Here is a 288,358-nt window from a genome sequence, read left to right as displayed (position 1 = left end):
GTTTCACCAATATGTACTTTGCCACACGAGCAAGGAATTGAGTATACCCCTTTGTGATTTTTTGGGTCAATAAGGTCCTTGGCAGAATCTAGCATGTTTTTGATGGTGTTAGGGGGTGTGAAGGCAACCATAATGTTATGCTTGGTGAGAATTCTAGCAATTTTGTTAGTGGTTCCTTTAATATAGGGTAAGGAGATTCTAGGGTTTTCCAGAGTCTTACTTTTTTGGTTATTGGTTGTGGATTCTTTGAATATCTTTTGGATAATGTTTTTATGATAGCCATTGTTGATGAAGACTTTGCAGAGATGGTTGAGTTGTTCTTCTAAATGATCAAGGTCAGAGATTCTTGACGCTCTAGTAGCTAGGGTTTTGATGACTCCTACTTTTTGCTTCGGATGGTGGTGGGAATTAGAGTGTAGATATTTTTCGGTGTGAGTTTGTTTTCTGAAGACCTGGTGGCTTAGTTTGCCATTTTTCTTGGTAAGGAGGACATCTAGGAAGGGGAGTTGGTTGTCTTTTTCAATCTCAATAGTGAATTTTATGTGTTCTGAGAGACTGTTTAAGTGGGATAAGAATTCATTAAGTTTATCTAAACCATGTCTCCATTTAGCAAAAATATCATCTACATATCTTTTCCACTCATCAAGTGTAAAGGGGAAAGATTTGAGGGCCATTTGTTCAAAATGTTCCATATATAAATTGGCAATCAGAGGAGATAAAGGAGAACCCATGGCAACTCCATGAGTTTGCTCATAGATTTTACCTTTGAACCTGAAGTATGAAGATTTTAGGCAAATGTCTACTAGAGCTACAGTTTCATGGTCTGTAATATTATTTAAAACTTCTATGGCTTTATCTACAGGAATCATAGTGCAGAGAGACACTACGTCAAAGCTAACAAGGAGATCATTGTCACTGATTTCTAGGTTTTTAATCCATTCTATGAAAGAGGAAAAATCCTTGATATAAGAGGGAGTGTTACCTGATAAAGGTCTAAGCTTGTTTGCAAGGTATTTTGCTAACTAGTAAGTAGGTGACCCTATGGTGTTCACAATGGGTCTGAGAGGAATTCCAGATTTATGGTTTTTGGGAACTCTATAAATTCTAGGGATGATGGCACTATTAGGTATTAATCTGTTCTTAATAGTAGAGTCAAGAGAGGAGTTTTTGATTTTGTTACTACCTAGGTGGAGAATTTTGTTGATGGGGTCCTTGTTAAGAATTCTATAGCAACCACTCTTGTTAAGGTGTTCTTCCATCTTATTGTCATAATCTGACCTATTCATAATAACAGTGGCATTTCCTTTGTCTGCTTTTAAAATTATGATGTCCTTATTCTTCCTGATGTTTTTTAAAGCTATGGATTCTTCTTTGGAGATGCTGCTGGGAGGAGGTTTGGCATTTCTGAGAATTCTAGCCATGTCTTGTCTTATTTCTTCAGCAACATTTAGATTAGTGTTTCTGATGATGACTTCAACGTTGCTAATGATATCATATACATGTATTTTTGTTGGAGATAAAGCAAAATTCAGGCCTTTTTCTAGCATCATTTTCAAATTGTCATCTAATGCGAGATTTGAGAGGTTGATCACAGTTTCTTTTTGTGTATTATTTATATTTTGCGCTGTCTGGCTATTTATTTGCTTGAGAGTATTTTTAACCTGCGATTTTTCATCTAACTGTTTATAGATAACTTGAGTGTGTTTGATGGGAGCATCGTGCTGGGTATTATTGATGTCATTCTGCGTAAAATCATCTGCAACAATAGTCCTTTCTTGCATTGTTTGATTGTTTAATTTATTGAGACGTTTATTGGTTTTGATCCAAGACTTCTTGCTCTCCACTAGATTGTTTAATTTATTGAGACGTTCACTGGTTTTGATCCACGACTTCTTGTTGCCCACCAGATTGTTTAATTTATTGATACGTCCATTGGTTTTGATCCACGACTTCTCGTTGTCCACTAGTTTGATGCATTCTTCGTGCGCGCTGTTGGACAGAATGCTTTCAGTGATGGGGCTGTCTACGATGTTAACTGCGTTGACAGCTTGACTTCCTTGATGTACATTACGCTCGAGAAAGTTATGCGAATTGCTACCTGTTTCTATCATCTGTCTGCACTTTCAGAGGGATTTCCCGTATGTCAAACTACCTGATGTTGGCATAGTATTGCTGGTTAACATTGTGCTAGCCAGTATAGCTGCATTCCTTAACAATTTTCTGTGTTTGAGAAGATTTGAAGTAGAAGTCAGCGTTACCCAAGATTTTAAGTTTTCTGGCTTTCTTTAATAAGATATGATTGAAGATCCTTTCAACTTTGGCGAAGGTGAAGGCATCCAAGATTTGCCAGAGATCAGAACAAAGAGCTGATGCTAGCACGAGATGTAATCTCAGAAGTTTTTCAGAACTTTTAATTAAAAGGACTCTGGTAAATTTGATTTTGATGTTTGATGAGGGTTTTACTGAGATTATTGAAGACATAGATGTTCCTACCTCGTTTAAGGGGATGGTTACAATTGGCGAAGTTTGGAATGAGGTTTCTATCCCTACATTCTTTTAGAAATATGAGATTTGACATTCTTCTAGCTCTCGAGATTCTCATCTTCTCAAAATTTAAAGCATTGTTCATTATGTCCCTTCCATGGTGGGACTTAATGGTGTTAAAGAGGGAGTCCATACAGGCTCATAGAATTTTTTTTTAGGAAAAACCTGTGAACATATTTGAAACCAACTTTTCGGACTAGCTTAGTGAGTCCACCATCAGGGCAATGAGATTTGTTTTTGAGAAGAGAGAGTGTGAAAATTACGGAGCTTATTAATAGTTAATTGAAAAACTATTGTTGTTGTCTTCATTAGTAGTCGGCTTATGAATGGTATTTTCATTAATACTTGTTTAATTTAATTAATTAGATAGCTATTTATTAATATTTATTTATTTAGTTATAATTTTATTGTATTATTCTTTATTTATATACATATAATTTATTATTTAAATTTCAAATAACATAACTCTATTGTCTATTTTTAATTATTATTATTATTATTATTATTTATTGATTTATTTTTATTTATTTATTATAAAAAATAATTTAATAAATACTTATTTATTTAGATAGGTATTTATTTTATTTGTTATATATTATTATTGTTAATTTACTTGGTTATAATTTTTATAATTTTATTATATTATTGTTTATTTATATATATAATTTATTATTTATATTTTGATAAAATAAATCTATTACTTGTACATTATTATTTTTAATAAGTACATATTTTTTTTTTTTTTTTTGTAAGCTGGGGTGGGACTCTCCGATTTACATGTCCATTATGTACCCCTCTATGGGGGAAGGGTAGCCCAAGATTTGAACCCAAGACTTCCGATTCGGTGAGACTTCATTTCCACGGCCCTTGCCGCTTGAGCTACCCCATGTGGACTTTAATAAGTACATATTTATTTAGATAGGTATTTATTTTATTTTTTTTTGTATATTATTATTATTTATATATTTAGTTATAATTTTATTATATATATATATATATATATATATATATATATATATATATATATATATTATTTAAATTTCAAATAAAATAATTCTATTATTATTATTATTATTATAATTATAATTTTTATTTATTAATTTATTAATTATTATTATTTATTTATTATAAATGAATAAAAATAAATTAATAAATACCTATTTAATTAGATAGGTTTTTATTATATTTATTATTTGGTCTCAGCGGACCTTAACCACCACCATCATCATCATCATCATCATCATTATTATTTGTTTGTTTATTTGGTTATAATTTTATTATATTATTGTTTATTTATATGTATATAATTTGTTATTTAAATTTCAAATAAATAAATCTATTATTATTATTATTATTATTGTTAATTTATTTATTTATTTATTTATTATTATTATTATTATAATTAATATTTTTTATTTTATTATTATTATTATTATTATTATTATTATTATTATTATGATTATATATTTATTAATTATTATGATTATTGCTTTTTTATTTTATTTAATAGGGGTTTCCAGGTATCACTTAACTTTAGACCGTCATCTCTATTCATATTATTGGAGGTTTTTTCGATTTCAATTGCTTCTTTTACTCTTCTTTTTAAATAATGGTCTTCTTTATGAATTAATTTTGCTTGTTCCATGCAAATATAATGTGAGGAGGAACAAGCATGCTCAGCTAGCCCAGATTTTTCTGACCTATTTCTTGAGATGTCATTAATATGCTCTTTTAGCCTAATGCTAAAGGATCTCATTGTTTCACCTATATATACTTTGCCACACGAGCAAGGAATTGAGTATACCCCTTTGTGATTTTTTGGGTCAATAAGGTCCTTGGCAGAATCTAGCATGTTTTTGATGGTGTTAGGGGGTGTGAATGCAACCATAATGTTATGCTTGGTGAGAATTCTAGTGATTTTGTCAGTGGTTCCTTTAATATAGGGTAAGGAGATTCTAGGGTTTTCCAGAGTCTTCCTTTTTTGGTTATTGGTTGTGGACTCTTTGAATATCTTTTGGATAATGTTTTTATGATAGCCATTGTTGATGAAGACTTTGCAGATATGGTTGAGTTCTTCTTCTAAATGATCAAGGTCAGAGATTCTTGACGCTCTAGTAGCTAGGGTTTTGATGACTCCTACTTTTTTCTTCGGATGGTGGTGGGAATTAGAGTGAAGATATTTTTCGGTGTGAGTTTGTTTTCTGAAGACGTGGTGGCTTAGTTTGCCATTTTTCTTGGTAAGGAGGAAATCTAGGAAGGGGAGCTGGTTGTCTTTTTCAATCTCAATAGTGAATTTTATGTGTTCTGAGAGACTGTTTAAGTGGGATAAGAATTCATTAAGTTTATCTAAACCATGTCTCCATTTAGCGAAAATATCATCTACATATATTTTCCACTCATCAGGTGTAAAGGGGAAAGATTTGAGGGCCATTTGTTCAAAATGTTCCATATATAAATTGGCAATTAGAGGAGATAAAGGAGAACCCATGGCAACTCCATGAGTTTGCTCATAGATTTTACCTTTGAAGCTAAAGTATGAAGATTTTAGGCAAATGTCTACTAGATCTACAGTTTCATGGTCTGTAATATTCTTTAAAACTTCTATGGCTTTATCTACAGGAATCATAGTGTAGAGAGACACTACGTCAAAGCTAACAAGGAGATCATTGTCACTGATTTCTAGGTTTTTAATCCATTCTATGAAAGAGGCAGAATCCTTGATATAAGAGGGAGTGTTACCTGATAAAGGTCTAAGCTTGTTTGCAAGGTATTTTGCTAACCAGTAAGTAGGTGACCCTATCGTGTTCACAATGGGTCTGAGAGGAATTCCAGATTTATGGATTTTGGGAACTCCATAAATTCTAGGGATGATGGCACTGTTAGGTATTAATCTATTCTTAATAGTAGAGTCAAGAGAGGAGTTTTTGATTTTGTTACTACCTAGGCGGAGAATTTTGTTGTTGGGGTCCTTGTTAAGAATTCTATAGCAACCACTCTTGTTAAGGTGTTCTTCCATCTTATTGTCATAATCTGACCTATTCGTAATAACAGTGGCATTTCCTTTGTCTGATTTTAAAATTATGATGTCCTTATTCTTCCTGATGTTTTTTGAAGCTATGGATTCTTCTTTGAACATGCTGCTGGGAGGAGGTGTGGCATTTCTGAGAATTCTAGCCACGTCTTGTCTTATTTCTTCAGCAACATTTAGATTAGTGTTTCTGATGATGACTTCAACGTTGCTAACGATATCATATACAGGTATTTTTGCTGAAGATAAAGCAAAATTTAGGCCTTTTTCTAACAGCATTTTCAAATTGTCATCTAATGCCACATTTGAGAGGTTGATCACAGTTTCTTTTTGTGTATTATTTATATTTTGTGCTGTCTGGCTATTTATTTACCTGAGAGTATTTTTAACCTGCGATTTGTTATCTAACTGTTTATAGATAACCTGAGTGTGTTTGATGGGAGCGCCGTGCTGGGTATTATTGATGTCATTCTGCGTAAAATCATCTGCAAAAATAGTCCTTTCTTTCATTTTTTGATTGTTTAATTTATTGAGACATTTATTGGTTTTGATCCAAGACTTCTCGTTGTCCACTAGATTGTTTAATTTATTGAGACGTTCATTGGTTTTGATCCACAACTTCTCGTTGTCCACCAGATTGTTTAATTTATTGAGACGTCCATTAGTTTTGATCCACGACTTCTCGTTGTCCACTAGTTTGATGCATTCTTCCTGCGCGTTGTTGGACAGAATGCTTTGAGTGATGGGGCTGTAGAAAGTTATGCGAATTGCTGCCTTTTTCTATGATGTTAGCATCTATCTGCACTTTCAGAGGGATTTCCGGTATGTCAAACTGCCTAATGGTGGCATCGTACTGCTGGTTAACATTGTGCTGGCTAGTATGGCTGCATTCCTTAACAATTTTCTGTGTTTGAGAAGATTTGAAGCAGAAGTCAGCGTTACCCAAGATTTTAAGTTTTCTGGCTTTCTTTGATAAGATATGATTGAAGATCCTTTCAGCTTTGGCGAAGGTGAAGGCATCCAAGATTTGCCATAGATCATAACGAAGAGTTGACGCTAGCACGAGATGTAATCTCAGAAGTTTTTCAGAAATTTTAATTAAAAGGACTCTAGTAAATTTGATTTCATGTTTGATGAGGGTTTTATTGAGATTATTGAAGACAGAGATGTTCCTACATCGTTTAAGGGGACGGTTACATTTGGAGAATTTTGGAATGAGGTTTCTATCCCTACATTCTTTTAGAAATATGAGATTTGACATTCTTCTAGCTCTCGATATTCTCATCTTCTCAAAATTTAAATCATTGTTCATTGTGTCCCTTCCATGGTGGGACTTAGTGGTGTTAAAGAGGGAGTCCATACACGATGATAGAATTTTTTTTGAGGAAAAACCTGTGAATAGATTTGAAACCAACGTTTCGGACTAGCTTAGTGAGTCCATCATCAGGGCAATGAGATTTGTTTTTGAAAATTACGGAGCTTATTAATAGTTAATTGAAAAAATATTGTTGTTGTCTTCATTAGTAGTCGGCTTATGAATGGTATTTTTATTGATACTTGTTTAATTTAATTAATTAGATAGCTATTTATTATATTTATTAATATTTATTTATTTAGTTATAATTTTATTGTATTATTCTTTATTTATATAAATATATAGATATAATTTATTATTTAAATTTCAAATAATATAACTCTATTATCTATTTCTTTTTTTTATTATTATTATTATCATTATTATTTATTTATTTATTGATTTATTTTTATTTATTTATTATAAAAAAATAATTTAATAAATACTTATTTATTTAGATAGTTATTTATTTTATTTGTTATATATTATTATTGTTAATTCACTTGGTTATAATTTTATTATATATATATATATATATAGATATAATTTATTATTTATATTTTCATAAAATAAATCTATTACTTGTACATTATTATTATTATTTTTAATAAGTACATATTTATTTACATAGTTATTTATTATATTTTTTTTGTATATTATTATTATTTATATATTTAGTTATAATTTTATTATATTATTGTTTATATATATATATATATATATATATATATAAATTTCAAATAAAATAAATCTATTATTTATTTATTTATTTTATTATTATTATTATTATTATTTATTATTAATTTATTAATTATTATTATTTATTTATTATAAATGAATAAAAAAATTAATAAATACCTATTTAATTAGATAGGTTTTTATTATATTTATTATATATTATTATTGTTTATTTGTTTGGTTATAATTTTATTATATTATTTTTTTATTTATTTATATAATTTATTATTTATATTTTTAATAAAATAAATCTATTATTTATATATTATTATTTATAATGAGTACCTATTTGTTTAGATAGGTATTTATTCTATTTATTATATATTATTATTATTATTATTATTATTGTTATTATTTATTAATTTATTAATTATTTTTATTTATTTATTATAAGTGAATAAAAATAAATTAATAAATACCAATTTATTCAGATAGGTTTTAATTATATTTATTATATATTATTATTGTTTGTTTATTTGGTTATAATTTTATTATATTATTGTTTGTTTATATGTATATAATTTGTTATTTAAATTTCAAATAAATAAATCTATTATTATTATTATTGTTGTTAATTTATTTATTAATTTTTTTTATTTATTATTATTATTATAATTTATATATATATTTATTTATATATATATATATATATATATATATATATATATATATATATATATATATATATAATTATTATAATGATTATATATTTATTAATTATTATGATTATTGTTTTTTTATTTTATTTAATAGGGGTTTCCAGGTATCACTTAATTTTAGACCGTTGTCTCTATTCATATTATTGGAGGTTTTTTCGATTTCAATTGCTTCTTTTACTCTTCTTTTTAAATAATGGTCTTCTTTATGAATTAATTTTGCTTGTTCCATGCAAATATAATGTGAGGAGGAACAAGCATGCTTAGCTAGCCCAGATTTTTCTAACCTATTTCTTGAGATGTCATTAATATGCTCTTTTAGCCTAATGCCAAAGGATCTCCCTGTTTCACCTATATATACTTTGCCACACGAGCAAGGAATTGAGTATACCCCTTTGTGATTTTTTGGGTCAATAAGGTCCTTGGCAGAATCTAGCATGTTTTTGATGGTGTTAGGGGGTGTGAAGGCAACCATAATGTTATGCTTGGTGAGAATTCTAGCGATTTTGTCAGTGGTTCCTTTAATATAGGGTAAGGAGATTCTAGGGTTTTCCACAATCTTCCTTTTTTGGTTATTGGTTGTGGATTCTTTGAATATCTTTTGGATAATGTTTTCATGATAGCCATTGTTGATGAAGACTTTGCAGAGATGGTTGAGTTCTTCTTCTAAATGATCAAGGTCAGAGATTCTTGATGCTCTAGTAGCTAGGGTTTTGATGATTCCTACTTTTTTCTTCGGATGGTGGTGGGAGTGAGAGTGAAGATATTTGTCGGTGTGAGTTTGTTTTCTGAAGACCTGGTGGCTTATTTTGCCATTTTTCTTGGTAAGGAGGACATCTAGGAAGGGGAGCTGGTTGTCTTTTTCAATATCAATAGTGAATTTTATGTGTTCTGAGAGACTGTTTAAGTGGGATAAGAATTCATTAAGTTTATCTAAACCATGTCTCTATTTAGCGAAAATATCATCTACATATATTTTCCACTCTAAAATCGACCTATTTTGAGAAATTCTAATCTGAAGAAAGGAGGCAAATGGGAAAGAGCTGAAAAGAAAAGAAAGTTCATTGCTTTTTCCCTAATGAACTCTATGAGGAGCTTGGCAACCCTAACTTGATTGCTACATAAGCCATGGGAGGGTCATTATGAAAGGGGTCAGAGCATTTGAAAGGATAGCCTACTAAGCTATTGAGAACTATCTCATATCTGAAGAAGTGAGCTAGAAGGGGGAGAGAGAGAGAAGCAGAAGGGGCAAAGGAAGACTGATACAACAGATGGTTGTAATCACTCTTCCATTATTAATATAGAATTGTGATTGTGTTCCCTACTCCATGGTTTCGGTGACATAGTTCATTAAGTTGTTCAGTCGATACTTGTTTATATGAGTAGTTTAGTTGTATGCAAATATATGTTCATTGTGTATTCATATATTGGTTTTCAAGGTTGTATGCAGTGATTGTGTTTGTCTTTCCTTTGTGCAGGAATTTATTTGGAGCTTGTTTTGAGGGAGTTCCTCTTGGTTGCATTGTGATCTCTAAACAAATCTAGAAGGAGACTTAAGTTAATACTCTTTCCATACTTTGTTAATTAATATTTGTCTATGAACATGTGTATAACTTGGTAGCATCTGCAGATAATCTTACAGTCTGTCGAAGGTCTCGGGAAGGCCTTTGAGGGTATTTTTCATTCTCCATACACTGTGAATTTTACCCCATAGCAAAATTGGCAACTCCACTAGGGACTATACATCTAGTTCCTGGTTTACCCAGACTCTTCTCGGTTCTCTCCTCCTTCTAAGAGATCCCTATACTTCTTCAAGTCCTTTTCTGATCCACCAAGAATCTTGGTGCATCTTGCTTGTATACATTCATCTCATAAACTAATCTTGGAAGCCATTTTTTTGACTTATTTCCCACACTAACGCAGGTTAGCAGGCTACACAGAGCTTTATAAAGCACTGTGTCTGTTCACAGGGAGCGTTAGTGGGCCTACTAACTCTCTATAGCCACTATTACAAAGCATTAGTCTCCCAATACCTTGATTTTCAGCAGTGTTTGTGGACCAAAAGGGATGTAAAATCTTCTCATGGGCTGAAATAAGATCTGTAACTGTATTTTGTCAGCAAAATTGGTGTCCTAGAAATTTACTTTTAGGAAAAAAAAATGGTTTTTCTCTCTTAAAAACATTTTTTCTGAAAGAAAGACTCACCATTTTCATTCATCCTTCTATTTAAATAGTTATAAGTTGCTTCATTTTTGTTTCAAGTAGTTGTTGCAAAACATTGGAAAAGAATCCCTTGGTTATGCATGTGTTGAAAGACTGAAGATGCATGGAAGAAACTATGAATATGTAGAATACAGCTTGCTTGCATCAAATTTAATTTTTTTTTCAAATCATTGTTTTTGCATGATTTATTGAGTCAAGAGTCTCACCATATTTCATACATCAACTCCCCTACCGAAGACAATAATCAAGTACACATAAAGTTTACCTAAAAACAATCAGTAACTCTTTTGAGCAAATCAACATTAGTTAGGCTAGGATCTTGGGATAAGCATGTGAGTGAACTGCCTAAGTGTTATAGAAATTTTTGGGCACTGCAACCCCAATCATATATGTCCATAAACCAAGGAATTTTGAGTCCCTAAAAGTGTTGTTTCATGCCCTAAAGGAACAAGGTCGGCTGATTACATCATCTTCGAGAAGTTCTCCACATAAACCTACTCAGAACTGGTCAAAACTGGACCATACAGGTTGCTCAGTGCTAAGGGTGTGATACATCTCACTTGCTCAGTGGAAAAAGTGTGATGCATATTAGAAAGACCTTCTATAGGGTGCGATGGGCGAGAATGGACAAATGGCAGAGACAGTTTGCGAGGTGGATGATCATGGCATCTTCCATAAACTTCTCCTGTGACACTTGACTCTCTAAATTCGCCCAGGGATGAGTAAGAGATCATCAGTCTCCAAGTGGAACCAAGAACTATGAGAGAGAAGACACTAATCAAAATCCCAGAAGCTGACTCACCCCCTGCAATCATCTATATATGGATCTCTCATCGTAGAGATCCAGAGGCGGGAATTTTGTGTCTTGTAAGGAAGTGTTATTGGTTTCCTAGTAGAACATCATAGTGTTGGGTGATCTAAGCTTTTCATGAGGTGAAGAAGGGCTTTCATGTTGGGAGGATGACGTTGGGTCATATCAATGGGTTGTAATCCTCTCTTCTAATCTTTATATCAATAAAGCTATTCAAGTTTTTCTCCACATTCTTGTATGTCTGATTATATATACATTTGTGTGGTCAATATATATCTGGTCCTATATTGTTTATGATTGTAAATCTCTGCACTTTGAAGGTATTATGTTGCTTTGAATTTACAGGTACTCTTTGAAGTGGAGTGGTCAAGGAAAGAGCAGCAAAGATCTATCAGTGAGGAGAAGGAACAAGCAACGAATCTAGCGAAAGATCGAGGTTGGTATTCTTTGCTCCCCTACTATCTACTTCTCATAAAGGAAAATGAAAGTAATTTTAATCTGTTTGTTTCTAAGATAGCTACCCGTCTTAGTGGGACTAGCAGCTTTGCATAGACACTATATTTCCCAATAAAAAAATGGCGACTCCACTGGGGAGAGAATAGATTGTTTGTTTGTCTATATTTGTTTGCTTTATAAACTTACGGACGGAGCCTGAAGTCAAGCCAGCTAGCCTTCAAACTGCATTTTCTATGCAAGTGCAAAGTAGATCAATGTTGCTTCAGTCTATCTCCAGGTTTTGTTTATAAACTGAAAAAATCGATTTGAAGACATCCTAATTGCCCTGGTGGTGGCTCTAGTAACCTCATTAGATCAGCCCCTGTGATTTCTATTTACTGACTATCATTAGCTCTGCCTAAATCCCTGAACTAAGCTGTAAATTATGACCAAGAACCAAGTTGAAGTCTCGTCCTTGGACCATGGCACCTTCTCTTCTTCGGAATCTGGATGCATCGCACCTCCTGTGTGCAGTAGGTGGGATGCATCACACTTTCCCTATGTTACATGTGCACTGATCAGATAAGACCTCTTCTGCTTCCAAATTTTGGTTTTTTGTTCACTCTCTTCAGCTTTATTCGGGAGTTTTGTTGTTTGTGATCAGTAAACCTTTGTGGAAACTCCCTTCCTTTCCATTATTCCACCTCCGTCGTGCAAAGAATTGTGAATGTTTTTATGTATTGTGCACCATTTACAGTTCTCTTTTACAAAGAAGTAGCGTAATCAAACTGTCATCTTTTGATTTGGAAGTGTCGCAAGTGTCATTTTCAGTCAAAGAAAAGAATTCTATTGTTCTTGATGGTCGATTATACTGTTACTCTTGTATTTGATTTGAATTAGTGGTTTTTCAAGTGTCGAAAGCAGTTTTCAATTCAAAATCACAAAGTGTCGTCATTATCTTCCTTTCGTATTTTGAAGAAAAATTGTTAGTACTGTCGCTTTGAAAAGATAATTCATATTTGTACTTAGCATTCTTCTTGTCATTCACACATTAAGAAGGCTGAAAAAAAATACATGCATGTGCATTTGCATTTAGACTGCTTGTTGATTTTGATTTAGGACAGTGCATCTAGTGTATGCTCTCTGTTCTATGTTGAAAGAATCTCATTTCTCTTTCCTTAGTAGCTAGGATTTTCATTGCAGAAAGAAGATCAAACAATTATTTATCATCTTAGATTGCATTTTAGGAATTGTATATCTACATCACGTGGTGAACCTGAAAGGAAAACTTCTTAAGAAAGATCAACTGTAAAATAAATTCAATGAACATAAAAACGCTTTGGAACCTAACACACAACATTTAGAAGTCTAGGCTAGAGACGTATTCCGGCATCGTAAAGCCTGGTAACTATCGCTTTCATCGTAGGTTGGGTGATTCCTACTATTTGAGACAACAAGTGCCAGTATGGACTTGTGCTCCCACGTACCGTCGAGTATATATTGGGAGACCACAATAGGCTATATCCTTTATCCTTAGGAAGTCGTGTTTGTCACCCTATGAATCACAATGCACTGAACACATCATTCGGAAGATTGACTGCCATACCGTAAAAAGTATTCTGCGGTTTTGTGATTGGTTTGGTATTCCCTCTGTCTAGACTTCTAGAGTAGTCTCTTTCGTTCCTTTTCAGACTCCTTAAAGGAAAAGGTCCATCTAAGCACTTGTCACTTCAGGCTCATTAAAAGTCGAAGGCGACTAGAGTCATCTTTAGCTTTTTCTCGACTCTTAAAAATTGAAAAACCAAGTTGTGTCAAAGCGTCTAAAATTTATTTTAATTGGAATAATGTCATTATTCCCTCGTTGGTCTTAGGTTGAGAAAATGGAGTCCACCAACCAAGGATTGCCCCTTAGAGGAAATCCTGGTCCTTTCTCCTCTTGGGGAGATGTTGGTGCACCTCATATGGCCATATTGTCCCTCCCAAGATTGACAATCAGCTTGCCAATATGGCTCTTCTCGACCTCGGTCGTTCAAACCACCACGAATCCTAAGAAATCAAGTTAGCAACTAGATGATACTAGAGTTACCCCCCAACCTTCTACTTCTCTTGTTTCTCCCTCCCCTCCTTCCTCTTCACTTGGTGAAGTTGGTAAACTAAAAACCAAGTAACTGAGAAGAAGAAGAAAGGGAAGGAGAAGGAGAAGAAGAAGAAGGAGCCAAAGGAAAAAAGGGGCAACCATGCATCATCTAGCGAAAATCCACACACAGCACCGTCCAAGCCTGAATCTCCCTGTGTCATTTTCAAAGGAGACCACTAGCATCAAGGTTGTCATTACATCACTCGGATCTTAATGGACTGGTCTCCTCGTTTGCACAACCCGGTGTCATCAACCTCTGATGATCATGTTGAGATTACACCGTCAACTAGTGAAAACGAAGCCTCTAGACAGAAAGGAAAATGTAAATTTCCTTGCGAACTGTGTGAAGGCAATCATGTTGTCCATCGTTGTCCCTTCCTAGACAAAGCTAAAAGAGTTTTGGATAACCGTCCTACTTCACCGCTATGGTTTCCTCCTGGGTACAAGAAACTCTTGCCGAGTCCATCGCTAGTTGAAAATCCGACTAACACACCTTTGTGGTCGGTCGAAGCATCTACCATTGAGGATAAACCCTCGAAGCCAACACCAGACGAATGTCAAAAGGTCGAGGCAGCAGTCAACCTGGTCTTGTCTCCGAAAGGTCCATCTTTAGATGATACAGTCACCGAAGGGAATGAGGACGACACTGTTCAAATTATTTTCGTAAACATAGACTCCAATGAACATAGGTGCAATCTACCCATTCCTTTACCGCAAGAAGGAAGTTCATCAGAGTCATATCTGACCGTCTATTCGGTCCCACCTCCGAGCAACCTAGTTGTTTCCTTCGATTGGAATCTACTAGGCATACCTCGTCCACCGTCTAATGTACCATTCCAAATCATTGTACAAGATTATAGAATGGTCATGGTCAGTACCATCATAGATGAAGGGGCTTCTTTGAGTATCCTTTCCTCAACTGCTTGGAAAGTGCTTGGTTTGCCATCGCTTATGCTTGAGATGAGAAATCTGATAGGCTTCCACAAAGGACCCAGTCGACCGTTAGGGATCCTTCCAAATGTGCCTATAATTTTGAGAAGGAAAACCATGTATATGAACGTAATGGTAGTCCAAGGGCCGTTAGACTATAATCTACTCCTTGGATGTGACTATATTTATTGCATGGGAGCCATTGTCTCCTCACTCTTTCGAGTAATGTGTTTTCCGCATGAAGGCAGGGTGGTCCAGCTCGTAGACTAGCTTTCGTTCCCTGGCTCACGCATAGCTAATAGTCAAATACCATCCCTAAAAGGTCTTTTCATCCAAGGAATCTCTCATCAATCTCCAGTCCATCCACCTGAAGAACACGAGTAATTCGGGGGGTCATGACTGAAACCCAGGGGGCATGCACCCTGGTCTGCTTCGGCAGAAAAACATTGGGTATAGAGTAGGTTTCCGCGAAGGATATATGACTGGTACGACACCCATCCTTATGGGAAGATGGGATTAGACTAGAATAAGATACCTCCGTTAGAAGGTAGGCCTTTCCTCATAGAACAAATGTTTTGTCTGCAAATTGAAGGGTAACCTCGAAACTCTACTTCACTATACCTGGGGGCATGCAAACCTTTTTGCATGCAAGTGAAGAGTGGCCATTGATTTTCTTAATTTGTAGATTCTTAACCCTTTAAACTCGTAGGATTGATCATTCATAGCTTGCATAATGAAAGGATAACAAAGCTGAGCTTCGAAAGGTGCAAGCTCCATAAAAATGGAATCTATTGATGAGATATCCTTATTATACGACTGGCACGAGCAGTTTTTATGTGAAGTTCAAGCTCGTTAAAAATTAAACCTAAGCAATGAACAAAGGAAAAGCTCATTAAAAAATGAACCAACATCCGGTAAATAACCATTGCGAATGCATTATCATCAGCTTTTTGAGCCCTCGTCGTGTTCTTATGATCACCTCCACTCTGTTTTAGCCGATCATGCACCTCCATTTGATTGTTTACCCTTTTTAGGAATAGTTATGAAGAGTGCTTCTGTTAGCCATCCTTGTGACACTGCCGTGATTAGAAAATTCCAAGCCTTACCTGGAATCAACTGCTACCCAAAATGATCACTCGTTCCTCAAAAACGAGTCTCCTTTAAGCTCTTTTCGTCTGACTCGTAAAATATGAAAAGATTTCCCAGCAATTGGCCTCTCCAGCTCGTTAAAAGCTATTGGAAGTGCTATCCCTCCTCTAGATTTTAATCTTTTTGGACCTGAGGGATTATTACACAAAAATATCAAGCGCTTGTCTTGTTCGGCTCATTAAAAATATCGAAATTTCATCCCTTTCGTATTAGTTTATACTTTTTCGAACTTAAGGGATTATATGAAGAAAAAGGATCACTGGAATTTCCTTTCCATCCCTTTTCAGACTCTCTAAAATTGAAAAAGGACCGAGTTGTCTTTGTCGTTAAACTCGTTAAAACCAATAGTAACAAACTTTTCCATATAGACAAGAACGAGTTTCACTGTCGCTAGGCTCGTTAAAACATAACGACGCATTTTCCCGAAGGGAAAATTATAGAACAAGCATATGTTATCCTCCTCAAGCTTGATAAAAATAAAGAGGTACTGGTCAGCAATGACTGGGGAAAAATTGGGAAGAAAACTTGAAGAAAATTTATTGGTAGAAAGTCACTCTTGAACATTACACCTTCACTCCATGTCCGAGTCGGGTTGGGTTATTCCGTTCACCAATCATATTACCATTGGTCCATCGTACCATCCATCTTTGGGGTTAACGCTACCAATCCATTTCAGTGTCGCCGATATGTTCAAGTGAAGTCGCTCAGAGAATTCACTAACCCATTTTGTGTCTCATCCACTACAATACATTCACGCTCCATTCTTTCATGACCGCCACCCTGAACCTTATATCATCAGACCGTTTTCACCTCCACAAAATCATTTGCTCCATTCCGTGTCGTAGATGTGGGATTCATTAAGGCCCTCCTACGATGGGTCACTTCTTGTTGACATCAACTCATTATCCAAGAAGTCAACCTAGGAACAACCCTTTCAGTACTTTGAAGCTTGCATGCCTCAATGGCAAGTTTCTCACTTCTGGGGACAGGTTTACATCAATGGCCTTTGACTGAAAGATTTTATGTGGTGTTCGACATCAAGTCCCCCTTTCACACCACGTGAATTGTACTGTCATACCTTGAGGGTCATCATCATTATTGGTGATTCCTCTCGTGCCTGTTAACAGCTTACATCATTGGCTGGTAATCAGGCGAGGTCTTTCCATGTTCGACTCTAGAACATTTTTCACATGGATCAACTTGTACTTTGGGCAAATATTGGACAAGTTTGAAGACCCTGGATCTAGCTTCATCCATCCAGGCTGCTATATATTCAGGAAAATAAAGACAGCAAATGTGCACCATTGCTGCACATATGATCATCCTAATCAAAGGATGATGGCTCTATCAGGATCATCAGTTTGCTACAAAGATGGTTGTTTATCCTATGTACATGAAATGAATTTATAAAGCTGAGCATGGGAATGCCCGCCTCAGCTAGATCATAAAAATGTTATGAAGATAATGTATTGTATTGTATCTTATTACAGGTCGCCTTCCAATTTGAAAAAGCTCGGATCCTCATGATAAAGAATTTCACCCGACATCAAAAGATTAACAACCTCATGCTTTTAGGGGGCAACTGTTATAGACATTTTTGGGCACTGTGACCCCAATCATATATGTCCATAAACCAAGCAATTCTGAGTCCATAAAAGTGTTTTTTCATGCCCTAATGGAACAACGACAGCTGATTACATCATCTCCCAAAAGTTCTCCACAAAAACTACTCAGAACTGGTCAAAACTGGACCATACAGGTTGCTCAGTGCTAAGGGTGTGATGCATCTCACCTGCTCAGTGCAAAAAGTGTGATGCATACTAGAAAGCCCTTCTGTAGGGTGTGATGGGCGAGAATGGACAAATGGCAGAGACAATTTGCGAGGTGGATGATCATGGAATCTTCCAGAAACTTCTCCTGTGACACTTGCCTCTCTAAAGTCACCCAGGGATGAGTAAGAGATCATCAGTCTCCAGGTGGAACCAAGAACTATCAGAGAGAGGACACTAATCAAAATCCCAGAAGCTGACTCACCCCCCTGCAATCATCTATATATGGATCTCTCATCCCAGAGATCCAGAGGTGGGAATTTTGTATCTTGTAAGGAAGTGTTGTTGGTTTCCTAGTAGAACATCATAGTGTTGGGTTACCTAAGCTTTTCATGAGGTGAAGAAGGGCTTTCATGCTGGGAGGATGATGTTGGGTCAGATCAATGGGTTGTAATCCTCTCTTCTAATCTTTATATCAATAAATCTATTCAAGTTTTTCTCCACATTCTTGTATGTCTGATTATATATACATTTGTGTGGTCAATATATATATGGTCCTATATTTTTTATGATTGTAGATATCTGCACTTTGAAGGTATTATGCTGATTTGACTTTACAAGTACTCTTTTAAGCATAGTGGTCAAGGAAAGAGCGGCAAAGATATATCAGTGAGGAGAAGGAACAAGCAAGGAATCTAGCGAAAGATCGAGGTTGGTGTTCTTTGCTCCCCTACTATCTACTTATCATAAAGGAAAACAAAAGTAACTTTAATCTATTTTTTTCTAAGATAGCTACCTGTCTTAGTGGGACTAGCAGCTCTGCATAGACACTAGATTTCCTGATAACACTAAGGTCGAAAACCAAACTAGTGTCATTAAATGAAAGAAAAATTCCTTCTGCACTCATACTACCAGGACCACTCCAATAAAAGTAGAGCGAAATACGAGACAACATCAGACTGTAAGTGAAGGTAGCCCACCTTCTCTTACAAATCCTTTGGGCATTCTGTGTATTGGGGTTCCCTTCGAGGATTTCGGAGCTGAGTCAAGGACTCAGGTATCCTGCCCACACAGCGTGCTATCTACAACCATGTCCTCCCTGGTGGTGTCTGTGATATGAGTTATCTTTAGTGGCCAAACTTATAGGGACTTACACAAGGTGACTGGGATTGGTTATCCTGGTACCTAACATGAACGGATATACTCTGTCTTCAGTTTTTGGGAGGGTGCTCATCTTCACGAGAGTACTTGGCCCCTCCATCTGAGGTTCGGGCGAAGCTCTAGAGTAACCATAACCATACATCTGGCCATCCTTCTCTGTTATTGATTGACATACTGGGTTTCATCTCCGATGATCAGTGCTTATCAGACAAGGAAATTTCCCTCTGTTTGTTGATTGATCCATTTAGTGTATTTTTTATATTTTTTTAGGTACCTGAGTGCTATCATTTTGAGAATTTAAGTGAATATCACGATAAAATGTATTGTTAAAAATTAATGGTCACCGTGGCTACATCCGACCCTCGTCATCACTCCAGACAATTTTTAGGACTTCCTCCACTCATTGTGGAATATCTACTGAGTTCCACTGAACCGGATTCCCCATCTTCGGGGGATCAGTCTCCTAGATCTCACACGGCATCTGTTTGGACAACCGACGATTCAAGTTTGCTAGAGGATTTCTTTACCAAAGGATTTATTCCTCCCTTTAACCCTCCACTCACAAATCTGTTGGAACCTGTCTTCACTCCCATGGTACTTGTACTTCCTGCTTCAGTAGGTGGAACATTTCCGTCGATCCCGTTGACGACTTACAGGTTGTGGGACTTTAGGGACACTTTTGGTCCTTCACCACTTCCCTAGTTGACAATCACCACAACACTGGTAATGGTGAATCCCACTATCTTATTTGTCCCAGGTACAACCACTCACATGATACCCTCTACGAGTGGAATCCAGCAGATGCCGAGTTCCACCCCTATGGTGTCGAACTGCATACCTTCGACAATTGCCACATATAGTGCTCCCTATAACACTCAATGCGGCACTATGGGCGTGATTCCCATTTACCAACAATATGGTCGGCCGCCAATGTACAGTTCAAACCCCCATGTTCATATACTTGGGGGGTTCCCAATATGCACATGCTGGTAGGGAACGTAACAGTTCCCCCTTCGTTCTCGGGCATGCATGGTTAGTCACTAATTGACATGATCATTCCCTCTGTCAATCAAGGAAAAATGGTTACTTCTGTGTTAGGCGGGAATCCTCAAGGGATTCCCAACCAATCCATGGGGCACCCTACTCACATATTCAAATGAGTCAAGGGGGCATTGCTTATACTGGGGGCGATTCTATACCCTAGTATCAAAATACTCATGGAAATCCACTCTACAACGCCATGCCTCAAAGCACCTGCCTACACCACGCAACCCATGTATAATATGGGGAACCAAAAAATGGGAGGAGCGCAAAGCTCCTCAAGTCATCCGTCATCACCATGGTCTGAGTCAGGGGCACCTAACTCTCTGCCTTTATTGGCAACGTTGGATATACCCAACTTATACAAGCTGACGAAAGACCCCATCTATCACAACTTACAATGACTGTCAATCCCGCATAAGATACCAATGGACATCCCAAAGTTCGATGGAAAACAAAGGGAGGATTCGGGCACCCATATCACCACCTACCATCTCTAGTGTGTTTCAAACTCTATGGTGGATGATAGTGTTCGATTTCGTCTTTTTCCCTACACCCTCACTAGCAACAAAACGAAATAGTATATTGAGTTACCACGCATGTCAGTAAACACCTTTGGCGCTTTATCGATGGAATTCCTAAAGCACTTCCAGCTACCTATCCGCTATGAGACTAGGACAAAGCTCCTCACTTCATTTCATCAGGATACCACCACCCACATCTCTGATCATATTCATGAATGGAGACATAGGCGGAGGTTAGTCAAAGCTCCCCTCCCAGACTTTCTCTTAATGGACTGGTTCTACAAGTCCTTACTCCTACAAATTGCTAGAGATGTCGCTCTAGGTGGTGCGGTCACAGAAGACCAATCCATATGTCTTTTCCAACACTTAGATTTGATATATTCACAGTCTGGAACTCTTTACGACATAATCCCCCATGCCCCTGGTAACCCCAATGCTTCCGCCACTCAGCACCCCGTAGTGCACGCCGACGGGATTGTCGGTGCAACCTCCAAGGCTATTGTAAAACAACTCAGTGGTCACATTACCAAGATGGTAGTGGACCCCTCTACCAATATGACTACTCTTCCTACCACTGCGATAAACTCTGTGCAGTCTATGCAAAAATCTGGTGGGAAGAACAAGAAGAATAAGAAAAAGACCGCTCCTTCTGAAGAGCAGTCAACCAAGCAGCCAAACCAAAAATAGAAGTTCACTACGCCTACTGACAAGGAAAAGAATAAACCCACCAGATATCCATGCAAATTCTGTGTTGAATACCACATGACCTGGCATTGTCTGCAGCTTTAAGAATGCACAGAATACCTTACAAAAAGGGATTCTGGTAAGGACCACGCTATCCTTAGAAATCCTTTTCCCACTCAACAGGAGCAAGATCTTATTGCAAACCAACCACAGCCCTCGCAAGGGGACAATGATGGTTTGCAACATCCTTCGGCTGGTGAAGGATCTTCTACCGTTTACACATTTGAAACAATAGAACTCGCCACAAGAGCCAAATCTTATGGAGCTCCTGTCATTCCTGCAGCAGCACCATCCTCAGGTCAAAACTCACCATTGCTCAACGATTTGCATATCAAAAGGCTGGTTGAGGAACTTGTAATTTGACCCCCAAAAGGGGCACTTCGATGCACAATGCACAATACATCTACACGTGCCGCCCAAAACTACAACATTGTGGAATATTTGGCACAAGCGCTATCAGCTATGTCGGTGCTCGAAGTATTACAAACATGCCCAACACAACAGGAAGATTTCCTTTCGGCTATTGGTGGTATCGACCTAGAGGATTACATGCTTGCTATTTTCGATATGGACAAGTGTAAACCTCCCCTTTCTCACCAGCTCGCATTCTAGGTGCATAAAACTTCGAAAGGTAAAGGTATACACAGAACTGTCATCGACGAAGGTGCTTCTACCTACGTCATGTCGGCTTCATGTTGGCACACCCTGGGTTCTCCAACCCTATCCCTATCGTTGAACTCCCTTAAAGATTTTGATGGCCACACTATCCCAAAGGGATACCTAGCTAGCTATCCCATCACATTGAGTGGGAAAATGGTAACGGTACATATTGAAGTCATGGATCATAAACTCGACTATAATCTGCTTTTGGTCCACACTTGGACTTATGCCATGAAGGTTGTTGTGTCTTCGGTCTTCTGCATCATCCTCTTTCCCTTGGATGGAAAGGTAGTGACAGTCGACTAGCTATCCTTTTGCACCCCAAATTACTCTCCATTACCTAGCAGCTATGTACCCCTAGTAGGTGGTGTGTTTGACTCTTACGTCAGTATCAGTACAGTCTACCAAATGCTTCATCCCTCATGGGTTGTTTCCCTCTTCAGCCGTCGAATGTTTCACAGATGGTCAATATGCTTTCATCTATTCCTCATGAACACACTGATCCATGGATCCTATGTGCTCCTTCAGACATTAACACATACAGAGAGAAAATGCCGATGTCACCAGCTGAATCGGCCTACCAATCCATTCAATTTGCATTCGAATCTCCAGTCATTTTGGTTTCGGCCAATGGTACCACTGCCCCTTCCATAATCGCTCCTTCTTTTGATCCACTCAATCAAGTCCTACCTAGGGACAAAGCTATTACAGAGATCACGAGTTTAGAAGTGTGACCTTGGGAGGATTCACACCATCATGTCTCAATATCTAATTCAGACATGATGCCTCTTCAAATCCTGTCACCTCACATACCAGAAATTGTTTCCTCACCATATAAGACTATCCACACTTTGGACTCAGAAGGAAATAGGGGAAATATTTCAAAAACATTGCTCATCAATAATTCTGTCATGACAGGGATCGTGGAAAACATACAAATTGGAGCCAATCACAATCCTGAGGAAATTGTGAGCTTCACCTACCTGTTTAGGGACATCTGCAATGGTTTTCCTTGTTCTTATGAGGAAATGCATAGCATAGACCCTTCTATTTTCAAGCATGAGATCAAAGAAGATCAAGCATTCTTTTTCTGGTGTTTTTCTTGCTCGTTAATTCGAAAAATCCTTGAGTCTCCTTCTTCAAGCTCATTAAACTACCATGAAGAAGATCGAGCATTCGTTTTATGGTATTTTTCTTGCTCGTTAATTCGAAAAACCTCAAGTCTCCTTCTTTGGGCTCGTTAAACTACTAAAACGAAGAATAGAGCACTTTTTGAGATATTTTATTGCTCTTTAAAAAATAGAAACATCTCTGAGTTTTCATCATTGCACTCATTAAATCCATATGCCAATGCTCTGAGAAACTCTTTTTGGATCTTTTTCCAACTCATTAAACTGAAAAAGACCAAGGGAGCATTCTTTTTAGGCGCTTTTTTCTCGCTCTTTAAATTGAAAAAATCCCGAGCTTTGTCTTTAGGCTCATTAAACTTTATAAAGATGACCCGAGAATTCTTTCAAGCACTTTTCTCACTCATTAAACTGAAAAATCCTAAGTTTTTGTCACCGGGATCGTTAAAAATATACAGTAGCAACAAGAGCACTTTCTTTCTGGGACTGTTTCTTGCTCTTAAATCGAAAAATCCCCGAGTTCTTCCGCTCCTTCGAACTCATTAAATCTATGAAGAATGGATGAGCCATTCTTTTCCCTCTTTTTCTCGCTCACTAAACTGAAAAAGATACCCTAAGTTTTCTTCATTTGACTTATTAAAAATTTTGATGAAGGTATTGAGTTTGTCGTTGCGTGACTCATTAAAAATTCATGATGAAAAACAAGTTTAGTCTGTTGCCTCGTACTCGTAACAAAATGAGGTCGACATCTATTGAAAACAGATTTCTCTTTATCTGGATTCAATAGATTAACTAACAGAAAAGTAACTGATCTGGATATACTATTAACCTTTTGTTGCACCCGATTAACAACTCTGACAAAGGGACCACCATGGAGTTGCTCTTTACGATCTTTTCGTACTCTCTAAATATGAAAAGACCACTGAGTTGTCTAGTTTGGAATCTTTAAATTATAGACAAGATATAGAGTCATTCTTTTTACGATACTTTTCAGACTCTTAAAACATGAAAAAATCGACGATTTTTCTTGTCTGGACTCATTAAACTAATCAGATAGGTCAAAGAGTTGTTCTTTTTGCAATCCTTTTCAGACTCTTTAAATATGAAAAGCTCGATGAGTTTACCCGACTGGACTCATTAAACTAATCAGATGGGGAAAATGGACAATACAACTGTATTCCCTATTAGAAAGCGTGGTTTGGCAGCAATTGTTCCCTTGAACATGGAACTCCCTCAGATAAACCTCCTTTTGATGGCCTCTCAATATGAACCCTACCATCCTATGAGTTTAGCCTATATACCCTAATGTAATTGCATCTTTGTATCCTAACACTCTATAGTGTTCATGAGTCTAGTGTTGTCTGGTTAAAACCATTGTCGTGCCTTCTATTGTTCAAGGGTTACCCATTTGTTTCCTCCATCAACCCATCAAACATGTCCTTTCATCATGTTCTTCGTTGTTTAGACCCAAATGCCCAAAATATTCCTCAAAAAACAAAATCATTCTGGTCCCGTTTTGTGTCGATTGATGTAGGACACATCATTGCCTATCTTTCAACAGGTCTCTTCCTATCGACTTCAACACTCTGTCTAGGAAGATAACCCAGAAACACATTCAGTGCCTTATTACTTGCAGACATTAGTGGTAAGTTACCTTGTGTTTGATCAGGATTTCTCATTATTGGCTCCTGGTTAAGTGATTCTATGGGTGTTCGACGACAAAGACATCTTTCACACACGTTAGATTGCACTGTGCATTTTGGAGACCATCACCATTATCGGTGGCCTTCCTCGCGTCTGTTAACGGTCTCCATTATTGACTAGTAATTAGATGATTCTGTGCATGTTCAACGTCAATGCATATTTTTCTCATGTATCGATCTATGTTGTTCAGTGAAGCAGAAATCAAGGTCTTGGGTAGAGGCTTGCATCATTCAACCTTGTTTCCTCTCCCAAGCTGCGAATATTGTTTTTTGGAGATAGTTGTTTCAGGATGATCCTATTATGAAACTGGACCTACATTGTGCTTATCGGTGACCAATATCATCATATCTATTTGGAGAAAATCATTCTGACATAGCTACTGAGCATGGGAATACCTGACTCAGGACATGATTTTAGCAGTTTTATATATATGTGTTGCATCAGGTTTCCTTTGCCGCCTGAAGCTTCTCTCTCACACACTTTGACAGGAAAATTACAGTTTAAGTAAAGTATTTCGGCCATCGTTGCAGCCTCTGATCTCATACTTTAGGGGGAATCCGTTATACAACAAAATGACCTCCTCATCAACTCAGAGGGGAAAGATAGCATGACTGAAGCAAAGACCACAATTACAAGCCTTGATTCAACACTAACATTGGTTGCACATTGAAAACCTGCTTTATAAATCTTGTTAACAAGCCTAAGGGTGCATTAGTGACCCTACTAACTCAAGTTGTTAGGCCAGGGACAACATTAGTGAAACTAGAAGCAGTTTCAAGGGTCAACGAAATGAATTGACTCATAAATATCTAGATATTTGTTCCTAAAAACACTCAATAAAAGCAATAAAATATCTAAAATCGACCTATTTTGAGAAATTATAATCTGAAGAAAGGAGGCAAATGGGAAAGAGCTGAAAAGCAGAGCAAGTTCATTTCTTTTTCCCTAGTGAACTCTATGAGGAGCTTGGAAACCCTAACTCGATTGATACATAAGCAATGTGAGGGTCATTGTGAAAGGGGTCAGAGAATTTGAAAGGAGAGCCTACAAAGCTGTTGAAAACTATCTTATATCTGAAGAAGTGAGCTAGAAGGGAGAGAGACAAAGAAGCAGAACTGGCAAAGGAAGACTGATACAACAAATAGTTGTCATCACTCTTCTGTTATTAATACAGAATTGCAGTTGTATTCCCTACTCCATGTGTCGGTGACATAGTTCATTAAGTTGTTCAGTCGATACTTGTTTATATGAGTAGTTTAGTTGTATGAAAATATATGTTCATTGTGTATTCATATATTGGTTTTCAAGGTTGTATGCAGTGACTGTGTTTTCCTTTCCTTTGTGGAGGAATTGATTTGGAGCCTGCTTTGAGGGAGTTCCTCTTGGTTGCATTTTGATCTCCAAACAAATCTAGAAGGAGACTTAATGTAATACTCTTTCCATACTTTGTTAATTAATATTTGTCTATGAACATGTGTATAACTTCGTAGCATCTGCAGATAATCTTATAGCCTGTCGAAGGTCCCGGGTGTTAGGACCTCATATTGTCCCTTTTTTACTATACATTTTGCTATGATGTCATCCTTTTCAACCTATATTTAAAGTCCTTGTTATTGTTTTAACCCAATTATTCCAAAGGTACACAATGTTTCTTCTCATCACTATACGTTTAATTATTTTACATATAATTACGCTATCTTCATTGTTAATCATTGAATTGTTAGTTGTTGAACAATTAAAGAATGATGTGCAGTCCACGTTGCTAAAACTGCCTGGAGTTTGCAAGAATATTTTTACAGTTGCTGAAACAGTAAAAACGGCACGCAAATCTCGTGGTTGAAACAGTTGTGATTTGCATTATAGATTTGATAGCAACGAGGAAGACCACCGGAGCTACTACACTAGATGTAATGATCATGATCCAAAGACATCATTACTGTAACAACATTTTGTTGATGGGAAACTGATTTCCCTATTTTTGTATATTGGGTTAAAATAGAATCTACAATGTAATCTGTTGTAATAGATGTCTCCTCTTTAAAAAGAGGAGACATCTACATTAGAAGGGGATGAACAAACTACGGGAAATGCTTAGTTGAAGGAACAGAACTGGAATCCTTTTTGTAACTTGACATATTGATGGATGAATAAAATCTTATTCTGAACATTTCTTTCTAGTTCTTGTCTCCTGGGGAATCTTGTGAGAAGGACAGGGCCCACCTTCATCACAGGATTCACCCATTGTATTTCTGCAGTGTGTTAAGTGTGTCCTTTCTCCATACCTTGTTAACAGTACTATTTACTAAATATTGTTTACTCATTTTTGCTGAAACTCTATTCTCTTTCCAATTGATTGCTATATTGTTTAAGTTTATCTACAATCAATTCATGAGTGTCTCATTAGTGATTGAGTTTACAGAGTGAGTTGGCAAGCTCGATAATCAGAGACAGGTGCTGAAGATTCCTGCTCTAGGAATAGGGTCCTGTCCTCTGTTATAGCATAGCCCATGCTTTCCTTTGCAGATTGATTCTTTTCATTAGATTACTCCTTGAATGAAGTTAAGCATTCTTTGGTAGCTGTCTGCAATAGAGTGTTTTTGCTGTAACACAGAGTGGAGTCTTAGTTTGTTGAAGCAAGGTGTGATTAATTATTACTACAACTTTTATTGCTTTTAAGATTGAGTATATACAATATGTAGTTTCCTTTGAAATAACCAGACTTCCCCGGGTTGACAATTTATGTAGCACTTGGTTGTTTAAATTAATAAGCAATTAAAGTGACCAACATTTTGGCACCGTTTCCGAGAAAGGCAACCATATATTTTAAAAATCATTAATGATTTTCTTTTAGATGTATAGGATGCATGAGAGGATGCAAGAAAACTAATCCTATAGGTGGCAAGGGCAAAGGAAGAGGAGGAAGGAAAACTTTTATTAATGAGATTATTTCAAAAGCTGAAACTTCTTAGAGGTTAAGCTCTCGGAGGCCATAGAATCAGCACTCTCTCCAAACTAACTACGAAACGTAGGAAGTAGTGGGTCCTGAAAGGGTTGAAGAGATTGTAGAACATACTAAGGAACCAGTGGAGGACATTGAAGAACCAATAGAAGATATTGATGGGCCAATAGAAGTTGAGGAACCAGTTCAGGACATTGAGGGTCCAACGGAAAGCACTGAAGACCAGGCAAGTGCAACAGGGGAACAACCAATGGACAGAAACAATGAAGGAATCTTTGGTGGGGGACATGGAGGAGGAGAAGGAAGAGGCGCTAATTCTCTCTCCACCTTGGAATTCCCTATTGGGGATCTTCCCAGAGGGGCAACTCCTATGAAAAACACCACACTCTCTGCATTACCTAACTTCCATGGTTTATCATCTAAAGACCCTGATGAATTTCTTTTTGAACTTGATATATTATGTAGAAGTTATGATTATGTTACTAATGCTCAAAAGTTGAAGTTGTTTCCAGCAACATTAAAATGAAATGCACTAAGATGGTTTATGAGCCTAGGAGGTCATGTGATCACAACATGGGAGTAGATGAAGGAGAAGTTTTTGGCCAAATATCAAGATTATTGGCGGACAAGAGAAAAGAAGGAGGAGCTATTCAAGATGGTTCAGAAGGAGGATGAAAATTTGGAGGATTTTGTGGAAAGATTGCAATATAATCTGCAGAGATCCGACCACCCTAATGTAAGTAAGGATATCCTTAAGACAATATTATTGAAAGTGGTACAGGATGACTGTTTAGACATGTTAAATATGCTTGGTAAAGGGGACATATCCAAGGAAGCATATGATGAAATTGTTAACCTCTGTAAGAGATGTTCAAGAGGAGCTACTAATAGATCGAAAAGCAGGGATAATACATATTCAAGAGTCCAGAAATCAGCCAGTGGTGGAGCAACAAGAGCCGAAATAGGTAATCTACTTGAAGAATTTAAAACTGAAATGTTAAGCTCTTTTGCTTCACAAATTGATACCTTGCAGGCAAAAAGAAGCAGGCAGAGGCAGAAGCTTCTTTGGCCATTTTCTGCCCTAAATGCAAAGAAAAATATCCACTAAGGGAATGCCCATTGGACAAGGTACCAATTTGCACCATTTGTGAGAAGGACCATGAAACTCAACAATGTCCCTCTTTACCAGGAATAAAAGCAACATTACAACCAACTGAGGAGGAAGCTAAAGCAGTTTATTTGCTGACACAGTGGAGGCAATGGAAACCATGAGGACAAGGTATGAACTCTAGCATGCCATTTAATCATTGGAATAATTATCCTTCTTTTAATCAAGAAAATTACCTGCCCTTCAATCAAATGCAATACCCCCCTTTTAACCAGATGAACTTCCCACCCATGCAAAAAAAAAATCCTCCCTTTGTAGACCCTACAATGTGGACTCCTTGGCCTTCACAGCAACCCTATTTTAATCAATGGAACCAAAACTGGAGAGCTCAGCAAATACCCTTTCCAAACCAATTTCCTCAGTATCAGCAACCTCTCTCTCTACCATCAAGTGCTCCACTGAATAATCAGATAATGAGGCCCCAACTACCTGTACAACCGAACCCTAATCATAATAATAATAAATTTGTGCAAGTTATCGATATTCAGAACCAACCTATATCTCCTGCTCTCCCGCTGCAGTGTAATGATATCCATTTGCAGTCTGGGAGAATAGTTGAGCCTATTATTGATGATATTACTTCTTCTGACTTTGACAAAGAAGAGACAGAAAAGGATAAATCATCCAATAAGGGTGCTGAAATAGTCGAGCCATCCACTAATAAAACTGTTGAAACAGCAGAGCCACCATTCCCTAAGCATCTAGCTCTCACTAAGACACCTGAGCCGCCTACTTTTAATCTTTTAGGGGAATTGCAGAATCTTTATGTTAAAATTCCACTTCTGCAAGCACTCAGAGATGTACCAACTTATGCCAGAACCATCAGAGACATTTACATCAAGAAACCTGGTAGGAAAACTAAAGACCCCCTTACAGTTCATGTAATGGGTGATCTAGCTCCCTTAATGTCGGGAAAAACCCCTCCTATAAAATATGGCGATCCTAGTCATCCTACGGTCACAGTACAGGATGGAAAAAATATTGTTTCACGAGTTTTGGTAGATTTAGGTGCTGCTATAAATATCATGACCCTTGAAACTGCACAACTATTACAGCTAAAAAATTTAATTAGAGAGATACCAACTATCCTAGAGCTAGTTGACCGTTCCACAATCAAATCAGAAGGGGTTATTGAAGACCTGATCATTTCAGTTGAACCCTGGAACTAGCCAGCTGACTTTGTTGTATTACAGACTAAAACAAAGTTGGGTGGGCATCCACTGATTCTAGGGAGACCCTGTCTGGCTACAGCAGATGCCTTTATTAGCTATAGATCAGGCTCAATGACAATTTCTAATGGATGTGAAACTAAGCAGCTCACTCTCTACCCTCATGCTACACCTATGATTAACAATGATAATTCTGCATGGTTAGACTATGAGGATAATGATACTCAACCTATTTTGACTATTGGACAAGCCTTAACCTTTAAAGACACTGTCACATGGAATAAGTCGATCTTGCGGACAAGATAAGCCTTCCTAGAATCTAAAGAAGACCTAATGACAAGCAAACCAACCAGACACTATCTTTCTCTAAATATGCTTTTATAAACAATGGCAAACAAGTGTTTTTAGGGCCTACCTTAGGTCCAACACAAGTTTGTGGATGCCCTCACTCCTTTGATCCAAATGAGATCTTTCGTCGCGAATCTGCAAACACAAACAAGGCAAACAAATTAAATAGCACCTGAAAAACCAATATCATAAAACATATTTAACATGAAAGTCAAGGAGTCCATGAAACAAATAACATGAGATACTTGTTGATAAAAATGAGTTTGATTGTATTAATTCAAAAGAAGAAGAACTTTACAACCTTTTCCTTGACGTTGTACAAGCTCCTCCTAGGGTCCAGCAAGAAGTCTCCTCTACTTTGACAAGTTTCACTCACTCCCCAATGAAGCCAAAAAGGTATGTGATCTCTCCCCTTAAGCTCAACTAGGAAGTCTTGATTTCACTAGCATTTACCCTCAAAAATGTTCAGCTTCTAACCTCTCCAGCAACCAGCCCAATGCCTGAATTTATAGTGCAATGGAGGGAGGTTACTAGGTCCTCCTTCAAAGGGATAGCTCCTCTCATCAAGGGATTAGCTCCTTCTCTTTTGGGATGCATGAACCACCTCAGAGCAAACAATACACATCAAGATTCCTTCTAGAATCCTCTAGAATTAACCCAAAGTGAGTTTTTAAGATAAAACTTTCGCCTTTTGACTTTCACAGGGGTCCGCACCCACACCGTTAGGGACAGAGCGGGCAGGTACGCAGTTTTTGTAAATAGAAGGTGCGGAACCGCAGGTGATAGTGAGAGAAAGTACGGAACCAGAGTTACATTGATTTTTAATGTCTTTCTCTCATTTCCAAAGCTTGACTTGAAGAGCTAAGGTCTGAGACTTGCTTAGGAGGACAATACAAGTGATGATAGACCCATACTAATTGCAAATAATCATGGTGACGATATTTTTGTGTAATAGATTGCCCCCTAAAGTGCGAAGTCTATAGTAGATGAGGATTTCATTTATCATTTAGGAAGAGTGAAGTACTTTATCACTTCGGGGATCGTCTTGTGGAGAGCTCGGTTGGAACCTATAAAAACATTCAATGCAAGATATATATATATATATATATATATATATATATATATATATAGATATATATATATATATGAGATCATATCATCGCTGAGGTAGGCATTCCCATACTCAGATCAAAACTGACTAGAAAACTAACTACTGCTCTGATACAGGAATGATCTTGTAAAACATCAGAAGTACATACTCATGTGGACACAGTATGGACGCAGCCATCTGTTTATGAATAGTCCATTATATAATGAATACAAAATTCCTCGCAACCTGGATTTTGGAAACTAGATCCAGGGTCTTCATTTCTACTTCCCGAAACAGTACGATTCTATCCATGCGAATGAATGTGTTGATGTCGAACATGGTAGAAACCACTTGATTACCAGTCAACGATGTAAACTGTTAACAAGTGTGAGAGAAACCACCAGTGATGTCAATGGCTCTCAAAGTACCCAATACAATCCATGAGATGCGAATAAATGTGTTGATGTTGAACATGTCACAGAATCCTTTGATCAAAGGTCAATGATGTAACCTGTCGTCAAAGGTGAGAAACCTGCCATTGAGGCATGTAGATCTCAAGGTACTGACGATTTCTAGATCATCTTTCTAGATAATGAGCTAAAGTCGATGAAAGAGATCTGTCGTAGGCAAGCCCATAACACGAAATCATAGATCAAGTCGAAGAAATTTAGTTGCAAGGACTGACTCAGGGATGGTCAAGATGGATGACAGATATTTTATAGATGAATGGCTTATTGGCAGTGACCTCTTGAACACATAACGACACGATAGATGGCTTGGTGACAATTGACCCAAAGTTAATACCCAGAAACCGGCTGAAGACTTTCAATGTGGTTTGACCAACTGTTAGGCAAAGGATTTCCCAACCCAGGTGAATAAAAGTGTCGTGTTCAAGAGTGGTTACAAAGTATGACAAACATACTCATTTTTCTCTCTTTTCCCCCACCATTTCTGGCAAGTACCTCTTTATTTTTGACAAGCTTGAGGAGGATAAAATTTGCTTGATTATAAGCTCATCCTTTGGATGAGTGCAACTTAGTTTAAATCTGAACCCTAAGAAGGAGTGGTTCGTTCCTGTTTGTAATTGAATAGGTCCTTTACTGTGAAATTTTAACGAGTCCAGTATAGTAGAAACTCGGTGTTTTTCAATTTTAGAGAGTTTGAAAAAACTTAAGAAGACTCTAGGGTTGAAATTTTTTGTAAAGTTGTGTCTCCCAAGCCCGAAAAAGTATAAAATAATACTTGAGAGAACCGCTTGATCTTTTACGACCAAGGAGTACTTTTCGTTACTAGTGCCCTTGACCTGAAAAGTAAAAAAGTGATCAATGACACGTCGTTTTATAACCAATATCGAATTTGAAACGACAAAAATCCGGCAATCTTTTCATGTTTTTACGGTCGGAAAAGAGCTGTAAGTGGACAATCTTTTAATTCCATTTTAACGAGTTTAAAAGAAGAACTCGGCAATCTTTTCATGTTTCAGGAGTCAGAAAAGGGCTTAAAGATGACTCCAAATGTTTTTTCATCGAAAACGATAGATTTCGCCTGAATAATCTGTTATCCTGCACAAGAACACAAACATTACTCATACCTGTTTGAAATGGATAAAAATGTCGCAAAAATACCTTTTCAAAGTGAAACATAAACAAATTTTCAAATTATTTACTCAAAAAACTTATAAAAAGGGCCTTCGTCAATTCATTTTTACCATTTGAGTTTTGGGTGAGAAAATAGTGCTTTTGCTAAGAAAACTTCCCGTGAAGATTGCAGAAAATCCAACCGTCGGAATCGAACGCCGTCTTCTCCAGGTAATCCACATAATCCTACTCTTCATTTTTAACCGTTTCAATTTTTATTTTAGTCATTTATTGCATTTTTGGGAGGGTTTTTAGGCTTAAAACCCGCGCGTGGGGGCCCGCAGGTTTACCACTTTTGGCTTGCAGACCCTGACTTTTTCTCCATTGGGAAAAAGCTTGGGGTCCGCTCCTTCCATGTAGACAAGGTGCGGGCCCACGCACTGTGTCTAACCCGGAGGGTGCAGTCCCCATCGCAAGGGTTTTTAACCAAAAAATTCTCAAAAATGGACCAATCAAAATAATTTCTAGCAATTTAATTTATCCTTATACTTGATGTAGAGAGTACATCATGCTAGATCGGCATGAACGAGAGCATGGGGACGTGGATGTTGCGGCATGGAATCATCAGCCTTCAGTTGATGCTTTGAGGGCGTGCGGCTTGTACAAATTCTGGGCCATTCCTAGCATGAGGGCTCAGGTGGATTTCTTACAGTGGTTGGTTGACAGATGGAGCATACAGGACTAGTGCTTCTTCATTGGTGGCCACCAGCTCAAAATCGAGCCGGCAAACATATATTTATTGACTTGTTTGCCTAAGAGAGGGCGAAGACTTGACTCTGTTTGGGGCTAGGCCAAGTGGCCAGTCTGTCGATAGCCTTCGACTAGAGTTCTGCAATAGCCAGGCTAGAGACAAAGGGATAGACATAAAGACCATATCTCGTCCTCAACTCATGGTGATTTCATTTACTGTCACTAGACTTTGCGGGGTTGCCGCATTACATATTGCCACTGGATCCCAGATGCGTATCGCAGTTGATTGCTTTCGAGGCACCATCTTCAACTGGTGCGATGTCGTGCTGGCCAATCTAAAAGGCTAACTAACCAGGGCCAAAAATGGACAACTAAAGACCTTTGGTTATGGGGCTTTGGTTGTGAGTTTTGGCCTAGAGAGGGTTACTATGTTGATCCCACAGCACCTTACTATTGGAGTTGGGCTTCCTCGAGAGCCCAAACTGATGCGATGGGTTGCAGTTATGGCCCGTCACCCGGACGAGAGGACAGAGGTTGCTCAATTCAAACCTGAGTATTTCCAATGGCTGGAAAACCAGGTCTTTTCTATTCAGGACTTCCCTTATGCTGGGATAGATTTTCGTGGTGACCCAGACATGGTTCTTCCACCAGGAGAGCAGTGGGATGATTCAGGTAAAATCATTTTCAAAATTTTTCCTATTTTAATTTTTTTTTATTTTTCCATCGTCTCAAAACTAATAGCAAAAGTTTCAAATGCAGATGTGGGTCAACAGCGACCAGCCACTCTTCGACCTTACGAGAGGAAACAACCAGTTGCACCCGCGCCAGCCCCACAGGATGAATCAGCAGAGGTTTTGGCCGAGTTGGAGGGTCATCTCGAGCGCTTGACAGGAGATATTCCGGAGACCACTATAAATGACATTCCTCATCGGCTTCAGCGCTATGTGATTGGGGTCTCGGGACCTTTTAGGAGGTTCCTTTGCAAGGTGGCCCGTGCAGTGGTTTCTTATAGAGATCATCACCAGTGATAGGATGATCGCCTATTATGGGCACATATGACATTTTTTCTTTTTTGTACTTATTATTTTTGCTGATCATAAGGTGCTTTTCAACCTATGATCGAGGATAACGTATTTTTTTGACACACTCCTATATATATATCACTATTACCAGCTTATCTTGTAAATCATGTCATGGAATGGTTTTAAATTTACATGTATGATTATTGCAAATGTCTATTTAACATTCGAGAAGCAATTGCATCTGCTAATGTATTTAAAGATCTTGGAATATGCTAATATTCAATATAATCAAATTCACGTTCCAAGAGATGCACTCTTAAAAATAATCTTAATAACACTGGATTTCTAATGGCATACACTCTATTAAGTTGTAATACAACGAGTTCAGAATCTAACCTCACTATCAAACTCTAAATCCCAAATGAAATAGATTCAGATAATAAATCAATCATTGCACTATACTCGGCAATGTTGTTCGTTGTTTGACCGAGGCTTACCCCATGCATAGATACTAAGTCGTCAGAGGGCGAATAGATAACCCAAGCTGCGGAAGAAATGTTCCGTGTATTACGACAAGCACCATCGGTGAAACCAATGTATGTTTGGAGAGGCATCGACATCTGCAATATCAAGAGTAAAACCAAGATAAGCAGGAATAATGATGAAAAAACACTCTCTAAGCTAAGCACACTATTTAAACTAAAACACACCTGCTAGAAAGAAAAACTATCCTAACTAAAAATCTCCATACCCATTCTTTAAGCATAATACCTCTTCAAGTAAAGACCATTTCTGGGTTTACCCAAAGAGTCCCCATCAAAGTCTACCAATTCATAGGCCCCTTTTGCTAGCTTTTTCTTGACAACATAGGGACCATGCCACATAGGAACGAATTTTCCAGTGCCTAATTTATCATTAGCTTGATCGTAAACTAAGACTAGATCTCCTTCCGAAAAATTTCGAGGGGTCACATTTCGATCATACTGAGCTTTCATGCATTTTGTGTGAGTCTCGATCGCCAATGGAGCATCACGTCAATTCTCATCTAATTGAGCCAAGTATAACAAATGCTTTTCCTCTTCGGAAGTGGCTGGAAGTAACTCGATGGCCATTTGCAGTGACGGGATTTCACATTCAATGGGTAACACAGCTTCCAAACCATAGACTAGTTGGAAAGGAGTGAACCCTGTTGATGTTTTTACTGAAGTTCGGTATGCCCAAAGCGCTGAAAATAGCATGTTGTGCCAATTCAACCAAAGAATCCTAATGATTCGTCGGATCATGATAACTAAAACTTTGTTGATGGATTCAACCAGACCATTAGCTTGTGGATAATAAGGGGTTGAACTATCTTGACGTAAACCAAGTTGGCCTGTAAGCTCGGTCATCTTAACGTTTTGAAAATGACGCCCATGATCAGTGATTATCACTTGCGGGACACCAAACCTAGCAATTATATGATTGAACACGAAAATTGTAGTTGTCTTGTCGTCTGCCTTAAATGTAGGCATCGCCTCGGCCCACTTGGTAAAATAATCTACCGGAAGGATGATATACGCATGCCCCCCAGCCGAGTGAGGGTTACATGTAATAAAATCGATACCCCATTTGGCAAAAGGACCAATGACAATTATAGGGTGGAGAGGAGCAGGTGGAGCGCGCATCTTTCGATCAAAAATTTGGCAGTTGTGGCATTTTCGGACCGTCGTAATACAATCTTTAAATAAAGACGACCAGAAGTAGCCAACACGCAATATCTTTTGGGTTGTGGCATACCCAGACATATGACCGCCACACGCTCCTGAGTGACATTCTTTTAGAACCCTTTCAACTTCGTTGTAAGTTAAGCAACGTCGAAACACATAGTCTGCCCCACGGCAATAAAGAGTATCTCCAATAATCCTGAATTGTTGGGACTAGAATCGAATTTTTCAATGTTCTGACCTTGAAATTTCTGGCTGAAAGGATTGGGTCTGGAGATAAATGATGATATCCCCATACCATAGATCTGAAGTGCTGATGAGAAACATGGATTCATCCGCAATGGGCTCTTCCGCCATAGTTTCCATGTCAGCACGCGGGAAGTCACACATTAACTCCGCAAAAACTAAAGATTTCTTAGACTTAGATTTCTCAAATTCCAAGTCGAACTCCTACAGGATAACAATCCATTTAGAGTACTTGCCCCCTAGCAATTGCTTGGTCAAAATGTAGATCATAGGGTTTCAATCCAAAATCACTGTAGTTTTACGTAGTAAAATGTAGTAACGAAAACGTTGGACAACTTGAACAGCTGCCAATGCCAATTTCTGCATATGTGAGTATTTTAGCTCAGTGGGATTTAAAGTTTGACTAAGGTAATATATCACATGTTCAGTTCCGAATTCATCTTCCTGAACTAAGACCATTCCAATGGTGGAATGAGAGGCGGCGAGATACAAGAAGTAATCCTGGTTGTAGTTGGGAGGATGCAATAACGATGCATGGGTCAACGCATGTTTAAGTGCATCAAAATATTTCTGAGCTATCTCATCCCAATAGAATGGAGTATTCTATTTCAACAACTGGGTAAAACCCTTTGTAACCTCGGCGTAGTTAGGAATGAATCATCAAAAAAGTTTTCTTTCCCTTGCAAACTTTGGAGTTGGCGAAGACTCGAAGGAGGAGGCAATTTGATGATAGCTTCGACCTTCAAGGGATCGACGCGAATGCCGGCTTTCGAAACTACAAACCCTAGCAATCGACCTGTTTCTATACAGAAGACACATTTATGTGGGTTCAACCGAATCCGATAATGCCTACACCTCATAAAGATTGCTCATAAATGGACGAGGTGATCAGCTCGATGTAATGAATGAGCCGGCAAGTCATCAAGATAGGGTTGCACAATGTGCTTGATGTCATGAAACGCATAAGACATCGCCCTTTGAAAAGTTGCTCCGGCATTATTGAGTCCAAAAGGTACCTTGCACTAAGCAAATGTCCCCCATGGAAAAATGAAAGCCGTTTTTGGTTGATCGGCACGTAGAATATTGATTTGATTGTATCTGGAAAAACCATCCATGAAGGAGAATATTTCGCTGCTGGCACAATCATCACTGATTTGATCGATATAGGGTGTTGGGTAATTGTCCTTTGGGCAGGCTCGATTAATGTCCCTATAGTTGATGAATATTCTTATTGTTCCCTGTTTTTTGTTAACTGGAACAATATTTGATACCCAATCCATCAATGGGATCGGATAAATGAAACCCGCTTTCAGTAATTTTTCAACTTCTGCTTTAATTGCAGCAGCTTTTCTTGGGTGAATCTGATGCAAACTTTGCCAGACAGGTTTAGCGTCCGGGTAAGTCTTGATCTCATGAACAACAATCGCGGGATCAATTCCTCGCATTTCCTCATAGGACCAAGCAGACACGTCACGAAATTATTTAAATAGGGCCTTATATATCTGAATTTTGTCATATGTACACGTGGCACCTATATGAATGTTCTCAACAATTCCAGGCTTAACCGAAATGTCAACAGGAATAGTTCGAGAGATGTTTCCCAAATTTAACTCTGAATCAAGATGTTTCATTGGATTCTGAGGTTCCTTGACATATTCAGTTGTAAAAATTGATGATAAATCATTTTCAAAACGATCATTCTCGGGTAAAAATGAAGATCTGTGATGGAGATCTTCCCATGGTAAATCATCTACACATAGGATTTCGTGAATTTGCTCGTCAGAGTGAACAAGTTCAGAAAATGTGATTAAATCTGAGTTTGATGTGAAAAGTGATTCCTCATGGACCACATTCATGAAGTCAATTTCGGTTGAAGATGGGTCGGTAAACAATTGCACGGCCTTATACGCAATTTCATATGGACTCAAAGGCATGACATCACCAAAAGAGTCTATCTCAGATTCAGAAGGAATGATCCAAGGATCATCATAAACAATGGTGTCTAACGTAATCATATGAATGGTTGCAAATGAAGACGATGCGTTGATCGAAGGAAAAGGAAAATTTCCCAGTAAACCGGCATCTTTAACTAATCCTACTCCAACATCCTTATATGGGATAGTCATTTTACCGACATGCTGAATACTGTCAGAAGAGGCTGGGTTGGATGAAAAGTAAGCTGGCTAGTCTATTGTAACGATCTTTCCATTATGTGGAAACTTTATTACTTGAAAGACCAATGAAACGACCGCTTTCATAGCGTAAGACCAACTTCGACCCAAGAGAGGGTTGTAATCTAGAGGGGAATCAACCACCTCCACATCTAGACTAACGGTTTTTCCTTCAACTCCTAGGGGAAAATCCTGTAGAATTCCAAAAGGATGAAACCCACAGCCATCAAAGGCCTCTAGAATCGTCGAGGATTGATTTAGCGAAGGAGAACCAAGCGATCTCCAAAACTGTATTGACATAATACATGTTGAGGCTCCCTCATCAATTACAGTCTGATGAATAGGTCTGTTTTTGACTATCACTAGGATATGGAAAGCCATTTGATGAGGCAAACACAGTGTACTATTTTCAAGATTGAAAATTATTAGGTTCGAGTCCTGAACATCAATAGCTCCTATAACCGACAAAAGTAATTTATGTTGTGCTGGACATGATTGCAGCACTTCCAAAGCCGACATTACTGAGGGTGAAACGGCTAAATCCTCAACAATATTATAATTCTAAGCCGCTCTTGCATGTGGATTGAAAGCTGACTTTCGAAGTATACTTTGGCGGGCGGTTTGATTACCAAGTCTGGATTAGGTTTCTCGATCTGTAGTGGATCGGAACCGGGAGCTGAGGTTGATGGATTAGAATTAGAAGATTCTGCTTCTTTACCATCAACAAGACTTTTACTATCATAATCTTGCGAACGAGTCGCAATCCTAACATGGGACATCATCAGTATGGGTTCTTCATTGGCACTCAAGGATGAACCTATCATCTTACTGTCTTGAGCTGGAAAAGGATCCTTCAAAATAGCAGGAGTTTGGGAACCTTTCACAATCTTTGCAACCTCTACACGATGAGGGCAGTCTCTTGTAAAATGTTCATCATCACAAATGAGACAAGGATAGCAAGGTTTGCACTTTTCATCGTTGGATTCCGCCTTTTCAGGTTTCTCCTTTGAAATTTTGTCCGTTTTATTATTCTTCTTTCCTTTCTTCTTCCCACCGGATTTTGATTTGGCTATAGATGACTCTACAAAGTGAATATCGGCAAAAATCTCTGCAGAAGAATCTCCTGCTGGGGAATCAGGCAAGGTTATGATAGGAGAATAATTCTTGGAAGATTTCTTCTTACTTTTAGTGTTAACCATACCAATCATACCATCGGCGACATGAGATCCCGAAGGAGCTACAGCGATTTTATTTTGCTTGGGAATATCACGGATTTTCTTGTGTAACATACCTGACTAAGTATAGACCAAGTCAAGGTACTGTGCTTGAGCAATTACTTACTCCTCAGTAACAACTCTGGCTTTAGCCACATCTTTAGTGATCTTTGGCAACAAAGATTTTACAAACCACTCGGCCAAGATCTGATCAGGAATAAATACCTTCACCAAATGCTGTCGACGTCTCCACTCATGAATATGATATGAAATGTAAGTGGATGTCGATTGCTTTAACGAAGTTAACAATTTCGTGCCATTGTCATATCGGACTGGCAACTGAAAATGAGTTAAAATAGAGGTAGCTAACTGACTAAACTTAGAAAAAGTGCCTCGCGGTAACTCAATGTACCACTTGGCCGCGAGACCAATTAGAGTGCACTGGAAAAGTCTAAGACAGATTGAATCATATGAAATGGAGTTAGACGCACACTAGAGGTGGTAAGTCATCACATGGTTCGACGGGTCCTCTCTTGATTTACCTTCGAACTTAGGAATGTCACTGGGCAACTTATTCAGCATTGTCGGCCAAAATGGAAGATAATTAATGGGATTGTTCATTAGGCGTGACAAGTCAGGCAAGTCCAAATTTGTGATAAATGGTAACTGCCGATTAGGATCCCTAAAACTCTGGGTCATGAGACCAGCCCCAGGAGAAGGATATCCAGGATAACTAGGAATAGGAATTGCATTTGGGATATTGTATCCTCCTGGAAAACCAAGATTAACCGGACTGTACTATGGTTGTTGAGGTTGTTGATAAGTGTACCCAGGGTAAGGTTGATACTGATAGACTAGCTGGTGCACAGCAAGACCAAATCGGTACTGTCCCTAGTACGGTTGATAAGTAAATTGTGGTTGACTTGTGACAACCGTACTTGAACCAGGTTGTCCTATAGGCATCTGAACCGAAGTTTGAATCGTGGATCTAGACGGTGGTAAGGATGTCTATGGAATAGACACAGGAACAGTAGAAACCGGAGCTGTCGATACTCCAGAAGTAGGTGGGGTAGATTGAACAGATGTTGTGGCAGTTGTAGCAATCGTTTGAGGCAGAGTACGAGGCGCACAAGACCCAGGCTGAGAAACTACCAAAGGTACAGAAGTTTTAATGTTAGATTGGACTGGTTGCTGGGGGGTACTAGAAACTAAGGGTTGTCCAATTTGAGATGACAACTGTACACTTGGCTGCAACACCTGTTGAGTTTGCGATGGATCCCACACTATATTCATTCCAAGGTACTGACCCATAACAGGTTGAGAATACTGAGGACCATAACTGGGTTGAGGGTAGGATTGATAATTGAAAGGTACATTTCCCGTTCCTTGAACATATGTTTGACCGGAGGGTGGTTCGAAACCTTGGTTCGAGTACTGACCTTGGGGTTGACACCCTTGAGGCACATACTAATACTGGGGTTGACCTTGAGGTATAAATTGATACTGGGGTTGACCTTGGGGTACAAATTGAGTTTGGGGTTGACCTTGGGGAATGTACTGTCCCGTAGGTATGTACTGGCCTTGAGGTTTCCCCCCAGATGCAAATTGTGTACCTTGAGGTTGCCCCCCAGGCGATAATTGAGGCTACCCCCCAGGCGGTAACTGGCCACATTGAGGTTGAGGATTGGGAATAGAACCTGACATCATAAGAATGTCTTCCACGCTCAACGGTTTAGGACCATTTCTTCCAATTAATAACCCTTGCTCAATGGGTTGAGGAGATGCTCCTGAAAAAGTACCAGAAAGTGACTGATACCCAGAGGGAACAGAAGGACCGCCGTAGAAAAAGGATTCGAGCGAGTGAGTAAACATGGACGAATGATTCGACATATTTAACTGAGGATAATAACCTCTAGGTGTTGGGTGATAAGGAGCACGAGGTGGTGAAAAACTTAACCCTGAGTTTTCTAAGAAATTAGTCAAAGAAAGATACCAAGTACTGCTCCAAGGTGGACTGTAAAAAATTGATTCACGCTCCCTTAGCTCAATAACAGGATGATTTTCAGGGATAGGGATGCCTACTTCTTCTTCTGGAGTAGCAAGTTCTTCAATACCAATAAGTCCAGAAGGAAGATCTTGGGTGATTACTCTTTCGACCCTAGGTGAACCAGGACCACTAGAAACTGGAGAAGCAAACCCCGATGTCAGAGTAGCAGCGAATTCACTTTCAGGCTCGGATATTTTAGGTTCCTCACCTATATCACTAGTAGATGAAAAGCCACCAATAACTTCAGAAACAGACACTGACCGTGGATTATAATCTGCCACTGACGTTTGAAAATCAGGATGTACTATCAAAGAAGATTCTCCTTCTTCAGGTGACCCAACTCTACTGTCTCTAGGAGTTACGAGGACTTTCAAGCCTTCAAGCTAGCTCGATACTTCCTCAGGAGGTTGGCCCCGAAGTCTACATGACTTCCTTAGTAACTCAGCCATGTTTACAAACTCAGGAGGTTGGCCCCGAAGTCTACGGGACTGCCTTGGTAATTCAGCCACAGTTAAAAACTTTTAACTACTTCACACGCAAACAAAGTAAAATCTCAATGAAAACCACCTAAAGTCTCTAAAGAACCAAACAAATTTTGAATCACACACCTAAAGAATCTAGGAGATCAAACACACACAAACAGTAACTTTCCATACTGAAAGCACTAGTTGGTGATGAAATCCAACATAGCAGAGTTCAATACAGAAATGGATGTTGGAACAGTTACCCCGACAACCTGCTTAATGAATAGACTGGCACAAGTTACTCCACTTAACCGTCTTGAGTGAAAAGAACCCCCCAGAAAATCCAAGTGAGTCTACCTGACGTCTGCTCCAGGTACAGTGGGATCTTCCCACCACTGTCACCTTAGGAAGAATCCTAAAGAATATGGCCACTAAGGTTACCAACTGAAACAAATATACCTGGGGGAGCAGTCTATGATCCGATACGCACGCAAGGGCAGAGTAGCAAGCTCAAACCCCTTGAAGGCTCCTTGACAAAATCCAAGGTTTACCAACAAGTGACCCCAGGTTCCTCGACAATGGTTAATCCGAGGTTTACCGTTTTTAATACGTGAATATCTGGCGTCGTTCCCAATGAGGAAGGATTGATTCCCACACTGGTTCGGACACGATCTCGTGCTTCTCCTTTAAGAGGAGCTTTCCCAGAGCATAAATGAAACAATTAGATTTCTTCCCTACCACAAGATACAGCTACTTGTTTTCTTTTACTGTCTTGGAGAGTTAATTACTCTCCTACTCCAAGACACTAGCCTAAGCTAAGTTGGTGTATCAGAGCCCTAAAAATAAAAATGTTACTAGATGAATTTTACTTTAAGCGTTATTTTTTATTGGTTTTTGTTTAAGTCAAAAGGTGTGGAGATGAAACTCATGGTATGAAGACTCGACTCAAAATCACTTAAAATGCACCTAAGATGATTTAAACAATCTTTTTCTCTTCAATGAAATTCTAAACTAAGAAAGAGTTTGAGAATGCAAATAATTTGTAAACACAAATCTTTCTCAATAAAACAAATTAAAAGAAGAACTTTTGTCCTTTCCAATGCGCTCAAAACGAGACAACTAGTTATTTCACAAAAATTTCCCTTTTTCGTTTCAAAGCACTCAATCACTACAAAAACAAACTTTTTTCCAAAAGAGATTTTTTATATTTTTTATAAAACACTCAAAACTATGGAAATGACTACCTTTGAGATCTATAAATTATAACAACCTATTTGAAGTCAAAGCCTACTAGATGTCTTTTTTAAGGATGTTTTACTTAGCTAGCTGTAAGGTAAGGACTAATTTATGCAGAATCACAAATTATTCAAGAACAACCAATTTTGTTTTCTTTTTTAAAATGAAAATCCAAACTTTTTAAACACAAGCTTTTCGAAGTTTTGTAAAGAGAAAACTCAAAGCGGATTCCTCAACAAGGGGAGATTTCATAAATGGTCAGACTCATAAGAAGGCTGGTAGACACTAAGGTGATCTGAAGTCCCTACAGCTTCTAAGCTCAGAGCCACTACACAACCAAAATGAAAAACAAGCCCAATAAGAAAAACTCCTAGGAATTTCACCTAAAACCCTAACACTAATGAAATAAACCTAAGGAAAGCTTCTGACAAGCTATATGCAGGTCTGGGCAGTAGATAACAATTTCTAAACAAAAACTAAGCTGACTAACAGAGGAAATCTTAGGTTTTTCAAAATTTTGACAGGGTCCGCAGGCCCATAGTTGACACAGGTGCGGTCCCGCTCTGTGCTAAAAGCCAAGATGCGGATATGTACACATTGTGTCAAACGGCTAGGGTGCGGTCCTCTTGCAAAGCTATGAAAAATAAAAAATAACCCTGGATCTACAAACTCTACTCAATTTTACACACAACAAGCCAAAAATAGAAACAAAAACACAGTTTCTTAGGTCAAAGTAAAAACAAGGAAAACAATCAAGTCCCCAATGGAGTCGCCATTTTGTCAAATGGAATAAGTCGATCTTGCGGACAAGATAGACCTTCCTAGAATCTAAAGAAGACCTAATGACAAGCAAACCAACCAGACACTATCTTTCTCTAAATATGCTTTTATAAACAATGGCAAACAAGTGTTTTTAGGGCCTACCTTAGGTCCAATGCAAGTTTGTTGATGCCCTCACTCCTTTGATCCAAATGAGCTCTTTCGTCGTGAATCTGCAAACACAAACAAGGCAAACAAATTAAATAGCGCCTGAAAAACCAATATCATAAAACATATTTAACATGAAAGTCAAGGAGTCCATGAAACAAATAACATGAGATACTTGTTGAGAAAAATGAGTTTGATTGTATTAATTCAAAAGAAGAAGAACTTTACAACCTTTGCCTTGACGCTGTACAAGCTCCTCCCAGGGTCCAACAAGAAGTCTCCTCTACTTTGACAAGTTTCACTCACTCCCCAATGAAGCCAAAAAGGTATGTGATCTCTCCCCTTAAGCTCAACTAGGAAGTCTTGATTTCACCAGTATTTACCCTCAAAAATGTTCAGCTTCTAACCTCTCCAGCAACCGGCCCAATGCCTAAATTTATAGTGCAATGGAGCGAGGTTACTAGGTCCTCCTTCAAAGGGATAAAGCCCTCCTTCAAAGGGATAGCTCCTCTCATCAAGGGATTAGCTCCTTCTCTTTTGGGATGCATGAACCACCTCAGAGCGAACAATCCACGTCAAAGTTCCTTCTAGAATCCTCTAGAATTAACCCAAAGTGAGTTGTTAAGATAAAACTTGCGCCTTTTGACTTTCACAGTGGTCCGCACCCACACCGTTAGGGATAGAGCGGGCAGGTACGCAGTTTTTGTAAACAGAAGGTGCGGGACGGTAGGTGACAGTGAGAGAAAGTGCGGAACCAGAGTTACATTGATTTTTAATGTCTTTCTCTCATTTCCAAAGCTTGACTTGAAGAGCTGAGGTCTGAGACTGGCTTAGGAGGATAGTACAAGTGATGATAGACCCATACTGACTGCAAATAATCATGGTGACGATATTTTTGTGTAACAGACACCACAGAGGATGAGGTAATTAGTAATTTTATTTCTGAACCCTCCTCGGTCGCCTTTGAAACATATAATTAGTTAACTGCAATTTTGGAACCTGAAACACAGGAAAATCTTAAATCTGAAAATTTATCTCAAACATCAATTGCTATCTCCTCTAAGAGTATAATAGTAGAAATCGAACCTTGAACAAAAACCCTAACTTGAGAGATGTTGAAACACAACAGTTAATGAAGTTACTTCGTGAAAATAAGGAAGCATTCGCATGGGACTACACAAATATGAGGGGTATCTCTCTTGAATTATGTACTCATCGTATCTATATTAAGGAAGGATGTTGACCAGTCTATCAACCCCAGCGGTGAATGAATCCCAATCTGAAGGAAATTGTTAAAGAAGAACTTCAAAAATTGCTTAATGCATGGTTTATATACCCTATATCTGACAGTGAATGGGTTTCTCCATTGGTGATAGTACCTAAGAAAAATAGGAAATGGAGAGTGTGTGTAGATTATAGAGCCTTAAAAAAAGCCACTCAAAAAGATCATTTCCCCTTGCCATTTATTGATCAGGTGCTAGATAGCTTGTCAGGGAAGAGATTCTTTTCCTTCTTAGATGGTTTTAGTGGATATAACCAGATCAAAATTGCACCTCAAGACCAAGACAAGACCACTTTTACTAGTCCTTGGAGAACTTTTTCCTATATATTTCTCCCATTTGGACTATGTAATGCTCCGGAAACGTTTCAAAGAGCAGTGATAGGAATTTTTTCTGATATGCTTAATGACTCTATGGAGATATTTATGGATGACTTTACTCCTTATGGTGTGACTTTTGAAGATGCATTACAAAACCTTGAGAAATTACTTAAACGTTGTATACAAGCTCACCTTTCTTTAAGTACTGAAAAATGTCATATGATGATGAACAAAGGAATTGTATTGGGACACTTCATTTCGTTCCTAAGGATTCAAGTTGATCCATCCAAAGTGCAAGTAATTCAGATTCTTCCTATCCCTAAAACACAAACTGTTGTAAGAATTTTTTTAGGACATGCTGGATATTACAGAAGATTCATCAAAAAAATTTCTAAAATAGCTTCTCCTTTGTTTGTGTTACTTATGAAAAATGTTGAATTTAAGTGGACTGATGACTGTCAGAAAGCATTTGATGAACTTAAGCATCAGTTGTCTACAACTCCTATTCTAAGCGGACCTAATTGGGCACTTTCCTTTCATATATCCTCTGATGCTTCAGATACTGCAATTGGAGCTGTCTTGGGGCATGAAGAAAATAATCTTCCTTATGCTATCTATTTCATTAGTTAGAATATGACCCCTGCTGAACTTAATTACACAGTTACCGAAAAGGAATTTTTAGCAGTCATTTATGCTATTAATGAATTTCGACACTATATTACTGGTTACCCTACTTTTGTTCATACTGATCACTCGGCCATTAAGTATTTAATGAACAAATCTGTTACAAATTCCTGAGTTACCAGGTGGTTATCATTATTACAAGAATTTGATATTACAATTGTGGATCGACCAGGTAAAGAAAATGTCGTTGCTGGCTTCCTTTCTCATATAAAAACTGATGACAATACTCTAGTAGGTGATTCCTTTCCTGATGAATACTTATTTGCAGTATCTGCTCACTCACCTTGGTATGCAGACATTGCCAACTACTTGGTTGCAGGGAAGTTACCATCACACCTATCACATAGAGAGAAAATAAAGATCATTCAACAAAGTGCTCGGTACAGCTGGATAAGTGGGCATCTTTTTCATACATGACTTGATCAGGAAATTCAGAGATGCATTAGAGAATATGAGGTTCATGATATATTGAAGGCTTGTCATGATGGCCCTTGTGGAGGGCATTTTACTGATAAGAGAACAACACATAAAATTCTCATAATGGGGTATTATTGGCCCTCACTTTTCAAGGATGCAAAGAAATATGTCAGGGCGTATGATAGTTGTCAGAGAATGGGTCAGCCTAATCATAGAGATGAAATGCCACTGAACCCCCAGGTAATACTTGAACCCTTTGAAAGATGGGCTCTAGACTTTATAGGACCCATCAATCCTCCATCTAATCAAAGAGTTTACATATTGGTTTGTACAGATTATATGACTAAATGGGTGGAAGCTAAGGCACTTATTAGAGCTAATGAAGAATATGTTTTAACCTTTCTATTTGAAGAAATCTTTGTTAGGTTTGGAGTGCCTAGAGAGCTAGTCACAGATGGAGGGCCTCCTTTAAATTCTCATGGTTTTAAAGCTACACTTCAGAAATATCATATTAATCATAAAATGACTACACCTTACCACCCCCAAGCTAATGGTTAGGTGGAAAGTACATATAAATTCATAGAAGCCATTTTAACAAAAACAGTGAAGGAGAATAGAAATGATTGGTTTCAAAGGCTGCCTGAAGCATTATGGGCTTACAGAACTACCTGGAGAAACACTACAGGTTTTTCACCTTATGAATTTTTCTATGGTAAAAGTGTTGTTTTTCCTATGGAATTTGAAATTAAAACCTTAAGAACTGCTTTAGCTATTAATCTTGATTTGACTTATGCACAGATAGCTAGGTTGCAGTAGCTTCAGGAATTGGATGAAAAAAGGTTGGATGCCATCCATCAAACAACTATGATTCAACAACAAAGAACCAGGTGGCATGATAAAGCTATTAAGCATAAGCCGTTCCAAAAAGGTAATTGGGCTTTATTGTATGATTCCCTGTTTGAAAATTTTCAAGGAAAATTATGAACAAGGTAGCTGGGACATTATGAGATAGATATTGTTTTTCCCAATGGAACAGTAAGGCTCCTAACAATTGATGATTCTAGAACACCATTGTTAGTGAACGGGTATCGGCTCCATTTGTACTAGCAACCTATTTCTAAAGAAGATTTTAAGGCCACTTTCATGGAAGATTCACATTATATCTTTTTGGGGGAGCCTGCTGCCCCTCATTGCATTTAATCTTTGCATTATATATTTTCTATTAGATTAGACTTTTTAACTAATAATCCCTGTCAATGGTTTCCATGTTACAGTTTATTATTTTGTAGGTCTCATATTGGGAGGCTGGCTGAAGAGAACAATTGTATTGTAAGCAGGATCAAGTTTCATCTTGGGAAACATTGTCATCCCACTTCAATTCACAACTCATTCCCCCACGTTACCTTTCAACAACGTTTTCCTATTTTTCTTTACAGCAACATCTCTTTTCCCGTTGCTGAAAAACCAACTTTTTCCATTTTTCCCGTTGCTGAAACACCAACTTTTCCCCATTTTTCCCGTTGCTGAAACACCAATTTCTCCATTACTGAAACACCAACCTTTTCCATCTTTCCCTAAAAACATGAATTCTTCCCATTTTTCCTATAATTGAAGCATCAATTCCTCTCAAAAGGATGAATACATATCACTTTCCATTGTGAGAATCATTTATTGATCCTTATAATTTTGTTCCTTCACTACCACCTCCTACGTTTATAAAAAAGCCTTTCATGTAAATACCCTCACAACCCTTTTTCATAACTATGGGTGATCTATTAGCGACAACATTATATTTTCAGCACATCAATCGAAGGTAAACATGAGGTATGCGTTTGTTATGTGTAAATATTAAACTATAGTTAATGAGAAGATTGTGACATGATTACCGCAATCATCGTACACTCAAACTTATCATTTTAGCCGCAGTTGGGGGGGAATACCAAAATTTTGTAATCATTTCACGATACGCCAATCACCGTCATTTTTTACCACGATCGTGTCTCATCACCCCATCTCTGTCTTATTATGTCTCTACCTCATTTGCAATATTTCCTCTGTTTTGGTTGCGGTAACTCAGCTCTGTACAGTGCATTTTACTGAAGCTAGTAACTATGGGAGGTAACACTATTCGAAATGAACCCGACTCAACAGCTCTATTGGAATTGCACCCAGAAGTATATCAGATTTTTTAGTAGGCAGGCTGGGTAGATTATTTTCAAAGGCTCCAAGGATTTGATTCTCAGCAAGTCCTTGAGTTCGCACGTAATCTAAAGGAAGGTTACTCTATTGTTCGGGGAATCCGAATTCCAGTGACAGAGGAGGATATAGCATAGGTTTTAGGTTTACCGGCCAACGGCATTCGATGGTTCAGTTGTAAACATATCATTTTGAATGCACAACAGGGCTTTCTTCTACCTGGAGAGCGGGTCAAGCCTAAAGGCAGGGGTGTTGCGCTTCATTCATTACCACCTCCATGGCCGATGGTTGCACAGTTTTTCAAGCACTACCTCACCTGCGAAGGACGTTACCAGGTAGTTTACCAGCATGACTTTGTGTTGTTAAATCATTTAAGACATGGTCGTCTACTAAATATGCCATACTATCTGCTTGGGTGTCTACAGAATATGTCACATTATTCCATGAATGCGAAGTACCCACTCCTTTCCCTCACTCACCATAGCCTTGTTTAGCTTCTAATCCAGAGGGGCTTTGCCCAGTAGAATCCTCCTCCCCTTAACAACCCACCCCAAGAAGCTCCTGAAATTCCTCAACCGGCAGCCAAAAATCCTCAAGAAATTGTTGAAAATCCTCAAACAGCAGCCGAAACTCCCCAATTAGATGCTGAAAATTCTCAACAAACCCCTGGAATCCCCAGAAATTCCACCACCTGCAGTAGTTGATCCAATTGACCCCTCCACTGCATCGACCCCACCCCATACTTTAGCTGAATCATCCACTCCCACTGTCCATATCCCTAGTGATGATTCAGATGATAACATCCCCATTGCGAAGCTAAAAAGAAAAAGGCAAGAAAAGGCTGCACCCCAACCAAAAAGACAAACAAGGGCCTCAACTAAAGAAGCTACTACTACTGATGACCCTCCTTCCTTAAAGAAAATTGCTCATAAAAGAAAAACCATTGTTCTTCCTGCCTTTTTACCTTGAAGACGAATGAGGACGTCTTCAGAAGCAGCAACTGAGACCACCACCCCAAATTCCCCACCTATTATCCTAAAACCCCATACCCCATCACAGTGCCAAGGCCCTGAATCTTTACCTTCCTCACCCTCGGGTACTGAAATGAAAAATGCCCAGGATTTTGTGACATCATTCCTTTCAAAAGACGCAGCTGTCACACAAGAACCAGCTGCTGATCTATCAAAAGTAGATACCCAAAACGACGTATAGCATGTAGCTGTCGCATAAGAACCAGCTACTGACTCAGTAGGTGCTACACAAGAACCACCTGCTGAGGAATAGGAAACAAATGACCAACATGTAGCTACCCCACAAGAACCACCTACTGATGAACAGAAAATAGACGACCTAGATGTAGCTATCCCACAAGAACTAGCTACTAACTCAACAAGTGCTACACAAGAACCACCTGTTGATGAACAAAAAATAGACGACCTAGATGTAGCTGTCCCACAGGAACCAGCTATTGGCTCAGCAGTTGCTACACAAGAATCACTTGGTGATGACCATGACCAGGATGTAGTTGCTACTGAGTCAGCAGGTGCTACACAAGAACCACCTGCTAATGATCATAAGATAGATAACCAAGAAGCTGCTATGGAACAACAACCCATCCATCCACTAGAATTAGCTATAGAGACCGCGACTGCTACACAAGGACCAGTCACCTTGGCTTCCCTTCTACAAGAAAATGAGTTTCTGAAATCAGAGATTGAAGTTTATAAGAAGGAATTAATAATGGCAAGGGAAGCCTATGAAAGAGAGCTTAATCTGTATACTTTAGCTCATGTAGCATCTGCAGCTGAGAAAAGTGCAGAAAAAGATCGATGTAATGAATACATGTGCAACTAATGTGGTAATATTTATTATCAAGTTGGTTATAAGATAGTTGAAGTCCCATTTCCTGGATCCACTCCTGCATCTACTCCTGTTATAATTAAAAAGGAACGCCCTGCTGTTACACAAGAACCAACAGGTCCTTCAAAGATGTTTGAAAAAGAAGTGAAACCACAAGTATCTCAGCCTACTCTGGTTGTTAAAGCTGAAAGTACTGTACCAAGGCCTACAAAGACTGCCTCTACTCAGACTAAACCTCCGCCTACAAAGACTGCCTCTACTCAGACTAAACCTCCGCCTACAAAGACTATCTTCACTCAGACCTCAAGCACTCAAGTACAGATGGATATATGGAAGAAGGAGTATGTTATGTCACAAGAAAGGATATTGCAGCAACACAAATTATCATGGCAGAATCATATATATGCAAATTGGGAAGTCCTAGAACAATCTCATGCACAACACAAGGAAAATAAAAATTTAAAAACTAGACTGTCTCTCATCTTTGATCTGGTTCAAAGACTACTGGCCACCAGGAAACCATCCTTTAATTATTCTGTGTTTTTAGCAGAATCCCTAGCATTCTTCCAAGTAAAGGCAATTACAGATGGACGACCTCATGAGGTGTCTACACCTCAACAGTTTATTGAAACCTTCATAGAGGCATCAATCAGCAAACAAAATTTACTATGTGAACTCTACCTCCATAATGAAGCCATGCCTGAGGATAGAAAGCTTAATCTGATCCCTCTAGTCGGTGACATTTAGATTAGAGCCTTTGTCTCTTTCTTGGCCAATCAGCTGATGTGGCAGAATGCCTTCCTTTCAGTAAAACACAATGAAGATAATCACCTTCTGTGGGTTCGTTCTGAGCCACAGAATGCTGTTGTTTTCATTTCTGAACATCGTTAGGTTTTAAGGGAACCAAGAATGACTGAGCATATCAGAGAATTAGAAGCAACATTCTTAAAGGATTGCCAAAATTATGTCAAAGCTAAGGGAGCTCTTGCCTTACAGGCAAACAACCTATTTTGGGAACATTTCCCTAAGGAGAGAAAGGAATATCATCCCTTTAACCCTCTTAATCTTCAAACAGTAATTTCACAGCTACCTAACTATGTTAAATGCATTTAGCAGTGTGCCGAAAAATGGTTGGGTTATCATTTTCACTTCCCTCTTCTATGGCTACTAGTACAACAATATAAGGCTTACTTCGGGTTGTCCAAGAAGGACGAGCTTGCAGCATGGAAAAGATTACAGAATGTCCATGGTTTCAGAGATTTGGTTGATAGCACCTTCTATAATTACTGTATAAGTAATTTGCACTCTACATCCCAGTACTCCGACTCAGACTCAGAGTAAAAAGTTAAATGAGGACATGCAACCCTTTCAATTGGGTGGGATGTTAGTGTTATAGACATTTTTGGGCCCTACAACCCCAAGCATGAAATGTCCATAAACCAAGGGCTCCTAAGTCCCTAAAAGTGTTGTTCTAACCCCTAAAAGATCAAGGTCAACAAATTACAGCTTCTCCCAGAAGTTATCCATGAAAAACTGCTCAGAATTGGTCGAAACACGATCATTTCAGATGCTCCACTAGCTAAGTGCATTGCATCTCACCTAAATATACTGTGTGGGTGCGTTGCATTTCAAAAATCCCTTTTGTGGGGTACGATGGGCGAGAAATGACAAATGGCAGTGTCATTCCACGAGGTGGAGAGGCAATGGAAGCTTCCAAAATCTTCTCCTGTGACACTTGCCTCACTGAATTTGACCAAGGATCAGTAAGAGACCATCAATCTCCAAGCGGAAGCAAGAACTATCAGAGGGAAGACACTAATCAAATCATGAGCTAACTCATCTCCATTACAAACATCTATATATGGATCCCTCATCCAAGAGATCCAGAGGCTGGAATTTTGCATATTGTACGGAATTGTTGTTGGTTTCTTTAGACAAACATCAGATTGTTGGGTGATCTAAGCTTTTTTTGAGGTGAAGAGGGGCTTCTTTGCTGGGAGGTTGATGCTGGGTCAGAACAACTGATTGTAACTCCTCTTGGCTCTTTTCTTGTTTATCAATAAAAGCTATTCAAGTTTTCCTCCATGCTTTTGTGTCATTGATGCTTGCTACATTTGTATGGTCAATTTACATATGATCCTAGATTGTTTATGATTATAGATCCATGTCTTTGTATAGTGCTATGCTTCTGTGATCTTACAGGTACTTTGTGAAGCTGGGCGTGCAAGGGAGCAGATAGCTAAAGACTATCAAAGAAGAGAGGAATCAAATCAGGAGATTAGCGCAAGACAAAGGTTGGTCTTTCTGTTCCTCTCTATTTATAATTCATAAAGGAAAAACGAAAGTAGCTTTTCTCTGTTTGTTTCTAAGGCAGCTTTCACACCTTAGTGGGATAGAGCAGTTCTATATAGACACTTTTCCCTATAACAAAATGGCGACTCCACTGGGGAGCTAATTAGTTTGTTTGTTTATCATTATTTGTTGCCTATTTCATAAACTTACAAGTAGCATTCGAACTGCATTTTCCATACCAAATGCAAAGTAGATAACTGCTACTTAAATCCATGTACTGGATATGTTTATGATTTAAACAACTGATTCACAAACTATCTGATTGCCCTTGTGATAGCTCTTAGATCCTCCTTAGATCTACCCCTGATTGTTGCATTACTGATTATTTTTTTCTCGGCCAAAACCCAAGAACTGAACTGCAAATTGTGACCCAGAACCCGAACAGAGTCTCCTTTCTGGCCCAGTGTAGGTACTGTTCAGAGAACTGAATTTTAGCGCACTTCCCGAGTGGACAAGCTGCGCTGCATTTCAAATTCTCTGTGTTACAGGTGCGCTGATCAGACTAGCTCTGTGCAGTTTTGGCTTCTGTGATTCATTCTTTCCAGTTCTATTGCTGAATTTTACTGCCTGTGATCAGTATATGTCTATTTGAAACCCCTTTTCCTTGCTATTATTTCGCCTCCTTTGTACAAAAGAACTATAGCTGTTTGTGTGTGTTTGTTGAGTCATTTACAGTTCTCCTTTGCAAAAGTATCATAATCGTACTGTCGTCCTTTGATTTGAAATTGTCGCAAGTGTCGATTTCAATCGTAGGAAAGAGTTTGATTGCTATTGATGGTCGATTATCTTGTTACTATTGCTTTTGGTCTGAATTTGTAATTTTCTAGAGTCGAGAACAAGTATTCAGTTCAAAATCGTAAAGTGTTGTGATCATCTCCGTTTTTTGATTTTGAAAAGAAACTTGTTGATATTTGTGGCTTGAAAAGAAATTCAGATTTGTGCATCAACTTTCTTTTTAGCATTCATATACTAAGAAAGTCGAAAAAAAATACATGCATGTGCATTTGCATATAGACAATCTGATTGGCTTGATTTAGGAAAGTGCATTTAGAGTGTGCTCTTTGCTCTTTGTGAAAAGATTCTGTCTTTCTTTTCCTTAGTAGCTAGGATTTTCATTGCACAAAGAAGATAAAAAGTTTGTTTATCATCTTAGATTGCATTTTAGGAATTAAATCTACATCTCGCGGTGAACCTGAAAGGAAAACTTCATAAACAAGATCAACTTAAAATAAATTCAATGAATCTAACAATGCTTTGGAACTTAACGCACAACATTTAGAAGTCTAGGCTAGAGACGTATTCCGGCGTCGTAAAGCCTGGTAACTGTTGTTCTCACTGATGGTTGGGTCATTCCTCCACTTTGAGACGATAAGTGCCAGTACGGACTTATGCTCCCACTTACCGTTGAGTATATTTTGGGAGACCCCAATAGGCTTAATCCTTTATCCATAGGAAGTCGTGTCTGCCACCCTATCGATCGCAATGCACTGAACACAGCATTCGGGAAGATTCACTGCCGTACCGTAAAAAGTATTCTGCAGTTTTGCGATTGGTTTGGTAATCCCTCTACCTAGATTTCCAGAGCAGTCCCTTTCATTCCTTTTCGGACTCCTTAACAGAAAAGGTCCATCTGAGCACTTGTCACTTCAAGCTCATTAAAAATCGAAGGCGACTAGAGTCATCTTTTATTTTTTCTCAACTCTTAAAAATTGAAAAAACAAGTTGTGTCAAAGCGTCTAAAATTTATTTTAAACGGAATATTCATTGCCCTTTCCTACGTTGATCTTGGGTTGAGGAAAATGGAATCCACCAACCAAGGAATTCCCCTTGGAGGAAATCCTAGTCCCTTCTCCTCTTGGGGAGATGTTGGTGCACCCCATATGGCCACATTGTCACTTCCAGGACCGACAATTGGTTTGCCCGTATGGCTCTTCTCAACCTCTTTCGTTCAGAACACCACAATTCCTGAACAATCGAATCAGCGACTAGACGAGTCCAGAGTTACCCACCAACCTTCTACTTCTTCTAATTCTTCCTCTCCTACTTCCTCTTCGCTTGATGGGGCTGGTAAAGCCAAAAGTCAAGTACCTGAGAAGAAGAAGCAAAAGAAGAAGAAAGAGAAGAAGAAGAAAGAGCCAAAAGCGAATGGGGGCAAATGAGCGTTGTCTAGCAAAAATCCATGCACTGCACCGACCAGGCCTAAATCGCCATGTGTCATTTGCAAAGGAGACCACTATCACAGAGATTGTCCTTGCATCCCTCGAATCTTAAGGGACTGGTCTCCTCGTTTGCACAACCCGGTGTCGTAAACCTCTGATGGTCATGTTGAAAACACATCATCAACTAGTGAAAGTGAAGCCCCAGGACAAAAAGGAAAGTGTAGATTTCCTTGTAAACTGTGCGAAGGTGATCATGCCATCCACCATTGTCCCTTCTTAGACGAAGCTAAAAGAGTTCTGGATGATCGTCCGGTTTCACCGTTATGACTTCCTCCTGGATATAAAAAACTCTTGCCGAGTCCGTCACTAGTTGAAAATCTGGCTGGCCTGCTCAGGTGGTCAGCCGAAGCATCTATCATTAAAGGTAAACCATCTGAACCCATACCAAACGAAAGTCAAAAGGTCAAGGCGGCATTTGACCTGGTCTTGCCTTCAGAGGTTCCATCTTCAGATGATATAGTCACTGAAGAGAACAAGGATGACACCGTCCAAATTTTTTTCATAAGCACAGACTCCAACGAACATGGGGGCAATTTACTCGTTCCTTTACCACAGGAAGGAAGTTCGTTAGAGTCGTACCTGGCCGTCTATTCGGTCCCACCTCCAAGCAACCTAGTTGTCTCCTTCGACTAGAATCAACTAGGCAGACCCCGTTTACCAGCTAGTATACCATTCTGAATAATTGTCCAAATATATAGAATGGTTATGGCTAGTACCATCATAGATTAGGGGGCTTCTGTGAGTATCCTTTCCTCAACTGCTTGGAAAGCGCTTGGTTCGCCATCGCTTTTTCCTGAGATGAGAAATCTAACAAGTTTTGATAAAGGAACCAGTTGACCGTTAGGGATCCTTCCCGATGTGCCCATAACATTGAGAGGGAAAACTGTTCACTTGAATGTAATGGTAGTCCAAGGACCCCTGGATTATAATCTACTCCTTGGACGAGACTATATTTATTGCATGGGAGAAATTGTCTCCTCACTCTTTAGAGTAATGTGTTTTCCGCACGAAGGAAGAGTGGTCAAGCTCATAGACCAGCTTTCATTTCCCAGATCATATAGAGAAAATAGTCATATACCATCCCTGAATGGTCTTTTCATGCAAGAAATGTCTCAATCTCCAGTCTGTCCAGCCGATGAGTGCGAGTGATTCGGGAGGACATGACTGAAACCCAGGGTGCATGCACCCTGGTCTGCTTCGGCAGGAAAGCTTCGGGTATAGGGTAGGTTTCCGCAAGAGAATATGACGAGTCTGTACCCCCGTCCGTGATTGGAAGAGGGGGTTATTCTAGAACAAGATTCTCTTGTCAAAGTTATGTGAGTGGAGTAGCCTCCTTCACTCACCTTTGTCTATTTCGGTAGACATCGCCGAAGAAGTGTTTTGTTTGCACTGTGAATAGAACGATCTTTGGGTAACCTGTAAGAGGTAGGCCTCTCTCGGTAAAACAAATGTTTTAACTAACTAAAGAAGGGGTAACCTTGAAACTCTGTTTTATGCCTGGGGGCATGCAAACCTTTTGGCTTGCAAGCGAAGAGTGACTATTTATTTTTCAAATTTGTAGGTCCTCTAATCCTTTAAACATGTAGGATTGGTCATTTCCTAACTTGCATAAAGAAAGGATGTGGGGCAAAACTCTAAAAGTTGTCGTTTTTATATGAGACATTCTTATCACACGACTAGATTAATCGAGCAGTTTTAGCACATAGTTCAAGCTTGTTAAAAAATAAACATAAGCCATGAACAAATGTTTCCCCCCACGTTTAAGCTCGTTAAAAAATGAACTATTCCCCTGGTAAATAACCATCGTGAATGTAGTACTTCAGCCATTAAAGCCTTGGTCGTGTTTGCACCGTCACCTCCACTTTTACATTGGCTGATCATTCACCCCCATTTGATTGTTTACCCATTTCGAGGAACAGCTGCGAAGAGTGATCTCACTAGCCATCCTTGTGACACTGCCGTGATTGGAAAATTCGAAACCTTACTTGGAATCAGCTGCTACCCATTTTATCACTCGTTCCTCAAAAGACGAGTCTCCTTTAAGCTATTTTCAACTGACTCGTAAAATATGAAAATATTGCCGAGCCATTGGCCTCTCCAGCTCGTTAAAGTGATAGGAAGTGCTATCCCTCCTCTAGATTTTAATCTTTTTGGACTTGAGGGATTATTACACAAAAAGATTTTTACGTTCCTTTTCAGACTCTCTAAAATTGAAAAGGACCGAGTTATCTTTGTTGTTAAACTCGTTAAAAGTGTAATAGCGACAAACTTGTCTATAGACGAGAACGAGTTTCACTATCGCTAGGCTCGTTAAAACATAGCGATGGGTTTGCCCAAAGGGAAAATTATAGAACAAGCATATGTTATCCTCCTCAAGCTTGACAAAAATAAAGAGGTACTGGTCAGCAATGACTGGGCAAAATTGGGAAGAAAACTTGAAGAAACTTTGTTGGTAGCAAGTCGCTCTTGAACATGACACTTCCACTCCATGTCCGAGTCAGGTTGGGTTGTTTCATTCACCGGTCACATCACCATGGTCCCATCATACCATCCACATTTGGGGTTAATGCTACCAATCCATCACATCAGTGTCGCCGATATGTTCAAGAGAAGTCATTCAGAGAATTCACCTGTGTCTCACCCACTACCATACATTTATACTACATCCTTTCATGACCACCACCCTGAACCATATATCACCAGATCGTTTTCACCTCCATTAAAATCATTTGCTCCGTTCCGTGCCATTGATGTGGGATTCATTAAGGCCCTCCTGTGACGGATCATTTCTTGTCGACATCAGCTCATTATCCAAGAAGTTGATCTAGGAACACCCCATTCAGTACTTTGAAGCTTGCATGCCTCAATGGCAAGTTTCTCACATCTGGCGACAGGTTTACATCAATGGCCTTCGACCAAAAGATTTTACATAGTCTTCGACGCCAAGTCCTTTATTCGCACCACGTAAATTGTACTGCAGTACCTTGAGGGTCATTATCATTATTGGTGATTCCTCTCGCGCTTGTTAACAATTTACATCATTGACTGGTAATCAAGCAATGTCTTTCCATGTTCGACTTCAGAACATTTCTCACATGGATCGACTTGTACTTCGAGTGAAGATCGAACGAGATTGAAGACCCCGGATCTAGTTTCATCCATCCGGGCTGCGATATATATTCAGGGAAATAAAGACATCAAATGTACATCATTGCTGCACAGATAATCATCCAATCAAAAGGATGATGGCTCTATCAGAATCATCAGTCTACACTCAGACGATTGTCTGTCCTATGTACATGAAAATGAATTTATAAAGCTAAGCATGGGAATGCCTACCTCAGCTAGATCATGAAAATATTATGAAGATAATGTATTGTATTGTATATTATTACAGGTTTACTCCCAGCACTGAAAGAACTTCGGATCCTCATAATAAAGCATTTCACCCGACATCAAAAGATTAATGACCTCATGCTTTAGGGGGCAACTGTTATAGACATTTTTGGGCCCTGCAACCCCAAGCATGAAATGTCCATAAACCAAAGGCTCCTAAGTCCCTAAAAGTGTTGTTCTAACCCCTAAAAGAACAAGGTCAACAGATTACAGCTTCTCCCAAAAGTTCTCCATGAAAAACTGCTCAGAATTGGTCAAAACAGGATCATTTCAGCTGCTCCACTGGCTAAGTGTGTTGCACCTCACCTAAATACACTGTGTGGGTGCTTTTCATTTCAAAAATCCCTTCTGTGGGGTGCGATGGGTGAGAAATGACAAATGGCAGTGTCATTCCGCGAGGTGGAGAGGCAATAGAATCTTCCAGAATCTTCTCCTGTGACACTTGCCTCACTGAATTCGACCAAGGATGAGTAAGAGACCATAAATCTCCAAGTGGAAGCAAGAACTATCAGAGGGAAGACACTAATCAAATCATGAGCTGACTCATCTCCATTACAAACATCTATATATGGATCCCTCATCCCAGAGATCCAGAGGCTGGAATTTTTCATATTGTAAGGAATTGTTGTTGGTTTCTTGAGACAAACATCAGATTGTTGGGTGATCTAAGCTTTGTTTGAGGTGAAGAGGGGCTTCTTTGCTGGGAGGTTGATGCTGGGTCAGAACAACTGGTTGTAACTCCTCTTGGCTCTTTTCTTGTTTATCAATAAAAGCTATTCAAGTTTTCCTCCATGCTTTTGTGTCATTGATGCTTGCTACATTTGTATGGTCAATTTACATCTGATCCTAGATTGTTTATGATTATAGATCCATGTCTTTGTATAGTGATATGCTTCTGTGATCTTACAGGTACTTTGTGAAGTTGGGCGTGCAAGAGAGCAGGTAGCTGAAGACTATCAAAGAAGAGAGGAATCAAATCTGGAGATTAGCACAAGACAGAGGTTGGTCTTTCTATTCCTCTCTATTTATAATTCATAAAGGAAAAACGAAAGTAGCTTTTCTCTGTTTGTTTCTAAGGCAGCTGCCACACCTTAGTGGGATAGAGCAGTTCTATATAGACACTTTTCCCTGTAACAGTTAGGACCTCATATTGTCCCATTTTGACTATACATTTTGCTATGATGTCATCCTTTTCAACCTATATTTAAAGTCCTTGTTATTGTTTTAACCCAATTATTCCAAAGGTACACAATGTTTCTTCTCATCACTATATGTTTAATTATTTTACATATAATTATGCTATCTTCATTGTTAATCATTGAAATGTTAGTTGGTGAAAAGTTAAAGAATGATGTGCAGTTCACGTTGCTGAAATTGACTGGAGTTTGCAAGACTATTTTTGCAGTTGCTGAAACAGTAAAAACGGCATGCAAATCTCGTGGCTGAAACAGTTGTGATTTGCATTCTAGATTTGAGAACAATGAGGAAGACCACCGGAGCTGCTACACTGGATGTAACGATCATGATCCAAAGACAACATTACTGTAACAGCATTTTGTTGATGGGAAACTGATTTCCCTATTTTTGTATATTGGGTTAAAATAGAATTTACAATGTAATCTGTTGTAATAGATGTCTCCTCTTTAAAAAGAGGAGACATCTACATTAGAAGGGGAGGAACAGACTGCGGGAAAGGCTTAGTTGAAGGAACAGAACTGGAATCCTTTTTGTAACTTGACATATTGATGGATGAATAAAATATTATTCTGAACATTTCTTTCTAGTTCTTGTCTATTGGGGAATCTTTTGAGAAGGACAGGGCCCTCCTTCATCACAAGATTCACCCATTATATTTCTGCAGTGTGTTAAGTGTGTCTTTTCTCCATACCTTGTTAACAATACTGTTTACTGAATATTGTTTACTCATTTTTGCTGAAACTCTGTTTTCTTTCCAATTGATTGTTGTATTGTTTAAGTTTATCTACAGTCAATTCATGAGTGTCTCATTAGTGATTGAGTTTACAGAGTGAGTTGGAAAGCTCGATAATCAGAGACAGGTGCTGAAGATTCCTGCTCTGGGAATAGGGTCCTGTCCTCTGTTACAACATAGCCCATGCTTTCCTTTGCAGATTGATTCTTTTCATTAGATTACTCCTTGAATGAAGTTAAGAATTCTTTGGTAGCTGTCTGCAATAGAGTGTTTTTGCTATAATACAGAGTGGAGTCTCAGTTTGTTGAAGCAAGGTGTGATTAATTATTACTACAACGTTTATTGCTATTAATATTGAGTACATATAGTACATAGTTGCCTTTGAAATAACCAAACTTCCCCGGGTTGACAATTTATGTAGCACTTGGTTGTTTAAATTAATAAGCAATTAAAATGACCAACACCGAGAAGGCCTTTGAGGGTAGTTTTCATTCTCCATACATCGTGCATTTTACCCCATAGCACGCACTTAGCTGTAGGTGTCCGCGCACATAGCTGCAGACTCTACGAAGCCTCTGTGCACACAGCTACAGAGCCTCTATCTACCAACACCCTCAACTCGGACTTACAAACGCTCAAAGACTACTTTTCTCATAAACCTCTTACATTCAAGATCAATAATGCATACCCAAAACTGACTTCTAACCATAGAGCCTTGCTCTATTTATACATTTCCATGGTCCATGGACCATGAGCAAGCCAACTCATTTTCTATTTTCTTACATTATTTTTGGGTGGACAACCCTTTGACTTGACTCATTACAATTTGCACTCCGTGAATTTCACGGAGCCTTTACCATATTTTTAGCCAAAATTGCAGGATTTGAGCTCCAAAATAGTTATGCGGGGCCTTCGCTACCCAACAATTCCCCAACACAATCATCGTGACTTGTCCTGAGTCACTCGGCTGATGCGGAAATCTTCAGGCAAAGGTGATTCTGCAACTTCTGCGCTTCGCTTGTACTTGCAACAAACTCTTCCACCATCCTCTGTACTTGTTCTATGTGTGCCACCGATGCATCAGTATCAGTTGCAGTTTCCTATCCGGGATCATATGCTGCTTGCATGTGTGCTAAATTTCCCTCAATGGTGGTGGAGATCGTGAATGCTTCCTCATGCCAGGGCTAGATGTGTTCCTTAAGCACTGCCTCCTTGTGCCGAGTGGCATCAACTTGTGCCTTGAGAGCTTGGGCCTCCTTCATTTTAGCCAACCGCTACGTGATAGCGACCGTCTGCGTAGTCCCCTGGATTGTGTCATAAGCCTACTGCAACTCCCGCGCTTTTGTTTCTACTTGCTGTATGGTTGGGTCATCCTAGAGGGAGGTGAGCATAAGGAGGGACTGATCTAACAGTCTCGAGCAATCTTGGAAAGCGCACTTTATCAGTTCTAGTCCTACTTGAATTACACCATGACACCGCTCTCGAACTTCTGGGGGTGTGGGCGGCTACTGTTGGAAGTTCTATTGGGATAGCTAGTTCCAGTACCTTGCTGCAAGCTTGTGTCATGACTTATTCCACTTCCTAGTTGTGTGTGACCAAGTCATCGTGCTGGAGACGTACTTGCTCAATATTTTCCTTGTACTCCATCAAGGTTTGGATGGCACGGCCTTCCCTGGCACGAAGCTCAGCGATTACCCCATCCTGTAGTTGGTATAGGTTTTCTCTAGGAAGAGCGGACAGTTTCAACCCCTAACTACGCATGTCACCTTTAGCTTCGGTTATGACAGTGCTTACTAGAAACACTAAGGTGTTCATTGTTTGGGTACATGCCATCTACTCAGCTACGACTGTGTCCTCTACTAGGTTTAGGATCACCCCACCCTGGGGTCGCACTTGTAATGCTTGCAACTGCACTTTGATCTCCCCCAACACAATTGTCTACTCTGTCATCAGTTCTATCAATGCACCTGTAGTGACATTGCTCGTCGGTTTACCACTGTCAAGAAACTCTTTCTCCAAAGTCTTTGTTGTTTTTTATTTTTTGTGTGTATGCAGCGATTCCTTGCTGCACGACCTCTTGACTTGGGTTGATTCTGTAAGATGTTCCATGTGTTCCTGTGTCTCCGTTTCCTTGTGCATTTCCTATTTCGAGGACATCTCCTGACCTACTGTGATCTCTTCGGCTGTAACTTCCTTGGTTACCTCCTGCTGCAAAGCTGCCTTTTTCCCCTGAGATGTCTTTTCTACCAATTTGGTGAGTCACAGCTGGATTTCCTTCTTTCACTGTTGTGTTTCCATTCTTTCGAGTACGGCCTTGTCTAGGGTGCGCCACTCTAGAGGCCATGCTACCAATACCTTGTAAATGGCATCGTCCGTTGCAATGAACAGAAGCTTAACCCATGTTCATTTTGGATCCTTCCCCACCCAGATATATAAATTATGCATGTCTACCTTGAACTCGGCCATGCTTTGCAAATTGTTGTATATCATTGGAGACATCTATGGTCTGCGAACAATCCATGTTCAGATACTCCCCTCCATGAAGGTCCAAAAAGCCTTGATTTCACAAACCCTCGCGGTGTCCTTTGTAGCCCAAAGCGAGGTATACCACACTGCTTCAGGTAGGTTATCCTCAATGCTAGGAAACTGGCTACCCTACTGGAGTTCTCCTGCAACCAGAAGGATTGATAGTAGCAACCAGGCATACTGAAATGTCTTACCTCTTTCCTGCGCTTCTTGGCAATTTGTCAAAAATTCATCGCATAAGAACTGCGCCCAGTTGAACTGAACCCCTTCTGCACACTACTCTGCATGTGCAATGACAGGAGCTGGCATCTCATCTACACGAAATTTCCTCATCAGTTTATTGGATAGTAGCTGGGTGCCGATTCACACTCCTCAGTCTTTGATGCTTGCGATTGTATACCCCCGCTTCCGCTTCTCCAACTTATATTTAGCCTTCATTGTTTCTGCGAGACCCACATCGCTACTTGTTCTAGCTATGTTTGTGGGGTCATTCCCTTTTACAGGCAAGTGGGTAATCCAGTGTACTAAATCGACTCTGATAGGAATCGGCTCCTCCAACCAAAGATACCCATCATGTACCAGACATAGTAATTGCCGAATAACAAAAATGGTGATGGTCGCGCAGTGATAGTGGGGTATCCACCTCAAATTAAGTAATCCCACCTCTTCCACACCCAGTTACCACTTCCGCGATAGTAATTTGTCTTCAGCCAACTTAGGAAACTTGTCGCTATCTGCAAGGTCCCAATATTCGAATTTGATGCTCGGAACTCGACCCAACGGCAAACCATCAAACCTGATCTCATCTAGAAGAAGCGGGGTCTAGAGCGTATTCTTTGCAGCGTCCAGGTGCTTCGATATCTTGGCCGCCCCGTTCCATGGGGAGATATATAGGGTTTCGTGAAGGAATTTGGAACACCTCCTCTTCATCCTCATCTAGTGCTTCAATCTGAGCGATCAAAGCTTGCAAATCTTCATCATCCTCCTTGAGTTCGGTGGTGATTGCTTTGCCCTTTTCGGCTACTGATAACTTACCGAATCTCAGCCATACCCTGACTGGCCCCATCCTCTGCTTGTTTTTCCAAGGCCGCAGTGTGCATGGGGACTTAGGAACTTCAGGGGCCGCAGCTGCTTCATCTGGCTCCTCTTGGGTTGGACATAGCTCTTCCGTGAAACGTGCTCGAGTTCTCGCCATGGTACTCATGGGATACTTAGTAGCCAAGTGTTTGCTAGTCTTTACTGGTTCTAAGCTCAAATAATCTAGTGTTGGTGACAGGTTTCGATAGGAACTCATAATTTCGAATGGATCTTGTCCTTCCACTTCCAGTTCATTAGTAGTGGTTAGGCTACATATCTTTTCGTATCTAGCTCGGAGCTCCTATCTTAATGGCCCGCCGCCCCTCCTCCCTGCCATAACTTGAATTTCTTGTCAGGAATAGTGGCGTTAATGGTCACCTCTAGACCTCTCCACGTGGTAGCACAACCCTTGTGGCATAGCCACGATTTTGTGGACCGAATGACTATGTAGAGATCCTTCTTTCCGCGTCGGCCTCCCGCAGACTTGCTTATAGTCCCACGCCTTCTTTCAACTGCTTGGGGTGCTGAGACTTTGCTTTCTACAGCCTGTCAGGTGGTTTCACCCCAGGTACGATGTCTCATCTTTCCTGCTAGCCCAGGCTGTGGGCACCTTTTGAGTTCCTTTGTATCCATTATTTCCTTGTGCACTGTTGTGTGGGGTGTATTCTTCCATAGGTGCAGGTGCAGCCATGACAGTAGGATCCACAGCCTGTTTTAGTTGTGTGGTAGATTCAGCTGAACCTGGTTCCCTTATGCGTAGACTTGCATGGCCTTGCAAATTCCCTCCCCTACTAGTGCACTTTTCTTTCTCAGCCATGCCCAAAGTTCCTTGATTTCGCGAGGCTTGTTGCTACCCTGCTTAGTCTAGGCTCCCTCCTATCTTACTATTGACAAGCTCACCTCCCTTCTGGTGTAGGCCCATCAAACCCATGGTATCTGCAGCTTCCCAGTGGGTCATCGGTCAGATGTTGTTCGTGCTCCCCCCTATTCTCCTCCTGATTGTGTCACGGGAAGCAGGCGAACTAGATTGCTACATTGAATTTGGACTTGTGAGTCTGATTTGGTTGGGTTGCTGCACCACATATGCTGGCACCCTACACTACCGATAGATGCGCACCCTGTTTTTTCCTCCAAACCGTGTGTGCGCTTGCCTCCTGTATCTGGGAACCTTTTCGCATATACTCCATTCTTGAGCAATTTTCACACACAATGCCTCTTCGTGTGCATCTTGCGGCTTTTGTCTCCAATTCACCGTTTCGGTTTGGTCGACTCGTTCCTTCATTTTCATGGCATCCTTTGTGATTGGCTGCTCCCTTGCTTCTATCATTACACAGCGTAGTGATCTAAACATCATATTGCAATTTAGCGTTGTTACCTCATGCAATCATTTCTTCCATCGTTCAATTTCTTCATCTTAGTCTGATGTACAATTTCTTCGTCTGAGTCTGATGTATAGGAACTGTCACGGTCCCATGAGATTCGCCCGTCCGCTGTCAGATTCACCTGGTCCTGATCTTGTAGTGTCAGCTGGTAGATACAGTCCAGTTCATCATCATTTTTCTCATCCTGCACAGGCTCAGTGTAACGTGCCCCTTCGACTGGATCCAGCGGAACTACTACAAGGAGAGATTTTTTTTCGAATATCATTTTTCATTTCTTTAGGTTGATGACTCCATTCATATATGTTGCCCAGTCTCTCCCTAATAATGCACGATATGGGTTACTGTCATCAACAATTTATATGACCTCAAAATCGGTTTGTGTGCTTGCACCTTCAATGTCTACTGTCACTCCTTGCAGTCTCCCCATAGGCAAGATATTCTGTTGGTTCGCCATTTGTAATTAGATAGGGGACCATTGTAGTGCGGGCCTACCCATGCGCTCCCAGGTTTTTTTAGGTAGGACATTCACGTCTGACCCTAAGTCCAGAACAACCTGATCCATATCATAGTCCCCAATCTGGGCAGTCAACCGCATCTCCCACCCGGTGCGCAACACATGCTTGCCTAGTTTTTAGACCATCTGTGGTTCATCCGACCCTGCGCACCTCATTATCAACTCTTGCAATCCCTTCACCACTTTAGTGTCCCCTAGTAGCTTCATGCATGTCTCCAACAAGGTAGTTAGCATAGAAGTATCCTTCTCCGGCTCCATTTGGTCCCTGCTACCAGAAGTAGAGGCTTCTGTGAAGCTCTTCTAAGCTTCCATAAATGTTTCCCTCGTGCTCTCCAAATCAAATTTAGGATGTTTTGTGGGGGCCTTGCAAACCTAGGCATACTCCTCCAGTTGCTTCCCCTTATCTTCTCCTGTATTTGCTCCACTTCTGAGCATCATATTCATGTTGGGGTCTCCCTCGCATGGTTCAGCCTTCATCATTTGGACGTTCTGAATGGGAGTAGTCTAAAGCACCCCTTTTTCCTGCATCTGAACAATCAGCATGGGGCAATCGACTGCTTCATGGTCAAATTGGTAACAATACGGGCAACAGGCTCTGGTTGGGTTTGTGCAATCCCACACGTAGTGCCCTGGTCCTCCACAATTATAGCAGATTAGTTGTCCTCGTCCTCGTCCGGGTCCCATTCCCCCTCGTCCATGTCCGCATCCTTGGAATCCACCCCGTGCAATTGCTACAGCTGGATCCTAACCGCACGCCTCCATCTACATCCTATAAGTAGGTGTTCGATCCATCAACAACTCATAACTTTGGCAATTTCATTCGTCGTGGCCCATAGTCCTACAAAATTTGAAAAATAGCTACTAGGGGGGTTGTCTCAGGTTCTGCAAGAGATGACAGTTGTTCATGGCATGCTTTCCTCCAACCTGACAAATCGTGCACCAGAGTGCAGGTGTCGTGCTTGGCCCTGCTTGTGCCTCTGGTCGCAATGGTATTGGTCCCCCGCTTACTACGTAAGTTGTGAAGAGCAGACAATGATCCTTTTCATGGCCCTGGCCCTTACATTTGATACACCATACTTCTTCGCATGCCTCTGACCGAGGCGCCTGCCCTTGTTTCAAAATCTGCATCTCTAAACATAGGTTTTTTTTCTGTGCGTGGATTTGCTGAACTCCCAACCCCAGATCCTATATTGGAGTTTCGTACAATCTCATTGCTGTCTCTAATGCTTCAGCTTGGGTTGAGATCTTTTGCTGTGATAACATTGTCCTTAAATATGGTGTTAATGATGCCACAAACCACACGCGGTGCTACACATATGTCAGTGTCATGTTAGCCTCGTAGATTTTACTTTTCAATCTTTGATCTAGATCCCACGGGGTTTCGCTAGGTAGAATCGCGATCTCCTTGAACCCAATGATTGACTGCGTCTCTGATTTTGGTTGACTAAATTCTTTGTTCAATGCATCCTGGATCGCCACTATTCTCGCATTCGGGTGGTCACTCGAGTACTTTATATACCATGTTAGTGCATGGTCTTGCAATGCGCTAACGAGAGTAGCCTTTTTCATGTTATCATCCATTATGCCTTGTGCCGCCCATACAACCTTCACCACAAACCAGAATTGATCTAGTTCCTCATTTCCTACACCTTTAAATACCAACAACTTAACTGCACTCTCCATCCCAACCTTCGGTAGTGGCGGAGGTGGGGTAGGTGAAGATGGGTTTGATATAGGTGAAGTAGGTGATGGCATGGACGGTGGTGGTATCAGTGGAATGCACTGCTTAATCAAACGGATTGCGCTTCTCAGAGAGAACCTTGCAAGTTCTTCCTCACTTTCTCATGAAATAGAAATCAAAGGACTGTTTTCTAATCCTTCAGGTCCTCAGTAGCCTCTTCCACTCTGCATTATGCCAGCCATCAATGAATGTGCATAATCCATTTTTCACATAACAACATTTTAATCCAAGTATTCAACGATTTGATGTACTTACCCCGCGGTCCTTGGAGAAAGCACCTTTCTACTTCACTATAACTCACAGTTGTGTCTATCACGAATTTAGTGATAAACCCTCCTATTACTCGATCCAACCAGTGATCTACTACGCATGTGATTTTATCTTCAGATGCTTCTATCCTGCACACCAATTCTGGAGTCCACACAATGGGTTGATCTAGTCTACACCTTCCCAAACTGTCAACTAGCCTCACGTTCCACTCATACAACTTTGTTGGGAATGATGTGAAGAAGATCTCGTGGATCTCTGTGTATATGTAACGATCCAGCCACCTCTCCTCTGATATTTGCGGATTTCTGTTTTCCTGAACCATGAACTCATGAAGCTTCTGATCCAACCAATCTTCAGGTTCTTTCTACATAGGATTCTAGTGTCCCAACATCATACATCCCTTAGGCAGATCCTAGTCCCGGAAATGGAACCATTTGTTGGTTTATTAGGCCCTGACCTAGGTTCGAAAGAGTTATTAGCTAAACAAATCTCGCAGCTACCGGCCCTTTCAGCAACAACCCGAGGAGCGCGGACTGAGGTCTCACCTAAAGTAACAGGGGAGGGTGCTGGAACTAGGTTTCCACACCCTTGGGATGTCTTGATGTGGTCTGGAGGGGTCGCAAACTATTCTGTAGCCTCGCGCCACTCTTATACTAGTCTCGGGCTTCCGTGCGGGTGTACTTTCTTATTAATAAAAGTATTATAGATCTGATCTTTGTGTTATGGTCTTTAAGCAAAAGTTTAACCTTAAAACCCCATGCGCGCAATTATAATAGATAATGCATAAAATAAAAACATAAGAAATAGGAAGATGCGCAAGAAAACACATAATGTTTCAGAAATTCTTATCTTTATTGATCTTCTCTTCAGTACAACCAGATCTGCCATGCGCACTCAGCTGCAAGGGTCCATGCACACAGCTACAAACTATACCAGGCATCTATGCACACAGTTGTAAAGCCTCTATCTACCAACACCCTCGACTCGGACTTATAGATGCTCAAAGACTTCTTTTCTCATAAACCCCTTACATTCAAGATCAATAATGCATACCCAAAACTGACTTCTAACCATAGAGCCTTGCTCTATTTATACATTTCCATGGTCCGTAGACCATTGGCAGGCTGACTCATTTTCTATTTTATTACATTATTTTTGGGTGGAAAACCCTTTGTCTTGACTCATTACAATTCGCGCTTCGCGCATTTCGTGGAGCCTTTACCATATTTTTACCCAAAATTGCGGCCGTTGAGCCCCAAAACCATTACGCAGGGCCTTTGCTACCCAACAAATAACACGAGATGGTCATGCTTTAATGGTTGTCACATCCACTCCATCAACCTGGATCCTTGATTCAAGTGCATCAAACCATATGGCTGCATCAAAATATGAATTTTCCTCCATCGAAGAAAGCACTAGATCCCCAATTTACTTGGCAGATGCCACACCCGCAAAGGTGTGCGGAGAAGGAATTGTAGACCTTGAAGGGGGCTGCTTCACAAATGTGCTTCATGTTCCCTTGCTATCCACAAATATTCTCTCTATATATCATATCACTCATTCCAGCTCTGGAAGGAAGGTGGAGTTCACTCCAGACTGCGCATTGATTACCGACATTTCCACGGGCTCACAGCTTGCACATGGAATCACAGATCAAGATTCTCGTTTGTATTTCTTCTCCCACTTTGTTCCTAAATCTACTAGCACTATATTTCTATCACAATCTAATGATATCAGTAGGTTATGGCATGAGATATTTTTCCATCTAAACTATAAGTACTTCCATCAACTCAATAAGGAAAACATGGTAGAAGGATTGCCCGCTATTAAATTCACAAGTGGTATATGTCAAGGATGCATTCTTGGAAAGAATCCAGAGAAAAAGTTTGAAAAAGGGAAGGCACATAGAGCTTCTTCACCTCTTGGGCTGATTCACAGTGACATCATGGGCCCATTCCGATAGCCTTCAATCAGTAAAGCTCGATATGTACTCACCTTCATAGATGATTTCTCTCGCTTTACTTGGGTATTTTTTCTCAAATTAAAATCAGAAGTATATGAATGCCTTATAGAATTTAAAGCACCTGTTGAGAATGAGTCTAGGTGTAAGATTAAGATACTCTGTATTAATAATAAGGGGGATTGTGTCAACAACTATGTGCAGAAACTTTGTATTGATGCAGGTATATAGCTAAAACATATAGTGCCATATACACCATAGCAGAATGGTGTCGCGGAGAGGAGAAAACGGTCGTTAAAAGAGATGGCCAATTGTATGCTACAATACAAATCATTAAGCTATGGGTTGAAGCTATTAATTGTGTAGCATACATTCAGAACTGCATTCCTCACAAAGCACTCAAAGGCACCACTCCATTTGAATGTTGGACCGGTAAGAATGCGAAAGTGTCACACTTTCGCATTTTTGGTTCACAAGCATGGGCTCACATTCTAACAGATAAGAGGAAGGATTTGGAGCCTCAAAGTGTTGAATGTATCTTTTTTGGACATCCTAATAGTGTCAAAAGATATATATTTCTGGACTCTCACACTGAAAATTTCCTTGTAGCTCCAAGTGTGAAGTTTGAAGAAGAATCACTACATGATTTTTCAGCAGATCGTGCCGAGGAACCGCTTGTTGCCACTAATGAGGAGGACTCTGAAACTTCTTCGAGCACTTTAGAGCAGCCATCAGAGAAGCCTCTTGGGTCTGATTCAGAGGATGAGGAGAAATCCATGGCTTCTCCAACTCAACTACCAATTTGGGCATAGAAAACCCTGCAAGATGTGGGTGAACTAATCGGTGATCCTCCAGATGCAAGAAGGACTAGATCACAGTTTTTTGGGGCTCCTCAAGCCTTGGATTCCACTGAACCATCGCTTCCCATAAATTTCTATATGACACTTGGTTCAGATCCACAATCACACTCTAAGGTTGCTGGAAACCCACTTTGGGAAGCTGCCATGGATGAAGAGTACTCTGCTCTCATGGAAAACAACACATGGGACTTGGTTCCACTTCCGAAAGGAAGAAAGCTTGTTCGATGTCGATGGATCTATTGAAAAAATATTGTTGTAGATGGTGATATCAGAAAGTAAAAAGCTAAACTTATTGCAAAAGGATACTCACAGGTACATGGCATAGACTACACAGAGACATTTGCACCTGTTGTAAAAATGGACTCCATTCGACTAGTTTTAGCCATTGTTGCTTCACACAGATGGGAAGTTCATCACATGGATGTGAAGAGTGAATTTCTTCATGGAGATCTCAAGGAGGAGATATATATGGAGCATCCATAGGGATACATTCACATCTCTTCCCTCGTTTGCAGATTAAAGGAATCTTTGTATGGCCTAAAACAGGCTCCTAGAGCCTGGTATGCAAAGATGGATTCTTTTCTGCTTTCCATTGGATTCATTCAATGCAAATCTGATCCGAATGTTTATTTGCTGCAACATGATGATTCCATTTTTATGATAGTACTTTATGTAGATGATTTACTGATGATAGGGAACCTTACCTCAGCTATTGATTCAACAAAATCAACATTGCACGATCGATTTTCCATGACATATTTGGGACTGTTGCACTACTTTCTTGGTCTTGAAGTTTCTCAGTCTACTTCAAGGATCAAGATGAATTAGATCTACTTGTCTACTTTTACATGATAGAATGAAAGCCAACATCATCTTCCTTTCTTTCGAGGATTATATTTGAGAATGCGGGTACTACACCTTTGGTGGATAGTACATTGTATCGATAGTTGGTTGGGAGTTTGTTGTATCTTACTCACACCCGACCTGATATATCTTTTGCAGTAGGAGTTTGTTCTAGATATATGCAGGAGCCCCATGAGATTCACTTGAAAGATTCAAAGAAAATCCTTAGATATGTGAAAGGTACTTCCAGTTTTGGTATCTTTTATGTTGCATATTGCCCACTTTCACTGATTGGGTACACAGATTCTAATTGGGCTGGCGATGGTACAAACTGCAAGTCCACCTCTGGTTATGTTTTCAGCTTTGGTTCAGGGCCTTTTTTCTGGTCTATAAAGAATAAATCCACAATTACTTTATCTACAATCGAGGTAGAGTATAAAGGTGCAGCGAATGCAGCTACACAGGTTGTTTAGTTGCAGGGGCTTCTCTCTGCGTTTGGTATTCAGTATCCACTTCTCACTGTCATATTTTGTGACAATTAGGGGTCCATTTAGATATTTATTGATCTATTTCAGAGACAGAGGACCAAGCACATCGAGATTCACGTGCATTACACCCACGAGCTGATCCATGATCGATTCATATCATTGGATTACTGCCCCACCAAGCAGCAGGTTACATACATCTTCACCAAGTCTTTCACTGAAAAGAAATTTTCAGAATTGAGAGCTATTCTTGGAGTGGTGGAGACATCTTAGTAGGCCCTTCTAGCCACTTAGCCCTCTTTTCCTCTTTTCTTTTCTTGGGGGGGGGTGTCCCACGAGGTTTTCCCTCTTTCTACATTTTATGAGGATCTTTTATTTATTCTACCTGAGTACCTAACATGGCATCTTGGCCGAGACTCAGTTTAGATAAGTGAGTTAGGATGAAGGGGGGGTGTTGGAATATAATCCTAACATATACATTTATTTTTTAGCCTGAGTATCCTTTACTTAGCCACATGCACTAAAAATCATGTTCACACTTGGTTTTTGGTAAACTAGCTTGGCGGACCAACTTTCCCTTGTTTTTTGCCTTTAAAGGCTTAATATTATGGAAATATTGGTCCAACCAATTTCCTAAACCGTTTTTACATCTAGGTTCATGTTCACACCTAACCACACCTCATCCACTTGAGTTATTTGAGGATTGGCACCCCACATGAAAATTCCCCCTTAAATTAAGGGATTTGGTCCCCCAAACCATTTTAGCATGTTTCAAAGTTTCCTTCCTTGGGAAATGTGCCCATCCTCATGCTTTCCTCGTGGCTGATAGTCGGTATAGGTTTTCTTGAGTCATTGTTGCTATTTTAGGCCTCCCTTTAGCTTTTCTTAGCCTTTTCTAGCTTTTTACTAGTTTTTCCCTAGTTTTCTAGATTCGGAAATTTCTACATAACCACCTCCCTTTGGGATTAGAGTTTTGGTTTCTCATGCATTACTATTCTTCATTAATTTAATACATTTTTTATGGAGCAAATTCTTTCTCTCCTCTCTTGCATAACAACAAATTACTTGTGTTTAATTTAACTAGAATTCTATATCTATCGAAGTTTCTACAGGAATTCTACAGGGACCAAGTTTTGAGATGGGACTGAAGGAGAGAAGACAAAGGAAAACATGGAAAGTTTGATAATATTTGGAATGGGACATATATTATTCATGCTTTCAAGGGAAAGAATGCATTCTACCTTAGAGAACTAGATGGAGCATAAATACTTGGAGGCCCTGTCAATGGCAGGATGTTGAAGCACTACTTTTCTTAGTCTACAAATTTTTCTTACATCATTGTAAATATCATAGTCTTTATGGTTTTGATTGGGTAACTTATCAAGAAAGGTTGAAGCCCAGAGAGAAGGCCCTAAGCCTAGAATGATGAGCTACCATAAATATCTTGAAAGAGTGAAAGAAATCAGATGAAGACATTACACATATGAAGTTCTCAAGGCTACTGATCATATGTTCGTGACATTTCACTTGCAAAAGTGCCATCCCCACCTGGAGACATTGTTAGGGTCCTATAAATTATAGGATCTCAAGGTGATTGAGTATTTTGTATTTTTTATTTCATATTGTACATAATTTCAATATTCAAATGATTTCCCAAAAATATGAAATAAGAAAATGAAAAGAGGGTATGTTTAAAAAAAACAAGACAAAAGGAAATAAGAACCCCACAAAAGAAAAGATAGAAAATAATACTGAAAGTGTTGCAACTATAAGTGCCACTACTGATAAGGTAGTTATTTTACTGTATTTTCAGATAAGTTTGTGTGCAAATTGTTTTTGAATGCCACAATGACTAGACTTATGTTCAAATCATATAGTTTAATCATGATTGGACACATTTAAATTTATGGTCAATAGGTTAGTGAATGAAGATTTACAGAACAATTTAATCTTGGTAATTCAGTAGTTAGGAAGTAATAAAATGTATTCAATAGTTTAATCTGAGTCAGTGGTGAAATAAGTGATAGGATAAGGTATATTTTTTACAAAGAAAAATGATTTGGGTTTGCTAGTTTAAATGCACCCTGCAAAACATGAAGAGAAAATGTTAGCTTAGAAAAAGAATTGAAATGTAAAAAGGTAGGTAGAAGCACTATGGTGGTTAGAGGAAGAGCATGAAGATTTTATTCTAAGTTGAATTTCAAATGTATTTTCATGCACAAATCAAAGGCACAACGGAATTAGAGTTTGACTCTAAATTTCAGCATATCAAGTGATTTTGGTATATAATTCCCTATTCCTAAGTTTCATTACCCCACCATACACTCCAACTATTCCCCTGCTATGCATTAAATATTTTTTCCAACCCCACCATAAACCATGTCACATCACACTAACATCCCACCACTTCTCCCCTCATCCGCACCCACCTCTTAAAATCTGATGGCCCATAGGGTGTTTCCCCCCTCCCCCCCACCCCTTCACCATCGGAACTTTACCATTGGGGGGAGAGGGTCCGAAATGGGTGGTATTCAAAACCACACCCACTGCAATGTTTCAGCCCCACATGACTTCGCATCCCCCTCAGGCGAAACCATTAACCACGTACCCCCCCCGAAAAGTGATTTTTATACCTCCCGATACGACTGCTCTATCCATTGCGCTCTTGGCACTCACGCTCCACCACGTCATGTACCCGTTGATCCCACCACTCACCTCCACTCCCTCAAAAATTACATTGTTAGGAAATTAAATGTCTTAACCATTAATTCAACAGACCCGCGCCACCATCAACGGGGAATCCTAGAACACCATATAACCCATCCTTTCACCCATTCAATGGTTATTGTTATTATTACTCTACTACTGCTCTGTTATAGGTGTACCAGTCTGAACTGCAAAAAGCTTCACTAGGCCAGAGAGAATTTCTATCCAATTGAATTTTAGGACATTACCTCTACTTTTGTCTGCAAATCCAAAGTCCTCTCTGCATACTGTAAACCCGTAATCCATATTTCACCACTATCCTTAACTTTATCCAATCATGCCTCCAAAAGACAAGGGACCAGAAGAACTTGTGAGTCCTCTAATCCACCCTCCCATTGATTTTCACCACATCCCTTTGGCAGATAGAGACTATAAAATCCATGAAACCATATGTGAATTTCATCTTTTTTAGATTTATTGCTGGCTTGAGGATAATTTTATAGATAAATCATATGATATTCAACCGTGGGAGTCCAATTTTCCCCACTGTATCTTTCCCTGTATCCACAGCAACCCTAAATTTGTCACGAAATGTCATGCATGTTATTTTCCAAGCTAAAGAGCTATTATTGCCCCCACTAGAGACATTATATTTATTGTCACTCCCCAAGCTATAGACCAAATGATGCAAGCTCCTACAGTAGAGAATGCCACCCCTTTTCCCCATGAAGCCCTTGTTGAACTGTATCAAAAACTGGACTTTGCTAGAAGAGCCAAAACTCTTGAGATTTTCTTGACTGAATGTGCCCCATTACCCAAGATAAACCCTCGCTATCCATCCTCCATTTTCCCTGATAGATCCAAGAAAATCATCACAGTCATCTCCTACCTCCTTAGCTATTACTCAAATCAGTGGGTGGATGAGGAAATTATAGGTTTTCTTTCCATTTTATCTACAAATTCCAAGTCTTCCCTCTTATTTAACTTTAGCCAATTTCTTGCAAATTCTATCCATGAGCAGTTTATCAAATTCTAGACTGAGGAGGTATTTAAATATGCTTCTATGTTAGTTTATATGTTCTTATATTTTCAGGGAGACAAACTCAATCTTGCCTTACAAATGTTGGATGATGAAAGAAATCAATAGTCAGTCATCTTCTGGACTACACTGGTAATGAAGGAACAAAATAAATTTTCATAAAAAAAATTAATAGAGATGTTTTTACATCCAATGTTCGGTCTCCTAAGCAACATGATAGAGCCAAGGATCAATGAAGAAATTAAGAAAATATTGTAGTTATCAAACCAAGTCCAGACATGGGATTGGTACATTTATCAGAATTACACAGAGCTGAGGATGTTTGGGTGTGATCTTGCACCTTATAAGGTGAATCAATTCCCCCAATGACGATTTTTGCTCTAGAATACACCAGTAAAATGCTCAATATGGATTAGATTCACTTTGTATCTGCCAAGAAGAAATCCCAATTCAAAATCAAAACTCAAATAGGGCCTTTCATTTGCAACAGCAAGGTAGCAGGGAAAGAAGAAGATAAGTTACTAAAAGAGATGCAGTTCAGCCTTAGTTTCACCTGGTCATATGATCCATTAGGGGTCATCTCCAAGTTAAGGGTAGAAAAAAGGTCTACTGCTTATTTTCACACAACCAAACTAGAGATTGAAAAGTATAAAAATCATCTAGAATGGACTGAGAACACCCTACAAGAGGCAGAGGAGCAGTTAGTGTCATCTTCAACAATACAGACACCTATCGCAAAGGAAAAAACAACAAAGAGAAGCAGGGAATAAGAGTTACCTTCAGTGACTGATATTTCTAGTGACAGCTTCAAAATCATGTATAGAAAGAAGGCCAAGTTGCATTCTAAACTAAGCCTAATCAAGGATTCAGAGCAAGAGAACATTATCACCACTAAGGAGACACTTGTTTCCTCATTGGTGGGTTATCACACTACACTTCCTCCCACTACCTCCACAACTTCACAAGATCAGCATCAGGTTATGCAAACCAGCACATCTACCACAGGGGAGACAAAAAAGAGTATATTTGACATTTTTAAGGAAATTAAAGTGAGGAATGAGGCCTTGAAGATCAACACATACAATCAGTTTTGGAAGCGGACTTCCAGTTCTGGAAGTGGACTTCTAGTTCTCAAAGCAGGTTGCTCTCAGCCTTTCATTCAGAGAAAGGTAAAATGAAAATGGCAGTCCTCCAAGCACAGATTCCCCAGCCCAAGGCAGAATTAGAATAAAAGAAGACATCATTTGAATTTGATGTGAAAGACATACATCCAATTGACCAAATGGATATGCACAAGAAGATTGGGAAAATGATTTCATCTACTCTCACTAACAATGCTATGAGTTTGTCTAAATTTCAGGTTACATTAGCCAACGTACAATCACAATTGAAGATGGAGAAAGTCTCTTCTCTTGCCAAAGACACAAGGATCAAATATTTGGAGGAATTGGTGATCAAAGCAGGTTATGATCCTACAAATATCAATGTTGCAGAAGAGCTCGTGAGAAAAAAGAATACATAAATAGCAACATTAAGAAAACAGTTGAAATTACTAGCCATAGAACATCCTTTGGCCAAAGACATTGATGAGACAAAAGCACAGAAGATAGAAATGATGAAGCTCGGTGTGGAACAAATTGTACAGTTGAAACAGATGGAAACGAAGATGGAGAAAATAATCAAATAAAAGGAGAAAGCTGCCAAGATGTCTATTCTCCCTTTGGAAGTTGTACCTCTTACAGTGATTCCTACAGCTACAACTTCTACAACAAACACAGGGGCTACTATATATTAGTTGGTAACTGCAGTACAAAATATGTACTCCAAACTGAAGAAATCAAAAGATTGCAGGCTCAAATTAATATCCTAGAAAATCACAAAACAAAGGCTGAAATTTTCCATGCAGCTGAGCTACAGAGAGCTCAAAACCAGATAGAAGCATGGAAGAAATTAGCAACTAAGTCCTCTATTGGCTACACACTAGCCCAAGTTAAGGAAATTATCTGGGACAATATTATTGAAGCCATAGATGAAATCTAGCCTTGTATCTAGATTATATTTGAACAGAAAAAATTGAGGAGAAATCCAAGCAGGCCATTTCCACTATCAACACCGAATTGGGAGATATGCCTGCCACAGCCAACAACATCATCAAATTTCTCAATTGTAAAAACAGATATGAATTGGATGATTTGGGAGTAGATGATGGGATAGAAACAATCTTAGAAGTGAATAAAGTCATGACAAAGAAGAATTTGATTGTGCAGCTTACAAAAAATGTCAAAGTTTAGAGGTATTAGTTAACAGGTTTTTCACCGGAATAGAAGCATTAAATAAGAAGGGCATGTCTTCTTTGTTTGTGATCAATGACAAGTTGATGACCAGGGAATATTATAGGAAAAAAGCTTCAATACATTATAAATAATACCCTCAAGTCTTCCCACATTAGAGGTGCGATGATAGGGAGAGATTTTTACAAAGCTATCAGTAACATGAGTTACATCCAGCATGAAGTAAAGCACATCTTTGTAGTAAAACCCACATTCGATCTGTATACCGAGCTAGATGAGATCTACTGCAAGGTAAAAAAAAATTCCATTCCAGATGAAGAGTGGTGGGATAAATTATGTGAATTACAAGATTAAAGAAAGGGCTAGCTTCACCAGTGTGGCACACAAATAGTGGCCACTTAGCAACTGTTCTCTGCCAAAGAAGTGCTAGATGTTTAGATCACCTTGTCAATTCACCTCTTTTGGTCACATTATTTCATTTCTGTTAGTCTGAAGTTAATAATAGAATTCCATGTCAATGAGGCATTAATTGTAATATTTTTAGTAAATTTTGTTTAAATACTTCATTCAGTCGAAGTATTGAAGGTTGGTTCCTAATAACTATAACTCTTTTTTATCAAGCACTGTACTTTTTCCACACTACTCGAGAATCATTAATAAAAAGACTCTTCACAGGATAGTTGTGTTGCAATATATTGGTGATGTTTTTTTTAGTGTAATAGTGTTTCCATTATTATTCTATCTATGTTTATCATCTGAAATCTAATTGTAAAATAGGAGATGTGAAAAATAAGGTATGTTAATGAGCACCTTATTTAGACTGTGTTTACAATCTGTATGTTTTCTTCTGAATTCTGATTGAGAAATTCTTAAATTCTTTTCAATCACTACTGAATCACCTCTTTTCTCCATTCCATAATTCAATTTAAAGATCCAGTGAGTGTAACTAGCTTGCCCTATGACTACTCTTTTGAACTTTTGATGCAACATCTAGCTTTATTTGACTCCATAGCCCAATGGAAAGAAAGTTATTTGATCAGATCACCCAACCAAAACAATCAACCAAATTCAAACAAACAACCAAGCATAATCATAACTAGCCTAAGATCAATTTAAAAACCAAGTTAAATCATAAAGAGAGATCCCTCTCTGGAGTTGGTAGGGCTAGATCCCATCTTCAAAAGTGGTTTGATGTTGATAGTTATTCTTTCCAAATCTTAAAATTATAGAATGATAACACACAAGCTAACTCATATAGAACCATGTTGATTCTAAATGTGATTCTCTCTCATCTATACAATCATAACAATTATGTGTTTGGGTGTGGCTTTAACCAGACACCCATTGTCATGTCATTGGAAAAATTTGTGGGTCACACTTTTAACCCAATCACCCATGACTTAGTTCATCTCACTCATCTTTCCAATCACATTTTTTGTGCACCAAAAAACATGTTTCGCCATGTCATGCGAGCCCCAATAATTCAGCTTGCTTGGTTAGTGAAAACCAAACATCCTTCATGTGTAAAACCAAACTTTCCCAAATAAGTCATGCCATGCAATATCACAAGTGGACGAGATGAAAACCCCAAATTTCCAACTAAACACTAAAACACAAGTTTTTCGTACACTTTCAATGAGTGCCCTATGTGCAGTGATGATGTCATCATGCTCTCCATCTCGATCATGGATGAGTTCTACACGGGTGTTGGCTTGTTGGGGCCTGACCCAGGTTCGGAGTTAATTAGCCAAACAAATCCCTATACTACTAGCCCTTTTGGCAACAGTCCACGGAGCGCGGACTGAGGTCTCACCCAAAGTAGTATGGGAGGGTGATAGAACCAGGTTTATGCACCCTTGAGATGTCTAATAGGTACGACTGGTCCTCGGTTTGTTCCTGCACGTAGGTCGCTTCGCGCAATTCCCATTCCTCGTGGCCTGATACACTGCCTTAGTGCAGCCCTAACCAGGGGTTATGCTGCGCTCTACACTATTACCCGAGATCTTACTTATCTTCCAGTGTTAATTAATTACCTTCACCTACTTGAATGTCTTAAGTTATAACTAGCAATACAAAACATTCATACACTATCACGCAGTAAATAAACAGTATACTTGCAAATTATATCCAATCATGCATTAAATCAAGAAGATATACACATGATTATAGAAAAACTTCTCTTTATTGATTCTCCCAAGGGTCTATGCACTCAGCTGTGGACTACTAGGCCTCTGCGCACTCAGCTGCAGAGCCTTCTCCTACTCTACGACCCACAGACACACTTTACACTTTGACTCAATCACTTAGACTTCTCATCCTTCCCTTATATTCTTTTTTTTGTTATCTTATATGTTATCACCTGGATTGAACCTTAGGCTGAGGGAAGGCAATGCCAGGGTAACCACAAACCACGCTTATCCAAGTAGCTAGGCCTACTAGGCTGGGAGAGGGCTCTCTCTGTAAGGATCTCAGCCAAGATGACTGGATCAGGTAAATGATTTTAGGCTAGGTATAGTAGCACAAAGGTTTTGATTGGATTTTATAAGGGTTTTGCTGGATCAGGAGGAGTTGGATAGTTTAAGTCTAGGGAATTAGGTCAGAATTGCAGGATGTTCAATTGGGCAAGGTAGGCATAGGATTTAGCACTCAAGGGCTTGATTGGATGAGATTTTTCAAAATGGTGAGAAACTAAGAAGGGCATTTGAAAACCATGGATCCTTCCTAGACTGCACAAAACATGAAATGATGAATGGTTTCCCAAGGCAGAGCACTGATATAATGAATTCTACCTATCAACTTGAAAACATTCAACTAGAAGCAATGAAATGATGCATGGAATATATAAAACACATTAAAATATGATCACATAAGAAGAAACTGTACTAAAAATCATACCACATGGATCCCATAAAAATAGCTTCAATTCCTAATAATCTCCTGCCAAACTGCTTACAAAAGGTGTACAATCAAGGTATGAGCATCCAGTTGAGTCCAACCCTTTACAGTGAGAAATAAGAAGAAGATATAGACATGATTTCAACCTCCTCCCATCCTCAGGGGAAGAATCCCTAAGATGAGGAGCTAATATAACTAATACTGAACAAGAAATAGGAATATAGGCATCATCAACAACTTGCCTCTAAAAGTGAAAAACTGATTCATTTGAGCTAAAACTAACTTCTAAAGCAATGAATCTACCCTCTTTCACTATTTATCTATAATAATTACATTCCAAGACATCATTTACAATGGTGAAACAACCTCCATGAGAGAGAATCCATGATCACAGTGAAAAAACTGGAAAAATGGCCATCCTGAGTAAAACTGCCCAAAGCGCAGTGCCACAGGCTAGAAGCGTAGCACCATTTTTAGGTCCCTTTTGAAGGCCTTCCCAGCATCCAACTTGAGCCCATGATAGCTCATTAGAAATTTCTTCAATTCTAATTTCCAAAACAACTGGAATTTCTGCATTTGAAGCTCATTTGAACCCTCAAAATGTGATCCTCCCAAGACTACTTCTATGTGTCCAAAAAGTGGTAGAAGGGTCATTTTTAGGGTGTGTTTTGACCTCTTGGTGGACCAGTTTTGCCCCCAAAATTTTGAAAATTGCTAGGGTGCATGTACGCATCACTCTCAATCCAAAAATGCAAACCATTTCTTCATTGGGTTCCCTTAGGAAAAGCGCAGCACCAGTGGCGTTGCACTTCTAGGCAGTTTTTCTATGTATTAAATTCCAAAATTTTCAAATGACAAAATTTGCTCGAAATTTGCCCAAAATTGGTGATAAGCACCATCATCATGTGCTATGATGAGCCAAGGAAGCTTCAATAAGCATCCTAAGCCTATCCTCCTCCTTTTGCCCCTTTAGAGCCCGCCTTAGCCTAGCTTTCACTGCCACTATTTTCCTCCTCCTCATAATCTTTGTCCTATGAGTCCACGTTGATTGAGTTTTGAAGCCTTGAAACCCTAGAGAAGGTAATTGAGGAATGATTTATGGTGAATAGAGGTAGGGGAAGGGGAGGTGAGCTCATTAGAGTTTGAGCTTATAAGTGAGCTTGTGAGAGTGCTAAAGAGGTTATGAAGGTTTTAGGAATTTGTTTTAGGGTTTGAGGTTGTATGAAGGGAATGAGTGAGAGTGATTTAGGAGTGAGGGGATGGGAGATAACCTTATGGGCTAGAAAATGAATGAAGGAGTATGAAATGAGAGGGAGGGCTTGTTTTGTTTTATGTCCTTGGGGAAGAGGGACAGAGGGATGGAAATGATAAGGAATAAGGGTACGAGGATAAAGGGATAAGGGGATAGGGAAATATGGATAGGGGAATTTAAAGCTGTAGGAATAGGTGATAGGATGAATAATGAGGGTTTTATGGTTTTAGGCCCTACTAGGAAGATTTTTAGGGTTTCATAATAATCCTAGAAAATGATGCTTATAAGTTTGATTTGCAAACCAAAACTGAAGTGAGGGATGTCAACTTACTTGTAATCATGGAAGGAGAGAGAAATTTGGAGTTTTCTTTAGATTTTGAGGGTTTTTTAGCTCTCTTGCACAAAGCATAGTGCCACTGTAGAAGCGCACTGCCAGTGTTAAATTGCACTGTGAAAGTTTGCCAGAAGCGCAGCGCCAACCTCAAAGCGCAACGCCAAGCTCTGAAAGCGTATCGCCACTTAAGGTCCAGTTTTGACTTCCTTCCCAATGTAAAAATTGGGCATGGGAAAGCTTGTTGGAAATCTTGTTCAGCCTAATTTCCTGAAAATCTTGAATTTTTCAATTTGGAGCTCATTTTCCCTGTCAAAATCCCAATCTCCGAAGACTGGTCAAAATGTGCAAAATGAGGCTGCCAAAATGTAGAGTGTTGTTTCAGTCTACCTTTAGAGGTATTCCTCAACTCCAAATTGAGCTCATGATAGCTCATTGGAAATCTCTCTATTTCTAGTTATTCTTTGACTCATCAAGAAAGTCATTTGGACACTCCAGCTAGGAGAAAGCTTGATTTTCCCAAGGTCACTACAGAAATGCATCAACTCTCCTGAGGCAACTTGTATTTTTGAAATTTCTCTAAGTTCATGACACCTGTGTAAAGAGTGAAGGAGGTTTTTCTTCTTTGGACTATTTTGGACAAAAACCTCTCTCACTTTTTCCAAATTCTTCCTTGTTTGGTCTAAAACATAGTTTGAAGAAAAACTAGCCCTATGTGTGGCAAATGATTTGTCCCTTGGAATGACTTATTGAAAAATGATGGAGACATGATGTGTATGAGTTGGAATGGCCTCATACTCGCTGAAATGACCTCCCTTATGCATCATACTCAAATTTCTTAATTCCATAACCAACCCTAGCTCAATGGGTGAGCAAAGTAGGGTTTAGTGCTTGTGGAAAATGATGATTTGGACACCCTTGGGAAAAAACAACTCCCTTTGGCATGCACTTAACCCTTTGAAACATTACCCTTTCACTTTACTATTTCCTTCGAAAAATTGATCTTTTGATGGTCTGGCATCTTTGGAACACTAAGTTAACAGGTTGGTATGGTGAAATTATTACATTTGAAAGAAATAAAATTAGATAATGAAATAAGCATTTCTCTTTACAAATCATCTTCACATGGTGAATGGATTTTATTTGATCACCCTTTTCTTGCTAGTCTTATGCAATGGAATGGAACCTTGGAAACCCTAATGACCTAATGAAACCTTAAAAAACCTTAAAGACCTAATGATACCTTGAAGGACTGAATTTCAAGATGACATAATTACCTCATGACTGATACAAATGGCATGATAAAAATAACTTTATGGATGACGTACAATCAACAAGATATGAAACTATGCGAGCAAGTAATCAGATTTAGGGAAGAGTGATGTTTTTGGACGAGGACTACCATCAGTGACTAATTTTTTGCATGACCTAGTGGAATGATAAAAAATTGCTGAATCAGACCCTTAAAATGATATGAAAAGAGGATTTTTTATCATTGATGGTAGGATGCAAATACTGACACTAACATTGGCCTTATTGGGGAGGCTCCTTGGAGGTGTCAAGAACACCGTAGACCAAGTACCTAACCATGTGGGCCAATACAGTCAAAAAATTAAATTGAAATGCATGGCTGAAAATTGAGGACTTGATGACACAAAGTAACTTTTGCTCAACTAAAAAATGACTCAATACTAAAACACGACTAACAAACTGGAAAAAATGCTCAAAATGGAGCTTATTCAATAAAACCTACTATAAATGTTCCATTCATCACCTGATCAAGTGAAATGAAACAACCAATGCAACCAAGTAAGCATTCTCGTTGTTGTTTGAATTCTCCACAGGTGCTTGTTTATGAGAAAGAAGAGAGAACTACTGAAAATAGATCCAAATTTTCCCAGATTGAATAATATGTATTCTCTATCCGACTCCAAAAATACTGTATGAGGATCTTGAAATTCATGTGCACTGGGACTTAGCTCATCCAATGGATTATTTTTCTTCTCCTCATACCATGAATGCAAACTTTCATCTGAGCTTTGTGACGAGACTCTTGTTGAAAATGACAAAGAAATCGGCTGTCAGATCAAGTTTGTATCAATACTTTTTTAAAGCTCAAAGTTAGCTAATGGAGAAAGACTTTGACTGCAGAAATCATCCAACACATCAGCTATTGGATCATGGAAAACTTGAAAATACTGTTGCAACCCATTTTCTATTGGTTCCAATGAGATTGCATGATTTTTTACAGGTTGCTCATCCTTTATTGAAGATATACTATGCAAATTTCCCTTCAAAAACTAAAATGATTCAAAACATAATGGTACGGAATCATCTTGAATCATTTTATCATATGTTCCAGTTTCCGAGTCTTCATCTGCAATCTGACATTCAATGGCATTCGAAGGCTGCAAATCTAGATATGAGAAGTCTTGAACAAGGATTTCATTGCCCTCTTGATGGTCAAGATGAAAACTTATCGACGGTTGATTTCTAATTGCATGAAAGTTTTCTCTGATGAACTGAAACGAGGTAAAACAAAGAGGCAAAGATCCTTCACTTACTTAGAAATTTTCTTCACTTTCCTCCTCACTCCCATAGCTGATATGCAACGGTTTATCACCGAGCTGTTGAAAGTGAATTTCCTCCTTCCACAAACTAGCTGTTGATTTGTCTGCAAGACTAGCTTCTGTTTGGAGAACATAATCACCATCATACTAATCAAACTGAAGCAAATCATTAGTATAAAACACATCATCAAGCATACATGTCAGATCAACAAATCTCTCTTCTGCAAGCTGATCTATAAAACAATCATTATCAGATCTATGACAACTGGGATAAGAAAGGAAATGTTTTTGATCAGCCATTTGTTCTTCTTCAATTAGTGAGCAATGGTCTTGAACATCATACTCATTCCTTGTGGTGATATTTTGCATCATCTCTTCCACTACACTTACCAAAATGTCAAGCTTTACCTCTAAAGATGTCAATTCCTCTGGATCTATGTTCTTCCTCTCTTCTTCCTTTAACTTTTCCCTTCTGATCAGTAGATTAGCCTCTACATCTACTGCACTATTCTACATCTCTTCAAGTGTTGCAAGGTTCATTTCTGTCAACTGAAACTCCATTTCTGGATTAAAGGCTTTCGGGTAGTGTAAGAGAGCCAATCCAGGAGGAGGCCTTAGATTAGCAGGCATCGAAAAATAGACTTGGTTAAACCTGACAGAAAATTGTTGTGCTGTCTCCCCTGGCAGTCTTTTCAGTTGGTTATACTCTCCTAGAATCAAGAAAGGATTTTGTTTGACCACCCACTTGTTGAGGAAAATTTTGACGAAGTGCTAGAAATATGAGATGCTCACATCAGGAAAGGTTTTGAACCAACTCTTTACTTTTCCTTGCAAAGAAAGAGAAAAAAGCCTAATATTAACATCCTCTTCATCAATTTCAAAAAGGTCAAGAAAAGACTCAAAATTCAGTACATGTCTCTCAGCAGTGATGTTGTCACATTCACCATAAAATCTTGGTAGATATAAGTAATGGTTTTTAGGGAAAGCATGTATATAGGAGGTAAAATCAGAGGCTTGTATCTATCTGGAATTTTACAAGGTATAAGAGTATATACAAAAGTTGTAGAATTATTATTGATCTCTTGAGGCTCATTAGTTTGAAGACAATCATCATAAGATTCGGAAGAAGGGTATTGATCAAGATCAAAGGCATGCGAATATTTTATATTCACAATCTTCAAAGGGAAAGAATCAAATGTAGGTCTAGGATCTTTTCTCTAATACAATATGCTTTGTAAAGCCTTCTTGACATGCTCGGAAAAAGAGACAAAATAATTTATAACAAAGAACATAATGTCTTAGATGAAATTCCAACTTGAATACCTGATCTTTCCATATTGTCCTTTCATGTTTCTGCTGGTTAGCTTCATCCTCCAGTGGAGTCCTTGGATCTGATCTCGAAACTGATTTAGATTCGTGAGGTGAAAGATTTCAGCCTTCTGGTGTCTAGTCATTGTCCATCATCAACAATCAGATCTAAACTTGATACATTTTGCTGAGGAACATAAAACTACATCCCCAGTATGGTCGCCACTATGTTATCACCTGGATTCAACCTCAAACTGAAGGAAGGCAATGCCAGGGTAACCACAAACCATGCTTAGCCAAGTAGCTAGCCCTACTAGGCCGGGAGAGGGTTCTCCCCATAAGGATCTCAGCCAATATGACTAGATCAGGTAAAGTATTTTAGGCTAGGTATAGTAACACGAAGGTTTTGATTGGATTTTGTAGGGTTTTGTTGGATCGGGAGGAGATGGACAGTTTAGGTCTAGGGAATTAGGTCAGAATTGCAGGGTGTTCAATGGGTCAAGGTAGGCATAGGATTTAGCACTCAAGGGCTTGATGGGATGAGATGTTTTATACTGGTGAGAAACTAAGAAGGGCATGTGAAAACCATGGATCCTTCCTAGACTAACAAAAACATGAAATGATGAATGGTTTCCCAAGGCAAAGCACTGATATAATGAATTTTACCTATCAACTTGAAAACATTCAACTAGAAGCAATGAAATGATGCATGGAATACATAAAACACATTAAAATATGATCACATAAGAAGAAACCGTACTAAAAATCATACCACATGGATCCCATAAAAATAGCTGCAAATCCTATTAATCTCCTACCAAACCACTTACAAAAGGTGTACAATCAAGGCATGAGCATCCAGCTGAGTCCACCCCTTTACAATGAGAAATAAGAAGAAGATATAGACATGATTTCAACATCCTCCCATCCTTAGGGGTCGAATCCCTAAGATGAGGAGCTAATCTAACTAATACTGAACAATAAACAGGAATATAGGCATCATCAACAACTTGCCTCTAAAAGTGAAAAACTGATTCATTTGAGCTCAAACTAACTTCTAAAGCAATGAATCTAACCCCTATCACTATTTATCTATCATAATTACATGCCAAGTCATCATTTAAAATGGTGAAACAACCTCCATGAGAGAGAATCCATGATCACAGTGAAAAAACTGGAAAAATGGCCATCCTGAGCAAAACTGCCCAAAGCGCAGTGCCACTGGCCAGAAGCACAACGCCACTTTCAAGTCCATTTTAGATGCCTTCCCGGCATCCACATTGAGCCCATGATAGCTCATTGGAAAGGTATTCAAGTTTACTTTCCAAAAAACCTATAATTTCTACATTTTAAGCTCATTGGACCCCTCAAAATGTGATTCTCCCAAGACTTCTTCTGTGTGTCCAAAAAGTGGCAGAAAGGTCATTTTAGGGTGGTTTTTGACCTTTTGGTGGACCAGTTCTGCCCCAAAAACTTTGAAACTTGCGAGGGTGCATTTTCTCATCACTCTGAATCCAAAAATTCAAACCATTTCTTCATTGGGTGCCCTTAGGAAAAGCGCAGCGCCACCAACAGTTTTTCTGTGTATTAAATTCAAAAATTTGCAAATGACAAAATTTGCTCCAAATTTGCCCAAAATTGGTGAGGAACACCATCATCATGTGCTCTGATGAGCTGAGGAAGCTTCAAGAAGCATCCTCAGCCTATCCTCCTCCTTTTTTCCCTTTAGAGCCCGCCTTAGCCTAGCTTTCACTGCCACTATTTTCCTCCTCCCCATAATCTGTGTCCTCTGTGTCCATGTTGGTTGAGTTTTGAAGCCTTGAAACCCTAGAGAAGATAATTGAGGAATGTGTTATGGTGAATAGAGGTAGGGGAAGGGGAGGTGAGCTCATCAGGGTTTGAGCTTATGAGTGAGCTTGTGAGAGTGCTAAAGAGGTTATGAGGGTTTTAGGAATTTGTTTTAGGGTTTGAGGTTTTATGAAGGGAATGAGTGAGAGTGATTTAGGAGTGAGGGGATGGGAGATGACCTTATGGGCTAGAAAATGAATGAGGGAGAAGGAAATGAGATGGATGGCTTGTTTTGTTTGATGCCCTTGGGGAAGGGGGATAGAGGGATGGAAATGATAAGGAATAGGGGTACAGAGATAAAGGGATAAGGGGATAGGGAAATATGGATAGGGGAATTTAGAGCTGTAGGGATAGGTGACAGGATGAATAATGGGGGTTTTAGGTTTTAGGTACTACTAGGAATATTTTTAGGGTTTCATATTAAACCTGGAAGATGATGCTTATAAGTTTGATTTGCAAGCCAAAACTAAAGTGAGGGATGTCAACTTACTTGTAATTATGGAAGGAGAGAGAAATTTGGAGTTTTCGTGAGAGTTTGAGGGTTTTTTAGCTCTCCTGCACAAAGCGCAGTGCCATTGCATAGAAGCACAATGCCACCCTAGAAGCGCATTGCCAGTGTTAAATTACACTGTGAAAGTTTTCCAGAAGCGCAACGCCAGCCTCAAAGTGCAGCGCCAAGCTCTGAAAGCGTAGCGCCACTCCAAGTCCACTTTTGGCTTCCTTCCTGATGTTCAAATTGGGCGTGGGATAGATCGTTGGAAAACCTGTCGAGTCTACTTTCGAAAAAATCTTGAATTTTTCAATTTGGAGCTCATTTGCCTTGTCAAAATCCCAATCTCCCAAGACTGGTCAAAATGTGCAGAATGAGGCTGCCAAAATGCAGAGTATTGTTTCAGTCAAGTTTTGGAGGTCTTTCTCAACTCCAAATTGAGCTCATGATAGCTCATTGGAAATATCTTTGTGTCTAGTTATCATTTGACTCATAAAGCAAGTCATTTGGTCACCCCAGATAGGAGAAATATTGATTTTCCCAAGGTCACTCCAGAAATGCATCAACTCTCCTGAGACAACTTGTATTTTTGACATTTCTCTAAAATAATGACACCTGTAAAAAAACGTGAAGGAGGTTTTTCTTATTTTGCCTATTATGGACAAAAACCTCTCTCACATTTTCCAAATTCTTCCATGTTTGGTCTAAAACATAGTTTGAAGAAAAACCGACCCTATGTGTGGCAAATAATTTGTCCCGTCGAATCACTTATTGAAAAATGATGGATACATGATGTGTATGAGTTGGAATTTCCTCATACTTGTTGAAAGGACCTACCTTATGCATCATATGCTCAGATGCCTCTGATTCCATAGCCAACCCTAGCTCAATGGGTGATGAAATTAGGGTTTAGTGCTTATGGAAAATGATGATTTAGACACCCTTGGGAAAAAACAACTCCCTTTTGCATGCACTTAAACCTTTGAAACTTTACCCTTCACTTGACTATTTCCTTTGAAATATTGATCTTTTGATGGTCTGGCATCTTTGGAACACTAATGTTGTAGCTCTGATACCACTTGTTGTGGATCTAACCCAAGAATATTGTAGATCTGATATGAAAATATAAGATAATGCAAAGAAACTCAGAAATAAATAGAAATGCTTCACTTTATTGATCAAACCCTTAAGGTAGGGCAACACCATACATTCACTCCTTAAGGAAGGAGAACACTCCACAAGCCATATGCCTGTTCATACAAGAATACTTCTCTTCATCTTCATATGTGGAGTCTCTAGCCTTTATATAGGCCTCATACATACAATCCCATGTACCATTACCATGGTTTCCTTATACCATCTACTAATACCATGAGCCCATTACATTATTATTAACTACTTGTGGTCCCTTACATGACATGGGTTAACCACCTTATTTCTTACTATGGCCCATCCCATTATTACATTATTACCTTGGGTACCACCCTTGGTACCCCATATTATCCCCCCTAGGTACATAACATTCCACCCCCCTTAAACATGTTTCGTCCCCGAAACCCTGCAAAAAATAAAATAAAAATTTCTCCACTGTTTGCCCAAGAAAGTGCTCCGATACCAATTGTTGTAGCTCTGATACCACTTGTTGTAGCTCTGATACCACTTGTTGTAGATCTGATCCAAAAGATATATGAGAATGGAAATAACCCAAGAATAAAAAGATAGAAATAGATAGAAAATGCTTCTTTATTATCAAAACCCTTATGGTAGGGCAACACCATACATTCACTCCTTAAGGAAGGAGAACACTCCACAAGCCATATGCCTGTTCATACAAGAATACTTCTCTTCATCTTCATATGTGGAGTCTCTAGCCTTTATATAGGCCTCATACATACAATACCATGTACCATTACCATGGTTTCCTTATACCATCAACTAATACCATGGGCCCCTTACATTATTATTAACTACTTGTGGTCCCTTACATGACATGGGTTAACCACCTTATTTATTACTATGGCCCATCCCATTATTACATTATTACCTTGTGTACCTCCCTTGGTACCCCATATTATCCCCCCTAGGTACATAACAGTTGCAGCCTCCGAATGCCATTGATTGTCAAGTTGCAAATGAAGACTTGGAAGTTGGAGCATATGATCAAATGATGCAAGATGATTCCATACCATTTTGCTTTGAATCATTTTAGTTTTTGAAGGATAATTTGCATAATATATCTTCAAATGGGTAGACTGTAGAAAATCATGCAATCTCATTAGAACCAATAGAAAATGGGTTGCAACATTCTTTTCAGGTTTTTCACGATCCAATAGCTCATGTGTTGGATGATGTCTATAGTCAAAGTCCTTCTCCACTAGCTAACTGTGAGCTTGAAACAAGTATTGATACAAATTTGATTCGGCAACCGGTTCCTTTGTCATTTTCAGTAGGAGTCTCATCACAAAGCTCAGATGAAAGTTTGCATTCATGGTACGAGGAGAAGAAAAGTAATCCATTGGATGAGATAAGTCCCAGTTTGCATGAATTTTAAGATCCTTATCCAGTGTTTTTGGAGTCAGATAAAGAATCCATATCATTCAATGGATTTGTTTATAAGTTTTCATGGGAGTTTCCTTTTAGTAGTTCTTTCTTGTTGTTCAGAAGCAAGCACTTGTGGAGAATGCAAATAGTAGCCAGAATGCTTACTTGGTTGCATTGGTTGTTTCATTTCACTTGATTAGGTGATGAATGGAACAATTAGAGTAGGTTTTATTGAATAAGCTCCATCTTGAACATATTTTCCAGTTTGTCAATTGAGTTTTAGTATTGAGTCAGTTTCATGTCAATTTGTGTCAGCAAGTCATCAGTTTTCAATCATGCATTTCAGATTGAGTTTCTGACTCCATGCCCAATGGATAAGGCACTAGTCTGCTCTCCCAAAGATCTGTAGTTCTTGGCACCTCCAAGGAGCTACCATCCCCATTGGAGCCAATGTTAGTGTTAGTCATTGCAGCCTTCCTCCAGTGATCAAATATGCTCTTACGAAGTGGTCTCAGAGTCTCAAAGTCAAATTTTGTCATTTCATTGAGTTTTCAAGTAAACATTGGTCATTAGGTATTAGGTCTAGGGTTTGTTTGCACTCCTTTCAAAATTATACAAAGGTTGGTCCATGTCACCATTTAGACATGTGTACCATCATTCAAATAGTTTTCATCATCATTTCAGGTTCCAATGGGTCTTTTTACACCTTGTTCATACATCAGTTGTACCTAGGTAGGGCTCATTTCCCTCTCCTAGTGTTTTGAAGGTAATTTCTCTTGGATGGTCAAATAATCAACAAACTTGTGTCCTGATGTTCATAAACCTTCCCCTATCCTTAATGTACCTTATTAAACTCCCCATCACTGATATCCCTCAAATTCCTCATTTTCTCACAAACCCTAGTTTCTTGCTACAATTTGACAATTTTCTAGGCTAGGCCTGTGTTTTTCCCTTTTGGACCCCTTCCCCTCACTCAATCTTTGAAATTATACTTTATATTATTTAATAACATCTCTCCCTACTTCCAAAAGTTTCCTCAAGAATTTAGAAGCCCCTTATCCCCTTCATTTCCCTTCATTCCGACAAATCCCCTGTTCCACACATCAGGGTAGGTTTTACTCAAATGATGTTTCTGAGAAATAGAAGATGAATTTTGAGAAAGTGAGAGAGGTTTTTGTCAAAAATAGGCCAAGGAAGGAAAAAGTTCTTAACTTTTTACACAGGTTTCATGGTTTTATAGAAATGTCAAAAGTACATTTGCCTTAGGAGAATTGATGCACCTCTGAAGTGACCTTGGAAAAATAAATATTTCTCCTATCTTGGTAGGCCAAATGACTTGCTTGATGACTGAAATGATAATTAGACACAACGATATTTCCAATGTGCTATCATGAGCTCAATTTGGAGTTGAGAAAGACCTTCAACAGTTGACTACAACAGCACTCTACCTTTAGACAACCTCATTTTTCACATTTTGACCAGTATTACGAGATTTGACGTTTCATAGGGCAAACGAACTCAAAATTGAAAAATTCAAGTTGTGTTGGAAATTGTACTCAATAAGCTTTCCAACGAGCTATTTTTCACCCAATTTGGACATCGATAAGGCCTCAAAAACTTTATCTGAAGACGGCGCTACACACAGGCTTTTCCAACAGGTGCGTAGCACCACCTATGCTCACTTTTGATAAGGACCTCCATTTGAAAAAAACTTGGCATTTTTGGATTCTTTATGAAAATTTATGCATGCTCATAAATTAATAGGAAATTTTGACAAGTTTTGGACCTCCAAAAGGGCAAAAAACACCCAAAAAATGCCCTCTCTGCCATGTTTTGGCCACGTAGGAAGCAGTCTTGGGAGATTGCAATTTTTCAGGGGAAAATGGACACCAAATTCAAAAATTCCACTTGTCCTAGAAGGTAGACAGATAGAAACTTCTAACAAGCCATCTTGGAGCAATTTTTGGTGAAGGGGAAGGCCTTAAAAAGTAGCTCGGAAAAAGCGCTATGCATAGAAAAAATGGCGCTACGCACAGGATGAAAAAGTGCCAATTTTGGTCAAAAACTCTGTTTTTTGCCTAGTTTTCTTCTAGTTTGAATTTTTCTCTTTTATGGTTAAATTAATGATGTGACATGATGTAAATTGATGTACTATGATGTAAAAATGACTAAAATTGACTTGATAAGTTAGATACATCAATTGTAGGTGGTTTAGAGTTGAATGAATCAGTTTCCTAGGTTTTAGAGGCAAGTTGTTCCACTACCTATTTTTGTGTTCCTAGTTTAGATATGGTTGAAACCACCCCTCTTGTCATGGATTAGACCCCTGATGGATAGCACAAGTGGTTTGGAGGTCTATATCATGTGTTTTTTCAGTCATTTGTAAAGGTTGGACTCTTGTGAATGCTTTGAGCATTATTGTACATTCATCTCTGCAGTTTGGAAAGGAAATAGACCAATGTTTGCAGCATTTTGTGGGATTCCTGTGGCAAGGTGATTTAGTATTTTTTTCCTTCTGTGATTCAAGTTTTCATTTTTTTATGTGTACCATCATCTCTCTCTTTTCATATTAACTAAACGAATCAAGTATAAAGGTGGAATTCATTGATCTTGCAGTGCTCTACCTTAGGGTTTATTTGGTTTTACATGTTTTCAACTATTTGAAGAGGATTCCTGATTTTTCGTGCCCTCTCCAACTCCTCACCAGTCTTAAGACTTTCCATTTCACTTATTTCAAAGTACTAAAGCATTTGCCTACCTCGCCCCACAGAAACCTTTGCAAGACTGAGTCCATTCCCCGGACCCAGAACTGCCTTTCACATTTGATCCAGCAAACCAACATAAAACTCAATAAAACTACTATGAGCATATACCTAGCCTAAAATTATCCTTTACATCAGTCATCTCAAGCCTCATTTGCTATATTTTCTTGAGATTGACACGGAGAGAGCCCTCTCCCGACTTGGTAGGGCTAGCTACTAGGTTAAGCGTGGTTTGATGTTACCCTAGACCTACCTTCCTCAGCTTGAGGTAGATTTAGGCCCTAACAAAGCCTACTAAACCAAAAGATGAACCTTATGGTCTAGAAAAATTCAGAGTTTGACCAACTCTTGCCGAAAATCCTCCATAACCAATGAAACTACCCCTTGACAAAGTATTGAAAGGAGTTGACAACGCCTGATAAGGATTCGATGCATTAGAAAGGTGTGGAAAAATCTAAAATGAATTAACTGAAGAATACGACACATTCGCTTGTTGGCCAAAGAGTTTATTCCTAGTGCCTATCCCACTAACTGCATGGTTTTTCCAACTCTAGAAAGGGTTATTACCTTGACCTATAAAAGAAAAAGGCATGGACCCTACTGTTGGATTGGAATGTGGTATATGACCACTTCCAAATGGGAAACCCTAAAAAGAAGCCAATCCACTCATCATGGACGTAGAGGTAGTCGATGGTATGTTCAAAGGAACTAAATGAATCCCGTAAGACGATACTCCAAAAGGGATAAATCCAAAACTGGATGCAGTAGCTTGAGAACTTCCACTCGTTGACGGAATGGAATTAGACCAAAATATAGTCATGCTGGGAGTAACAGAAGGGATGGAAATAGTTCCTCCCCCTTGTATAGATATGTGAGTCTGCATGCTAGCAGCACTTGTCGTAGATGTCATGCTTCCAGCAGTGGTCATCGAAGGTATAGATGTATGTAAACCTAGGCTCGAAGGCCTATTAGTCAGAGTTCCAACGTATAGTAAAATGTCTGGATGATTAGGAGGAAGAGGAGAATTCAAAGCGGCAACCGACTCTGAAAGCTCTTCAATTTCGATATTATCTTCCAACTGAAAGAGTACTCGATAAAGAACTGGTGTGTTCCTCTCTAGCTGTGTACTAGTGCTAGGTCTATCTTGTGAAATAATGCCCCCAAGCGGAGGATCAATCTTCAATGCGCATGCTACCACCGGTTGATAACCACTGGCAGAATTGCTCCTATGCATTCTAGGAGAATGCTCAAGACTCGTAGGTGATAAATCATGAAGTCTCCTAGACTGTTGAGATGGTCGATCAACCACTTTGAATTATTTAAAAGATCTACTTAAAGACTCAAAAAATTATAAAGCGAGGCTGACTAGGAGAAAATAACACTCACTAAAAAGTCCCTAAAGATATCAACAATCAAACAACTCTCAAGTATTTCTGCTCCGGGTGATTAGGACTGGACACCAAAATACAAGAAAGTTAATAACAAGGGCCTTCCAAAAATAGACCGGGGTAATTTTGCCCCAGGTCTACTAGCGAAGGTATCAGAGGTAGTTATGCTAACTTCCAGACAACAGGCTTTGCCGATGAAAGCACCCAAGCTTCACAAGGGTACCTTCTAGAAGTACTGTTAAAGGTGACGCAACGTCAACCTCAGGTGCCACGGGATTCCCCTCTGTAGCCACCTATGTGATTCCTAGGATAGGAAACTATGGTTACCAACTCATATCAGAATCCGGGCGGAACAATCGTGAGGTGGGATCCAACAAGTAAGAGAGGGGGTATCTCTTGTCCTTATCTTCACTCACCCTCGTGCTATAACACTCTTCCACTGCTCTTTGGAGCATCAGTAGCCGCAAGTGCTTGGTTATTTGAATGCTTGATGGCACCCATTTGGACTAACTTAGCTTGCTCTTGATTCAATACTGCAATGAAGTCATTCAATAGAGGAATTTTCCATTTTTCCTGAGTCAATTTAGATGCTTGAAAAGACGATACAAATACAGAATATGCAGGGCCTAATTTCGAGAGAATTGAAAGGATGAGTTGATGTTCCTCTTTCTTGACTCCACATGCATCAAGTTCAACAAGGAGGGATCTAAACTTGGTGAAGTATTCTTGTAGGTTGCTGAAATGAGTTGGACTAAGGGATATGAGTTCATTCTCCAGTTGATGCACTCTCATTTCATCCTGCTTGCCGAATAGTCCTTCCAATGTGGTTTAGAACACATCGGGAGTAGTGGATCTGTTGAAATGAAAGAGGATTTATCTGGAAATTGATAGGCATATCAGCCCAATTGTTTCATCTAATTTATTGAAATACTTTATCTTCTCTACTACATAAGTCAGTTTAGTCTCTGTTCCCATTGTTACCCTGTAAATCCCTTAGCTTCGGAGGAGCAGAGTGATCTACCTTCCATTCGAAGTAATTGAAAGGATTTAGAACGAGTTTTGTGGGATGAGAGAGATGATCAATTACTTCTTGCTACACCTCCTGATGATATATACCTGGAAATGAAACCATGTACAATCCACTAGATTTGAACTAGCTCTCATACGATGTAGAATTCTTGCAGAAACTCTGATAGATCTAGAATTCTAGTTAAATTAAACACAAGTAATTTATTGATATTCAAGAGAGGAGAGAAATAATTTGCTCCATAAAAAAATGTATTAAATTAATGAACAATAGTAATACATGAGAAACCAAACCTCTAATCCCAAAGGGAGGTGGTGATATAGAAATTGTCGAATCTAGAAAACTAGGAAAAAATTAGTAAAAAACTAGAAAAGGCTAAGAAAAGCTAAAGGGAGGCCTAAAATAGAAACAATGAATCAAGACAACCTAGGCCAACTATCAGCCACGAGGAAAGCATGAGGAGGGGTGCATTTCCCAAGGAAGGCAACTTTGAAATATGCTAAAATGGTCTGAGGGACCAAATCCCTTGATTTAAGGGGTAATCTTCATGTGGGGCACCAATCCTCAAATATCTCAAGTGGATGAGGTGTGGTTAGGTGTGAACATGCACTTAGATGTCTAAATGGTTTAGGAAAGTGGTTGGACCAATATTTCTATAATATTGAGTCTTTATAGGCAGAAAACAAGGGAAAGTTGGTCCACCGAGCTAGTTTACCAAAAAGCAAGTGTGAACATGATTTTTAGTGCATGTGGCTAAGTCAAGGATACTTAGGCTAAAAAATAAATGTAGATGTTAGGATTATATTCCAACAGTCCCCAATGTTAAAGTCATCAGCTTTTATTCTTCTGTTAAAGATCTTTTTAACATTTTCTTGAATAACTCGGGTCCTATTGTATACTTCCTCCCTGGACTGCTACACATGGATAGTTTGATTAATCATTCTCTGTACATCATTGGGTTCAAATTTCACTTCTTGAATGATCTTCATGACTGGAACTCCTAAGGAGGATGGAAAAAATGCATCCATCCCATAGACCAATTGGTATGGTGACATGCCAATTGATTTTTTAGTAGTACGTCTATCAACCCAAAGTGCATTGACCACAAGACTTCTTGTTGTCCTCTAACAAATTTTTTGTTAGAAAATTATATATTACGGAGAAATGGAACACATAAAATATTGCAGAAATATAAACACAGAAAACGCATAAAACAAGAGAGACACAGATATACGTGGTTCACCCAGTTTGGCCTATGTCCACAGAGAAACAACCAACCCTTCCTTTTATATTATCCAGCAAACTGAAGAGATACAACCTACAGCAAATCCGTTGTGACACCCTCTTCGCTATGAATCTCCTCTCTATTTCTCACTCAGAATACAGATCTACATAGACGCAATACAATTCCCTCATATATAGTGAGAGGTTTCCTTCTAGGGAAAAAAACCCTAAATTAAACATAACTTCTACCGTCAAATCTCTGCCTAATGAATGACCTAGATTGACTAGAAATTACTATACTTTTACAAGGCAATTTTACATCTATTCTTAGCTTCGGGGGCGCTGCCCCCGATACCCCCCACTAGGGGGGGCGGGCTCCCCAAAGGTCATAGCTGCCCCCCTTGGACCCCCCCTGTAGCGAATATTTTACGAGTGGTATTACCGCCCCATTTCGAACTGGGGTCCAATGTGGAAATACCTTTGAATACAGAAGATAATCAGGCTCCACACCCAACATTTTTGATGATGTTTACCAAAATGTTGTTTGAGGATTCAGCCTGTTACGATCCTATAATAATAGGATTCATAATTTTGAATTGGCTATGGTTAGTCTTGTAATATTGTACATACTTTTTCTTTCTGCAACATGTTTTCCATATTAAAAAATAAAAAATGTAAAGAGGGTATGTCCTAAAAGAAATATCAAAGGACAAAAAAATAAGAAAAGATAAAAAAAGTGAAAAAATATGAACCCCAAACAAAAAAAGATCATGAAAGTGTGTAAGTCCAAGTGCCACTACTTTTTACTTTATTATGAAAAATAATGGTTGTGTGCAGTTTGTCAAAAGTGCCACAACCCATGATAGTCAAATATCTTAATCTTGACTAATTCATTCTTTAAATGTCATGTTTATAGATAGAGAATAAAGATCTAGCCAAATTGTTAAACCTTGGTAGATTACTAGTTAGGTAGAGAAATAAAAATGTGCTCATTAGCTTAATATGAGCCATTGGAAGTTATAAGGTTAGAATTAGATAGTTTGTTTGACAAAATAAAAGGAAATGAAGGGTATGATAGCTTAAATGCACCCAATAAAGTGAATAAAAAATGTTAGGATAAGTAAAGGGTAGGTAGAAGAAAGGTTGCAGATGTACACATTTGTCAAAGCATAAACACATTTATCATGCTTAATCATATGTTTCAGTGTGCAGGAGCAATTATGAGAGTAAAAGGATGTTCACAAGCTTATTTGATTAACTTCCCCTCATTTCATTTCACCCCCACTACATACTTACTAATTTCCCCATTATCCCATCATTTCTTATAAAAATACCCTTTTCCCTTCATTTTGACCCTCACCCCTTGGTTTCACACATCTCCCTAGTAAAATTACCCTTCAAAGGTCATCCCCCTACCCAAAACCCCTTTTCCATATTGTGAAACCCATTCCCCATTAAAAAATCACCTTCCCCCTTATTAATTTCCCTATTTTACCTAAAAAACCCATAAAAACCCTTTATCCTAAGTTTTATTTGTTGGGGTGTGTTATATTCTTTCAATGACTAGCCCACATAGTTAACCAGGGGGTTAGACGGGGGGCGGAGCCCCCCCTTCATTGCACTGATTGCATAGCCGGGGGGGGGGGCGCGGGGTGTTTGAGGGGTGTAGGTAACCCCCCTCTATGGGGTCCAGTGTAGCGCCCCGAAAACTTTTGTTTTTGGACCCTATATTAAGTTGGGCGGACCTACCTATGGTTTTGTGCATGATTTTCGCACATGGTTTTGGATGCGATGGTTTTCGGTCCATGGTTTTAGACGCGATGGTTTTTGGTCCATGGTATTGGATGCTTCAGCATGTATAAATATTTATTGTAAAATTGAAAAGAACAATAATGAAAAACAAAGTGGGTAGTCCCGGTTTTGGGATCCAGGGGAAAATCTCTCTGTATATGTGTTTTATGTGTTATGCTCTCGCATTGTTTATTTTCTGTTTTTAGATTTCGTATGTAGGTAATTTATGTATGGGATTAAAACCTATATTTGGTATTAGAGTTGTTTTGGCTTCAAGGGACGGCTTTGTTGCTGAGGGGTTTCGCTTGGGCCTGTGGTAGACCCTGTTCAGTTAGAGATCTGCAAGATTGATTCTGGTGGTGAAAGAAGATGACGAGCAGTGGAAAGATAGAGACCGAGAAATTTAATGGTCAGAGTTTTGAGTTGTGAAAACTCAAGATGGAGGATCCATTGGTAGATAAAGATCAATGGATCGTGGTAGATCCAGGTACTAAACCAATGGGAGTGTCCGATGAAGAAAGGAAGAAGTTGGATCGAAAGGCAAACAGCACAATACGATTGTGTGTCTCAGATTCAGTATTGCTGAATGTATCAAGGGAAGCTACGGTGAAGGCTTTGTGGGACAAGTTAGGGACTTTGTACCAATATAAGTCTCTAGTGAATAAACTATTCCTATGGAAAAAGCTGTATAACCTGAGGATGAAAGATGGAGACTCGGTGACAGAGCATATGAATGCATTTAATACTATGGTAAGTTAGTTATTATCTGTTGATATTAAAATTTTAGATGAAGATAAGTGCATCAGTTTTTTGTGTTCTCTACCAGATTCATGGGATAGTCTGGTTATTGCAGTAGGTAGCAAAACCACTGCCCTGTAGTTTGATGAAATAGTCTCATCCTTGCTGATGGAGGGGCTGAGAAGGAAAAATATGGACATCCAGAATGGTGATGCCTTGCCTACACGAGGATGGTCCCAGAACAAAAACAAAATAAGTCATCGAGTGGGAGATCTTAATCTAGAGGTATATCAAAATTTCCAGGAAAACCTGTGAAGGTGGTGTGCTGGAAATGTGGAAAGGAAGCGAACTACAAAAGGGATTGTAAATCTAAAGCTCCTAACAAAGGAAAGGGATCCGATGATTCTCCTTATGTAGAGGCAAAAACCACCTCAGATGAAGGTAGGGATGTGTACTTGGCTTCTTCAAGTACACATGTAGATAATGAGGCATGGTTGATTGACTCAGGTGCATCCTTTCACTTCACTCCCTATAGAGAGTGGTTCTACGAGTATGAGAAATACGATGGTGGTGATGTGTTCTTTGGGGATGATAGGAAGGCTAGAATCATTATTCGCAGAAAAGTAAAGTTGAAGTTGCAAGGTGGAATGGTTAGAACACTTCCAGGTGTTCTACATATTCCTGCATTGGTCAGAAATCTTATTTTCGTAAACGAGCTAGATGATGCAGGTGTAAAAACAGTGTTTGAGAAGGATACTTGTAAGATGGTTCGGGGATCATTGGTATTAATGTGCGGAGTTTATATTGGAACTCTGTACAAGCTGCAAGGTAGCACTGTTGTTGATCGGTGCAATAGTTCTGTGGTTCCTGAAAGTGGAGCAAAAAATCTAGTGGTCTCTGGAGAGAAGACCATGATGTGGCATCAAAGGCTTCAACATATTGGAAAGAAGGGTCTTCGAATACTTCATGGTAAAGGTATGGTAGAAGGTATGAGTAATAGCTCTCTAGATTTTGATTTAAGTGAAAATTGTCTATATGGGAAGCAGAATTGGGTGAGTTTCCCCTCTTGTGGTAAAAGGGCGAAACAGATATTAGAGTTTGTGCACAGTGATGTATTTGGACCTGTGAGGGTTCCATCACTCGGTAAGTCTGTGTACTATGTATCATTTATAGATTAATTCTCAAGGAATACATGGATATATTTCCTTAAGAAGAAATCTGAAGACTTTGACAGGTTTAAAGAATTTAAGGCTCTAGTGGGAAACTAGACAGAGAAGAAGATAATGGTGCCGAGGACAGATAACGATGGAGAGTTTTGTAGTAAGAAATTTGAATAATTCTGTAAAAAGTGTGGTATAGCATGGTAGAATACTACTCCATATACACCGCAACAAAATTGAGTCGAAGAAAAAATGAACAAGACGTTGATGGAAAGGGCAAGAAGCATGCTCAGTGGTGCCAAGTTAGGACAAGAATTATAGACAAAGGCGGTGGAGATTGCATGTTACCTAGTCAATAGATCACCTTCATCAACATTGGAAGATAAGACTCAACAAGAGGTATGGATTGGTAAGAAACCTTTTCTTTCACATCTGAGGGTATTTGGATGTGATGCATATGTACATGTTCCAAAAGAGGAAAGAACCAAGTTGGATAGTAAATCTTAAAAGTGCATCTTTATTGGGTATAAGGATGGTTTAAAGGGTTATAAGATTTTGAACCTAGCAATAAGGAAGGTTGTGTACAGTGGGGATGTGGTGTTCAGAGAGGTGAAAGATGTTATTAAACATGATGTCCAACCAAAGGAACCTGAGAAGATAGAGTTTGAGCTAAAGGAGGAAGAATCAGACTCTACAACAGAGGAAGAATGAGAAGATAAAGAGCCACAAACTCTAGGTGTGAGAAGATCAGTTTGAGAAAGAAGGCAACCATAAAGGTATAGTTCGCCTGCTTTCTATTCAAATTTTGCTTTATCTATTACTGATGATGATCCCAGAACTGTGAAGGAAGTAGTAGATTTAGAAAATGGAAAACTATGGAAAGAGGCCATGGTTGATGAAATGTCATCTTTGCACAAAAATGAGGCTTGGATCTAGTGGAGTTGCCGGCTAGAAGGAAACCCATTGGCAGCAAATGGGTATTCAATAAGAAGACAAATACAGAAGGAAAGGTGAAGAAATACAAAGCTAGGTTGGTAGCAAAAGGTTATTCCCAGGTGTTGGAAATTTATTTTGGCGATATTTTTTCTCCTGTTGCCAAGGTAACTTCTATTAGATTACTTTTATCTGTTGTTGCTACTTTTGATTTTGAGGTAGAATAGATGGATGTGAAGACAACATATCTTCACAGGGATCTGGAAGAGGAGATCTACATGAAGCAACCTGAAGGCTTTGTGATGAAGGGTAAGAAAGAACTAGTATGCAAGTTAAAGAAGTACCTGTATGGGTTAAAACAGTCACCAAGGATGTGGTATTAGAAATTTTATACATTTATATGAGGACTTAGATTTACCAGAAGAAAACCAGATCACTGTGTGTATTTTAAATTAATTGGTGACCATTTCATTTATCTGTTCTTGTATGTGGATGATATGTTTCTTATTGGAAATGACAAAGAAATTATCCAAGATTTGAAAACCGATTTGTCCTCCAAATGCTGTTGGGTTGTGTTATATTCTTTCCACGACTAACCTACATAGTGAACTGGGGGGTTAGAGAGGGGACAGAGCCCCCCCTTCGTTGCGTGATTGCACAATGGGGGGGTCACAGGGGGGTTTGACGGGGGTGAGTAGCCCCCCTCTATGGGGTCCAGGGTAGCACCACGGGAAGATTTTTTTTTGGACCCTATATTAGGTTGGGCAAACCTAACTATGGTTTTCGGTCCATGGTTTTGGACACGATGGTTTTTCGGTCCATGGTATTGGATGCTTCGGCATGTATAAATATGTATTGGAACATTGAAAGGAATATAATGAAAAATCAAGTTGGTAGTCCCGGTTTTGGAATCCAGGGGAAAATCTCTATGTATATGTGTTTTATGTTTTATTCTCTCACATTATTTGTTTTTCGTGTTTTAGAATTCGTATGCAAGTAATTTCTGTACGGGTTTAAAACCTACATTTGGTATCAGAGCTATCTTAGCTTCAAGAGGACGCCTTTATTGTTGAGGGGTTTCGCTCCGACCTATGGTAGACGCTGTTTGCTGGGAGATCTGTGAGATCAATTCTAGTGAAAGAAGATGGCGAGAAGTGGAAAGATAGAGATTGAGAAATTTAATGGTCAGAGTTTTGAGTTGTGGAAACTCAAGATGGAGGATCTGTTGGTGGATAAAGATCAGTGGATCATGGTAGATCTGGGTACTAAACCAATGGGAGTGTCTGATGAAGAATGGAAGAAGTTGGATCGGAAGGCAAAGAGCATAATATGATTGTGTGTCTCAGATTCAGTATTGTTTAATGTATTAGGGGAAGTTATGATGAAGGCTTTGTGGGACAACTTAGGGACTTTTTACCAATCTAAGTCTCTGGTGAATAAATTGTTCCTATGGAAAATCTCTATAACTTGAGGATGAAATATGGAGACTCAGTGAAAGAGCATCTTAATACATTTAATACTATGGTAAGTCAGCTATCATCTGTTGATATCAAAACTTCAGATGAATATAAGTGCATTAGTTTGTTCTATTCTCTACTAGATTTGTGGGATAGTCTGGTTATTGCAATAGGTAGCAATTAATTGCCTTGTAGTTTGATGAAATAGTCTCATCCTTGCTGACAGAGGAGATGAGATGGAAAAAGATGGAGAGCCAGAATGGTGATGCCTTGTCTGTACGAGGACGGTCCCAAAACAGAAACAAAAATAAGTCATCAAGTGGGAGATCTAAATCTCCAGGAAAACCTGTAAAGGTGGTATGCCGGAAATGCGGAAAGGAAGGGCACTACAAAAGGGACTGTAAATATAAAGCTCCAGATAAAGGAAAGGGATCTGATGATGCTCCTTCTGCAGAAGCGAAAACCACCTCAGATGAAGGTGGGGATGTGTACTTGTCTTCTTCAAGTACACATATAGATAATGAGGCATGATTGATTGACTCAGGTGCATCCTTTCACTTCACTCCCCATAGAAAGTGGTTCTGCAAGTATGAGAAATACGATGGTGGTGATGTATTCTTAGGGGATGATAGGAAGGCTAGAATCATTGGTCATGGAAAATTAAAGTTGAAGTTGCAAGGTGGAAGGGTTAGAACACTTCCAGGTGTTTTGCATATTCCTGCATTAGCAAGAAATCTGATTTCTGTAAGCAAGATGGATGATGCAGGTGTAAAAGTAGTGTTCGAGAAGGATACCTACAAAATGGTTCGGGGAGCACTGGTATTGATGCAGGGAGCTCAGATTGGAACTTTGTACAAGATGCAAGGTAGCACTATTATTGATGGGTGCAACATTTCTATGCTTCCTGAAAGAGGAGCAGAAAATATAGTGGTCTCTAGAGAGAAGACCATGTTGTGGTGTCAAAGGCTTGGACATATAGGAGAGAAGGGCCTTTGAATACTTCATGGTAAAGGTATGGTAGAAGGTATGAGTAATAACTCTCTGGATTTTGATTTCTTTGAAAATTGTGTATATGGGAAGCAAAATTTGATGAGTTTCCCCTCTAGTGGTAAGAGGGCAAAACAAATATTAGAGCTTGTGCACAGTGATGTGTTTGGACCTATGAAGGTTCCATCACTGGGAAATTCTGTGTACTATGTATCATTTATAGATGACTTCTCAAGGAATACATGGATATATTTCCTTAAGAAGAAATATGAATTCTTTGATAGGTTTAAATAATTTAAGGCTCTAGTAGAAAACCAGACAGAGAAGAAGATAAAGGTGTTGAGGACAGATAATGGTGGAGAGTTTTGCAGTAAGGAATTTGAAGAATTATGTAAGAAGTGTGGTATAGTGCGGTGTTGAAGCCCCGAAAATCGGGTCTACAACAAGGGGGATACCCACCCGGTCTAGACCTTGAAAGCAGCTCCTTTTCCATTTGGGATAGTGGTTTGACTGAGGATAATGGGACCAGTTTCCCAATTTGTTTGTGATGATGCTAAGGGATGATGTTTTTCTTTCTAAAAAGTTTCTAAATAAAATGCTTTTAATCTAAATCTAATCTATCACATGCAATTTTATTCTAATGAATGTAAACATCTAATTCTAAAACTATCCTGAGATTAACTCTTCACTTATGCGATCTAAAATAGTTTCTAATAGCAACTGGTAATAAAGATCATTCAATTGCTACGAGAAAAGAATTCATTAAAAGTGAATTGTTTTGTATAATAAATTAGCTGAAACAATTGTGAGAAGCATATTGCATAATAAGTTATTAATATACTCAGCATAAACAGAATGGTTACCACCATACAAAAGTGCCAAATGATAACTTAAACATTCAAGCTTTCATATATAAACAACTGAACATAACATATTACTTGACACATAAGCAGAAATCATTAAGAGATAAAAATACCATTGATAATAAGTCCTACTCATGAGATTCAGCAATATAGATTTATCTTCTCATAATTCAATATATACTAAGAGTACAAAAGTGCATTTCAGTAGCAGAAATTAAACACAGATATCAATAAATCTCATTCTATTCATTCATCAAAACCTCCTCAGATGGTGCAGAAGTGCATGTTTTGAAGAACTGTTTTTGACAAATTTTTGGACCCCTCTCTAAATGAATGAGAGGGGTTTAAATACTACTAACTAAAGACTAAAAATAGTTTATTACAAAAATATAGGAGGAGGTTTAAATGACCGTCCTCATTTAAGGCAAAAATAAATCAAAATAAAAATAAAACTATATCTAAAAATTAACTATGCATGTGTTCTCTTAGATCGCAAGAATTTAGCATTGGCTTGAGGAGTCTCAATTGGTTGACCTCCGATTTTAGTTTTCCTGTGAAAATAGAATCAGCAAGTGTTGGCGCTATCTTCTCAGCAGAATTTGTAAGGCATTTCAGAGTCATACACTGACTGTGTGGTTTCACCAAGTGTTTCCAGTAAGTATCCCAATTTAACTTGGTTAACTTTTTGATTGACTTTGCCTTTTCTTTAGCTTTCTGTCTCCAACTTTTCTACAGTTACTGTGCTTTAGGGAGAAATCCTGGATTGGTTTCTGATATCAGGTTGGCTCTGTGCAGATTTTTATTGACACAGTCAATGACATTGCTTGCTGCTATCACTGCTTCTTCCGCTGCTTGTTCTGCCTTTTTGATCTGTGCATCCCACTTGTTGAACAACATTTCTTTGTGGGATTCATTGATCTTGAGCAATCCTGCTTTCTTGCCTTCCTCTGATTCCTACCAATTCAAATAGTCAGAATTTTTTTATCAATTAAATCATAATCAAGTTGCAAATCCATGACTTGACTTGTGATTTTGTCGCTCATCTCGCAGTGAGAGTTCCATTGCGATATTCTTTGGCAAAGTGTCTCCTGCTGTTGCAAGAGTTGATCATTCAAGGCAAGGGCTTTTGTGATAAATTATGTGACTTTGGGGCCATCTTTGTGCTTTTCTATTGTGGCCTGTAAATGCTGCTCTTTTTCAACTAGACTGATTTGATAACCCAACTGCATCTATTGAAAGTCATGTTGTAATTTTTCCAATTTTTCTTTTGCTTCCTGGCTAGCACTGGCCTGTTGTAACTGTTGCTACAAAAATAGGATTTTATCCTCTTTATCCTTAAGAAATAGTTGTACTTCAGATGCTTTATCAATAGTAGCATAAGCATAAGCTCCTGCGATCTAGGATAACTTAGTCAGGTTTTCTGTCAGATCAGTGGTAGGGTCTCGCCAAATGACATGCAGCTGCTCTGCCTCATGTGAGAGCACACTGTCTAGTTTTCATTTCTTTCTCTATCTCCTGACCACTGCTTTGTGCTGCGGACTGTAAAACACATCTAGAGGAGGGATTTCCTCTATCTTTAGCATGATTTTAGATGATGGAGCCATGGGAATGTGCTCAGTTTCTGGAGCATTCACAATTGTTTCAATGACCATTTATGTCATTGTCTATGTTGGATTCCTTGGTGTCTCGATTTTTTTCTCCTTGGTGTTGATCAATTCATTAAATGTTTCCCACCCTTTCTCCAACTCTGTTCTTAATGGCTTTTTGGCTGGATGAGGGGAGCAAGAACTTCCACTTGTGTTGGCGACAACACTTGCTCTTCTAGATTTTCTTTAGATTGGGTAGTATCCCTAACTGATCCTTCACTTTTATTATGGTCGCTCTCTGACCATCTAAACTGTTCTGGAGATTATCTTCCAGACTTAGATTTAGACTCGTCTGGTCCTGAGCTTCCACTTATACTGATGCTGGGAGTGGGTTCCTTATTGGTTCTAAGCACAACTTTTCCAAGGAAGATTTGCCAATCATCATTCTCTATAGAGTTTAAACTCTTGAAATTCTACTAGGCCAAACTGGATTTGGGCCATGTGTAAGATGTATCTGAGTGTGTTCTTCTGCTGGAAGATGTCGAAGAGATCATCTTCTTTAGTGAACACCTTTATTTTAACAGCCGTAGTAAAATTCTTTATTATATCAAAGGGATCAAAATGTCTCCCCGGGAATTTAAACAATCGTAGACTCAACATGTTGTCTACTTCTTTGAAAGTGTGACCTAGATCAAACAATGCAAAAGCCCCACATGCCATAGAGAATTGCGGCTAGATTGCCTTTTTCTTGTCTTTTAGTTCTTTCCTCATTCCTCCAACCCCGCTGGTTTGGTAGGCTATTTCACGGGCCATTAACTTGTCAAGAACATACAAGGGAAGTACATGAGGGGAAGCAATGCTTCTGAATACTCTGATATAAGTGAAAAATTCTTCTCTGAACCATCTTCCGACAGTGAAAATATCAATTTCGGCCTTAGGAGAAAATCTTGGGGCATCTTTATTATACAACATTTTGTGAATGGATAGCATAACTCCATGGCAGATTCTATAAAAATATGGGGTAAAATTAGAATCCCACAGTTCCTTATGGTAGAATTGAATGGGCAAGGGATTCTGTACCATCCATTTCCAACCCATGAGAGGAAATCTAGAAACAAAACAGATAGAATCCATGACATAAGAAGATAAAAAGAAAGGAGGATAAATCGTCTGACAGGGAGTCCTTTTAGATCGATAATTCCAAATAGTGGAGGCTAAGTTATCAGACAATATTTAAGCCTAGTCCATAATAGTGGCGTTGGTAGCCGCATCCAGTAGGGGTAGCCACTCGGATGAAAATTTATTGATATGAGGTTTTCGAAATAACCTACATAGCATTGCAGTAGCGAAACAATACGGAGAGGAGAGGGACCCAGTACTGTACATACCATGTTTGTATTTCTTTAAAGGATCTTCCTTTGCTGACTAGATTTTGGTGCATTCCGCCAAATCTTCATTTTCCTTGGCGAATTTCTCCATGAATTGTTTGTTATAGCTAGCCTATGGCTCTAGTAAATGATACATGCGTCTTAAATTCTGTGGGGTGAATGACCCAATAACCTCCTGGTTCCGTGACTTGAATTGTTTGTCTGTTACATTAGCGTCGTCTATCACCCATTTGACCATATTTGTATACGGAAGTATTTTATGCCTTGTTACTATACGGTGCAAGAATGAGCAAGAAAGCTTTGCGAGTGATGCTTCGGATGACCCACGTGCATCTGCCGTAACTGTAACTTCCATGACTCTCAGATTTTCTTCCTCTAGCATACTATACATGCCTTCCCAAGTAGATATGCCTGCTTCTTTAGTATAGGTGGTGTCTGTGAATAAGGGCGTCATCTCCGTTTTCTCAGTAACCGAAGCTTTTCCCTTCTTTCCCATTATGTTCTCCACACTTCTCTGTATATTGTTCTGCGTACCGCTCCTGTAAGTTCACAAATAGAGAACTAAGACATAATGAGAAGTAATAAGGTGAGAGGAAAGCTCTTAATTTCAAAATCATATCAAATATATCACCCTACGTGAAATAACTTTTTTCTCAGATCTAAATCCTTTCTCATAAATAACCATCAATAAAGCACTAAGTTGACATTAATGCCCATAACTCGGTATCAGATTACGAGAAACATTTTATTGAACGATGAGCCCTTTTGATCTATGATAAAGTGATTTTGCAATTTTCTTGAGCAAAATCACAAATCGCAATATTGCTAATCCTTTTCGTTAACAATCATTTTTTTCATTATGCGACTACAAGATGCGATTTGCAAGATTCTTTATCGCACATCGCAGGATCGGGACATTTTATCTTAGGTGATCTTGCGATATATGAAATCTATGAAATGCGATGAGTCCATATGGAGCGTGATCTCGCATCATCGTGTTTTTGTAATTCCAAAAGTTTCTTTATATTATTTCCTCCTTTACCCTTTTGCGATGCGATTTTCATTATTAAGAGAACGATTTTATTTGAGACTTATCATAATACTTAAGATTTTGTGTTTGCGGATGTTTTTCCTAAGTTTATGATAGTGTGTTTTATTTAAAGGGAATTATAAGTGCTAGTTTTTTTATTTTTTTAGAAGGGTCCCCATTTATTTAGTGTTATTACTAATACTAAATAAAAAGCGAGCTTGTTGCTGGCCACAACAATTGGTGATTCACTAGGAAGAACCAGTTATCTCCAATTATCTTTTGAATTTTCTAAAATTTCCAAAACAGAAAAGTTTTCTGGATAATCAAACTTTATTATAGAAATATAAAGTGCATCATTCTCTTAGCCATTAGCAATAGCTTGTTCATTCTATGCTAATTCTGATTATTTTCTTCCCGAAGCTAGTCATTGCATTTACATTAGTCACTAATTGGTTTATAAAGATAAAAACAAAGATATCTATGTAGATCAGTTTTAAGTCTTCTCATTTGTCGTAGGTACAGCCTCCGCTGCCAACAAGCGTTTATAGCCTCGACAGGATTACCTGTTACCCAACAATGATCCTATATCCTACTTTGAGAAGTATACAATTTTCAAAGATAAATCCACATTCACACTTATTGCTTTTATTTTCTTTTAATTCTTAAAGAACAATGTCTTGGTTTGGTGGCCAAATTTTGACAGTGCCATTCACTTGATTTATAACTTTACTGAACAAGCTGTCACATGATGAGACCCCTTATCTTTTGATTGCAACAATCTTGACTCATTGCCCTGTTTTGGTATGCAGTTGGCAATGTCAGCTAGTTATAATCTTTATGATCATGATAAGTCGGCTCTTGATAAGACCTCTTATTCTTTAATTTTATAGTGTATAGGTGGATTACTCTTTGAAACTTGCAATTCCCTAAGTGGGGAGGAAGTCATTGGTTCCTTAAGAATAGCTCTGTATGACAATTATAGAGTCTTTTGAAGACATATTTTCTACAGAGAACCTTGATTTTTTTATTGATGCTTTTCATGACCGATATAAGACAAATTCCCACTAAAGGTTGTTTTTAATCGAAATTCGTAGGGCTGAAACTAGTAAAATTTTTAGGCTTGTAGCACTTGGCTATATCTTTCAATAATAATGGTTAATTTTCCAAATCAGTTCTATTTATACAAGCAAAATTTTTTTTTAAAAGAAACACTAATGTTTTTTCATGAAATCCAAAGGTAACCATTTAAAACCTGTTTTATTATCGAAATAAAGCTATATGAAATAATTCACAAAAATAGAAGAGGTCATCTTCTATGGAAAGTATTTTTTAAGGATCTGCCCATTAACAGGTAAATATTCTCTTTTCCTTGCTAAATCTTGCAACATGAAAGTCGATGGACCTATGATTTCAACAATTTGGAATGGTCCAAGCCACATCCGTTGGAATTTAGAATGTTTTCCTTTTTCTTCGTGAGCCTTATCCCATTTCAATACTAAATATCCAATTTGAAAATCCTTCTTAGATACCATGTTTGAATTGAAAGAGGCCTTTACTAATGCTTGATGATGAGCATGTGTAATTTTAGCCTGTTCTCATTGCTCTTCTAGCTTAAGGATCTGCAGTTGTCTTAGTTGTAAAGATGAAGATGGTGTTTCTTCAATAAATTGAACTAAGGCTAAAGAAGGAATTGCTAGATGAGTTGGGAGAACTACTTATTTCCCATAAACTAAATTAAAGGGAGAAGTGCCAATGGAAGACTTTTGGGTTATTCAGTCTGCCCACAGAGCATACATCAAAGATTTGTGCCAATTTTTATGATTATGATCAATAGTTCGTTTAATGATTCTGATTAGGTTTTTATTTGTTGATTCAACCAACCCATTCCCTTGTGGGTAATAATTGACAGAATACTTAAGTTTAAAACCTCTTTTAAATGCAAATTCAGTCATAGCATTGCCAAAAAAATACGATGCATTATCAAATATTAGAGCAGAAGGTAAGCCAAACCTGGTAATTATGAATTGATCTATGAAATCGATGATATGTTTAACATTAGTAGTCTTGAGAGGAACTACTTCTACCTATAATCCGTAGTTGTAAGGATGTACCTATGCTGTTTAGAAGAGTGAGGAATGATCTCATCTGTTATATCCAATCCCCATTTCTCAAATGGTTGGTCGATATTGATTGGTTGCAATGGAAATGATGGTTTCTTCTGTCTTCCAGCAGCAATTTGACAAACTTGAAATTTCCTTACATAGCTATGTGCATCTTTAGATAGTGTAGGCCAATAGTATCCTACACGTAAAATTTTATGTGTTGTTGCATCTCCTACATTATGTCCACCTGCTAGTCCATCATGGAGTTCCTACAACACTTTTTCAGCTTCAGATTTCTCAAGACATTGAAGAAGAACAGAATCATAATTCATCCTAAAAAGTACATCGTTTATAAGTTGATATTGCTTGGCTTTCAATCTTAGGACTCTTTTCTTTGTATGATTCAAATTTGAAGGAGCATATCCATTTTTTAAATAAAACATGATATCAGCATATCTTGATCCAATATAGTTTAGGCTTACCTCATATATTTGTACCTCTTGATTAGGAGATGGTATTTCTGATATAAGTGATGCTCCAGCCAACATTTTGCAAAAGCCTTGATGTTTTACAATATTTGCTGGCTTGATCTCAGCGTTGTATTCTTGTAGGGCAGTGACCCAATTTTCTCTCTTTTCACCCACGAATTTCTATACCAAGAGATTTCTTACCACTGGAAACAACACTATTATCTTTGTATGGGTCTTAAGAAGAAAGGGTCTAAAGTGTTTGATCGCTTTGAAAAAAAGATAAGCTTGTTTCTCAACATCAGAATCATTTAATTTAGCCCCTTGCAAATTTGAACTAAAGAAGGAAATTTTGGCTTCCGCTTTGTCTTGATTGGCTTACGTGAGTATTGCAGCATATGACTTCTCAGAGGTGAATGTATACAAAATGAAAGGATCGGAAAAATTTGGAGTCGCTAGGGATGGGGCATTAACAATCACTTGTTTAATCAGATTGAACACTTCATATTCTGTCTAACCCCATTTAAAGAGCGAATTTTTCTTGATCATTGCTTGTAATGGTGACACAATTCTTGAGAAGTTTGGGACAAATCCTTTCACAAAATTAATTTGGCCAAGGAAGGATTGCATTGCTTTCTTATTATGCGGTAAGGATATTCCAGAAGTTTCCTTAATCCTATCTGGATCAATATGGATTCCAGATTTAGACACTATAAATCCAAGAATTTTTCTTTCACCTAATGCAAAAAAGGACTTTTTTGGATTAAGTGAAATCCCATACCTTTGACAACGGTGTAAGATCCGTTTTAAGTCTTTGAGGTGATTACTACGTTTTTTAGAATATACCGTTATGTCATCCAAGTAAATCACCATTGATTTGTTTACTAATCCCTTAAATGCAATATTCATGGCCCTTTGAAATGTGGCACCAGTGTTAATCAGCCCTAAAGGCATCTTTTGATATGCATAAGTACCCCATTTGGTTCTGAATGCGGTTTTTAGTTGATCATCCGGATGGACCAAAACTTGGTTGTAGCCAGAGAAACCATCTAAAAAGGACATCAATTCTGACCCCGCAACTGCTTGCAATATTTGTTCCATAGGAGGAAGAGGAAAACTATCCTTTTGGCAGGCTTTGTTAAGATTTCGAAAGTCAATACAAATTCGAATGTCTCCGTTTTTCTTTCTAACTAGAACCAAATTGGAAACCCATCTAGAATGTCAAACGGGAAAAACAATTTTGGCTTTCAATAATTTATTGAGTTCAGATTTAATCTGACTTTCTAGATTAGGATGGATCTTCCTCAGCTTTTGCTAGACTAGTTTTTCATCAGCTATCATCAGGATAGTATGTTGAATGATTGAAGTGTCGTAAGTCTTAAGGTCATCGTAATTCCAGGCAAAGACATTTTTATACTATTTCAGCAGTCGAACAAAGGCTAATTTTTCTTCTAGGGCTAGTCCAAGACCTAAATTAATATTCTATGGCTTAGCATCCATTCCTAGATTTACTAATTCATAGTTTAGAGTTGAACTCTGAAGTTTTGAATTGGTAGATCATTTGAATCTATCCTTTAAATCATATAGGTCTTCCAACTTGACTATAGATTTTGGTATGGCATTATTGGTTCTCTCTTGTTGTAACTGCTTGTCATGTTGGTCCTCGTCAACTATCTGATTAGTGTAAGATTCTTCTAATGTTAGGAAACTTACAATATCAGGATCATCGTTAAAAATTCTCTAGTTGGTAACATTATCAGGGATGGAGGGCCTAAGGATCAATTCGATTGAGAATCTGTTTGGGCTATAGTCTTCTGAGGGAATGAGCTTGGAAGCTACATTAGCCAAGAGGTCATCACTAGCATTTTGGAGTCTGGGAATGGATGAAATATTGAATGCTATAAAATTTTCAGTTAGGTCTTTGCTACACAGTAATTTGTCACTGTCCTCATCTCAGTCCCTCTGCTGTGTCATGTATCAAATAAACATGTCCATATCATCCCACTCGTGAAAGAAGATTAAGCAAATACTCTCTAATGCTGAAGATTGACCCTTTTTGACTAAGTTCCTACTTCACAAGTTGGCGACTCCACTGGGGAGTCCTTCCTATGTTGTTTCTCTTGTTTGCTTTTGTTTGTCTTTTGATTTGGTGTCTCTTGAATTTTGGGGTTAAACCATCAGTTTTTGGGTTATCTGGGTCAATTTGGGAAGTCCCTTTACTGTCTGGAAGAATAATCTGGCATCATTTAGGTGATTTTACTTTGTATTTTTCTTAAGTAAGATCGTCATTGAAGATAGCCTAATAGTCGTGATGACGTCACTGATGTTCTAGCTTTGTACCCACAACTATTTGGCTTTCGTCTCGGGTTTCTAGTTTAATTCCCGTGACGACTCCTGAAATCGGACCATTGCTGAAAACAGGTGTACTTTAGTGACTAGTCTCTAGTTGTCAGTGTAACACCCGCAACGATTCCTATAAAGTTGTTTTTACAACTTTACCTCCTGAATCCATCAGTCTTGTTTATCCCCTACTGTTTCTAGTCTCTCATTAGCTTGTTTCGATTGCTTTTGGTTAAGGTATTGTCTCGTTGATTTCATTTGAGTGAATCTTATGTTTTTAGACCCTGTGACCTAGATCTCTTAAGCATTTCAAACCATTTTCTTGGGTTGCTTGTCTATCCAAGGTTCATCCGCAACCATCTTATTTATTTTCTTGAGGCTTTTCCGCTGCTTGTTTTCTTGCTGGTTGATTTTTAGTGTCGATTATTGAACCAATTTTTTATGTTGATTCGATTTCTTTACTACCAAGAATAGATCACAATTGTTTGGTTCGATCATTTCGCACTTGCTTGTTTGTCTCTTTAAATTCAAATCAAAAAAAAAATTAAGGGATTGCATTCATTTGATATATGAATGTGAAAGTATATGTGCATTTCAAATTTTCATGTTTGAAAAATTGAAAAGAGAACTCTAAATCTTTCATTAGTAGTATCGATGCATTGTGAGATTAGTGTATTGATGCATTGTGTTTCTTAGTGTTTTCATTTGCTTGTGTTTGCTTGGGAATGAACTTTCTACCCTCCTTTAAGTAGGTGTTCATCGAAGTGAAAGATGCTTTACTCATTCTAGCTGCATCCTAGGTTTTGATATACATACGGTAGGGCCTGGAAATTCAAATCTAATTCAATATCAACTCTAAAATTAACTGAATGAACTTAACAACGCATTGGAACATAATGCACATTATTTAGAGGTCTAGGCTACAGACGTGCTTCGACGTCGTTAAACCTAGTCACTATTGCTTTCACTTAAGGTTGGGTGATTCCTCCTTCTGTGACTCAATCGTTGCTAGTACGGACTTGCACTCCCAGTACCATTTAGTATATGTTGGGAGACCCCACTAGGTTATCATCCTACATCCATAGGAAGCCATGTCTACTGCCTTACAAACCGTAACACACTAAACACAACATTCGGGAAGATTAACTTCCATACGGAAAGTCCGTGGTTTTCATATGATCGCAAAGGTGTATATGCAGTTTTACAGGTTGTTTGGTAAACCTTTTTCCTAGTTCTCCAGAGTATTCACTTTCATTCCTTTTCAACTCCTTAAAAGAAAAGTTCCATCTGAGCACTTGTCCTTTCATGCTCATTAAACCTCGAAAGAGATAGAGTCACCTTTTCATCCTTTTCTCGACTCTTGAAACATGAAAAGGTCAAGTTTTGTTCCTGCATCATAAAATTACTACCCACGAAATATTCCTGGTCACAGTTAAGTTTCTTCATCTTCTGGATCATTCTTGATGGAAAAATCCCCTGAGTCTACTGGCCAAGGTCTTCCCCCAGATGGAAACCCTGGTCTGTTTCCGCCTTTTGGAAATGTTGGTGCTCCGTACATGGAAATGTTTTCTTTGCCTGGGTTAACCATTGGTCTGCCCATTTGGTTATTTTCAACCTCGGTGGTCTCGAGCATCATGACTCCTGTTCCACCATATCCTTCATCTAAACCATGACACGTTGATTCCAAGGTTGAGCCTGCGCCTTCTTCCCCTCTTTCTTCACCTTCATCTCCTCCTTCATCCAGTGGAAGTTTCACATCTAGTAACCAGGATACTAAGCAGAAGAAAAAGAAGATGAAGAAGAAGAAGAAGAAGAAGAAGTCTGATAAGTGTGAGGCCACCCGTGCAACTATTTCTCCGAGTACATCTCAGGTTGTGACACCTTTTGCTCCTCTGTGGAAGGTTAAGTTTCCTTGTAAATTGTGCAAGGATGATCATCTTCTTTGTGATTGTCCTGCTATTCCAAGGATATTAGAAGTTTAGTCTCACGATCTGGCTCATCCCTCATCATCCTCTGAAGCTCATGATGATGCTACCCTATCGACTGGTAGCGGTAAGAAGAAAGGGAAGATTCAATTCCCTTGTAGACTGTGTGAAGGCAACCATCCCCTTCACATTTCTCCGCTCATGGATAAAGCTTCCGCTATTTTGGAAAGTCTTATAGCTTCTTCGCCTCCACTTCCAGTTGGTTGTCAGAGGCCTTCTTCAAACCCTCTCTCAGTTGAAAAAGAGATTAACTTAGATTCTTCTCTTGTCCACCCTTCTCTTCCTGAACTTGGCCGTGCTCAGCCTGTTCTTGACCAACCATGGGTCGGAAATAGTGTTGACTTGGATTCACCACCCATTGATATCTCTATTCCAAAAGAGCATCATGATTACACTGCTCATGTTCTTCTCATCTCATAAGATTCTCCTAAGTCCTAGAACAACCCTCCTATCCCAACTGATTCAAAGCATCCTTCTTCAGTTCCTGTAGAGCATGGGGGCAATCATATGATACCCCCACCAAGCAGTTCAGTCGTTTCCTTTGACTGGAGTCATTTGACTGCATTCCGCCTTCCATCCTATGTGCCTTTCTAGATTATAGTACATGCCTATGATAAAGCAGTACATGGCATTATCTTGGATGAAGGTGCGTTGGTTAGCCTCATGTCTTTCACTACATGGCAAGCTTTGGGCTCCCCACAACTTGTGCTGATCACGCAGAATCTATTGGTGTTTGACAGAGGAACCAATCAACCTTTAGGTATCCTTCCGAAGTTCCTTATTACTTTGGGAGGAAAAACTGTCTATATAGACATGATGGTTGTCCAAGGTGATTTAGATTTCAGTCTTCTCCTTGCCCTGATTACATTTATGCCATGGGGGCCCTTATCTCTTCACTTTTCCATGCGGCCACATGAAAAAAGAATGGTGACCATAGATCAATTATCATTCTTTAGTCCCCCGGTGCCTCCTGTGCAACTGTTGTCCCCTATGAGCTCTTATCCACAAGCAGTACCTTCCCAGCCATAGGTCAATTATGTGGCTACCCGTTCCATCTCTACATCTACTGATGATCATGCAAATGGTCTTGTACATCATGTACTAGGGGCATTGGAACCCGATCTGTCATTAGTGCCTCATGACATGCATTCCTCCCAGAGTGCATTTCTTCCATCTCACGAAGACCTCTTAGGAGCCATGTTCTCATCTAGCCCATGAAAAGGTGTTTGAGGATAGCTTTTTCCTGTGTCAACCTCATTAAAGAATGAAATTGGGTGTCTTGAGCATAGTTCCCAACCTTGTGTCAAGCTCGTTAAAAAATGAAATAAGGATCACTGAGGAGAGTTCTTGATCTTGTGTCAACCTCGTTAAAAAATGAAACAAGGGTTATGAGGATAGTTCTTTTACTGTGTCAACTTCATTAAAAAATGAAAAAACTCCCTTTCCAAATCAAGTTTTTGATTAAGATCTCATAAAGTCCAAGTTGAGTCTTTCCAAGATCTCGAGAGTGAACCTTCATTCCATCCACCTTGTTGAATGTAATGAAACCTGGGGGGCATGCACCTTGATTTGCATAATTATTCGGGGGCATGCGAACTTATAACAAGCATATTTTTTTCATTTCAAGCTTGTGTAAACATGAAACCGAATCCAAGCAAAGCTCTCCATGGTTCAAGCTTGTGTAACAAATGAACCCATACCCGATTTACATCTCGTGATTTCCTTTTTTACCCGCTAAATTCTACTAGATGAGCCTTGGTTGTTTCATTCCATCACCACTATCTCTTTGGCCAATCATATGCTTTCACTTGGTTGTTCTTCCTTTCCCAAGGAACCATAGCAATGAGTGGTTTTATTAGCCAGCCTCTTGACCATTACATGTTTTGAGTAGTTCCACCATTGTCGGAACCATTTTCTACCCTTTATGCCACACGTTCCTCCAGGATGAGTCTCCTTTAAGCTCTTTTCTGACTCGTAAAAGATGAAAAGATTGCCGAGTATTTTCCCTTTTTTACTCGTTAAAGAGAATAAAAATGGAGGTCCACTTTGAGCTATTTTTTGACTGTATAAACATGAAAAGATCGTCAGACTTTTGTCGTTTTAGGTTCGATATTGGTTTTTAAACGATGTGTCTTCAATTGCTTTTCTACTTTTTTGGATCGAGGCCACTAGTTACGAAAAGTACTCCTTGATCGTGATGGTCAAGCGGTTCTCTCGAGTATTATTTTATACTTTTTCGGGATCGAGGGACACAAATTTATGAAAAATGACCCCCCTGGAGTTTTCTTTTCCGTGTCTTTTCAAACTCTCTAAACATGAAAAAGACTCTGAGTTTTCCCTATGTTGGACTTGTTAACTCCCAAGTTTTTCCCTTTGGCTCCTGAGGGAATACGGCCGGGGTAACCACTAACCAAGCTTTGGATTATAGGTTTCTAGCCAACTTGTAATCAAAGAGGGCTCTCTCTTATGATTTTTCACTATGTTCTTGGGGATTTTTAGGCTAGGTATGAAATTAGGGTTTGGTTTTAAATTTTGGTTGAGTGATGTCTTTCAGTACCTAAGATGATATCTTCAAACAGTTTTAGTTCATTGGGCAATGGAGTCTGTGGTTGCAGGTTGTTTAAAGTGTTGAGGGGGATTGTTGAAATTGCAGGGCCATTTAGATATTTCATGAAACAAACTTGAAATTGAGATGATGAAATATGTTTAACCAGTGGAAGGCAATTAAGAATTTTCCACTAAGCTGGTGGTGTGAGAAAGAGATATATTACCCAGGAGAAGGTCCGAATTCCTGAACAATAATCACTGTGAAAGGTACAGTCTGAAGGTGCAGCAATTAAGAATCATACTCTTATAACTATAACTGAGGAAAACATTCATAACAACATAGATTGAGTTCAAGGTATTCTATGAATAAATCCTGCAACTATTCTTTTTCTTTGCCATTAAACTGTGAAACTTAGAACCTGAATGGAGTATGAAGGAAATAACAAACATAACGAAGAGGTTAAAGAAACTTATTGGGCCATGAGATATGCAGGAATCCTGTAGCATTCAGTGAACACACCATAACGCATCAGACAACACAGAACTTTGGAAATTCCATCAGCTTTTTGTATTAAAACTCTGAACATTTACAGCATAGGATCTGTTTGAGAGAAAATCAACAACCCCTGCAAGATTATGTGAGGGGGAATATATACAATGAGTTTTACAAAATATCTAAACGCTGAGTCAATTATTCAATAAATGCGTTCACAAACTTTCAAAACAACAGATAAAAGAGTTATTGCTACTCTAAATATACAATAAATACTCTTTAGTTCTGTCAGAGATCTTTTTGACCTTTGGAGGCCACCGAGTCGGTTGAGTGCTTCTGCGTTAATTCTGAATGATATGATTTTAATGTTCTGTCAAGCTGTAGCTTTCTCGGACCTGTCATATGTATCTGTCAATTTTGCTCTTAGTGGTCGAATTAGTTTGCTGAGTTGGCTCAATCCACTCTTTTACCGTCATAGCGAATGTGTCCACTGTCTGAACACAATGACCTGTTTTTAATGAAAAAACTTGGTGAAAACCTGTTTGTTCACAGCAATGTCTGTATCATGCTGGTCCACCACTCCTGCGTAGGCAACTGATGCCTCAAAATTGCACCTAAGTTTTCATCTTCCCCTGTATATTTATACAAATTGGGAGGCACTTCAAACAAATGTCTGATCTCATTCATGATAAAAAACAAGTTCTCTACTTTGTCATAGAGACTTTGCCCAGATGCTGGCCCTGTTTCCTCTGAGGTACTTGATCCTGTAGTGATATGACTTGTAGCAAAATTATTCACCCTTTTGGCATAATTTTCATGCGATAGTAAACTACCTGCGCTATTCAGCAAGCCAGGAAGGCCTCTGCTCTGTAATACTGCAAACTTATCCATGAATTTGTTTACTTCTGCTTGCATGTCCTGGCATCTTCTATCTAATGTCTGCACCGGGCTTCTCAATGTGAGGACCCTCTTTATCAACAGGATGGTTTTAGTTATATTGGGGATTCCTATTGCTGCTAGCTGAGGACCTGTGCGGTTATTGAGAACATTGATCATTCTATTGGCTATCTCAGGCATATTGCCTAGAGATGCCTTTGCTCTTTGGACTTCCTTGTGTGCTTTGCCTATGAGCTCCATGTGCTCATGAATAGTCTTTATAAAGTGCCATTGGTCTGTTATTGATTGGCCAATGTTGGCCCATAAAACTTTCTTGACCTCAGCCACCACCTTGTCAAGGGTGAGCTCTTTCTCCAGCTCCTTTATCTTCTCCTTAAGAGCTTTTATTTCTCTTCCTTTTTCAGCTACACTTTGTTTAGACTTGTCATATCTTTCATTCAGGGTAGCTACTTTCTCCTTGGCTTCATTCAGTTGTGCCATCTGGGCTTCTAGGACTTGAATCTCATTCATCAACTTCTGCATGTCAAGGCTTGGAGCCTGCTCTGATGTTGGTGCTGGTGTTGGTGCTAATGTTGATGGAGCTGTCTCAACTGTCTGCACTGTAGGGGGAGTGACAATTTGAGGGGGTTCCTCAAGGTTGATTACTTGCTGAGGGGGCTGAGATGTTGGGCCTCCATCTTTCTGTTGTAGGGCTGCCTACAATGCATCCTCTGTCTCTACCAATTTTCCCTCTGTCTGTACGAGTTTCTTATGGAGTGATATCAGCATGGCTGCTACATCTTGGTCCTATCTTCACTAGGCAACCTCTTCTGTTTGAGGGTGAAGGGTTGCTGGGATTTTCACCATCTTTCTTAAAGCTGCAATGTCTGAATCTCTTATCTTTAGCAGCTCCATTATAGCTTTGGGATCTTTTGGGTCATGCCCGAGCTCTATGATTATATCCTCCAAAGACCTGATCCTGTTGTCTTTGGCCTGAGAGGATGCCTTCTCCAACTCAAGTTGGGAAGTTGTATTGTTCAAGCTATTTTCCAACCTATGTGCCAAGAAGGTCTTGTCTACCAGTGTTGAATACACCATCTCACCCGTTTGCTTGTGAAGTTCTATTGATCCATAGGGTGGATGTCTTTTGCGAGAACCTCAAGGTTGGTCCTTATATAGTCTGTAGCTGACTGTGGCTGCAGCATGGTTGGCATGAAATGACTCATGGTCATTTTCCCCTCTGTTATGTCATAAGCTGACATAAGCCTCTGCTGGTTTGTAGGGGCCATTTTAAGAAATTGATTATAGAGCTGGAGCTTGAGTGGCTCATTTCTCTTTTTTATGTCAATGAATTGTTGCTTGATGCCTGTTTCAGCTCTCCTTTGCTGACTTGAGGAGCTGATCTCTCCTCCAAGGGTTCTTTCTTATTCCTGTTGAAAGGAACTGGCATATGCCTCCATGCTTGGTGGGCCCATGCCCAAGGATTTCCCAATAGGAATTTCTTCTTCAGAGAGGGGATTTATTCTCTGCCTTTTCTCCCCTTGGTTTATGGACACGGTGAGGGGAGTCTCTTGCTCTCTGTCCCTCTTCTTGCCTCTTTCTTCATTTGCTGGTGTTTGGAGCACCGAGGCCTCCACTGTCGTTTCTTGCCTAGGAGGCAGAGTTTCTTGTGCCTATTGCTCTTTGGATTTTGGGGCCTCAGCTATTTCGTCTTGCTACATTGGCTGCTCTTCTTTTTGTTGTTCTTCTATAGGAGGTGGTTGTTCCTGCTCCATCTGCTTTTCTTTACCCTTGCTTGATACCTGATGAGCGGTTTTAGCTGCTTGTTGGTGGGCTATAGAGGATGAGGCAGCTGCTCCAAGTTGCCTTTGATAGGAAGAGGAAACCTTCCCACAAGTTTCCAAGTCAGCCTCTTTCTCAATATTCTTTGCCTCTCTTTGTAGCATTTTCTCTCTAGTAATTGCCTCTTCTAGAGTGCCTTCTTTCCAACTTAACAAATTGGAATATTTCTCAATATGAGGCAATCTGATGTGATCATAGATACCCAATTTATATTTTACCCTTCTGAGAGAAATGAAATGATTAGGGTCATAAGGTACCCAGCGGAAACTGGTTTGCAATTGGAGGGTCTCTAGGATCCTATCTGCCTCCTTCCACCCCTCCTCCCTTTTGTTGTAAAGTAATGGGCCTAGCTAGTTCCTGACTTTTAGTTGCACCTTCTTGTTTTTACTGTGGAAATGGACCTGGTCTGCATTCCCAAACTGCCTGAAATACTCTAAGGCAAAGAGTCTCATAGGGCCATATCTGGGCAGCCTATAAGGGTTCAGCTCACAGCCATATATTCTGATTACTCTATGGTGTTGGTAAAAGTACCAATCACCAATGCTGTAGGCCTTTGAGAGCTGGAGTACTCTTTGCATCTGATCGGTCAATCTTGGAGGAGGGACACCCAATAACAAGGTCATAGCTGGATGGATAAAAAGGTCTATGAATTCACAGTAGGTGTATGGTGAACAGGAGGTATGATGAAAAACTGAAGTCCAAAATACCACAAACCTTGGGTTTCCCTGAGCATCAAGCTTCTTGAGAGGAATGGGGAAATTGTCAGGCTGATAGAATAAGAACAAGTGATAGATGTATGAAGTTTATCTAAACACCTTTTCCCTTTCTAGATTCATTAGTTGCTCATGAATCTTATTGGCAATGTATGCAGCATAATCATAGTGCACAGTAGGAGGCTTTCCAGGGGAAAAAATGGACAACATGGCCATAATGGTGTCATCAACATCCTCACATCCCCTGTACCCCCGGACATAACTGATCAAGTCCACAAGCATTTTGCCCAAGTCATTGAGATACGGATTTCCAATTGGAGGTGTTCTCACAGCTTCAGGGATTGGTTGAATAAATAATTGATTAATCTTGATGATCTGGGCACTAGACAGCTTGCCACCTTTATTTAACAAGTCCATCATGGAAAGAGGAGTTAGTGGCTTTGCAGTGTGAAAGTGCAGCATCTCATTTATGGCCTCAGGGGTGATATGGAACAAGACTGAACTTGAGGGACTGAGAACAGCTCTTTAACATGGATCATAGCTAGAACAACATCGATGGCTCAGGTCTGGAAGGACATTGAATTGAGGAAGGTTGAAAATGGGCAAATTGGAGTCCCAAATACCTAAAATATCAGCTCCACTAAGGTGTTGAGCCTTTAACTCATTTAGCATATGAATGTTAAACTTGGAATTCATTGAGAATGTCTCTGTCATCTGATAATCTTTATCACCCAGGGCCTTCCACTCTAACTCTCTGTGTGGGGCATTCAAAGGTGGAATGTTCAGTGCTACTGGTGTTTCCATGGCTGACTAGTACTCTAAATTGTATTAGGACTTGTTTTACTGGACTGAGCAACACAGAGGCGTATTTTTTGCAAGAGTGAGGCAAATTGCAGGGGAAAACGGGGTAAATTGTGGTGAGAGTAGTTGAAACACTCCAAAGAGAGTTGAGTGAGCAAATGCTGGGACTAGTAAAACTGTCTTCCCAGTGAATCAGTGCAGCACGGGTTTTAAGTTCACAAATGCACGAACTGACTGTGAATTTATGAAAACTTGACTAAATGTGGGCCCTGCCGGTGAATTTCGACCCAACAACTGAAAATAAATGCTGGTCACATGGGATTTACTGGTAATTACACTACTTTTTACTCTCCTTTCTCAATGGTTTTGGGTGAATTTATACAAAAACCAGGCACGGAGGAGAACTTGGATAAATACCTGGTGAACCTTCGGCAATGGTGGCAAGTGTGGGCAGACTGAGAGCGCCCACAGTCCTTAAGTTGATTTTTGTAGGTTGGCGGCCAAATGGTCGTAATTCGCATGCAGAGCGGAACAATAGTTCTTTAGGAAAAAGTGACAAAAAACACGAATTTTGGCAAAAATATGGACTTTTTGGGTTATTGGTGCTTTTTTTGGATGACGTCAGCATGACGTCATCGGGTGGGGTCGGGTATGGAAGGGTGACGTGGCGGCCTGTGAGTGGTCCACGGGAACAGGTGAGGTGGCAGACAGGTTGGAGCAGTGGCGGGCTGGGCGCTGACGCCGCGCTGCATTAGCATGACGTGGGGATGATGTAGTGGTGACGTGGGCATGTGGTATACAAAGGGTGGTAAGCGGTTCCATCGGACCGCTTACAGTACGGTGGTGGTATTGGCAGGCGGCCTCCTGATAAGATTTGGGAGCGACGCGTGGCAGAGGCCTGATGTCACCCTCTGACAGTTTCTCGGGAGGTAACGTCCGGTCATCGGGGCGACCCGATATGGATGTGGGCCATTGGATGGGAAAGCCTAGATCCAATGGTCGACGGGTCGATAAACTGCCAGGACAATACGGTAGTGGGGCGGGAATGTTTTATTGTTTTTCTGGAAATGTGCGCCCATACTGAACTTTGAAGCTTTGGCGGATTAGTGGGTTTTTTTGGTGTTTTTTGTATTGAAATGCGCATAGTAACTGACTTAGGATAAACGGTGAAAGTGGGTTGTCTGGTGTATTTTGCAAATGGCGCAGGTTAGGGGTAATAGTGGGTTTTTACAAGGCTGTTTGCAAAATAAAGTGGGTAAATCATTTCAGAGGGTTGTAGAGGGAAAAAAGGGGTAGGGCTTAGGTTATTAAACTGAACAGAGGTCAATTTAATCCCTGACTTCTCACAACCACATGCAGCCAGACTCTTATTTCTGCATGGCTTTCCAATACTTGAGCATATGGCTATAATGCCAAAGGGGAGGGAATATACATATTGTGGAGGTTTTATACACCATGGTGTTATAGTAATAGGGAAAGGGGAACATAGGGAATTAAGTATAGATAGAGTTAGTAGTTAGTTTTGGAGGGGAATAGGAATGGGAAGTGATAGACACTAAGTTTTAAGGAAACAAACTTAGTTAGGAAGTAGATCAAAATGAAAAGAATTTTACACAAGAAATGTGGCTCTTAAAGAAACAAGAACCAACAAAAGACTTTGACTTTTTTCCTGAACATAGGTAGTATTGGGATGTTAGCAATGAATGTAATGGGGGATAATTAGGGAGTTAGACATGCTTCATTGTATTGCTGCAAAACTGCTGAATAAGAGACCTGCACTGGCACCATGTTTTTCCTTTGCTTGGGCCAGTGACATAAAAGAAATCATGCTTCTGCAACCCCATCTACCTACCCACTTTATTGCCTAGCATCTTTTGTTACTCCAAGAAGGCTGCACTTAGACTTGCAAACCCTTATGTGCCTTTTTCTTTTCTTTTGGATTTTTCTTTTGATTTTCTATCTAAGGCTAGCCTTATTGCTTCCAAGGCCCCAGATTAAACAATTGGGAACCTGCATTCTCTACCTAACTACTTTATCTGCCAAGATTGAACTGTTTGGACAGATTTCTTTCTCTAATCTAGAACAAAAATAAATTGAAACATGGCATGACCCAGCTTAGATTGTTGGATCACCCATTCAGAATTGGAGCAGCATCAACCAACTGTAAACATGTGCCTTCCACAAGAATATTAGATATTTGCATCACCAAAGCAGATCATATTGGCACTTCCCCTGTTAATCATGAAACATGAAACCTATTGGTATAGGTAGCTAATAGTGGCTCCACTTGGGGATGGTTTTTCTTCTTGAAAGACCAAGAACAGCAGGTCAGACTTCCTTGGCTTTTGACTTCTCTTCCAAACTTGAAAACTTTCTCTTTGGACTTTGTTGTGGGGAAAAATGCCTATGCAGGATGATCCTATCCACCTAAGGTGTGGCAGTGCCTTAGCAACAAATAGAGACAGCTATTCTAGTATTCTTCCTTTATGAATTAAGAATGAAGAGAGATGGATGGACTAACCGATGTCTTCCGTTTGTCCCTCGATCCAATTCCTCTTCTCTTTGGGAGTTCACAGCTACTTGTCTTCTTGCTCGCCCAGCTTCAACAGGTCTCTGCAAGATTACAAGAGAAGAACACTACACAAAGACATAGATTCATAATCATAACTAGTTCAGGATTAGAAGTAAACTAAACATACTAATGCAATCATACATCAAAGATACATCAGTATATAGGAGAAACCAAGATAGCTTTATTGATGAATAACAAGGTTCAGGAAGAGATACAACCTAGAGGGCTCCAATCCAGCATCTCCTTCCCAGAAAAATGGAATTCCTATCTTCACCTCCCTTCAAATCATTAAGCACCCAATGATTCCAGTCTCAAACCAACAGCAATTCTTTGTAATAACAAAATTCCAGCCTCTAGATCTCATGGAGGAGAGATCCATATATAGATGTTTGGAGAGAGGATGAGTCAGCTTGGGATCTGACTAGTGTCCTCTCCCTCTGTCAGTTCTTGATTCCACTTGGAGGTTCTTGCTTCCACTTGGAGATTTTGAACCTCTTACTCATCACCAATCGAATTCCCTGAGGCAAGTGTCATTTTGGAAGCTTCATGGGTTTTGACACCTTGAGAAATGAGCTTGCCACATGTCCACTCTCGCTCGGCGCAGGTAGCCAGTGTTGGCTTTGACATTCAGCGCAGGTAGCCAGTGGAGCCATTAACATTCAGCGCAAACAGCCAATGGAGCCATTGACATGATCCTGAATTGACTTGTTTTTGAGCAGTTTCTGGTGGAGAACTTTTGTGAATTGCTGTGGTTTGTTAGCCTTGTTCCTCTAGGGGTAGGAACAACATGTTTAGGGACTTTGGATCCCTTAGATTATGTAAATTTCATGCTCAATGCTGTAAGGCACAAAAATGTCTATAACAGTTGCCCCCTAAACTATGAGGCCATTTATCGGGTGAAATGCTTTATCCAGGAGGGTCCAAAGTTCATCCAATGCTGGGAGGAGACCTGTAATAAGATACAATACAATAAATTATTTTTCATACTGCTTTCATGATCTAGCTGAGGCAGGCATTCCCATGCTCAGCTTTATAAATTCATTTTTCTTTACATAGAACATACAATCGTCTGATGGTAGACTGATAATTTTGATGAAATTATCATCCTTTGAGTAGGATGATCATCTGCTGCAATGATGTACATGTCAAATGCCTTTATCTTTCCTGAATATATATCGCAGCCCGGATGGATGAAACTAGATCCGGGGTCTTCAAACTCGTTCGATCTTCACTCTAAGTACAAGTCGATCCATGTGAGAATTGTTCTGAAGTCGAACATGGAAAGACATCGCTTGATTATTGGTCAATGAGGTAAACCGTTAACAAGCGCGAGAGGAATCACCGATAATGATAATGACCCTCAAGGTACTGCAGTACAATTCACGTGGTGTGAATAAAGGACTTGGCGTTGAACACCACGCAAAATATTCTGGTTGAAGGTCATTGATGTATACCTGTCGCCGGAAGTGAGAAACTTGCCATTGAGGCATGCAAGCTTCAAAGTACTGAAGGGGTTGTTCCTAGACCAACTTCTTGGATAATGAGCTGATGTCGACAAGAAGCGATCCGTCAAAGGAGGGCCTTAACGAATCTCACATCAGTGACACAGAACGGAGTTAATGATTTTGATGGAGGTGAAAACGATCTGTGACATATGATTCAGGGTGGCGGTCATGAAAGGATGAAGGATAATGTATGGCAGTGGATGGGACACGGTTGACTCTTTCTAAACGACTTCTCTTGAACATATGGTGACACTGATGCGATGGATCGGTAGCATTACCCCAAATATGGATGGTATGGCGAGACCATGGTGATGTGACCGGTGAATGAAACAACCCAACCCGATTGTGGTACGGAGGAAAAGTGTCATGTTCAAGAGCGACTTGCTACCATCAAAGTTTTCTTTAGTTTCTCCCAATTTTTCCCCAGTCATTGCTGACCAGTACCTCTTTATTTTTGTCAAGCTTGAGGAGGATAACATATGCTTGTTCTATAACCTGCCCTTCGGGCAAGCCCATCGCTATGTTTTAACGAGCCTAGCGATAGTGAAACTCGTTCTCGTCTAAAGACAAGTTTGTCGCTATTTAGTGATTTTAACGAGTCTAACGACAAGGATAACTCGGTCCTTTTCATTTTTAGAGAGTCTGAAAAGGTACATAAAGTTAACTCCAAAAGTCCTTTTTCGTCATCTAATCACTTAGGTTCGAAAAAGTATAAAACAATACAGAAGGGATGATTTTTTGATAGTTTTAATGAGCCGAACAAAACAAGCACTCGTTCTTTTTGTGCAATAATCCCTCAGGTCCAAAAAGATTAAAATATAGAGGAGGGATAGCACTTTCGGTCACTTTAATGAGCTGGAAGGCCAAAACTCGGCAATCTTTTCATATTTTACGAGTCAGTTGAAAAGAGCTTAAAGAAGACTCGTCTTTTGAGGAACGAGTGATGAACAGGGTTAGCAGCTGATTCCAGGTACAGGTTGGAATTTTCCAATCATGGCAGTGTCACAAGGATGGCTAGGTGAAATCACTCTTCGTAGTTGTTCCTCAAAATGGGTAAGCAATCATATGGAGGTGAACGATCGGCCAAATGAAAAGTGGAGGTGATGGTGCAAACACGACCAAGGCTTTAATGGCAGATAAGGTTACATTCACAGTGGATATGTACCTGAAGATAGTTCATTTTTTAACGAGCTTGAATGCGGAAAAACACTGCTCAATCTTATGTTTATTTTTTAACGAGCATGAACTATGTGCTAAAACTTCTCGGATCTTGCGTTTATTTTTTTTTAACGAGCATGAAATTTGTGCTAAAACTGCTCGATTATACCAGTCATATGATAAGAGTGTCTCATTGAGATTCTATTTTTTATGGAGCTTCATCTCACGAAGCTTTGCCCCGGATCCTTTCGTTATGCAAGTTCGGAAACGGCTAATCCTACGAGTTTAAAGGGTTAGAGGTCCTAAAAATTTAAAAAATAAATAGCCGCCCCTTGCTTGCACTCCAAAAGGTTTGCATGGCCCCAGGCATAAAGTACGATTTCAAGGTTACCTCTACTTCACCTCCGCCAAAACATTTGTCTTGCCGAGAGAGGCCTACCTCTTTCAGGTTACCCAAAGATTGTCTCATTCGCGGCTACGAATAAAACACTTCTTCGGCGATGTCTACCAACGGTGAGAGATGACGTCCGCCGACTCACATAACTTTGACAAAAGAATCTTATTCTAGAACAACCCCTCTTCCTAGACGGACGGGGTATGGACTAGTCATATTCTCCCGCGGAAACCTACCCTATACCCAAAGTTTCCCTGCCGAAGCAGACCAGGACGCATGCCCCCTGGGTTCCAGTCATATCCTCCTTGATTACTCGCGCTCATCAGGAGGATGGACCGTGGGTTGAGACACTTCCTGCGTGAATAGACCATTTAGGGATGGTACATGACTATTTACGATGCGTGATCCAGGAAATGAAAGTTGGTCTACGAGCTTGACCACTCTTCCTTCATGCGGAAAACACATTACTCTAAAGAGTGAGGAGACGACGGCTCCCATGCAATATATATAGTCTCGTCCAAGGAGTAGGTTATAATCCAAGGGTCCTTGAACGACCATCACGTTCATTTGAATGGTCTTCCCTTTCAATGTGATAGGCACATTGGGGAGGATCCCTAAAGGTCGACTGGTTCCTTTATCGAAGCCTGATAGATTTCTCATTTCAGGCAAAAGAGATGGCGAACCAAGCGCTTTCCAAGCAATAGAGGAAAGGATACTCACAGATGACCCTTCATCAATAACTGTGCCAGCCATTACCATTGTGTATATTTGGACGATAATTCTGAATGGTATGCTAGCTGGAAAGCAGGGTCTGCCTAGTTGGTTCCAGTCAAAGGACACAACCAGGTTGCTTGGTGGTGGGACTGAATAGACGGCCGGATATCGTTCTGAAGAACTTCCTTCCTGCGATAAAGGAATGGTGGCATTGCCCCCTTGTTCATCATAGTCAGTGTTGAAGAAGAGAATTTGGACGGTGTTGTCTTTATTCTCCTCTATGATGGTATCATTCGAAGATAGAGCCTCTGAAGGCAAAACCGGGTCAACTGCCATTTCAACCTTTAGACTTTCGTCAGGTATGGATTCAGACGGTTCATCTTCAATGACAGGCACTTCGGCTGACCACTTGAGCGGGCTAGCCGGGTTCTCAACTAGTGAAGGACTTGGCAGGAGTCTTTGATATCCAGGAGGAAGTTGCACTCGTAAAATCGGGCGATCTTCCAGAACTCTTTTTGCCTCATCTAAGAAGGGACAACGGTGGATGGCGTGATCACCTTCACACAGTTTGCAGGGAAATCTAGCTTTCCCTCTTTGTCCTGTGGCTTCACTTCCACTAGTTGACGGTGAGCAGTCAACATGGCTATCAGAGGTCGACGCTACCGAATTGTGCAAACGGGGAGACCAGTCCCTTAGTATCCGAGGGATGCAGGGACAATCTCTGTGGAAGTGGTCTCCCTTGCATATGACACATGGCGATTTAGGCCTAGTGAGTGCTGTGTGTGGATTTTTGTCAGACGACACTTGTTTGCCCCCAGTCGCCTTTTGCTCCTTCTTCTTCTTCTCTTTCTTCTTCTTCTCCTTCTTCTCCTTAGGAAATCAGTTTTTTGTTTTACCAGTTCCGTCAAGTGAAGAGGAAGGAGGAGAGGAAGATGAAGTAGAAGACTGGTGGGAAACTCTGGTCTGGTCTAACTGTTGACTTGACTGTTCAGGGATAGTGGTGTTCTGAACGACATTGGTTGAAAAGAGCCAGACAGGCAGGCCAATTTTCAGTACTGGAAGCAACAATGTGGCCATTTGGGGCGCACCAACATCTCCCCAAGAGGAGAAGGGACTAGGATTTCCACCAAGGGGAATTCCTTGGTTGGTGGGCTCCGTCTTTTCAACCTAAATATCAACGCGGGAATAAATGGTGATTGTTCTGTTTAAAATAAATTGTTAACGACGCTTTAGACACAACTTTCTTTTTCACTTTTAAAGAGTCGAGAAAAAGCTAAAGATGACTCTAGTCTCCTTCGATGTTTTAACGAGCCCGAAGTGACAAATGCTCGGATGGAATTTTTCTGTTATAGAGTCTGAAAAAGGCCAAAAGAAACTGCTCTGGAGTTCTAGGCAGAGGGTGTGCCAAACTTTTCGCAAAACCGCAAAATACTTTTTAAGGTACGGGCGGTCGATCTTCCTGAATGCTGTGTTCAGTGCATTGCGATCAGTAGGGCGGTCGACACGGCTTCCTAAGGATAAAGTTTTATGCCTATAGGGGTCTCCCAATATATATGCGACAGTACGTGGGAGCACAATCCGTACTGGCGCTATCGTCCCTCAGGAGGAATCACCCACCTTCAACGAGATCGACAGTCACCAGGCTTTACGACGTCGGAACACGTCTCTAGCCTAGACCTCTATGTTGTGCGTTATGTTGCAAAGCGTTGTTAAGTTCATTCAGTTTATTTTAAGTTGATCTTTTTAGAAGTTTACCTTTCTTGGATCACCACGAGATGTATGATACAATTCCTAAATGCAGTCTAAGATGATAAGCAAGCTTTATATCTTTTCAACTTTGAAAATCCTAGCTACTAAGGGAAAAGAAAGACACCATCTTTTCTCAAAGAGCAATCAGCACACTCTAATGCACTTTTCCTAAATCAAGCATGCAAACTATCAAAATGCAAATGCACAGTGCAGGTGTTTGTTTTCTGCTTTCTTAGTATTGATGCCTACAAAGAAAGCTTTTTGTACAACTTTGAATTTGCTTTTAAATGACAAGTACGAACAAGTTCACTTTTTCGAAATCAAAAAGAGTAGAAGAGATTACAACACTTTACGACTTTCGAAATGAACATTTGTTTCGACACTTAAAAGAGACAAACTCAAACCAATAAGAAAAAGCAAATGTATAATCAACTGTAAACAACCAATGAACTCTCTCCTAAGATCACAATCAACAGATCTGAATCAAGGGCTGCAGGATGATTATTTCACTCATGCAAAGGAAAACTGCAAATGACGCCACAAACAAATAAAAACACTCACAGTCTTTTTGTACAAAAGGAGGCAGAATTTAAGTAGAGAAAAGGAGTTATCAGACTGGTACCTATGTTGGTTACAGGCTGCAAAAATCAGAGATCAAAACAGGGCAACGGAGAGCAGAGAACCCCAGCTGCACAAGGCAAAACTGGATCAGCGCGACCTCAACACTGTGGTTTTGACATTCAGCGCAGGTAGCCTTCACGGGACCTGTGTTGAAATGCAGAATCCCTTCACAGGGTTCGCGCTGAATGAGAAACGAGAGTTTCTCACTGGGTTCTGGGTCACAGATTGCTAATTAATCAACGGTTTCAGGCCAAATAAAAGCAACAAGCAAGGTACAATCAAAGGGATGCTTTGAGGGGGTACTAAGATCTATCACAAAGGATCATCAAATCATTTTTGAGTCCATTGTTCAGATCATAGACAAATCTAGTGATTGGATCAAGGCAACAACAGTCTACTTTGCATCTGAGAAGAGAAGAAGCAGTTCGATTGTTGCTGTTGAGTCTATGAAGCAAACAATGATAGAGACAAAAATAAAATGACTAAAACAAATCTCCCCAACGGAGTCGCCAATTTGTTGTGGGGAAAAATGCCTATGCAGGACGATCCTATCCACCTAAGGTGTGACAGTGCCTTAGCAGCAAACAGAGACAGCTATTCTAATATTCTTCCTTTATGAATTAAGAATGAAGAGAGATGGATGGACTAACCGGTGTCTTCCGTTTGTCCCTCGATCCAATTCCTCTTCTCTTTGGGAGTTCACAGCTACTTGTCTTCTCGCTCGCCCAGCTTCAACAGGTCTCTGCAAGATTACAAGAGAAGAACACTACACAAAGACATAGATTCATAATCATAACTAGTTAAGGATTAGAAGTAAACTAAACATACTAATGCAATCATACATCAAAGATACATCAGTATATAGGAGAAACCAAGATAGCTTTATCGATGAATACCAAGGTTCAGGAAGAGATACAACCCAGAGGGCTCCAATCCAGCATCTCCTTCCCAGAAAAATGGAATTCCTATCTTCACCTCCCTTCAAAGCATTAAGCACCCAATGATTCCAGTCTCAAACAAACAACAATTCTTTGCAATAACAAAATTCCAGCCTCTATATCTCATGGAGGAGAGATCCATATATAGATGTTTGGAGAGAGGATGAGTCAGCTTGAGATCTGACTAGTGTCCTCTCCCTCTGTCAGTTCTTGATTCCACTTGGAGGTTCTTTCTTCCACTTGGAGATTTGGAACCTCTTACTCATCACCAGTCGAATTCCCTAAGGCAAGTGTCATTTTGGAAGCTTCCTGGGTTTTGACACCTTCAGAAATGAGCTTGCCACATGTCCACTCTCACTCAACACAGGTAGCCAATGTTAGCTTTGACATTCAGCGCAGGTAGCCAGTGGAACCATTGACATTCAGTGCAGACAGCCAGTGGAGCCATTGACATGATCCTGAATTGACTTGTTTTTGAGCAGTTTCTGGTGGAGAACTTCTGTGAATTGCTGTGGTTTGTTATCCTTGTTCCTCTAGGGGTAGGAACAACATGTTTAGGGACTTTGGATCCCTTAGATTATGGACATTTCATGCTCAATGTTGTAAGGCAAAAAAATGTCTATAACAGACTTCAACACTGGAATCTGCCACGCTTGTGGAACTTGCTGAACTAAAAACCTTTTCCTGCTTATATACAATACTTCTTAAACTGAGCTATTTACATGCTGAAAGAAAATAGTATATACAACTGATTATGTACAGGGAAGAAGCTATGTTACACACATGGGAAGTAATCAAAGTAGTGCTTTAACATCCGGCCATTTACAGCGTCCTCTTCAGCTTCAGTGCCATCCAAATTTTCCAAGAAATAAGTACTATTTCCTTGTACTGCTTGAATCACAAAAGGCCCTCTCCAAAGGGAATCAAATTTTCCATGTTTACCCTTGTCTTCTCTTCTTGAATCCCATTTAAGCACTTTATCACCAATAAAGAAATCTTCAGCCCTTGTTCTTCTATCAAAGGCTTTTTTCAGCTTCTCATGTAGGATTTGAACTCTATTATACACTTGATCTCTGGTTTGTTGCAAACATATAATTTGGTTTACTCTTCTTTGCATGTCATTTGGTTCAGCTTGACTTTCTTGAAGTAGTTTCATGACAGGTATCCCTAAGGATGAAGGGAATTTGGCTTCCATTCCGTAAACCAGTTCATATGGGCTGACCCCTATAGATCTCTTGGTTGTTAGCCTGTTTGCACATAAGGCATTTACAAGCTTCTTGTGCCAATTTTTTTTATTCTCTTCTAGTACTTTCTTAATGATATTGATAAGACTTTTGTTAGATGATTCAGCTAACCCATTGCCTTGAGGATAGTATGTAGTAGGATGGCCCAGGGTAATGTGGAATTTGTGGCAAAAGTTCACCATCTTCTTAGATCTGAAAGCAGCAGCATTGTCTGTTATAATCTTGTCAGGACAACCAAATCTAGAGAGGATATTTGTCTCAAGGAACTGAATAATAGTGGAATCATTTGCTTGTCTACAGGGAACAGCTTCAATCCATTTAGTAAAGTAATCTGTGGCTGTTAGAATCCATCTATGTTGGCCTGAGGATGAAGGATGAATTTCCCCAATGAAATCCAAACCCCATTGCTGAAATGGTTTTTCTGTTGCAATAGGCTTTAAAGGAAGTGGTATCAACTTTCTTTTTCCCTCAAACACTTGACATTTGTGGCATGAAGTGGTAAACTTTTTAACATCAGAGAACAGAGTAGGCCAATAGTAATCAGCTCTTAATATCTTATCCACAGTGGACTTCCAGTACAAATGTCCACCACAATCTCCTGCATGAAATTCTTTCATAACATTGTTAGTCTCATCCATATTCAAACAGTTCAGCAGTATACCTTCATGATTTTTCCATAGTAAATTACCATCTATAACACAAAATCTTGAAGCTTTCATTTTTAGAAATCTAGATTTGGTTCTAGACAATCCTGGGGGAGCACACAGGTTTTGCAATATATAACAAACATCAGAATACCACAGGGATTGTTCAAAGGCTACATTGATCTTTGGAGTTGCCAGCTCTGATTCATTGTCCAATTGGTTAATGTCCAAGGCTTGAAAATTTGCTTCACACATCAATTTAGCCAAACCTTGCCCTTTTATCAGTTTTTTAGGTCTTATCTCAATATCAAATTCTAAAATGTTGGCAATCCATTTTCCTCTCCTACCCTCTAAGTTCTCTTGAGTGAGTATGTCTTGCACAATGGGACTTGGTACATAAGCTATAACATGGGAGTATAAGATGTAGATCCTAAAGTCTTTGATGGCTTTGACCAAAGCATAAGCTTGCTTTTCCATGATCTGATATTTCAGAGGTGCATCTCTAAGGGCTCTACTAAAGAAAGAAATAGGTTTCTCATTTCCTTGGTCATCTTTCTGTAATAAGACAGCAGAAATGGTATGCTGGGAGGCAAAAGAAAAAATGATAAATTCTCTGTCAAATTGAGGATTTTTTAGGAATGGGGTTTGGGTAAGGGCCAATTTTTTACCTTCAAAAGCTTGATTTTCTTCTACTGTCCATTTTACCTTTGAATCCTTCTTTAGCATGTTGTTTAGTAATATGATCAATTCTGCTAAATTTGGGATAAACCTCCTTAAGAAGTTGATCTTTCCAAAGAAGGCTTGTAATTCTTTGATGTTTCTTGGATGGGGCATTTGCAAGATGGCCTGTATTCTGTCTGGATCAATTCTAATGCCATCCTTTGAAATGATGTGACCTAACAGCATACCTTCTTCCAAACCGAATAGAGACTTCTTAGGATTTAAGGAGATCCCATACTTCCTACATGTTATGGATATTTGTCTTAATTGTTTCAGATGTTCTTGGTCGGATTTTGAGAAAGGTGTGAGGTCATCTAAGTAAATGACAAGAAAGTCATGAATCTATTTAGCAAACGCAATATCCATTGCTCTTTGAAACGTAGCCCCTGCATTTTTCAATCCAAAAGGCATTTTAACATATTTGAAAGTTCCCCATGGGGTTGTGAATGCTGTTTTATCTTGATCATCAGGGTGGACTAGGATCTGATTGAAGCCTTAGAATCCATCAAGTAATGATATTCTTGAAGCCCCTACCACTCTTTGGAGAATGTGATCCATCTTAGGTAAGGGATAATTGTCTTTGAGGGATACTTGGTTCAAATTCCTTAGTTCAACACAAAGCTTGATCTCACCGGTTTTCTTTCTTGTGGGGACTAAATTTGAAATCCAGTCTGAAAACCTGATTGGTGCTATGATACCAGCTTTAAACATTTTTTGCACTTCTTTCTCAATTGAAGGGAGAAGCATGGGATTGATCCTTCTCAATTTCTGTTTGAATGGCTTTTGATTAGGCTTGAGAGGGATGGTGTGTTGGATAACAGAGGTGTCATAGGATTTAAGATCCTCATAACTCCATGCAAAGACATCTTGGAACTATTTAAAGAGGTCAACGTATTTGGGCTTCTGGTCAGGAGGTAAAGATGCAGACAATTTTATTATTTTGGGTTTTTCAGGAGTCCCAATGTTGCATTCTTCAATGGCAGCATTTAGGGGCTGCATTTTCGGTTTTCTAGGGACATCATTTGAGTAAAAAATGTCCTCCAGCGGAGTTAGGCCTGTTGGTAGAAAGTTGTCTTTTAGCTCTATAATTTCAGCCTCTGTGCCAGGTACTTCATCAAAATGCAATTGTTCAAGTTGCAGCATATTCTCCTTGTCAAAGTTTGTTGGACAAAGGATTTGATTTGCTGTTTTGAGCGACACTGCTATTTGATCCTGTTCATTTAGTGGCTGTGTGTCTTTCACAGAATCAACATCAATGATCAAACCTGAAAATTCATGCTGCAAGGTTAAGAAATTGTTTATTTGTGTGTCATCCTCAAACACCTGCCAATCTTTGACATTGTTTGGGACAGAAGGTCTGTGTTTTATCTCAGCTGTAAAACAATGGTTAGGTTCAAAAGGCAATTTGCATGTACTAGCAAATGTAGCTAAACTGTGTGCATGAAGGTTGTGGGTTCTAGCTATTTTGGTTATTTGAAATTCACTAAAAGTTTTGAGCATTTCAATAGCAGCAGACCTGTATGACCTTAGTCTTTTGTCATTGGTAACAAAATTTCCTTTTACTTGTTGAATAATAAGGTCTGAATCTCCCATGATTGAAACTTTTGTAGCCTGCAATGATTTTACCAATTTGAGGCCTAGTAGAAGAGCCTCATATTCTGCCATATTTTTAGTACATCTGAAATTAAGCCTAAAAGCTCGGCCTTCTGCATGATTTCTTTGTTTGTTATGAATCCACACTCCAGCTCCTGCCCCTAATTTGTTGACTGGTCCATCAAACTCAAGGAACCATAGGATCTCTTGATTTAAGGGATTTTCAACATTTTCTCTATGACTTGGGATTAGAAGTTGGAGTTCTTGTCTTTCACCTGGTTTGCCTTCTAGAACAGTTTCATTACTAGATTGCACATCCTTGATTTCTTGGAAACTTGATTCTTCACTTATATGCAGGTCTTGTTCAAGGATGATAGATTTGTTATTGCCCATTTGGCGTACATCATCATTGAACAGAATAAAGGAATCCATATCTAAATGGACTGCATAAATAGGGAAATTTTGAGGTTTTTCTTCACTGCTCACCATGTATTTCATGAGTGACTCTCTATATAGCCTCTTGGGTTGACCAAAGACTGAGATGGTGGCATATGACATGTCTAATTGCAGGGAACCTTGGAGTTTAGCCCCCCATGATCTTGATAACAACATTCCATATTTGGGTGGGATATCAGCAACTACAACATCCATTAAGATTGTTTTGTTTGGATACTGGACAAGGGATACACATAGATCTTTTATCAAACCTAAACACTTAACTTTGCTGGAGTCAAATGAAAATAAGTCCTTATATGGCCTTGTAATGTCTAGGTTGAGTCTCTCCATTACTGATTTAGGCATAAGGTTATGAGAGGCGCCTGAATCAAACATTGCATTATGTAATATCTTATCATGAACATGCAAGCTGACATAGAGGTAAGATCCCTGTAACTGCTATCTTTCCATCAACCTCTGGATCGAAAAGTAGTTATGGGGTATCATCCAACACATTGACATCATCTTTATCATGGGTAAGTTGAAGGGACTTCTTGATTTGTTGTTTGTAAATGTCATGCTTGGCTAGCTCTGAAAGAGGAATGGCTATCTTCAATTTACCAATTTCAGCTTCTAAGTCAAAGGGTTTTTCAGATTGGATCTTGGTATTGTGGTTGGAAACCTTTTCTTTGTTAATTAGGTTTTCTTCTTGGTTTTCACTCTGATCTTGAGGCTTGTCCTTTTTACTCATCTTTTGGAAAGTGCTGATTGGATTGTGCTGTAAAGGAGGTGTTACCCTTGGTTCATGATTTGAGGGAAGTTGTTCTGTCACCTCTTCAACTGTTACTTCATTTGTAATTGAATCAGTTTTGTCAACTGGCTCAGTGACAATGGTTTTCTTAGGCATTGGAATTTCCTTTGTTTTCTCAGGTTGTGTCACATTTATAGTTCTGCTCCTTAGCTTATATTGCTTATGAACTTCATAAACAGCTGTGTCATAGCCTTGTTTAAAATCAAATGACTCCCCTAATTTGGTTTGAAACTGTTTAATGTCATCATCCTTATGATCTTCTTGACTTAGAAAAATTTTCTGATCATCGTTCAGGCCCATTAGGTTAATATGGGTGTCATCAATTTGCTCATTTGAAGTGGATGCTTCTGTATAATTTTCTTGGAACGGAGGTCTAAGCTCTGGTTCAGAACTGGCCTTGCCAGCATTAGGGTTTTGATTTCTTCTGAAATTGGGATTCCTGATAGGATTATTGTGTGGTGCTTCCCATCATGATTTCCTCTCAACTGATTCTACTCTATCACCTAATCTCTGCATACCAGTGATTATTGCATCTAGTTTCTGATCCCAGCCTGAAGGCTCTTCTTTAAAGGTAGTTTTTCTCTCAGTTCTTGTCCTATTTCTCTTAGCTATCAAGCTGGCTTCCACACTCACTGCTATGTCTTACATCTCAGCTAAAGTTCGGGGAGCCCTTTCTCTTAATTAGTATGCCATATCTGAGTCAAATCCACCAGGAAAAGTATATAGGGCCAAATCCGGTGGGGGTCTAAGATTTTGGGGAATAGCATTGTAGACATTGTTAAACCGAGCACAGTAGTCCATGACAATTTCTTGTGGACCTCTTTTGATTGTATTGTATTCAGATAAAATATGAAGTGGGTCCTTTTTATTCTCCCATCGTTTGATAAAGCTTTGATACAGGGCTTCAGGGTCAGCTATTGAGTTTACTGCAAGCGACCTAAACCATGTTCTTACATCTCCTGTTAGGCTTTGCACAAAAATTTTCATCCTAACCCCATCATCATCTATCTCATAGTTTTCAAAGTAATCCTGCATTTTCTTAGTATGTTGAAGGGCTGGATAAGAGCCAGTACCATCAAAGTATGAAATCTTGCTTTGGTAGTCTTGGGGCATAGGACCTTGATTTGCAGGTAACTCCAGTGGAGCATATCTATTAACCATGTTTGGTGGGACAATATGGATAACAGGGACGAATGGGACAAGTGGAGGAAATGGGATGAAAGGGGTGTGTGTAGTTGATGGAGTGGTTGAAAGGATACCTTGTGAAGTGGATGAAGAACTAGGAGATTGTGGACTAGTTGTATGAGGATGTAGAGAAGCCTTAGCAGGGGTTGGAATGTCAGTTTGGAGACCTGCTTCTGAACTTGAATCTGATAAAGCCCCTTCTGATTTGTGTCTCTTGAGGATTCTTGAAATCAAGTTTGGATTTTGAAACTCAGGTGCTGGATCAGGATCTGGGTTTGATCTTGTGTAACGAGTTTTCTTCTTAGGAGCCAGCTTCTATAATTTTCTTTGAGAGAATTTCTAAGGAGGTAGTAATATTTTAACAAGGACTGGTCAGTTATAGCACAACTATGTGAAAATTAAGGCTGAATAAAGATTGACTGAGGCAGCTTTTATATACTCCTGCAAATGCAAAGCAGAGGCAGTTTCTAAGGCTATCTGGTTGTCACTCAGGCTTTAACTACAACATTAAGAATCAGACAAGGGGTTATAAAGTTTTTTCAGGTTCCCAATGGAGTTTCCATTTATGTTAACACCCAAGTTGTTCCCTTTGACTCCTGAGGGAATACGACCGGGGTAACCACTAACCAAGCTTTGGATTACAGGTTTCCAGCCAACCTGTAATCATAGAGGGCTCTCTCTTATGATTTTTCACTATGTTCTTGGGGATTTTTAGGCTAGTTATGAAATGAGGGTTTGGTTTTAAATTTTGGTTGAGTGATGTCTTTCAGTACCTAAGATGATATCTTCAGACAGTTTTAGTTCATTGGGAAATGGAGTTTGTGGTTGCAAGCTGTTTAAAGTGTTGAGGGGGATTGTTGAAACTGCATGGCCATTTAGATATTTCATGAAACAAACTTGAAACTGAGATGATGAAATATGTTTAACCAGTGGAAGGCAATTAAGAATTTTCCACTAAGCTGGTGGTGTGAGAAAGAGATATATTACCCAGGAGCAGGTCTGAATTCCTGAACAATAATCACTGTGAAAGGTACAGTCTGAAGGTGCAGCAATTAAGAATCACACTCTTATAACTATAACTGAGAAAACATTCATAACAACATAGATTGAGTTCAGGGTATTCTATGAATAAATCCTGCAACTATTCTTTTTCTTTGCCATTAAACTGTGAAACTTAGAACCTGAATGGAGTATGAAGGAAATAACAAACATAACGAAGAGGTTAAAGAAACTTATTGGGCCATGAGATACGCAGGAATCCTGTAGCATTCAGCGAACACACCATAACGCATCAGACAACACAGAACTTTGGAAATTCCATCAGATTTTTGTATTAAAACTCTGAACATTTACAGCATAGGATCTATTTGAGAGAAAATCAACAACCCCTGCAAGCTTATGCGAGGGGGAATATATACAATGAGTTTTACAAAATATCTAAACGCTGAGTCAATTACTCAATAAATTCATTCACCAACTTTCAGAACAGCAGATAAAATAGTTATTGCTACTCTAAATATACAATAAATACTCTTTAGTTCTGTCAGAGATCTTTTTGACCTTTGGAGGCCACCGAGTCGGTTGAGTGCTTCTGCGTTAATTCTGAATGATATGCTTTTAATGTTCTGTCGAGCTGTAGCTTTCTCGGCCCTGTCATCTGTATCTGTCAATTTTGCTCTTAGTGGTCGAATTAGTTTGCTGAGTTGGCTCAATCCACTCTTTTACTATCATAGTGAATGTGTCCACTGTCTGAACACAATGACCTATTTTTAATGCAAAAACTTGGTGAAAACCTGTTTGTTCACAGCAATGTCTGTATCATGTTGGTCCACCACTCCTGCATAGGCAACTGATGCCTCAAAATTGCACCTAGGGTTTCATCTGCCCCTGTATATTTATAGAAATTGGTAGGCACTTCAAACAAATGTCTGATCTCATTCATGATAAAAAACAAGTTCTCTACTCTGTCATAGAGACTTTGCCCAGATGCTGGCCCTGTTTCCTATGAGGTACTTGATCCTGTAGTGATCTGACTTGTAGCAAAAGTATTCACCCTTTTGGCATAATTTTCATGTGATAGTAGCCTCCCTTCGCTGTTCAGCAAGCCAGGAAGGCCTCTGCTCTGTAATACTGCAAACTTATCCATGAATTTGTTTACTTATGCTTGCATGTCCTGGCATCTTCTATCTAATGTCTGCACCAGGCTTCTCAATGTGAGGACCCTCTTTATCAACAGGATGGTTTCAGTCCTATTGGGGATTCCTATTGCTGCTAGCTGAGGACCTGTGCGGTTATTGAGAACATTGATCATTCTATTGGCTATCTCAGGCATATTGCCTAGAGATGCCCTTGCTCTTTGGACTTCCTTGTGGGCTTTACATATGAGCTCCATGTGCTCATGAATAGTCTCTACAAACTGCCATTGGTCTGTTATTGATTGGCCAATGTTGGCCCATAAAACTTTCTTGACCTCAGCCACCACCTTGTCAAGGGTGAGCTCTTTCTCCAGCTCCTTTATCTTCTCCTTAAGAGCTTTTATTTCTCTTCCTTTTTCAGCTACACTTTGTTTAGACTTGTCATATCTTTCATTCAGGGTAGCTAATTTCTCCTTGGCTTCATTCAGCTGTGCCATCTGGGCTTCTAGGACTTGAATCTCATTCATCAACTTCTGCATGTCAAGGCTTGGAGCCTGCTCTGATGTTGGTGCTGGTGCTAGTGCTGATTGTTCCACAGTAATTTGTCACTGTCTCCCTGTCAGTCACCCTACTATGTCAGGACTTCACAATAATCAAGTTCATGCCTTCTGAACTGGCCAAAAACCCATTTTTTTCCAAAGTTTTCCTCATCAGCGCGTATGTTCTTAAAATAACCGCGCTAACTGGCGCTTCATAACAGACCGCGTGCGCTGCCAGCGCGGAAGCACATGACTTTTCTGCGCTGGTCGAATTTCATGACCAGCGCAGCCTCTGTTCATATTTACCCGCGCTAACATGGCCCTGTCCATTATTGCTTTGCGATGTCAGCGCGCCAGACCAGTTATGCACCCGCGCTGATCCAGTTTGGGCGAATTTGTTCCAACAGCCAGCCTTCCAGATAACTACAGGCTTGGTTGTTGGCCTTGTGAGTATCGCCTCCCGTCTATGGCATGTCTGTTCGACCCTTTGCAACTACTTCCCTTGAAGATAAGCTCATCCTTCCACCATTCAAGGAGGCTCCCTCTCCTATTTATAGCTCTACCATTACCATGAGCAGCTAGTTTGGAATAGTTGGAATAGTTTGGATTGTGTGGAGCTTATAGTGCTCAGATTGCTGCTACTATAGGTAGTTGGTGTGATAAGTGTGGAAGTGCTTGATAGCTTAGGGAAGGTTGTGTTGTGTTGCTTGTGTGAGAGAGAGAGTTTCTTGTCTTGGGAGAATCATGTCCAAAGGTGAATGCTTAAGAGACTTGCTGACTGGACCCTCTTGAGAAGGATATCGACGTCAGAACATTTGGTTGTACTCTTCTCTGTTATTGATTAATAATAGATGACTACTATTATGGTTCCATTCTCATTTGTCTCTGCAATGGTTAATGTGAATTACATCCTTTCTGACTGATGTATAATTGCTTTTATTAGACTTCACGCTTGTGTTTGTCTTCTCTTCATGTGTGCATGTATCTATTCACGGAGATCGCGGAGGATCGTGACCGGCCAGAGTGAAGGAGCGAAGGTGGCATCTCTTCATCAAACAATAGCGTTGGAATCCAAGTAGGTGTTGTTCGCCTACCTTTTAATTGCAATTAGGAACTTGCATAGTAGCATTGACTGATTGTTGCTAGACCCACTTTGGGTTAGTAGGGATCACCTCTATCCGTAGAGGGGATTTGCCTCTCCAACAATTTGGCGACTCCGCTGGGGAGGATCAGCCTTTTGTCTCTTGTGTCCATTTTGGTGTTTAAGTTTGATTGTTCTCTCTTTTCAAAATTGGGGATTAGTTCTCTGCTTTTAGACTTCCTGGGTCAGTCTGGGAGGTGTATGAATTGTTTAAAGAGTTCTGGCCTTGGTTTGGGAGTTTTTGGCTTGTTTTTGCCTCTTTTTTAACCTCAGCGCGGTTTATATCAAAACAGTTGCACTGACAGCACATAGCTGTTTCTTTAAACCTGTTGTCATCGCGCTTGTACGTAAAATAGTCGCGACGGTTCTGAAATCGAACCAGCATGCTTAATCCGTGTCCTTCCACCCTGACAGCGCCAAGTTGCTACGCGTGACCTCTTGTCAGTGCATAGTTGCTGAGCGCTACCCGCGCTGATCCTATAAAATTGGATTTGTTTCAATTTTGCCTCCTGAGCCTATTGGTTTGACTATCTCCAGCTCTTTCTACTTGGTTTGTGACTTGATATTTATTGTTTGAACTGTTACACACTTGCTTGCAAAGTCTTGTCGAACGAATTTCATTTTTGTGTCCCGTGACCTAGTGCCATCATCCAGTTTCCACTGGACTGACCTTGTCTTGTTCACTCGTTCACTTGTTCATAGAAGTTCGTTGCTGCTTGCCTTTTATACTGCGGAAACCTTTCTTTTTGCTTTCTTTGCTTGGTTGTTTAGGTGATTTTCCTCGAACTAGTCCTTCGGTTGTTTCGGCTACTCTTCACCACCCAGACATAGATTACAATTGCTTGGGTTCAACTAGCTCTTTTCACGCTTGTTGTGTGTTCCATTGAGTGATTTTTGTTTCCTTTTACTCGGTGTTGTTGTCTCTCAAAATTCAGTGCAAGTGCATCGTGCCATTGGAAAAGAAATCGAGCTAATATCTTTTGCATTCAATAGTTAATCAAAGGAAGAGCATTTTGATGATTTGCATTCTCAAAAGAAAAATCTCATTTCTTTGTCATTAGCTGCATTAGATTGTTTGATTGAAAGCTCTTAACCTTCTCATAGTTAGAATTCATCGAACGAAATGGTGTTCTTTGGCATATAGCTTGCATCTAGGTAATTGTGAGAGATCACACAATAAGGCCTGAAATCGAAACTAAATTCAATATCAACCATAAAATGAACTGAATAAGCCTAAAAATGCATTGGAACTTAACGCAAACATCTAGAGGTCTAGGTTAGAGACGTGTTCCGGCGTCTTTAAACATAGTCACTATTGTTTCACATTACGGTTGGGTGATTCCTCCTTCTGTGACTCGATAGTGGTCTAACACGGATTGTGCTCCCATGTACCGTCGCATATATAGGGAGACCCCACTAGGCTTTTATCCTTGATCCATAGGAAGCCGAGTCTACTGCCTTGTGAACCGTAACGCACCGAACACAGCATTCGGGAAGATTGACTGCAGTATGGAAAGTCCTTGGCTCTCATATGATTGCTAAGGTGTATAAGCAGTTTTACGGATCGCTTGGTAAACCCTTTACCTAGAGTCTCAGAGCAGTCACTTTTGATCCTTTTAGGACTCCCTAAAAGAAAAGGTGCCTGTGAGCATCTTGTCACTTCGTGCTCATTAAACATTCGAAGGAGACTGGAGTCATCTTTTCGTCCTTTTCTCGACTCTTGAAACATGAAAAGGTCAAGTTTGGTTCTTGTGTCTTAAAAATTTATTCGGCCACGATAACATCACCTGGTTAGATCTTGAGTGCGTTAGCTTGAATAGGTTTCTTTTGTCATGGCAACTTTTCTAGGGTTCACCAACCCAAGCTCCCCTCCTGACGGGAATCTTGGTCATTTCCCTCCTCTCGGGAATGTTGGTGCTCCCTATATGGCAACGTTATCCCTTCCCGGGTTAACTGTCGGGTTGCCTGTATGGTTGTTTTCAACCTCTCTGGTCCCTGTCGTGTCGGCTGATAGTCCATCAGTCCCTCCACCTGAACAACGTGATGTTGATCCTAAGGTGGACCTCTCCCCTTCGACGCCTTCTTCTACGTCTTCCTCTTATACTTCGCCTGGTGAAAGTCTCGTTTCGCATAACCAGGTGGCTAAGAAGAAGAAGAAGAAGTCTCCTAAGGGAGAGCTTACACACGCCATCCCCCCTCAAGTCCAGCTATCCACTCCAGTACACCTGAAGTCGGGTCACCTTCTGCTCCTCCGCGGAAGGTCAAGTTTCCTTGTCGATTATGCAAGGAGGACCATCTTCTTCGCGATTGTCCTGACATCCCCAGGATACTAGAAGTATGGTCTCATGATCCGACCCACCCCTCATCATCCACTGAAGCTCATGGCGATGCTACCTTATCAGTCGAGAATGGTAAGGGAAAAGGGAAGGTTCGATTCCCCTGTCGACTTTGTGAAGGCAGCCATTCCCTTCACCTTTGTCCGCTCATGGATAAAGCTTCCAGTGTCTTGGAAAGTCTCTCAGCTCCCTCACCCCAACTCCCTGCTGGATATCAGTGTCTTTCTGCCACTGCTGATCATCCCCCTCCTGATAAAGAGATTGATCTACATTCTTCTCTTGTCCAGGCCCCTCTTCCCGAACCTGGCTCTGCCCAGCCTGTTCCAGACCAACCATTGGTCAGAAAGAGTGTCGACTCGAGTCCGCCACTCACTCACTCTGTTTCGGAAGAGAATCATGCTCAAGTTCTTCTCGTCTCTTCAGATTCCCCGGAGTCCCGAAATGACTCTCCTAACCCAGCTGCTCCCGAAGGTTCTCCTTCGTTCCCTTTAGCACCTGGGGGCAATCATATGATTCCCCCACCAAGTAGTCTGGTCGCTTCCTTTGATTGGAATCGCCTGGTCGCCGGTCGCCTTCCATCCCATGTGCCTTTCCAGATTACAGTACTTGCCTGTGATAAGGCAGTACCTGGCACTGTTCTGGATGAAGGTGCGTCGGTCAGTCTTATGCCGTACACTACTTGGCAAGCTTTAGGTTCCCCGCAGCTCGGGCCGGTCACGCAGAATCTGTTGGCCTTCGACGGAGGAGCCTGTCCATCTCTAGGAGTTCTCCTGAAGTTCCCTATTACTTTGGGAGGCAAAACCGTCTATATAGACGTCTTGGTTACCCAAGGTGTTTTAGACTTTAGTCTTCTCCTTGGTCGCGACTATGTTTACGCCATGGGGGCCCTCGTTTCTTCGCTTTTCCGTGTGGTTTGCTTTCCACACGATGGAAGAATTGTGACTATCGATCAATTGTCGTTTGTTAGTCCCCCAATGCCTCCTGCGCAGTTGTCATCCCCTCCTAGTTTTTACCCACCAGTTGTATCTGCCCCACCGCAGATCAACTACGTGGCCACCTACCCCGTGCCTGTATCCAGTGATGACACCGTCATGCATAATGTCTGGGGGGCATTAGGTCCTGACTTCCAAGATGTGGTCCTTTCACCAGGAGTAACACTCTTGGAAGCACCGACTTCCTGTTCATTATGATGCAGTTCGGTCGGAGCATAGTTCCTTTCCTGTGTCAAGCTCCTTAAAAAATGAAATTGGATCAGTCTCGAGGATAGTTCTGATCTTGTGTCAACCTCGTTAAAAAACGAAACAAGGAGTCGAGCATAGTTCCTGATCTTGTGTCAAGCTCATTAAAAAATGAAACAAGGGTTACGAGGATAGTTCTTTTACCGTGTCAACCTCATTAAAAAATGAAACAACCCCTTTTCCCAATTGAGTCTTTGATTAAGATCTCGTAAAATCCAAGTCGAGTCTTTCCAAGCTCTCAAAAGTGAATCTTCATTCCATCCACTATGTTGAATGCAATGAAGCTTGGGGGGCATGTACCTCGTTTTGCGTCATTATGCTGGGGGTATGCGAACTTATAAAAAGCATAGTTTTTCGTTTCAAGCTTGTGTAAACATGAAACCGAATCCAAGCAGAGTTCTCCATGGTTCAAGCTTGTGTAAAAATGAACCCATACCCGATTTACATCTCGTGATTGCCATTTTTATCCGCTGAATTCTGCAAGATGAGCCTTGGTTGTTTTCATTCCATTGTTACCATCTATTTGGCCGATCATATGCTCTCACTTGGTTGTTTATCCTTTCCTGAGGAACCGCAGCGATGAGTGGTTTTGTTAGCCAGCCTCTTGACCATTACATGTTTTGAGCAGTTCCACCATTGCTGGAACCAATCGCTACCCTTTGTACCACTCGTTCCTCTAGGACGAGTCGCCTTTAAGCTCTTTTCTGACTCGTAAAATATGAAAAGATTGCCGAGTATTTTTTCCCTTTTTGACTCGTTAAAGAGAATAAAAATGGACGTCGTCTTTAGGCTCTTTTTCGACGTGAAATAAGAAAAGATCGCCGAGTCCCCCTCTCAGCTCGTTAAAAGGAATGAGAGGTGGTCGCCTTTAAAGCTCTTTTTTCGACCGTTTAAACTAAAAAGATTGCCGGGTGTTTGTCGTTTTGCACTCGTTACTGGCCCCAAAACAACGTACTTCCGACCGCTTTTTTACTTTTTTGGGTCGAAGTCACTATTTACGAAAAGTACTCCTCGATCATATTGGTCGGGCGGTTCTTTCGAGCATTGTTTTATACTTTTTCGGGCTCGAGAGACACAACTCTACGAAAAATGACCCCCCTGGAGTTTTCTTTTCCGATGTCTTTTCAGACTCTCTAAACAAGAACAGACGCCGAGTTTTTCCTTTGTCAGACTCGTTAAAACTTAATGACATCGGGCGTTGTCGAAATGACACTCTCCAAGCATATGCTACCCCCATCAAGCTTGTCATCCAAAAATAATCGGGGTACCTGCCAGAAATGGCGGGGAAAATGGAACTGTAATAATGGTCGTGTCGGCAGTATGTCACTCTTAAACATGGCACTAGTCTGCATTCGTGTCTGGGTGGGGATTTCTCATCTTGTTTTACACTAGCCTCCGTGGGTTTGGGTTATCCTATTTGACCTCTCATCTTCTCATTGCCTTGTCACCATGACCTCTGCTCATTTGATGTCAGATACTGCCAAATCCACTGTCGTGCCGCCGATATGTTCAAGAGAAGTTGACCTCTGCAAACTTACCACCTCCCTCTGATGTCTCACACAAAATATTTTTATCCTTCTCTGTCTCGTGTCGATGATGTGGGAAACGTCATGGCCCACCTTCGGTCAAGGTCACCTCCTGTCGACTTCAGCTCATTATCCAGGAAGGCGACTTAGAGACTCCCTTCAGGTGCCTTAGAGCCTGCATGCCTCAATGGCAGGTTCTTCATGTTCGACGCGAGGTTTTCATCATTGGCCTCTGATCGAATGATTTTGCGGGTGTTCAACACCAGCTCATTGATTCACAAGCCGCGGATTGTACCTATAGTACCTTGAGGACCATTGTCATTATTGGTGGTACCTCTCGCGTCTGTTAACGGTTTTAATCATTGACTGGTAATCAGACGATGTTCATGCATGTTCGACTTCAGCTCATGTATTCACATGCTTGGACTTGTACTTTGTTCAGGTCGGGACGGAGCGCAAGACCCTGGATCTCTGTCTGTTATGGTCCAGGCTGCGATTTTGTGGATGATCATTACATGACTCATTGATGGATGGCGGCGCCCATACCTGAGTCTTCATGGATGGCTGCAACCATACCTTATCATTACTATGGTCTCTTTAGCTGGGTGGCTGCGTCCATTCCACAGACCTTTCGCATGTCTTTCGGATGGCTGCGCCCATGCCTAAACTGCATGTACTTGATTATCAGAGATATTCGGTCCTTCCTGGTGATGTTCCAGTTCGGTGAGTTTTGTAAAGCATTTCACCCCTCCCACTCTCTCGGTCTTCATGCTTTAGGGGGCATCTGTTACACAGTAATTTGTCACAGTCTCCCTGTCAGTCACCCTACTATGTCAGGACTTCACAATAATCAAGTTCATGCCTTCTGAACTGGCCAAAAACCCATTTTTTCCAAAGTTTTCCTCATCAGCGTGTCTGTTCTTAAAATAACCGCGCTGATTGGCGCTTCATAATAGACCGCGTGCGCTGCCAGCGCGGAAGCACATGACTTTTCCGCACTGGTCGAATTTCATGACCAGCGCAGCCTCTGTTCATATTTACCCGCGCTGACATGGCCCTGTCCATTATTGCTTTGCGATGTCAGCGCGCCAGACCAGTTATGCACCCGCGCTGATCCAGTTTGGGCGAATTTGTTCCAATAGCCAGCCTTCCAGATAACTACAGGCTTGGTTGTTGGCCTTGTGAGTATCGCCTCCCTTCTATGGCATGTCTGTTCGACCCTTTGCAACTACTTCCCTTGAAGATAAGCTCATCCTTCCACCATTCAAGGAGGCTCCCTCTCCTATTTATACCTCTACCATTACCATGAGCAACTAGTTTGGAATAGTTGGAATAGTTTGGATTGTGTGGAGCTTATAGTGCTCAGATTGTTGCTACTATAGGTAGTTGGTGTGATAAGTGTGGAAGTTCTTGATAGCTTAGGGAAGGTTGTGTTGTGTTGCTTGTGTGAGAGAGAGAGTTTCTTGTCTTTGGAGAATCATTTTCAAAGGTGAATGCTTAAGAGACTTGCTGACTGGACCCTCCTGAGAAGAATATCGACGTCAGAACATTTGGTTGTACTCTTCTCTGTTATTGATTAATAATAGATGACTACTATTATGGTTCCATTCTCATTTGTCTCTGCAATGGTTAATGTGAATTACATCCTTTCTTACTGATGTATAATTTCTTTTATTAGACTTCACGTTTCTGTTTGTCTTCTCTTCGTGTGTGCAGGTATCTATTCGCGGAGATCGTGGAGGATCGTGATCGGCCAGAGCGAAGGAGTGAAGGTGGCATCTCTTCATCAAACAATAGCTTTGGAATCCAAGTAGGTCTTGTTCGCCTACCTTTTAATTGCAATTAGGAACTTTCATAGTAGCATTGACTGATTGTTGCTAGACCCACTTTGGGCTAGTAGGGATTGCCTCTATCCATAGAGGGGATTTGCCTCTCCAACAATGATGTTGATGGAGCTGTCTCAACTGTTTGCACTGTAGGGGGAGTGACAATTTGAGGGGGTTCCTCAAGGTTGATTACTTGCTGAGGGGGCTGAGATGTTGGGCCTCCATCTTTCTGTTGTAGGGCTGCCTGCAATGCAGCCTCTATCTCTACCAATTTTCCCTTTGTCTGTACGAGTTGCTTATGGAGTGATATCAGCATGGCTGCTACATCTTGGTCCTGCCTTCGCTGGGCAACCTCTTCTATTTGAGGGTGAAGGGTTGGTGGGATTTTCACCATCTTTTTTAAAGCTGCAATGTCTGAATCTCTTATATTTAGCAGCTCCTTTATAGCTTTGGGATCTTTTGGGTCATGCCCGAGCTCTATGATTATATCTTCCAAAGACCTGATCCTATTGTCTTTGGCCTAAGAGGATGCCTTCTCCAACTCAAGGTGGGCAGTTGTATTGTTCAGGCTATTTTCCAACCTATGTGCCAAGAAGGCCTTGTCTGCCAGTGTCGAATACACCATCTCACCCATTTGCTTGTGAAGTTCTATTTGATCCATAGGGTGGATGTCTTTTGCGAGAACCTCAAGGTTGGTCTCATATAGTCTGCAGCTGACTATGGCTGCAGCATGGTTGGCATGAAATGACTCATGGTCATTTTCCCCTCTGTTATGTCATAAGCTGACATAAGCCTCTGCTGGTTTGTAGGGGCCATTTTAAGCAATTGATTATAGAGATGGAGCCTAAGTGGCTCATTTCTCTTTTTTATGTCAATGAATTGTTGCATGATGCCTGTTTCAGCTCTCCTTTGCTGACTTGAGGAGCTGACCTCTCCTCCAAGGGTTCTTTCTTGTTCCTGCTGAAAGGAACTGGCAGATGCCTCCATGCTTGGTGGGCCCATGCCCAAGGATTGCCCAATAGGCATTTCTTCTTCAGAGAGGGGATTTATTCTCTGCCTTTTCTCCCCTTGGTTTATGGACGCGGTGAGAGGAGTCTCTTGCTCCCTGTCCCTCTTCTTGCCTCTTTCTTCATTTGCTGGTGTTTGGAGCACCGAGGCCTCCACTGTCGTTTCTTGCCTAGGAGGCACAGTTTCTTGTGCCTGCTGCTCTTTGGATTTTGGGGCCTCAGCTGTTTCTTCTTGCTGCATTGGCTGCTCTTCTTTTTGCTGTTCTTCTATAGGAGGTGGTTGTTCCTGCTCCATCTGCTTTTCTTTACCCTTGCTTGATACCTGATGAGCGGTTTTAGCTGCTTGTTGGTGGGCTGTAGAGGATGAGGCAGCTGCTCCAAGTTTCCTTTGATAGGAAGAGGAAACCTGCCCACAAGTTCCCAAGTCAGCCTCTTTCTCAATATTCTTTGCCTCTCTTTGTAGCATTTTCTCTCTAGTAATTGCCTCTTCTAGAGTTCCTTCTTTCCAACTTAACAAATTGGCATATTTCTCAATATGAGGCAATCTGATGTGATCATAGATACCCAATTTATATTTTACCCTTCTGAGAGAAATGAAATGATTAGGGTCATAAGGTACCCAGCGGAAACTGGTTTGCAATTGGAGGGTCTCTAGGATCCTATCTGCCTCCTTCCACCCCTCCTCCCTTTTGTTGTAAAGAAATGGGCCTAGCTGGTTCCTGACTTTTAGTTGCACCTTCTTGTTTTTACTGTGGAAATGGACCTGGTCTGCATTCCCAAACTGCCTGAAATACTCTAAGGCAAAGAGTCTCATAGGGACCTATCTGGGCAGCCTATAAGGGTTCAGCTCATAGCCATATATTCTGATTACTCTATGGTGTTGGTAAAAGTACCAATCACCAATGTTGTAGGCCTTTGAGAACTAGAGTACTCTTTGCATCTCATCGGTCAATCTTGGAGGAGGGACACCCAATAACAAGGTCATAGCTGGATGGATAAAAATGTCTAAGAATTCACAGTAGGTGTATGGTGAATAGGAGGTATGATGAAAAATTGAAGTCCAAAATACCACAGACCTTGGGTTTCCCTGAGCATCAAGCTTCTTGATAGGAATGAGGAAACTGTCAGGCTGATAGAATAAGAACAAGTGATAGATGTATGAAGTGTATCTAAACACCTTTTCCCTTTCTAGATTCATTAGTTGCTCATGAATCTTATTGGCAATGTATGCAGCATAATCATAGTGCACAACAGGAGGCTTTCTAGGGGAAAAAATGGACAGCATGGCCATAATGGTGTCATCAACATCCTCACATCCCCTGTACCCCAGGACATAACTGATCAAGTCCACAAGCATTTTCCCCAAGTCATTGAGATATGGATTTCCAATTGGAGGTGTTCTCACAGCTTCAGGGCTTGGCTGAATAAATAATTGATTAATCTTGATGATCTGGGCACTGGACAGCTTGCCACCTTTCTTTAACAAGTCCATCATGGAAAGAGGAGTTAGTGGCTTTGCAGTGTGAAAGTGCAGCATCTTATTTATGGCCTCAGGGGTGATATGGAACAAGACTGAACCTAAGGGACTGAGAACAGCTCTTTAACATGGATCATAGCTAGAACAACATCGATGGATTAGGTTTGAAAGGAAATTGACTTGAGGAAGGTTGAAAATGGGCAAATTGGAGTCCCAAATACCTAAAATATCAGCTCCACTGAGGTGTTGAGCCTTTAACTCATTTAGCATATGAATGTTAAACTTAGAATTCATTGAGAATGTCTCTGTCATCTGATAATCTTTATCACCCAGGGCCTTCCACTCTAACTCTCTGTGTGGGGCATTCAAAGGTGGCATGTTCAGTGCTACTGGTGTTTCCATGGCTGACTAGTACTCTGAATTGTATTAGGACTTGTTTTACTGGACTGAGCAACATAGAGGGGTATTTTTTGCAAGAGTGAGGCAAATTGTAGGGGAAAACGAGTTAAATTGTGGTGAGAGCAGTTGAAACACTCCAAAGAGAGATGAGTGAGCAAATGCTGGGACTAGTAAAACTGTCTTCCTGGTGAATCAGTGCAGCACGGGTTTTAAGTTCACGAATGCGCGAACTGACTGTGAATTTATGAAAACTTGACTAAATGTGGGCCCTGCCAGTGAATTTCGACCCAACAACTGAAAATAAATGCTGGTCACATGGGATTTACTGGTAATTACACTGCTTTTTACTCTCCTTTCTCAATGGTTTTGGGTGAATTTATACAAAAACCAGGCATGGAGGAGAACTTGGATAAATACCTGGTGAACCTTCGGCAATGGTGGTAAGTGTGGGCAGACTGAGAGCGCCCACGGTCCTTAAGTTGATTTTTGCAGGTTGGCGGCCAAATGGTTGTAATTCGCATGTAGAGCAGAACAATAGTTCTTTAGGCAAAAGTGAAAAAAAACACGAATTTTGGCGAAAATATGGACTTTTTGGGATATTAGCGCTTTTTTGGATGATGGCAGCATGACGTCATCGAGTGGGGTCGGATACGGAAGGGTGATGTGGCGGCCTGTGAGTGGTCCACGGGGACAGGTGAGGTGGTGGATAGGTTGGAGCAGTGGCGGGCCAGGCGCTGACGCGGCGCTGCTTTAGCACAACATGGGGATTACGTAGCGGTGATGTGGGCAGGTGGTATACAAAGGGTGATAAGTGGTTCCATCGGACCGCTTACAGTATGGTGGTGGTATTGGTAGGTGGCCTCCCGATAAGATTTGGGAGCGACACATGGCAGAGGCCTGACGTCAACCTCTGACAGTTTCTCGGGAGGTAACGTCTGGTCATCGGGGTGACCCGATATGGATGTGGGCCGTTGGATGGGAAAGCCCAGATCCAATGGTCGACGGGTCGATAAACTACTAGGACAATATGACAGCGGGGCGGGAATATTTTATTGTTTTTCTGGAAATGTTCGCCCATACTGAACTTTGAAGTTTTGGCGGATTAGTGGGTTTTTTTGGTGTTTTTTGTATTGAAATGCGCATAGTAACAGACTTAGGATAAAGGGTGAAAGTGGGTTTTCTGGTGTATTTTGCAAATGGCGCGGGTTAGGGGTAATTGTGGGTTTTTACAAGGCTGTTTGCAAAATAAAGTGGGTAAATCATTTCAGAGGGTTGTAGAGGGAAAAAAGGGGTAGGGCTTAGGTTATTAAACTGACCAGAGGTCAATTTAATCCCTGACTTCTCACAACCACATGCAGCCAGACTCTTATTTCTACATGGCTTTCCAATACTTGATCATATGGCTATAATGCCAAATGGGAGGGAATATACATATTGTGGAGGTTTTATACACCATGGTGTTATAGTAATAGGGAAAGGGGAACATAGGGAATTAAGTATAGATAGAGTTAGTAGTTAGTTTTGGAGGGGAATAGGAATGGGAAGTGATAGACACTAAGTTTTAAGGAAACAAACTTAGTTAGGTAGTAGATCAAAATGAAAAGAATTTTACATAAGAAATGTGGCTCTTAAAGAAACAAGAACCAACAAAGACTTTGACTTTTTTCTTGAACATAGGTAGTATTGGGATCTTAGCAATGAATGTAATGGGGGATAATTAGGGAGTTAGACATGCTTCATTGTATTGCTGCAAAACTGCTGAATAAGAGACCTGCACTGGCACCATGTTTTTCCTTTGCTTGGGCCAGTGACATAAAAGAAATCATGCTTCTGCAACCCCATCTACCTACCCACTCTATTGCCTAGCATTTTTTGTTACTCCAAGAAGGGTGCACTTAGACTTGCAAACCCTTATGTGCCTTTTTCTTTTCTTTTGGATTTTTCTTTTGATTTTCTATCTAAGGCTAGCCTTATTGCTTCCAAGGCCCCAGATTAAATAGTTGGGAACCTGCATTCTCTACCTAACTACTTTATCTGCCAAGATTGAACTGTTTGGACAGATTTCTTTCTCTAATCTACAACAAAAATAAATTGAAACATGGCATGACCTAGCTTAGATTTTTGGATCACCCATTCAGAAGTGGAGCAGCATCAACCAACTGTAAACATGTGCCTTCCACAAGAATATGAGATCTTTGCATCACCAAAGCAGATCATATTGGCACTTCCCCTGCTAATCATGAAACATGAAACCTATTGGTATAGGTAGCTAACAGGATTCGTTAAACCCTGATGACATTGGACTCGTCACCATGACATGACTTGTGCTTCTCCTCGCTAGGGCTTGTTAAACTATCACTAGGTTGGATTCGTCTGATGGTCGAACTTATATTACAAGCATATGTTATCCCCTTCAAGCTTGTTTCCAAAAATAATTGGGGTACTCGCCAGAAATGGTGGGGGAAAATTTGGAAGTCATCATTGGTTACTTACGGTAGCTAGCCACTCTTGAACATTGACACTTTTGATTTTTGTCGGGTTGGGATATCTTCATATCGTCATTTGGCCTTTCGGGGTTTTGGGTTGCCATTTTGCCTCATTCCATCTGATCTATGTTGTCTCCATCAAACCTCTGATCCCTTGGTACCAATATGCTACCACCCTCCGTAGTCGTGTCGCTGGCATGTTCAAGAGTATAATCCTTCTATAGTTTTCATCCTTACCTCGTCCTCTGATACTCTATTTCACCATTTACCACAAGTTCCTTATCCCGCGTCGTTGATGAGGGAAACATTATGGCCCTCCCGCGACAGATCGTCTCTTATCGACACCGGCTCATTTTCTAGGAGATTGATCTAGAGATCCCCTTTGTTACCTTGAAGCTTGCATGCTCAATGGCAAGTTCTTCTCGCCTGATGATAGACTTTCATCATTAGTCTTCAATTGGGTGATTCCACAAGTGTTCGACTTTGGCCCATTGTTCACACTTAGTGGATTTTACTGGACAGTACCTTGAGAGCCATTGGCATTATTGGTGGTTTCTCTCGCACTTGTTAACAGTTTTCATTATTTATCGGTAATCAGGTGACTTTCTATCATGCTCGACTTCAGCACATTTGTTCGCATGCTAGAATCTGTACTATGATCGGTTGGGTTTCAAGACCCCGAACTAAGATTACATATGTTCAGGTTGCGTGGATTGGTTCGTGATTACATACATGACTCTTTGATGGATGGCTATGACCATACCTGAGTCTTCATGGATGGCTGTGACCATACCTTTGTCATTATTATGGTCTTATCAACTAGGTGGCTGCATCCATACCACAAACCAAGTTTTATATGTCTTTTGGATGGCTGTGCCCATGCCTAGACTATATGTATTTAACTAATAGAGATATCAGTTGTACTTGCACCTACAGGTTCTTCAAGGTGGTGTTTCCGTTCAAACAGTTTTGTAAAGCATTTCACCCCTCCCACTCTCTCGGGCTTCATGCTTTAGGGGAAATCTATTACACAGTAATTTGTCAATGTCCTCATCACAATCCCTCTGTTATGTCATGTGTCAAAGAAACATGTCCATATCTTCCCACTTATGCAAGAAGATTAAGCAAGTGCTCTCTAATGCTAAATATTGACCCTATTTGCCTAAGTTTCTGCATCATCGCAAGTAAACCCTTAAAAACTGTGATGGTTCTCTATCATGCATTGTATCATTGCGATGTCATCGCTAGTCCTCAGTTCATGACCCGCGAAAATCCAGATTTGGCAAATTAGTTCAAATAGTCGGCCTTGTGGATGTTTCCAGAGCTGGTTGTTGGGTCCGTTTGGGTCACCTTTCCGCCTCTGGGATGGTGGTTCCGTCTTTTGTGTTACATTCCTTGAGGATAAGCTCCCTCTCCCTCATTTCATGGAGACTCCTTCTCCTATAAAGTCACTCACCATTGCTATGATCTACTAGTTCTAAAGTTCCTTATTTCTTTTGGTTGGGACAATGTTGCTGGTTATTTTGAGTTTAGTAGATAGCTTTGGTGTGAGTGTGACAAGTGTGGGATTGCTAATAGTTTGGTAAGAGGTTGTGGAGTGCCTTAACTTTGTATTAAATCTTGTGAGTGAGAGAGAGATATTGTTGGTTTGGGAGACTCATTCTTGAGAGTGAATTCTTGAAGAAACATATTGGCTAGACCGTCCGAGAAGGCTTGCAACATCAAGACTTGGTTGCAAGCTTTGCTCTTGATTCATTATTAATACAATCAATGATTATTTCTTATATCTTGTATGTAATTTATTTGATAGCTCATGCTTTCTTGACTTTATGAGTAAATATATCATTTTTGTTCTCGGTTATGTTCTCTCTTGTTTTCTTGTGGTGTTTTAGGTTGATTTCTCATTGAGGAGAAGAAACGGAAGCTAGAGCAACGCAATGGAACTTCATAAACCACCCGTTTGAGGTAGGCCTACAAACATGACTATTTAAGAGAATCAATTGTTGTTTTGTCTTTGTTGTGACTAGACCCACTCTAGGGCTACAGGGGTTGCCTCTGTCCATAGAGGGAACACTTTCCTGCCTCATAGTCTTGTACTAAAGATTGATAATTCTTTAAATGACCTAATAGACAATGTATAGTATTTCGTACCTATTTAATAACAATCTCAGAATCTCCAAAGACTTGTAGATACTTGATGTCTAGTTCGATTTCTTTGTACAACCCTTGCACTAAAGCTTCATATTCTGCAATGTTTTTTGTGCAATCAAACTCAAGTCTACAGGTTAGCATGGTTTTATTCCCTTCTAGACTAACTAATACACAGCCTGCTCCTTCTCCTTCATTAGACTTAGAACCGTCAAAAAATAATTTCCAAAACAAAGAATTATTTACAGGACTATCTACAAAATTAACACATTTAGAATTGTCTGTTTGAGAAAAGTTTTCTACTTGAGACAAAACATAATGTTCTAAATAAGGCAAAGTATGAGCATTAAAATTCCCTAAGAAAGAGTCAACAGAATAGTTGCCAATTATATTTTTGTTGTATGTTATAGGTTCATTTTCTCCTTCCAGTCCTGTCACTATGTATTTTTGATGTCTTTCTCGTTCAACCTTTATCTGATTTGGTTTACCACTGTAAGGGAGCCACATATGTAACCTGTTGGTCGCAAAGTATCCATGAAGCTTTTCAAACCAATCCCTGCTATGAATTAAACAATAAAATTCAGGAATGTCTGCGACTAAATATCAATGACTTGACATACCTTTGGATTCGATGAGAGCCTTATGGTTACTTGATTTAGTTCACCAATTAATTCAACCCGCGATTGGTCTAGCTGAACTATGCGTACTACAGATTTTTGAGGTTGGACGTTTAACTTTGCACAAATTGTTTTAGGAAAAATATTAGATGAAACACCTAAATCTACCAAACAATTATGCAAATTTTTATTGAAAATTTCGTAAGGAGGAATGGAGGAGTATGGGATTTTGACCTACCTCCAATTAAAGCAATATCATTTGGGTCAAATTTACTTGGCATACTAGTTGGAGGTCTTCCCATTTCATGAGAAGCTTGCGAGATTACAATGGTAGGAAGAGGTGCAACGGGAACTGCATGTAACTCTTTCAAAAGTGATTTTTGTTGGCGTTTTAATTTGCTCAGTTCATGAAAAGTAATGTTGGTCCTAGTATTTTTCATGTCTTCAACAATATTATACTCTATCTCATCAGAAACTATCAGTGTTTTAGTTGGAGTTGATGAATCGGATTGGACTAGGCTTGTCTAAGTCACTTTTGGTGATGATTTATTACCTGCGACTTTATCCTTGGAAACCGAGCTTGTGATCTCCTGTTTAGAATTGGGTTGTGGAGGATCAAGTTGATTTCTACTTCTAGTACTGATTGGCGATGCCTCTTGATCCTCTTCATCTGGAAGAATGAAGTCCCACATTCCCTGTAGTTTTGCAACCTCATCTTCATCAATAGGTTCTTCATTGGAAACTTCCTCTTCTTCCCCTTCAGATTCTGCATTTTTTATAGCGTTGGGAGGCTTTGGATCAGTTGAAGGGTTTTTTCTATAAGGCTTGTAGGGTTTCTTAGAAGAAGTCTTTGCTACTTGTCTTTTAATGTCAACCATTTCGTTAGACATGGTTTTTAAGAATTTCTACAATCCTTCTAAATCAAATGGGTCCTTTAATTTCTTTTTCTTAGGATCATCTCTAAAGGTAACCTTCTTAGATTTTCTTTCATCAACAACATTTTTATTTTTTAAAGCTAAGATGTGCTTTTCTACTGCTATCGCTTCCTTCATGTTTTCGGCCAATGTTGTCTTGGCAGCCCTATCAACAAAGATTGCTATATTTGATGGTAAAGCAGATATGTACCATTCACTTCGAACTTCTTCACTAGGCTTAAACAGTAGGGATTTTATTCAAAAGTTTGTTGAAACACAAGTTAAAATCTTTGATAGGTTCTCTTGATTCAGTCTTAAGATTCGATAGATCATTGATCAATGTTGTTGTAGACCTATCATTGCCAAACTTTGTCAATAATTGCTCTTGAAAAATGTCCCAACTAGTAATGGATCCTGATGGTAATGAAAAATACCAGGACCCAACTGCTGCTTGTAAAGTATAAGAAAAACGTCTAACAACAACGTCTTCATTTGTAACTCCATTTAAATTTATTGATAACATAAACTTATTTATGTGTTCTTCTGGTAGCATGCCTGCTTCAAGGTTAAACTTGGGCACCCATTTCTCAGGATGGGCCGGTAATTGACTCAAGGGTGCAGGCATTGAGACTACCCCTGGATTGTTCCATGAGTTTTGAGCCATCGTTGAACTACTAACAGAGGAAAGCGCAAATGAAGTTCCTTGTGGTAGGGATGAGGATGTCAAAGTTCCAGTACTCTATTGAACAACAATATGAAGTGGAGGGGTGGATGGTTGAATTTCCAATGGAGAAGATGGAATGGATGTTGATGATGAAAGAGTCTCACTGTCGGATCCTTGAGGTTTCTTTCTTGCTATTTTCCTTCTAGGAAAAGGTAATTTAGTTGGTTCGATACCAAATTTTTCACTCGTAATCTAGTAAGAGGATGTGAAGGATTGTATTGTGAAGTCATACTACCTTGAGATAAATCCGATTTTTGCGGTGATATGGAAAATCCTTGAAGTTTATGGATCAAATACTCAACTTCAAGGGGTTCAATAGTAGATCTATCTGAAATGTTCCGGTTTGTGGCAGTGGGTGTTGTTTTCTCAACTTCTCGCTTAAGATTTAAAGACTCAGAGTGTGATGGAGAAGTCAGGGGAGATGTTGAGGGCGATTTACTCTAAGAATAGTTTTTAGATTTAGATTTACTAGCCATTCATAGTTCGGGCCCTCCTTCTAGCACCAAATATGTTGAAGCCCCAAAAATTGGGTCGAAAAAAATGGGGATACCCACCCGGTCCAGACCTTGAAAGTAGCTCCTTTTCTGTTTGGGATAGTGGGTCTAACTAGGGATAATGGGACCAGTTTCCCAATTTGTTTGTGATGATGCTAAGGGATGATTTTTTGCTTTCTAAAAGGTTTCTAAATAAAATTCTTTTAATCTAAATCTAATCTATCACATGAAATTTTATTCTAATGAATGTAAACATATAATTCTAAAACTATCTCGGGATTAATTCTTCACTTATGCGATCTAAAATAGTTTCTAACAGCAACTGGTAATAAAGATCTATTAGGCCAGGTAGTAACTCTCCAACAGACAGTAAAACTAATTCACTTTATTTCATTACGTATGCTATTGTTATATAAAAAGAGTGTGACTGCTCAGTTCATCTCCTGATGATTGTTCACATTCCCAATTTAACTATTTACATAAATTCACCCAATCGTAGAGGATTAGGTGTCAACATTCCCCCCGTTAATCTGAAGGGATGTTGGTGAGTCCAAGCATCGTTCTAAATCTTTCAAGCTTTTCTCTTCCAAGCGCGTTGGTGAAGATGTCTGCAATTTGCTCATTTGTGGAACAATGACGGAGATGGATTGTTTTGGCCTCAACATGACGTTGGATCAGATGATATTTAGTATTGATGTGCTTTGTTCGATCATGGAACTTTGGGTTCTTGGCCAACTTTATTGTAGAGGTGTTGTCAATCATGAGTGGAGTTGATTGTACTTGTTTTACCTGCAAATCTTCAAGAATTTTCCTGAGCCACACAATTTCTTTTGTTGATTCAGCAACTACCACTTATTTTGCTTCTATTGTGGAATCTGTTGGAACTGATTGTTTGCATGATCTCTAGGAGACAACTCCTGATCCAAGACTCATAGCATATTCTAAAGTAGATACCCCAATTTCTTTGTCTCCATCAAAGTCTGAATCAGAGTATCCGATCAAACTGAAGTCATCCACATGTGTGTACTTGATTCCAAAGTCTTGAGTTCCCTTCAAGTACTTTAGAACTCTTTTTGCAGCAGACCAATGTCCCTCACAAGGCTTTTTCATAAACCTGGAGAGGATTACAACAACAAATGAAATGTCTAGTCTGGTAGTAGTAAGGTAGTTGAGACTTCCTACAAGCTGTCTATACTTTGTTGCATCCTCAAATTCCTTTCCTTCAATAGATGTGAGCTTTAAGTTTTGTTCCATTGGAGTAGTAAGAGGATTGCACTCTGTCATGCCAAATCTGTTTAAAAAATCTCCAATGTATTTCTTTTGAGAAAGAAATATGGATTTTGGATGTTGGGTTACTTCAATGCCAAGATAGTAATGAACATAGCCCAAATCAGTCATTTCAAAACTTTTCCCCAATTCCTTCTTTATAAATGCAATGTAGCTTTCATTGTTCCCTGTCATTAAAAGATCATCTACATATACCACAAGATATGCAACTGTTTTTCCAACTTTCTTGACAAATAAAGTTGCATCATCAAGATCAAAATGATTGAAGTTGAGTTTCAGAAGATGCTCAGTTAGTTTTTCATACTAGGCTCGCGGTGCTTGTTTGAGGCCATACAAGGACTTCACAAGTTTGCATACTTTATGTTCATGTCCTTTCACAGCAAATCCTTTAGGCTGGGACATAAAAACATTCTCTTTTAGATATCCATTCAAGAAAACTGTTTTTACATCCATTTGATGGACTTTCCAACCGTATTGAGCTGCCAGTGCAAAGAGTGTCCGGATGGTGGCCCATTTTGCTGTGGGGGAAAAAATCTCTTCATAATCGACCCCTTATTTCTGTGCAAAACCTTTTTCCACAAGCCTAGCTTTGTGCTTGTCAAGTGATCCATCAGATTTGTACTTGTTCTTGTAGACCTACTTGCAGCCAATTGGTATGGTTCCAAATGGAGGATCAACCAGCTTCCAAGTGTCGTTCTTTATGAGTGCATCATACTCCTTTTGCATCTCTTCTTTCCATTTATCATGAGAAGCAGCTTCTTTAAAGGAAGTTGGTTCAAAATCTGTAGACAAGTTCAATTCACAATCATAAGAAACATCCATATCAATAGGTGAATTAGAGTCATCTACATCACCTCCATTTTGTCGGTTTGAATTTCTGGTTCCTGTTTTTCCAATTTCATCAGGATGAACACTTTCAATTGTCTTCGTTAGCCACTTTGGGGGACCTTGCTGAGATGGTCTAGGCTGCTCTGTTGATTGAGTTGGGACTGAATCAATATTGAGTCTCCCAATTCTATCAATTACATCACTTAAAGCATCATCCATTGTTGGAGTTTCATGCGGGGGAGAGTGTTCTTCAGAAGAAGATTCCACATGTTGTTCTAGTATAGGAATCTCCCCTTCAAGGTGTGGAATCTGATTATCAAATTCTTGAAATGATTTTGTTTTTGTGAATCTATCCAAGCGATCAAGTTGCCGCTCAACAACATTGTCAGACTTGGATGATTCAAGAAAATTACATCTCTAGATACAACAAACTTTTTATTTACTTCATCATAGAGGCGATATGCTTTAGAGGTATTTGAATAACCCAGGAAGATACACTTACGACTTCTAGCACCAAGTTTGTTTCTATGTACCTTTGGTATCAAAGCATAACAGGTGGAACCAAAGACCCTAGGATGTTTTACCAAAGGAACATGTCCATACCACAATTCATAAGGAGTCTTGTTTCTTATAGCATTAGATGGACATCTATTCTTCATATATGTAGCACATAGAACATCATCAGCCCAAAACATTATCTTTAAATTTTTTAAGAAAAGCATGGATCGTACCATATTCAAGATTGTTCTATTCATTCTTTGAGCTACACCATTTCGTTGGGGATTATAAGGCACAGTTGTTTGATGTTTGATCCCATGTTGGCGAAGATAGTTTTCAAATTTATTTGATGTATATTCTTTTCCATTATCAGTGCGAATAGACCCAATATGAGATTGTGCATCATTTTCAATCCACTTATGAAAATTCTTGAATGTTTGAAAAGCAACAGTTTTGTTCTTCATTAAATAAACCCAACACATTCTGGTGTAGTCATCAATAAATGTCATGATATATTTATTTCCATTTGCAAAAGGAATGGGCATTGGACCACATAAATCTAAATGAATGAGTTCAAGCTTCCTATGTTCTATTGAATGTGAATCATGAAAAGACAGTTTTCTATGCTTTCCTAGAATGCAAGCATCACATTGCTTATGTTTCCTAGGAATTGTAGGCAAACCAGCAACACCATTTTACTTCAATAAGCAGAGACTGTCATAGTTTAAATGTCTAAACCTAGCATGCCATAATAAACTTGATGGAAGTGTACCTTCTTCATGATGAGAAATATATGAGAAATGTTGTGCATGAGTAGAGGTTCCTTGCAGTTTGAGAAGCCTTTCTTCTTCTATTCCCCTCATGACAAGTGAGTGGTCAGATGCTTTTCTTAACTCAAGCTTGCCATCAAACATATGAATGGAGTGACCTTGCTGGTGGATGTGGACCAAGGACAACAAGTTTCTCTTGAGCTGTGGGAGATATAGAACATGATCTAGAAGAAAGTATGGAAGACTAGGCAGTTTAAGCCTGATTGTGCCAAGCCCTGATGGCTTGATTTTTGACTGATCTGCAAAGTATACTACTCCATCAACATTGTCAGTGAAATATTCAAAAGAATCTTTTCTATGATTCATGTGACAGGTTGCTCTTGAATCAAGCAACCAATCATTTTTCCATGAAGCAAGTGAAGCATTAAACAAATCTTCATTTACTCCAATGTTACATTGTGCCTCAACATAGTGAGTGGATTCAGGTGCTTTACCTTTGTCTGTATCATCCGTTTTACCCTTCTGTTGGTTTCTTTTCTGCTCAATTTTGTCCCATGGTAGCTTGCATGTAGAGGCATCATGTGATCCATTTCTTTTGCAGCGAATGCAGTGTAAATCTGCCTTTTCTCCTTGAGAATGTCTGCCCCCCCCCTACCTCTGAAATATCTTCCTCTTCCTCTTCATCCACCTCTTCCTCTTGTAGAATCTTGAGCAGGATTCTTTTATTTATGAGCAAGGCACACAGTCTCTTCAGAAGATTCAGGGGCTGTCTTCTTTCCGAAAGCTTTCTCTCTTTCAACAAAATTTTTCACAAGAGAGTCAAAGGTTATATCTTTAAGATTTCCATTTGCATGTAATGACTCAAGATAATTGGAGTAAGTAGGATAGAGTGCCTTGAGAAAAGAAATAAGAGGGATATCCTGCTCAACCTTAGTGGAATTGATATCATGCATTATAGACTTTACTTCAGATGCAAGAGAAAGAGGATCATTATTTTGCAGTTCAAGAGTGAAGAGTTTAATCATGAGCTAAGCAACTTCAAGTGCAGAGTGTGAGTCATAGAGTTCTTTCAGCTTTTGTAAGGCTTCAAAGGCAGTTGAATATGACGAAATATGGCGACTCACCTCTTCATTTACAGATGCTGCAATTAATGCATAAGCTTTGTTGTTCTTGTTTTCCCAAATGACGAGCTCTTTGTCTGAGGTAGGCTATACTGGGTCTTTGTTTCCTTCTCCGACACACACCCCTTTCCATAACTCATTGAAGATGAGGGTGTGTTTTGTCATCCGGGACCATTCAGGATAGTTCTCCTTGCCAGTGAGAACTATTCCTACCATGGATATGATTGAATGCATTTTGTAAAAATCCGAGAGCTGTAAAAATCCGAGAGTTGTAAAAATACTTTTGCTGGCAAAAATGTGCTTTTGTGGAGAAAAAAAAATTCTGCTGCTAAAAGAAAATGATTTTGATATCAAAATGTATTCTGGCCTCAACTATGTTAGTCACTTTTGAGAACAACTTTATAAAAAACACCACTATGGTAGCCTAACAAGGTGGTATATATATATATCCCAGCAACCACAACAAACACTATATACAAACTGTATTAAAACCATCCAAACACTATTCATATACTGTGAATAGAATTTCACTGCGCCAAAGATCTTCACCAAACATTATATAAAAATAAATATTATCGAAATTTCAATACTATCCACAAGCATATACTATCATAATTTAAATTTCAATACTTGTCAACAGTACTCGTCACGGTTCTGTAGCAATAGCTAGCCCAAATACAATGATATCGATGATGAAAACGATGATCAGGAGCACGTGGAAGCCTTACTTTCACCCATTGTTCGCAGCTCAGCTCAACTCGAGATCCCGTTCTCTCTGAGCTTCCACTGCTCAGAAAAGCAGCAGAAATAGGCATCCAAAGAAGGCCTAGATGCGGCAGGTACCTTGTTTAATCTCAACCGAAAGAAGTGCACTCCAAGTAAATGAAAGTTGTGAAGGGTAGGCAGACCAGCGCATGTATTAAAAACAACAACATTGAAAACGTATTTGAAATAGCCAACGTTCAAAACTTATGTGAAACAACAGCTTCAAAAACGTATTTCAGGCAGCATTCGGACTTATATAACCAACGTTGAAAAATTATGTGAAACAGTAGCTTCAAAAACGTATTTCAGGCAGCATTTGAACTTATATAACCAGCATTGAAAACTTATGTGAAACAGCAGCTTCAAAAACCTATTTCAGGCAGCATTCGAACTTATATAACCAACGTTGCAAAACTTATGTGAAGCAGCAGCTTCAAAAACGTATTTCATGCAGCTTCAAAACGTATTTCAAATAAAATCACCAGATACCGTGGCTTGTAATGTTGCATAGCATTCGAACTATTCAGAATGTATTTGAAACCATTCACCATAACATTGGATCGTATGAGATACTGCGTTCAAAACAGTTGTGATATTACGTTCAAAACTTATGAAATCTCCGCTCCGGCACCACCTGGGCTCATCACGCTTCCGTTGCGCTCCCGCACCATTCACTATCAATTCACTGAAAAAATGTAGAGGATAGAGGCGTGGAGAAAAATGTACAGATTAAGGAGATGGAAGAGAAAATAGAAAAGTTACTGAAAGAAATGGAAGATGGTACGCAATTAGCTATGACTATAGTCCCAATTGTACTAATTTTTATTGTAGGGACAACTGAGGATTATACATCAACATCAAGTGACTTGAACAAAATCATGCAGGACCTGTCTCTTCAGAGACAAGATAACGATAAGTTAAATAATAATTTGAAGAATATGGAAGAACAAAAGTTGAAAATTGACAACTTTTATGTAGCTGAGTTGCATAAATGTCACTAGTGTTATAGACATTTTTGTGCCTTACAACATTGAGCATGAAATGTCCATAATCCAAGGGATCCAAAGTCTCTAAAATAGTTGTTCCTACCCCTAAAGGAACAAGGTCAACCAATGACAGCTTCTCCCAGAAGTTCTCCACCAAAAACAACTCAGAAACAGTCAATTCAGGATCAATTCAGATGCTCTTCTAGCTGCCTGCGTTGCAATGCACCCCAGTACACTAGCTAGGTGCATTGCAATGCACCTAAATGCACTACCAAGGTGCGCTGAGCGAGGAATGCCAAATGGCAGTATCATTCCGCGAGGTGTAGAGACACTGGAAGCTTCCAGAATCTTCTCCAATGACACTTGCCTCAATGAATTCGACTAGTGATGAGTAAGAGGCTCTCAACCTCCAAGTGGAAGCAAGAACTGACAGAGAGAAGCCACAAGTCAAAACATGAGCTGACTCATCCTGTCTGCTTACATCTATATATGGATCTCTCACCCAGAGGTCCAGGAGGCTGGAATTTTGTACTTTGCAGAGAATTGTTGTTGGTTTGAGATTGAGATTAGTACATTGGGTGATTTATGCTTTGTTGGAGGAGAGGAAGGGATTCCTTTGCTGGGAGGTAGATGCTGGATCGGGACTCACTTGGTTGTATCTCCTCTTGGACTTTCTTATCATATCAATAAAACTATTTGAGTTTCTCCTATATGCTTGTATATCAACGATGCTTTGTTATATTTGCATATTTAGTTTATATCTGATCCTAAACTAGTTATGAATGTAAATCCATGTCTTTTGTGTAGTTTTCCTCTCTTGTGATCTTGCAGGAACTTGGTGAAGCTGGACCAGTGAAGGAGCAAGCAGCGGGAAGCAAACAAAAGAGAGAGTGATTGGATCGACAAACTAGCAGAAGACACCGGTTAGTTACATCCTTCTTCTCCATTTACATTTCATAAAGAAGAATACGAAAATAGTTTTCCTTGTTTGTTGCTAAGGCACTATCACACCTTAGAGTGGGATAGGGGCATTCCAAATGGATACTTTTCCCAACAACAAATTGGCGACCATACTGGGGACAATATCTTGTTATTTTATTTGTGTTTCTATTGTTGTTCTTCTCATAAACTCAAGAGTGTCGAATCGAACTGCATTTGCCATTTACAAATGCAAAGTAGAGATCTGCTACTCTAGTCCATCATTGGGCCTGTTTATGATCTGAACAGCTAATCCACAAGTGCTCTAATAGCCCTTTGTGATAGATCTTAGTCTTCCTTTAAATCATCCCTCTAATTGTACCTAATTGATAGCTTTTATCCGGCCAAAAACTGTAGATTAAACTGCAAACCGTGACCCAGAACCCAGAGACAATTCTCGTTTCTGCTTCAGCGCAGACTCTGTGAAGAGATTCTGCATTTCAACGTAGGTCCCGTGAAGGCTACCTGTGCTGAAGTTCAGTTTCTCTGTGCTGAGGGTGAGCTAGTGGAAGGGAGCTACAACCCCTTGGCTCTTGTACTGGCTGATATGTTTACCAGTACGTAGGTTCCAGCCTACGATCTACCCGGGACCATGTTTCATACATTTTCATACTGGATCCATAAGACAATCATCATTGTAGTACAACCTGCATCATCAATCACTGAAACACCCAATTCTGAATCACTGTAACCCTGTCAACAACAACCAGACAACATAGCAATAACCAGATCCAGCTCCATATTCAAATATCATACTTCACATTGTATACGCTACTTGGATGAACCCAACCTGCGTGTATACGCTCTTTTACCAAAACCAACCCGCGTACAGATCTGTAAATTCAACCTTAAAACTCTGTAGCTATATCAGACATCAAAGCATACCCAGATCATAATAATAAACATGCGTCAGTAGATCTAGTCTATCCAGAGTCAAACCATATGAAGATAATCATTCCAACCCTTGAGATCTCGTTCCATCATTCATCATCGTCCACATGAGTGAAACCTTGGTTCAGATCACCAACCCATAACCAGCACTTGGATCTCACACTTCCTCAGATCTTCATCACTCATACTCCCACTTTTGGCCTAATGATCTTCTCCTTATATAGCCTTAGGCCCTTCACAATACCACGGGCCAAAACCATAGTAACACAATACCATCAACCTCGAAACTAGGGATCAACACGTCCGTCGAGACACGATGGTCCAAAACCATAGGCACAACTTCCAAGGACTAACTGCCACGGACCAAAGGTACTTTTCACATGTACGCGCTTTTACTGAAGCCAACCTGTGTGTACACGCTGATTCTCCTTGATGAACCTGCGTATATCTCTTTCTTGTCCTGCTGTACTGAGATTTGTCCTCTGATTAAGTTGCCATCACCTGTACCAACCTCTGAGCACCTGAACCAACCTTTGAGTGAGTTGCCATCAAGGACAACACTTGAAACATAATGCCAACAATCTCCCCCTTTGGACTTGATGGCAACCACCACACCAAGTCACTCTCCCCCTTTGACATCAAGGGCAAAGGGTGGACCAAGATATTATCTTCTTTGGTATACCTTCTGCTGTCCATACTCCCCCTGAGTACCTGCTGAAATCTCCAAATTGTGCTCCCCCTTTGTGTATGCCAAAGTGTACCAATCTATCCATCCTGCTCTTGCTGAATTGTGCTGTTCATGCTCCCCTTGACTGTAGGCAAGATCTGCAAAATATGTTCTTCAAGAAGAACAAAGACTTATACATCATAGAAGACCTTCCTATCACCAATAGACTCAACATACATTCATCACCCAACCTAGTGGGGATATACCAATATTGACTCATCCACCTAACCATGTGGAGATACATGATAATACATGAACATTTCATCATTCATCCCAGGCATAGTGGGGAAACCAACATAGGCCGTTACATGACCTTGACATCATAAAAGAGATACATGACATAGTGATGAAATATCTAGACCAAGACTTATGAAAGCCACCAGCAGCATCATGATCTGTACCATAAGCATCAACCTACAATACCATTCCTAAACAGTAAGATGTATCATAGACTTTATCAACAACTTCTAACCATAATGCCAACAATGCATTATTTGAAGTATATGCTCCCCCTGAGCCTATGCCATAAGTATCAAGACATTTCCAGACATCCTCAGCAGACTGTAACTGTTAACCAATAGAGCATATACTGGACTGGATTATATCAAACCCCTTTTTTTGAGTCTGTCCCCACTGCTTTTTCACAAACTGACATATACGCGACTTTGCAGTGTGAAATTCGCGTATATACGCGCCTTTCCTTCATGAAACTTGCGTATGAGAATTGGAACACTTACAGCTTCAGCTCCCCCTGAGTCTGTTATGTCTGTGCTGTGCTGAGTACCCTGTGCTGTGCCATATTTTTCTGACTGAACTTCCTTCTTCTTCCATATCTTCAAGCATGTTGATGATTTCTTCTTATCATGAGCTTTGTTCCTGCAATCTCTTGCTTTATGTCCAAACTTGTTACATGCATAGCATCTTACATGTTTCATATTCCTCCTGTAGCAATCAACAGCTTTGTGGCCAAACATATTGCAAGAAAAGCAATATCCATTAAAGTACCTTGAATGTGGTGATCTTTCTGCATGATGGTCTTGAAACCTTCTTCTTCTACATATGGCTGCAACATGTCCAAGATTATGACATACATAACATTCAACATTATTCAGTGGAGGAAATAATCGTCTATCACGTCCATAGTTAGGAGTAGAGAATCTTCCTTGAGGAATTTCTTTCCTTGGTTGTTCCTTGTTGGGCATTTCAGATTTCTCATTAGAGTTTCTTGCCTCACCTTGTGAACTAGATTCACCTTCAACATATTCATGAAAACCAAGACCAGTCTTGATAGCAGAAGATCTTTGACTACTAAGAATATCATCCAAGACTTTAGAGCTATCTTGAAATCGTAAAAGCTTATCCTTTTCTTCTAATTTTCTTTTCAAGATATTTACCTCAACTTGATGTTGTTCTTCTTTTTCAAGACATTGCTTCTTCAAGGTCTCTTCAGCTTTCCTTCCTTCATCCAACTGATGCCTTAGTTTGAGGATCTCGTTTTCTTGCTCTTTATTCAGTGCTAGTAGCATTTCTCGAATTCTGGAGGCACATTCCAACTGATCTTTTAATATGATGATTTCTTCTTTGAGGGCATTCTCCCTTTTGCTAGGTAGATCTATGATTTGATCTGGTGCTTCATTTGCTTGTCCATATTCAATCTGAGGTGATTCAGGATCTGAGTACTTGCTTCCACTCAATGGCAGGTTGTCATTGTTCCTTTGAGCTGTCTTCTTCTTTTGACGTGCTTTCTTCCCCATTGCTCTACGAATCTCCTTCAAGCGATCAAGCTTCTCTGAAGGCCCTGCTCTGATACCAATTGTTGGAAATAATACTGAGAGGGGGGGGTGAATCAGTATTATCAGATCAGTAAAACATTTTCAATTTCATGCTCAGAAACATATACGCGACTTCAGTTAAGTGAACCCGCGTGTACACGCGACTGTGTCTAAAGCAACTAGCGTATATGCAGAGATCTTATGATTCAGTTAATCTTATCTTCAGTAAATGCATCAGAATATTATTAAGCATATTAACAGTAAACAGGTGCAGTATAACAGAACAGATCATCACACAAAAGCCACACACATGAACACCATGTTATAAGGTGGAAACCCAATGTGGGTGAAAACCACCTGCTGCAATTTGTCTCTTTCTTCTTTAATGAGAAACTTCTTTTACAATGTACTGGTGCAGTGCTTTACCAGCACGCAGGCTACAACCTGCAGAGGGCTACAACCCTCTTAGCTTTTGTACTAGCCAATCCATTTACTAGTACGTAGGTGCCTACCTACAGTAGGCTTCTTTACTCGTTTTCAGTTGCTAGTGGAAGGGAGCTACAACCCCCTGGCTCTTGTACTGGCTGATATGTTTACCAGTACGTAGGTGCCGGCCTACGATCTACCCGGGACCACGTTTCATACATTTTCATACTGGATCCATAAGACAATCATCATTGTAGTACAACCTGCATCATCAATCACTGTAACCCTGTCAACAACAACCAGACAACATAGCAATAAACAGATCCAGCTCCATATTCAAATATCATACTTCACATTGTATATGCTACTTGGATGAACCCAACCTGCGTGTATACGCTCTTTTACCAAAACCAACCCGCGTACAGATCTGTAAATTCAACCTTAAAACTCTGTAGCTATATCAGACATCAAAGCATACCCAGATCATAATAATAAACATGCGTCAGTAGATCTAGTCTATCCAGAGTCAAACCATATGAAGATAATCATTCCAACCCTTGAGATCTCGTTCCATCATTCATCATCGTCCACATGAGTGAAACCTTGGTTCAGATCACCAACCCATAACCAGCACTTGGATCTCACACTTCCTCAGATCTTCATCACTCATACTCCCACTTTTGGCCTAATGATCTTCTCCTTATATAGCCTTAGGCCCTTCACAATACCACGGGCCAAAACCATAGTAACACAATACCATCAACCTCGAAACTAGGTATCAACACGTCCGTCGAGACACCATGGTCCAAAACCATAGGCACAACTTCCAAGGACTAACTGCCACGGACCAAAGGTACTTTTCACATGTACACGCTTTTACTGAAGCCAACCTGCGTGTACACGCTGATTCTCCTTGATGAACCTGCGTATATCTCTTTTTTGTCCTGCTGTACTGAGATATGTCCTCTGATTAAGTTTCCATCACTTGTACCAACCTCTGAGCACCTGAACCAACCTTTGAGTGAGTTGCCATCAAGGACAACACTTGAAACATAATGCCAACACTGATCAGCCTTTGCCTTGTGAAGCTGTGGTCCTCTGCTCCTTTTGCTCAGTTTTATCTCTGTTTTTTGCAGCCTGTTATCAGTGTGTGTACCTATCTGAAACCCCTTTTCTTTCCCTCAATTCTACCTCATTTGTATAAAGAAACTGTATTTGTTTTTGTGTATTTGTTACATCATTTGCAGTTTCCCATTACAAAAGTAAACTAGTCATACTGTCGCCCTTAGATCTAGACTTGTCGTAAGTGTCGTTTTGATCTTAGGAGTGAGTTTGTTTGTTGTTCACAGTTGATTATGCTTTTACTTTTGTCTTTTGGTTTGAATTTATGAATTTCTAAGTGTCGAAACGAGTGTTTACTTCAAAATCATAAGTGTCGTAATCGTCTTTTTGATTTCAAAAAGAAGCTTGTTTGTGTTTTCACTTGAAATCGAATTCAAAATTTGTACAACAACTTTCTTTTTAGGCATCAATATTAAGAAATTGAAAACAAATACATGCATATGTGCATTTTCATTTTGACAGTTTGTATGTTGATTTAGGAAAAGTGCATTTACAGTGTGCTCTAAGCTCTTTTAGAAAAGATGGTGTCTTTCTTTTCCCCTTGTAGCTAGGATTTTCATTGTTGAAAAGATATAAAAGCTTGCTTATCATCTTTAGACTGCATTTAGGAATTGTATCATACATCTCGTGGTGATCCAAAAAGGCAAACTTCTAAGAAAGATCAACCTAAAATAAATTGAATGAACTTAACAACGCTTTGTAACTTAATGCACAACATAGAGATCTAGGCTAGAGACGTGTTCCGACGTCGTAAAACCTGGTCACTGGTCGCCTCACTGATGGTTGGGTGATTCCTCCTGAGAGACGATAAGTGGCAGTACGGATTGTGCTCCCACGTACCGTCGAGTATATATTGGGAGACCCCTATAGGCATAAAACCTTTATCCATTGGAAGCTGTGCCAGCCGCCCTACTAATCGCAATGCACTGAACACAACATTCGGGAAGATTGACCGCTCGTACCTTAAAAAGTATTATGCGGTTTTGCGAAAAGTTTGGCACACCCTCTACCTAGAACTCCAGAGCAGTCCCTTTCATTCCTTTTCAGACTCCTTAACGGAAAGGGTCCATTTGAGCGCTTGTCACTTTAGGCTCATTAAAAATCGAAGGAGACTAGAGTCGTCTTTTGTTTTTTCTTGACTCTTTAAAATTGAAAAAGCAAGTTGTGTCTAAGCGTCATTAAAATTTATTTTAAACGGAACAATCACCCCTTTTCCCTGTGTTGATCTTTAGGTTGAGAAAATGGAACCTACCAAACAAGGGATTCCCCTTGGTGGAAATCCTAGTCCTTTCTCCTTTTGGGGAGATGTTGGTGCGCCCCATATGGCCACACTATCGCTTCCAGGACTGACAATTGGCATGCCGGTCTGGCTCTTCTTCACCAATGTCGTTCAGAACACCACTATTCCTGAACAGTCGAATCAATAATTAGACGAGTCCAGAATTTCCCATCAACCTTCTACTTCCTCTAATTCTTCCTCTCTTCCTTCCTCTTCGCGTGACGGGACTGGTAAAGCTAAAAACCAAGTTCCTAAGGAGAAGAAGGAAAAGAAGAAGAAAGAGAAAAAGAATAAGGAGCCAAAGGAAAATAAGGGAAAACAAGTGGCGTCTAATGAAAATCCACACACAGCACTGACTAGGCCTAAATCGCCATGTGTCATCTACAAGGGAGACCACTTTCACAGAGATTGTCCTTGCATCCCTTGGATACTAAGGGACTGGTCTCCCCGTTTGCACAATCTGGTGTCATCAACCTCTGATGGCCATGTTGAAAGTACACCGTCAACTAGCGAAAGTGATGTTCGAGGACAAAAAGGGAGAACAAGACCTCCCTGTAGACTGTGCGAAGCCGACCATGCCCTCCACCGTTGTCCCTTCTTAGACGAGGCTAAAAGAGTCTTGGAAGATCGTCCGGTTTCGCCATTACGACTTCCTCCTGGATATAAAAAGCTCTTGCCAAGTCCTTCGATAGTTGAGAATCCAGCTGGCCCGCTCAAGTGGTCGGCTGAAGCGTCTATCGTTGAGGATAAACTGACTGAATCCATACCAGTCGAAAGTCAAAAGTTCGAGGCGGCAGTTGACCCGGTCTTTCCTTCAGAGGATTTATCTTCGAATGATACAGTCACTGAAGAGGATAAGGATGACACCATCCAGATTCTTTTCATCAACACAGACTCCGACGAACACGGGGGCAATCCACCCATTCCTTTATCGCAGGAAGGAAGTTCGTCAGAGTGATACCCGGCCGTCTATTCGGTCCCACCACCAAGCAACCTAGTTGTATCCTTCGACTGGAACCAACTAGGCAGACCCCGTTTGCCAGCAAGCATACCATTCTGAATTATCGTTCAAATATACAGAATGGTCATGGCTGGCACCATCATTGATGAGGGGGCATCTGTGAGTATCCTTTCCTCTATTACTTGGAAAGCGCTTGGTTCGCCACCGCTTTTGACTGAGATGAGAAATCTAACACGCTTCAATAAAGGAACCAGTCGACCTTTAGGGATCCTCCCCAATGTGCCTATCACATTGAAAGGGAAGACCGTTCAAATGAACGTGATGGTCATTCAAGGACTCGTGGATTATAACCTACTCCTTGGATGAGACTATATATATTGCATGGGAGCCATCGTCTCCTCACTCTTTAGAGTAATGTGTTTTCCGCATGAAGGAAGAGTGGTCAAGCTCGTGGACCAGCTTTCATTTCCCGGATCACGCATCACAAATAGTCATATACCATCCCTAAATGGTCTCTTCACGTAAGAAATGTCTCAACCCACGGTCCGTCCTCCCGATGAGCGCGAGTAATTTAGAAGGATATGACTGGAACCCAGGGGGCATGCGTCATGGTCTGCTTCGGCAGGAAAACTTCGGGTATAGAGTAGGTTTCCGCGGGAGAATATGACTAGTCCGTACCTCATCCGTGATTGGAAGAGGGGTTGTTCTAGAATAAGATTCTTTTTTCAAAGTTATGTGTTTGGCGCTCATTGTCACTCACCTTTGTCTATCTCAGTAGACATCGCCGAAGAAGTGTTTTGTTTGATGCGCAAATGAGACAATCTTTGATAACCTGAAAGAGGTAGGCCTCTCCCGGTTAAAGAAATGTTTTTCCTGCAAATTGAGGGGTAACCTTGAAACTCTACTTTATACCTGGGGGCATGAAAACCTTTTGGAGTGCAAGCAAATAGCGGTTATTTATCTGTTTTTTGGGTTAGTCGTTTCCTAACTTGCATAAAGAAAGGATCCGGGGCAAAGCTTTGTAAGGCGCAAGCTCCATAAAAAATGGCATCTTACATGAGACATTCTTATCATATGACTGGATAATTGAGCAGCTTTAGCGCATAGTTCATGCTCGTTAAAAAATAAACATAAAATCGAGCAGTTTTAGCACATAGTTCATGCTCGTTAAAAAATAAACATAAGATCGAGCAAGTGTTTCAATCCGCGTTTAAGCTCGTTAAAAAATGAACTACCCGGTAAATAACCACCGTGAATGTAACATAATCAGCCATTAGGGCCTTGGTCATGTTTGCACCGTCACCTCCACTTTTCCATTGGCCGATCATTCACCTCCATTTGATTGTTTACCCATTTTGAGAAACAACTGCAAAGAGTGATTTCACTAGCCATCCTTGTGACGCTGCCGTGCTTGGAAAATTCCAACCCTTACCTGGAATCAACTGCTACCCATCTTATCACTCGTTCCTCAGAAGACGAGTCTTCTTTAAGCTCTCTTCAGCTGACTCATAAAATATGAAAAGATTGCCGAGTTTTGGCCTTCCAGCTCGTTAAAGCGACCGGAAGTGCTATCTCTCCTCTAGATTTTAATCTTTTTGGACCTGAGGGATTATTGCACAAAAGGATCGAGTGCTTGTGTTGTTCGGCTCGTTAAAACTATCGAAAATTCATCCCTTCTGTATTGTTTTATACTTTTTCGGAATTAAGGGATTAGATGACGAAAAAGGACTTCCGGAGTTATCTTTACGTTCCTTTTCAGACTCTCTAAAAATGAAAAGGACTGAGTTATCTTTGTCGTTAAACTCATTAAAAAACATTAATAGCGACAAACTTGTCTTTAGACGAGAACGAGTTTCACTATCGCTAGGCTCGTTAAAACATAGCGATGGGTTTTCCCGAAGGGAAAATTATAGAACAAGCATATGTTATCCTCCTCAAGCTTGACAAAAATAAAGAGGTACTGGTCAGCAATGACTGGGGAAAAATTGGGAAGAAACTGAAAGAAACTTTATTGGTAGCAAGTCGCTCTTGAACATGACACTTCCACTCCATGCCTGAGTCGGGTTGGGTTGTTTCATTCACCGGTCACATCACCATGGTCTCGCCATACCATCCATATTTGGGGTAAATGCTACCAATCCATCACATAAGTGTCACCGATATGTTCAAGAGAAGTCATCCAGAGAAGTCAACCGTGTCCCATCCACTACCATACATTATCCTTCATTCTTTCATGACCACCACCCTGAACCATATATCATCAGATCGTTTTCACCTCCATAAAAATCATTTGCTCCATTCCGTGTCACTGATGTGGGATACATTAAGGCCCTCCTTTGGTGGATCGCTTCTTGTCGACATCAGCTCACTATCCAAGAAGTTGATCTAGGAACACCCCCTTCAGTACTTTGAAGCTTGCATGTCTCAATGGCAAGTTTCTCACTTCCAGCGACAGGTATACATCAATGACCTTTGACCGAAAGATTTTGCGTGGTGTTCGACGCCAAGTCCTTTATTCACACCACGTGAATCGTACTGCAGTACCTTGAGGGTCATTATCATTATCGGTGATTCGTCTCGCGCTTGTTAACAGTTTACATCATTGACTGGTAAGCAAGTGATGTCTTTCCATGTTCGACTTCAGAACATTTCTCACATGGATCGACTTGTACTTAGAGTGAAGATCGGACGAGATTGAAGACCCTGGATCTAGTTTCATCCATCCAGGCTGCGATATATATTCAGGAAGAATAAAGACATTGAAATGTACAGCATTGCAACACAGATAATCATCCTACCCAAAGGATGATGATTTCATCAAGATCATCAGTCTACCATCAGACGATTGTCTGTCCTATGTACATCAAAATGAATTTATAAAGCTGAGCATGGGAATGCCCGCCTCAGCTAGATCATGAAAACAGTATGAAAAATAATGTATTGTATTGTATCTTATTACAAGTCTCCTCCCAGCATTGAAAGAACTTCAGATCCTCCTAATAAAGCATTTCACCAGATAAACGGCCTCATACTTTAGGCGGCAACTGTTATAGACATTTTTGTGCCTTACAACATTGAGCATGAAATGTCCATAATCCAAGGGATCCAAAGTCCCTAAAAGAGTTGTTCCTACCCCTAAAGGAACAAGGTCAACCAATGGCAGCTTCTCCCAGAAGTTCTCCACCAAAAACAACTCAGAGACCATCAATTCAAGATCAATTCAGATGCTCTTCTAGCTGCCTGCTTTGCAATGCACCCCAGTACACTAGCTAGGTGCGATGCAACGCACCTAAATGCACTACCTGGGTGCGTTGAGCGAGGAATTCCAAATGGCAGTATCATTCCGCGAGGTGTACAGACACTGGAAGCTTCCAGAATCTTCTCCAATGACACTTGCCTCAATGAATTCGACTAGTGATGAGTAAGAGGCTCTCAACCTCCAGGTGGAAGCAAGAACTGACAGAGAGAAGCCACAAGTCAAAACATAAGCTAACTCATCCTCTCTGCTTACATCTATATATGGATCTCTTACCCAGAGCTCCAGCAGGCTGGAATTATGTACTTTGCAGAGAATTGTTGTTGGTTTGAGATTGAGATTAGTACATTGGGTGATTTATGCTTTGTTGGAGGAGAGGAAGGGATTCCTTTGCTGGGAGGTAGATGCTGGATCGGGACTCACTTGGTTGTATCTCCTCTTGGACTTTCTTATCATATCAATAAAACTATTCGAGTTTCTCGTATATGCTTGTATACCAACGATGCTTTGTTATATTTGCATATTTAGTTTATATCTGATCCTAAACTAGTTATGAATGTAAATCCATGTCTTTTGTGTAGTTTTCCTCTCTTGTGATCTTGCAGGAACTTGGTGAAGCTGGACCAGTGAAGGAGCAAGCAGCGGGAAGCAAACAAAAGAGAGAGCGATTGGATCGACAAACTAGCAGAAGACACCGGTTAGTTACATCCTTCTTCTCCATTTACATTTCATAAAGAAGAATACGAAAATAGTTTTCCTTGTTTGTTGCTAAGGCACTATCACACCTTAGAGTGGGATAGGGGCATTCCGAATGGATACTTTTCCCAACAACAACTAGCTTGCCCAAAATATTTAGAGATGGAAAATGAGTCACTGATGGCTCAAGCTTTGGCATAGGCCAGCGAAAATGTTTGGCTGGAGATTTGTCAAGCCATGACTAATATTTGGCCATCCATTCATATCATTTTTAAGCAAGAAGAGCTGATAGAAATATCTAAGACAACAATAGAATAGGTTAGAGATGCCCTGGGACACAAACCAAGTGAGGCCACAACCATGATTAAAGTGTTGAATTCAAATACCAGATCAGGATTAGAACAGATGGAGAGAGTAGACAGGACATAAACTATCTTGGAGATCAAGAAAGTATTGCAGAAAAGGAACTTGATGACCCAATTGGAGACAAAAACTCTGACTCTGGAAAATTTTGTCTAGAGGTTTCACACAAAGTTCAACCTAATTAACCAGAGAGGATTACCAAGATTAGTAGCACCTGATGATAGATTGATCAACTTGGAGGATTACTATCAGAAACTTTATGTTCTTTCTACAGATAAATCCAAATTTGTAGGTATCAAGGGACATATCATAGGGAAAGATTTCTTAGAAGCTTTGGAGTTTGATTTAACTATTAAACATGAAATCAAACATATCTTCATCAACAAGAAAATCTTCGATAATTATACAGAAGTTGGTGAAGTGTATAGAATGTTACTCAATATTTCTATCCCCAGTGATGAAAGAAGGGATCAATTATGTGACATCATTGAGTGAAAGATTTTCATCTCCAATAGACAAACAACAAGGAAACGGATTTTTAAGACAAGTCATCAAAAATGTTCCTCGAAGTTAGTACCAATAGTTCCAGCGGTTAGAAGATCCCTAGATTTTTGTACTACTTTTGTAATTAGTTAGATATTTTTAGGATCCTATCATGATATTATGAATCAAGACATTTTGTAATTTTTTTTATAAGTAATTCATAAATTCAAATTATGAAGGGTTCGATTAGTTTGAAGAAAGGATTTATATTCTAAATAAGCTCACAAAGCTACCTTTGACCATTTCTCAGTAATATAGCTCAAGCATTATAGGATTCTTGTGTCAGTTTCATTGGTGAAGTGCATGTTTCTCTATTGAATGTTTTCATTTTTTTCATATATGATTCTATAATGTAAATTATTCAAGAAGAGTACAAACATAATTTGTTTAAAAGTACACTATGTATTTGAATTATGAGTAATTTCCACGTTTTCTTCTAAAAATTAAAAACACAATTCTTAATTTCCTTGTTTATTAATTGGATTTCTTTATCTTTTTATTCTCGTTCACACCATAAATATTAAATGATCTAGTGAAGTTTCCTACCCCGCCCTTGAAGTTTAGACTGTAAATTATGTGTTTCATCAACCATAATCTGTGACTCCATTTCCCAACGGCCTAATTCCAGTTTCTCAACCCAACTACATAAAAAACACAAACCTAAACATGATAAATAGCCTAATATCATTAATAAAACAAAGCTAAAACATATAGAGAGATCCCTCTCTGAAAATGGAAGGGTTCGATTCCATGTTTTCAAAGTGGTTCTAAGGTAACCTCTATTATTTAATCTAAAACCTCAAAAATTATGGATTGATAACATCCTAGCGACCATACTAGGGAAATCGAACATATCTTTATTTAAAATTTCATTTCCCTGGTTCACAAAACTTTATTTGAGCAGTTTGAGGAGTTATTTTAAGAAATAAATGTTTTTGAGGTTGTAATTTTTGTACATATTATAATTTTGTGTTAAATAATCTATATAGATGTCTCCTAAAAGTATTCATACCAGAGCTCATCCAGATCTGAATCCTCCCAATATCCCAGATAATCTGGAGAAATTGATAAGGAATAAAAGCTTGACCAAAAGCCAAGGGAGTAACAGTCCTCTGCCAAGAGCCAATTCTTTTCAAGATGTTGGGGGGGAAAGTATCTAATGCAGAATGCCTCTATCCCTACTCTGAAGGTGATAGTACTCCAGCAACAACTGAATGCAAAGATATTCAAAGTTTCTTCTTTATGGGATGAGAGAGGGAAGAAAAGGATGATCTACTAACCGTTATCTTGCGCTTGTAGTCGATCCAGTCTTCACTCCTTGCTGCTCGCTCCTAGCTCCTTGCCCTTTCACCGGCCCAACTACACACGGATCCTGTAAAAGCACAAGAAAAGGAAACTACAAGAAGCATACATCCATAATCGATTATAGGATTAGCTTAAATCAAATGTACAAACATCTATTCATCATAAAGATACATGCACATAGAAGAATCTTGAATACTTTATTGATAATAGAAGTAAAGTTCTGAGAGAGTTACAACCACAATGGGCCCAATCCAACAACACCTCCCAGCTGAATGAAATCTCCTCTTCACCTCCTTCAAGCAAACACCCAATAGCTCTAATCACAAACCAATAGCACTTCCTTACTTGCACAAAATTCCAGCCTCCCTAGACCTCATGAGAGAGCTCTATATATAGGAGATTTGGAGAAAGGATGAGTCATCTTGAGACTGGCCTGAAGCTGACTTGTGTCCTCTCCCACTTTAGTTAATCTTTAGTTCTTGAGTCCACTTGGAGAATCTTGCTTCCACTTGGAGATCAAGACCCTCTTACTCATCATAGGGCGAATTCCTTGAACCAAGTGTCAGTTTGGAAGCTTCCTGGGCAGTTGACACCTTGCAGAATGACTGTGCCACTTGGCCAATCTCGCCCAGCGCAGGTAGCCTTCATTGATTTTGACCTTCAGCGCAGGTACAAGGAGGAGCAGTTGACATTTAGCGCAAATGCTTAGTGGAGCAGCTGACATGATCCAAAAATAGCCTGTTTTGAGTGTTTTTGAGTGGAGAACTGATTTTCAGTGCTGTGGTTTGCAGACCTTGTTCCTCTAAGGGTAAGAACAACATGTTTAGGGACTTTGGATCCCTCAGATTATTGACATTTCATGCTCCATGCTGATAGGCACAAAAATGTCTATAACAGTTGCCCCCTAAAGTATGAGGTCGTTTATCGGGTGAAATTCTTTATTAGGAGGATCCGAAGTTCATTCAATCGGCTGAGAGGTGCCCTGCAATAAAATACAATACAATACATTATTTTTCATTCTGCTTTCATGATCTAGCTGAGGCGGGCATTCCCATGCTCAGCTTTATAAATTCATTTTGGTACATATAACAGACGACCGTCTGATGATAGACTGATAATTCTCTGCTGAAATTATCATCCTTTGAGTAGGATGATCATCTGCTGCAACAATGTACATATCAAATGTCTTTATATCCTGAATATATATCGCAGCCCAGATGGATGAAACTAGATCCGGGGTCTTCAATCTCGTTCGATCTTCACTCTAAGTACAAGTCGATCCATGTGAGAATTACGCTGAAGTCGAACATGGAAAGACATCGCTTGATTACCGGTCAATAATGTAAACCGTTAACAAGCGCGAGAGGAATCACCAATAATGACAATGACCCTCAAGGTACTACAGTACAATTCACGTGGTGTGAATAAAGGACTTGGCAGCGAACACCACGCAAAATCTTCTGGTCGAAGGTCATTGATGTATACCTGTCGCCGGAAGTGAGAAACTTGCCATTGAGGCATGCAAGCTTCAAAGTACTGGGGGGGGGGGGTGTTCCTAGATCAACTTCTTGGATAATGAGCTGAAGTCGACAAGAAGCGATCCGTCAAAGGAGGGCCTTAATGAATCCCACATCAGTGACACAGAACGGAGCTAATGACTTTAGTGGAGGTGAAAACAAACTGTGAGATATGATTCGGGGTGGCGATCATGGGTGGATGAAGGATAATGTATGGCAGTGGATGGGACACGGTTGACTCTTTCTGAACACATATCTTGAACATATAACGACACTAATGTGATGGATCGGTAGCATTACGCCAAATACGGATGGTTTGGCGAGGAACATGGTGATGAGACCGGTGAATGAAACAACCCAACCCGATGTGGTACAGAGGACAAAGTGTCATGTTCAAGAGTGACTTGCTACCATCAAAGCTTTTCGAGATTCTCCCAATTTTTCCCCAGTCATTTCTGACCAGTACCTCTTTATTTTTGTCAAGCTTGAGGAGGATAACATATGCTTGTTCTATAACCTGCCCTTCGGGCAAGCCTATCGCTATATTTTAACGAGCCTAGCGATAGGGAAACTCGTTCTCGTCTAAAGACAAGTTTTTCGCTATTTAATCATTTTAACGAGTCTAGCGACAAAGACAACTCGGTCCTTTTCATTTTTAGAGAGTCTAAAAAGGTACAGAAAGTTAACTCCAAATTTCCTTTTTCGTCATCTAATCCATTAAGTCCGAAAAAGTATAAAACAATACAGAAGGGATGAATTTTCGATAACTTTAACGAGCCGAATAAAACAAGCGCTCGACCTTTTTGTGCAATAATCCCTCAGGTCCAAAAAGATTAAAATCTAGAGGAGGGATAGCTCTTCCGGTACTTTTAACGAGCTGGAAGGCCAAAACTCGGCAAACTTTTCATATTTTACGAGTCAGATGAAAAGAGCTCAAAGAAGACTCGTGTTTTGAGGAACGAGTGATAAACAGGGATAGCTGCAGATTCCAGGTACAAGTTGGAATTTTCCAATCACGGCAGTGTCACAAGGATGGCTAAGTGAAATCACTCTTCGCAGCTGTTCCTCAAAATGGGTAAACAATCATATGGAGGTGAACGATAGGCCAAATGAAATGGAGGTGGCGGGTGCAAACACGACCAAGGCTTTTATGGCTAATAAATTTACGATCACAATGGTTATTTACCGGAATAGGTTCATTTTTTATTTAAAAATGAGCTTAAACTCTGGGGGAAACATTGCTCACTGCTTATATTTATTTTTTAACGAGCATGAAGACCGCGTTAAAACTGCTCGGATCTTGCGTTTATTTTTTAACGAGCATGAACTTTATGCTAAAACTGCTCGATATACCAGTCATAAGATAAGAAATGTCTCTTGTGAGATAGCTATTTTTTATGGAGCTTTATCTCACGAAGCTATGCTCCTAATTTGGCAAATTTTGACCTTTGCCCCACATCTTTGCATGCCCCCAGGTATAAATTATAATTTCAAGGCTGCCCCTACTTATCCGATAAAACATTAGTTTTAATGGGTGAGGCTTGCCTCTTTCTGGTTACCCAAAGAATGGTTTTATTTGCTGCCGCAAATGAAACTCTTTCTTCGGCGATGTCTATCATTAGGTTACTCAAAGATGGTTACTACTTGTTGCAGCAAACAAATCTCCTTCTTTGGAGGCTGCCCCTACTTATCCTCTAAAACATTAGTTTTAATGGGTGGGGCTTGCCTTTCATCCAAAGACGGTTTCCATTTGCTGCTGCAATAGAATCTCTTTCCTTGGTAGCCTACCTGTTTAGACAGAGATGAATGACCTTTGTCAGACAAGTAACCTTATCAAAAGAATCCTATTCTAGAACAACCCCTCTTCCATCCACGGACAGGGTACGGACTAGTCATATTCTTTCGCGGAAATTCTACTTTATACCCAAAGTTTCCTCTGCCCGAAGCAGACCAGGATGCATGCCCCCTGGGTTCGAGTTCTATCTTTCCGAATCACTCGCATTCATCGGGAAGGAGGACTAGGGGTGGAGACATTTCTTGGGTGAATAGGCCATTGAGGATTGGTATTTGACCATTTGCGATGCGTGATCCCGGAAATGAAAGTTGGTCTACGAGCTTGACCACCCTTCCTTCTTGTGGAAAACACATTACTCTAAAGAGTGAGGAAACTATAGCTCCCATGCAATATATATAGTCACGTCCAAGGAGTAGGTTATAATCCAAGGGTCCTTGAACGACCATCACGTTCAAATTAACGGTCTTCCTTTTCAATGTAACAGGCACATTGGGGAGGATTCCTAATGGTCGACTGGTTCCTTTATCAAAGCCCGAGAGATTTCTCATCCCAGGCAAAAGCGACGGGGAACCCAGTGCTTTCCAAGAAATAGAGGAAAGGATACTCACAGATGCCCCTTCATCAATGATAGTTCCAGCCATCACCATTCTATAAATTTGGACTATGATTCCGAATGGTATACTGGCTGGTAACCGGGGCCTGCCGAGTTGGTTCCAATCAAAGGACACAACCAGGTTGCTTGGTGGTGGGACCGAATACACGGCCGGATATGATCCTGACGATGTTCCTTCCTGCGATAAAGGAATGGGTGCATTGCCCTGACGCTCATCAGAATCTGTGTTGACGAAAAGAATCTGGATGGTGTCATCCTTATTCTCTTCCGTGAGGGTGTCATTTGAAGATGAATCTTCAATGACAGAGTCATTTGAGGATGAAACCTCTGAAGGAAGAACCGGGTCAACTGCCATATCAACCTTTAGACTTTCGTCTGGTCTGGATTCAGTAGGTTCATTTTTAATGATTGATGCTTCAGCTGACCACTTGAGCGGGCCAGCTGTATTTTCAACCAACGAAGGACTTGGCACGAGTTTTTTGTATCCAGGAGGAAGTATTACCAGAGAAACCGGACGATCTTCCAAAACTCCCTTCGCTTCATCTAAGAAGGGACAACGGTGGATGGCGTGACCGCCTTCACACAGTCTGCAGGGGGATCTTGCTCCCCCTCTTTGTCTTGAACCTTCACTTTCGCTGGTTGACGGTAAGCAATCAACATGGCCATCAGAGGTTGATGCTCCCGAATTGTGCAAACGAGGTGACCAGTCCCTTAGTATCCGGGGAATACAGGGACAATCTCTATGGAAGTGGTCTCCTCTACATATGACACATGGCGATTTAGGCCCGGTCTGTGCTGTGTGTGGGTTTTTTTCAGATGTCTTTTGCTTGCCCCCAGTCGCCTTAGGCTCCTTCTTCTTCTTCTCTTTCTTCTTCTTTTCCTTCTTCTCCATGGGAGCTTGGCTTTTGCCAGCTTTACCTTTTGAAGATGAAGGATTGGAGGAAGGGTTAGAGGAAGTAGAAGGCTGGTGGGATGTTCTAGACTCATCTAACTGTTGACTCGACTGCTCAGGAACCATGGTGTTCTGAACTACACTAGTTGAGAATAGCCAAACAGGCAGACCAATTGTCAGTCCTGGAAGCGACAATGTGGCCATGTGGGGCGCACCAACTTCTCCCCAAGAGGAGAATGGACTAGGACTTCCATCATGCGGAGTTCCTTGGTTGGGGCATTCCATGTTCTCAACTTAAGATCAACGCGGGAATAGGAGGTGATTATGTTCCGTTTAAAATAAATTTTATAACGACGCTTAGACACAACTTGCTTTTTCACTTTTTAAGAGTCGAGAAAAAGCTAAAGATGACTCTAGTCTCCTTCGATGTTTTAACGAGCTCGAAGTGACAAATGCTCGGATGGACTTTTTCAGTTATAGAGTTTGAAAAAGGCCAAAAGAAACTGCTCTGGAGTTCTAGGCAGAGGGTGTACCAAACCTTTCGCAAAACCACAGAATACGTTTTATGGTACGAGTGGTCGATCTTCGTGAATGCTGTGTTCACTGCATTGCGATCAGTAGGGCGGCCGACACGGTTTCCTATTGGATAAAGGCTTTGATCCTATAGGGGTCTCCCAATATATACGCGACGGTACGTGGGAGCACAAGTCCATATTGATACTTATCGCTTCACCGTGGAGGAATCACCCAACCACTCAACGCTAAGATATCATGTTTAACGACGCCGGAACACGTCTCTAGCTTAGACCTCTAGATGTTTGCGTTATGTTTCAATGCGTTGTTATGTAAATTCAATTTATTTTAAGGTTGATCTTGTTTAGCAGTTTGCCTTTATGGATCACCACGAGATGTATAAAAAACACTCCTGAATGCAATCTAAGATGATAAGCAAGCTTTTCAATCTTTCAACTTTGAAAACCTTAACTACTGAGGGAGAAGGAAGATAACACCTTTTCACACAGATCATAGAGCACACACTAATGCACTTTCCTAAATCAACATGCAAACTGTCATAATGTACATGCACAATGCAAGTATTTCTTTTCTCTTTCGTAATGTTTGATGAAATGCAAAAAGAAAGCTGTTGTATAACTTTGAATTCAATTTCAAGCGACAACAAACAAGTTTGTCAAAAAATCGAAAGACACCTTACGATATACTTGTTTTGACACTTAGAAATATATGAATTCAAACCATATAACGAAAGCGACAAACTCAATCAGCTATGAACAGAAAATAAGCTAACTCTTAAGATCAGAAACGACACTTAATCACAGGTCTAGATCTAAGAGGTCAATGCAAGACTGGTTCACTTTTGTTATGGGAAACTATAAATGACATAAGAAATACAAAAGAACAACTACAGTTTCTTTATACAACTGAGGCAGAATAATGACAAAGGAAGATGGTTCAGATAGGCCTACTAACTGGCAGCAAACAACAAAAAAAACAGTGAAAACAGATCAAGACACAGCAAGAAACCACAGGAACTCAAGCCAAGACTGGTCCAGCGCAGGTGTAACACTGCCTGTTTGACCTTCAGCGCAGGTAGCCCCTTCGGGAACTGCGCTGAAATGCAGACTGCTAGTGTATAGCCTGCAATGAAGAACGAGACTTTCGTCCGTCTTGGTTTTCGGGTCACAGATTGCTCAAAAATTCACAGTTTTTGCTCAAATCAGAAGCTATCAGTCAAGGACACACTAAGGGATGTAAAGGAGGATGAAAAGCTATCACTAAAAGCTTATTAGAGTTCTTTTGGATCAGCTCTTCAACTCATAAACTTGCTCAGAAACTGAGCCAGAGTAGCTGCCCTCTACTTTGTGTTTGATGGATTCAAACACAGTTCGATTTGGTACTCTCCTTGTTTATGAAATGAATAGCAAGAAACACAACAAACTAACAAGATACGATCCCCAGCGGAGTCGCCATTTTGTTGGGGAGAAAAGTATCTAATGCAGAATGCCTCTATCCCTACTCTGAAGGTGATAGTACTCCAGCAACAACTGAATGCAAAGCTATTCAAAGTTTCTTCTTTATGGGATGAGAGAGGGAAGAAAAGGATGATCTACTAACCATTATCTTGCGCTTGTAGTCGATCCAGTCTTCACTCGTTGCTGCTCGCTCCTAGCTCCTTGCCCTTTCACCGGCCCAGCTACACACGGATCCTGTAAAAGCACAAGAAAAGGAAACTACAAGAAGCATACATCCATAATCGATTATAGGATTAGCATAAATCAAATGTACAAACATCTATTCATCATAAAGATACATGCACATAGAAGAATCTTGAATACTTTATTGATAATAGAAGTAAAGTTCTGAGAGAGTTACAACCACAATGGGCCCAATCCAGCAACACCTCCCAGCTGAATGAAATCTCCTCTTCACCTCCTTCAAGCAAACACCCAATAGCTCTAATCACAAACCAACAACACTTCCTTACTTGCACAAAATTCCAGCCTCCCTAGACCTCATGAGAGAGCTCTATATATAGGAGATTTGGAGAAAGGATGAGTCATCTTGAGACTGGCCTGAAGCTGACTTGTGTCCTCTCCCACTTTAGTTAATCTTCAGTTCTTGAGTCCACTTGGAGAATCTTGCTTCCACTTGGAGATCAAGACCCTCTTACTCATCATAGGGCGAATTCCTTGAACCAAGTGTCAGTTTGGAAGCTTCCTGGGCAGTTGACACCTTGCAGAATGACTGTGCCACTTGGCCAATCTCGCCCAACGCAGGTAGCCTTCATTGATTTTGACCTTCAGCGCAGGTACAAGGAGGAGCAGTTGACATTCAGCGCAAATGCTCAGTGGAGCAGCTGACATGATCCAAAAATAGCCTGTTTTTGAGTGTTTTTGAGTGGAGAACTGATTTTCAGTGCTGTGGTTTGCAGACCTTGTTCCTCTAAGGGTAAGAACAACATGTTTAGGGACTTTGGATCCCTCAGATTATTGACATTTCATGCTCCATGCTGATAGGCACAAAAATGTCTATAACACAAGATATTTTTGTTACCATACAGGACATTCAATTTGATATACCCTTTGAACTCAGTCTATTTAGAACCAAATATGAAATCTTTGTAATTGAAACCATCATTGATGAGTTAGTATTAAAGCCATACATATCTGAAAATTAGGCTATAGACTAGGATCTTATCAAATAATCTCTCGAGGAGTTTGAAAGATTAGAAGACATAGTGTCAGACCTAGATCAAGCTATCCACAAAGCTTACATCCAATAATTGGTTTAACTTTCATCCCTATCATTCTTTGCTTCTTCTCCCATCACACAATATCTACCTCATGTTTCCACTATTTCTGCCTCCTCAACCATTTCCACCACTTCATTAATATCCCCAAGCATAATTCAAATTGTCTTAATCCCTTCCCCATCTACACATCACACTATTTCATATGTTGTTCCTTCCCATATACCAGTCATGGCAGCCCAATATGCTACCCTGGTTTTACCTGCGTAATTACATAACATGCCTCAAGACTATCAAAGTAGGATTCCTCAGTTTGATAGCACTGGAGACCTCACCGCACAACAACATGTAGATAAAATGAATGACTTCTTTGACCTTAAGGAGGTTGATGAAGATGATGTGAAGATGACCCAAAACCTTAATGGAGAGGTAAGGAAATGGTTTTAATATTTAGCAATAGCTACCATTAATGATCTTACTAACTTTCATCAGTCTTTCCTCAATAGATGGGAAAATAAAAATAATCCACTCCAAGTTTTAAATGAATATAAAAACATAAAAAGTGGGCCAAATGAAACTATTGAAGAATACTGTGACATGTTTAATCGAGTTTATAATTCCATTCCAGTTGCTATAAAGCCCCCACCAGGGTTAGTTCTTATTCATTTGCTTGAAGGGTTTGATGCTGATGTTAGGGTCCCACCCTAACCCCCTTATTTATGTCAGGGGATCACGTCATAGTCAAGAGTCAATAAAGCCCATATTAATAATTGTAAGTGGTTAACCCACAATTAATGACGGGACCACAGTTAGTTGCAAATGGGCTGTAGTATTAGTTAGATGGTAAATGGGAGGTAGTATTAGATAGATGGTATTAATAAAACCCACGATAGTGGCTCGTGGTATTGCATGTATGAGTCATATATAAAGGATAGAGACTCCCTGCGAGGAGCATTGTGTCTTGTTTTGTAATCGAGATCTGCTCTATTGGAGGTTGCCCCCTCAAAGAGGCCTGTGAACATTTCTCTCTGGATAATAAAATCATTGCTATTCTGTGCTCTGGGTATATTTGCTTCGCATATTTTGTGTTCTTGGTATCTTTTCTTCGCAAATTCTCTGTTTGGGTATTGCTTTGCAGGTTAAGAGCATAACAAGTGGTATCATAGCACTTTCCAGGGCTCGGTGGGATCTCCAAATTTTAGCAAAATTTTTTTAGGCTAGAGACGTGTTCCGGCGTCTTTAAACCACGAGATCTATCGTTAAGCGCATAAACCTGTGGATTTGGGGAGGCACGCACGCAGGAAATACAAGAGGTGGTCACATCTGTTGGACTCCCTTGTAACCCCTGTGGGTACCCCTTCGAGTAGTAGCGCATTAGACAGAACCACGCACGGACTGTCTTCCACGTACCCTTTGGGTATATAGGAAGCCCCCTAGCTCCCTTGAAACCTCGCCATAGATAAACCTTCGGCCGTCTTGTTGCTACAGTACACCGAGAACAGCACTCGGAGAGATTACTCGCCCGTACGATAGGGTAGTCGGGTTGTACGGCTAAGGGTACGGTCGATCCTCCTTAGTTAGAGCCCTGAAACATTGGGCCGAGTACTATTGTCAGACTCTTATGTATATTGCGATCTGTAGCACCTGACACTCCTCAAGACCATAGTTCCCTTTTCTATCAGGGGATCACACATCATCTATTTCAGATCAGCGTGTGCAAAGAAGTGCCGCAGCAGCAGACATCAGTCCCGCCACTCCAGCAGTTGTTCCACCATTCATATCTCTCAGATATGATATTCCAGATCAGCAGCAGCAGTTGTTCCACCATTCAGATCTCCCAGATTAGCCAGATCAGAGTAGTTGGAAAGGGTTCCTGTACCTGGATATAATTTTCGCAGGAATTTTGGTGGCATTGACACTTTGAGGGTTTGGCGACTGCAGTATTGATCAGAAAGGAGTAAAACTCCGTTAGGAGTTTTCCAAAAAAAAAAAAAAAATGTCTGAGATCTTCCAGGGCGCTTATTGGTGACCTAGCCCATCAGAATCAGGACGACGAGCTGAGCAAGGTGGTACCATTCAATTCTTGGCAAAAAAAAAATTTCGGCGGTCCCAAATTTTAGTCAGACGGGTGTATGGTAGAAACTCACGCTCAAGCAATGGCCAATGAAAGGGCTCAAGCAATGGCCAATGAAAGGATAGAAAAAATAGAAGAAGAGGTGCACTCCCTCCACTCTGTGGTGGAAAGGGTCGAAAAACATCTTAAAGGATTAGAGTGCCTAATACAGGACAAGGGCAAGGAGCCAGCCCACGAGGAGGCGTATAAGGGTCATGAATACCATGAGGGAGAGTCTAGCCACTCTCCTCACGTCTGGCACACCCATCCACCACCCAATCAGAGACCTCCCAAGTTGGATATGCAGAAATTTGACGGTTCTCACACGTCCACATGGCTAGCACAAATGGAGCAGTATTTTCAATGGAATCATATCAGAGATGAGGGGACTAAGCTTATGGTTGGCACCATGTACTTGGACAGTGAATGATGGCAATGGAAGGAATGGTATCAGCGTTGCAATGGAGAATTTCAGATTGGGGCCAATTTACCAAAGCTCTTCGAAATCGCTTTGAACAGGAAGACTCTTTTTTGGGGCGTCTCACTAAGCTCCAACAAACGGGTACAGTGGATGAATATATTACCGCTTTTGAAGCCTTAGCCTTCCGCACTAAGGGTCTCACAGATGAATTCTACATGGAATGCTTTATCAGCGGTCTTAAAGAAGCCATCAAAGCTCAGGTTCTACTCCACCATCCCCCCACATGGAACGAGGCTTGCCAGGTAGCCCGTAAGGTGGAACGGGCATTAACAGCTCAATCCAGCCGCCCCAACTTTCCAGCTAAAGGTCGTCCCTCACAGGCTCCCAACATGACCCAAACCCTTAAGATTCAAAAGGTGTCACCTGCAGAAATGGCCGAAAGAAGGAAGCAAGGACTATGTTACTACTGTGATGAAAAATATTCCCCAGGTCATAAATGCAAAGAGCACAAGTTTTTTCAAATAGATGCCACTGACTACAGCTCCACCGAGGAAGACCCACCACTTGAGGAACCAGAGGCGACCGAAGAAGATAACCAACAGGAGATGGTATCTGATGAACCAATGATTTCGCTACATGCATTGACAGGAATTTCTTCACCTCAAACTCTCAAAATCAGGGGTTTTCTTAAACATCGGCCAGTAATAGTTTTGATTGATAGTGGAAGTACCCATAATTTCATCCACCAAAAGATCGCTGAAGCAGCACATTGTTATGTCCGAGCAGTTTCTAACTTCCAAGTCCAGATTGCAGATGGAGGCACAATGAAATGTGAAGGTCGCTGTGAAAATGTCAAAATTCAAATGGGGGATTATCAATTGAAAACCCACATGTTTGCAATACACATGGGGGGTTGCGACATTGTCCTAGGGGCAGAATGGCTCCGCACTCTTGGGCCAATCACAATGGATTTCCAGGAGTTATATATGAGTTTTAAGCAGAACGACTACACACATACCCTCCGTGGGCTACAAGCGGGAGCCCCTTCTATCATAAGCTCGCATCGTATGGAAAAATTGTTAAAAAAGGGCCATCATGGAGTAGTAGCTCAATTTAATGCCATACAGGTAGTAGATACCATGTCTTCGCCAATTCATCCTGAGATGCAACAGATTTTGAATAAACATCGGACGGTCTTTGACAAACCTCATGAACTTCCACCCTCGCGAGGGGAACATGATCATAGCATCACATTGGTCCCAGGGGCCCAACCCCCAAATGTGCGGCCATACAGACATCCGTTCACCCAAAAGAATGAAATAGAAAAAATCATCAAGGAATTATTGGAAGCAGGTGTCATTCGTCCTAGTATTAGTCCTTACTCATCTCCAGTCGTCATGGTCCTCAAGAAAGATGGGGAGTGGTGGATGTGTCCAGACTTCAGGGCCCTCAATAAGTTAACATTCAAAGATAAATTTCCCATCCCAGTGGTTGACGATTTGCTGGACGAACTCAATGGGGCTCAATTCTTCACTAAATTGGATCTTCGCTCAGGCTACCACCAAATTCGCATGAAGGAAGTTGACATTCCCAAGACAGCTTTCAGAACTCATGAAGGCCATTATGAGTTCTTGGTCATGCCATTTGGTCTCTGTAATGCCCCCTCTACTTTTCAGAGGCTTATGAATCACCTCCTCAGACCATATCTCAGAAAATTTGTCCTGGTCTTCTTCGATGACATCCTCATCTATAGTGGCACTTGGGCGGCACATCTTAAGCATGTAGATATCCTCTTGCAACTGCTCACAAGCATAAACTATTTGTCAAAATTTCTAAGTGTGCGTTTGGCATGGAAGAAGTTGAGTATTTAGGCCACATTGTGGGCCGTGAAGGTGTCAAGGTTGATCCCAAAAAGATCCAGGCAATGCAAGAATGGCCTCAACCTAAGACCTTGAAACGTTTGAGAGGATTTTTGGGTCTCACAGGCTATTCTCGTAAATTTGTCCGCAACTATGGCCGCATAGCGAAGCCCCTAACACAACTTCTCAAGAAAAATTCCTTCTTCTGGAACGAAGAAGCATAACAGGCATTTACCGCTCTCAAAACCGCAATGTGTTCCACTCCGGTCTTAGCACTACCGGACTTCACCAAAACATTTGTCATTGAATCTGATGCTTTGGGAACAGGTATTGGAGCAGTCTTAATGCAGGAAGGGCGACCATTGGCCTTCACCAGCCAACAACTAAGTGGGAAGAACTTGGGCCAATCTACCTATGAGAAGGAAATGATGGCCATCTTACATGTAGTTGAGACCTGGCGACCTTACTTGTTGGGGCGACGTTTCCAAATCCGCACAGATCATCACAGTCTTAAATATTTTTTGGAGCAACGCCTATCTTCCCCCCAACAAAATAAATGGTTAGCCAAAATGCTAGGTTATGATTATGAGATCATTTACAAGAAAGGGAAAGACAACAGGGCAGCAGATGCATTGTCATGACAATTTGAGGAGGAAAGTACTTTTCTCGCAATATCCCTCCCCATTCCAGAATGGATTGAAGAGGCTCGCGGGGAATGGTTTTCACATCCTGAGCTCTCCCAACTCATTTCTCAATTACAGGCAGATCCTAATTCCAGCAAGGGCTACTTGTGGCAGAATGATATTCTTCGCTACAAGGACAGAGTCGTCATATCACCAACTTCCACCCTCAAAAGTCGCATTTTGGCAGAATTGCACTCCTCTCCCATTGCAGGACATTCGGGCTTTCAGAAGACATACGCTCGCACCAGAAGATCATTTTTTTGGACCGGCATGAAACAAGACATCCTTACTTTTGTAGCAGAATGTGACGTCTGTCAACGCCACAAGGGGGAAACCGTCAACACACCAGGCACATTACAACCATTGCCCATTCCGGCGTCAATTTGGATGGAGGTCTCCATGGATTTCATTACAGGTCTTCCAAAGTCTGGGAACAAATCAGTCATCATGGTGGTTGTGGACCGACTATCGAAGTATGCGCATTTCAGCGCTCTACCCCAACCATTCACACCTACTTTGGTTGCTCAAACTTTCATGGATCAAATATTCAAATTGCATGGCATGCCCACTTCGATTGTGTCCGACCGCGACCCAATCTTCACCAGTAATTTTTGGCAGGAGCTCTTCAGAATACAAGGCACTCAACTCAAACTCAGTACTTCATATCATCCGCAAACAGATGGTCAAACTGAAGCAGTCAACAAATGTATAGAAACCTACCTTAGGTGTTTCACTTCAGAAAAACAACACCTTTGGGCACAGTGGTTACCTCTGGCGGAATGGTGGTATAACACCAACTATCATGCCACCACCAAAATGACTCCCTATGAAGCAGTCTATGGACAACTTCTGCCGTCCCCTACTTCTTATCTCACGGGGTGCTCCAAAGTACAAGCAGTGGATCAACTCTTACAACACCGTGCAACCATGCTGGCCCACTTGCGCGAGAATCTTCATCAAGCTCAGAACCGTATGAAGCAACAGGCTGACCAACATCGCTCAGAGCGCCAATTTCAAGAACGGGATCAAGTCTTTTTGAATTTGCAACCATATAAGCAAACATCACTCAAAGACAAGGGCTGTCAAAAGCTCTCTCCAAAATTCTACGGACCATATCAAGTACTTCAACGCATTGGAGAAGTGGCTTACAAGCTGGCTTTGCCACCTACAGCAAAAATCCACCCAGTTTTCCATGTATCGTGCCTCAAGAAAGTGATTGGGAACAATTGCAGAGTTCAAACCAGTCTACCTGAATTGGATGAAGAAGGATCAATCTGGCTTCAACCTGAACAGGTTCTAGACACACGAGACAAGCACCTGCGTGGCCGCGTGATTAAGGAGGTCCTAGTCAAATGGAAAGACACCTCGCCGGAAGATGCAACTTGGGAACCAGCCGCTATTCTTCAGCAGTTTCCGCAGCTTCAGCCTTGAGGACAAGGCAAGTCTTAAGGGGGAGGGCATGTTAGGGTCCCACCCTAACCCCCTTATTTATGTCAGGGGATCACGTCATAGTCAAGAGTCAATAAAGCCCATATTAATAATTGTAAGTGGTTAACCCGCAATTAATGACGGGACCACAGTTAGTTGCAAATGGGCGGTAGTATTAGTTAGATGGTAAATGGGCGGTAGTATTAGATAGATGGTATTAATAAAACCCACGATTGTGGCTCGTGGTATTGCATGTATGAGTCATATATAAAGGATAGAGACTCCCTGCGAGGAGCATTGTGTCTTGTTTTGTAATCGAGCTCTGCTCTATTGGAGGTTGCCCCCTCGAAGAGGCCTGTGAACATTTCTCTCTGGATAATAAAATCATTGCTATTCTGTGCTCTGGGTATATTTTCTTCACATATTTTGTGTTCTCGGTATCTTTTCTTCGCAAATTCTCTGTTTGGGTATCGCTTTGCAGGTTAAGAGCATAACAGCTGACATGGCCTACCAATTAAGATAAAGATACCCTACCACACTTGAAGAAATTCAAAGTAACGATGTAAAAGTAGAGGCTAATTTATTAGCTAAAAAACCAAACTTAAAACTAAAACAAGGGTAACCATCAAGGATCAACCTTCCTCCTCATTATCAGACTTAAAAATAGACAATCTAGTCAAAACCATGGAAATAATGACGGAGAGGATGATAGTGGTTGATAGAACCCCTCCTAGGGATAACCTAACAAATTCTCAAAACATAAATCGAAATCTTAGAAGAAATCCACCTATGATAAAACAAAGGGAACATAGGGGCCCTAATGATCAGAAACATAGGCTTCCTTTTCAGGAAAACTATGCCGAAGAAGAAGTGGGAATAAAAGAATTTTCAAAGGAAAACCAAATCAATTTGTTTGGGGAGATAGGAATTGATCATATCTAATTAACTAAAGAGGAGCATGATCAATTTTTTCTTTCACAACCAGAAACAACTCCTAATTAGAGTCCGAAGAATACAATCAAGGATATCAGAATTCCATAATGGAATTGTCTAGACAATATAACCTCAGGAGTAGAAAAACCATTGATTCTCCTCCTAAGAAAATTTATGATACTCCTTCCAAAAATATTTTTGATAATCAACCAAAGAAAACTGAGAGTGATATCCCTTCTTCTAGACAAACTAAAGATGTTCCTTCCTCTAGTCAATCGAAAGAAGATAGTCAAGGAGAAAACCTTAAGAAACAGGATCAGAACCTCAAATAAATAGAGAAGCCACAAACCTCTTTTAGCATAGAAAATGAATTGAAAAAAGTTAAAATTTCAACCCCCCTCACCGTACTAAAAAGGAACTGATACTATAAACCTTGCTGATGACAAGCCTGAACTATTTTTTGGTCTAGAGGTAGAAGGTAAACCCCAAGATGGAAATGTTCTTGCATTCTATGTCAAACTCAATATCCTGGATAAATTGTTCACAATGCTATGCTTGACTATGGTGCCTCGTGCAATTTAATGCTTTGATCCAAAATGAAGAAATAGATTCTTGACACTACTAGGCCATATAAAGACTTCTATTCTTTTTATTCCAGCAAGGTAAGGTGCCTTGGTCTCATTAAAGACCTTTGTGTGACTCTAGCTAAGATTCCTGCCAGAAGCATAGTCATGGATATTGTAGTGGCATATATACCCCCAAAATATGGAATGCTTCTTTCTAGATCATTAGGGGAAAATTTTCAAGGTACACTACAAATGGATATGAGTTATGCCATGATACCTATTTTTGGTTAGCATAGGAAACTTTACAGAGAAACCCTAATGAAATACATGGTTAGTAACTAGGATAGACCAAACAACCATCCCTTGTATTTAGCTCATTTGGACCTAGACTCTTTTATATTGTATAATTATGGAGGCACAAAAAGAAAACTCCCTGATCTAGAAATTGATTTTTGTTTGGTAGAAGAAAACATAATAGACACAGTTAAACTGGAAGAATATAATGAGCCTTTATCGAACGTGGATTTTAATGGGGCTGTAAGTAAAGAAGAATCAGGAGTAGGTATATGGGTTTTCAATTCACAAACTAGAAAAGGAGAAGGAAATTCCTATAAATTGAAATGCCAATGTAAAAATAATATAGTTGAGTATGAAGCCTTAATCCTAGGATAGAAAATTTTCAAACAATTAAGTGCTAAAATAATTGGAGATTTTGAACTCATAATTAAACAAATCAAAGGGGAATATTCAGCTAAACATCAAAGGTTAAAGGCTTATAGGAATGTTGTTCTAGATTTCTTTGAACATTTTGTTGAGTATGAGTTATCTGTAGTTCGAAGAGGTCAAAACATTATAGTTGATGGTTTGGCTACTTTAGCTAGTACTTGAAAAATTCCTTGTCATCGTAGTCACCAGTACACAGTTGAAATTAAAAACCGATGAGTTGTCCTATACAACATTAGGTACTAACAAGCTTTTGGTAATGATGAAAAAATTCAATTTTTTTTGTAGTCAAAGAATGAATTCAAGTGTGCCAATATAGATATAGATTGTGATGTAGATAATAATGTACATAAAATAAAGAATAAACTAGAATTGAATGAATTGGATAAAGATCAAGAAGAGTCAAAAATCTTGCAATTGAAGGATAATGTTTTGCCTATAGGGTTAGTTCACTTAGAAGAATTATTTGATTTTAATGAGGTGGCTAAAAAACCTAAGATAGAACCAACTGGAGCCGATGTGGAAGAATGTAACATAGGAACTAAAGAAAATCCTAAAATGGTAAAATTTTCCAAATCTTTGCCTTCTACTGAAAAGCAAAAGTATATAGAGCTTTTCAAAGAATTTATAGAAGTATTTTCCTAAGTTAGGAGGATTTAAAGTCCTATGACACTGACATTATACAACATAAAATTACTATAAAAGATGAGAAAAAAACTTTTAAACAGAAACTCAGAAGGATCAACCCAATGCTTTTTCCCCTAGTTTATCAAGAAGTTAAGAAAATGTATGTTGCCAAAATCATTATACCCCTGCAATTTTCAAAATGGGTATCAAACTTAGTTCCAACTAGGAAAAAGAATGGCGAGATTACACTATGTGTTGATTTTAGAAATCTCAATAAAGCTTCTCTGAAAGACACCTATCGTTTGCCAAAAATGGACCACATATAAGAGAAGGTAGTTAGATCAGCAATAATTTCTTTATTAGATGGATTTTCTGGTTATAACCAGTTTCTAGTACATCTTGATGACCAATAGAAAACAACATTTACAACCCCTAAGGACACTTTCATGTATGTGGAAATTCCTTTCGGTTTAATCAATGTTGGGGCTACATTCCAAAGAGAAATGGATCTTGCTTTTGCAGATGAACTAGGTAGGTTTATAGTCATGTATTTAGATGATATAAGTGTCTTCTCAAAGATAGATGAGGAACATTTTCTCCATTTAAGAAGAGTTTTCAAAAAATGTAGAAAATTTGGTATCTCTCTTAACCTTAAGAAAACATTATTTTGTTTAGAAGAGGGAAAAATGCCAGGATACATCAATTCAAAGGATGGTATAAAAGTTGACCCTAGCAGAGTGGAAGCAATTTTGAAAATAGATACCCCTAGGAATAAGAAAGAGGTCCAATCCTTTATTGGAAGAATTAACTTCCTTCGAATATTTATACCAATTTTGGTTGAAATCCTAAAAGCAAGAACAAACATGTTGAAGAAGGACACTGAAATTAAAAGGCATAATGATGAAAAGGATTCTTTCAATAAGGTTAAGAAATCTTTAACAACTGCACCTATTTTAATAAGTCCTAATTTTACTAAATATTTCATGGTATTATCTTTTGCATTTGATCATATAATAACAGTTGTGTTGTTGCAGAAGATTGTTGAAGGACATCAACAACCAATTGCCTTCTTCAGGGAAGCATTGAGAGATGCATCACTGAAATACAAAATCATGGAAAAATAGGCATTTGCATTCATTAAGGAAATCAAGGATTTTAGGGTTTATATTTTTCACTCACATATTACTGCTTTTGTCCCTAGTGCACTTGTCAAGGACATACTCACACAAGCAGATCCAGATGGTTGAAGGGGCAAATGGATTTTCACCATTCTGGAATATGATATTGAAATTAGACCAACAAATTTTATTAAGGGTCAAGGGTTAGAAAAACTCATGACAGAGTCCAATTGTAATGTGTTAGAAATCAATTTTATTGCAGAATTAGATGAATAAGAAGAGGTGGAGACTCCATCGATTTCAGAATTTTTCAGAACACCACTTGTTGGGTGTGGACCCTGATTATCTTCTTTATTCAAAGGTATCATCGCATTGGACCCCAGTTGTTAATGGGGCAGAAACTTCACCCGTCTATGCACACCACCAAAGGGGTTAAGGGCTCACTAGGCAGAAATCTGATGGCAGAAGTTATGTTTAATTTAGGTTTTTCTCCTAAGAAGGAAACCCCTCGCTATATATGAGGGAATTGTATTGCAACTATGTATATCTATATTCTGAGTGAGAAATATAGAGGAGATTGTGTGAGAGAGAAGAGTGAATTAAAACGGATCTGCTGCAGGTTGTATCTCTAGATAATATAAAATGAAGGGTTGGTTATTTCTCTGTGGACATAGCCCAAATTGGGTGAACCACGTATATTTGTGTCTCTCTTGTTTTATGCATTTTCTGTGTTTATATTTTTGCAATATTTTTATTTGTTCCATTGCTCTGTAATATATTATTTTCTAACAACTAGTATTAGAGCCAGAGGTCTATTTGACTAAAAAATCGCAGGAGAGAAGAGTTCCTAGTTTGAGTGGGAGCAATGGCAGAAGATGGTAGGTTTAGGGTCAAAATATTTAATAGCCAAAACTACCAGTTGTGGAAGATGCAGATCGAATATTACTTGTATCAAAAATATCTATACCTACAATTGAGCAGAAAGACAAAGAAGACGACGAGTATGACAGACACAAAATGGGATATTCTCAATAGAAAGGCACTTGGAACAATACGGTTGTGTCTAGCGGCATTGGTAGCCTTTAATATTTCAAAGGAAATGACAATAGAGGTTTTAATCTAAGCATTGGCCAAACTATATGAAAATCCCTCAGTCTCAAATAAGGTATTTCTTATGGAGCGTTTATTTAATATGAAGATGTCAGAAGGTGGATCTACGACTGATCATTTAAATGAATTTAATACAGTTACCAATCAGTTAAGTTTTGTAGGGGTAACTTTTGATGATGAATTTAGGGCTCTGTTATTTCTATGCTCACTGCCAAAAAGTTGGAATGGTTTAGTGATGGCCATTAGTAACTCTATCGCTAGATCTAGTACTTTAAATTTTGATGATGTTTTTGGTGCAATCCTTAGTGAGGAAATGGGATGGAAAAGCTCTGTGAGACATTAGGTAATGCTTTGCCAGCAGAGACTAGGGGAAGAAAAATCGAAAGAGGAAAGAGACCAGGATATCGTAGTAAGTCAAGGAGAGGAAGATCGAAATCCAGATCAGGGATAATGTGCTGGAAATGTTAGAAGAAAGGACACCTGAAGAAAGAATGTAAGTCTCAGAAGGGAAAAGAAGGAGATGCGCAACAAGAAAACAATCATGAAGCGAATGTGACAGGTTATTTGTTGTGATATGCTTTGATTCTTTCATTAGAAAATATTATTGATGCCTGGGTGTTAGATTCAGGGGCCTCTTTCCATGCCACACCTGATACGAAACATTTTCATGATTATGTTCAAGGAGATTTTGGACAGGTTCGATTGGGTGATGATAAACCCTGTAAAATCATTGGAATGGTTACAATTTTCATAAAAAAGAAAAATGGAAATCAATGGTTGTTGAAGGAGGTAAGGCATGTTCCAAATCTGAAGAAAAATCTAATTTCAATAGGGCAGTTGGGATGTGAAGGTTGTGTAACTAGTTTTACCGATAAAACCTGGAAGGTCACTAAAGGATCCTCGGTAATAACAAAAGGAGAAAAGTTTGGTACATTGTATTTATGCAATGGTATTTCTAATTCACTTAATGCTTTAACCTCTATAGGAGAATAAACGACATTGTGGCATCACAGGCTTGGGAACATGTGTTGGCATTATGATACATATGTTGTACTTGATGGCAACCCACTCATCTCAGATAATAAATTATAGTGTAGAGAAAAGTTCACACACTTATATGCAGAGAAAAGTTTATTTCATGTAGAGAAAAGTTCACGCACTTTTATGCAGAGAAAAGTCTATTTCATGTAGAGAAAAGTTCACGCACTTTTATGCAGAGAAAAGTTTATTTCTTGTAGAGAAAAAGTTCACGCACTTTCATGCAAGGAAAAGCGCGTATATGTTGGAGAACTTAACTTTGGTCCATGGTAGTTAGTCCTTGGTATTTGAACCTATGAGGAAAAGCGCGTATATGTTGGAGAACTTACCTTTGGTCCATGGTAGTTAGTCCTTGGCATTTGAACCTATGAGGAAAAGCACGTATATGTTGGAGAACTTACCTTTCGTCCATGGTAGTTAGTCCTTAGTATTTGAACCTATGAGGAAAAGCGCGTATATGTTGGAGAACTTACCTTTGGTCCATGGTAGTTAGTCCTTGGTATTTGAACCTATGGTTTTGGACCATGGTACTTCGTCAAAAGTGTTGATCTCACGTAATTTCATGGTTGGTTCATGGTATTAGTCCAATAGTTTTTTGATCCTATGGTTTTGGCCCGTGGTATTGTGAAAGGCCTAAGCCTATATAAAGCAAAGGAGATCACTTGGCTAATTCATCCTTGCAATTGAATATCTTAAGATCTGAAATATTGGGTTATTATTTTGAAAGTTTGATCTATGAAAGTGAAGTTGAAAGCGAATTTGTGAAGGGTGATCTCTTGAGCGCTGCATCTGCGGAAGTGCGGAGGCGCCACAGAAGGCGCAGTGCGGAGGCACCACAGAAGGCGCAGTGCGGAGATGCCACAGAGGCACCACAGAAGGTGCAGTGCGGAGACGCCACAGAGGCACCACAGAAGGCGCAGTGCGGAGGCGCCACAGAAGGCGCAGTGCGGAGGTGCCACAGAAGGCTCAGTGCGGAGACGCTAGAGAGGCACCACAGAAGGCGCAGTGCGGAGGTGCCACAGAAGGCGCAGTGCGGAGGCGCCATAGAAGGCGCAGTGCGGAGGCACCACAGAAAGCGCAGTGCGGAGGCGCCACAGAAGGCGCAGTGCGGAGGCGTCACAGAAGGCACAGTGCGAAGGCGCCACAGAAGGCGCAGTGCGGAGGCGCCATAGAAGGCGCAGTGCAGAGGTGGCATAGAAGGCGCAGTGTAGAGGCGCCACAGAAGGCGCAGTACGGAGACGCCACAGAGGCGCCACAGAAGGCGCAGTGCGGAGGCGCCACAGAAGGCGCAGTGCGGAGGCGCCACAGAAGGCACAGTGCGGAGACGCCACAGAGGCGCCACAGAAGGCGCAATGCGGAGGTGCCACAGAAGGCGCAGGTGCGGAGGTAGTACAGATATCCGCATATCTATACCAGTGAAGTTGTGATCCCTGCTTAAAATTTGTTTTAACTGCCTTTGACTATTCTGCAGGGTTTTGGGTGCATAACTGATGTTTGGTTATTGGTATTGAGTTCAGATAACAACATGATTAATGACTTATCGTTATGTACTAGATATGGTTGATAACTCTCATAATATCATTGTATATGTATGGATCTGGTGATTGGGTGATTCAGAAGGTTGTTTGATTATGAACTTCAATGTTGTTGTTGGGTCCAGTATGAAAATTGGATGAAAAGTGGCCTTTCAGATTATGTGTTGTGTTTCAGTGTATCCAGTCTGAAAATTGATGAAACGTGGTACCTGGAGGAGAGAAGATTGTAGGCCAACGCCTATGTACTAGTATTTAAGCTAGTACAAAATCTAAGGGAGATCTTTGGAGCATTTTTGCAGGTAGCAGCCTGTATACTAGTAAATGGATCGGCTAGTACAAGAGCAAAGGGGGTTGTAGCTCCCGTACTGGTATAAGACTGCACCAGTACAAATATTGTAAAAGGATTTTCTTATTAAGAAGAAGATTGAGATGACTTGTAGCAGGTGGTTTTTCTCCCGCATTGGGTTTCCACCTTATATCATGGTGTTCATGTGTGTGCCTTATGTGTGATGATCTATTCTCTATTACGGCATCTGTTATCTGATAATATGGTTGATAATGTTCTAATGCACTCATTGAAGATCTATTAACTTAATCATAAGAAGTTGTGGAAGTAGCATATATGAATCTGATTATGGAAATGAAAAAGTTTTATTAATGTGATAATACTGATTCACCCCCCCCTCTTAGTATTATTTCCAACAATTGGTATCAGAGCAGGTCCTTTGATAGAAGCTTGATCGCTTGAAGGAGATCCGTGGAACAATGGGAAAGAAGCTTAAGAAGAAAGCACCTAAGAAAAAGAAGTCATCTCAGAAGAACTATGACAGTGTGAGAATCGATTGGGGATTAGGTATAAGAAGCTCTTCAGATTCAGAATCATTATCAGGTATGAATATATTATCCTCTGATGTTCCAGCTATATTTCCTTTTGGAAGAGATGAAAGTGATAGCGAAACTACTGAATTTTCTCTTATGGGTGAACAAGAAAGATATCAAATAGAGGCAGAATTTAAAAGGTTGACAGACAAAATTAGAGATCAACAAGATCTACTGAACAAAAGGGAATGTGATTTCAAAGAAGAAGCTACCAAACTAAAGGCCCAACTAGAAGAAGGAAACAAGGTAAGAAAGCTACTCAAGGACAAGGAAGACCAATGTCAAAAATTGCAGCATGAAGTGACATCATTAAGAAAAGAAGTCAACGAAAGAAGCACAACCATCAAGAAACTCAAAGATAGATCCAGCTACTATGAAAATCTTGAAGCTACAATCCTCTCACTAAAAGGAGATCTTGAAGAATCAAAGAAGCAGAATATAGATCTACTCCAAGCTATTGCAAAACAAGAAAACGAAGTCACCAGCTTAAAATCTCAACTAGAATGTGCCTTCCGAGTTCTTCAAATGCAGCAGGATCTGAATGAAGAAAAAGAAAAGGAGATTGTCAAACTAAGGGAACAAATGGAAGAAGGAAGGAAAGCTGAAGAGGATTTGAAAAAGCAATCTCTTGAAAAGGAATAACAGCTTCAGGTTGAGGTAAATATCTTGAAAGGTAAAATAGAAGAAAAGGATAAGCTTTTATGATTTCAAGATAGTTCTAAAGTCTTGGATGATATTCTTAGTAGTCAAAGGTCTCCTGCTATAAAGACTGGTCTTGGTTTCCATGAATCTGTTGAAGGTGAATCTAGTTCACAAGGTGAGGCAAGGAACTCTAAAGAGAAATCTAAAGTGATCAACGAAGAAATGAAAGATCAATCTCATCATCAACCAAGAAAAGAGATTCCTCAAAGAAAATCCTTTACTCCTCCTATGAATAATGTTGAATGTTATGTATGTCATAATCTTGGACATGTTGCAGCTAGATGTAGAAGAAGAAGGGTTCAAGACCATTATGCAGAAATATCATCACATTCAAGGTACTTTTATGGATATTGCTTTGCTTGCAATATGTTTGGTCACAAAGTTGCTGATTGTTACAGGAGGAATATGAAACATGTAAGATGTTATGCATGTAACAAGCTTGGACATATAGCTAAGGAATGTAGGAACAAAGTGTGGGCACCATATCAAAAGGAGAAAATGTCATCATCACGCTTGAAGATATGGAGGAAAAAGGAAGTACAGTCAGAAAAAGGCGGCACTACACAACGTACAGACATACCAGAATCAGAGGGAGCTGAAAGTACAAAACTTCAGTGTCCTAAATCTCATATGCAAACTCCATAAAGGAAAGTTGCATATATACGCGAGTTAGTTACTGCACAGACGCGTATATGATTGTTTGAAGAAAGGTAGTAGGGACAGATTCAAGAGAAGGATTAGTTTTTCTCTAGTTAATAATAATGATGTGTGGATATGATGGTTAGAAGTGTTTTGGTTCTAACTTGATATTGATGATGTCTTGATACTTCTTATTGATATGCATGATCAGACAGATGGCACAGGTTTAGAGGGAGCATATGGACTTAATTCATTATTGGCATTATGGTTAATAGTCCTTGGTGATGATACTTATATGGATAAATGATTCATATTGCTATGGTTATGAGTTGTTCACATGGTTCTTGGATCATATTTATGGTTGATTCTCTAATGATGCTTGCATGGGAAGCACTTAGCTTGAATTCACATCTTCTTGATGTTGAGTCACTCATATGCTGTTGTCGTCATATGCATAAAGATCATATATTACAGTTATGATTCCTTTCATTCTTGGCACAAATGGATGAGGATTGTTGGCTGGATACAGGGATGATTATTCAAAGTTGCATTGTTGGAGACATGATGATAATGAGCTCTTATCTATATGATGATAGGATTGTTTCATACATATGTTGATTAATGCAGATATTCCCAATTGATGATACTTGATTCATGTATATCTGGATGGCTATGATGTTTCTCACATAGAATGTGAAATCCTGTTGATGCAGACATACCTTGATGATTCATGCACTAATACAAGTTGCTGGTCTAGCTGCTGTTGATAGATACTATGGAGCAGATCATAAAGTGTTGTTGCTGATGTTCATCTTATTTAGGTGATGTCATATCAAGACTCATGATGTAATAGTGTCATCTCTTCAGGTCATGTAACGACCTATGTTGGTTTCCCCACTATGCCTAGGATGAAGATGTAATGTATTTGGTTTTCATTTTTCTGATATATCCCCACTTGGTTGGGTAATGGATGTATGTATTGAATCTTTTAGGAAGGTCATTTGTGATGTAGAACATCCTTTTGTAGACCTTGTTTACAGTCAGGGGGAGCCTGAGCATGAACAACACTATATAGCAGAGCAGACATTTCAGCTTGTTCTCAGAAAGAGCATGATCAAATTGGTGCACAATGACATATACAAAGGGGGAGCTCAATCATAGATTTCAATAGGTACTCAGGGGGAGCTTATAATGCATTGTTGGCATTATGGAGGACGTACAAAAGGAGATCTTGGATGCTGGTCTGATTATTGCTGCAATCTATCTCTTTCATGGTCATTTATGGTGTTTGGTGGATTATGTTTCTTCTTTACAGATCTGGTTCATATTCAGGGGGAGCATGTTCTTAGGGGGAGCATAACCCTTTGCCCTTGATGTCAAAGGGGGAGAGTGATTGGTTGTTGTTGCCATCAAGTCCAAAGGGGGAGATTGTTGGCATTATGATACATATGTTGTACTTGATGGCAACCCACTCATCTCAGATAATAAATTATAGTGTAGAGAAAAGTTCACGCACTTATATGTAGAGAAACGTTTATTTCATGTAGAGAAACGTTCACGCACTTTTATGCAGAGAAAAGTTTATTTCATGTAGAGAAAAGTTCACGCACTTTTATGCAGAGAAAAGTTTATTTCGTGTAGAGAAAAAGTTCACGCACTTTCATGCAAGGAAAAGCGTGTATATGTTGAAGAACTTACCTTTGGTCCATGGTAGTTAGTCCTTGGTATTTGAACCTATGAGGAAAAGTGCGTATATGTTGGAGAACTTACCTTTGGTCCATGGTAGTTAGTCCTTGGTATTTGAACCTATGAGGAAAAGTGCGTATATGTTGGAGAACTTACCTTTGGTCCATGGTAGTTAGTCCTTGGTATTTGAACCTATGAGGAAAAGCATGTATATGTTGGAGAACTTACCTTTGGTCCATGGTAGTTATTCCTTGGTATTTGAACCTATGAGGAAAAGTGCGTATATGTTGGAGAACTTACCTTTGGTCCATGGTAGTTAGTCCTTGGTATTTGAACCTATGAGGAAAAGCATGTATATGTTGGAGAACTTACCTTTGGTCCATGGTAGTTAGTCCTTGGTATTTGAACCTATGAGGAAAAGTGCGTATATGTTGGAGAACTTACCTTTGGTCCATGGTAGTTAGCCCTTGGTATTTGAACCTATGAGGAAAAGCGCGTATATGTTGGAGAACTTACCTTTGGTCCATGGTAGTTAGTCCTTGGTATTTGAACCTATGGTTTTGGACCATGGTACTTCGTCAAAAGTGTTGATCTCACGTACTTTCATGGTTGGTTCATGGTATTAGTCCAACAATTTTTTGATCCTATGGTTTTGGCCCGTGGTATTGTGAAAGGCCTAAGCCTATATAAAGCAAAGGAGATCACTTGGCTAATTCATCCTTGCAATTGAATATCTTAAGATCTGAAATATTGGGTTATTGTTTTGAAAGTTTGATCTATGAAAGTGAAGTTGAAAGCGAATCTGTGAAGGGTGATCTCTTGAGCGCTGCAGCTGCAGAAGTGCAGAGGCGCCACAGAAGGCGCAGTGCGGAGGCGCCACAGAAGGCGAGTGCGGAGATGCCACAGAGGCGCCATAGAAGGCGCAGTGCGGAGACGCCACAGAGGCACCACAGAAGGCGCAGTGCAGAGGCGCCACAGAAGGCGTAGTGCGGAGGCGCCACAGAAGGCGCAGTGCGGAGGCGCCACAGAAGGCGCAGTGCGGAGACACCATAGAGGGGCCACAGAAGGCGCAGTGTAGAGGTGCCACAGAAGGCACAGTGCGGAGGTGCCACAGAAGGCGCAGTGCGGAGGCGCCACAGAAGGCGCAGTGCGGAGGCGCCACAGAAGGCGCAGTGCGGAGGCACCACAGAAGGCGCAGTGCGGAGGTGCCATAGAAGGCGCGGTGCAGAGGCGCCACAGAAGGCGCAGTACGGAGACGCCACAGAGGCGCCACAGAAGGCGCAATGCGGAGGCGCCACAGAAGGCGCAGTGCGGAGGCACCACAGAAGGCGCAGTGTGGAGACGCCACAGAGGCGCCATAGAAGGCGCAGTGTGGAGACGCCACAGAAGGCGCAGGTGTGGTGGTCATGGCGCCACAGAAGGCGCAGGTGCGAAGGTAGTACAAATATCCGCAGATCTATACCAGTGAAGTTGCGATCCCTGCTTAAAATTTGTTTTAACTGCCTTTGACTATTCTGCAGGGTTTTGGGTGCATAACTGATGTTTGGTTACTGGTATTGAGTTCAGATAACAGCATGATTAATGACTTATCGTTATGTACTAGATATGGTTGATAACTCTCATAATATCATTGTATATATATGGATCTGGTGATTGGGTGATTCAGAAGGTTGTTTGATTATGAGCTTCAATGTTGTTGTTGGGTCCAATATGAAAATTGGATGAAAAGTGGCCTTTCAGATTATGTGTTGTGCTTCAGTGTATCCAGTCTGAAAATTGATGAAACGTGGTACTTGGAGGAGAGAAGATTGTAGGCCAGCGCCTATGTACTAGTATCTAAGCTAGTACAAAAGCTAAGGGAGATCTTTGGAGCATCGTAGCAGGTAGCAGCCTGCGTACTAGTAAATGGATCGGCTAGTACAAGAGAAAAGGGGGTTGTAGCTCCCATACTGGTATAAGACTGCACCAGTACAAATATTGTAAAAGGATTTTCTTATTAAGAAGAAGATTGAGATGACTTGCAGCAGGTGGTTTTTCTCCCACATTAGGTTTCCACCTTATATCATGGTGTTCATGTGTGTGCCTTATGTGTGATTATCTATTCTCTATTACGACATCTGTTATCTGATAATATGGTTGATAATGTTCTAATGCACTCATTGAAGATCAATTAACTTAATCATAAGAAGTTGTGGAAGTAGCATATATGAATCTGATTATGGAAATGAATTTTTTTTATTAATGTGATAATACTGATTCACCCCCGCCTCTCAGTATTATTTCCAACAACATGAGCGAGAAGGGGATGCATATTCTTCACTCAAGAAATTTGTTGTTAGTTTTGAAGCATGTTTATTTGGAATTTTGTGAGAATTATGTTTATGGAAAACAGAAGAGAGTCATATTCCTTAGAGTTAGGAAAGAAAAGAAGAGCGAAAAATTAGAGCTTGTGCATACAGATGTATGGGTACCTACTCAGGTATCATCTCTTAGTGGCTCTCATTATTATGTTACTTTTATTGATGATGCAACCAAAAAAACTGGATTTATTGTATTTGAAAGAAATTTGATGTATCTGATACTTTCAAGAAATGGAAAGATTTGGTTGAAAATGAGACAGGAAAAAGATTGAAGTGTCTCAGCTCAGACAATGGAGGTGAATATTGTAGCAAAGATTTTGATAGGTACTATTTAGAGAATGGAATTCACAAAGAGAAGACAGTTCCATGAACACCATAAGAAAATGGTGTGTCAGAAAGGATGAATAGGATGATCATGGAGCATGCAAGGTGCATGAAATTGCATGCAAGGTTTCCTTTACAATTTTGGGTAGATGCAATAGATACTTATGTTTATTTAACAAACATAGGGCCTTCAAGTTCCTTGGATGGTGGTATTCCAGTGGAAGCATGGATAGGTAAAAAGGCAAACTACTCTTTTTTAAATACTTTTGGTTGTGAAGCCTTTGTCCACATTAATAAAGAAAATAGAACAAAGATCGAGGAAAAATCAAAGAAATGTACATTTATTGGATATGGTGTTAATGATTTTGGTTATCGCTTTTGTGATTATGAAAAACAAAAAATCATTAGGAGAAGAGATTTCATATTCAATGAAAAGGTTTTGTATAAGGATCAGATGTAGGAAAAGAAACGGGAAAAAGAAAACAGAGAATACACAGTGCTTGATGAGATCACAGAAAAAGTGAAGGTTCGTGAAAATCACAATGATCAACAGCCAGAAAAACAATAGAAACAACAACAACAACAACAAAAACAAGCACCTCAAACACTTGAAAGTGGTGTGAGAATATCTACCTAGATAAGTAGACCCCCTGAACGAAAATCTCCTTCATTATATTATGTATTTTTGACTGATTCTTGTGAACTAGAGTGTTATGAAGAAGAAGTGCAGGTAGAAACCAGGAAGAAGTGGGAGAAATCCATGAAAGAAGAGATGCACTCCTTAGTACTTAAATAGACTTGGGACTTAGTCAAGTTGCCTCTAGGTAAAACAACATTGCAGAATAAATGGGTTTACAAGTTGAAGGAAGAAGAATGAGGTAGAAAAAGGTATAAATCTAGACTTGTGGTGAAGGGATTTGCACAGAGAAAGGGTATAAACTTTGATGAGATATTTTCTCCTATTGTTAAAATGACTTCAATCAGAACTATTTTAATTTTAGTAGCAGCTGAAGACTTTCATATTGAGAAGTTAGATGTAAAGACAACCTTTCTCCATGGGGATTTAGAGGAAGAGATATATATGTGATAGCCACAAGGATATGAGGTAAAAGGGAAGGAGAAACTAGTTTGTAGGTTGAAGAATAGATTGTATGGCTTAAAACAGTCTCCAAGGTAGTGGTATCTAAAATTTGACAGGTTTATTTCTGAACAAGGTTATACTCAATGGCACTCTAATCATTGTGTTTATATCAAAAGGAAAAATGATGGTAGTTGTATTATATTGTTATTGTATGTAGATGGCATGCTTTTTGCGGGTTCTAACATGTAGGAAATAAATGTGCTCAAAAGAAAATTGGCAAACTCATTTGAAATGAAGGATTTGGGTGCTGGAAAGAAAATCCTTGGTGTGAGAATAACTAGAGACAGGAAGAATAAAAAATCAACATTGTCTCAGAGTGAGTACATACAAAAGGTGTTGAAAAGCTTTAATATGAATAATGCAAAACCAGTTAGTATACCTTTGGATAGACATTTCAAACTAAGTAAGGAGGTGTGTCCCAAGACTCAGGAAGAAATGACTTATATGCCTAAAGTTGAATATGGATTAGCAGTTGGAAGCTTAATGTATGAAATGGTATGCACAAGGCCTTATATTGCACATGCAATGAGATTTGTAAGCAGGTACATGAACAATCCAGGAAAATAACACTGTATGGTAGTGAAGTGGATTCTCAGGTATTTGAGAGGTACCACAAATCAAGATTATGCTTTGGGGGTTCAAACATTCCTCTACAGGGATATGTTGATGCAGATATGGTAGGTGATAGAGATAACAGGAGGAGCACCACAGGGTATGTGTTTACTGTAGGGGAACAACTGTCAGTTTGGTTTCAAAACTACAAAGTTTTGTTGCACTCTCAATGATGGAAGTAGAGTATGGTTCTGCTACATAGGCTAGTAAAGAAATGATTTGGTTACAAATCTTTTGGGATCTATTGGGTAAGAAGCAGGATTTGGGAAGGTTATATAGTGACAGCTAGAGTTCCATACATCTTGCAAGGAACTCTACATTTCATTCCAAGACTAAACATATATAGCTCAGGTACCATTTCATACAGCTAGTATTGGAAGATGGACAGTCAAAGCTGGAAAAGATACACACTAGCCAAAATCCTGCAGATATGTTAACAAAATTTGTAACCAAGGAGAAACTGATATTCTCCTTAGTTTCAATTGGTCTTCAAGTATGATGATGAAGATGAGAAACAACCAGGTCCAAAGTGGAGCCATTGTCCAACAAATGAAGCAGCAGCGAAGTTGTTATAATTAGTATCCAAGTGGGAGATTGTTGGGTGTGGAGCCTGATTATCTTCATTTTTCAAATGTATCGTCACATTGGACCCCAATCCATAATGGGGTGGCAACGCCACCCATCTATGCATGCCGTCAGGGGGGTCCAAGGGGGTGCTTCTACCATAACTTCTACCATCAGATTTCCTTATAAAATGTTGTAATTTTGTAGTCAATATGGGTCATTAATTAGGCGGAAATCCGATGGTAGAAGTTATGTTTAATTTAGGGTTCTTTTCCCTAGAAGGCAACCCCTCACTATATATGAGGGAATTGTATTGTGACTATGTAGATCTATATTCTGAGCGAGAAAGAGAGAGGAGATTGTGTGTGAGAGAAGAGGGAATTATAGCAAATCTGTTGTAGGTTGTATATCTAGATAATATAAAAGGAAGGACTCGTTGTTTCTCTATGAACGTATCCCAAATTAGGTGAACCACGTATATATGTGTCTCTATTATTTTATGTGTTTTCTGTGTTTATATTTCTGCAATATTTTTATGTGTTCCATTGCTTTGTAATATATAATTTTCTGACATCACCATGGTATGCTAATATAATTTTTATTTTACAAAACTTATATGCTCCTGTTAGTTTAACTAAAATGAAGGCAAGGTTCCTTAAAATGAAATCTTTGAAATTCTGCATTATTGACAATAATTTATATTGGAAAGGTGCTGAAGGAATGTTACTAAAGTGTTTATTGAAATATGGATTTCATTAGGGAGATTGTGGTGGCCATTTATATTGGAAATATACAGCCAATAAAATATTTAGAGCTGGTTTTTACTGTCCAACCTTGTTTTATGATGTGCATAATAAGGTTAGCTCTTGTCATCAATGTCAAATATTTGAGGGTAAAAGAAAGATATTACCCTTACCTTTGAAACCAATTTTAGTAGAATTCCATTTTCAACAATGTGGTTTAGAATTCATAGGTAAAATTCACCCTAGTTCCTCAGGTCAACATAAAAGGATTTTGGCTGAAACATACTATTTTACTAAATGGGTAAAAGCCATTCCCACCAGGCAAGCTATTGACTCTGTTATCATCCAATTTCTTGAATGAGATGTACTGTCTAGGTTTGGCTACCCTCATAAAATCATAAATGACAATGCCGCTACTTTCAAGTCCAAAAATATGATAGATTTCTATAACAAATATCAGATCAGGTTAGGGCACTCTACTTCTTATTAGCCTCGGGGGAATGGGTTATATGAGTAATCAAACAACAGTTTGGTTAACATTATTAAGAAATTATTTTTGGAGAACAAAAACTCATGGCACAAAAAATTAATCAATGCACTTTGGGTAGACAGAGTTACTTCCAAGAAATCCATTGGAATGTCGCCATTCCAGATAATGTATGGGACAAATATTATTTTCCCAACATCTTTGAGAATTCCAGTGTTAAAAATTTTGCAAGAAGCTTAGGTGGATACCAATGACATGCAAAGAAGGATTAACCAAACTATTCAGTTGCAACAATCAAGAGAAGAAGTATGTCATAAAGCACAAGTCATTCAAGAAAACATTAAGAATATTTGTGATAAAAGGACAAAGGTAGATGATTTTCAACTCAATGATCTAGTTTTGAAATGGGATTCCAGAAATGAGAATAAGGGAAAACATGGAAAGATTGACAACTTATGGAAATTTCCTTTTAAGATTGAATCTTTCAAGGGAAACAATTCATTTCTGTTACCCAATTTGAATGGATAAGAGCTGCCAGGTGGACCAGTAAATGGTAGGCATCTCAAGCATTATTTCCCATTATAGTAAGACAATTCATTCATCATCATTGTAAAATACCATTTTATTTTTATATTGAAGGAGTGTAGGTGACTATTAGCAGAAGTTGAAGCCTGCAGTGAAGGCCATGTGCTTCTGTTTGATGTGTTACCATAGATATGGAGAGAAGGCAGGTGAAACAGTTCAACTGGAAGATCTTTGCAGCATGCCCAATGGACCAAGGCTACTAAATCTACAGTGTTCTTGGCACCTCACAAGGAGGATTCCATCACCATTGGAGCCACTATTAAGGTCCTATATTTCATAGGAGGAGTTGTTTTTACCTGATGATTTTATATCTGAAAATGTAAATAATGTTTCATGTTTGAAATTTATTTCCAATATATATATATATATATATATATATATATATAGAGAGAGAGAGAGAGAGAGAGAGAGAGATCAACCATAATATTTAGTTGTAGCAATCAATAGAAGAAGTCTATCATAAAGCACAAGTCATTCAAGAAAACATTAAAAATATTTGTGATAAAAGGACAAAGGTAGATGATTTTCCACTCAATGATCTGGATTTGAAATGGGATTCTAGAAATGAGAATAAGGGAAAACATGGAAAGTTTGACAACTTATGGAAATTTCCTTTTAATATTGAACCTTTAAAGGTAAATAATGCATTTATGTTACCCAATTTGAATGGAGAAGAGTTTCCAGGTGGACTAGTAAATGGCAGGCATCTCAAGCATTATTTCCCATCAAAGTAAGATAATTCATTCATCATCATTGTAAAATACCATTTTATTTTTATATTGAAGGAGTGCAGGTGACTATTAGCAGAAGTTGAAGCCTGCAGTGAAGGCCATGTGCTTATGTTTGATGTGTTACCATAGATATGGAGAAAAGGCAGGTGAAATAGTTTAACTGGAAGATCTTTGCAGCATGCCCAATGGACCAAGGCTACTGAATCTACAGTGTTCTTGGCAACTCACAAGGAGGATTCCATCACCATTGGAGCCACCGTTAGGGTCCTATATTTCATAGGAGGAGGAGTTTTTACCTGATGATTTTATATCTGAAAATGTAAATAAAGTTTCATGTTTGAAATTTATTTCCAATATATATATCTATATATCTATATATATATATATATATATATATATATATATATATATATATATATATATATATATAGAGAGAGAGAGAGAGAGAGAGAGAGAGAGAGAGAGAGAGGGGAAAAAATATTGTAGGGGACAAAAGAAGTAGAATAAAGAAAAAGGAAAGAAAAGACAAAATAAAAATATATGAAAAATGTCCCCCTAGGTGCGCAAGTCAAAATTCCACCACAAAAAACAAAAAATGCATTGAATACTTTCATTTAGAAATGTTTGTATATAACTGTGGAGCTTGTTAAAATTCCACCTAGAAATGAATGATTCAGTTAATCATACTAGCTAATCATGATTAAACTGGATCCCATAGGTTAGGTTAGGGAAATAAATCAAACATCTAGCTTAATATTGGTTGAAATGGTTAGTTAGATTAGAGAAAAGATTATCCAAATTGTTTAAACTTGGCTAAAGTTCAATGAAGTAGTTAAATAAAATTTCATATTATTTTGAATAGGAAAAATAAGATAAAAGGTTTTCAAATCATAGTGCGCCTTTAGAGTAGATTAATCATTCTTAGGATAAGTAATTAGGTTTAGAAAATTAATTATGTTATTTAACCACGATAAAAAATGTCTAATAATATGTGTTGGGTACTAAATATTGAGATTTTTTATAAAGTCAGAAAATGACAAAACACTTTGTCACTATATGATATATCGGGTGCACAATTAAATGACCACGATTTACCCCACTCGGATCATCCGGGCAGGGGATCTTTTTCGGCCCCCCTAGTCCATCCTTCCATTATCAGCGGGGGGTTGGGCCCGAAGAGTGGTGATCCAATCCCCGGGCCCCATGCTACATGGTGGTCGCTGGTGAATTCGCACCCTCCCCTCGGTCTAAAACCAGATACTACTACCCCCCCTCCAAAAACTACTTTCCTCTCCTCCGCTCCCGCCAACGGTCATCCACGTAAACTCCCAAATCCTACACTTTTCTCTCGTCATCATGCCACCTATCTCTCCCCCATTCTACTAACAAAATACCCATTATATCATAAGCCCATTTCACTCTTCCGTTACAATTATATGTTAGATCATTTATGTCTAAATATGCCCTTTCTGTAACGGACCTATGCGCAACGACCACCAATCTAAATTATATAAATCAACCCTGCCATACCTACGCGGTCTTCCTTTTCACTCTTGATTTTCTATTTTATAGGTACTCATCTTTCATATTGCATCTCCCGCCCACCACCAGCACCAACCATTTCCTCGAATTCAATGCTAAACTTGCTAGCTAAGTACTGTTCTGATCAAATCTCTATCCCCTTTTCTCTTTCCACAGTTTGCAGACATGGCACCCAAAGGAAAGGGGAAATCTACCAATCCAAAATCAAATGAGGAAAGCCTTATGTCATTTACTACCCTAGAAATCAATCATATACCCCTAGCTAACTAGTATTACACGATTGCAGATACTGAGTGTGAATTCGACTTGTTCGAATTACACCACTAGTTGAATCCAACCTATTTGGACTAGGGGGTGACATTAATATCTATGAATCCATATTTCCCATGTTCATGTTTCCACAGGTCCACCATTTCCCTGATTTCATCATATGGTGTCAAGCCGAATACAATTCGTTTTAGAGAACCATTGTGGCCCAGAATGGAGACATTTTGGTCACTATTTCACCAGAAATGATAAACCATATGTTATTAATTCCTGAAAATGACTCTCTCTGTCATTTTTTTGTAGCTACCCTAATGGATTTGTATCGTATACTCACCTTCCCTCAGAGAGCCCAAATATTTGAAATTTTCTCCTAGAGGATGCTCAACTTCCAAAGAAAATCCCTCCTTATCTAGCCTCCATGATCCCAAAAAAAACTAAGAAGATCATCTCTTTAGTGTCTTACCTTCTAGGGTACCATTTAGACCATTGGGTGGATGATCCCATTCTAGGTTTTCTTTCCATCTTTTCTAAGGAACATAAGCCATCATTCATGTTTAATTTAAGTCATGTTTTTGTTGATAATATATGAAAAATTGACGAAGATCACTACTAAAGGCATGTTCAAGTATCCATCTGTATTAGTTTATATGTTCTTTTTTCAGCAATGTGACAAATTTCCAATATCATTTCAAAAGAAAAATGATAAAGGAGTTATTCAGTCGGTACTAGATTGGACGTCATTGGTGAGAATAAATTCAATGGAGTTTAATTTTACAATTTTCATAGAGAGGAGAATTCATATAGTTGCAGGGCTTCTCAACAGCCAAATGGAGCCATAGATCAATCCAGAAATTAAGAGGATTGTGCACCAAAGTGATCAGACCAAAACTGGAGACTGGTATTTGTACCAGAGCTACACGGAAATAAGAGTATATGGGTGTGAATTAGCCCCATATAAGCTGACCAAATATGTTCCAATGAGGATATTTTCTTTGGGATATATCAAACAAATGATAAATATGGATGAACTTCATTTTTTCAGGTAAAAGAAAATCACAATTCAAAATCAAGTCACAAGTGGGGCATTTTATATGTAATAGAAGGGAAGCAGGGATTGAGGTAGATTCAATCCTCAAACAAATGAATTTTCACCTAAGTTTCGCTTCGTCTTATGACCCCTTCAGTATAATTTCGAATTTAAGGGTGAAACACAAAACCAACCTTATAATCATACCCCTATACCAAATATTGAAAAATTCAAGAATCAAGATCAATTGGAGGAAATCACACTACAAGGAGAGGGGTAGACTCTGTCAACAACTGTTAAAATTGGAAACCAAGGCAAAACTTCACGTGGATCATCTTATTCATGGCTGATAATATTTTTATTAGATTCCTCTCGTGGAGAGGTGTAGGATTGATATAAAGATCATCCGATTCTGATAAGTATTCATGGAGATATGAATTTATTTTGATTATGGAATTATTATCAAGCCGACCTACAACTCATGTAGGCTCAGAAGCCCAACAGTCGCATCTATTCACCCACCAACGTTGTGTATAAATATAAGATGACTTTTCCTCATTTAGAATCACTCATCTCATCACATCTCTCTCTCTATTGCGCAGATATGAGTCTCTTCTCTACTGCGCTGAAATAGGTCTCTCTCTCTCACACATGTGAAGCTCGAAGCTATTGAATTTGAAGCTGTAACTGCAGAAGTAAATATTGACTTGCGTGGCCTAGAAGATCTCCTCATCTGAATTGCGTTGTAGGTTCATCTGAACCTCCTCTGAATGCTGCAACTTTTGGTGGTGGAATGAATTCAATCCGACGAACGGTTTGCAAGATATCGACTGCCCTAGTTTGAAGTCGGAAACTGCTGAAACTGAAGCTGCAACTGAAGAAGTAAAGATTGAATTGCGTGGCCTAGAAGATCTCCTCTTTGGAAATACATTGTAGTTTCATCTGAACCTCCTTTGAAAGCCGCAAATTTTGGTGGTGGAATGAAGTCAATCCGACGAATGGTTTGCAAGATATCGACTGCCCTAGTTTGAAGCCGGAAACTGCTGAAACTGAAGCTGCAACTGCAGAAGTAAATATTGACTTGCGTGGACTAGAAGATCTCCTCATCTGAACTGCACTATAGGTTCGTCTGAACCTCCTCTGGAAGCCGAAACTTTTGGTGGTGGAATGAAGTCAATCCGACTGTCAGTTTGTGAGATATGGTCTGCCCTAGTTTGATAATGAAGCCGCTAATGCTGATGCTACTGATCTAGGGTTTGCTACTGCTGATATGAATCAGATTTATTGTACTATTTCTCTCTGCTGAATTATTGAAGATAAAAGAAGATTTGATCAAAGGGTTTCCCCACACATTGTGGGGTTTGTCCCTGGCTAGCCGCCACATCTTGTGTCTCTTGTCTTGGCTTGTTTTCTGTCGATCGTTTAATGTTCTATCTGCACTTTACTTTATGTACATGTGATTGCTAATCGATGGAATATAATAAGAAAAAGAAGTAAACTGTTATAAGCATAGAACATACCATAACTTAACATGGTATCATAGCTGAGGTGAAGACAAAGCCCGAGCAAGAGCAAGAGCAATCATTGAAGAGAAGATTGGCAAGGCTATCCTAAAAGAACTATGGGGTCCTCAACACTCTTTCCTGCCAAAGACAAGCTCCGTGAGAAAGCTAACTAGCACGGATGGAAGATGTCTATCAATCTAACCCTTGAAGATCAAGGAGTGCTGGACCATGTAAGAGGCAATATTGTTGAGCCTTCATCAAATGCATCTGCTACTGCCTGGAACAAATGGAAAAATGGAGAAGTCAAAAAAAAGAAGATCATCCGGGACTCTATCGACAAGCGCTTGGTGGCCTACATCTCTGATCTAGACACCTTCAAGGAAATCTACTACAGACTGGTGAGTTTATTTAAAGTTAATGATGCAAATCAAGTTTTGTTTCTTAGAAATAAGTTGAGGGAAATCAAGAAGGGTAAAGATGAAAGTATGCAATCATACTTCTTAAGAATCACCGAGATCAAGAACGATCTCTTATCTATTGGGGAAACCATTACTGACAGAGAAATGGCACTCACAACTCTCGGAGGATTACCATCTGAATGGTATGTGTTCAGGACTACTCTTCTGAACAATAATGTAATTCCTAGTTTCGAGGAATTAATGGCTAGATGCATTCAAGAACAAACAAGGGTAGAAGTGCAAGAAATGCCCATGCCTAAATGTCCTCCTGCTGCTTTTTCTTCTCATTCAAAGAGAAGAAAGGACTCACACCGGGATGATGATCAAAATCCATTTGATGGAAAATCAAAGGAATGACAAATTCAACAGCAAAGGTAAGAGGAGAGCTAGAGATCGAGGAAGAGGACAACCATTCAGGAAGGCTAGAAAGTCCAGGATGTATTAAATGCACCTAACCTCAAAAGGAACCCAGTGTCCATCTTGGCAATGGAAGGCAGAGGCTACAAGGTAACCTTCAGCAATGTCAAGGTATGTATAAGGAAAAATAATGATAAAGATTCCTTTACTCTTGGGTTTCGTGTTGATTCATTATATCAGGTCGATGGAAGTCCGCGAGGTGTCATGTCTTGTGACACAACTCTTTAGTCCGAACTTTGGCATTGGAGGTTTTCCCACCTTCATTACAAAGCTCTACCTGATGTAAGACAAATGGTAACAGGGATGCCCGAATTCCATGTAGAGAAAGAAGGTGTATGTCCGGGATGTGCCAAAGGAAAGCTCAAAAGGGGACCATTCCCCTCAAGCCAAAGCAAGACCTCTGATATATTACAATTGGTTTACTGAGGCATACCTGAGGTTGGCATTAAGAGGGAGACTACTACACCACATACTCCTGAGCAGAATGGTGTGGTGGGAAGGAAGAACCACAAGATGATGGAAGCTGTCCAGGCCATGCTACATGATCAAAGACTTCCAAAGTTTCTATGGGCTGAAACTACAACCACCGCCATATATGTACAAAATCGATGCCCTCATCAAGCATTGGGTTCCAAGACTCTTGAAGAAAAGTTCACCGCAAGGTGAACAATCTTCTGACTTTGAGGAGCTCTCAACAAGCCGACACCAGGGAACTGAAAGAAAAGGATGTTGAATCAATGCCTGATGTAGAAGAACCCATGGATCTGATTGATTCTCATCCACATGAGCCTTCCTCTTCTAGGAAAAGGCCTTCATGGCTTAGGGGGATACTTGATGATTTTGAAGGACATGCTGCACCCTGAGGAACCTTCTGTCAAATTAAGAAACTTAACAAGTATCATGGATACCTGAACATCATGAGCACGATCATACAAAATGAGCCTTCATCATTCTCAGATGTCATCAAGCATTAACTATGGAAGGCTGCTATGACCATAGAATATGAGTCTATTATGGAGAATGATGTCTGGGAAGTAGTTCCTAGACCCTGGACAAGACAATTGTTACTTCAAAATGGCTTTACAAGATAAAGCATGCAGCAAATGGAAGTATGGAAAAGTATAAGGTTCATTTTGTTGCTCGTGGTTTATCCCAGAAGGAAGGTATAGACTATGATATTTGCACCTGTTGCCAGATATACGACCATCCGCTTGATCATAGCCCTTGTGACTTCACAAGGATGGAACCTACATCAGATGGATGTCAAGACTACGTTCTTGCACGGTTTGATCAAAGAAGAGGCCTACGTGGAGCAACCCGAAGGATTTGAGATTTATGATTGAAAATATGATGTATGCAGGTTGAAGAAGGCTCTCTATGGGCTGAAGCAAGCACCCCGAGCATGGTATGAGAGGATCGATAGCTACTTTATGAAGTTGGGATTCACTAGGAGTGAAGTCGATCCTAACCTTTACTTTAAGGTTGAAGATGAAAAGCCTATCATACTGGTGTTGCATGTGGATGACCTCTTTCTACAGGTGCAAACCCTCTCATTCACAAATGTAAGAGGGAGATGGCTTCTGAATTTGAAATGAAGGACCAAGGACTTGAAGTGTGGCAGAAGCCAAGGGAAATTTTCCTATCTCAAGGAAAATATGTGGTAAAGATATTGGAAAGATTTGGTATGATGGACTGCAAGCCTGTGACTACCTCGAGGATCTTAACTTTTAAAAGTTATATGGTAGTGATGTCGGACCAGATTTGGGAAATGCCTCTGAGTTTCATAAACTCATTTGCATTGATGTTCTTGGTGAACCTCCACCCGAACATATGTTTTGCAGTTAGCATTGTGAGCTCATATTTGGTTGAGCCTCACTGGATTGATGCCAAGAATCTTCTGAGATATCTTCATGGCACAATGGGTTAAGATACACTGTCGAAGATGTGAGACTACTTGGATATACTGATGCTGATTGGGCAGGCAGTGTGGTGGACCGTAAGAGCACTTCCGAGTGTTGTTTCACCTTGGGATCTGCTTTGATATCTTGGATGAGCAGGAAGTAGAAGTCAGTGGCTTTGAGCACCGCCGAAGCAAGATATATTGTTGCTAGCATAACCTCGTGTGAGGCAGTCTGGTTGCGAAAGCTCTTCAGTGAGCTATTTGGATTTACATTGGATACCACTGTGATTCTCTATAACAACCAGAGGTGGGATTCAATTATTGAGGAATCCCGTATTCGTCAATTTCTCCAGCAGATAGACATCATCTAGGATATGGTAAGTTGATGAGCAAGGAGGCTCCATCGCATTAAGATGATGTACAAGTTGATACACCTTGTCAAAGCCCTGAGGAAAGATCTAATTTGTGATTTTCCAAAATGACTTGGAGTCATCAAGAAACCCTTGTACAAGGGTCCTGCATGTTGCATACATTGAGCTCTGGGAGCTCTGAGGGCTTGTGGTTCTTACTGGAGCAACATACGACCACAGGGTGACTCACCCTCCCCTGGTGGTGCGCACTGGAACAAGATGATTCGCTCTCTTATGGAACAAGATGATTCGCTCTCTTGTGGAACAAGATGATTCGCTCTCTTGTGGGACAAGATGATTCACTCTCTTGTGGAATAGGATGATTCGTTCTCCTGTGTAGCAGGATGATTAGTTCTCTTGTGAGGCCTGGATTGATGTGTTCTCCATGGCGATTGTAGCAGGATTGATGTGTTCTCCTGTGAGGCCTGGGTTGATGTGTTCTCCATGGCGGCCTGGATTGATGTGTTCTCCATGGCGATTGTAGCAGGATTGATTAGTTCTCCTGTCGAGGCATCCTACCCATGCAGTCTGGGACTCATGGGAAGTACCTCTCATCTGATCAACGAGTAGGGAAATGAAGTTAGGAACCATAGTAGTACCGATGGACACATCGTTGTAACTACTATACTCCCTACGCTAGGATGACCTCCATTGATCTGGGATCAATGATAATGGTCTGGGACCAGTGGTAGGAGTTGTACCATACTATGACGCTGACTTCGGGTCGGTTGAGACTCGTCTGGGATCAGTGGTACATACTCTGAGACTGACTTTGAGTCAGTGGAGGATGATATTGGTCTGGGACCATTGGAGTTGTACTCACTATGATGCTGACTTTGGGTTGGTTGAGACTGGTCTGGGACCAGTGGTACATACTCTGAGACTAACTTTGAGTCAATCTGATACATCCTCGATCATTTCTTCTTCTTCATAATTCGGAAAAAAGCAAAGTAGAACAGAACAATGCAAGAGCAGAGTAGAACAGAACAAAACAGTACAGATCAGTGCAGGGCAGAACAAGACAAAGTAGTACAAGCAAAATAGAGCAGAGTAGGGCAAGGGTTAGGCTGTACAGGGCAGTACATTTGATGGATGAATAGTAACGACCGATAGACAGATTGCAGATGAAGTTCTCCATGGTTGAGAGGGAGTGTTAAAATTGGAAACCAAGGAAAAAATTCATGGGGATCATCTTATTCATGGCTGATAATATTTTTATTAGATTCCTCTCATCGAGAGGTGTAGGATTGATATAAAGATCATCCGATTCTGATAAGTATTCATGGAGATATGAATTTATTTTGATTATGGAATTATTATCAAGCCGACCTACAACTCATGTAGGCTCACAAGCCCAACAGTCGCATCTATTCACCCACCAACGTTGTGTATAAATATAAGAGGACTTTTCCGCATTTAGAATCACTCATCTCACTCTCTTTACTGCACATATATGAGTCTCTTCTCTACTCGCTGAAATGGGTCTCTCTCTCTCTCACATGTGAAGCTGGAAGCTGTTGAATTTGAAGTTGTAACTGCAGAAGTAAAGATTGACTTGCGTGGCCTAGAAGATCTCCTCATATGAACTGCGCTGTAGGTTCATCTGAACCTCCTCTGAAAGCCGCAACTTTTGGTGGTGGAATGAAGTCAATCCGATGAACGGTTTGCAAGATATCGACTGCCCTAGTTTGAAACCGGAAACTGCGGAAACTGCAGAAGTAAAGATTGACTTGCGTGGCCTAGAAGATCTCCTCTTTGGAACTGCACTGTAGGTTCATCTGAACCTCCTTTGAAAGCCGCAACTTTTGGTGGTGGAATGAAGTCAATCCGACAAACGGTTTGCAAGATATCGACTACCCTAGTTTGAAGCCGGAAACTATTGAAACTGAAGCTGCAATTGCAGAAGTAAAGATTGACTTGCGTGGCCTAGAAGATCTCCTCATCTGAACTGCGATGTAGGTTCATCTGAACCTCCTCTGGAAGCCGAAACTTTTGGTGGTGGAATGAATTCAATCCGATTGTCGGTTTGTGAGATATGGTCTGCCCTAGTTTGATAATGAAGCTGCTAATGTTGATGCTACTGAATCTAGGGTTTGCTACTGCTGATATGAATCAGATTTATTGTACTATTTCTCTCTGCTGAATTATTGAAGATAAAAGAAGATTTGATCAAAGGGTTTCCGCACACATTGTGGGGTTTGTCCCTGGCTAGCCGCCACATCTTGTGTCTCTTGTCTTGGCTTGTTTTCTGTCGATCGTTTAATGTTCTATTTGCACTTTAATTTATGTACATGTGATTGCTAATTGGTGGAATATAATAAGAAAAAGAAGTAAATTGTTATAAGCATAGAACATACCATAACTTAACAACAACCGCCTCCCAAACCCTTGTGGCTCAATAAAAGAAGAACAAAATACCAAGGGAAGAAAGATCTTCACCATTTACAAGAATCAGTGTCAAAGAATTTATTATTTATCAGAAAAGGAAGAGGTAGGAAACCATTGTTATGGTTGGTACCTAGGTCTCAACAAAGTGAAAGGATATTTTATCTACAACTCCAACCTACTTAACCTCAAAGGATCCCTTAGAATTAGTATAGTCAATAGAATTGGTAGATAATCAAGATGAGCCAAACATCTTCAATAAATTTTTGAAAATCAAGCAGGAGAATGAATCACTCAAGGATGACACATATGCTCAATTTTGGAAATAGAGTTCTAATTCTAAACATATAATATTAACAACATTTGATAGTGAGAAAGGAAGAATGGAGATTACATTTTTACAAGCTCAAGTGTCATTGCCAAATTCCCCTTCAAATTACAAGAAGACTATTTTTTTCATTTGATGCAAAGCATATACATCCTATAGATAAAATAGTTATTCATAGACAATCTAGAGAAATGTTTTTCTCCATTATGACCAACACTACTATGACATCCTCAAAGTTAATTACATCACTTAGCAATGTCGAATCATAGTTAAATATGGAGAAAATATCCTCATTTGCAAAGGACAACAAAATCAAATCATTGGAGGATGCAGTGATCAAACTAGGTTATGATCCTAGTGATGTCAAAGAAGTGGAATAAATCCTGAAGAAAAGGAACACAGATATAGAAGCACTTAGAAAGAAGCTTAAATTACCATCTACAAAGGATCCACAAGCAAAAGAGATAGAAGAGAATGAGCACGATCAAGAAGACATGCTCAAACTCATCATAAAGAAAAATGTATAGATTAAGGAGACATAAGAGAAAATAGGAAAGTTACTGAAAGGAAAGGAAGATGATGCACAATTATCTATGACTATAGTCACAGCTATACCAATTTTTATTTTAGGGACAATTGAGGATTCTACATCAGCATCAAGTGACCAAAACAAAATCATGTAGGACCTGTCTCTTCAAGGACAAGAGAACGATAAGTTAAAGAATAAATTGAAGAATATGGAAGAACAAAAGTTGAAAATTGAAAAATTTTATGTAGTTGAGTTGCAGAAATGTCACCCTCTTTCCTAGAATATTGAGATATTGGAAAATGAGTCGTTTATGGCTCAAAATTTGGCATAGGCCAGGGAAAATGTTTAATTGGAGATTAGTCAATCCATGAGTGATATTTGGCCATCCATTCAGATCATTTTTTAGCAATAAGAGTGTAGGTTTTAACCTCGTACAGAAATTACCTGCATATGAATTCTAAGAACAAAAAAAAATAATGTGAGAGCATAACACATAAAACACATATACATAGATATTTTCCCTTGGATCCCAAAATTGGGACTACCTGATTGATTTTTTATTATGTTCCTTTCAATGTTAAAATACATATATATACATGTTGATGCATCCAAATACCATGGACCAAAAACCATCACATCCAAAACTATGTGCAAAAACCATGCACAAAACCATAGGTCGGTTCGCCCCACCTAAGATAGGGTCCAAAAAAAAAAAATCACGGGGCATTGCCTTGGACCATGTAGAGGGGGGCTACCCACCCCCCTCAAACCCCCTATGACCCCCTTGCTATGCAATCAGCACAACCAAGGGGGGGCTCTTCCCCCCCTCTAACCCCCTGATTAACTAGGGTAGCTAGTCATGCAAAGAATATACCACAACCTAACACTCTCCCACTTGTTTTCTTTCCATAGGGGGCCACAAGAGATATTAGTCATTTATCCAACCTTGTAAATGCCCATTGTTTCTCTACACCAAGAGAAATTATCAGAGCTCACAAATTTTGTCAATGCATCTACAGTATTCTTCAACGTGTCCACCTTTACCAACAACACCCTTTTGTCTTCTATCATATCCCTCACAAAGTGATACTAAACATCAATGTGCTTTGTCTTTGAATGATAAGTAGGGTTCTTTGCTAAGAAAATTTCAATTTGGCTATCACAGTCTATCCTTATAGCTCCCTGTACTAACCCCATACTTGAACACAATATCTGCAACAAGAATACTTCCTTGCTTGCATTAGTGGTTGCCATGTATTCAGCCTCTGTAGTTGATAGTGCCACTACAGATTGTTTCTTACTCATCCAAATGACTGCACCTCCAAATATGTTAAACACATACCCACTTGTAGATCTTATCTGATCCAGATCTTCAGCCCAGTCTGCATCAACGAAGCCACGAATATGCAACACTTCGTTCAATCCTAGTCTTCCTTGGTAGCACAAACCATAATCAATAGGGCCATGCAAATACCTGAAAACCTGCTTCACTATTGTCCATTTCTCCTTCCCTGGTTTTGACATAAACCTGCTCAATACTCCCACTACATGTGAAATGCCTAGTCTAGTACAGACCATTGCATGCATCAGGCTACCGATTGCACTTGCATATGGAACACGGGACATGTCCTCTTCCTCTTCTTGTGTCTTGGGACACTATTCAACAGATAACATTACACCTACTGGAATAGGAACCGTCATCGGTTTACTATCCTGCATATTAAACCTCTGCAATATTGCCTCAACATACTTCCCCTGGTTTAACCAGAGCTTCCTATTTGCCTGATATATTTTAATTTCCATTCCAAAAATATAGTTTGCAACACCAAGATCTTTCATGTTGAATTTGGAGGACAATTGGGTCTTCAAATCCTCGATAATCTCTTTGTCATTTCCAACCAGCAACATGTCATCCACATACATGACCAGATAAATAACACGGTCACCAATTAATTTAAAATACACAAAGTGATCCGCTTTTCTTCTGGTGAAGCCAAGTCCCCATATAAATGTATCAAATTTCTGATACCACATCCTTGGTGATTGTTTTAGCCCATATAGAGACTTATTTAACTTGCATACCAGTTCTTTATTACCCTTCACCACTAAGCCTTGAGGTTGTTTCATGTAGATCTCCTCTTCCAGATCCCCATGAAGAAATGATGTCTTCACATCCATCTGTTCTACCTCAAAATCAAAAGCAACAACAAGAGATTAAAGTAATATAATAGAAGCTACCTTGGAAACAGGAGAAACAATATCACCAAAATCAATTCCCGGCACCTAGGAATAACCTTTTGCTACCAACTGAGCTTTGTATTTCTCCACCTTTCCTTCTACATTTGTCTTCTTCTTTAACACCCATTTGTTGCCAATGGATTTCCTTCCAACCAGCAACTCCACCAAATCCCAAGCCTCATTTTTGTGCAAAGATGTGATTTCATCAACCATGGCCTCTTTCCAGAGTTTAAGAAAATTTTGAACAAAAAGAAAATGGACTATACCTTTCTGGCTGCATTCTTTCTCAAACTAATATTCTCACAACTGGAGTTTGTGGCTCTTCATCTTCTGATTCCTCTTTCACTATAGAGTTTGATTCTTCCTCATTTAGCTCAAACTCTATCTTCTCAGGTTCCTTTAATGGGACTTCATGTTTAATAACATTTTTTACCTCTCTGAACACCACATCTCAGTTGTACATGACCTTCCTTGTTACTAGGTTCCAAATCTTCCAACCCTTTAAACCATCCTTATACCCAATAAAGATGCACTTTTTAGATTTACTATCCAACTTTGTTATTTTCTCCTTTGGAACATGTACATATGCATCACATCCAAATACCCTTAGAAGTGAAAGAGAGGGTTTCTTACTAGTCCATACCTCTTTTGGAGTCTTATCCTCCAACTTTGATGAAGGTGATATGTTGAGCAAGTAATATGCTGTCTCCACCGCCTATGCCCAGAATTCCTATCCTAACCTGACACCATTGAGCATGCTTCTTGCCCTTTCCATCAATGACTTGTTCATTCTTTCTGAAAATCCATTTTTCTTAGGTGTTTATGGAGTAGTCATCTGTCGTGCTATACCACACTTCTTACAAAATTCTTCAAATTCCTTGCTGTAAAACTCTCCACCGTTATCTGTCCTCAGCACCTTTATCTTCCTCTCTGTTTAGTTTTCCACAAGAGCCTTAAATTCTTTAAACCTGTTAAAGACTTAATATTTCTTCTTGAGGAAATATATCCATGTATTCCTTGAGAATTCATCTATAAATGATACATATTACACAGACTTACCCAGTGATGGAATCTTCACAGGTCCAAACACATCACTGTACACAAACTCTAATATTTGTTTCACCCTCTTACCACCAGAGGGGAAACTCACCCGATTTTTCTTCCCATATACACAATTTTCACAGAAATCAAAATCTAGAGAGCTATTAGTCATACCTTTACCATGAAGTATTTGAAGGCCCTTCTATCCAATATGTCCAAGCCTTTGATGCCATAACATGGTCTTTTCTCGAGAGACCACTAGATTTTCTACTGCACTTTCAAGGACCACAAAACTGTTGTGCCCATCAATAACAGTTCTACCTTGCATCTTGTACATAGTTCCAATCCTAAATCCCCACATCAATACCAATCCTCCCAATCCATCTTGTAGGTATAGTTCTCAAACACTGTTTTTACACCTACATCATCCAGCTTGCATATAGAAATCATATTTTTGGCCAATGCAGGAATATGCAGAACACCTAGAAGTGTTCTAACCATTCCACCTTGCAACTTCAACTTCACTTTTCCATGACCAACGATTCTATCCTTCCGATCATCCCCTAAGAAGAAATCACCACCATCATATTTCTCATACTCGCAGAACCACTCTCTAACCATGCCTCATGGCCTACATGTGTACTTGAAGAAGCCAACTATACATCCCCACCTTCATCTGAGGTGGTTTTTGCCTCTGCAGAAGGAGCATCATCAAATCCCTTTCCTTTTTCAGGATCTTTAAATTTACAGTCCCTTTTTTAGTGCCCTTCCTTTCTACATTTCCAGCACACCACCTTTATAGGTTTTCCTGGAGATTTAGATCTCCCACTGGATGACTTTTTTTTTTTTTTTTTTTTTTTTTTTTTTTTTTTTTTTTCTGTTTTGGGACCATCCTCATACAGACAAGGCATCACCATTTGGGATCTCCATATTTTTCTATCTCATCTCCTCTGTCAGCAAGGATGATACTACTTCATCAAACTATAAGGCAGTTTCATTGCTACCTATTGCAATAACTAGACTATCCCATGAATATGGTAGAGAACACAACAAACTGATGAACTTATCATCATATGAAATTTTAATATCAATAGATAATAACTGACTTAACACAGTATTAAATGCGTTCAGATGCTCTTGTTATATAGGAAAATGACCTCCTCAACAACTCGAAGGACAAAGACATGATGACTGAAAGACTGACCAAGTTCATAAGCCCAAAATTCAAGCTAACATTGTCTAGACAATATCAACCTGCTTTATAAAGCTTCTCAGCAATCTTAAGGGTGTATTAGTGTCCAGGGTAACTCTACTTGCTACCTTGGGAGCATCGTAAGTGAACCTACATCAAGTTATATAGGTTAAAGGAGCAAATTGACTAAGAAAATATCCCTATATTCTCTCCTATGTTAGCTCATAAAAGCAAGGAAACATCAGAACTCGACCTATTAGGGGGAATTACTAATTATGAATGGAGTATTAAAACGAGAGAGAGAACTAAAGCAAGAAACATCACTTCTTTTTCCTAATGGAATTCATGAAGGACTTGGCAACCCTAAACCTACATACTATATATGCAAGGCTTGGGCCATTGTGAAAGAGGTTGAAACATTTGAAAGGATTGCCTATTTGACTGTCAAGAAGAGTCTTAGACTAAGGCATCAGAAGAGGTTAAGAAGATAGAGAGAGAGAGAGAGGAGCTGGAGGGGTAAGGGAAGGTTGATGCAAATGATGGTTGTAATCACTCTTTCTACATTAATATAGAACTGCAGTTGTGTTGTCCACTCCGTGATGTTGGTAGTATAAACTTGTTTATATGTTGATCTAATATCTTCTAGCATGAGTGGCTTAGTTATATGAAACTAGATATCTTTTATATGTTAATGCATTTTTTTATCAAGGTTTTATGCTGTGATATTACCCTTGTCCTTTCTATGTGCAAGTTTTGATCTAGAACCTGTTACATAGTATTTTGTCACCAACCCCGCATCCCCCCTGATCCTAGGTAGAGTTGGTCTCTGAATGGCATCTGCTCTGTGTCATACATCAAAATACATGTCCATATCTTCCATATCACTCAAGAAGATTAACCATGCTCATTAATCTTGAAGATGACCATTTTTACCTATGTTTCAATATCAAAGTAGGACATCAGTATCCTGCCTGCGACGATGGCTCAAAGTGAACAAGGACCTCGCAACATCGTCGCAAGAGTACATCTGTTCTTAGAAACGTTCGGTTTTAGGGGATCATCATAGGTCATCAGTATCCTGCCTGTAAAGATAGCCCTGAATGCATTGATGCCTCACAATGTCATCCCTGAGTCTCAGTGTTTGACCTACGATGACCTAGATATGGCGAATTAGTTCAAACATAATGCTTCTGGGTGGTTCTGGAGCTCGTTGTTGGGTCAAAGAAGTTCGTCTCTCCTCATTTGAGATGGTGGTTCCACCTTTTGAGTAACCTCCCTTGAAGATAAGCTTCCTCTCCCCTCATTTATGGAGACTCCTCCTCTTATAAAAGCATCCTCCATGACTATGATTAGCGAGCTTTTGGGGTGCTATTTGATTTTTGGTGTGATAGTTCTTAGCATGTTGGATTGATAGCTTATAGTTTGGATTGCCTTTCATGTTGTGGATTGAGAGTGTAAACTGGTTTTGTAAGAACTAAGCCTTATTGTGATTGCCTTAGTTTCATACTTGTGCTTTTGGGTGAGAGAGAGATTCATCAGTCTTTCTGGGAGACCCTTGAGAGTGAATGCTTATGGAGACATACTGATCGGACCCTTCAAGGAGACTTGCGATGTCAAGGCGTGGTCGTAAGCTTTAGTTTTGTTTACATTAATACAATCAATGGTTATTTCCTATATCATGTATGAAACGGATGTTGATAGCTTATGGTTCCTTGACTCTATTAGTAGATAGTTCATTGTTGTGCTCTATTATGTGTATCGTCGTTTTCTTATGTTGTTTAGATGAATCATTCATCAAGGAGAAGATAGTGATATCTAAAGTGACGTGATGAAGACTTCATCAAACACTGGTATAAGGTAGGCCTCTTCAACGATAACTATTTAAGGAATTAGCTATTTCCTTTCTCTTGCTATGAATAGACCCACTCTAGGGCTAGAGGGGTTGTCTCTGTCTGCAGAGGGAACTTACCTGCATCACAAGTTGGCAACTCCACTGTGGATGATCGATGCATGAATTATATACTCAGTCAATACCAAGAAAAAATCCTTTCCGAATCAACTTTAAGCTCTTTTCTGACTCTTGAAATGTGAAAAGATTGTTGAGCCCTTGTCATTTCAAGCTCGTTAATGGTCACGAAATGTCATGTCCCCAATAAGTTTTTTACTTTTTCGGGCTGGAGGCACTATTTACGAAAAGTACTCCTTGACTAAAATGGTCAAGCGGTTCTCTCCAATATCATTTTCTACCTTTTCGAGCTCGAGAGACACAAACGTACGAAAAGGGACCATTTGGAGTTTTCTTTTCCATTTTTTTTTCAAATTCTCTAAATAAGAAAAAGACTCCGAGTTTTACCTATGTCAGACTTGTTAAAACCCTGACGACATTGGACTCGTCACCATGATGAGACCCGAGCTTTTCCTCCCTAGGGCTTGTTAAAATTTCACTAGGCTGGATTTGTTCAAAGGAAAAACTTATATTGCAAGCATATGCTATCCCCTTCAAGCTTGTGTTTCAAAAATAATTGGGCTACTCGCCAGCAATGGTGGGGGGAAAATTTGGAAATATTATGTTGATTACCTACGACACCTTGTCGCTCTTGAACATTGACACTTTATTACTTCTCGCCGGGTTTGGGATATCCTCACTTTTCCATTGGCCTTCTGGGGTTTGGGTCCTTCATTTTTCCTCATTCCATTCGATCCCTGTTGTCTCTGCATGACCTTTGATCCCTTGGTACCAAAATGCTGCCACATTCCGAAGTCGTGTCACTGGTATGTTCAAGAGCTTAATCCTTTTGTAGTTTGGACCCTTACATCCTCCTCTAATTCTCTATTTCATCCATCATCATCTTGTTTCATTGTCTCACGTCATTGATGTGGGAAACATTATGGCCCTCCTACGACCGATCATGTCCTGTCGACATCAACTCATTATCTAGGACGATGATCTAGAGACTCCTTTCTGGTACCTTGGAGCTTGCATGCCCTAATGGCAAGTTCTTCGCATTCGATGACAGGTTTTCATCACTGGCCTTCGATTAGATGACTTCATGAATGTTCGACTCCAGATCATTTTTTCACACTTCATGACTTGTACTAGCTGTACCTTGAGGACCCTTGACATTGCTGGTGGTTTCTCTCGCGCTTGTTAATGATTCACATCATTGACCGGTAATCAAGTGATTTTCTAGTATGCTCAACTTCAACACATCTATTCACATATTAGAAATTGTACTATGATTGGGTTGGATTAAAGACCCCGGACTCAGATTACATAAGTTCGGGTTGTGTGGATTGGTTTGTGATTGCATACATGACTCTTTACTTGGATGGTTGTGACCATACCTGAGTCGTTTTGGATGGCTGGGACCATATCTGTGTTTTCATATGGTCTTTCGACTGGATGGCTGCATCCATACCACAAACCAGTTCTATTTGTCTTTTGGATGGTTACGCCCATACCTCGACTAGATGTATTTCTTTCACTATTAGAGATATCAGTTGTACTTGCATCTGCAAGTTCTCCACTATGGTCTTCCGATTCAGTTATGGTTTCATCAAGCATTTCACCCCTCCCACTTTCTCGGCCTTCATGCTTTAGGAGGCATCTATTACACAATGTTTTGTCACCAACCCCACATCCCCCCTGATCCCGAATAGAGTCGGTCTCTGAATGGCATCTGCTCTGTGTCATACATCAAAATATGTGTCCATATCTTCCATATCACTCAAGAAGATTAACCATGCTCATTAATCCTGAAGATGACCAATTTTACCTATGTTTCAAGACCATTGTAGGACATCAGTATCTTGCCTGTGATGATGGCTCAAAGTGAACAACGACCTTGCCAAACCGTCACAAGAGTACATCTATTCTTAGCAACAGTCAATTTTAGGGGATCATCTCAGGTCATCAGTATCCTGCCTGCGACGATAGCCCTGAATGCACTGATGCCTCGCGATGTCATCCCTAAGTCTCAGTGTTTGACCTGCGACAACCCATATATGGCGAATTAGTTCAAACAAAATGCTTCTAGGTGGTTCTGGAGCTGGTTGTTGGGTCAAAGAAGTTTACCTCTCCTCATTTGAGATGGTGGTTCCACCTTTTGAGTAACCTCCCTTGAAGATAAGCTTCCTCTCCCCTCATTTATGGAGGCTCCTCCTCTTATAAAAGCATCCTCCATGACTATGATCAACTAGCTTTTGGAGTGATAGTTAAGTTTTGGTGTGCTAGTTCTTAGCTTGTTGGATTGATAGCTTACAATTTGGATTGCCTTTCATGTTGTGGATTAAGAGTGTAAACTAGTTTTGTAAGAAGGAAGCCTTATTGTGATCGCCTTAGTTTCATACTTCTACTTTTAGGTGAGAGAGAGAGTCATCAATATTTTTGGGAGACCCTCGAGAGTGAATGCTTATGGAGACATACTAATCAGACCCTTCAAGGAAGCTTGCGACGTCAAGATGTCGTTGTAAGATTTACTTTTGTTTACATTAATAAAATCAATGGTTATTTCCTATATCATGTATGAAATGTATGTTGATAGCTTATGGTTCCTTGACTCTATAAGTAGATAATTTGTTGTTGTGCTCTATTATGTGTATTGCCATTTTCTTATGTTGTTTCAGGTGAATCATTCATCAAGGAGAAGATAGCGATAGCTGAAGCAACGTGACGAAGACTTCATCAAACACCAGTATAAGGTAGGCCTCTTCAACGATAACTGTTATGGAATTAGCTATTGCCTTTGTCTTTCTGTGACTAGACCCACTCTAGGGTTAAAGGGGTTGTCTCTATTCGCAGAGGGAACTTACATGTATCACAAGCTGGCATAGGGGTCTTCCACCTAGCTGCATTGTGCTCTCCAGCAAATCCACACTAAGACTTGAGGTAATAATTCCTTCTCACTTTGATAAACATAGATATGCATGTATCTTTGTGATAGCTGCAGTTAATGTGACTGTCTGCTAAGGATTTCAGGAAGATGCTTGAGGGTTTTCTACATCACCAAACACTCGAGCATTAATCCCTATATCAGAATTAGTGACTCCACTGGGGACTACACTTAGTTCCCATTTTTTCCCAGAAAGCTCCTATATCTCTCTTTCTTCCAAGCCTTTGTATTTCTTCATTCCCTTTTCGACCACTCAGGACCATACAACACCCTCCTTTTAGTGCTTAGCCCTAGATTTGATTGCCACAACCGATTTTTTGAGTGTTCTTCCTCACTAATGCAGGTTACCAGTGAAAAAAGTGCTTTATAAAGCACTGTGCCCTCAGAAACAGAGCGTTAGTTCTGAAACTAACTCTCTGTAGCCTCTAGTACAAAGTGTTAGTAAGCCATTTCTTGATAAACAACTTACCTTGTGAACTCATGGGTTGGGAAATCTGCTTACAGACTGACTACAGATCTGCAGTGGCACTTGATTGACTGATCTGTGTCCTAAACAAAATTTCTTTTTAAAGAAAATAGCTTTACTTCTTAAAGTTTTTGTCTTCATTAAAAGAAAAAACACAAAAAATTTATTGTTTTCTACTTAGCTGGTTAAGTTTTGCATTATTTGGTTTCAATAGTTGTTAGTTAGCATTGAAGTTCTATTGATTATGCTAGTGTTGTACTGAATAGGATGTGTTAACGGGAAAAGTGTCTATTCAGAACAGCCCTATCCCACTGAGGTGTGACAACGACCTCAGAAACAAACAGGGAAAACTACTCTTGTATTCTCCTTTATGAACTATAAATGAAGAGGAATAGGATGAACCAACCTGTGTCTTGCGCTAGTCCTTTGATCCAATCTCTCTCCTCTTTGACAGCTTCCAGCTACCTGCTCCCTTACTTGCCCAACTTCACCAAGTTCCTGTAAGATCACATAAGAAAGAAACTACGCAAAGACATGGATTTATGTTCATAAATAGCTTAGGATCAGATTTAAGCTAAACATACAAATATAACAAACATCAATGATATACAAGCATGTAGGAGAAACTCAAATAGTTTTATTGATAAAACAAGAAGATCCAGGAGAAGTTACAACCGATGATTCCTGATCCAACATCAACCTCCTAGCATAGAATCTCCTTTTCACCTCCAACAAAGCATAAATCACCCAATACTCTGATATCTATCTCAAAACCAACAGCAATTCTCTGCAATGTACAAAATTCCAGCCTCTAGATCTCTTGGTGAGGGATCCATATATAGATGTATGCAAAGAAGATGAGTCAGCTCATGAATTGATTAGTGGCCTCTCTCTGTCAGTTCTTGCTTCCACTTGGAGACTGAGAGCCTCTTACTCATCACTGGAGGAATTCAGTGAGGCAAGTGTCATTGGAGAAGATTCTGGAAGCTTCCATTGTCTCTCCACCTCGTGGAATGACTCTGCCACTTGTAATTTCCTGCTCAACGCACCCTGGTAGTGCATTCAAGTGCGTTGCAGCACACCTAGCCAGTGTATTTGGGTGCTTTGCAACGCAGCTAGCTAGTGGAGCAGCTGAAATGATCCTGATTTGACTAGTTCTGAGCAGTTTCTGGTGGAGAACTTTTGGGAGAAGCTATAATTTGTTGACCTTTTTTCTTTAGGAGCTGGAACAACACTTTTAGGGACTTAGGATCCCTTGGTTTATGGACATTTCATGCTTAGAGATGTAAGGCACAAAAATGTCTATAACAGTTTCCCCCTAAAGTATGAGGTCGTTTATCGGGTGAAATGCTTTATTAGGAGGATCCGAAGTTCTTTCAATGCTGGGAGGAGACATGTAATAACATACAATACAATACATTATCTTCATATTGTTTTCATGATCTAGCTGAGGCGGGCATTCCCATGCTCAACTTTATAAATTCATTTTCATGTACATAGGACAGACAATCGTCTGATGGTAGACTGATGATTCTGATGAAGTCATCATCCTTTTGGTAGGATGATTATCTATGCTGCAATGCTATACATTTCAATGTCTTTATTTTTCCTGAATATATATCGCAGCCCGGATGGATGAAACTAGATCCAGGGTCTTCAATCTCGTCCGATCTTTACTCGAAGTACAAGTCGATCCATGTGAGAAATGTTTTGAAGTCGAACATGGAAAGACATCGCTTGATTACTAGTCAATGATCTAAACTGTTAACAAGCGCGAGAGGAATCACCGATAATGATAATAACCCTCAAGGTACTGCAGTACAATTCACATGGTGTGAATAAAGGACTTGGCGTCGAACACCACGCAAAATCTTTCGGTCGAAGTTCATTGATGTATACCTGTCGCCGGAAGTGAGAAATTTGCCATTGAGGCATGCAAGCTTCAAAGTACTAAATGGGGTGTTCCTAGATCAACTTCTTGGATAATGAGCTGATGTCGACAAGAAGCGATTTGTCAAAGGAGGGCCTTAATGAATCCCACATCAATGACATGGAACGAAGCAAATGATTTTGATGGAGGTGAAAACGATCTGGTGATATATGGTTCAGGGTGGCGGTCATGAAAGAATGAAGTATAATGTATGGTAGTGGATGGGACACGGGTGACTTCTCTGGATGACTTCTCTTGAACATGTCGGCGACACTTATGTGATGGATTGGTAGCATTTACCCCAAATGTGGATGGTATGGTGTGACCATGGTGATGTGACCGGTGAATGAAACAACCCAACCCGACTCAGGCACGGAGTGGAAGTGTCATGTTCAAGAGCGACTTGCTACCAATAAAGTTTCTTTGAGTTTTCTTCCCAATTTTTACCCAGTCATTGCTGACCAGTACCTCTTTATTTTTGTCAAGCTTGAGGAGGATAACATATGCTTGTTCTATAATTTTCCCTTCGGGCAAACCCATCACTATGTTTTAACGAGCCTAGCGATAGTGAAACTCGTTCTCGCCTAAAGACAAGTTTGTCGCTATTAATATTTTTAACGAGTCTAACAACAAAGATAACTCGGTCCTTTTCATTTTTAGAGAGTCTGAAAAGGTACGTAAAGGTAACTCCAAAATTCCTTTTTCGTCATCTAATCGCTTAAGTCCGAAAAAGTATAAAACAATACAGAAGGGATGAATTTTCGATCGCTTTAACGAGCCGAACAAAACAAGCGCTCGATCTTTTTGTGCAATAATCCCTCAGGTCCAAAAAGATTAAAATCTAGAGAAGGGATAGCACTCCCCGTCGCTTTAACGAGCTGGAAGGCCAAAACTCTGCAATCTTTTCATATTTAACGAGTCAGGTTAAAAGAGCTTAAAGAAGACTCATCTTTTGAGGAACGAGTGATAGAATGGGTAGCAGCTGATTCCAGGTAAGGTTTGGAATTTTCCAATCACGGCAGTGTCACAAGGATGGCTAGTGAAATCACTCTTCGCAGCTGTTCCTCAAAATGGGTAAACAATCAAATGGAGGTGAATGATCGGCCAATGGAAAAGTGGAGGTGATGGTGCAAACACGACCAAGGCTTTAATGGCTGAAATTGCTTCATTCATGGTGGTTATTTATCGGGGGGATAGTTCATTTTTTAACGAGCTTAAACACGGGTGGAAACATTTTCTCGGTCTTATGTTTATTTTTTAACGAGCTTGAACTATGCGCTAAAACTGCTCGATTAATCCAGTCATATGATAAGAATGTCTCATATAAAAGTGGCAATCTTTCGAGTGTTGCCCCACATCCTTTCTTTATGCAAGTTAGGAAACGACCAATCCTACGAGTTTAAAGAGTTAGAGGTCCTATAAATTTAAAAAAAAAAATAGTCGCTCTTCATTTGCATTCCAAAAGGTTTGCATGCCCCCAGGTATAAAACAGAGTTTCAAGGTTACCCCTCAATTTGCAGACAAAACATTTTTTCTTTCAGGAGAGGCCTACCTCTTACAGGTTACCCAAAGATTGTTCTATTTATGGTGTAAACAAAACACTTCTTCGGCGATGTTCCTCGAAATAAACAAAGGTGAGCGACGATGCCCGCCAACTCACATAACTTTGACAAGAGAATATTATTCTAGAATAACCCCTCTTCTAATCACGGACGGGGTACAAACTAGTCATATTCTCCTGCGGAAACCTACTCTATACCCGAAGTTCTCCTGTCGAGGCCGACCAGGATGCATGCCCCCTGGGTTTCAGTCATATCCCTCCGAATTACTCACGCTCATCGGGAGGATGGACTGGGGATTGAGACATTTCTTGCGTGAAAAGACCATGTAGGGATGGTATATGACTATTTGCTATGCGTGATCCGAGAAATGAAAGCTGGTCCACGAGCTTGACCACTATTCCTTCGTGCGGAAAACACATTACTCTAAAGAGTGAGGAGACAATCGCTCCCATGCAATAAATATAGTCTCGTCCAAGGAGTAGGTTATAATCCAAGGGTCCTTGAACGACCATGACGTTCATGCGAACTGTCTTCCCTCTCAATGTTATGGGAACATCGGGAAGGATCCCTAAAGGTCGACTGGTTCCTTTATCAAAGTCTGTCAGATTTCTCATTTCAGGCAACAGCGATGGCGAACCAAGCGCTTTCCAAGCAATAGAGGAAAGGATACTCACAGAAGCCCCCTCATCTATGATGGTACCAGCCATGACCATTCTATATATTTGAACGATAATTTGGAATGCTATGCTTGCTGGTAAACGGGGTCTGCCTAGTTGATTCCAGTCGAAGGGTACAACTAGGTTGCTTGGAGGTGGGACCGAGTAGACGACCGGGTATGGCTCTGACGAACTTCCTTCCTGCGGTAAAGGAATGGGTGGATTGCCCCCATGTTCGTTGGAGTCTGTGTTGATGAAGAGAATTTGGATGGTGTCATCCTTGTTCTCTTTAGTGACTGTATCATCCGAAGATAAAACCTCTGAAGGCAAGACTGAGTCAACTGCCACCTCGGCCTTTTGACTTTTGTCTGGTATGGATTCAGTTGGTTTATCTTCAATGATAGGTGCTTCAGCCAACCACCTGAGCGGGCCAGCTGGGTTCTCAACTAGTGACGGACTCGGCAAGAGTTTTTTATATCCAGGAGGAAGTTGTAACGGTGAAACCGGACGATCATCCAAAACTCTTTTAGCTTCATCTAAGAAGGGACAATGGTGGAGGGCATGGTCGCTTTCGCACAGTTTACAAGGAAATCTAGCTTTCCCTTTTTGTCCTGGGGTTTCACTTTCACTAGTTGATGGTGTGCTTTCAACATGATCTCCAGAGGTTGATGACACCGGATTGTGCAAACAGGAGACCAGTCCCTTAGTATCCGGGGGATGCAAGGACAATCTCTGTGAAAGTGATCTCCTCTGCAAATGACACATGGTGATTTAGGCCTGGTCAGTGCTGTGTGTGGATTTTCATTAGATGACACTCGTTTTCCCCCATTCGCCTTTGGCTCCTTCTTCTTTTTCTCTTTCTTCTTCTTTTCCTTCTTCTCCTTAGGAACTTGGATTTTAGCTTTACCAGTCCCATCAAGCGAAGAGGAAGGAGGAGAGGAAGAATTAGAGGAAGTAGAAGGCTAGTGGGTAACTCTGGACTCGTCTAATTTCTGATTCGATTGTTCAGGAATAGTGATGTTCTGAATGACATTGGTTGAGAAGAGCCATACTGGCAAGCCAATTGTCAGTCCTGGAAGCGACAATGTGGCCATATGGGGCGCACCAACATATCCCCAAGAGGAGAAGGTACTAGGATTTCCACCAAGGGGAATTCCTTGGTTGGTAGGCTCCATTCTCTCAACGCAAAGATCAACATAGGAAAAGGGGATGAATATTCCGTTTAAAATAAATTTTAACACGCTTTGACACAACTTGTTTTTTTAGTTTTTAAGAGTCGAGAAAAAACGAAAGATGACTCTAGTCTCCTTCGATTTTTAATGAGCCTGAAGTGACAAGTGCTCAGATGGACCTTTTCCGTTAAGGAGTCTGAAAAGGAATGAAAGGGACTGCTCTGGAGGTCTAGGTAGAGGGAGTACCAAACCAATCGCAAAACTGTAGAATACTTTTTACGGTACGACAGTCAATCTTCCCGAATGCTGTGTTCGGTGCATTGCGATCAGTAGGGCGGCCGACACGGCTTCCTATGGATAAAGGTTTTATGCCTATAGGGTTCTCCGAATATATACTCGACAGTAAGTGGGAGCACAAGTCTGTACTGGCACTTATCGTCTCAAAGTGGAGGAATCACCCAACCATCAATGAGGACAATAGTTACCAGGCTTTACGACACTGGAATACGTCTCTAGCCTAGACCTTTAAATGTTGTGCGTTAAGTTACAAAGCGTTGTTAAGTTCATTGAATTTATTTTAGGTTGATCTTTCTTATGAAGTTTGCCTTTTGGGATCACCACGAGATGTAAATGTAATTCCTAAAATGCAATCTAAAGATGATAAGCAAGCTTTTATCTCTTTTCAGCAATGAAAATCCTAGCTACAAGGGGAAAAGAAAGACACAATTGTTTCTCAAAGAGCAAAGAGCACACTGTAAATGCACTTTTCCTAAATCAAGCCAAATAGACTGTCAATATGCAAACTCACATGTGCATGTATTTTTTTTTCACTTTCTTAATATTGATGCCTAAAAAGAAAGTCGTTGTACAAATTTGAATTCGTTTTCAAGTGAAAAACACAAACAAGCTTCTTTTCGAAATCAAAAGGTAGAGACGATTACGACACTTTATGATTTTGAAATAAACACTTGTTTCAACACTACAAATTCACAAATTCAAGCCAAAGGCAAAAGTAAAAGCATAATCAACTGTCAACAGCAAATAAACTTTCTCCTAAGATCAAAATCAACACTTACGACAGATCTAAATCAAAGGACGACAGTATGGCTATTCTACTTTTGCAATGGGAAACTGTAAATGACGTAAAAAACACACAAAAACATATACAATTTCTTTTATACAACTGAGGTGGAATTAAGGCAAAGAAAAGGGGATTTTCAATAGACACACACACTGATCACAGGCTGCAAAAATCAGAGACAAAACTCAAAAAATTGAGCAAAGAACCTCAGCTTCACAAGGCTAGGCTGATCAACGCACCTGGTACACAGAGAAACTGGATTGCAATGCAGGTTGCCCTCTCGGGAACTGCGCTGAAATGTAGGAACTCTTCACAGCACCTGCGCTGGGGCAGAAACAAGAATTCTATCCGGGTTCTGGGTCACGGTTTGTAGTTTAATCTATGGTTTTTGGCCGAGTAAAAGCAATTAGTAATGCACAATCAAAGGGTTGATTTAAAAGAGGTTTAAGAGCTATCACAAAGGGTAATCAGATCATTTGTGAATCAGCTTTTCAAATCATAAACAGATCCAGTGAATGGATTGAAGTAGTAGATGTCTACTTTGCATTTGTTAATGGCAAATGCAGTTCGATTCGCTACTTCTAAGTTTATGGGACAAACAACAAGAGAAACACAAACAAACTAACTAGACATGATCCCCAGTGGAGTCGCCATTTTGTTAACGGGAAATGTGTCTATTCAGAACGACCCTATCCTACTGAGGTGTGACAGTAAAATCAGAAACAAATAGGGAAAACTACTCTTGTATTCTCCTTTATGAACTATAAACGAAGAGGAATAGGATGAACCAACCTGTGTCTTGCGCTAGTCCTTTGATCCAATCTCTCTCCTCTTTGACAACTTCCAGCTACTTGCTCCCTTACTTGCCCAGCTTCACCAAGTTCCTGTAAGATCACAGAAGAAAGAAACTATGGAAAGATTTGGATTTATGTTCATAAATAGCTTAGGATCAGATTTAAGCTAAACATACAAATATAACAAGCATCAATGATATACAAGCATGTAGGAGAAACTCAAATAGTTTTATTGATAAAACAAGAAGATCCAGGAGGAGTTACAACCGATGATTCCTGATCCAGCATCAACCTCCCAGCATAGAATCCCCTCTTCACCTCCAACAAAGCATAAATGACCCAATACTCTGATATCTATCTCAAAACCAACAACAATTCTCTGCAATGTACAAAATTCCAGCCTCTGGATCTCTTGGTGAGGGATCCATATATAGATGTATGCAAAGAGGATGAGTCAACTCATGAATTGATTAGTGGCCTCTCTCTGTCAGTTCTTGCTTCCACTTGGAGACTGAGAGCCTCTTACTCATCACTGGTCGAATTCAGTGAGGCAAGTGTCATTGGAGAAGATTCGGGAAGCTTCCATTGTCTCTCCACCTCGTGGAATGACTCTGCCACTTGTCATTTCCCACTCAACGCACCCTGGTAGTGCATTCAAGTGCATTTCAACGCACCTAGCCCGTGTATTTGGGTGCTTTGCAACGCAGCTAGCTAGTGGAGCAGCTGAAATGATCCTGATTTGACTAGTTCTGAGAAGTTTCTGGTGGAGAACTTCTGGGAGAAGCTGTAATTTGTTGACCTTGTTTCTTTCGGAGCTGGAACAACACTTTTAGGGACTTAGGATCCCTTGGTTTATGGACATTTCATGCTTAGAGCTGTAAGGCACAAAAATGTCTATAACAGGATGCATGGAATGAATATTGATATATGAATGACTCTCCCTTTGTAGAAGCAACTTATTCATCGAAAGTGAAAATTTACAAGCATTGTTTTTGCATGATTTGAGTAAAAGTCTCATATAATTTCATATGTCAACACCCCTACCAAAGACTCTAACGAAGTACATTTAAAATCTACCTAATAAAATCAATCAACAACTCTTTTTAGATTAAACACACTTTAGTTTAGGCTAGGATCTTGGGATAGGCAATGTGAGTTAATTGTCCAAGATCATACACCGAAACTAGTGTCATTAAAGAGAGAAGTCCTTCTGCACTCATACCATCCAGGACCACTCCAGTAAAATCAGAGCTAAATACGAGACAACATCAAACTATAAGTGAAGGCCGCTTGCCTTTTCTTACATCCCCTTTGGGTATTCTATGTATCGGGGATCCCTTCAGGGATATCAGAGCTGAGTCAGGGGCTCAGGTATCCTGCCCACACAACGTACTATCTATGATTATGTCCTCCCTGGTGGTGTCTATGATCTGAGGTCTCCTTAGTGGCCATACTTTTAGGGACTAACATAAGGTGACTAGAATGGGCTGCCCTAGTACCTAACACAGACGAACCTACTCTGTCTTCGGATTTTGGGAGGGTGCTCATCTTCACGAGAGTACTTGGACCCTTAATCTAAGGTTTGGGCGAAGCTCTAGAGTAACTGTAACTATACATTTGACCAACTCTCTTTGTTATTCATTGTGATACTCAGTTTATTCTCCAGTGATCGGTGGTTATCAGACAGGGTCATTTCCCTCTACTTGTTGATTGATTTACTTAGTGTATTTTTTTTTTAGGTGCCAGAGTGTTATCACTGAGACTTTAATAAACATCACTGTAAAATTTACTGATAAAAATTATTGACCACCATGGATACATCCGGCCCTTGTTGTCAATCTAGACAGTTGTTAGGACTTCCCCCACTCACTCTAGAGGATCCATCGAGCTCCAGTGAACTGGATTCCCCATCTTCAGGAAATCAGTCTCTAAGATCTCACACATAATTAGTTTGGACATCCCACAATTCAAGCTTACTGGATGATTTCTTTACTGAAGGATTTATTCCTCCATGCAATCCCCCGATCATGAATTCGTTGGGCCCACTCTTGGTTCTTGTTGCATCTATACCTCCTTTGTCTTCAGTTCGAACACTTCCACCCATCCCGTCGATGACTAATGGGTCATGGGAGGTTTTGGACACTTTTGGTCCCCCACCACTTCCCCAGTCGACAGTCAGTACCACGCCGCTGATGACGAACCCCGTTATTCCATTTGTCTTAGGTTCAAACCCTATCGTGACACCCTCCACGAGTGGAAACCAGTACATCCTAAGTTCCGCCCCTTTTGTGTCCACCCCTGTACCTTCGACAAGTGCTAAATATAGCTCTCCTTATAATGCTCAATATAGTAGAGTTAGCGCAGGTCCCTTCAACCAACAATATGGTTGGCATCCATTGTATAGTTCTAACCCCCAAGTTCAGGTATCTAGGGGCACTCCCAATATGCATATACCGTCCGGGAGCATAACAGTCCCCCCTCCATCAGTCACTGATTGACATGAACCCTCCTTATGTTAGTCAAAGGCCTATGGTTAGTTATGTGGTGAGCGGAAACCCACAAGGAGGTCCCAATCAATCCATGGGGGCACTCTACTCACAACCTCAAATGAGTCAATAGGGCACTACTTATCCTGGGGGAACTTCTATCCCCTAGCCTAATAATCCCTATGGAAACCCACAATACAATACCATACCCCAAGGCAACTATTGTACCATGCAACTTGTGTATAATATTGGGAACAACACGATGGGAGAACCAAAAGGATCCTCAAGTCATATGTCATTGCCTTGGTCCAATTCGGGGGCATCAAACACTTTGCCTTTCTTTTCAACACTTGATATCCCCAAGTTGTAAAAACTTACAAATGACCCCATCAATCATAACTTACTTTGGTCGCCAATCCCACATAAAATACCAATAGACATCCTGAAGTTTGAAGGGAAATAAGGAGAGGATTCAGGTACACACATCACCACCTATCATCTATGGTGTTTTTCTAACTCCATGGTGGATGATAGTATCTGGTTACTTCTTTTTCCCCACACCCTTATTGGCAATGAAGCCAAGTGGTACATTGAGTTACCACGTGTGTCAGTTAATACCTTTGGTGCTCTAGCGATGGAATTCTCAAAGCACTTCTAGCTACCCATCCGCTATGAAACTGGGATGGAACTCCTCACTTCATTATGTTAGGAAACCACCACCCAAATCTCTGATCATATACATGAATGGATACGTAGGCAGAGGTTAGTCAAAGCTCCCCTCCTAGACTATCTATTAGCGGATTGGTTCTGCAAGTCTCTACTCCCCTAAATCACTAAGGATGTCGCCTTAAGTGGTGCAGTCACAGAAGATCAATCCATTCATCGTGCCCAACACTTAGATATGATATATTCATAGTTTGGCACTCTATACGACGTAATTCCCAATGCCCCTCGCAACTCCAATGCTCCCTCTACTCTGCAACCCAGAGCGCACGCCAATGGGATTATCGATGCAACCTCCAGGGCTACTATAAAACAACTCAGTGGTCACATTGCCTAGATGTAAGTGGACCCCTCTACCAAATCGAATGCTCTTCCTACCACCACGATAAACTCTGTGCAGTCTACACAAAAACCTAGTGGTAAGAACAAGAAGAATAAGAAAAAGATCTTTCCTTTTGAAGAGAAATCAACAAAGCAGCAAAACCCAAAGCATAAGGCTGTTGCACCCTCTCACGATGGAAAGGATAAACTTGCCAGATTTCCTTGTAGAATATGTGCCGAAGACCACATGACTTATCATTGTCTGCATCTTCAGGAATGCATAACTTTCATTGTTAAAAAGGACACTAGCAGGACCCCTGCTGTGCTGAATAATCCATTCGCCACTCAGGAATAACAACACCTTATTGCAAACTAGCCCCAACCCCCGCAAGGGGGAAATGACAGTTCAAAACATCCTTCAGCTAATGAAGGACCCTCTACCATTTACACCTTTGAAACGGTAGATCAACAAACCAGAGCCAAATCTTATGGACTTCCTATCGCTCATGTAGAGGAATCCTCCTTAAGTGAAAACCCACCACCGCCTAACGATCTTCATATCGAAAGGCCAACTGCTGACTTTGTGATTCACCCCCCTAAAGTGGCACTTTGACGCACAATGCACAATACATATGTACGTGCCGCCCAAAACTACAACATTGTATACGACTTGGAGCAAGCACCATCGGCTATGTTAGCACTTGAAGTATTACTAACATGTCCAACACAAAGGAAAGCTTTGCTTTTGACTATTGGTGGTATCAACCCTCACGATTCCATGCTTGCAATTTTTGACATGGAAAAATGTAAACCTCCCACTTCTCACTAGCTTGCATTCTAGGTGAAAATATTTTCGAAAGGTAAAGGAATACATAGAACTGCCATTGAGGAAGGTGCTTCTACCTGTGTAATGTCGGCTTCATGTTGGCTCGCATTCGGTTCTCCAACTCTATCCCCATCATTGAATTACCTTAAAGCTTTCAACGGCCACATTTTCATCCCAAAAGGTGACCTAGCTAGCTACCCCATCACCTTGTATGGGAAAATGGTAACAGTGGAAGTCGAAGTCGTAGATAAAAACCCCGACTATAATCTCTTGTTGGGTCACAGTTGGACTTACACCATGACTGCCATTGTGTCTACTATATTTTTCATCATCATATTACCATTGGATGGAAAGCTAGTCACAGTGGAGCAGCTGTCCTTTTTCACCCCTGATTATTCCCCATTACCAAGCGGCTTTGTGACCTTAGTGGGTGGTGTACCAGACTCTTACATTAGTATTGGTACCGGTCTACTGAAGGGCTATTCGATGATGGGTTGTTTCGCTCTTCTTCCACCAACGGTTCCACAGATGGTCAAAATGGTTTCATCCATTCCTCACGAACTGACCAATCCTTGGATCCTATAGGCCCCTTTAGACATTGACACTTACAGAGAACAAATTCCACTGTCACCAACTAAATTGGCCTACTAGGCCATTCAATCTGCATCTGAGTCTCTGGTCACTTTGGTCATGGCCAACGGTACCACTGCCCCTCCCATAACTTCTCCTTCTTTCGATCCCCTCAATCATGTCCTACCTATGGACGAAGCTATTAGAGAGATCGTGAGTTTAGAAGAGTCACCTTGGGAGGATTCTCACCATCATGTTTTGATATCTGATTCGGGCATGATGCCTCTTCAAATCATATCACCTGACGCACATGAAATCATTTCCTCACCATATACTACTATCCAAACTTTGGACTCGAAAGGACACATGGGAAATATTTCAATGACATTTCTCATCGATATTTCTGTCATGAAAGGCATCGTAGAAAACTTCCAGGTTGGAGCAGATTGCAATCCTGAGGAAACTGAAAGCTTCACTTTCCTTTTCAAGGAATTCCACGATGTATTTGCTTGGTCTTATGAGGAAATTCTTGGCATAGATCCGTCTATTGTTGAGCATGAGATCAAGATATATGACAATCCTAAACCAGTCGGCCAAAGGCTTCGACCAGTCCACCCCTGCAAAACAGCAGCCATCAAAACTGAGGTGGAAAATTTGTTAAGTGTTGGTTTTGTCTATCCTGTTCCCTTAATGGAATGGGTTTCCAATCTGGTTCTTGTCAATAAGAAACAAGTAACCATCTATGTATGTGTCGACTATCGATACTTGAATGTCGCGTGTCCAAAAGATAATTATCTGACGCCGTTCATCAACCAAATCATGACAACTGCACTGGTTTTGAATCATTCTCATTCATGGATGGATTCTCAGGTTACAACCAGATTGCTATAAAACCCAAACACCAGCACAAAACGCCTTCATTTTCCCATGGGGAATCTTTTCCTATTGAAAACTCCCATTCAGTTTAAAGAATGTTAGAGCAACATTTCAAAGGGCCATGGACTATGCATTTCATGATATCAGACATATCATTCAAGCTTACTTGGATGACATTCCATCCCATTCCAAGCAGGGAGAGCAACACCTAGATCATTTAAGAGTTATCTTTCTTAGGTGTCGATTTTATAACATACATCTGAATCCACATAAATGCATTTTCTTTGTCGATTATGCATGCTTACTTGGATTCATTGTCTCCAAGTATGGGATTAGGGGTGATCCCAATAAGGTGAAGGAAATTACTCAATTTCTTGAACCACAATCCATTCTGCAGCTCCAACATATGCGAGGGAAAGAAAAAAAATTTCGACGTTTCATCGTAAACTATGGTGAGTTGACGAAAGGCTTTATGCACCTACTTAAGAATGGAGTGTCGTATCAGTGGGATGATCAAGCACAATGATCATTTGATGCCTCAGAAAAGGCACTTATATCAGCCCCACTCCTTAGCGCTCCCAATTATGGCCATGACTTTCTTCTATAACTGGTAGCCTCGCCATCCTCTCTAGGAATGGTCTTGGTTCAAAATCATGATGACTAGAGTGAACATGTGATATATTATCTGTCAAAAGGCCTGGATGGGCCTGAACACAGATATTCACATGTGGAAAAGCTATCCTTGGCAGTTGTCTTTGTTGTCAACCGCTTCCGACATTACATACTGCTGCGATAGACTACTGTCATCACCTTGGAGAATCCCATGAGACACATTTTGTATCGTCAAGTAATTGAAGGTAAATATTAGAAATGGATCATGATCCTCCAACAATTTGATTTGGTTTTCATTGCTGCCAAGGCAAAAAATTCCTTAGTCTTCGCTGAACTTTTGTCTGATCTTCCCATTGTCGATCCTAATGAGATAGCCCACGATCCTCTTCCGGATGAAGTTGTCTATCTTATTGACACAACTGAACCTTGGTATGGTGACATTCTTGTCTACCTCCAAGTGCAACGATTCTGCCCTGAGCTATCGTTAGGTAACTGTCGTCGCATCCACCACCAAGCACGACACTATTTAGTGCTTAATGATATGTTATATCGCCATGGTGCGGATACAGTTCTTCGATGTTGCCTCACTCATGAAGAGGCATAACACGTTTTAAATGACTACCATGTTGGGGCATGTGGCAGTCATCTTTCTGGCATATCTACTACACAGAAAATTTTGCATGTACGCTACTACTAGCCGACCATGTTCAAAGATTGTATCAAGGCTATCTGGCGATGCCATCCTTGTCAAGTGTTTACAAAGAAAATGTGCACTCCTTCGGCCTTACTACACCCAATTATCTCCATCCGCCCCTTTTCCAAATGGGGGATAAATTTGTAACTTGCAACCCCATTTCCTCTGTTGGACACAACTATATTATTGTAGTTGTGGACTATTTCATGAAATGGGTTGAAGCCCTTCCCACCTTCTAGGTCAATGGACAAACTGTAGCGCCATTCCATGGGTATCATTTTCATAATCAAATGATGTCTGACTTAACATCGATGCTAGGATTTCACTAGGATCAATCATCCTTCTACCACCCCCAAGCTAATGGTCAAGTATAGGTCGTCAATGGCGTCTTAAAAACCATGATCTGTAAGCTAGTAGGGAAACATAAAACTCACTGGATTCGAATGTTATATCCTATGCTATGGGCATACTGAACTTTAGTTAAAACTGCTACGGGCTTCACACCTTTTCAACTGGCTTATGGCCTGGAAGTAGTTTTTCCAATCGAGTGTCAGATTCCTTCCTTACAAATCACCGTTGAACTCTTTCTCGACACTACTTGTTTTAGACATTTTTTGGCACTGCAACCCCAAGCATAAAATGTCCATAAACTAAGGGCTCCTAAGTCCCTAAAATTGTTGCTCCAACCCCTAAAGGAACAAGGTCAACTGATTACAGATTCTCCCAAAAGTTCTCCATGAAAAACTACTCAGAACTGGTCAAAATAGGATCATTTCACCTACTCCATAGGTAAAGTGCATTTCATCTCACCTAAATACACTCAGTGGGTGCATTGCATTTCAAAAAGCCCTTCTATGGGGTGCGATGGGTGAGAAGAGACAAATGGCAGTGTCAATCCGCGAGGTGGAGAAGCATGGAATCTTCTAGAAACTTCTCCTGTGACACTTGCCATTCTGAATTCGACCAAGGATGAGTAAGAGATCATCAATATCCAAGTGGAAGCAAGAACTATCAGAGGGAAGACACTAATCAAATCACAAGCTGACTCATCTCCCTTACAGATATCTATATATGGATCCCTCATCCCAGATATCCAGAGCCTGGAATTTTGCATCTTGTAAGGAATTGATGTTGGTTTCTTGAGGCAACATCATAGTTTTGGGTGATCTAAGCTTTGCATGAGGTGAAGAAGGGCTTACTTGCTGAGAGGATGATGTTGGGTCAGAACAACTGGTTGTAACTCTCTTGGCTCTTTGTTGATTATCAATAAAGCTATTCAAGTTTTCCTCCATACTCTTGTGTCATTTATGTTTCATGCATTTGTATGGTCAATTTACATCTGATCCTAGATTCTTTATGATAATAGATCCATGTTCTTGTATAGTGTTATGCTACTTTGATTGTACAGGTACTCTGTGAAGCTGGGTGTACAAGGAACCAAGTAGCAAAGGACTATCAGAAGAGAGAGGAATCGAGCTAGGAACCAAGCGCAAGACAGAGGTTTGTCTCCTTTATTCTTCTCTCATCTATATTTCATAAAGGAAAACGAAAGTATCTTTACTTTGTTTGTTTCTAAGGTAGATACCACACCTTAGTGGGATTATCAGTTCTACATAGACACTTTTCCCTGTAACAAAATGGCGACTCCACTGGGGAGCGACTAGGTTGTTTGTTTATCTACATTTTGTTTACTTTATAAACTTACAGACAGAGCCTGAAGTTGAGCCAGGTAGCATTCAAACTGCATTTTCTATGCAAATGCAAAGTAGATAAATGTCGCTTTAGTCAATCTCCGGGTTTTGTTTATGAATTAAACAACTGATTTACAAACTCTCTAATTGCCCTTGTGGTGGCTCTAGTAACCTCCTTAGATCTACCCCTATTGTTGATTTACTAATTACCACTTGTTGGGCCAAAATCCCTGAACTAAATTGCAAACTGTGACCCGGAACCTGAGAAAAGTCTCATCCCTGGCCCAGCGCACTCTCTATTTTGTGAATCTAAAATTCAGCGCACTTCCCGATTGTAGTAGGTGCGCTGCATTTCAAATTCATTGTGTTACAGGTGCGCTGATCAGATTAGGCATTGTTTCTGAATTTTGGTTTCTGTGTTCATTCTTTTCAGTTATATTCATGAGTTTCGCTGCCTATGGTTAGTACACCACTGTTTGAAACCCCTTTCCTTGCTGATATTCCACCTCCATTGTGCAAAGAACTGTAAATGTTTTTGTGTATTTTTTGAGTCATTTTCAGTTCTCCTTCGCAAAAAAGTAACGTAATTGTACTGTCGTTTCTTTATTTGAAAGTGTCGCAAGTGTTGTTTTCAATCATAGAAGAGAGTCTGATTGCTCTTGACAGTCGATTACCTTGTTACTGTTGTATTTGATATGAATTTGTAGTTTTTCTAGTGTCGATGATCCAGGTGGATGTTGGTGGCCACCCACCTATCCCATTTGGACCCCCACAACTGTCTCTTTCAGTTTTTCTGTTTCCTTAATTATAGCACAATTTACTATTTTTAGCAGTTGTTCGGGTCCTAAACTTTCGGAGCCGTTTTGAGGCCCTAAACGACGTTTTTTGGGAAATCCACCGCCAACGATTTTTCTATCTAAAATTATTCTTTTTCGCCATAGTCCTCGGAGAGATCTTTCCAACGGGCTATCATGCGCATCAAACGGAGATAGTACGACCAATTCGCGACCCCGGGAAGTTGATGTACCAACTTACCCAAAAACGGGGCCCACAATTTGGCGTTTCATCTTCTAGAGTTAGGTTTTGGAATGTGAAGGGTTTTCCATTGTTTCTCAACAATAAATATGCCCTTGAGCCTCATTGTAACACAGTTTTTGGAGAACAGTTCAGAGGCATGTAGCCGACACATCTTGTCTCGGAGATACACTACCATCGCCCTAGCTGGGTTATTTCCATTTCTATTTGTAAGAATATTTCAGTATTTTACATCAATGAAATGAAGTATTATTTCCGCGACATATTTGTCTTTATGGTTATCTTTGTATTTTATTGCGTTCCTGTTTAAATCTGGATCAGTGGTATCAGAGTGGTCTGTTTTTTCTCTGTTTTTCTTTGCATGTCCCCAACGAGGTCGGGATATAAGGAGTTAGGGCTTGAACTGGTCGAACCTTTGCAAGACTAGCCTCGCAAATCCCGACGGCCTCCCATGGCGGATGAGAAGAAAGACGCAGGGGCAAGAGATCCTATCAAAATCTTGCTCGAAGAAGCGCTCGAGCGGCAAAGGAACGTGATGATGGATAGCTTTACAGAGATCCTTCAGCGGCTACCCAGAGGTGACGCATCGACTTCCAATAGCGACTCTGGAAACGCCACATCGTTTAAGGTACAAGTTAATTTTGAAATCCCCATATTCAAGGGTCAAATAGACACAAATGCCGTAGATAAATGGTTAAATTTGCTTGATGGGTATTTTTCTGTTCACGAATTTTCAAGTCGGGAGAAGATTGTTTTCGCTCTTCTCAAAGCAGCCCCCCATGTCAAGGACTGGTGGGAAACCTACTGCGAACAGAAGGATGAAAGTACAGGCTCACTGTTTTCAGCCGAACCCACTTGGAATGACTTCCGGGATGCCATTAAGGAGCAGTACTAACCTGTCAAAAGCTATGAGGACAAATACATCAAATGGACCACACTACGACAGGGACGAGACCAAGATGTGCCGGAGTTCACAAACATTTTTCATACCCTTCGCACACAATTGGGTATCAAAGATTCTGAGCTCCATCTGGTACTCAAATACCGTGGCTGCCTACACAGATACATCCAGGAAGAGATGGAGTTCTTGAACATCTCCGCACTCGGCACAGCATACCGATACGCTATCAATATTGAGAAAAAGTTTAAACAGAAGAAGCGAGACTTTGGATCTGCAAATCCAAAGCCCAAAGGACAAAGCCAAGGCGGGGTGACCTAAGAAAACTCGTCGAAGCCACAAGAAAAGAACAACACCACGAAGCCAAGGAAGGGCACAGGAAAGTGGTGTGAGTTCCACAAGAGTCCCACTCATAACACAAGTGAGTGTCGGACCAAGCAGTCACTGATGGCCGAGTTCAAGGCTTCCGAATCAGGTGCATGTTCCGACTCTGAGTCCGAACCTAACAAGGGGAATGGCAAAGGGAAGTAGATCATTGATGCGGATCCCAGTGCCACTGTTACTACGGCCAAGATCCAGAAAAATGAGCCCGAAGATCCAGAGGAGGGGGAACATCTTTTCCACTCATAGATATGGGTGAAGGGTTCGCCACTGCAATTCATTATCGACAGTGGCAGCCAAAAGAACCTCATTTCAGCAGAGGTCATGAAGCGGTTGGGCCTACCAACTACACCACACCCACAGTCGTACAGTATCGGTTGGCTTCATGGAGGACGAGATCTCAAAGTTTGCCAGCAGTGCCGCCTTCCCTACAGCATCAAGCCCTTCATAGACGAGGTATTGTGTGATGTTACACCTCTGGATGTTTGTGATGTACTATTAGGCCAGCCATACTTGTGGAGGCGACATGCTATGTATGAGTCAAGGCCTCGCGCTGTCATCATTTCTTTGGATAATTCATTATACAGGATACCGGAGGTAGCCCCACCTACCGCCACCTCTTTGATCACTGCTAATAAAAGCAGCAAGCTCATCTCACAAACTAGGAAATTTATTTTATGTCTGGTTCGCTCCCAAAGTAAGGGGAAGATCGTTGCTACATCCATGACCCCTGCGAAGGGTTCCTCCACACAGCAGCAACAACAGAGGGATGCAGTCATGACAGAACACAGGAACAACTTCTCTTTACCCGGAGGGGTACCACACAAGTTTCAAGTGGGTGACAAAGTTTGGTTACATTTGCAGAGGGAGCGCCTTACCAGAACCCATCATAAACGCAGACCACTTCGACATGGTCCTTACACCAGTAACAAGGCTACGGGAAACAATACTTTGAAGCACAACATTCCTCCATTCCTTCGCTTGCACCGAGTGTTCAATGTGGACCATCGCTGACCATGCTCCCCACCATTTCTGGACACATCAGATATTGCAGAACAGCTCACCAGAGACCCAGCTCAGCAGAAGCTTCCTCATCTCAGGGAGGAACTCAACGCAATGGGGACCATTGCTTCCTAATGGGGGAGGAATGATCCAGGTGGATGTTGGTGGCCACCCACCTATCCCATTTGGACCCCCACAACTGTCTCTTTCAGTTTTTCTGTTTCCTTAATTATAGCACAGTTTACTATTTTTAGTAGTTTTTCGGGTCCTAAACTTCGAAGCCGTTTTGAGGCCATAAATGACGTTTTTTGGGAAATCCACTGCCAGCAATTTTTCTATTTAAAAATTGTTTTTTCCTTCATATTCCTCGGAGAGATCTTTCCAACAGGCTATCATGTGCGTCAAACGGAGATAGTACGACCAATTCGCGACCACGGGAAGTTGATGTACCAACTTACCCAAAAACGGGGCCCACAATTTGGCGTTTCATCTTCTAGGGTTAGGTTTTGGAATGTGAAGGGTTTTCCATTGCTTCTCAACAATAAATAGGCCCTCGAGCCTCATTGTAACACATTTTTTGGAGAACAGTTCAGAGGCATGTAGCCGACACATCTCTTCTCAGAGATACGCTACCATCGCCCTAGCTGGGTTATTTCCATTTCTATTTGTAAGAATATTTCAGTATTTTACATCAATGAAATGAAGTATTATTTCCACTGCATATTTGTCTTTATGGTTATCTCTATATTTTATTGCGTTCCTGTTTAAATCCGGATCAGTCGAAAGCAAGTCTTCATTTCCATTTCGCAAAGTGTCATCATTGTCTTCATTTTGATTTTGAAAAGAAACTTGTTAGTGATTGTCGCTTTGAAAAGTAATTCATATTTGCGCATTAGCTTTCTTTTTATCATTCACATATTAAGAAGGCTGAAAACAAATACATGCATGTGCATTTGCATTTAGACTGCTTGATTGGTTTGATTTAGGACAGTGCATATAGTGTGTGCTCTATGATCTTTGTGAAAGAATACTGTCTCTCTTTCCTTAGTAGCTAGGATTTTCATTGCACAAAGAAGATAAAAAGACTGTTTATCATCTTATATTGCATTTTAGGAATTGTACATCTACATCACACGGTGAACCTGAAAGGAAAATTTCTTAAGCAAGATCAACTATAAAATAAATTTAATGAATCTAACAATTCTTTGGAACCTAACGCACAACATCTAGAATTCTGGGCTAGAGACGTATTCCGGCATCGTAAAGCCTGGTAACTATTGTTCTCACTGTTGTTTGGGTGATTCCTCCACTTTGTGACGATAAGTGCCAGTACGGACTTGTGCTCCCACGTACTGTCGAGTATATTTTGGGAGACCACAATAGGCTTAATCCTTTATCCATAGGAAGCCGTGTCTACCGCCCTATCGATCGCAATGCACTGAACACAGCATTTGGGAAGATTGACTACCATACCGTAAAAAGTATTCTGTAGTTTTGCGATTGGTTTGGTAATCCCTCTACCTAGATTTCTAGAGCAGTCCCTTTCGTTCCTTTTCAGACTCCTTAACGGAAAAGGTCCATCTGAGCACTTGTCACTTCAGGCTCATTAAAAATTGAAGGCTACTAGAGTCATCTTTTGTTTTTTCTCGACTATTAAAAATTGAAAAAACAAGTTGTGTCAAAGCATCTAAAATTTATTTTAATCGGAATAACATCATTGTTCCCTCGTTGGTCTTAGAAGTTAGTCTCCCTTCATTGCAAGTTCTTGTAGAATCGCTAGGAAATCTTTTGGATAAACTAGATATGTCTGAACAACCGTCGACATCCAAGACTGTGTCATCTAACGCAGCAGCGGCAGAACCTCCTGCTGCTACTCCAACGATGTTCACCGGTATACCATCTGTCCCGGAAAGTTATCAACAACAAGCCGGAGTCCAATTAGGGACTGTTTTGACGACATGGTCAGTTCCTATTTCTTCATCCGGATTATCATCTGGTATTTCTTATGTTGAAACTCAATGAATTGATCCAATGTGCCTTCAAAGTCCAATCTACCCTTTATGTACTGGATTTCCACCATATGGAGGGCAGTATGCCTTTTCATTATTCCCTCCCGGAGAACAACCATATGGGATTTTACAACAAAGTTCAGGTCAAACTGGAATTACATCTAGCGGTTGGGTACCAATACTGCCTCAGCAACCAAGGGTTGTATATTCAATTCAACAAGTCCACCCTGTGTCGAATATTCCCACTATACCTGCTATGGTGACTGCGTTCCAAGTACAAGCGCTACCTATTGTATGTCAACCCCAAGTTTCTCAGGTTGCAATACAACAACCTCTTGTCTCAACGACCCAATCACAACCTCAGGTTAGTGCCTCCTTATCTGGAGCGACTCAAGCTCAAACAAGTACTGTGACTCCTCATCTTGGTCAATCATACAGTATTGGGCGACAACAAATGGTCCAACAACCATGGCTAGTTCAATCTCAACAACCACCATTCAATCAATCATATCAAGGACCTGAGCAACAAGTCTTTGTAAGTAATGGGCAACCGCATTTCCAAAGTGGTTATCAACAACCATATTATAATGGTTATGCCCATCAACCTTATCAAAGTTACCAACATCAAATACATTATGCTGGTATGAAAAGACCCACTGCTCAGGCGATTCCATCTTATCCTAGGGATGCTTCGCCTAACCTGAATCAACAATTTCCCTTTGTAGCAACTCTAGAATTACCAGATCTAAACCAATTAACGAATGATCCAATTACTTATGCCCCTTGGTGGCTGGAGATTCCGCATAAACTTCCGTCAGATATTCCTAAATTTAATGGAAATCCAGGTGAAGACCCATCGAATCATGTGATGACATTTCATCTGTGGTGTTCATCAAACACCCTAAATGATGATTCTATTAGGCTTCGCCTTTTCCAGAGGACCTTAACTGGTCCGGCAGAAAAATGGTATATCGAGTTACCCAGAGCTTCGTTTGACAACTTCAGTACCCTAGCCACAACCTTTTTAACCCATTTTCAATTATTGATAAGGTACGAAATGGGAACAAAACTTCTTACCAATTTCAAGCAGACAACAGCCACTCACATATCTGATCATATACATGAGTGGCGACGTCATCGTAGAATGGTAAAAATGTATGTTCCTGATCAGCATTTAGTTGAATGGTTTATTAAGTCATTATTGCCTTCCATTACGGAAGATGTGGCAAAAGGGGAAGTCGTCACTGAAGAGCAAGTCATTGCTCGTGCGCAATATTTAGACTTGATTTATACTCAATTTGGCACGCTCTACGATAAAATACCTGACGCTCCCAGACTAGAATTTTCGGTCCCCCCTCCTCCTAAATCAAACAATGACTCTCATGCCGACGATGGCATGATAGGCGCAACAGACACGAAATCAAAAAAGGCTACATCTAAAAAGGCCCGTAAGATTTCCATTCAAAATGCAAAAGAGGAACTTCTTGCCTCGGAATTAAATGTCGTCTCGACAAATAAAGCAAAGAAACCAAGAAACCAGGGGGCAAGAAAAAAAGCAAAGGGAAGAAGAAGAAACAGGAGGAATCATTAGCTGAAAAATCTTCTACAAACCCTTCTGGAAATAGGAAACCAAATCGTCCATGATTTATATGCGATGAGGATCACTAGATAGCAGATTGTCCACACAGAGCTGAGCTTAAAAAATTCTTCAAAATTCAAAAACCTCGGCAGTATTAACTGATCCGTTTCCAAATCCAGGAACAAATCTGGTTGACAGTGGAAATTCTTCCCCATCTCAAGTGCTGATGTTGTCAGTTTCCAAACAGTAAAATGATTCTTTGATATCGACAAGGAACAAAGATTACGGGAATCCACAACTGTCGAACAATAAGGATAAAGATCAACCTAGTAGTTCGACAACAACTTCGACAGAAGTTGCGCCACCCATCATTCCTGAACTGACGATAAAACCACCAAAGGTAATAGTACACAAGTCGACATTTAATCCTCGTGCTAAAGTAGCACAACATTATAATATAGTGGAAGATTTGGCCCAATCACCATCCGCTATGTCGACACTTGAGGTACTGCAAAATTTCCCATCCCAAAAGCAGGCTTTATTATCAGCCATCGGTGGGATAGACCCAAAGGATTCCAATCTTGTTTCCTTTGATCATAGAGGATACGATCCTCAGTTGCCAACTCAACTAGCTTTCCTCATTCAAGTGAAAGCCGTCAACAAAACTGTTCATCGAACAATTATTGATGAGGGGGCATCTACATGTATTATGTCGATGAGTTGCTGGAAAACTTTAGGATCTCAAACCTTGTCACGATCTTCGATGACATTAAAAGCTTTTGACGGATGAACATATACCCCATATGGTATTCTAAGTAACTTGAAGGTTGAACTAGGAGGGAAAACAGTAGAAATAGATGTAGAAGTTGTTAACACCCAGGTTGTTCCCTTTGACTCCCAAGGGAATACGGCCGGGGTAACCACTAACCAATCTTTGGATTACAGTTTCTAGCCAAACTGTAATCAGAGAGGGCTCTCTCTTTATGATTTGTCTCTATTTTGATAGTATTATTAGGATAGCTATAATGTTCAGGGTTTTGTTTTATGTTTTGGTTGAGGGATGTCTTCTGCATCTAAGGTGTAAGTTTTCAGGCAGTATTAATCCATTGGGGAATGGAGTCTGTGGCTACAGGTTGTCTGAGATATTGAGTTGAGTTTCTGAAACTGCAGGGCCATTTAAATATCTCATGGAACAAATATGAAATTGTGATTATGAGATGTGTTCAACCAGTGAAGAGAAATTAAGAATTTTCCACTAAGCTGGGTGTGAGAAAGAGATATGTTGCACAGGAGCAAACTTGAATTCCTGAAACAACAATCACTGTGAAAGCATATAGTTTGAAAGTGCAACAATTGAGAATTACACTTTATGACTATAACTGAAGAAAACACTTATAATAGCATACATTGAGTTCAGGGTATTCTGTGAATAAATCCAGGAACTATTCTTTTTCTTTGCTATTAACTATGAAACATAGAAGCATGAATGAGCTATGAAAAGATAACAAAAACACATAACGAGAGTTTGAAGAGGACCTATTGTGCCATGAAACACGCAGGAATCCTGTAACATTCAGCAAAACACCACAATGACTCAGATAACGCAGAGCTTTGGAAATTCCATCAGCTTTTGTATTAATAGTCTGGAAATTTACAGCATAAGAAACTCTTGAAGAGAGATCAACCACGACCCCCACAAGATTATGCGAGGGGGGAATATATACAATCGGTCATACAAAATATTTGGAGCGTTAAGTCATCTTAGAAATGAATACGTTCACCAACTTTTCAAGATAGTAGATAAGAAAGTTATTACATCATTGAATACAAAATAAGTGCTCTTTATGTATGTTAGAACATATTTTGACCTTTGGAGGCCACTGAGTCAGTCTGAACATTCTGCTTTAATTCTGGAAAAATGTGCCTTTATGGCTGTCGTGCTGTAGTTTTTTAGGCCCTGTCACCTGTAGCTGTCAATCTTGCTTTATTGGCCGAATAGTTCTGCTGAGTTGGCCCAGCCTTTTCCTTTTCATACATGCTGGTTTTATCAAATTTTCCTGTGCATGATCACCTATGAATTTAAATGAAAAATTTGATTCACAGGCTCTGGTTTATAATATCAATTGTATCATTTTGGTCCAGTATTCATGTGTGGGCAATTGATGTCTCAGAATTGCCTCTAATGTCTCATCTGCCTCTGTGTATTTGTAGAAGTTGGGAGGCACTTCAAACATATGTTTGATCTCATCCATAATAAAAAATAAGTTCTCTACCCTGTTGTAGAGACTTTGTCCTGTTGCTGGCCCTATTTCCTCTGAGGTGCTGGCCTTTTCTGTGATATGATTTGTGGCAAAGGTGTTCACTCTCTTGGCATAGTTTTCATGTGAAAGTAGTCTTCCTGCGCTGTTCAGTAAGCTTGGGAGACCTCTGTTTTGCAATGCCACAAATTTTTCCATGAATCTATTGACCTCTATCTGCATGTCCTGGGTCCTTCTTTCTAGTGTCTGCACCAGGCTTCTTAGTGTTAGGACCCTCTTTATTAACAAAATAGTCTCAGTCCTGTTGGAGATTCCCATAGTTGCCAACTGAGCACTTGTTCTATTGTTGAACACATTAATCATTCTATTAGCAACCTCAGGCATATTGCCTAGAGATGCCCTAGCTCTTTGGATTTCCCTATGTGCTTTTGCAATGAGCTCCATCTGCTCATGAATTGTCTCAATATATTGCCATTGATCAGTGATGGATTGGCCCATAGCACTGTCTTGAGCTCAGCCACTACTTTATCCAGTGTGAGCTCCTTCTCCAGCTCCTTTATCTTCTTCTTGAGTGCCTTTATCTCTCTCCCTTTCTCAGCAACAGTTTCCTTTGATTTATCATATCTTTCATTTAGCTTGGCAAGGCTTTCCCTGGCCTCATTCAGTTCTGCCATTTGTGCTTCCAAGGCCTGAATTTCATTTCTCATCTTTTGCATGTCCAGGCTTGGGGCCTGTTCTGTTGTTGGTGCTGGTGGTGAGGTAGAAGGTGCTGCCTGTTCTGTTTGTTGAGTAAGGGGAGCAGTAGTTGGAGGAGCTTCCTCAAGGTTAATTATTTCTGGAGGACGCTGAGATGTTTGACCTCCTTCCTTTTGTTGTAATGCTGCTTGCAATGCTGCTTGTGCAGCCTCTGATTCTCCCAACTTCTCTTGTGTCTGGATCAGCTGTTTGTATAAAGACACCAGCAAAGCTGCCGCATCTTGATCATGTCTCAGCTGAGCAACCTCTTCAGTTTGTGGGTGAATGGTTGCTGGGATTTTTACCATTTTTCTCAGTGCTGCCATATCAGCATCCCTTAGTTTCAATAATTCCTGGACAGCTTTGATGTCCTTGGGATCATGCCCAAGTTCTATAATTATATCTTCTAAAGCTTTGATCCTGTTGTCCTTTGCTTGAGAGGATGCTCTCTCCAACTCAAGTTGGGCAGTGGTGTTGTTTAGGCTATTTTCTAGCCTGTAGTTCACCAAAGTCTTGTCTGCCAAGGAGGCATACACCATCTCACCCGTTTGCTTATGTAGTTCAATTTGATCCATCGGGTGGATGTCCTTGGCAAGGACCTCAAGATTGGTCCTTAAGTAGTCTGCAGGGGACTGTGGTTGCAATGCAGTTGGCATGAAGTGGCTCATGATCATTTTGCCTTCATGTACATCGTATGCAGACATCAACCTTTGCTGGTTAGTAGGAGCCATTTTCAACAAATGATTATAGAGCTGTATCTTGAGTGGCTCATTTCTTCTTTTGATATCAATGAATTGTTGTTTGATGCCTGCTTCAGCTTCCCTTTGGTGGCTTGAGGAGCTGACTTCTCCTCCCACTGTCCTCTCTTGTCCCTGCTGGAAGGAACTAGCAGATGCCTCCATACTAGGTGGGCCCATGCCCAAAGACTGCCCTACAGGCATTTCTTCCTCAGAAAGGGGATTCATTCTGTGTCTTTTCTCTCCCTGATTGGTGGATGCCGTGAGGGGTGTCTCTCTGTCCCTCTTTCTACTTATATCCTCCTTTTGTGGGGTTTGGAGGATTGAGGCTTCAGCTGTTGTTTCCTGCCTAGGAGGCACAATTTGTGGTGGCTGCTGCTCAGTGAAAATTGGGGCCTCAGCTGCCTTTTCTTGCTGAAGTGGCTGCTCGTTTTCTTGCTGCCCCTCTTGTGGCTGTTGTACCTGTTGTTGTTGCTGCTCTACCTGATGTTGTTGCTACTGCACCTCCTCATGAGGTGGCTGTTCTAGTTCCATCTCCTTTTCCTTGCCTTTGGTAGAGGTTTGCTCAGTAGCTTTCGCGGCTTGCTGATTTGCTGTGGAGGAAGAGGCAGCTGCTCCCACTTGAGTGCCTGGAAGAGTAAACACCTGTGAACAAAGCTCTAGGTCAGCCACCTTTTTCAGATTTCTTAGTGCTCTTTGATTTAAGTCTTCTTGTGTGAGAGGCTCCTCTAAGGTTCCTCTCCTCCACTTTGTTTGATTTGCATACTTTTCTATATGAGGAATCCTTACATGGTCATAACTAGCCAGCCTATATTTGACCCTTCTTAGGCTTATGAAGTGACCGGGGTCATATGGTGTCCAAAGGAAACTGGTTTGCAAGCCAAGGGATTCTAACATTCTATCCACCTCTTGCCAACCTTCCTCCCTTCTGTTGTAGATAAAGTGGCCTAATTGGTTCCTGAGCTTGAGCTGTGCTTTCTTGCCTCTGCTTGAAAAGTGTAGCACATCAGCATTCCCAAATTGCCTGAAGTATTCCAGGGCAAACAATCTCATGGGCACATATTTGGGCAATCTGTATGGGGGCAACTCACACCCATATATCCTTATAACTGTGTGGTTCTGGTAGAAGTACCAGTCCCCAATGCTGTATGATTTAGACAACTGAAGTACCCTTTGCATCTCATCAGTTAGTCTTGGAGGAGGTGAGCTCATCAACAGAGACATGGCTGGGTGGATGAAGAGATCTATGAACTCACAGTAAGTATATGGAGAGTGAGATCTGTAGTGGAAGGCAGAGGACCAATAGACCACTGACCTTGGATTGCCTTGGGCATCCACTCTTTTCACAGCAAAAGAAAACTTTTCATGTTGATAATATAGGATTAAGTGGTAGATGTAAGAGGTGTATCTAAACACCTTTTCTCTTGCCAAGTTCATCAACTGCTCATGTATTTTATCAGAGATGTAGGTGGCATAGTCATAGCAGATTGGAGACTTGCCAGGAGAGAACATGAGCATGATCACCAGCACAGTTTCATCAACAAATTCAATGGGACTAATCATGTCTACAAGATCTCTGCCCAATTGGTCGAGGTATACTTGGTTAAGAGGAGGATACTTCACAGTATCAGAGTCAATGTACAGCTGATTGAGTTTGGTGACCTGAGTATCTGTCAATCTAGCTCCTTGATTTATCAAATCTATTAGTGATAAAGGAACTAATTTCTTCTCAGTCTTGAAGTGCAGCATCTCTTTGATAGCTTCAGGGGTGATATAGAAAACAACTGAGCCTGAAGGGTCAAGCACAACCCTCTGAGTAGGGTCATAGCATTCGGCACATAGGTGGATTAAATCAGGAAACTGGTTGACCTGAGGGAGCTTGAAGATAGGGAGAAAAGAGTCCCATATGCCCAATACATCTCTTCCACTCTCATGTTTAGCCTTCAATTCATTTAGCAGGTGGATGTGGAACTTGGTATTCATCAGCATTTCCTCTGATATTTGATAATCCAGGTCTGCTAGAGGTTGCCATTCCAATTCTCTCTGAGGGGCATTTAATGGAGCAATGTTCAATGCTAAAGGCGCTACTGGTGCATCCATCGTTACTTTAGGATTCTGTTATACAATCTGGTGTCACTGTGCAGAGCAACACAAAAGAGTATTCTTTGAAAAAGAAAGGTGAATTACTGAGGAACAGAGGATAAAATGGTCAATTGCAGCAATTGAAATACTGCTCAAAGCATTGATGAGACAAATGCTTAGCCTCAAACTCTTTTTCACAGCAAATTGGTGCAGTTTGAATTTCCCGTTCACGATTGCGCGAACAGAATGCAGGTTTTATGAAAACTCGATTAAACAAGGCTTAGCAGGTGAATTTCGACCTTACAGTTGCAAAAGGGGACTAGGCACAAGGGATTTTCCAGTAAATTATGTGTTTTTTCATTGTTTTAAGTTATCCTTGGAGAATTATGGACAAACTTAGGCGCAGGGGGGATAATCCGGATAAATACTTGGTACACTGCGGCAATGGTGACAAATGCAGGTGGGTTTGGCGCGCCAGCAGTCCTCGGGTTGAATTCAGCAGGTTGGCGTGAGCTTGGACGTGAAATACATGCAGAAGAAACAACAGTCGTTTTTGTAAAAAGTGCAAAAAACGTGGATTTTTTGCCAAAATATGGATTTTTTAGAACATTGGCATTTTTTTTGGATGACGTCAGCATGACATCATCAGGTGGGGTCAAGGTCGGATGACGTCAGCATGACATCATCAGGTGACGTGGCAGCTTAGGAGTGGTCCACGGGGATGGTGAGGTGGCGGACAGGTGGAGCAATGGCGGACGGGGACGCTGACGCGGCGATGACGCAGCAATGATGCTGGCAGTGACGTTGGCAAGGTGGGTTCACTGAAACCGGAAATGGTTAGCGGTTTAATATCGCACCGCCTTCCATACGGAAGCAGAATTGTCAGAGGGGGCTCCGATACGATCTGGGGGTGACGCGTGGCAGAGGCCTGACGTCACCCTCTGACAAATTTCGAAAGGTAATTCACGGACGTCGGGGCCAGTCTGAAATGCATGAGGGCCGTCGGATGAAAAGGGCCCGATCCGATGGTCGACGGATCATTGAGCTGCCAGGTGGATACGGGTACGGGCGGGGATTAAAATAATATTTTCTTTGGTAAATGCGCCCGGCGGGGACCTTAGAAGATTGGCGCATTTGCGTGGTTTTTTCAATGTTTTTTTATAAAATCGCGCATAGTGCCTAGACTTTGGATAAATCGGAAAAAGTGGGTTTTCATGTGTATTTTGCAATTGAGCGGGTTAAGGGTGAAAATGGGGTTCTTTACAAGGTTTTTTAGCAAATGAAGGGTTAAATGGGTTAAATGACTTCTAAAGGGGAAAGAGGGGTAAGGCTTAGGGTTCTCAAACTGACCAGATGTCAATTTAATCCCTAACAGTGAACATATGGCTATAATGCCAAGGGGAGGGATATTTATACAATGCTTGGGGTTTATACACCATAGTGTTATAATAGTAGGGAAAGGGTAACATAGGGGATTTAGATAATAGAAGTTAGGGGTTAATATGGATGGAAAAGGTGAATGAGGAGTGATATCACTAAGTTTATTTGAAAACCACTTAGCTTAGGGAGTAGATCAAAATGAAAAGAATTTTAGACAAAAAATGTGGCTTTTAAAGGAATAAGAACCACCATAAAACCTCAAATTCTTCCATGAATCTCAACTGATGAAGGGATGTTAGTAATGAATGTGAAAGGGGAAAATGGGAAGTTAGACATGCTCCTTTGCTTTGCTGCAACATGATGGAGAAGAGGACCTTCTCAATCCATTGATATTCCTTTGTGAACAGGTTAGCACACATTCAATTGTAAGGAATGACATTTCTGCAACCCCATCTGCCTACCCATCTTTTTGCCTAGCATTTTTTGTTTCTTCATGGAGGGTGCACTTAGACTTGCAGACCCTTATGTGCCTTTTCTTTGCTTTGGATTTTTTCCTTTTGATTTTCTATCTAAGGCTACCCTTATTGCTTCCAAGGTCCCAAATTAAGCAGTTGGGAACCTTACTTCTCTACCTAGCTATTGGTCTACCAAGATTAAATAGTTTGGACAGACTTCTTTCTCTATTCTACAACAGAAAAATTGAAACATGGCATGATCCAGATTAGGCTTTTGGACCATCCATCAAAATTGAGTCAACATCAAACTATGTACACACATTGTTTTCTCTTGGAAATATGGGATCTTTGCATCACCAAAGCAGAGCATATTTGGACCTTTCTTTGCCAATCATGAAATATGAAACCTATTGGTATAGGTAGCTAACAGTGGCTCCACATGGGGATGGTTTTTCATTTGAAAGACCAAGAACAGCAGGTCAGAATGCCTTGGCCCTTGACTTCTTGTATCAAAACTTGGAGTATTCCTCTATGAAAACCCAAAATTGTGCTCTTCCCATCTTGGTAAAACTTTAAACTTATTTGCCTTTTGCTGATAACTTATAAAACTTGAGAAACTGCATTTTTACATGTCAATAAAAAGTAATATATACACCTGGATATGTACAAGGGAAACTTAGGCTGTACTCATGGATGGTAGTCAAAATAGTGCTTCAACATCCTGCCATTTACAGGACCTTCATCCAAATCAGCTTCATCAAGACTTTTAAGGAAATAAGTATTGTTTCCTTGCACTGCTTGAACAACAAATGGTCCTCTCCAAAGGGAATCAAATTTTCCATGTTTTCCTTTATCTTCCCTTCTTGAATCCCACTTGAGGACTTTGTCTCCAATATTGAAATCTTCTGCCTTAGTCCTTCTATCAAAAGCTTTTTTTAATTTTTCTTGTAAAACTTGAACTCTGCTGTAAACTTGATCTCTAGTTTGCTGCAAACATATTATTTGATTTATCCTTCTCTGCATATCATTTGGTTCAGCTTGACTTTCTTGAAGTAGTTTCATAACAGGAACCCCTAGTGATGAAGGGAATTTGGCTTCTAGTCCATAGACTAACTCATATGGGCTGACCCCAATTGATCTCTTGGTTGTTAGTCTATCTGCCCATAAGGCATTCGCAAGCTTCTTGTGCCCGTTCTTTTTATTTTCTTCTAACACCTTCTTTATGATGTTTACCAGGCTTTTATTTGATGATTCAGCAAGGCAATTTCCTTGGGGATAGTATGCAGTAGAATGGCCCAAGCTAATGTGAAATTTGTGGCAGAAATTTACCATCTTCTTAGATCTGAAAGCAGCAGCATTGTCTGTTATTATCTTGTCAGGAAAACCAAATCTGGAAAGTATATTGGTCTCAAGGAACTGAATGATAGTGGAATCATTTGCTTGTCTGCATGGAACAGCTTCAATCCACTTAGTAAAGTAGTCTGTAGCTGTTAGAATCCATCTATGTTGGCCTGAAGATGAGGGATGAACTTCCCCAATGAAATCCAAGCCCCATTGTTGAAAAGGTCTCTCTCTTGCAATAGGCCTCAAGGGAAGTGGTAGTAACTTTCTTTTTCCCTCAAATACTTGACATTTATGACATGAGGTGGTGAATTTCCTGACATCAGAGAAAATAGTGGGCCAATAGTAACCAGCCCTCAGTATCTTGTCCACAGTGGACTTCTAGTACAAGTGTCCACCACAGTCACCTGCATGAAACTCTTTGGTGACATTGTTAGTCTCATTCTCAATAAAATAGTTTAACAGTATACCCTCATGGTTTTTCCAAAGAAAAATGACATCCATAACACAAAATCTTGAAGCTTTCATTTTTAAGAACCTACATTTAGTTCTGGACAATCCTGGGGGAGCACACAGGTTTTGTAACACATAACAGATGTCAGAATACCAAGGGGATTGTTCAAAGGCTACATTGATCTTTGGAGTCGCCAGCTCCGGTTCATTGTCTAGCTGGTTTATGTCTAAGTCTTGGAAGTTTGCCTCTGTCATTAATTTGGCCAATCCTTGCCCTTTTATCAGTTTTGTTGGTTTTATCTCAATATCAAATTCCAAGATGTTGGCAATCCATTTTCCTCTTCTGCCCTCTAAGTTTTCTTGAGTGAGAATGTCTTTCACAATGGGACTTGGCACATAAGCTATAACATGAGAGTATAGGATGTAAATCCTGAAGTCTTTGATGGCCTTGACCAAATCATAAGCTTGTTTTTCCATGATTTGATATTTCAGAGGTCCATCTCTAAGAGCTCTACTAAAGAAAGCAATGGGCTTTTCATTTCCTTGGTCATCTTTCTGTAATAAAACATCAGCAATAGTATGCTGGGAGGCAAAAGAGAAAATAATGAATTCTCTGTCAAATTGAGGATTTGTTAAGACTGGGGTTTGGGTAAGGGCCAATTTTATACCTTCAAAGGCTTGATTTGCTTCTACTGTCCATTTTACTTTTGAATCTTTCTTTAGCATGTTATTTAGTAATCTGATCAATTCAGCTAAGTTTGAAATAAATCTTCTTAAGAAGTTGATCTTTCCTAAGAAAGCTTGCAGTTCTTTGATGTTTCTTGGGTGGGGCATTTGTAAGATAGCTTGTATCATATCTGTGTCAATTCTTATGCCATCCTTTGAAATGATATGTCCTAACAACTTACCTTCTTCCAAACCAAATAGAGACTTCTTGGGATTCAAGGAAATGCCATATTTTCTACATGTTAAAAAAATCTGCCTCAAGTGTTTCAAGTGTTCTTGGTCAGACTTTGAGAAAGGTGTGAGGTCATCCAAATAAATGACAAGAAAGTCATGAATCTCCTTGGTAAAAGCGATATCCATTGCTCTCTGAAATGTTGCCCCTGCATTTTTCAATCCAAAAGGCATTTTTACATATTTGAAAGTTCCCCATGGGGTTGTGAATGAAGTTTTGTCTTGATCATCAGGGTGCACTAGGATTTGATTAAAACCTGAGAATCCATCAAGTAATGAGATTCTTGAGGCTCCTACCACTCTTTGGAGGATGTGATCCATCTTAGGTAAGGGACAATTATCTTTTAGAGATACTTGATTCAAATTTCTAAGATCAACACAAAGCCTTATTTCACCAGTTTTCTTTCTTGTAGGGACCAAATTTGAAATCCAATCAGAAAACCTGATTGGTGCTATGATGCCAGCTTTAAACATTTTTTGCAGCTCCTTTTCAATTGAAGGGAGAAGCATGGGATTAATCCTTCTCAATTTCTGCTTGAATGGCTTTTGATTTGGCTTGAGAGGGATAGTATGCTGGATAACAGAGGTGTCATAGGATTTTAAATCCTCATAACCCCATGCAAAGACATCCTGAAACTCTTTGAAAAGGTCAATGTATTTGGGTTTTTGATCAGGAGGTAAGGATGCAGACAATTTTATTATCTTGGGCTTTTCAATAGTCCCAATGTTGCATTCCTCAATGGCAGCATTTAAGGGCTGCATTTTTGGTTTTCTAGGGATGTCATTTGAGTCAAAGATGTCCTCCAATGGAGTTAGGCCTGTTGGAAGAAAATTGTCTTTTAGTTCTATGATTTCAGCCTCTGCAACAGCTGTTTCTTCACAACTGATTTGTTGAATTTCTTGTATGTTTTCTTTGTTGAAAATAGTTGGATGTAGCATTTGGTTAGCTGTTTTGGGTGATATTGGCTGGTTATTCTGTTCACTCTGTATTTGTGATTGACTTGCTCTTTCAGTGTCAATGTTTAATCCTGCAAATTCTTGTTGCAAAGTCAAAAAATTGTTTATTTGTGTGTCATCCTCAAATACTTGCCAATCTTTGACATTGTTTGGGATAGAGGGCCTGTGTTTTATCTCTGCTGTAAAGCAATTATTAGGTTCAAAAGGCAGTTTGCAGGTACTTGCAAATGTAGCCAAACTATGAGCATGAAGATTATGGGTCCTAGAAATTTTGGTGATTTGAAATTCAGTAAAGGAGTTTAGTATTTCAGCAGCAGCAGACCTATAAGACCTCAATCTTTTGTCATTAGTGACAAAATTTCCCTTTACTTGTTGGATGATTAAATCTGAATCTCCCATAATTGAGACTTTTGTGGCTTGTAAGGACTTTACTAGTTTGAGGCCTAGTAAGAGAGCTTCATATTCTGCCATGTTATTAGTGCATCTGAAATTTAGTCTATAGGCTCGACCTTCTGCATGACTGTTTTGTTTGTTATGTATCCAAACTCCAGCTCCTGCCCCTAATTTGTTGACTGACCCATCAAATTCAAGGAACCACAGGATATCTTGTTCTAGGGGAGACTTAATGACCTCTTCATGAGCTGGAATTGTAAGTTGAAGTTCTGGTTTTTCATCTGGTTTGTCTTCTAGGACAGTCTGATCACTTGATTTCTAGAGCAGCAACTTTGTTTAATGGTTGTTTAACCATTGTTTCTAGGGTGGAAGTTTGTTCATTAGTGTCCTGCTCTTGTTTGAGTGTCTTGGTTTCAACATCATTATTTGTAAGACCTGTATTATCATTGAAAAGAATGTATGAGTCTATGTCAGAATGGACAGCATATATGGGAAAATTTTGAGGTTTTTCTTCACTGCTGACCATGTATTTCATTAGTGTTTCTCTGTATAGTCTCTTTGGTTGCCCAAAGACAGAGATAGTAGCATATGACATGTCCAATTGCAGGGAACCTTGGAGTTTAACCCCCCATGATCTTGACAACAACATTCCATACTTGGGTGGGATATCAGCGACCACAACATCCATCAGGATTGTCTTATTGGGGTATTGGACGAGTGACACACAGAGATCTTTTATCAGACCCAAGCACTTGACTTGGCTGGAGTCAAAGGAGAATAGGTCCTTATACGGTCTTGTGATATCCAGATTTAGTCTTTCCATGACTGATTTGGGCATCAGGTTGTGGGAGGCACCTGAGTCAAACATTGCATTGTGTAATATCTTATCATGAACATGCAGGCTTAGATAAAAAGGTAAGATTCCTGCAACTGCTGTCTTCCCATCAACCTCTGGGCCGAAAAGTAGTTCTGGGGTATCATCCAACACATTGACATCATCTTTGTTGTTAGTAAGTTGGAGGGATTTCCTGATTTGTTGTTTGTAGATGTTGTGTTTGGCTAATTCTGAGAGAGGAATGGCTATCTTTAATTTCCCAATTTCAGCCTCTAAGTCAAAAGGTTTATCAGGTTGAGTCTTCATATTTTGGTTAACAGCCTTTTCTCTTTCAATGGAATCCTTGATGCCTTCCTCCTGATTGTCTTTTTGATCTTGAGGCTTATCCTTTTTACTTGTCTTTTGAGAAATGTTGTTTGGGTTATGTTGGAAGGGTGTTGTATCTATTGGTTTCTGATTTGAGGGAGATATTTCAGTTACTTCCTCAACTGTTACCTCCTCTGTAATTGGACCAGTTTTGTCACTTGGTTCTGTGACCATAGCGTTCTGAGGCTGTGGGATATCCTTTGTTTTGTCAGGCTGTGGCACATTTATTGTTCTACTCCTCAATCTGTATTGTTTATGAACTTCATAAACAGCTGTGTCATAGCCTTGTTTAAAGTCAAACGACTCACCTGACCTGGTTTGGAACTGCTTGATGTCATCATCCTTATGATCTTCTTGACTCAGAAAAACTTGGTGCTCATCATTCAGGCCCATTAGGTTAATGTGGGTGTCATCTGCTTGCTCATTCGAAGTGGATGCCTCAGTATAGTTTTCCTGGAACGGAGGTCTTATGTCTGGATCAGAACCAGCCTTGCCAACGTTTGGGTTTTGAGTTCTCCTAAAATTTGGATTCCTAGTAGGGTTATTTTGTGGTGCTTCCCATGATGACTTTCTCTCAACTGATTCCACTCTATCACCCAATCTCTTCATACCAGTGAGTATTGCATCCAGTTTTTGATCAAAAGCTGAGGGTTCTTCTTTGAAGGTGGTTCTCTTTTCCAATCTTGCCCTGTTTCTTTTGGCAATCAGGTTAGCCTCTACTATGACAGCAACCTTTTGGGCATCTTCAAGGGTTTCAGGGGCTCTTTCCTTCAACTGATATGCCATATCAGGGTCAAAACCATCAGGAAATTTGTACAAGGCTAAATCAGGAGGAGGTCTTAAATTCTGTGGTATTGCATTATATACATTGTTGAATCTTGCACAATACTCCAAGACAGTCTCTTGGGGACCTCTTTTGATTGTATCATATTCACCAAGTATGTGCAAGGGATCTTTCTTCTTCTCCCATATGTTAGTAAAGGCTTGATAAAGCTCATCAGGAGTTGTGATGGTATTTACAGTCAGGGATCTAAACCAGGTCCTAACATCACCTGTCAGGCTTTGAACAAAAATTCTCATTCTCACACTGTCATCATCTATTTCATAGTTTTCAAAATGGTCTTGCATCCTTTTGGCATGCTGAATAGCTGTGACAGGGCCAGTGGAGTCAAAATATGAGATCTTGGATTGATAGTCCTGAGGTAGAGTTGCAGCATTAGCCGGTAACTGCAAGGGTTCATATCTATTGGCCATATTTGCAGGGTTTATAGGATTGACAGGGATAAATGGGATAACAGGAACGATTGGTACTACAGGGGTGATGGGAACGGTAGAAGCTAGAGTGTTGGTCAAGGGAATATGTGCAGTGGATGAAGGTGTGAAAGGAGGGCTTTGCGATGTAGATGGTGAACTTGGGGAGACAGGGGTAGACCGAAATAGAACCTTGATTGGAGTAGGAACTGGTTCAGGGTAAGCTGTCTCAGGACTCAAATCAGTAGGATTTTCCTGCCTTTGCTGTTTCCTAATGATTTTGGGGATTGTATTAGGGTTTTCAAAAACAGTTGGTGGATTTGGGTCAGGATTTGACCTAGTGTGTCTAGTTTCCCTTTTAGGAGCCAACTTCTGAACTTCTTTTTGGTATTTTAGGATATTTTTAGGACTGTTTTAAGAGACTGCTCAAGATTTTAGAACCACTGTCTATGGACAGACAACAGTTGAAAAATATGCTTGTCCCCAGTGGAGTCGCCAATTATGTTAACACCCAGGTTGTTCCCTTTGACTCCCAAGGGAATACGGCTGGGGTAACCACTAACCAATCTTTGGATTACAGTTTCTAGCCAAACTGTAATCAGAGAGGGCTCTCTCTTTATGATTTGTCTCTGTTTTGATAGTATTTAGGCTAGCTATAATGTTTAGGGTTTTGTTTTATGTTTTGGTTGAGGGATGTCTTCTGCATCTAAGGTGTAAGTTTTCAGGCAGTATTAATCCATTGGGCAATGGAGTCTGTGGCTACAGGTTGTCTGAAATATTGAGTTGAGTTGTTGAAACTGCAGGGCCATTTAAATATCTCATGGAACAAATCTGAAATTGTGATTATGAGATGTGTTCAACCAGTGAAGAGCAATTAAGAATTTTCCACTAAGCTGGGTGTGAGAAAGAGATATGTTGCACAGGAGCAAACTTGAATTCCTGAAACAACAATCACTGTCAAAGCATATAGTTTGAAAGTGCAGCAATTGAGAATTACACTTTATGACTATAACTGAAGAAAACACTTATAATGGCATAGATTGAGTTCAGGGTATTCTGTGAATAAATCCAGGAACTATTCTTTTTCTTTGCTATTAACTATGAAACATAGAAGCATGAATGAGCTATGAAAAGATAACAAAAACACAGAACGAGAGTTTGAAGAGGAATTATTATGCCATGAAACACGCAGGAATCCTGTAACATTCAGCAAAAAACCACAATGACTCAGATAACGCAGGGCTTTGGAAATTCCATCAGCTTTTGTATTAATAGTCTGGAAATTTACAGCATAAGAAACTCTTGAAGAGAGATCAACCACGACCCCCACAAGATTATGCGAGGGGGGAATATATACAATCGGTCATACAAAATATCTGGAGCGTTGAGTCATCTTAGAAATGAATACGTTCACCAACTTTTCAAGATAGTAGATAAGAAAGTTATTACATCATTGAATACAAAATAAGTGCTCTTTATGTATGTCAGAACATATTTTGACCTTTGGAGGCCACTGAGTCGGTCTGAACGTTCTGCTTTAATTCTGGAAAAATGTGCCTTTATGGCTGTCATGCTGTAGTTTTTTAGGCCCTGTCACCTGTAGTTGTCAATCTTGCTTTATTGGCCGAATAGTTCTGCTGAGTTGGCCCAGCCTTTTCCTTTTCATACATGTTGGTTTTATCAAATTTTCCTGTGCATGATCACCTATGAATTTAAATGAAAAATTTGATTCACAGGCTCTGGTTTATAATATCAATTGTATCATTTTGGTCCAGTATTCCTGTGTGGGCAATTGATGTCTCAGAATTGCCTCTAATGTCTCATCTGCCTCTGTGTATTTGCAGAAGTTGGGAGGCACTTCAAATAGATGTTTGATCTCATCCATAATAAAAAATAAGTTCTCTACCCTGTTGTAGAGACTTTGTCCTGTTGCTGGCCCTGTTTCCTCTGAGGTGCTGGCCTTTTCTGTGATCTGATTTGTGGCAAAGGTGTTCACTCTCTTGGCATAGTTTTCATGTGAAAGTAGTCTTCCTGCACTGTTCAGTAAGCTTGGGAGACCTCTGTTTTGCAATGCCACAAATTTGTCCATGAATCTATTGACCTCTGTCTGCATGTCCTGGGTCCTTCTTTCTAGTGTCTGCACCATGCTTCTTAGAGTTTGGACCCTCTTTATTAACAAAATAGTCTCAGTCCTGTTGGAGATTCCCATAGTTGCCAACTGAGCACTTGTTATGTTGTTGAGCACATTGATCATTCTATTAGCAACCTCAGGCATATTGCCTAGAGATGCCCTAGCTCTTTGGATTTCCCTATGTGCTTTTGCAATGAGCTCCATCTGCTCATGAATTGTCTCAATATATTGCCATTGATCAGTGATGGATTGGCCAATATTGGCCCATAGCACTGTCTTGAGCTCAGCCACTACTTTATCCAGTGTGAGCTCCTTCTCCAGCTCCTTTATCTTCTCCTTGAGTGCCTTTATCTCTCTCCCTTTCTCAGCAACAGTTTGCTTTTATTTATCATATCTTTCATTTAGCTTGGCAAGGTTTTCCCTGGCCTCATTCAGTTCTGCCATTTGTGCTTCCAAGGCCTGAATTTCATTTCTCAACTTTTGCATGTCCAGGCTTGGGGCCTGCTCTATTGTTGGTGCTGGTGCTGAGGTAGAAGGTGCTGCCTGTTCTGTTTGTTGAGTAAGGGGAGCAGTAGTTGGAGGAGATTCCTCAAGCTTAATTATTTCTAGAGGAGGCTGAGATGTTTGACCTCCTTCCTTTTACTGTAATGCTGCTTGCAATGCTGCCTGTGCAGCCTCTGATTCTCCCAACTTCTCTTGTGTCTGGATCAGCTGTTTGTATAAAGACACCAACAAAGCTGATGCATCTTGATCATGTCTCAGCTGAGCAACCTCTTCAGTTTGTGGGTGAATGGTTGCTGGGATTTTTACCATTTTTCTCAGTACTGCCATATCAGCATCCCTTAGTTTCAATAATGCCTAGACAGCTTTGATGTCCTTGGGATCATGCCCAAGTTCTATAATTATATCTTCTAAAGCTCTGATCTTGTTGTCCTTTGCTTGAGAGGATGCTCTCTCCAACTCAAGTTGGGCAGTGGTGTTGTTTAGGCTATTTTCTAGCCTGTAGTTCACCAAAGTCTTGTCTGCCAAGGAGGCATACACCATGTCACCCGTTTGCTTATGTATTTCAATTTGATCCATCGGGTGGATGTCCTTGGCAAGGACCTCAAGGTTGGTCCTTAAGTAGTCTACAGGGGACTGTGGTTGCAATGCAGTTCGCATGAAGTGGCTCATGATCATTTTGCCTTCATGTACATCGTATGCAGACATCAACCTTTGCTGGTTAGTAGGAGCCATTTTCAACAAATGATTATAGAGTTGTATCTTGAGTGGCTCATTTCTTCTTTTGATATCAATGAATTGCTGTTTGATGCCTGCTTCAGCTTCCCTTTGGTGGCTTGAGGAGCTGACTTCTCCTCCCACTGTCCTCTCTTGTCCCTGCCGGAAGGAACTAGCAGATGCCTCCATACTAGGTGGGCCCATGCCCAAAGACTGCCCTACAGGCATTTCTTCCTCAGAAAGGGGATTCATTCTGTGTCTTTTCTCTCCCTGATTGGTGGATGCCGTGAGGGGTGTCTCTCTGTCCCTCTTTCTACTTATATCCTCCTTTTGTGGGGTTTGGAGGATTGAGGCTTCAACTGTTGTTTCCTACCTAGGAGGCACAATTTGTGGTGGCTACTGCTCAGTGAAAATTAGGGCCTCAGCTGCCTTTTCTTGCTGAAGTGGCTGCTATTTCTCTTGTTGCCCCTCTTGTGCCTGTTGTACCTGTTGTTGTTGCTGCTCTACCTGCTGCTATTGCTACTGCACCTCCTCATGAGGTGGCTGTTTTGGTTCCATCTCCTTTTCCTTGCCTTTGGTAGAGGTTTGCTCAGTAGCTTTGGCTGCTTGTTGATTTGCTGTGGAGGAAGAGGCAGCTGCTCCCACTTGAGTGCTTGGAAGAGTAAACACCTGTGAACAAATCTCTAGGTCAGCCACCTTTTTCAAATTTCTTAGTGCTCTTTGATTTAACTCTTCTTGTGTGAGAGGCTCCTCTAAGGTTCCTCTCCTCCACTTTGTTTGATTTTCATACTTTTCTATATGAGGAATCCTTACGTGGTCATAACTGGCCAGCCTATATTTGACCCTTCTTAGGCTTATGAAGTGACCGGGGTCATATGGTTTCCAAAGGAAACTGGTTTGCAGGCCAAGGGATTCTAACATTCTATCCGCCTCTTGCCAACCTTCCTCCCTTTTGTTGTATATAAAGTGGCCTAATTGGTTCCTGACCTTGAGCTGTGCTTTCTTGCCTCTGTCTGAAAAGTGTAGCACATCAGCATTCCCAAATTTCCTGAAATATTCCAGGGCAAACAATCTCATGGACACATATTTGGGCAATCTGTATGGGGGCAACTCACACCCATATATCCTTATAACTGTGTGGTTTTGGTAGAAGTACCAGTCCCCAATGCTCTATGATTTAGACAACTGAAGTACCCTTTGCATCTCATCAGTTAGTCTTGGAGGAGGTGAGCTCATCAGCAGAGACATGGCTGGGTGGATGAAGAGGTCTATGAACTCACAGTAAGTATATGGAGAGTGAGATCTGTAGTGGAAGACAGAGGACCAATAGACCACTGACCTTGGATTTCCTTGGGCATCCACTTTTTTCACAGCAAAAGAAAAATTTTCATGTTGATAATATAGGATTAAGTGGTAGATGTAAGAGGTGTATCTGAACACCTTTTCTCTTGCCAAGTTCATCAACTGCTCATGTATTTTATCAGAGATGTAGGTGGCATAGTCATAGCAGATTGGAGACTTGCCAAGAGAGAACATGAGCATGATCACCAGCACAGTTTCATCAACAAATTCAATTGAATTATAGCCCAGAATGGGACTAATCATGTCTACAAGATCTCTGCCCAATTGGTTGAGGTATACTTGGTTAAGAGGAGGATACTTCACAGTATCAGAGTCAATGTACAGCTGATTGAGTTTGGTGACCTGAGCATCTGTCAATCTAGCTCCTTGATTTATCAAATCTATTAGTGATAAAGGAACTAATTTCTGCTCAGTCTTGAAGTGCAGCATCTCTTTGATAGCTTCAGGGGTGATATAGAAAACAACTGAGCCTGAAGGGTCAAGAACAGCCCTCTGAGTCGGGTCATAGCATTTGGCACATAGGTGGATTAAATCAGGAGACTGGTTGACCTAAGGGAGCTTGAAGATAGGGAGAAAAGAGTCCCATATGCCGAATACATCTCTTCCACTCTCATGTTTAGCCTTCAATTCATTTAGCAGGTGGATGTGGAACTTGGTATTCATCAGCATTTCCTCTGATATTTGATAATCCAGGTCTGCTAGAGGTTGCCATTCCAATTCTCTCTGAGGGGCATTTAATGGAGCAATTTTCAATGCTACAGGCGCTACTGGTGCATCCATGGTTACTTTAGGATTCTGTTATACAATCTGGTGTCACTGTGCAGAGCAACACAAAAGAGTATTCTTTGAAAAAGAAAGGTGAATTACTGAGGAACAGAGGATAAAATGGTCAATTGCAGCAATTGAAATACTGCTCAAAGCATTGATGAGACAAATGCTTGGCCTCAAACTCTTTTTCACAGCAAATTGGTGCAATTTGGATTTCCCGTTCACGATTGCGTGAACAGAATGCAGGTTTTATGAGAACTCGGGTAAACAAGGCTTAGCAAGTGAATTTTGACCTTACAGTTGCAAATGGGGACTAGGCACAAGAGATTTACCGGTAAATTATGTGTTTTTTTAGTGTTGTAAGTTATCCTTGGAGAATTATGGACAAACTTAGGCGCAGGGGGGATAATTCGGATAAATACCTGGTACACTGCGGCAATGGTGACAAATGCAGGTGGGTTTGGCACGCCAACAGTCCTCGGGTTGAATTCAGCAGGTTGGCGTGAGCTTGGACGTGAAATACATGCAGAAGAAACAACAGTCGTTTTTGTAAAAAGTGCAAAAAACGCGGATTTTTTGCCAAAATATGGATTTTTTGGAACATTGGCGCTTTTTTTTGGATGACGTCAGCATGATGTCATCAGGTGGGGTCAAGGTTGGATGACGTCAGCATGATGTCATCAGGTGACGTGGCAACTTAGGAGTGGTCCACGGGGATGGTGAGGTGGCAGACAGGTGGAGCAATGGCGGACGGGGACGCTGACGCGGCGATGATGCAGCAGTGATGCTGGCAGTGACGTTGGCAAGGCGGGTTCACCGAAACCGGAAATGGTTAGCGGTTTAATATCGCACCGCCTTCCATACGGAAGCGGAATTGTCAGAGGGGGCTCCGATACGATCTGGGGGTGACGCGTGGCAGAGGCCTGACGTCACCCTCTGACAAATTTCGGAAGGTAATTCACGGACGTCGGGGCCGGTCCGAAATGCATGAGGGCCATCGGATGAAAAGGGCCCGATCCAACGGTCGACGGATCATTGAGCTGCCAGGTGGATACGGGTACGGGCGGGGATTAAAATAATATTTTCTTTGGTAAATGCGCCCGGCAGGGACCTTAGAACATTGGCGCATTTGCGTGGTTTTTTCAATGTTTTTTTATAAAATCACGCATAGCGCCCAGACTTTGGATAAATCGGAAAAAGTGGGTTTTCATGTGTATTTTGCAATTGAGCGGGTTAAGGGTGAAAATGGGGTTCTTTACAAGGTTTTTTATCAAATGAAGGGTTAAATGGGTTAAATGACTTCTGAAGGGGAAAGAGGGGTAAGGCTTAGGGTTCTCAAACTGACCAGATGTCAATTTAATCCCTAACAGTGAACATATGGCTATAATGCTAAGGGGAGGGATATTTATACAATGCTTGGGGTTTATACACCATAGTGTTATAATAGTAGGGAAAGGGTAACATAGGGGATTGAGATAATAGAAGTTAGGGGTTAATATGGATGGAAAAGGTGAATGAGGAGTGATATCACTAAGTTTATTTGAAAACCACTTAGCTTAGGGAGTAGATCAAAATGAAAAGAATTTTAGATGAAAAATGTGGCTTTTAAAGGAATAAGAACCACCATAAAACCTCAAATTCTTCCATGAATCTCAACTGATGAAGGGATGTTAGTAATGAATGTGAAAGGGGAAAATGGGAAGTTAGACATGCTCCTTTGCTTTGCTACAATATGATGGAGAAGAGGACCTTCTCAATCCATTGATATTCCTTTGTGAACAGGTTAGCACACATTCAATTGTAAGGAATGACATTTCTGCAACCCCATCTGCCTACTCATCTTTTTGTCTAGCATTTTTTGTTTCTTCATGGAGGGTGCACTTAGACTTGCAGACCCTTATGTGCCTTTTCTTTGCTTTGGCTTTTTTCCTTTTGATTTTCTATCTAAGGCTACCCTTATTGCTTCCAAGGTCCCAGATTAAGCAGTTGGGAACCTTACTTCTCTACCTAGCTACTAGTTTGCCAAGATTAAATAGTTTGGACAGACTTCTTTCTCTATTCTACAACAGAAAAATTGAAACATGGCATGATCCAGATTAGGCTTTTGGACCATCCATCAAAATTGAGTCAACATCAAACTATGTACACACATTGTTTTCTCTTGGAAATATGGGATCTTTGCATCACCAAAGCAGAGCATATTTGGACCTTTCTTTGCCAATCATGAAATATGAAACCTATTGGTATAGGTAGCTAACAGAAGTAATCGGTGGAAACCTCGATTACAACATCCTACTGGGAAGACCATGGATATATGCTATGGTAGTTGTTGTGTCGACCTATTTTAGGAAGATTGCATTCCCCTTTCAAGGAGGGATTACAATCGTCGACCAACAAACTTTCCTCCCCAATGGTTCTCAAGTTACGAGAAGCATTCCAATGATCCATGGAAGCCCGCATTCGCTTCAAAATATCAGAGTAGGCCTACTAAAAGACCCTATATTAATGGGAACTTTTTCCCTTCCGCCTCCAATCAATCTGGCAGAAAGTAGCATAAGTAGGAACCTGCAATATGATATCTTCGAGTAAAAAGATCTCAGAAAACGATATCAACATGGATCATGCGTAGGTATTGCCTCCAAGCCCAACAGAAATATTGTAGCATTCATTTTTCTTGGCTTGGGGGGCAAACCCAAATCAATGCTGATCGAATGTTTGGATAGATAGGTCTAAGGAATATGGTACCTCTTAAGATCCTTGGTCACATGTACATTCTACAGACAAAGGAATCATTTAGTCAACGAAGATTATTCCAATAACCTTAATCATCCTTCAGTTTTTTATTTTCTATCAAATACTATAAATACGATGGATTATGAGGATAGTTCTTTCACTGTGTCAACCTCATTAAAAAATGAAACAAATTGCCTTTCCAAATATCAAAGGTAAACCTTCGTTCCAACCACCGAGTTGAATGCAATGAAGCTTGGGGGGCATGCACCTCGATTTGCATTATTATGCTGGGGTCATGCAAACTTATCACAAGCAGTGTTACTGCAGGGTTCAAGCTCGTTAAAAAATAAACCCGCATCGAGAAGTTTTATCGCAGAATTCAAGCTTGTTAAAAAATAAAGATAAGCAATGAGCAAATGTTTCCCCCAGCGTTTAAGCTCAATAAAAAATGAACCAATTCTCGGTAAATAACCATCGTGAATGTAGTAATTCAGCCTTTAAAGCCTTGGCCGTGTTCCCATCATCACCTCCACTCTGTATCGGCCCATCATTCACCTCCATTTGATTGTTTACCCCTTTTGAGGAACAACTATGAAGAGTGATCCCGCTAGCCATCCTTGTAACATTATCGTGATTGGAAAATTCCAAACCTTACCTGGAATCATCTGCTACCCAATTTTATCACTCATTCCTCAAAGATGAGTCTCCTTTAAGCTCTTTTCAACTGACTCGTAAAATATGAAAAGATTGCCGAGCCATTGGCCTCTCCGGCTCATTAAAGGGACCGGAAGTGCTATCCCTCCTTTAGATTTTAATCTTTTTGGACCTGAGGGATTATTACACAAAAATATCGAGCGCTTGTTTTGTTCAGCTCATTAAAAGTATTGAAAATTCATCCCTTTTGTATTGTTTTATGCTTTTTCAGACTTAAGGGATTAGATGACGAAAAAGGATTTTGGAGTTTCCTTTACGTCCCTTTTCAGACTCTCTAAAATTGAAAAGGACCAAGTTATCTTTGTCGTTAAACTCGTTAAAACCTGATAGCGACGAACTTGTCCATAGCATACAAGAATGAGTTTCACTATCGCTAGGCTCGTGAAAACATAGCAATGGGTTTGCCTGAAGGGAAAATTATAGAACAAGCATATGTTATCCTCCTCAAGCTTGACAAAAATAAAGAGGTACTGGTCAGCAATGACTGGGGAAGAATTGGGAAGAAAACTTGAAGAAACTTTGTTGGTAGCAAGTCGCTCTTGACCATGACACTTTCACTCCGCATCCAAGTCGGGTTGGGTTGTTTCATTCACCGGTCACATCACCATGGTCGCATCACACCATCCACATTTGGGGTTAATGCTACCAACCCATCCCGTCAGTGTCGCCGATATGTTCAAGAGAAGTCACTCAAAGAATTCACCTGTGTCTCACCCGCTGCAATACATTTACGCTCCATTCTTTCATGACCGCCACCCTGAACCTTATATCACCAGATCATTTTCACCTCCATTAAAATCATTTGCTCTGTCCCGTGTCATTGATGTGGGATTCATTAAGGCCCTCCTATGACGGATCACTTCTTGTCGACATCAGCTCATTATCCAAGAAGTCGATCTAGGGACACCCCTTTCAGTACTTTGAAGCTTTCTTGCCTCAAAGGCAAGTTTCTCACTTCCAACGATAGGTTTACATCAATGGCCTTCAACCGAAATATTTTGCGTGGTGTTCGACGCCAAGTCCTTTATTCACAGCACGTGAATTGTATTGCAGTACCTTGAGGGTCATTATCATTATCGGTGATTCCTCTCGTGCCTGTTAATAGCTTACATCATTGGTTGGTAATCATGCGATGTCTTTCGATGTTTGACTCCAGAACATCTCTCACATGGATTGACTTGTACTTTGAGTGAAGATCGAACGAGATTGAAGACCCTGGATCTAGTTTCATCCATCCAGTCTACGATATATATTCAGGAAAATAAAGACATCAAATGTACATCATTGTTGCACAGGTAATCATCCAATCAAAGGGATGATGGCTCTACCAGAATCATCAGTCTACACTCAGACAATTGTCTGTCCTATGTACATGAAAATGAATTTATAAAGCTGAGCATGGGAATGCCCGCCTCAGCTAGATCATGAAAATATTATGAAGATAATGTATTGTATTGTATCTTATTACAGGTCTCCTCCCAGCTTGAAAGAACTTCAGACCCTCATGATAAAGCATTTCACTCGACATCAAAAAGATTAATGACCTCATGCTTTAGGGGGCAACTGTTATAGACATTTTTGGGCACTGCAAACCCCAAGCATAAAATGTCCATAAACCAAGGGCTCCTAAGTCCCTAAAAGTGTTATTCCAACCCCTAAAGGAACAAGGTCAACTGATTACAGCTTCTCCCAGAAGTTTTCCATGAAAAACTACTTAGAACTGGTCAAAACAGGATCATTTCACGTGCTCCATAGGCAAAGTGTGTTGTATCTCACCTAAATACACTCAGTGGGTGCGTTGCATTTCAAAAATCCCTTCTATGGGGTGCGATGGGTGAGAAGAGACAAATGGCAGTGTCAATCCGCAAGGTGGAGAAGCATGGAATCTTCCAGAAACTCCTCCTGTGACACTTTTCTGAATTCAACCAAGGATGAGTAAGAGATCATCAATCTCCAAGTGGAAGCAAGAACTATCAGAGGGAAGACACTAATCAAATCACAAGCTGACTGATCTCTCTTACAGATATCTATATATGGATCCCTCATCCCAGAGATCCAGAGCCTGGAATTTTGCATCTTGTAAGGAATTGCTGTTGGTTTCTTGAGGCAACATCATAGTATTGGGTGATCTAAGCTTTGCATGAGGTGAAGAAGGGCTTACTTGCTGAGAGGATGATGCTGGGTCAGAACAACTGGCTGTAACTCTCTTGGCTCTTTATTGATTATCAATAAAGCTATTCAAGTTTTCCTCCATACTCTTGTGTCATTTATGTTTCATGCATTTGTATGGTCAATTTACATATGATCCTAGATTGTTTATGATAATAGATCCATGTTCTTCTATAGTGTTATGCTACTTTGATTCTACAAGTACTCTGTGACGCTGGGTGTACAAGGAAGCAAGTAGCAAAGGACTATCAGAAGAGAGAGGAATTGAGCTAGGAACCAAGCGCAAGATAGAGTTTGGTCTCCTTTATTCTTCTCTCATCTATATTTCATAAAGGAAAACGAAAGTAGCTTTACTTTGTTTGTTTCTAAGGTAGCTACCACACCTTAGTGGGATTAGTAGTTCTGCATAGACACTTTTCCCTGTAACACTACTGCCGAAGAAGAGCACTTGCTATACCTAAATCAACTGGATGAAACCCATTGAGATTCTGAATTGGCACTCGAGGACCACAAGAACCAGGTCAAAGCCCAATACGACCAAAAGGTCAAGCCTCGTTCTTACCAATATGAAGATCTTGTTTTACTCTATGATTAAGACTATGACCTCTTGGGGGCAGGAACACTTGAACCCTTATGGCTCGGTCCATATGTCATAAAAAAATCCCTCTCAGAAGGGGAATATGAACTTTAGGATTGGGAAGAAGTCCCGCTCGCTGAGCCCTGAAATGGGCTCTATCTGAAAAAGTATTATGCCTAGTACTACACTAGGCATGTGCTTTGTAATTTTATGTATTTATAAGTTTTTCTTCTGTTTTTTATGTGACTGGATATTTTGGTATTTATTGAAGTATTTGTCTCATACATATTTCTCGTAATGCATATTCCTTCATTACCCTTAGCATACATAGGATACATAGATAGTGCCAGTCGTCACACATGGCACATTGCATCAGCTGCTTGGGTCATTTACACACCTGAATCAAAATTGTTTTGTTCTAGGGGAGTCTTTCTTGGTATTGCCACCAACAATATTGCTGAGTACATGTCCATAATTTCACTTCTCAATGAAGCATCATCAAGGGACATCTCCAATCTAGTGGTTAGGTTAGACTCTCAACTTGTTGTTATGCAATTGACAAATCATTATCACGTTCATAATCTAACCCTGTTACATCATTATTTAATGGTACAACTCTTGGAATGTCAATTTGAAGTTATCACATATGAGCACATTCCTAGAGAATTTAATACAATTGTTGATTCATTGGAAAAATATGTGCTAGATTGGCATCTGTCTCATTCACTATAGATACATGTATGCAAAGTAAATATTTACACACTTAAAAATTTACAAAAACTCTTAAAAAAAAATTACATCATAAAATACCAAAATATCTGTAGATATATGTATCTATATATATATATATATATATATATATATATATATATATATATATATATATATATATATATATATATATATATATATCGAATCCAGTCTATTACATAAAAATATTCCAAAACTTGGGTGTTTTATGTACAAAATGGCTTCTAAGCCTAGCTATAAACAACCGTTGGCTATGCCAAGGTTCCTGCTAATAGAGCCTACTTCTCATGAAATGATAACACTACTCTAGCTATCCTCCGAGGAGGAACCAGAAACTGCTCAAGAACACCGATTGTGTGTCGTTACATATGAGCGGGGATCTCCCTCATAGGTAGGGGGGGTACACTCATGCTCAAGCCCTCTAGGTTCCTCAGAATCTCGCGAAGACTATCAGCATCACCCCCCCCCCCCCATCAGGTAGTAGGCCTCCCCACCTCACTTGGCAAGGTTTTCCTATAGGTTGTACCGGTGCCACATCTGGGTCAAGAAAATAGCTTCATGTCAGTACTTGTTCACCCATAAAAGAAAATAAAACATAACATAAATATTCAAAAGCTTAAAAATGCTTTAAGTACTCTCAAAAATCATTCTTACCTTGAGGACCCCAGTTGGTCCTAGGAGGCAACATCAAGTCAAGGTTGCCAGTGAAGTCCATGCCCTCATAGGCATAGTCGCCAATCATCACAATCTGTCCACTAAGCCATTCAAAGAAATATTCCTCAGAAAAGTGTCGGATAGGTCCTCCTCCTATGTGAGGATCAAGTGATGCCCATGACCCCTATCTCGACTCCCTCAAATCAAAGGGACCTAAGCTCATCCTTGGGTGCATAACAGGTACCCTCTCTAGTATGAATGAGACAATGAGAGTACCATACCCAAAACTCTGTTGGTTTTGAGTCTTGCATGTGGTCAATTCTTGCTCCAACTGGCAAAGCACTGGTTCACACTAGTTGAACATCTGAGGTTGGACACAGTCAACTACAAGCAATAGTTGGGCCTTTGTTGCAATGTGGGGACTCTTTGACCCTATAAAATGCACAATCAACCATAAAATAGCCCTCATAGATTTGGACCTAATCCTCTCTATGGGGACTTTGTTGCTGATGAGTCCACTCTCAGGGATACAGTAAGCTTGAACTAGATTTAGGGTGAATCAAGGATCAGGCCTACCCCTGGTCAGGTTTGCTCATGTTCCTTTGCCCGACAAACCAGTCAAAAGGTATATATCATCATGATCAATGGCCAACTCATGATCTCCAATCTTGAACACCTGCTCATGTTCATCCCAGCGCTGAATAATCTATCTCAACAGGTCCTCCTGCCCTTTCATCAAGTCCAACTTAGCATACTTCATCAACCCATAATGGTGCAATGCAAGTATGCAAGCAGGATCATTTCGCATCAGCAATTCTTGTCAGTCATGGGCCCATTCTCTCCATAGACTAGTCATAATGGCTCAAAACCTGCACAAATCAACCCAAAAATTAGTGCAAACAGGGAAAAATGCATATTAAATCATTTCTTGGGGTTTTGGGGTGTTTCCTCAAGCACTAGCACCCCCCCTCATGAGATACATGGAGGATTAGTACCTTCCAGCAGGTCATAAAGGGCGTTTAAAACCCCCTATAGGCCTGCTAGGGGGCGTTAGGCAAACTTTAAGAACTAGGGCTCCCAAGATCTCCAAAACATCACCCCAAAATCTAGTAAAAAAGGTTG

This window comes from Pinus tabuliformis, chromosome 2_1 (genome assembly GCF_031772625.1).
Source record: "Pinus tabuliformis cultivar Carrire ecotype Pingquan chromosome 2_1, CPIR1, whole genome shotgun sequence".
NCBI lineage: Eukaryota > Viridiplantae > Streptophyta > Pinopsida > Pinales > Pinaceae > Pinus > Pinus tabuliformis.
Note: the sequence above shows the minus strand (reverse complement) of the source record.